At 37.2% G+C, this 245,646-nt stretch overlaps 3 protein-coding genes and 1 long non-coding RNA gene across 13 annotated transcripts; 3 read left to right on the forward strand and 1 right to left on the reverse strand.

Moving 5' to 3' along the window:
- Positions 1 to 62,101: 62,101 nt before the first annotated feature.
- LOC109089286 (actin-related protein 3B-like) lies at positions 62,102 to 79,237 on the reverse strand. Its single transcript, XM_042751884.1, has 13 exons — positions 79,003 to 79,237; positions 78,858 to 78,909; positions 78,014 to 78,069; positions 77,524 to 77,648; positions 75,858 to 75,968; positions 75,374 to 75,469; positions 72,914 to 73,021; positions 72,623 to 72,766; positions 72,038 to 72,211; positions 71,855 to 71,947; positions 67,597 to 67,722; positions 64,475 to 64,558; positions 62,102 to 64,392 (listed from the first exon to the last, which is right to left on the reverse strand). The coding sequence occupies exons 2-13, from the start codon at positions 78,899 to 78,901 to the stop codon at positions 64,297 to 64,299; spliced, it is 1,257 nt and encodes a 418-aa protein (XP_042607818.1). The 5' UTR covers positions 78,902 to 78,909; positions 79,003 to 79,237; the 3' UTR covers positions 62,102 to 64,296.
- A 433-nt stretch (positions 79,238 to 79,670) lies between these two features.
- Positions 79,671 to 80,824, forward strand: LOC109089278. Its single transcript, XR_006158430.1, has 2 exons — positions 79,671 to 79,943; positions 80,516 to 80,824. It is a non-coding gene; the product is annotated as an uncharacterized LOC109089278 (long non-coding RNA).
- A 2,657-nt stretch (positions 80,825 to 83,481) lies between these two features.
- LOC109085519 (DNA repair protein XRCC2-like) lies at positions 83,482 to 86,473 on the forward strand. Its single transcript, XM_019100060.2, has 3 exons — positions 83,482 to 83,609; positions 83,912 to 83,993; positions 85,498 to 86,473. The coding sequence occupies exons 1-3, from the start codon at positions 83,571 to 83,573 to the stop codon at positions 86,283 to 86,285; spliced, it is 909 nt and encodes a 302-aa protein (XP_018955605.1). The 5' UTR covers positions 83,482 to 83,570; the 3' UTR covers positions 86,286 to 86,473.
- Positions 86,474 to 90,810: 4,337 nt separating this feature from the next.
- On the forward strand, positions 90,811 to 231,461 carry LOC109050388 (histone-lysine N-methyltransferase 2C-like). Of its 10 annotated transcripts, none has more exons than XM_042752517.1 (61): positions 90,812 to 91,194; positions 114,222 to 114,386; positions 130,273 to 130,370; positions 136,224 to 136,374; positions 138,796 to 139,011; positions 147,926 to 148,077; positions 148,154 to 148,263; positions 153,159 to 153,321; positions 153,589 to 153,760; positions 155,763 to 155,877; positions 157,670 to 157,845; positions 160,097 to 160,260; positions 173,388 to 173,495; positions 173,613 to 174,439; positions 178,093 to 178,212; positions 180,108 to 180,224; positions 181,706 to 181,810; positions 181,961 to 182,065; positions 187,950 to 188,131; positions 191,041 to 191,205; positions 191,420 to 191,529; positions 192,063 to 192,140; positions 192,247 to 192,459; positions 193,996 to 194,124; positions 194,966 to 195,085; positions 195,174 to 195,298; positions 196,537 to 196,726; positions 197,976 to 198,074; positions 198,331 to 198,378; positions 200,888 to 201,025; positions 201,789 to 201,821; positions 201,927 to 202,061; positions 202,207 to 202,357; positions 202,452 to 202,678; positions 202,769 to 202,842; positions 202,939 to 203,133; positions 203,956 to 205,839; positions 205,951 to 206,282; positions 206,368 to 208,082; positions 208,424 to 208,535; positions 208,702 to 208,768; positions 208,856 to 208,919; positions 209,056 to 209,288; positions 214,166 to 215,824; positions 216,238 to 216,441; positions 216,800 to 216,964; positions 217,056 to 217,182; positions 218,957 to 219,104; positions 219,353 to 219,531; positions 221,400 to 221,536; positions 221,640 to 221,859; positions 222,354 to 222,493; positions 223,163 to 223,258; positions 223,686 to 224,838; positions 225,055 to 225,191; positions 226,063 to 226,205; positions 227,652 to 227,820; positions 228,363 to 228,479; positions 228,589 to 228,662; positions 229,008 to 229,116; positions 229,207 to 231,461. In XM_042752517.1, the coding sequence occupies exons 2-61, from the start codon at positions 114,223 to 114,225 to the stop codon at positions 229,297 to 229,299; spliced, it is 14,952 nt and encodes a 4,983-aa protein (XP_042608451.1). In that variant the 5' UTR covers positions 90,812 to 91,194; position 114,222; the 3' UTR covers positions 229,300 to 231,461. The 10 variants fall into 10 exon arrangements, 9 of the variants coding, with proteins under 9 accessions (XP_042608451.1, XP_042608452.1, XP_042608457.1 ...); XM_042752518.1 differs by having other exon boundaries at positions 90,813 to 91,194; positions 216,803 to 216,964; XM_042752523.1 differs by having other exon boundaries at positions 90,813 to 91,194; positions 216,803 to 216,964; positions 226,063 to 226,193.
- Positions 231,462 to 245,646: the final 14,185 nt, after the last annotated feature.

The following is a 245,646-nucleotide window of genomic DNA, read 5'->3' on the forward strand; positions in this document are numbered from 1 at the left end:
CACATGTAACATCCAGTCTATCACATGATCATTTAGAAATCATTCTAATATTCTGATTTATTATGAGTGTTGGAAACAGTTCTGCTGTCTGATATGTTTGATGAATAAAAGGTTAAAAATAACTGCATTTATTCAAAGTAAAAAAAAATCTAATAATATATATTCTAATAATATATTTTCTTTACTATCACTTTTTATCAATTTAACACATCCTTGCTGAATAAAAGTATTGATTTTATTTAAAAAAAGAAAGAAAAAAAAATTACTGACCCCAAATTACTGACCAGTAGTGTATATTGTTATTACAAAATATTCATATTTTTAAAAACCTAGCTTCTTTTTTTTTTTTACTTTTTATTCATCAAAGTATCCTAAAAAAGTATCACATGTTATGAAAAAATATTAAGCAGCAGAACTGTTTCCACACTTTGATAATGAATCATCATATTAGAATGATTTCTAAAGGATCATGTGATAATGATCCTAAAAATTCAGCTTTGCATCACAGAAATAAATGATAATTTAAAGTATAATACATTTAAAAACAATTATTTTAAATTGTAATAATATATCACAATATTACATTTTTTTCTGTATTTTTGATCAAATAAATGCAGGCTTGATGAGCAGAAGAAACTTATTTTTCCCCCAAAAACATTAAAAACAGTAATGTTTCCAAACTTTTGACCTGTACTGTATATATATATATAAATATATATATATAGATCTATATATATATATATTATATATATATATATATATATATATATATATATATTTGTTAATTGGTAAACTATAAATTATGCTGTATTCATAATATTACACTTAATAAATGTCATAAATAAATAAATAAATAAAAACAGGTTTTCTGTAAGGGGTAGGTTTGGGGTTAAAGGGTTAGTTCAGCCAAAAATGAAAATTATGTCATTAATGACTCACCCTCATGTCGTTCCAAACCCGTAAGACCTCCGTTCATCTTTGGAACACAGTTTAAGATATTCAGATTTAGTCCGAGAGCTTTCTGATGCTCCATTGAAAATGTATGTCGGTATACTGTCCATGTCCAGAAAGGTAATAAAAACATCATCAAAGTAGTCCATGTGACATCAGAGGGTCTGTTAGAATTTATTGAAGCATCAAAAATACATTTTGAACGCGACTGCTGTGACTGTTGATGTACGACACTGCTGACATGTTCTCTGGTGTGCCCAATAACAAAGAAAACACGTCAGCAGCGTCGTACGTCAGCGGCGTCACTGCAGTGTTGTGAACGCGTCACAACAGACCCGGAAGAGAAGAAAATGCTGAATAAAGTCGTAATTTTTGTTATTTTTGGAGCAAAATGTATTTTTGATGCTTCAATAAATTCTAACGGATCCTCTGATGTCACATGGACTACTTTAATGATGTTTTTATTACCTTTCTGGTTTGTTGGACAGTATACCGTACATACATTTTCAATGGAGGGACAGAACAGCTCTCGGAACCCAATAAATCTAAAATATCTTAAACTGTGTTCCGAAGATGAACGGAGGTCTCACGGGTTTGAAACGACATGAGGGTGAGTCATTAATGACATAATTTTCATTTTTGGCTGAACTAACCCTTTAAGGAATAGAAAATATATAATTTATTCAGTTTAAAAGTAATAGAAGTCTATGGAAAGCCCCCACAAATCACAGAAACAAACTGTGTGCGTGTGTGCGTGCGTGTGTGTGCTAAGAAATCAACACTTAGACATTCTTATGTCAAGACAAACATCATGATTCATCTTTAATGGTTTCCTCAGACACTCTCAATAGCTTCCTGGAAGGGACACTGTTCCCAGATGCCTTTGCACACAGATGCATTAGGGGGCTGAGATAATTACCAGACATTCATCAGCATAAACTTCCATGAGTCTCCACTCAGTGGGCACAGATCCATCAAGCTTTGAATTAATGGAATATGAGATGTGTTTGCGACAGGTGAAGGCTCAGTGAAACAAAGCAAATATTGCAGAGCTGTTTTTTGTGTGATATTGTATTGTGTTTTATAGTATTTGGTTTTCTAAGTTTTTGGTGTTCCCTCTCATAACGGTGTGATTTTGCATTATGATCTAGCCAGTGATTATAAAATGATCATTAAAGTTTATGGACAAAATAAGTTTTTAGAATCAAAATAATGTTGAAAGACATAGAATAGCTGAGGTTGGTCAAAGTCCTCTGCCTAGATAGATATACTCTATTTTGTTTACTCAGATCATGGCTCTTGCATGGTTAAATCAAGCATAAGTCATTTGACAAGTCTCTTTTTTTTCTGTAACTCCAGTTCTGAGCACTCCTGCACCTAATAGCATCTTAGGAGGTTCACTTGCACCTCATGGCTACATTTTTCATTGCACTTTACTGTGTTGGAAATCACATATTAATCTGCTGATAAAAGAGCATACCAGGTATACTTTATCAGTCAGCATTTTTGTGAGAATTCATTCAGTTGGTTCTGTCCACACTCCAAATGCTTATAAGGGAGTAATATATTTTTGTTGTGCTATGCCGTATGGCTTGTGTACATTGCACATTTAAGTAACATTTTCTCACAAAAGGTCAAAAGTGACAGCTTTGCATTAAAATACTGTAGAGTTTGAACAAAAAAGCCTTTATCATCAACCTGGACAGCATTATTTTCTCCATCTTTCTGAAAGTTGATAAGCTGATTATTGTTTGGAAAAGTACTGAATACATTATAGTATCCATCTTTTTTCCTATGGCCCATAAAGCTTTGCACGAATAATAAGAGTAATTTTATGTTTAAAGGTTTAACCTATTAATGCAATAAATATTGTTTGCAAAAATGAGGTGACGTTGTCCTCTTCAACCATCAAACATCTAAAAGAAACTTAAAAGTATAAAAGAATTAACAAATCAGGAGAACAAAAGCTCAGCTGAATCTTTGAGAAGCAATATTATGGATGTTTTAATATTACTGTAGTAATCTATGTAGGTCCTATTATATATCTATATTATGTTACATACATGTACAGTATATTGTGCTAATCATAAATGTTCCATTGTTAACTGAAACTTTAACAGTGCTTTCCCTTCTTTTGAAAGATAAATGCTGTATTTCCCAGCTACAGTAAACACTGCTTGTAACCACAGGGAACAGAACATTTAGCGGACTGAAACAAGTGTTTTTGTTACCGATAATCTTGTGATACCAATGTCACATTGAACTACCAAGCATTTTCCTGATGGATACAAATAGAGCATGTCAGAAAATGTACAGTTTATTCAGTGAGACTGAGAGTCGAGGATTATTTATAGCACAACCTTATTATTTGAAATTATTTTTCCCCAGCTATATTGAGTGGAAGTTCCCCAAACTGAAAGTGCTACCCATCATTTAAAACGCTGTAGACCCATTTGGAAAAATATGGATATATTAGAAAATTTAAGCAGTATGTTGTGTTGTCACATTTTGACCACATTGCATTTTGGTTAGTGGCATCGATTTTTATATGGGAAATAAATACTTGTATTTTTTGCAGCTGGCTTGCGAATAGCATGCTGCTCATTGATCTCAAACTGCTGTAACAAATATTACCTGCATTGTTATCTTTCCAAAAGCATTTTTAAAGGTTAAGGTCATACTTTGCCCACAGGAAAGATGGAGCCTGGAGCAAGAACTGTAAACATAATTAGTTACCTACTTTTTTCTTTAAAGGTTTACTTTACTTGCCACTAATTGATATCCTCTCTGTTTTATGCCAGATAAACAGTTCTCTGTATTTTATGAAGAATAAATTTTCTAGCGTAAAACATTAAGGATCTCAATTAGGATGACATACATTTACACTAATTAAACTGCGTAATATATAACAAAAAAAAAAAACCTTTGAACAGAAAATAAGTCAAAACTTTTAAAAGAACATAACTAAATATTTCATTACAAAATAGAAGACATTAGACAGGGACATGAATTATGCAAAAAAACAAACAAAAAATGGCTTGACTAAAATTTTGTCATTCTGTAACAGATTGACGGCAGAAGGTCTGGGAACTTTGGCCACTTTGAATGGCTAAGGACCGCCCAAGAGGGCATATGACTGACAGGTAAAACAACCAATCACATTTCGTATTGTGCCATGTCATGTTTAGGGGTGTGGAAATGTCCCCACAATAACAAACCGGTGTGTAAAACTCTATGACAAATTTTAAAGTCTATGCCGCAAACTTTACATATTTCACATACTTTTGAATATCCAGCATTTAGTTGATCCTGATAAGCGCTCATTGTTACAGCTGTAAACACGACGTCTTTCTTCTTTCATGAGGGGGTTTGGCGTCTCGGCATCTTTGTTTCCAGGTGGAACCTTAAAAAACACAACACAGACATCCCCCAGAAATCCTGTATAATTGTATATCCTGTATATCCTCTGTTCGTGTCACACATTTACTCCTTCCTATATAAAGACCCTGATTCCATTTGTGCTTAGCAAAGTATTGTATGTCTGGTCTACAATTTTCTTAAGGCAATGTTCTGCCTTGGCTTGTTTATGGATTACCTGCTTTGTTTTATTGTTCACTTTCTTGGATTTATGCATTTGGATTTGGTTACCCAATTGGATTTTTCTTGGTGTTTCACCCTGGACTGTGTTTACCCGGCCTACATTTCTGTTCATTTGCCCTTTTGCTACTATTACAACTCTGCACATGGATCCCTCTGCTCTCCCTGTGTCTGCTATGTTACACATATGGCCTATTCAAACCGGGTAGTTTGAAATTTGAAATGAAATCTACAGATGTTTTTTTTTTTCTATTCAGACACTGTATATGATTTAGCATGTTTATAGAGGAAATTAAATTCCACTGAAGTAAACTTTGTACCTCTGTAAGTTAAATCAAGACCATCCATAAAAATGGCAGTTTGTAAGTTTAGTGTAAATGTTTAAACATCTCCCCTCTTTTGCAGCATTGTCAGCAACAATGCCTCTAGATTGGCAGCAATACTTTGTGGTGGTAACTGAGTGGATGGTTTAATGGAAATTTTGTTCTAAATGAGTTGGCACTGGGACTGGAGTTGTGTCTGTGTCTATGAGTTGAATCAGTCAATAATAGTAAAAGCTGTTTGTAGTCAAATTAATGCAAAAGGACACTAAAAACTGGACTCTAGTGCATCACATGAGGCCAGGGGAGTGACGTTTACTGTATCTGCACAGCTATCTCTACAAGCTAGCTTCCATTACATTCATCCTCACAAACCTTACTACCTGGGTCACGGCACCACTATAACAAAATCGCTAAAGACTGCCATCTCTTTAATTTATGTGTTAATTAAAGATTACAAACAAAGCTGGGGGTTTCCAACCTTGTTCCTGGAGAACTAACATCCTGCAGACTTCAGTTCCAACCCTGCTCCAACACACCTGTCTGTAATTATCAAGTAACCATGAACACCTTGATTAACTGGTTTGGGTGTTTTTGACTAGGAGTGGAGCTGAAATTTGCAAGATGATAGGAGACCCCGCATTATTGTATAAAATGTGTCATAATTCTTGAGACAAGAAAAAAAGTTACAACTAATTCTAAAGGTCTCAAAATTATATCACATCTGATTTATTGCAATCTATAATTATTATTATTTTTTTTATAAGAGACAATAGTTCAAATGACCCTTGGTCTGGTAGCTGCTCAATCATAAACTGATTACATGTGAAATAACATCTTGTTGTCATGGAAATATACTGCAATCCAGAAAATGAAAACATCTTTTAATATGAGCAAATATCCTGTTTACATGATAAAATCTAACCATTAATTTTATGCTTGTCAATATGCAATAGGGGTGGAACGATACACAGATGTCACGGTACGTTACGTACCTTGGTTCGGGGCTCATGGTTTGATACGATTTCAATACAATAGGAAAAAAATAATAATAATTTACTATGGGGGAAGTCGTGGTCTAGTGGTTAGAGAGTTTGACTCCTAACCCTAAGGTTATGGGTCGAGTCTCGGGCCGGTAATACCACGACTGAGGTGCCCTTGAGCAAGGCACCGAACCCCCAACTGCTCCCCGGGCGCCGCAGCATTAATGGCTGCCCACTGGTCCGGGTGTGTGTTCACAGTGTGTGTTTGTTCACTGCTGTGTGTGTGCACTTTGGATGGGTTAAATTCAGAGCACAAATTCTGAGTATGGGTCACCATACTTGGCTGTATGTCACGTCACTTTCACTTTCGTCACTTTCACTTTCACTATGCTCAGTTTCTTTTCATTTATTTTGAACAGACAGTAGTACAAATGAAAAAATTTCCACCTAGACGTGAAAATACTAAACATTATTACATTATGTTATAAATATAAAATCTTCAGCACATATATACATATAAGGAATAAATTCTTGAAATATATTTGAATTAGTTTACAGATAAACAAGGGGAAAAAACATATATGACAATGCTGTGGATTATATATATATATATATATTTGTTTTTGTGTGTGTGTGTGTGTGTGTGTGTGTGTGTGTGTGTGTGTGTGTGTGTGTGTGTGTGTGTTTGTATGTGTGTGTGTGTGTGTGTGTGTGTTTATCAAACACATTTGCAATGTTCTTAGAAAGAAAAAATGCATATTGATTTTTCCCAAAATTCTGAGTATATCATTTTATAAATGGGGTCTTATTCGTGACTTTGCAGTGAATTCTTCAATAAAATATAAAGATCTTCGAGAGCCAGGGTGGTGCTGGTCCACCCAATCAAAGCTGCCAGACAATACCAATGGTCTGGAAATAAAATTAAACTACTAAATACTGAAAGAGGTCCATCCTATTACATCAAGTTCTTCCCACTTGGAGATTTCTGGTTTTGCCAATGGCTCCCAGAATTTGTAGCAAAATTAAACAACATATTCTAATTTCAGAATAAAGGCTGTTATTATAATTTATTACAGAGCAATTAGAATGCATGGTAGCTGCTACCTGTAGCTACTGTTCTGAATACTGGTGCACCACAAGGCTGTGCATGCTTTAGTTCACTGTTGAACATCCTGCTGATCCACAGCTTTGCTTCCAAACACAACAGTAATCATATTAGCAAGTATGCTAATGATTCCACAGTGGTGGGTCTCGTCTAACAATAATCAATCAGCATACAGAAATTAAGTTGTAATTTGCTGCCTGGTGTACAGCCAATAACTTGTCTCTCAATAGATTTTTCTTTTTAGATATGTGATGGTCACTGGCATGTTAATTGCACAGTGTAATATCTTAGGAACTGCAAATGGCTCAGGCAAAGTGATTTAATGAACCCAACTTGTGAGAATTATATTGAGAGAATAAGCACTAAATCATCCAAAGTATACAGTATATATAAAAAAATACAGCAGCCACAAGCTTAATATAAGGCCAGAAACATATTTTAAGTGAATATGCAAATACAGATAGTAATTCCTGTGGCTCAGTGGTAGAGCATTGTGTTAGCAGCGTAAAAGGTCGTGGTTTCAATTCCCAGGGAACACACATGTAAAAAAAAAAAAAAAAAATGTATAACCTGAATGCACTGTAAGTCGCTTTGGATAAAAGCGTCTGCTAAATGCATAAATGTTATGTTTAATGTTGATGGAATGTTTGTCGATTTGGTTAAGATAGTATGATATATGAGTATTTTTTAGGCATAAACTTTTAATTATATACTGTGTATGATATGTATATTTTTAACACTGTTTAAGTACACATTATTGTCTTTTGACATTATGGACCATGGGCTCCTTGTAGAGTTCATTGCATTGGGCCCCCTCAGTAGAAATTGTAGTCCAGAGGAGCTTTTGGCCCTCTGTACTCGTGCTGCCTTCATATGCTATTGTAATTACAAGTTTGTCACATTCAAGTGTTTGTAGTCAAAAAGAATAAGAATCATGGAGGACACACCAGGTTCATACTTGCCTATTTCTTAGGGAAATCTTTTTAAAGTGAAAATGTATTAAAAATATTTAGGCAATATCCAATGGATTTTGAATAAGATGTACTGTACCATCCTATTCATTGACAACCATATAAACATTACCTGAACTATTGTACATATTCACCATGTTATCTAGACCAGGGATGGGCAACTTTGGTCCTGGAGGGCCTGCAGAGTTTAGTTCCATCCCTACTCAAACTCACCTGCCTATAATTTCAAACAATCATGAATACTTAGGTTAGACTTTTCAGGTGTGTTTGATTGGGCATGGATCTAAACTCTGTAGGACAGTGGCCCTTCTGGAATTTTGGTCAAATAAATGCTGCATAAAATACATACAAAATGTATCAAATGCCTATTAATATTTAGATTAGGGAACACCAAAAAAAGTAACTAATTATGTTACTTAGTTACCTTTAATGGAAAGTAATGTGTTAAATTAAATTGACCATTGACACTCCTAATTGAGATTGTAGATAGAGTGTAAATGTTCCATTTGAGAGATAGGTCACCTACATCTTGGATGTCCTGGGGGTAAGCAGATAAACATAAAATTTAAATTTTTGGGTGAACTATCTCTTTAAGAGAGCCCTGTCAGTCAGATTTACAGCACCTAAATGTATCAGTTTCTCCCGAAATACATGTAAGTAAGTTGCCGGTGAACTGGGAGAAGAATAGAGTGAACTTAATAGTTACTTAACATTATGTGGTTAAAAACACTGCATAGTTGTGATAATATGACAAGTGCAGTGCATGTCTCTCTCTTTGGCTCAGTGCCAGCCAAAGCGTGAAAGCACAGTTTGAATTTGGCAGTTATGTGATGTCACTGAACGTTCTAAATCCCATATGTGTGTCACGGAAAAAAAAATCCCATATGTGTGTCACAATCTGTGATGGCGAGGAACTATGGAGACGAGGAATAAACAAAACAGTCTTTAATCCAAGATACACAGGGTACATCCAACACTGGGAACAGTTGGAAACACATGAACATAACAAGTAGACCCGACAGAGGCAGACTTTACCCCAGAAACAGGGGTAAAACGACATAGAACAGTCCAGAATCCTGACAATGTGGGACCGTACCGCTCAACAGGTTAATGTAAAAAGTTATATTTTTTTGCAAATGTAAAAGCCCTTTCACACCAAAAATAAAATGAATAAACCTGAGGCTGAAGGAAATGTACAGTAAATCCATGGTCTTTTCAGTAAAATGCAGGAGAAGAATCTTCAACACTGTTCAAAATGTACTCTTTGAAAAACTCAAATATTCCCTTCTAAATTACTTGAAAAAAAGGAATCTGATTACATAACTACATAACGTCACTTCCTGTTTGTTGCTGCCATGTGGCTTGAGTTTGAGCTCCATCACGTTAAGTCTATTTTTTAATATTAAAATCTGCCCACTATTAGCTTATAGCCCGTTAGCATCGCCAGCGTGGTTGCCGCTAATCCCGTGTGCATTTTTAATACTTTATTCACACATATTGCCATTGCTTTACACACTGTTACTTGCTTTAATGGCGAATACTGTATATGTCTAACTTTGAGTGCTGGTGAGGACACATTCGAGCTGCATTCGGTAGCAGATTCGGGACCTGGAGGAGAGGCAGGCCCAGCTGAGAGAGTGGAGAGCCGCGCTGCAAACCTCCTGGGCTGACGCTCACAAGTCCAGGGTAAGTATACAGTGTGCTGCTAACAGTCCCACCACCTCTACTCCCTGTGTTTCTCTGCACAGGCCCAGTGCACCCAGGACGTGATTTTCCAAGATTTCCTTCACTCCGGAAACGGAACACGATGAACCCTTGGTACACCCACAGCAGAGGACATGAGCCATGCCCCGAGCGACAACCTCTCACCCTCCACTGCCTCTGGTCTTTGAGATCTCCACATATCGACGAGGACACAAAAGGTTTAGTAGACTTTTTGCTTTAAATGAATGGTTATTGTCATGGTGTAAAGAACAGAAACTGCTCTTTGTTAATAATTGGAATCTTTTCCGAGAGCATCCTTGAATTTTTCGTGCTGATGGCCTGCACCCCAGCAGAGTCGGGGCAGAACTCCTGTCGGACAACATCTCCAGGACTCTACGCTCCATATGATTAGTAAGCCAATTTTCAAATAACTGCTATGATGGCTTTTGTTCTACCCGCTTAAATGATAGAAGTACTTGCACTGTTCAATCTATTAAGACTGTGTCTGTTCCCCGAATAGTGAGGTCAATATTTAAATTTAATTTAGGATCTAGAAAAAATCTTATCGTGATTAAACCAGAAAAAATGAAAAAAATAAATGAACAAAAACTATTTTTAAAGTTTGGGCTCATACTGTAAACATTAGATCACTCACACCCAAAGCAGTTATTGTAAATGAAATGATCACAGATAAAAGTTTTGATGTATTCTGCTTGACTGAAACCTGGCTAAAACCAAATGATTATATTGGTCTAAATGAGTCTACTCCATCAAACTACTGTTATAAACATGAGCCCCATCAGACTGGTCGTGGGGGAGGTGTTGCAACAATATATAGTGATATTCTCAATGTTACACAGAAAACAGGATACAGGTTTAAATAATTCGAAATACTTCTGCTTAATGTTACACTGTCAGATATGCAAAAGAAATCTACTGTTTCTCTTGCTCTGGCTACGGTGTATAGACCACCAGGGCCGTATACAGAATTCCTTAAAGAATTTGCAGATTTCCTCTCAGACCTATTGGTTACCGTTGATAAAGTGCTAATTGTCGGAGATTTTAACCTTCACGTTAATAATACAAATGATGCATCAGGACTTGCGTTTACTTACCTAATAAACTCTTTTGGAGTAAAGCAAAATGTCACCAGGCCCACTCATCATTTTAATCATACGCTAGATTTAATTATATATTGCATGGAATCGATCTTACTGATATAGATATCGTACCTCAAAGTGATGATGTTACTGACCATTTCCTTGTATTGTGCATTCTGCATATTACTTATATTAACTATATGGCTCCGCGTTATCATCTGGGCAGAACTAATATTCCAGCCACCAAAGACAGATTCGCAAATACCCTGCCTGATTTATCTCAACTGCTCTGTGTACCGATAAAAAAATACACATGAACTAGACGAAATGACTGGCAACATGGGCACTATCTTCTCTAATTCTTTAGAAGCTGTTGCCCTCATCAAATTGAAAAAGGTTCCAGAAAAATGTACTGTGCCAGGTGTGGTGGCAAATGACAAACACAGTTGGTGTGGCGTCAGGCCTTGGAGAGACTTTTATTAATAAAACGATAACCAAAAACAGGGAATAAAAGTGTCCAAAGGGGAAGAGTGTCCAAAATAAACAGGAAAGCTGGTGTCCTCGTCATGCTGCGGGGTATGTGAAGGGCAGGTAGTGTTCAGGAAGGAAGGGCCTGGTAAGGGGCGGAGTCCAGCGGAAAAAGTTGTGTCCGTTCAATTGTGCTCCTTCCTGCAAAAAAAAAAAAAAAAAAAAAAAAAAAGAAGATCTCTATGAAGATTTTCAGTCGGGTTTCAGGCCCCACCATAGCACAGAAACTGCACTTGTTAAAATTACAAATGACTTGCTTCTTGCGTCAGACCAAGGCTGCATCTCATTGCTAGTTTTATCTTAGTGTTGCGTTCGACACCATAGATCATGATAGATCATACTCATAGATCGATAACAAAACTATACAGGTATTTAAGGGCAGGCTTTAAGATGGTTTAGATCCTACCTGTCCAATCACTACCACTTTGTTTATTTTAATTTATCACCAGTAAAATATGGAGTGCGACAAGGATCTGTCCTAGGTCCTCTGCTATTTTCAATATACATGTTGCCCCTTGGTAATATTATTATAAAATACGGTATTAGTTTCCACTGTTATGCTGATGATACTTAACTATATATCTCAAAGAGACCAGATGAAATTTCTAAATTATCTAAGCTATTAGAGTGTGTAAATGTAAAAGATTGGATGACCAATAATTTTCTCCTATTAAATTCAGATAAGACAGAGATATTACTTATTGGACCAAAAAACAGTACACAGAATCTCGTAGATTACAATTTGCAGCTAGACGGATGTACTGTTACTTCCTCTACAGTCAGAAATCTGGGTGTTATATTAGACAGCAACTTGTCTTTTGGAAATCTTATTTCCCATGTTACAAAAACAGCATTCTTCCATCTTAGAAACATTGCCAAGCTACAAAACATGCTACCTGTTTCTGATGCAGATAAGCTAGTTCATGCATTCATGACCTAATGTGTAATGCACTGCTAGGTGGTTGTACTGCATCCTAAATAAACAAGCTACGGGTAGTCCAAAATGCAGCAGCTAGAGTTCTTAAAAGGTCAAGAAAATAAGATCATATTACCACAATTTTACAGTCTCTGCACTGGCTACCTATTAAGTTCCGTATCAGTTACAAAATATTATTACTTACTTATAAGTCCCTTAATGGTTTAGCTCCTGCATACCTAACTAGTCTTCTACCACGCTACAATCCATCACGCTCCCTAAGGTCACAAAATGCTGGACTTTTGGTAGTACCTAGGATAGCAAAGTATACTAAAGGAGGTAGAGCTTTTTCGCATTTGGCAGCCAAAGTCTGGAATAGCCCCCTTGATAATGTTCGGGGTTGAGACACACTTTCTCTGTTTAAATCTAGATTAAAAACACACCTCTTTGGCCAAGCATTCAAATAATGCATCTCATAATTTTGGACTGCACTTATATCTGATCAAATGCAGTTATATCTGATCAAATGCACATTATTATTCTTTAGCTTGGGTTAAACTAATGGAACAGCAGCTATGCTAATTATGTCTCTATTTGTTTCTCTGTTTTGCCTAGAATCCTAGTATTTGTGTAAATACTAGGATTTACACAAGCTTCAGTCTGGATCCAGACCACCTGAAAAGAGATGAAGCCAACCCCTCAGAGGACCTCAGATGATGCTAACCCTGAAACAACATACAGAACTACCAAATTTTGCTATAAATTTGATTGCATCATATAATAATTGCTGTTAATAGTGTTCATCGTCATTTGATTACGTCTTTAATTGATTTTTCCATACATTTCTGCCATATGCACATAAACTGACAGTCACCACTGATAAGCTACTACTAAATATTGTAGAAACTTAATTTTCTGTAAATTGCTTTGCAACAATTTGTATCCTAAAAAGCGCTATTTAAATATACTTGAATTGAATTGAATAAACTACTGATTACATAAACTACAGTTATCCCCAACATCGGGGAACACTATTAACTTACATTTACATTTATGCATTTAGCAGACGCGTTGGGAGCAACTTACAGTGCATTCAGGCTATACGTTTTTTTACCAGTATGTGTGTGCTGACTTCAACACTCTGCTCGCCTCATTTGATCTCAAGCGAGTCTCTACTACAGCGACTCACAAATCGGGCAACCAACTGGACCTCATCTACACTCGCTGTTGCTCAGTGGACAACACTTTAGTTGCTCCACTGCACACCTCAGACCACTTCCTCATTACTGCTAATCTAGCACTTACTCCTGAAGTGGCACACGCTCCAACGCGGGTCACCTTTCAACGGAACCTACGCTCACTCTCTCCATCTCGCCTATCCTCTGTGGTTGCATCCTCACTTCCTTCACTCTCGCAGTTTTTCAGCTCTGGACACGAACAGTGCTACGGACACTTTTTGTTCCACTCTGACCTCTTGCTTGGACAACTTTTGCCCACTGTCGTCTAGACCAGCACGCACCACCCCATCTGCCCCCTGGCTGTCCATCCGTGAACATCGCTCTAAACTCAGGGCTGCAGAGAGGAAATGGCTTAAATCAAGAAACTCTACCGACCTCAGTGTGTATCAGTCTCTCCTCTCCTCCTTCTCTGCAAACGTCTTCACTGCTAAAACATCATATTACCACGACAAGATTAACAACTGTTGTGACGCTCGGACCTCTTCAAAACCTTCTCTTCCTCTTCTTAATCCGCCTCCACCTCCTCCTCAATCGACTCTTACAGCTGATGACTTTGCAGTTCTTTCTTCACAAATAAGACAAGAACCATCAGTGACTAATTCTCCACACCGCAGACTGAGGATAACTTCACAACGACTAATGCTCACTCGTTCTCCTCCTTCTCTCCACTCTCAGAGACGGAACTCCAAACTTATCCTGTCCAGTCATCCTACTACTTGCCCACTGGATCCGATCCCCACTCACCTCCTTCAAGCGATTTCTTCTTCAGTCATACCTTCACTTACTCACATTATCAACTCCTCTCTTCACTCTGGAACATTTCCCTCAGCATTTAAGCAGGCTCGGGTAAGCCCACTGCTGAAGAAAACCATCTCTAAATCCAGCACTTCTAGAAAACTACAGACCGGTATCCTTTCTTCCATTCATTGCAAAGACACTCGAACGAGCTGTGTTCAACCAGCTCTCTATGTTTCTTGTACAGAACAACCTCCTGGACAGCAATCAATCTGGCTTCAAAAGTGCCACTCAACTGAGACTGCCCTGCTCTCGGTTACTGAAGCCCTGCGACTGGCAAGAGCAGCTTCAAAATCCTCAGTGCTACTCATTTTGCTGGACCTGTCTGCTGCTTTTTTGACACTGTTAATCACCAGATTCTCCTATCCACCCTTAGAAAGATGGGCATCTCTGGAACCGCACTCCAGTGGCTTAACTCCTACCTGTCTGATAGATCCTTCATGATGTCTTGGAGGGGTGAAGTTTCTAAGTCACAACAACTTGCTACTGGGGTTCCTCAAGGCTCAGTACTTGGACCGCTTCTCTTCTCCATCTACATGACGTCATTAGGATCTGTCATTCAGAAGCATGGCTTTTCCTATCACTGCTACGCTGATGACACTCAACTCTACTTCTCATTCCAACCAGATGAGCCGACGGTATTTGCTCGCATTTCAGCCTGTCTGAGTGACATTTCTAGCTGGATGAATGACCATCACCTTCAGCTCATATTTAGTGAGACTGAACTGCTGGTGGTTCCAGCTAACCCATCGCTTTATCACAACTTCTCTATACTGCTGGGTTCGTCAACCATAACTCCTTCCAGGCCAGCCAGAAACCTAGGAGTTGTGATGGATCATCAGTTAAGCTTCACAGACCATATTGCTACAACGACCCCCGGTCCTGTAGATTTGCCTTATTCAACATTAGGAAGGATTAGACCCTTCCTGTCAGAGCAATCCACCCCAACTTCTTGTCCAAGCTCTTGTTCTCTCCAGACTGGACTATTGCAATGCTCTCCTGGCGGGCCTTCCTGCATGTACTATCAAGCCTCTACAACTGATCCAGAATGCAGCAGCGAGGGTTTTCTTCAATGAGCCGAAAACAGCCCATGTTACTCCTCTCCTCATCAGGTTACACTGGCTACCAGTAGCCGCTCGCATCAAATTCAAGGTACTGATGCTTGCCTACAAAACGACCACTGGCACGGCGCCAACTTACCTAAACTCACTAGTTCAATCTTATGCACCCTCCAGAAGTTTGCGCTCTGCAAGTGAACGACGCCTTGTGTTGCCACCCCAAAGAGGTTCAAAATCACTCTCACGGACTTTTTCCGACTGCTCCCGGCTTGTGGAATGACCTCCCGATCTCAATTCGAACAGCTGAGTCTTTACTCATTTCAAAAAACATCTAAAGACTCATCTTTTTCGCCTGCACTTAACCAACTAATACTAGTACTTACCTTTTTTCTTTTCTATCATATTCCCCCCCAAAAAAAAAAAACTCTGGCTACGTGTTCTGTACTAGACTAACTGAGACTTGTCATAGCACTTGTATACCGTTGTTGTTCTAGTTGATCTGATTGTTTCTACTGTTCTCATTTGTAAGTCGCTTTGGATAAAAGCGTCTGCTAAATGATTAAATGTAAATGTAAATGTGTTCCCTGGGAATTGAACCCACGACCTTTTGCAGTGTTAACATTCCACTACCACTGAGCCACAGGAGCACTTAAGCAACAAAGTTGCTTATTAGCATGCATATTACTAGCATATTGGCTGGAATTCACCCACTGAACCATAAGAAAAATTAACTAATCCTGAATCTGAATAACTTCCTTCATAAGAGCTACTGTATATTGCTTCTGTTATATGAAATGTCATGCCAGTGGTCTATTGATAGATTGCTCTGTCCATTTTTAATGCTGATGATATCCACCTTATTTTGCAATGTGGAAGCAAGCTATTTTTTGTAAATGCGCAAGACTTCTGATTCATTAGGTAAATAAGTAACTACCGTAGGAGAATAGCAAAGTGCTGTAAATAGTAAAACTATTTGAGCTGCAAACCAGTTTGATTATGTTTATGATAATAAATTAATATGATAACATATACTACTGTAGTTTGCAATATAAATAAATATAACAGTATAAATAACATGATAACAAATACTAGTTTGCCATATAAATCAGTATAACAGACTATTTTTGTACAGGTACAATAACTGGAAGCAAATGACACCGGAAGCCTTGCACATGTTACAAATTAACCAGGACTGACTGCAAACATGCTGCAAAAGTGACCAAAGTGCCCCCAAAGTGTTAAAAGTAATAAAGCAACCTTGCTTGAAAATCCATCTTAAGCTTTTAGATGTGTTTTGGAACATGGTAGATGGTTTGTTCTTGGTTCAAACCCATCATTAGCTAATGGTATACCATCTTGAAAGAGCAACAAACTGGCTACCAGCTGGTCACACTAGCTTAAACTGGTTAAGCTGGTTTTGGAACATAATGGATGGTTGAACAGCCAATGACACGCTAGAAACCATCTATTATGTTTCAAAACACAGCTGTCAGCTGAAGCTTTATTTTCTAGCAGAGAAAATATCCCTGTACTGATTAATCGTGTCTGTAGCAACTATATTTCATATTTGTTTTTATAACAGCTGTAATTGAGATAGTGGTATAAGGCAAAATCCAGTGAACAAATATCGCCCTTTAAAAACGCTTCCTTAAAGTTTGCTAACTTTATTAATGAATATACAAAAAATAACTACAGCATTTTGTTAAAATCATGTTCGCTTCACATTCATGAAGACTAAACTATTTCTTTAATTCTGCAGTAAATGCTGTGATACTGTCATACTCAAAAAAATAGCTTGTTGGTCTAACTTAATAAAATGATGACGCATATTTTCATGCATTTAAACTGATTTATTTGAACTTTAAGTTAAATGTACTGATGAGTAAAATTCATGCTAATTTAATGAGATCACAACCAATTTCATTTGACATATTCTGTGAATGTTCCCTGAATATAATTCACTCTTGTTGATCAAACCAGTGTTGTTGCTGTTCAGACTGGTGCCTTCGTGCAGAGTTGCATTTTTATGAAAATGGAAAGGCCTGTTAGAGTTTAAGTTTTTAATGTTTAGTTATTTTGAACATTTAAAAGAGTTCAAACAACATAAAATGCTGTTTTTTGTTTGTTTGTTTGTTTGTTTGTTTTTTTTGGTTATCATTGTGGTGAAGAGTGGAGCTTGTGCTTAGATTGTCAATAACTGTCATACATGCACGTAAATGTTCTAGGATCATTTGATTGTGAAGAGTAGAAATGCTAACAATATAGACTGTGTAAATCACATGCTGGCCCTCAAACTCATTTCTTTTATTTATTTTTATTAGAATGTAACAGCCAACATAACACTTGTTCACATGCTAAGTACAATAAATGACAACTGAATAAAAAACTAAAGATTTACGTTGGTTTAGCTTATTTTATTTTAGTAAACTGAGCAAACAACTAAAATTTTTTATTTTATTTTTATTTTTTTTTTGAGTGTAGCGTGTGGGCCTCTCAAATCAGCTTGAGTTACTGAGAGCCCAAAGGAATGCAACCGGCCTGAAATTGAACATCCCTGGCTAATATGACAGACTTACACATTAAAACAAATGTGACAGTTTTGCATTTAATAGAATCTCATTTAATTTGCATTACAAAACAAATCCAGAATAATTCATTTACATTTTAATTTAAGCGTCTGTCCTTTGAGAAAACGCAAGATAGATAGCGACAAATGAAACATTCATTTGGAATTAAAACGATCTATGGATCATCTCCTGTGAGAGGATTTGTAATTAAACCTTTTTTGAGCTTGCTAGACAAACATCACTGCTCAGTACAAGAATGTTCCTATCTCATGAAATTAGTGTAGACAATAGACAGGGCTGTCACACCAAGAACAATGCTCACAGCCCGTCTCTCACCTCAGATGAACCATGTGGCAACTGATCTAAATTGTAATTTGTGGAGACGTGCCAACCTGAAAAAGAAAGACAAATGACCAAACTAACAAACAAATGAGATGGACTAGTCCATAGGGAAGATGTCAGCCAAATTGATTCCAGCGAACTGCAAACACTTCCCAAGGGTTAACAGATGGTGGTCAGTGCTTACAATGCCAAGCAGAGCTCCACTGAATGCTTTGTTGTGTGGGATGGGGAAGGCAAAATTGGATTTGAGAGTTCTGAGAGAATGTGGTGATAATTATAAGGAATCAAGAGCCAAACCTAGAGTTTCTTGTGTATTTGGTAAAAAGGAAGAACAAATTAAGTATTGCTCTGTAAAATAGAATCATTAGTACTGTTTGCTAAAGCAAGCTTCACTGTATTGCTCAGGGATTTGAACAAACCCCTAACACTAAGGGGGATTTACTAAGAATAAAATATTTTTGCAATGTGGCAACAACCAGTAACACTAGTAACCATCATACTGGCAGTGGAAATTACACAGACAAGAAGCTGAGTTCCAGTGTATGCATTCTTTCTTGCTTGATTCAGAAGATTGACACAACCCAGGATAACGAGACATCTAAAAGTTTTTATTTATTTATTTAAACTAACTAACTAACAAAATAGTTTGACCATAACTTATGGCAAAATTGTATCCATGGAGACTTCCATGCATTATTCCATGGGGTTCCAAAACTAATGAAGTTTTGTGTCACCAGTTTCTGTATAGTGCGGCCACCTGGTTATTGCTCTGTTGCAGGATAGCAGTTGTGATTTTATGGGACACTTGGGACAGAGATTAATGCAGTACTATTAGACTTTGTAAGTATTGTTTCACATTAGTTAGAAAGCCTACTGTAGCATTGGATGATAACATGCTTCAAATCACTAGTAATGTTTGTTAATTGTGACCGGTTCTGTTACTGGCACAAAATTTACCTAGGTTTGAGTAATACAATGTAATTTACCCCATAGGACATATGAGTATATGAATATATACCTACCTTTTTAACCTTTCTAAAGCCTGAACTTTTGGACTCCACCGACTTTCATAATATGGACGAAAAGCTTCTTCAAGATACTTTATTTATTTATTTTTAAATGACAAGGGTTAGTAAATGATGACAGAATTTAACATTGTTGGATGAACACTTTCTTTAAAGAGTTACTTAAGTTCTTTAAAAAGATATGCTAAGACTAAGAATTTTTAAAAAATAGGTGCACAAAATCTCTGGATAACACAACGGCAAACTGCATTGGAAGCACTGGAAGAATTAGAATAGTTTCAGCCATCTTTTAGTCTGTTGATTCCAAGAGTGCCTGATAAATAATTCAGATCGAATCATGTTCCATTTATGCCGTTGCCACCACTGGAATTAATATTAGGGGCCACAGGAGTGCGATTTCCCAGAGTTATGCACATGAATGTTAAATACAATACCTTTTTGGAAATGATGCATCTTTGAATCCTCTATGTGTGGAGCACAAATGCACCACATGGGATTATGGGTGATTGCAGCAGGCAGGACTCACAATTCAGATGTTTGCAGATGGCTAAAGCTGTGAGCCAAGTAACTTTTGCAATGAACTTTGGAAAAGTAAAATCACCCATGCTTATTTGTATCCTCAAGCAAACTTTACTTTAGACGTTATTACCAAAAGCCATTATCACAATCTATTTATGCAGGACAGATGGTGTAGAGAGAATTATTCAGGCTATATCTGAGGTGAACAGTGTTATGGGGCATTCATAGAGGGATAAATTCATTGGAGGTCACTGAATCACTGTGCTGTTGGTTTCCGGTAGGCATTACTAAATTGCAGCATTCACATGTATCAGATGGTAAATCACTGTCTGGACTCCCATTTGAAATTGCTGCTTATTGGCATAAAGTTTTGTATTTGCATAAACTATTTCAAATTTCCACTCACTGTACTAGAAATCAACTAAACTGTTGTCAGTGTTAGTCATTTTAATGCTAATATAGTATTCACCTTTGAGTTCAAACATAAAATCATCAGACGTTACACAATAGGTTCATAAACAGCAGTCTATATGGGTGATACATGTTTGAATTTGGCAAGTGGCAAATGGCATCTTCTGTGACATTTTTTACAATGTCTTTTTAATTAGGCTGTGTTTAGATTATGTATTTATGTACTGGGGTCAGAAGTCCATTTTTTGAATACAGAGTAACCACAGGTGTCATCACATTAACTCACTAACCTTTCACAAACACAAATTGTCACAATCCTTTTTGCCATTTTGAGCAGTAAATATATTTAATCAAGGTCTTACTGATGGTTTTGAGGTTTTTTTTTAATTTATTTTTTTTTTTTAGCACATGGCCTCTTATATATCAAAAGATTAAGGGAATTTTGATTTCTCAGTTCATGACCCCTTTAAGACAATTATCACAGAACATAAAGACAATTGTTTTGTATTACAGGTTTTCAGACATGTTGTTATACTGTATATCTAAATAAATATGCATTAATTAGCATAAATTTGAACACTGGATAAAGATAGGTTCGAAGTTCATCAAGTTAGTTTTTTTTTGTTTGTTTGTTTTTTTTACAAATTTAAAGGTTTTTACAAAGGGCATTTTCAATATATTTTTTTATCACTCTGTAATATACAGCGGGTAAAATAAGTATTGAACACATCACCATTGTTCTCAGTAAATATATTTCTACAGGTGCCATTGACATTTAATTTTCACCAGATGTCGGTAACAACCCAAATAGTCCATACATACAAAGAAAACAATACAAATAAATTCAGAAATTAAGTTCTTAATTAGAAATTAGAAATTAAGTGCAATAAAATGGAATGACCCAGGGAAAAAGTATTGAACACACTTACTGAAATGTATTTAATACTTTGTACAAAAGCCTTTGTTGGTAATGACAGCTTCAAGATTGCCTCCTGTATGGAGAAACTAGTCATATGCATTGCTCAGGTGTGACTTTGGCCCATTCTTCCACACAAACAGTCTTAAAATCTTGAAGGTTCCATGGGCCTCTTCAATGAACTCTAATCTTTAGCTCTTTCCATAGATTTTCTATTGGATTGAAGTCAGGTGATTGGCTGGGCCATTCTAGCAGCTTTACTTTCTTTCTCTGAAAGCAAATGAGAGTTTCCTTGGCTGTGTGTTTGGGATCTCTCTCGCTGGAATGTCCACCCTCATTTCATCTTCATCATCCTGGTAGATGGCAACAGATATTTATCAAGAATGTCTCGGTACATTTTTTCATTCATGCTTCCTTTAATTATATGAATTTTGCCAGTGCTACACCATGATGTTTTGGGGTGATGTGCAGTGCCATTTTACCTCCAAACATGGTGTGTATTATAGCATCCAAAGAGTACAATTTGGCACAGGCTTGTCTAAATGTTGTGCAGCAAACTTTAAATGAGCTTCAACATGCTTTTTCTTCAGCAATAGAGCCTTGTTCGGTTAGCGTGCATACAGGCCATGGTGGTTGAGTGCATTACTTACTCACGGTACTTATTATTTTCTTTAAAACAATTGTACATGCTATTTCCAGATCTTTCCGAAGCTCTTCACAAGTGATCCTTGGCTCTTGGACAACTCTTCTGATAATTCTTTTCACTCCTCTGTCAGAAATCTTGCAAGGAGCACCTGGTCATGGCCAGTTTATGGTGAAATTATGTTCTTTCCACTTCCGAATTATGGCCCCAACAGTGCTCACTGGAACATAAGAAATATAGAAATCATTCTGTAACCAATGCCAGTCAGTATGTTTTGCAACGATAAGTTTGCAAAGGTCTTGCGAAAGCTCTTTGCTTTAACCCATCATGAAATGTTTCTTGTGTGACACGTTGGTCATGAGACACCTCTTTATAGGCAATCAGGACTGAACCAAATAATATCAACTTCCACTGACAAGTATTTTAGGAATAAATTGTAACAGTTATAAATAATACATTAAGAAGGCAAATGATATGTGAAGAAACTTCTCTGTAAAATCTAAATAACATTTAAAAATGGCATAGGAAAAACACATAGAAATACACTACAATACACTTTACAATAGTAAATTTCAGTGGAAGGGCTGATATTGGATTTTAAAACAGAAAATTCTTGTGTATGTAAGTACTACTGATGTGGAGTTCCCTATCTGTCGGTCACTACGAGTTATGTTGTGACTCAACATTATGGGGTCTTACTTGGGAGCCCAAATCCTCTCTGATTAAGAGAAATCGCCAATGAAATTTGGCTAGTAGATTTTGCATGCTGAGCCACTCTCCGTGCACAAGGGTATAAATAGGCGACAGGTGCATCCACTCATTAGATTTATGCTTCGGAGCCAAGTGAATGAACACTGTTCGAGATTCACCAGGCGAATTCTCTCTGCTGCTGGAAGAATAGGCTGTTCTGGGTAGCGTTATAGCACAATCAGCGGCATCCCTGATAATTCAGCAGTTCCCCTGGGTGCTTCATCTAAAATAGCAGTTTCTGATCTTGGACGGTTCGCGTCTTTTTAAAAACGCCGTTCCGTAAGTGCCCTCTTGGTTGTGGTTTCTCCCCAGTGATTCTGCTGTGCCATCTGATGACATGCCCAGCGTTTCTTTCGGCACACCGATAGAGGACCATATATTGATAGCAGCATCGGGGGATGGGCTATCATCATGGGACCCAGAATTGATGGCCATGCTTTCCCAGACTGGAACACCTCCCAGTCCCGAGCCCTCGCGGCAGGTTGATTGGTTCCTCGGCATGGGCCGTGGCTCACAACCATTGCCCTATTTCCTTTCATCCCAGAGGTGCATGAGGAGCTGTTGAAGTCATGGACAGCCCCTTTTTCATCCGGAAGCCGATCATCTGCCTTCTCCATCCTCACTACCCTCATTGGCGGGGCACTAGGGGGTACGTTTACATTCCCCAGGTGGAGAGTGCAGTTGCAGTGCACCTGTGACTGCAAAATGCCGCCACTTGGAGGAATCTTCCTTATCTCCTGTACAAAGCCTGTAAGCTGATGGCAGCTCTCACCGCCAAAGCTTGCAGTCCTGCGAGCCAAGCTGCCTCTGCCCTGCATGCCATGGCAAAGTGCACTTTCTGGACGCTCCCATCTCCCAGGCTGGGTTATGCAGCGACCCTGTCGAGGATTCCACCAGCAGTTCTCTAAAGTACAAAGGTAGACTGATGGCTGCCCTGGCGTGATCCCCCACCTGCCACGCCTCAGCCTGCCCGTCACCGAGTGCGCCCTCATGCGATTGCTCCGCCCCGTGCTGAGACCATGGAACAGCGCCACTCTTTCCCCCGGAGGAGGGCCGGGTGGAGAATCTTTGCTGTGTTCTGTTCCACAGGCCAAGGGCCAGCGATAACCACATTCTTCCGCCCCGTGCTGAGACCATGGAACAGCGCCATCGTGGGCTGATGAGTGACAATGCCTCCTCACTTCCCACGATGCCAAGTTCTCAATGGACGATGCCAAGTTCGGGGATGCGGTGACTCAGGGAGTCCTGCCATGACGGGCCGGAACGGAAGTGTTTCTGGGCCATCTGTCACAACTTCCCACTGCTGCACCACTGTGGGTATATTGATTGTCCCTTTGGTGCTACTCACACAGAGTTTGGGAGGTGGCTCACGCTGCTCAACCCATCCTGCTTGCTCATTTGGATAATCTGACTCGACTATGTGATTCAGTGCACCAGGCAACCCCCCAGGTCCTCAAGACTTTGGTGGCAGTCCGAGATGCCCCTGTCCTGTGAGAGGAGATTGCTGTCCTATTTGCAAAGGATGCAATCGAGCCTGTCCCTCCAGCTGAGATGGTGTCGGGGTTTACAGCCCTTACTTCATCATGCCCAACAAAGACAGTAGCCCAGTCCTGGAATTGTAAGTCTTGAATCGGGCCCTTCACAATCTTCCGTTCAAGATGTTCACACAGAAGTGCATCATCAGATGCATTCAGCCCCAGTACTGGTTTGCAATGGTCAACCTAAACGACGTTGACTTTCATGTCTCAATTTTTCCTTGACACAGGCCGTTCCTATGGTTTGCATTTGAGGGTCACGCATTGCTGTCAGGGTCCTCCCCTTCGGCTTTCCCTGACACCCCGAGCATGCCCAGTCCATGCTGAACTGCCTGAGATCTTTCAGACGCAGGATGGTGGTACCACTGAAACATTTTCAGAGGCTCCTGGGGGATATGGCATCCACAGCTGCAGTCACACCTCTATCGCAGCACATAATGATGCAGTGGACTGCCGGTCCATGGGAAAGCACAGTGTCATCATCAGGTTCCTGAGGGGTGCCAGAAGGTTAATTCCTCCTTGGCCACCCCTGGTGCCCTCCTGGGATCTCTCTGCCATCCTGGCTGTCTAACAGAGGGATCCCTTTGAGCTGCTAGACTCAGTTAAGTTTAATTCTTGTCTGCTTTGACAGCGCTCCTGACCGCACTCACTTCCATCAAGAGGGTCGAGGACCTCCAAGCATTTTTGGTAAGGGAAGAGTGCCTTGTGTTCAGCCAGCCTACTCTCACATTGCCCTGAGACCACGGCCTGGACACGTGCCCAAGGTTCCCACCATGCCTTTTCGCAATCAGGTGGTGAACCTGCAAGCACTGCCCTCGGAGAAGGAAGATCCAGCCTTGGCATTGCTGTGTCCCATAAGAGCGCTGCACATATACATGGACCACATCCAGAGCTTTAGAAGCTCTGAGCAGCTCTGTGTATGCTACGGAGGTCAGCAGAAAAGGAAGGCTGCCTCCAAGCAGAGATTGGCCCATGGGATAGTGGGTGCCATCGCCTTGGCTAACCAATCCCGAGGCAAGCACCTCTCTGGCAGACATCTGTAGAGCTGCGGGCTGGGCGACTCTGAACACCTTTGCGGGAGTTCACAGTCTCTGTGTTGAGCCACTCTCTTCCTGTGTGTTGGATAACAGGTAAGTGGCGGAAAGAGCTGGCCAGTCTCACGCTTGCTGCACCATTCCCCTTCACCCAGGGATGCAAGCACCTGTTTCCTCCTCCAGTATAGTTCCCTGGACAGCGGACCCTGGTGGAGTATTCTCCAACATCCCCAGCAGTCAGACTGGGCAGAGCATTCTGACACCAGGCCCAGTATTGGTGTTGGCTTGCTCAGGTCTCTGGTCAGCCCCTGTGCTGGGCTAGGTGTCCATATGGCTTGATTCCCTTTGGGCGATCCCATATGTGTATTCTTCCACAGTAAGGTTTCCCTCTCGGTGAACCCATGTCTTCCCTTTGACAGACTATTCTGTCAGGCTTCTGCTGGCAGTCGTTCAATCCCTACTCTCAGGTAGGACCTGCCTCAGAGTCCATTCCATATGTAGTACTGCCCCAGACCTGGGTCAGTCCATATCAGTGACTCCACATGATACCACACTATGGGTAGGATGTGGCCTCCGTAGTGCCCGTCTCTGGAAGGCTTGACTCCCCATTGTTACTGGCAAGCTGTAACAACAATTACAAAAGACTTGAAGCACGCTTTCATTGAAGGTTGAAATCCCTTCTGTTAAGAAATTTCTGGGGTGAAAGTAACAGCAGCTTGGATATCTCCAGCAGCGATATACTTACCTTTGGACCCTGCAGGTACCAAGGTCAGCAAATTTGCGCTGGGGTGGTGGGAAGGTTACGACCTTTGCATAGCATTTGTCTGCTTGTCAACATTTGTAATGCCATATGGTTGTGATGGAATTTAGGTTGTGGAGCTTTCCATGGACCCCATAATGTTGAGTCATGACATAACTTATAGTGAATGACAGATAGTGAACATCTTGGTTACGTACCTAACCCTCATTCCCTGATGGAGGCAACGGAGACGTTATGTCCCCATGCCACAACCTTCAACCATCGCGGGCTGCCAGGGACAAGTTCTCGGCTCCTTAGCATAAAATCTGATGAGTGGATGCACCTGTTGCCTATTTATACCTGTGTGCATGGGCAGTGGCTCAGCATGCAAAATCCACTAGCCAAATTTCATTGGCATTTTCTTTTTACCAGAGAGGATTCAGGCTCCCAATTAAGACCCCATAATGTCAAGTCACAACATAATGTCTCCATTCCCTCCATCAGGGAACGAGGGTTATGTATGTAACCGGCTCAGTGCATGAGAAAAAAAGTGCCTTTAAATATATACAGTACATTGCAATGAAAATCTACAGACACAAATAGATTGTGTTATGCTGCTATGAAACCACTTAAAATGAGTTGCTAGTAAACACTCCACAAGGCTGAGGCAAATTAATTAATCTAATTAGCATTACAGATTTTTTAAAGAATGGAAAAATCTGAAATAAATGTTGCATTCTTTTGATAAAACTGTTTTGTTGAATATAGAATTTCTTCTAAAAGCTTTAAGCTCAGATTCAAGAGGCTTGAGTTGTGCTCAGAACATTAAGTCAAGTACCTGTAGGCACAGGTTTCAATTAAACACGTCAAGTACCAAAAAATGTTTTTAAGTGTGGTCCTTTTCATTGTGCTATAGACATGTAACAGAACAGAAATGTAAACACACTTTCAGAAATGTCAGAAAATCAGACCTTCCTTTTTGTTGTTGCTGTATATGAAGTAGTATATCATTTGATAAGTCCCTACCACAAAAAAATCTCAAAGTGTATTTATTTTTCCTTACTGCTGAATTCCCTCCAGTTGTTTGATAGTTTTTGAGCAGTCGTACAAGAGATTTAATGGTGTTTAAGCAGGATACAGTCTATTGCTTTGACTGATTGGTGTAGTGCTGTGAACCCAGAAGTAACATTGTGACCTAACAGCACTATTTGTTCAGTGATTTACTGGAGAATGTAAAGGGAGTGAATTGAGTCTAAATGGCAATTATGTTTCAGCAGCGGTGGGCTGCAAACGTATGGCTTCATGTGCTGGTGTAGAAAATAACAGTGACATACACTATATGCCTGCCCAGGGATTTCTCTAGCGCTTGACATTGGAAAACTGGCAAGCCTAATGCATCCCAAGGGACATATTACAGATGTCAAGTTCTGTTTTTTGCTAAGCTAGTGCTTTCATAGAGCACATATTTTAGAAAGGTCTACAAGAGACCTATAACAACATATATCAGAAGAAATAAAATACATTAGTTCTTTAAAAACCTATTATATTCTGTGAGAGACTGGGGCTAGTTGTTATTGGACAGAGCATATTCCAGATAATGCAGAATTTTTATTTATTAATTTTTGGCTTATCAATAAAGAGCACATGTATAAAACTTGATCTTCTGGATATAGTAATAAAATCCAGAATGCTGTAATGCTGCTTACACTAATAACAATATAGTAAAACAAAAAGAACCACAAAAAAGACTAATTTTATTCACTGAAGGTTATATATTTTTTAAATTAAATTTATGCATTTACCAGACGCTTTTATCCAAAGCGACTTACAGTGCATTCAGGCTATCAATTTTTACCTATCATGTGTATCCGGGGATCGAAACCCCAACCTTGCGCTTGTTAACGCAATGCTCTACCACTTGAGCTACAGAAACGCTATTATATACAATATATAAAATTATATAAAATTTATATACATATATACTTAATACTGTGTACATAGGTTGGTATTTAAGTTTATATTAAGCAAACAAAAACAGAAAAGAAATACAGTCTCAATTCTGTTTTATAAACCATCTGAACATTAAAACAAATTACAGTCCTGCTTCTCAACCAAAATCCAAGAGCATTATTAACGTATATCAGATTAATGTATATTTTACACTCATATTCGATTTTACTGCAAGCCCTTGGGGAGGAGGAGGGAATCCCATCTATGCTTGTTATCTTCAGTTCTTATTTTATTCTAGATGTGTAAATGTATTTTTGTGCAATTTTTATGTAAGATCTGCTGTAGTCTTTTCTCTCGTTCATATTGTTTGAGCATCAGGTGCAGCCTTACTCAATGTCAAACAGGAAACACACTTTGAAGATTATTTAATTACACCAGTGCAACACAAAATTAAAGGTTTTGTTTACTTCTTGTCAGTGATAGATATGTTTTGATCATTTTCATATTATTATTTGGTTCTTTAAAGCATACATGAATTTGCCAGACAAATGAAATTTACACTTCCATAAAGCCAACAGCCATAATAAGAGACTGGAGCAATTCTGCACACAACATAAGAAATCATTGAACAAATTATTATTTCAGGTAAACAAAGATTGTATACATGTTGAGCTGTGAAGCAAAGCTAATGACTAATGATGCTGATTTATGAGAGAGCAATATATCCATGAAAAATATTGGAATGAATGGATAAGGTGTGCAGCACTCACTTCAGCGCAGATGAAACATTCAAAATATGAAAGAATTCTCTTTCATTTTGCACATGGACCACACACAGGAAAACCTCTTCAGTTGCTCAAATGTAGACTGTGAATTGATTTCTCTGCTCTTTCGTGCACTTTGTAGTTGTTTGTTTGAGAAGGTGGTATTCCATCAAAGGAGAGAGTGATTTCCTTTCGTCATCTTCAAATTCAGCAAGTGCAGTGCAGCTTTCTTCAGGAACTACATGTTAATACATGGATGTTGTCTTTGGATCTATATTCTCTGATGTTGTGTCAGCTCTGAAGTTATACCTTGTTCTGCCGATATAATGTTCTATAATATGGCAAAATTTGACACTAGAAAACCACATAAAAGCCAAAAAAGTATGCAGTGTTATTTTTATTTTTGTGTATTTTGATCAATAAAAATATTCTTATCACTTATCCTGTGTATAGAATTAGTGTCGATGGAAATAATATTTTATTTCATTTTCACTGCAGTGGATGGGGTGTGATCACTAGTAACAGTAGTCCTTTTTCATCTTTATTTGCAACTGTAAAGTTTACAATCACAGACTTACAGCACCCCTGTATATACTTAAAAATGCACTAAAACTCTGAGCCTCAGTGGACTGAAGCCCTGAGAATGTTTCCATGGATAAGATATGGAAGACAAAAACATTTAATCACATTTGATAAAATATTGAGATCACTGTTGATGAAAAAGGAAAGTGCAGAGTATTTCATCACCTTGATGAAAAAAAAAAACAGCCTAAAGTGTTTTGCTGGTTTTAGTTGACAACCAAGCTGTATTCAACCGGTCAAGCTGGCCTGATGCAATGGTAAGGGGTTTTGGGAACTTGTTGTGCTGTGGGACCAACTAAGACTAACAAACCACCCTGAGGAGACTGTTTTAACAATGGATTATATATGAATCAGTGTTTCAGTCTTTGAATCGCTGTGTATGTAGCCATGCCATTACGGTGGCCTGATAATAATAAATATTTGACAGAAAAGTGGACTGGATTTTTCAGATGTTCTGCTTTCCTTACAGTCAGTCTGGGACATTGATCCTTTCTTCCCAAAGACACACAGTCATTAGAAGGATTAGTCCACTTGGAAAGAGAGGATTTCCAGTTGAAATTAATCCAAACATGCGGAGGGATTTTCTTTTGAATGGTCTGTAAATGAAAGCTAAACTAGATTGAGGTGCTGTGACCCCAGCAGGCTCCAGGCAAGGCACACTGACCTCTCCAATCAAACCTGAAACTCCCTGTGGCGCAGTAGAGAGAGGGTTCACCTTACACCTGGGACCCAATTTAAGCTTGCAGGTCAGTGACTTCATGGTTGAGGGAATGTGAGGATTCATTACGTGAGCTGAAAGACTCACACCCCACTGTTCTCCAGAGTGTTAGTGCTTTCTCTAAACTGAGAGACGCAAAAACCTTGCACTCCTGTTGGCTTAAAGTCACCTTTATTTATATAGTGCTTTTAAGAATAAAGATTGTGTCAAAGCACTTTACAGTATAAAATAGGAAAATAGTGTGTCAAAAAAAATTACAATAGTAAAGACTAAATTTTCAGTTAAAGGCAGTTCATCTATGAATTCAGTGATGTCATCATCCAGCTCAGTAAAGTTTAAATAGTATCCAAGTCGACGATATTGTTGGATATTAAGTGTCCTATAAAGTAACTGTAGAAAGCAGTGGCCTGTGACTTTTTTCAGAAATACTTTTGAATTGCCTTTGAAAAAATTTAAGTAATCAGCACATGACTTAAGAAGACTTGGAATATAGCCACAAGTGGTATGGACTACTTTTAAGATGTGATTACTAAAAGTTCTCCTTATGTGTTCCACACAAATAAAAAGCATACAATTTCAGAACACCATGAGAAACAGCATTGTTTAACTATTTCTTTAACACACTTGTATCAATCTGTTTGCAATATACTTTTAATGAAGCAATATAATCATTCAAAAATGAACATAACTGCGTTTATACTGTGGCATCAGTTCGATACAACAATATTTTTTATGTATTTATTTAATCATTCAAAAATGAACATAACTGCGTTTTTATTGTGGAATCAGTTATTTTTTTAGGTGCTGTAATTTGGTGCAACGAACCAACCCCAGCCACGTCTGTCAATTTAAGTGACCACCCTAAGAGGTTACTAAAATATGTATAGACAAATTTTAAATTAGATACCAGTAGAATGCTGTTGAATTATAGATAACCCCTGTGGATTTTCACATTGTACAGAAAACCACTTTTCTGTATAGTGCTCACTGCCAAGTTATCAAGTCAGTACAAGAGGATAAGAATATATGATTAAATATTCTGCTGCATCATTTCTCCATATATGCAGCCATCAAGTCAACAGAAAAACACTGCAGATGGTGCTGTTATGGTGTTGTAGATATGTAAGGAGAAAATATACATTGTTCCTTGTCATGTATTTTAGATTCAGAGACAGTTTATTTTGCAATGCAAACACAGAGGACATTTTTATTGCTCAGAGGCTGCATATCCCAGAACAGTTAAAGGTAAAGGCCATCCAAATTTGTAAATTCTGTTATAGGAATTTCTTTATTCTGTGTAACACAGATTTTTTATTTTATTTATTTATGTATTTATTTATTTATTTATTTTGGAGGGTTGGGGTATCACAATGAAAGTCAGTGGGTTCCAGTGTTTTTTTTTTTTTTTTTTTTTTTTTCGGGCCCCACTTTCATTACATGGACAAAAGCAATAAAAACCTGGGTGCGTAAATATTAACATATTTTCATTTTTGGGTGAACTTATCCCTTTAATGGAGTTCTGAACTCCATTCTCAACATCACTCAGTATAAATCTTTGGTTTTTAAATGAGTTTCAAACTTACATAATCATTGCATAAAGTAATTTAATTGTGTTCAAGAAATATGCTGGGTGTGCTGCAGTAGAGAAAAGATGGATGGGTAATGTACTTCATGTTTCTTTTGCAGTGACAATTTCAAATTATGTTTGTTTATTGTCATAACAATGACACTGTTCAGTTGACATCTCTATAGTGCTCATAATGGGATGGATTTGAAGGACTATCAGCAGCAAACACAGATAAGTGTGTGATATGAGCTTTAGAGGTTTGGTATGCATGTAAAAATATTTTAGTATGTCTTTGGTGCTATACAGTAAGTGTCATACATTTATATATTTATATTCTTACATTTTATATTATATATAAATATATTTGTTATGTAAGTGTCATACATTTATATATTTATATTCTTACATTTTATATTATATATAAATATATTTAATATATAAACATATTTTTTTCTTAAATATATACATGCATGAGTTTGTATTTATATATACATAATAAATATACACAGTATACAATGTCATGTAAACAAAAACTTTTATTTTGGATGCGATTAATCATTTGACAGCACTAATATATATATAAAATGTCTGTTGTGTAGTATTGCACACTCACACAAGGAAGAATAAAAATGATATATTCTATATACAGGAAGCCAATGGTGACATTACAAAGCTTGGGGATAGCTCTATGAAGTCAGACACACAGGAGAGATGCACATGCAGGCGAGGAAATGTGGTGTAGAATTCCAAATCAAGCCACAGGACAAAAGTTACAAACTCCAGTTCACAAGTACAGAGGAGATGATATTCTGGAACAAAAGTGTTGCCTATGGCTGATCTGAAACTCCCTTCAAAATATCATGTTCAAAATCCATGCAGGTTTTAAAATAGCCAAAATGAAAGCTTAACCTCACTTCCTTCTAAAAATGTTATGGTGATGTACGGTAAAGATGTTAAAGAGGGCAAGCCGCTCTTAAAAGCCCACAAACTAGATTATATGAAGCAGAAATCCATCTCTAACAGATCCTCCTCATATTCCTGCAGTCTACAGAAGCTTCAGGTCGAGTGTTGGGTTACGGTGGCACTGTAGCTTTGCTTTTAGCTGTAGTTGAGGTTTTAAATCCAATTGGATGTATATTTAGGGAAGCTGAACACTAACACTAATTGTGTAAGGGGAAATTGGGTTCGCTGTAAGCTTTATTTAGCTCACACAAGACTAGAATGACTATAGGACTGCTGGCATAATGTTTAATACAATTAAAGGGTAAAACTCTTTCTATTTCATCACATTTGAAATAGATATACTGAGCCTGTGAAAGTAGTTTTTATCATTTGTATTTACAGTCAACATGAAACCATTCACAACCCATTTCACTTTCATAATGATATTTTGGAGTGAACAACAAAAAAACAACAAAAATGTAAGACAGGATGGCTAAGAAAAGAATATAAGAAGATAAGAATAATGATTATTTTAAGGGTGCTTTCACACTAGCACTTTTGGTGCGCACCCGGGTTCGATTGACGTTAGAGTTCGGCTCGTTTGGATGATGTGAACGCTGTCTTCCGAACTCAGGTGCACACCCGCGAACCGTATCTGAGTCCGCTTAGGGTGCTTTCACACTTGGTTCGCTTGCCTGGTCCGAACCCGAGTTCGATTGCTCCCCCCTCCCCCTGCCCCCGCTGGACTGTGTTCATTTTATTATATTTGAGTCCGAACCGCGGTTCGCTTGCATCATCAAGCCAGCAGCTGTTTACCCCGTTGCTTAGTAATGACGGTGCAGGAGAAGGCGGCAAATGCATAACATTACTCTCTGCACTCTTATGTATTTACGGTTTTGAACCGTTCGTTTTGTTTACAAAGCTTTGGTTCAAAAACGAAAATACATAAGAGTGCTGAGAGTAATGTTATGCATTTGCCTTCTCCTGCGCCGTCGTTACTAAGCAACAGGGTAAACAGCTGCTGGCTTGATGATGCAAGCGAACCGCGGTTCGGACTCAAATATTATAAAATGAACACAATCCAGCGGGGGCAGGGGGAGGGGGGAGCAATCGAACTCGGGTTCGGACCAGGCAAGTGAACCAAGTGTGAAAGCACCCTAACTGAATAAAATCAGCTATATGCTCTTAGACAAAGCTTTATTCAAATGTGTTTGTGAGATTACTACTGATACTACTACTTATTAGTGATGTCATTGCACGATTTATTTAAATAAACTGGTAAAAAAAAAAAAAAAAAAAAAAAAAAAAAGACTGCTTCATTGAAATAAACTGTCCAAAAGAGCCAGTTCGGAAAAGAAAAAAGAAACAAACAAAAAAACGACTTCTCAAAACCTTGTCTATGTAATTTGTAGAATTTAAATTCTGGTGGAGCCAGAGGAGTGTCAAGGGTGACATCTAACTGGCCACTCAAAAATTTCATTTCCTGCTGCCAGTTTGATGCTGATAGACATCTCATTTTACCTCTTGTTACAATTAGCATTTATTTTGATGTTTGGCAGAGTAGCGCATTTTTCAAATCGAGAACTGAGGGAGAATATTGATTTGTTGCCTACGAGATGAAATGCTGAAGAAGAGGATAGAAAGAACATACAGAAGAGAAGATAATATTTCCACAGCTCTGTCAGCTCTTTTCACAATTAGGGGAGAAAAAAACATCATTTGAAATTTTTGCACACACACAAAACACTGCAATTAGACATAGCAGGAGGAGCAGGGTAGTGAACGTACCTGTTGTTGCATTATCCTGGAGAAAATTGAGGAGATTCCTACTCTCTTAAGCTGTTTTGAGAAGAATACCTGAAAAGTGGTTAAAATATAACACTGAGATCACATCACACAGCTGCTTTTTTATGCAGTATTCTTGACTTCCAGCATAATAAACCACAACAGCATTCATGTTAAACACGCATTTCAGTCCATATGCCTTGCTGATAATTTCCTATGTACTTCAAATGAACAGAAGAACAAGAAATTTTAGCAAAAACAGTTTCAGGTGCCACTTGATGCTTATGAAACTCGGCGGTGATTGGCTAAATTGCAGTTCAGTCATTCCAAAGTAATCATGCAAAGAGAATTTTTAATTACCCAAAATTCAATGTAGCCTTTTAATATGGATTTTGGTTGGAATCAGTACAGAATAGGGGCCAGAAAAGGTGCAGAGGACAGACTCACCATTAAAAAGGTGAGTTCTGAAGCTGTTAAGCTCCTGCCAAACAAGTGCTAATGAAAACACATAGGACACAAGCAGTTTGAAGGCATGTCCCAGCTCAGAGCCTGTCCTGTGGCAAGGACATATTCATAAGCATGTTAATGAGCATATATTTAACTGAAATGAATGACAATTAAACTGCATGAAAGTTATCATTAAAATGTCGAATATTTTGTGTACAGTCATCATACAATTTACATATACAATTATAAAACCATCTAAAGTAATAAATAATTACTTTTGGTGCTTCATCAGGACTTTGATTGTGAACAACATACACTGGGTAAAAAAAAGGCTAAACACAAGTAACTGGTAAGGAAATCATCAAGTATTAGGTTAATGCACTCCTAAAATAGCCACTGCTATCGAAGACAGAATGAGGGAAGTTTTGCCAGAATATGGAAAGTTTGATTCAGAGTGGTTCAGCAGATTTGTATGAAGTGATGAATCATGATAAAACACAAGTTGCATGGTGATGCTCCAGAGCAATGTCTTTGAAGATCAGGTGAGAAATACAATAATGAATACATCTTTACTGCAGTAAAGCATGGAGGAAGACGTGTCATGACGTGTGGAGCCTTTTCAGCTGTTTTGTTTTGTCCTGGTCAGAGTCCAGATTTCAATCCTATAAAGAATATTGGTCTTACATTAAACGCCAATTAACTGGGTAACATTTTTTAACTATTCATCAACTGTTCGAAGCCATCAGTAGTGAATGGAACAACATTGACTCTTATTTCTGTGAAAAACATCTGCAAGTTTATACACACAGCTTAAACATTTAAAGAAAACAAAGGGAAAGTCTATCACAACTTTATCTAAGTCTGTGCAGTTCTTGCTAATTTTCTGACCAGTGATTTGTGGTTAAAATTGTGAAATGTGCACCATTTAAAGCTAAATATTTAGCCAGTTCTGGCTTTGACCCCCCTTTTTTCTGGGAGAGTAATATAAATTCAATAAACTAAAACAAAAAAGGGGAAGTGGGGAAGTAATATTAAGTTTTAACATATGAGGGTAAGTTTCTTTTCTTTTTTTTCTTTCCTTTTTTTATTAAGGACTTATACATTATATTGTATTATATTCAAATAATAAAGATGCATCATATGATAAAGATTGTTTTAGCAATGTTAATTATCCATTGCTGTATATGCCCAACAGAATCATGCATGCACACATGCACTGTAAGTATTTAGCGGAGGCATACGTTCATGCTCTGAAGCCATAGTTTCATTCTTGTTCACATTAGTGCAAAACGTGGAGTCAAATGCCTGTCTGTGTATATAACAAATGTTACTATTCCATGTGTGAGCAGGTTTCTTAAGTGCTGGTTTGACGTTTCAGCACTCAGTAGAATCCCCCTGCAGTGCAGTGAGATCTTGACAGCACACATGGGCTGTTTTGTGCAGAATACCTCTCTGGATCAATCCTTATGAGAGACTGAAACTACAGAAGTAAACAGAATCTGTTCACTAGAGACACTATAGAAAGCTGGAGAGAATTTGTGCATCAGCTTTCTTATGAAACAGATGTGCATTCATTAAATGTATGTTTTCATGATCCTTTTTACATTCCATGTAGTTATTGTATAAACAAATCTGTTGTCTTTTTTTTCAGTTATGGAGTCATTCAATTTCTCCTTTATCTGATATTTGGCTTGGATGATAATATCATATACTGTATGTATTTTTAAGGCTGATATTTACATTTAGTCATTTAGCAGACGCGCTTATCCAAAGCAACTTACAAATGAGGACAATGGAAGCAATCAAAATCAACAAAAGAGCAATGATATGCAAGTGCTATAACAAGTCTCAGTTAGCTTAACACACTACATGTAGCAAGTTTTTTGTTGTTGTTGTTGTTGTTTTCAATTATATAATAAATAATATTGGGTTGGGTTTTGTTTCATGTTCATGTTTTCATGGCTTTTATTTTGGAGTTTAGTCATGGTCCCTTTCTAGTCATGTGATTCTCTTGCCCTCTTGTATTCCTGCTATTGGTTCTTTGGTTCATGTGTCATGTTCTCATTGGTTGTCTTAGTCATTTGTCCTGTCTCTCATTGGTTGGTTCTTGTCATGTGTCCTGTGTTTTTTGATATAAATAGCCCTCATGTTGCCTTTGTCCTGAGTCGAGTATTGATGTAGTAAACTGCTGTCAGTAAGTCAAGTCTGTTCATGCCAACTCAAGTAGCGATGGGAGAAAAGAACCTTTTCGAAGCTTCTAATCAATTTAACCAATTGCTTCATAAAATGATTTACTGTTTATAAGCGCCCATAACACCACAGGCTAGTGATGCCTGCTGGTCAAAAGTGTATAACTGCAACAAAAACTCAGACTAAAACATGCATAAAAAGTTTTTAAAACCCCAAATGTTTTATTGAAGATACAAAACATTAAATACCATAAAAATGATAAAATACCATTAAATATGAAGTGTCTGTATAAAATATTTTATATTATTTTGCAGGGCTTGTGTTTTTTTTATTTTTTATGAAGAGCTTGTATATATAGTCCAGAAAGACACTATTAACTACTTTTAATTACTTCTCATCCTTTTGAGTACACAAATGTCTTATTAAAAATGTTAACAAATTAATGAAACTGATCCGAGATCAGGTAAAAACCATATACACTGTTTCAATGATTCGCCACTGGGAGGCGATCTCAATGAACTTGCATGATTTACTGGTTTACAGAGATTGCCGTAAAGAATGCTGTGATGACATAATTTTGTTTTGAAACAAATGATTCGCAAAAGTTTTAAAGCTTCACGAAGCAGTGATTTGAAAGCGGCCATTACTAAAGTCAAGTCGGTTCAAGTCTGTTCATACCAAGTCAATTCTTTGTTTTGTATTTATTTGGATTTTGGATTCTGCTCTGTCTTAATAAAGCTGCACTTGTGTTCTTCAACTCACCTTCAGTGGACTAATTGTTAGAATACTCGACCACCACAATGAACCCAACAATTGCCCTTCTGCGTCTTCGCCAAGGAAACCGGCACATTGAGGATTATATGTCAGACTTTTGTAAGTTGTTAGACTTTTATACTTACAACATGCTTTAACCTCCTACACTCATCCCTAATTATGTTTAAGATGTAGATGAGTTTGCTTCTTCATCAGAACAAGTTTGGAGAAATTTAGTATTACATCACTTGCTCAGCAATGGATCATCTGCAGTAGGGTTGTCACAATATTAGATTTTTCATTTCACGGTTATTGTGGCCATAACAATTCACGATATCGATATATCGTGATATATCTAGAAATCTTGGGGGGAAAAAGATATCAGTCAAATAATTTTTTACTTTGTTTATTGAGTTTTTCTTTTTTACCCAACGAACATATGAATACTGACAAATACAGGGCACAATACTCTGGCTTTCTCCATCTTCTTTGAAGCTCCTATGAAATAACAAGAGAGAAAATACTGTCAAGTTCAACATAAATATTAATGGTAACACTTTACAGTAAGATGTAATTTGTTAACATTAATGTATTAACTAACAATTGAACAATGAACAATACATTTATTACACAATTTATTAATATTTGTTAATGTTAATAAAAATAGTCATTCATTGTTCATGTTTACAGTGCATTAATGTTTACAAACACAACTTGTGATTTTAATAATGCATAAGAAAATGCTGCAATTAACATGAACTAAGATTAATAAATACTGTGGAAATATTGTTCATTATTATTTGTTATCTATATATGTTAACTAATGTAATTAACTAATGTTAACTAATGAACCTTTTTGAAGAATGACCGCAGATGAGGCATTAAGTGCATGGCACTGCGACCAACTTAACATTTTACAGAGTTTAATGTAGCAATGTGGTCCCTCAGTTTTTCAAGATCAGTTTTAATCGTGTAACTGTTAATAGATTTGAACAAAGAAATAAAGTGTTACTACGCACAGGCTGTATTGATTGCAAATACAAAAATAGACGAGTAAAGAAAATGTTAACAGGTTAACAGGTTAATGTAACGTTTCCCATTCTATGACTAGTAAAATAATGGCAACTTACTCTGACGAACCCGGCTCTCCTCGGAGTAGCTGCGAGCGCTGCATCTTTTTCCTGTGTGACAGTGTCAGCGTTAAGGCACAATACTGCCACCTGGGAGCTCAACCAGGTACTGGCGATGGAGTATTTACATGTGGTGTTATCATAAGAACACTGTTCATTTTAAATATTGCGGTTATCGCTAATACCGTTATTTTGTCACACACTAAATTAACACGATATCGTTAATTGTTGCTTTGAATGTCACGGTTATATCGGTAATGTTACGTCAATATCGGTATATCGCGACACCCCTAATCTGCAGTGCATGGGTGCTGTCAAAATGAGAGTTCAAACAGCTGATAAAATCCTCACAAAACCTGACATAAACCCATCATTAAGACATTTTTAACTTCAAAATTAAGTCCTTTATCCATGATATTGCTTTATCCAGTGAAAAAGTCTTCCTGTTTCAATCAGGAGAGAAATATGCAGATCAAGCACTGTTTGCTAGTAAAAATGGTCCAAAACAGTTCTTAAACAAATATGTCTGTGGATTTTGATGCGAGACGCCAACAGAGGATTGCTCATTGGAGGATGTTTTATTATGGATTATGGAGCGGTGTATTGGCCAGAGCAGTGTTTTGGCCAGTTTAAATTTAAAATGTCTTGATGGATTTGTTTCTTACAAACACACAGCTTTCACAAGACATTAATTGATCATGTAGATTAGTTGTGGATTATTGATGTCTTGTGGATAAAATATGTTTTATCAGCTGTTTGAATTTGAATTTGAACTCTGTGGGATTACAAATTTAAGAATGTGTTTAAGATCTCCTGATTCTACATCCTGACATAACATCATATGAAAAACTAAGGTGATTTACATTGTATTGGGCATTCAAGGTGAACATGATGGCATCATTTACTGAATAAATTCAGTATAGTTTCTAGTGAAGGGGTTCTGCAAATCTCTGATCTTCATATTTAGAGTTAACTACATGTGAATGTTTACATCTCTGTCTGGTATAAAAATATTTTTTTAAGTTCAGACTATTATTGCTTGTGATGCTTCTGGCCTCCTTTATACTAGTGTAAATAATTTTTAATTTCAAACATATAGACAGCTGTAACAATACTATGTGATTATTTCACTCTTCACAGTCTATTTTATGCCAATGTATTTCCATTTTATTTCATTTTTAAATTAAATAGAACTTAATGTAACGTCTTAAAAGATTATTATTATTAATTTACTACTACTGAAATCTAGCCTCTTGGCTGATTAGTGAACATTCTATTAGTAAACGTTCCTATTAGTGAACATTCTGCAATAGCTTGTAGCTTTGGCACTGACAGGGTGGACAAACTCAAGGTGATGATGTGTTGTGACACATCAGTGGACACTTCCATTCTACAGGGTGTAAAAAATACAAAAAATGAGCACAGATATACTGGCAGACCTGGTGTTGAGAGCACAGTTTGGATCCATGAATTATGGAAACAATCTTCGACATTCAGTGACACAGCCAGAGCAGCTCATGCAGGACTCTTCAAAGTCATTCACAAAAGATGACTGGAGATGACTGTAATGCTCAGGAAAACATGACCTGCTGTGAATGGCTAAAACATAGAGAGAAAGGATGATTGGTATTTAGGCTAAGAGATGTTGAAAGTGGCATGAAGGTGATGTGTCCCAGCAAACTTCTGTCTGTGGGGACTTACTGATGAGACATATCGCTGCTGTTTACTGCAAGACTCACCAGGGGACCGAATCCCCAGGCTGAGTCACCACTGTGCCCATGTCCTCATTTACACTCGCAAGTGGACGGCTACCTTTGAAACTTACTCTGACAATTTAAAGGGCTAGTTCAACCAGAAATGAAAATCTGTCCTCATTTAGACATTCTCTAGTCTGTCCAAATCCATGTATGAATTCACTTCCAACGAAGTACCATAAAATTGGTCAGTACAACTTGTGGCCAAATATAATGTAATTTGACACTTATAAAACAATAAAAAGACAACACATTTATATCACGGTACAATGTCCTCACTGATTGCACAAAACAACTAACACGTGACAATGTGTAGTCCAATTTATGATTCAAAATAGCTTTTTCTATACCAAATTTTACTTTCACAACTACCTTAAACCATAAACTACGAACTCACATTTCACAAAATTTAGTTTGATATATTGTTTGAAATTAAATTTCAGTGGGTTTTAGAGAATTCTATGAATTGCAGTTCAATCTGTAGTTCAAACAATAAGTAACATCAAAAAATGTTAAAGGGGTCATAGGATGCCCATTGGATGCAAGTTGATACAATTCTTAAGGAGTCTTAATGAAAAGTCTGTAACATAGTTTGGTTAAAATTTCTCAATGGTAGTGTAAAAAACACCTTTTTTTCCCTGTCAAAAACAGCTCTTTTCAGAGCATGTGGTTCTTCTGAGCTGCTTTCTGAGGGACTGTTTACTTTAGCCTCATTCATTGTGAAACTTGCTAATTATCACATTATCAGGAAAGGCGATATTCAAAGATTCGTAAAAAAAAAAAAAAAAAAAAAAACCTTACACTCCTTCTGTAGGTGAAGCTGGATCACAAATGATTTGTGCAAACATAGACGCATTTAGGTAGATTGAGGGGTGCATTCTCTTCAAAAACAAATGTAATCCACTGCGTTTTCAGCAGCTCAGATGTCGGGAGTAAATGACGACTGCTATGTTCATTATTACATCCAATAATAGAATACCTCAATAGCTTTGGAGTCATTCTTGTCTACATCTGCTCCGGCGGTGAAACAATGGTGGACTGATGACATCTCACTCAGGGCGGGTCTAAGGTAAGATGCCAGTCCAGTCTGTGCTGAAACGCTACTGTCAATCAAACTATTGTGGGAGGGGCCTGTTTTTGTGGCGTCACATAGACAGCCATCTGAGATCGGCTCGATTTGAGAAAGGGGTAAAGATTTCAGCAGATTAAAAAAAAACACTGGGTGGATTTTTATCATTTTAGGATGGTTGTGAACATTTCAGTTCAAACAACTTGTAAAAGTGCATGTTGCATTATATGATGCCTTTAAATAAATTTCTCAGGATGTAATCATTTGTGGGACAAAATTAATTGTGATCAGCCATTTTGCGACATTTACCAGTTGTTTCTTATACTAAAATGCTGCAATCAAAATTTTTTACTTTACACTAAAATATTGTACAGTAGAGTTTGCATGGACGCACTTTCATGTCAACAACAAAAGATTTATAAATGCATATTTACCTGTTAGCAGATCTTACAAATAATCAGTACAAGCACAACAATATTCACAGTACTCCTAAAAGACAGGAGGGAAAACAGACCTGAAGCATTACTTTTCCTGCTTGTCAAAACTTCCTGTCAAAACTGTCAAGCAATATAAACTCTTGACTCACAAGTTGTGAACCACTTAACTCTAATGATGTCATTTATAAAATTTAGTGGTCCCAATTAAACATGACTTTAAATGTCATATTTTAGATTTTCTTAATATATCAAACATTAGCATAGCATTAGTAGCAATTTCAAGCTAAATGTCAGGTAAAAGCTCAACTAATAAAAGTGGCTGAATGTATTTGTCTTAACACTTCAAAGTTGTGAAGGATAAGGCCATATGTTAAGCCAATTAACACAACATTAAATGAGGCTTGACAGCAGAAACAACAAATAGGATGTGTGATAATGAAGGGTCTGTGAGATAATTACTTCCCCTCAATTAGTCACGATCATGACCTAATTTTCGATCACAAGCACAGAAGAGCTGCGAGCACATTTCTCAATTCAATTTAACACTTGCATGCACCACAAGGGACAACCCTGCGAGATAAAATAAACTGGCAGAATTTCTGAATATATTAAGAGAGAAAGAGTTGTGAACCCATATAGGTCTAATTCATGTGTTAATCAGATAAGACACTGATGGGCTATGATGGTTGAATATCAAAGAAATATACCGTATGAGTTTGGCTGGTTTGCAATATTTAATACCAAACCTCTTTTAACATTTATTTTTAGCAAAATACCAGCACTGGAACACATGAACACATCAACCAGTTTGGTCTATGTTTGGAATAACATGTACACTGTGCACAGTATGTAATTTTTTTGTTCCAAAAGAAGTCTGCACTATGAATGCCAGAGACAAGTAAAGAAATATCAGCTCTGTTGAAACAACTTGGGGATTCAACCCGAATTTAAACAGTGTATAGGCTGTCCCCTGTTCCTAAATCACAACCACATCATAGGCTTTAGCAACCCTTATGACACACACACACACACACACACACACTCAAATATGCTCTATGGTAGATTTTGTTAAATGGAATGGCCATGCTGTTTTCTGCTATTCACCAAATCATTTGCACAGCTGTCCTTTTATTTTCTTTCCTTTTATGTCCAAAGCAATAGCAGCAACACTGAAAATGCCTAATGCCCATGTTTAGCACCAAAGCTCATGCAATTGCCGCTGAGCTGCTCCATTGTGCCATGTACTGCATGATTATCAGGTTAACTGATTCTTGGGTGTTCGAACTCACACAGACCTGTAGACCTGTCTCTAGTCTTAGGGTGCATTTAGTTGACAATGATGTACTGAAAACAGAAAAAAAATTCATTTGTGTTTTTAAAGAGTTTTGCATACAAATCACAACATTGTGAAAACAATCCCCATTCACAAGGGTCTCCGAAAACTACTTAAAGTCGGGCTCACACTATACAGGAGTTTTAGGCTGATTTATCCATGATTTTACCCTCCTAAGGATCTGAGAAAAAATCTTGTCGAGCACCTTGATCGGTTTTGATGTTCGGCGCGGATTATCTGGTAATGTGAGGTGTTTACAGATCCAATCTTGCACCTCCAGATCTGGTCACACACAAAATGGGGCCGCCCCGATCATATCAAACATGTTTGGTATTTAGAATTTTAAATCGGGATGATGATATAATCAGATGCTATAATGATATAATTTCAGTTCTGTTGCTTTATATGAAAATAAATATGAACAGCACACTCAAAGTGCTTACTATTTAATTCCATATGGAAGGCATATTTATCATCCATTTTTAATACAAACATGTATTTTAAATGCAATTTCAGCTTTGTCATGTTATATTTGTCATGCAGTGTATGGGGGTAATGAGTGGAGATTAACCTCTTCCAACCAGCAATCGGATGGTTGGATAAATTTCTGACATGTCAGAAATATTTGACACCCCCTTCGCCCTATCGCACTTACTCAGTAATTGCACTTAACTGACTTTTTTTTTCCCCCTCACTGCTCCTGCATGAAAACAGAAATGATAACATGGTGACTGTCATGCTAAAGTGAGATAAACACACAAAGAAGATGAAGATGAATGCAAATAGTCTTTAATAAATCCACACAAGGGTAAATCCAGGACAGAACAGGCAGGAGACGCACGTAGGGATGTAGTAGACTGGACCAAAACAGACTAGGGCTTAAATACATTGGATGATGAGGACAATTAACAAGACACACCTGAACCAAATGACACAATTAAACATGAAGGAAAACTAGGTCACGAAGCACATGAGGGATGAAAACACAAAAACAGTCCAGGGGTGTGATAGCGACATAGCGTTTGGTATGGATGGAAGCAATGGAGGCTACACAGTTTACTTCATACATATAGTGTGAGCAGTCATGTCACAGCTCGACAGTCGGACCGTGTGAGAACAAGAGCTTTAGCTTAACATTGCATGGAGTTTAATCATACAGAGAGAGTTGGTGTGTAACAAAAACTTTGCCTATCTTGCTTTTTTTGTTGTTGTTTTTTTGTAGGTCGAGTCAAATAACTAGAGAAGAAAATTATTTTTCCACTCAAAATTGGATAAAAATGCAAAATTATTTATTTCTCAGACTGCCAACCGAATTAAACGTGTAATGAGATAACACAACATGACAAAAAGTGAGCGTGTAAAAAATAAATAAAAAACAAATTGCATTTTTTTCATTATTTGCATAAGTTGAGAAGCTTTGTTTAAAGCAATGTTTCCCAATCCTGTTCCAAAGGTACACCAACAGGTACACATTTTGGCTGGCTCCATTATCTGTACTTTCAGTTCAGGTCTTGAAGTCTCTGCTAAAGGTCTAATGGGTTGAATTGTGTGTTTGATTAGGAAGAGTTTCAAAATGTGTAGTGTTGGTGTGCCTCCAGGAACAGGGTTGGGGAAAAAACTGTTTTAAAGAATTTAAATATGCCGACTGACACGTGCAGTGGTTTTAAAGGGGTCATATGATGCAACATGCACTTTTACAAGTTGTTTGAACTGAAATGTGTGTTGGCAGTGTGTGTACACACAACCACCCTAAAATGATAAAAATCCACCCAGTGTTTTTTTTAATCTGCTCAAATCTTTACCCCGTTCTCAAATCAAGCTGATCTCAGATGCCTGTCTGTGTGACGTCACAAAAACAGGCCCCTCCCACAATAGTTTGATTGACAGTAGCGTTTCAGTACAGACTGGACTGGTGTCTTACCTTAGACCTGCCCTGATTGCGCTGTAATCAGTCCATCATTGTTTCACTGCCGGGGCAGATGTAGACAAGAATGACTCCAAAGTTATTGAGGTATTCTATTATTGGATGTAATAATGAACATAGCAGTCGTCATTTACTCCCGACATCTGAGCTGCTGAAAACGCAGTGGATTACATTTGTTTTTGAAGAGAATGCACCCCTCAATCTACCTAAATGCGTCTATGTTTGCACAAATCATTTGTGATCCATCTTCACCTACAGAAGGAATGTAAGGTTTTTTTTAATGAATCTTTGAATATTGCCTTTCCTGATAATGTGATAATTAGCAAGTTTCACAACGAATGAGGTTAAAGTAAACAGTCCCTCAGAAAGCAGCTCAGAAAAACCACATGCTCTGAAAAGAGCTGTTTTTGACAGGGAAAAAAGGTGTTTTTTACACTACCATTGAGAAATTTCAACCAAAGAATTGGTATGAATTGTATTATTACCATAAAGTCATATTCTAATGTGCTAAATTAATTTATTATTTGTTTGTGATTGGACAGAGTCTGTCTCTTTGTGTTCTGAAGCACGTTACACATATTACTGTTTAATGTTAAGTGTTGCATAATGTGTACTGTGTATACCGGCCAGTACACTGCATACCAAACACATTATGTCTTTGCAATCACTAAGGAAAAATACCGTCATCTGCAGCATGCCAATGGACCTAGTTTTGGCAATTTTGTATTTTTGAAGCTCCAGCTGCAGGCTGGGAAAGAGTGTCATGCCTTATGTCTCCCCTCCCCTCTGTTGTTGTGTTGTGTTGTGTTTGTTGGTCACTCTCAAAGGTATGATGCCGTGTTAATGAGCCCCTTTGGGTTCAGTGTCAGATGCTTCTGTACTGACCTTATCCTCAGGCAGTCAGACGATGCTACAATGTTGGTGTTTGTTCAATTAGGGAACTTCTCTGTCCTCTAGTATGATTTTGAAGAAAAAGAAAAAAGGGTAACGCTTTAGATTACAACCTGCAACTTAATGCGTATGTAAATAGAATTTATAGAGTAACTTTTTTGTAATAATAGTGCACCTATTCAGTATCTCTGTGTAGGTATAAGGGAATAATATGCTAAATTTGGGGAATAAAGGGTTAATAATCTGTAAAATTAAAAATTATTTCTACTGTAAGTATTTTGAAACTAAGGGGTACCGATTCTAATATTACATGGTATGTGTGACCTAAAAACAATCTTATATTTGCAAGCAATTTAGAAAAACACTGTGTACTTTTTTATAGCCTACACATATAAAACAAGCTGGTAATTGTTTCAATCCAAATGCTCGGTTGAAACTGTTGGGTTAGGAAGCTGGCTTGTTTTGACAAAATTTGGGTTGATATCAGTAATAAGTAACCCGACGGTGCTGGGTTAGGAATATGGAGGACGTGAAAGAGACCATGCAGCAACTCACGCAAGTTCAAATGTGAAAGGTTCTGTGTGCGACAAAATCTGTGACTGCAGTGCTTAAGACAGGAACATGGAAAGGAAATAGGAGAAAACTAATCGATGCGCAGACGAAGGACAACTTTGAAACTGTCTGGTGTGTGTTCCTTTAAAACTGGACCAGTGAATGTGGTTAGTGCAAGCTGGAAACAAAATGGCGCTCGAGAAGATCAAGTCGGTGTTTGCAGCACTCATGATAGAAATATGTGTCGAAAATAGAAGAAAACTAATCGAAACGAAGAGGAGAATGATTTTTGATACTGACTAGAATGTGTTCTTTTAAAACTGGAGGGTTTTGTCCCAGTATGTTCTCACAACATGCAGTGACTGATGAGCGGCAAAACCGGGAACAGTTTGTGGACGTGCATCAAAACGGTAAAATCAAAGATGGTAAATCCTATCAGTTCACTATAATACACAGTTTAATCTTGACTTTCAGTCTTTATTACTGTGTGTTTATTGGCGTGATGGTTTGGCATAATAGTTTAACTTCGTCAGTGGGTGAAAAACATGGACAAATTCAACAAAATCTTAAATTTGTTCTTAAACAAGCTTTGCAAAAGAATTTGGTTTAACTGTATAAGCTGTATAAATATGAGTTGCTTTGCTTTTTTCTAAACTGGTTTAATTTTTTTTTTTACTTTTATTAGGCTATATGCTGCCTGTGCTGTTACTGTTGTCATGTTGTGTGTGATTTTAATTTTAAAACACATTTTGGGTTCATTTATCCCAGCAGTAGGCCTATAGTAAATTTCAAATATTATTTGAATGAAATAAAACAGTCCACCATGTTTACTGATATATTACCTGCTATATAATGTATGTATGTATGACCTACTATATAAACAATCGTTTCAAAGCAGATTTGTTGTAGCCACTTACCCTGGAACTACATGGAACAAGGGGGAACAAGCACCACTTTAATTTACAGCCCGCAAATGTTGTATTTACCCTGTAACTACATGGAACGGGGGGGATCAAGTTGGACTTAAACACAGAACAAGTGTATATTTGCACAGTAATTACAGAGAAAAATATTGCACTAGTTTAAATTTAATTGTTCGATAGCCAAATTAAACCCTCTATTTTTTTTAGTTTTTTATTTATTTTATTTTTTTATTTAAATTTTTTGGTATAAAAACACCACATTATACATCCACTGAAATACAGATGTTGTATTATGTATTTTTCTGTGAACAGCTTTAAAGAGGTAAGTTATTTGGTGATAGTGGTGTTGAGAAGTTGCTTAGATCGACAAATAAGCTTTCATAAGGTAAGACTCGTGAATTATAAATCATAGCAGAAACTCATTAACTCATTTCATTAGATGTCTGTTTTGTTGTTCAGTAATTTCATTCATGTATACTTTAATAACAGAATATGTACCCCATGGTTAAAAAATACCTATAGGCCTATAATAAAATACTATTATAAAATTAATCTAAATTGTTCCCAAATATAAGATTGTTGTTTAGGCCATACATACCACGTAATATTAAACAGGTACCTCTTAGTTTCAAAATGCTTACAGTATAAATGGTTTGTAATTTTACAGGTTGTTACACCTTTATTCTGCAAACATCGCATATTATTCCCCTACCTACACGGAGGTACTGAATAGGTACACTATAATTACAAAATAGTTACGCTGTAACCTCAGTTTACTTACGCAGTTCTTTGCAGGTTCCAAATCTGGTTGTTACCTCCTTATTACCCAAATGTAACACATTGTTCCCTTATACCTACACAAACTTTCTTGATAGGTAGTAGGTACACTATAATTACAGAAACATACAGCGTAAATTCAGTATACTTACATAGTTCTTTGTGAGTTGTAATCTAAAGCGTTACCAAAAAAGTAATGATTGTAGTTTGAAAGGGGACATTATAATAGCTTTAAACTTTGTCTCTCATTACATTTAATCCTCAATTTAGGGTGTTTAAATTGACCATAATACATTTTTTTTTGGCCCTTCCGTATGCAATATTGTAAAATATGACTGGCTTTGTTAGTTGTCAAACTAGTGTCAAACTTGTCAGGCAATCAATTTTATTTTACTTTTTTTTTTTTTGTCACTTCCTTTTTCAACTTTTCTCCAACAAGTTAGATATGTCATCACCATCACACAACATATGATAAAGTGTAATTTTTTAAGATTTCAATTAATCTAAAGTGCCCCATGCATGTGTGCTTTATGAGAACATTTGGGCAGTGGAAGCCAAACTAGGCTTTTGAGCAAAACTACTTCATTAAATATTATATATTCTTTTAATATGGAAATTCGACCCTTCAAAGGCATAGAACAGCACTACAGCTATAACAAGCTTTATGGTAATGTTCTGAAGTATAGTTTGTTACAAGGTATCATGTAACTTATACAATTTTAATATACAATTACATAACATGCTGTCAAATATGTGAGTATTTTTGATGGAGCAGCTGAAGGTCATATGGGTTTAGATAATGTTCAGATAATGGTCATAAAGCTAAAGAGTAACCTAATGTCAAGCACCAATTCATGTTTAAGTGGATAATATGTATGCAGTCATTAAAACTGTCATGCTTTCATTTGTAATGAAAGACTTTGAATAAGGGTTTGAGATCATACAACTCTTTTAAGATCAAAGATGTCAACTAAAGTCAAGGTTCAAATGAAACTCCTGTTTAAAATAGGTTCTTATTGTCCACTGATGTTAAAAATATTTGATGTTTGTGACATTTGTGCCAAAGATGAGTGTCGCTATATGCCAATCTGAACCCATTTAACTTGTGAAAGTTTTAAGTAACCAGTTAATAGTGAGAACTGGTGCTAAAATAAAGTTTTATGAATTTATTTATTACTTTTACCATTATGTATAATGTATAATGGATTAATAGGATTATTGTAACTTAATGCATTCACACACACACACACACACACACACACACACACACACACACACACACACACACACACACAAGGTTCACAAAAGAGGGCAAATAAAAAAAAATGTCTGGATATGAAAGTGCAACAGAAAAGAAAATGTGTATAAAATGTATATAGTTGATGATAAAACATCATTTTATATCCAGATGTTTTCTTTTAGTTGCCCTCTTTTACGAATCTTTTGTGTGTGTGTGTGTGTGTGTGTGTGTGTGTGTGTGTGTGTGTGTGTGTGTGTGTGTGTGTGTGTGTGTGTGTGTGTATACATGCATTTTAATTCTTTATATGTTTCATAACCACCTCCTCATCTCAGAAGTGAGAAGTTATAGTCAATCAAATCTCTTTATTGTCACACACTGTGCACACAAACGTACCAGCACTGAAATTCTTAGGTGCAAGTCTCTGTAACATGGCAGTATAGAAAAGTATACATTTACAATATACTGTACATGAATAACAATATACACATTTACACAGTATACACTACATTGGCATGCTAAAGTTTGGGAACCTCTTGCAGAATCTGAAAATGTGAATAATTTTAACAAAATAAGAGCGATCATACAAAATGCATGTTATTATTATTATTATTATTATTATTATTATTATTATTATTTCTTCTTTTTTTACTGTCATGAGTAAGATATTTTACATAAAAGATGTTTACATTTAGTCCACAAGACAAAAAAAAAAAAAGCTGAAATTATTAAAATAAAAGATTTTTAAAGTTTGGGAACCCTTGGTTCTTAATACTGTGTTTGGTTACCTGAATGATCCATGACTGTTTTCGTTATGTGATGGTTGTTTATGAGTCCCTTGTTTGTTCTGAACAGTTAAACTGAGCTCTGTTCTTCAGAAAAATCCTCCATGTCCTACAGATTCTTCAGTTTTCCAGCATCTTTTGCATATTTAAACCCTTTTCAGCAGTGACTGTATGATTCTGAGATCCATCTTTTCACACTGAGGACAACAGTGCTTTCCTGTCATCTCTCTACTGTCATATCTCAATAAAAAAGGCTGAAAAGCCCATAAAATAACTTAAAAAAAAAAAAAAGGTTCAAACATTCACTGATGCTCTAAAAGGAAACATGATGCATTAAGAGCCGGGGGGTGAAAACTTTTTGAATTTGAAGATCAAAGTAAATTGTACTTAATTTGTCTTCTGGGAAACATGCAAGCATCTTCTGTTGCTTCCGAAGGGCAGTATTAAATAAATATCAAAAAAAAAGAAAAAAAAGAAAGATATTTCAAGAAAATTTGAAAAATTTGTTCATCTTTATCCTGTTTAAAAGTTTTCACCCCCGTGGCTCTTAATGCATCGTTTTTCCTTCTGGAGCATCAGTGAGTGTTTGAACCTTTTTAATAGTTGGGTTTGAGTCCCTCAGTTGTCCTCAGCGTGAAAAGTGGATCTCAAAAGCATACGGTCACTGCTGGAAAGTGTTCAAACATGCAAAATATGCTGGAAAACAGAATTATCTGCAAGACATGGAAGATTTTTTCTGAAGAACAGTGCTCAGTTTAACTGTTCAGAACAAACAAGGGACCGATGAACAACCATCACATAACAAAAACAAAAACAGTCATGGATTATCCATGTAACCACAGACAGTATTGAGAACCCAGGGTTCCCTTTTGAATGGGGTTATTTTAACAATGATTTCTCTTATTTTGTTAAAATTATTCACATTTTCATAGATTCTGCAAGGGGTTCCCAAATTTTCTCATGCCACTGTATAAACATAGGATATACACAAGGAATACACAATATACATAGGAAATATACACTTACGATATACATAACACAATATGCACTGTATACACTGTCTCACTATATGAGTTATGTCTCTCTTAACGGAAAGCCCCCTGCAATACTGTGTCATCTGAACTATTCCAGGGGTGCCGTTAGACCCTTTTTTATTGTGGCACGAGCCCAAGTGAAGTACTGCTGTGCCCCAGTAAAATATTATTAACAAATCCCTGTGTCAATAGAGAGATTACAGTATACTGACCTGAGAATTTTTTATTTTTATTTATTTTATTTTTTTTTGCTTATATAGAAGCAATCTTGTTGTTTAGGAAGCATCAGCTGTTAAGGATGAAAAGTAGCAATGCAAGATTTGTGAAAGAGACCCTGTTTTAATCAGTTTAATCTGTGAAATGGGTCTGAGATTGTTCACAATTTAGTTTGAATCATTCGGACAGTTCACTCATGCACTAAAGCAGTTTCTCACACTGAAATAGTAACAGGATATTTTATAAGACAAAACAAATAGAGTACCGGATGAGGTGCATATTTACGAAACAAAACTTGTAAACTGTTTGTCAATGATGAAGCAGCTCTTTATTGTGTGCAGCTTGAACAACTCTACTCTAGATAAAGATGATTTATATCCATTTATTATTCACATGAAAATATTTCCTTGCTTTCAGATCATGATTTTTTTATGAACACATCACGAGTCAGGCAATAATTGCTGCTAATAGCTTATACGTTATAAAATGCAGCCACATTCCAAAAGCTACTATTTATATCTTAATATATCTTAACATTGATTAGCATATTTAATAAATAAAATGTGTATAAATGTAAAGTGAAACCTAAAATAATCCTGTTTCCTTCGTTACCAGTAGAAGATTCAACAGTCCAGAGTGAGCACATATTTTAGACAGATCTTTTTTTTTTTTTAATACCAATATTTGTAGAAACACATAATGTGAGATTAGTTAAAACACATACATTATTATCTCTTAGACTACGATGAATTGCATTTTTTTAAAGCCTCTACACACTGAACCTCTGAACATACAATGTTTTTGGAGCTTTATTGATATCGACTGAAATTGACTATGTATCAAAATGGAATTCTGTTTCTTTAAAGTTGGGTCGCAACCACCATAGACATAGACACCCAATAATTAGAAATGGCCAAACTGTCCCCCCAATATCTGAAATTCTTGCACTGATATATATATTATATATTGGTCACCTCCAATGTTCAAGACAAGGTTACGGCCTGACTATAATTTAGGAATTGTGAATCGAGTACTGAGCAGACATGATAAGGCACTGACCAGACATGGGTTCAGTTTGTATACTAAAGATCACCCATAGCACCTTGTGTTCACGTTCAGCCAAGGACAATTTTCAGAAACACCTAATGCTCATTGTTAATTTGCATGTGAATTTCCTACATTTAGCTTTGACTCACAAGACCTTTATTCTTGTACTGTAGCGCTGATGTGTAGAATAAAAATAACACTTTAAATCACATAGTTTTCCACAACACAATGATGAGATTTTCATTCTGAGCGTCTTTGTTGCCTTTGGCGATGACTTAGAAAGGAGCTCATTTTGAGTGCCGTTTTATAATTGAATATTGTATAGCATATGACAGAACTACACACCACGCTAAAAAAAAAAAAAAAAAACTCCAGCTGACTGGGGATTTTTTATAGAAGAGTTAATAGATAAACACTCTAGTATACTTAAACACACCCTTAGAGGGGGTGAATAAAATGACTAGTCTCATTCAGCTGTAATATGCTTAGTTCAAGAGTCCATAAAAATGGTACAGTAAGAAGAGCTTATATATTAGCTTTAATGCACCCAATATTTCTGTGAATCCATGTCATAAACTGGTGCAATAAGAGGCTCTATGTGTAATGTAAAATGTGGTAAGTTAAAAAAATTACTACAGTAAAAATTAGCATTTTATCAGAGAAGCATCTCTTACAGCTATGAAGCTTCTATATTTTCCCACAATTGGCAGAACATGAAATGTTTTTGCTTAGTCGTGGCAGAATTTAACAGAATTTTCATTTTTGGGTGAATTATCACTTTTACCACTTGCAACCACTTTCACAAGTGAAAAATAAAAAATAAAAAAAATCACTCATGTATTTATGTCTTAAAGACGTATTGTCTGCGGAAATTAGCTAAATTTAAAATTGATAAGACATTGATGACTTTTTATAAGGCATTCGTTGAATCGATTTTAACTTTTCATTGATTTGTTGGTTTGCCTCTTTAAAGGTCAAACTAAATAATTTTCTATCAAAGGTTGTAAATAACTGCAGTAAAGTACTGGGTGTGAAATTACCTGGGTTGTCAGATTTGTTTGACATTGGGGTGATAAAGAAAGCGCATCACATCATATCTGACACATCTCACCCTCTTTATGACACATTTATACCCTCCCCTCAGGATCCTTGTATAGGGTCCCTCTAGCTAGGACAAACAGATTTAAATTTTTGTTTGTTCCATATGCTATCAATTTGCTTAATTCAGATAGGAAGAGGTAGTTTTTTTGCCCCTAAGGGGGACAAAGTTTTTTTTTTTTTTTTTTTTTTTTTTTTTTTTTACAATTACAATTTTTACAATTATGATGTATTTTATGTAATACAATGTGAACATAAAAATACAAATCAGCCATAGAAATCGATGACTTAAGGAAGCATTGTGTTATTTTATTTGGAGGGTCACTCATCAATTATTAACAAACACACACAGAGATACTTGTTTTCTGCACAGCTGTTGGTAACTGAAAAGTTTGCAACTTATATATAGGACATTTCTCAGTAGCAAGGTGATAATGTAACTGTTTGTGAAGCAGTTAAATTTACAGCTTGCTGCTGAACACTGTTGAGACTCTTAGTTTACGTGCTTAAGGCCCAATATACTCACAGCAAAGTTCTTTTTCATTCTTCACTAAGCGGTAAAAAGAAGTTCGATTTACACAAGCAGTTATATGTAAAACCTTTATGTAAATTTTTATGTATGTAAATCTGTATGTGCTTTACTTTTATGCTTTATTTATTTATTTATTTTTTAGTTAAAATTACAACATAATTTTCTAAGCTTCCATAATTATGCTCTTATATTTAAAATGATTGTATGGGGTTGGTGCCTGCCCCAGGGACATTTCTACCTTACTTCCATCAGTCTTCTTCATATACAGTATTATATGTTTCTCACTGGATTTGCTACTTGCTATGGATGATTAAAATACAATGTACCAAAAAGTGAATCTCTAAATGTGTATTTATATATTTATAAGTCTTGAGAGTAAGGGTGACAGGATTTTCAATTTTGGATGAACTATCCCTTTACTTGTGCTTAGGATGTTGTAACATAGTCATGAAATTTGAATGCTGAATGTGTTTAGAGATTTGAAAAGGTATGACAGATTGCAATTTGAAAGATGTGAAGTGTTCAGTGTTTAAAGAACCTAGTCTTTCTTTAAGAAAATGACATATCGGTTTAGTATATTTTGCTAGAATGGATTTTGTTTTGTAATGAGAAGATATATGCTGCTGAGTGAATTACACCAACTGCTGCATTATTGAATTATCAGATTTATATTTAAAAAGGCAACATGATGTCACTGCTTCATGCATGTTGAGACTATTCAATATGTAGTTTGCTAAAGAAAAGAAAAAAATGTGTGCTGTGTACAGAGGGCACTGGAAAGAGAGAGATTTTAAATGAGGTGGTCAGACAAGAAGAACATGAAAGTGCTCCCCCCAATATCCTAAGTTCTTGACCCCTCTCTCAAATGATGCTGCGTACCACCTCTAGCAGAAATCCATTCATCTCCGTCATGTTTTCCTCTTTTGTTAAGTCATTCTCTTCAATACAAAGCGTCCACTGTGATAAAGTAAAGTAGTCTGGGCCTGGAAATAAACAAACCAGTGTTTACCTAAAAAATAAAAATAGAAAAAGACAGGGGAAGGGATTCCCTGCACTTCTTCCATTTACAATAGCACATACTCACAAACATTTATTCATAAATACACTGTATAAGCCCATTATATTCTCACACTGTTCTCCTGAAATTCGTTTTTATTTGCTGGTTGTTTTTGTTCTGAAAAGGAAAAGATTTCAGCAAAGACGAATCAAAAAACGGAAAGGAAGTGCTGTGTTTGATTAGGATTTTTTCCAAACAAATGGTTCATAAACAAGTGAAAATACTTTTTCAATACCACTTTTGTGTGGCTATCAAGGAATCTCTTTATTTTACAGTGTCCAAAGATGAGAAAGATTATTAAAATTATCGATGTGATTTCTTTGCCACTAACAACACCAAATGGAATGGTAAAAGTCTTCTGGACATTGCCATAAGGCAGGGATAGGCAACTTCGGTCCTGGAGGGCCACTGTCCTGCAGAGTTTAGCTCCAACCCTAATTAAACACACCTGAACAAGGCAATCAGTGTTTTCGGGATTACTAGATAGATACAGGCAGGTAAGTTTTTATGAGGGCTGAAGCTAAACTCTGCAGGATAGTGGCCTTTCAGGACCGGAGTTGCCTATCCCTGCCATAAGGTGTATGAGTGGTCGTATGTCGTATATGGTGACCTGGGGTGCGTTTCCTAAAAGCAACTATGGCCACAAGATCTGGTGTTATACCAAGAGAGTTCAAATGAACTTGTGACTATAGTTGGTTAACAATGCTTTTGTGAATCACGCCCCTGGGTGGAGCCACCTGCAAGTCTCTGAGTTTCTGGTCTTTACATGTGACCTGAATTGTTTTAGATAATTTTTTTTGTTTGTTTGCTTTTTAAATCAGCTTTAGATGGATCTGTGGAGCCATGGGTGCTGCACACAGTAGGAAAAGGGCACAAAAATGCTTAGTTTTTCTGATCTGAGGGACAAGTTGTTGCTAAACATTACTGTACCAAACTCTTATTTTAAAGGGAAATTAGATTTATTTTGATGTGACACTTCTTTTACAGCTTATTCTCCTAAAATGTTCCTTTGTTCTCAAAGGTCTGCTCTTATATATAATGCAATATGCATTATGGTATGATATTCATTGTAGAGGGTTTCTTGTAGAAGCTGACATTTTTATCCAAAGATACTTACAAATTATGAAAACTGCTAGCAAATTATCATAAAAATCACAGTGTCCAGTGGCATCATGTCCAGTGGCAGTCCTGAAGGCCAATGTAAATGCCTTGAATACAGGAAGTCAGTGGACTGAGACCAAGAGAGGTGCGACGTGGGCCTTGCTTGGTTGATAAAGATCTTGTGATTATGTAGACTGATTATTTGGAGACATTGTTTTTGCCATTTGCAAGTAGGAAGTAGAGTGCAATTACTGTCTGATACATGCATAAACATACCGATAAAATTGGAAATATTCATCTTATCTTATATACTCCTTTAAGTTTTTATGATTTACCAAACCCTTTGCTCTACACATACACATGTACCTCTAACCACACCAGTCCAAAGCTGTTATATATACAAAGAAAGACGGCTGACATATGTGAGATGTGTCAGTGCCAAGGCTGACTTTGATGATAAATGTCTGAGGATCAAGTGTTGGAGGTTCTCTCTGGATTAAGTAGGTATCTAAATAACAGCAGAGAAAGCATATCGGCCAGATTTATGTTGGCTATTCCCAAGAGTGACCGTATCCCTCCGGTAATGGCTGCTGGATCAAGGCCCATAAATCCATGTAGTGTGACACGGCCCTGGACAGGTGATGGCGAGTGTGTGGCCCATGCATTTCATTGACTTACACTTTAATTGGACATCTCAGGGATCTTAGAGGCCGGAGAAGACAACAGCAATGGCATTGAACCCCAGGAAGTGTGAATAAACAGGAGACACATTACTGAGAGCTGATATTAACCAAAGTCATATTTAAATAATTTATTCCAATTTATTTGTTTCCATATAAAAGCACCGACTGGTCTTAAGATGAGAAATGCAGAAGAGGAGAAAGAATGCTGTTTAGTGCTTTTAATTTGCTCAATTTACAAAGATCCATGTAAAGAAATAAGCATGCTACAGACACCTACGGCCATTGAGTTAGAGGTTGTGTTTGCTGTTTTGCTTTTTTTTAAACCACTGGCAATTAAATAATACAAGCTTTCTCAAGCTTTCTCATCTCAACATTGCATAAGTGAATTGCCTTTTTAGCTATTGATTCTTGGACTTATTTTTCAGAAACAAATTGTATTTGTTGCTTTCGCCCATACAAAACTTCCAATTTTGTGGTTGGCAATTGAGTTATGTTCTGGAAAACTGCAATTTGAGAACTAATCATCATCCTGTACTACTTAATTATCCTTTTTTTAGTATATACACTCTTCAGTCATTTATCTGTAAGACAGGTTGAAAGCTATCTTGGGTCTCCTTTCCAGGAAATGATCATCTATATACAGCAGTTGAAGTAAAAACCTCTAGTGTATTATTCATATATTATTAAAGTATTATTCTCTGCATTGCATCACAATGTGGTAAAAGTGAATAACTTTTTTAGTTAAATTAAATTTCCTTAATACAGCCTTGACTGTTTCAGAAACAAATGGGGTTTATTGCTATTTATGCATCTAAAACATCCAATTTTGAGGTTATGCATTGAAATGTTGGAAAACTGCAATACGAGAGCTAGTTACCAGTTCCGAAATATTTAATCCTTATACAGCCTTCAAAACATTTCTAACGATAACTGAAAGCTATCTTTACCTGCTTTTCCACCAAATGTTCATCTATTAAGCCTAACTAACACATTGTTTCAGCCTGCATTAGCATTTCAATTCAGTAATGTGCCTTAAACAGGTGCATGGAAGGGACTGCTGTGCAAAATTCTACCTGATCAATGCAACATCAAATCATTCTGAATCAAATGTATGTGCAATTCCAATAAGGCTTCATAAGCCTGTCATAAACAGAACATCATGGCCTTAACTTAATCAAACATTGGAAGAACATTTCATTTACAACGCTTTAAAGTAAAGGTCATTATTAATGTCAGAGAACTGATGTCTTGTTTGGGCATGTGTCTGTCTCTCAGGAGAGGATTACCGGAAAACATCACTAGGTCTAAAGGGCTAAGCAGCAAATACTTAAATTAAATTTCAGCATTGAAAAATGTAGCGCAGCAATTGGGTTTTCATTACATTGCCATAGCACTGAGAAACTCAGGCCTAACTTCTTTAATTTAATTGAAAGGATATTTATGCCTAAACATGCATGAAAATGTCTTGCCTTCGAGGAGAGAGAGAAATACAGATAAAAGAGCAATCAATTGTAGCGCATAATGAATAGTAAGTACAGAACTCATGAATAAAAATGCTAAATAATTTTGCCTTGTGCCATAAACATAGTGATTTGCATATCCTCTCTTTCTGATGCCAGTTAGCCCTATGAGAGTGTCTGAGTTTGGCGTCCGTCACAGTCTGTCAATACAAATGTGTCAGTTGGCAGCGCCCAAGTGGCACGGTCGATACTCCCGCTGCCCTCTGACAATCCTGGCATCCTTCGTCTCAGCTCCCCAGGGCCCAGCTGTGTGCCAGACGGCCCCTTTTCTGTTGTGTTAACCAAAATGGCATGCCAATATTTCTCTGGCTGTGCATCCCTGAGATAATCAGCATGTTTCCACTGAATATTTCATTAATGTCTATAGTACAGCTCTTTTTTGGCTCCTGAATACATTTGCTTGGTACAAAAATATAATTATTCTTCCCCATAAACATACACTAATAATGTACTAATGGACAACAGCAATTTTGTTCGGATTAAAAGCTTTTACATATCCTCTCACAAGCTGCATTCCTGTTTCAGGTTTAAATGACTAAATGAATAGCCTTCTGGCTTCAAAGTCACCACTATAAATCCAAAACCAAAGCCTGGATTTGAAGAAAAAAAAATTCAGTAAATGGACTGCATGTCATGTTGGCTAAATTAATTTGTCCTTAACCACCACACTGTACGTCTTTTTTTTTATTTGGAAGATAAAAGCTGAATGAATAAATGTAAATGACAAACATGTTTTTGATCTTCAGACTTTTTTGTTTGTTTGTTTTTGAATTTTATATTAAAACCCACCGACTGAATCTTAACATTTTGAGAATTTTACTTTTCTTTTCACTTTTAATTAAGATCTACTGCCATAACAAATTTTATATGGAAAGATTATGATGTGTTATGCCTAAATCAAAGATAAAAAAAAAATAATAATAATAATAAAAAAAATAAAAAATACTGGGGGAAAGAATATCGAAAGCCTTCTTCTGACCAAACCCAAAGTGGGACATTTTCATTTCATATTTTATTTTTAATTTCTTAATCAAGGCTCACATAAAAAAGTCCACTTGTTAAATTTTAATTAATAAATGAAAGCATAAATACTAAAATAATAAAATACATCATTTAATTCATTTAATAATTAGAGTATATTATTAATCAGAATATAAATAATGAAAAAATATACACCATTTAATTATTAATATACAGCTTTGGACATGAATAATACCTCGAATTGTGTGGCTTTTTAAGAAGAGTTTTGCTCTTACTTTTTTTCTTCAAATTTTTACTTATTTTTTATTTTTTTTACCTGAAGAAAAAAAAAAAAGATCTGATACACTGAAAGAGGAATTTGAGACATGCCGTTTCAAATATGATAAAAGCTTGCGTCTCAGATTCAGATTATATGTTCTTTTATTATAATGTCTTTGTAAACTTCCCTATTAGATGTGATGAATATCTTTAATACTTTAAAATAATTTTTAAAGTAATAGTTCACCCCAAAATTAAAATATGCTGACTATTTACTCACCCGCAATGCCATCCAAGATGTAGATGAGTGTGTGATGTTTTTATCAGTTGTTTGAACTCTCATACTGACGGCACCCATTCACTGCAAATGATCCATTGGAAAGTAATGCTAAATTTCTCCAAATCTGTTCTGATGAACAAAAAATTTTCAGGGTAAAGTGTACTTCCCAGCTCATGGGACAGTCCTGTTAATTCTGGCCTGTACAATTATTATTTTTTTTAGGAAGATAAGCAGAACTGTTCTGGCATAAATGTTACAATGTCCAAATAACTTCCCATGGATCTTTGTGGAAAAGTCTGGTAAGCTTTAGCTAATGAGGTGCTAAAACATTAACACACAAATGGCTTCTATAAAAAGAGAGGACAGACACATTCTCACTAAGGTTATTGATCAACCCACAGGGCAGGCGAGGCTGCACTCTACCTTATTAGAAACTAGTGTATGCTTTCAAAAGGATGAAAAATATTCTAGAAATAAACATGAAAGATAAACATACTCACACTGTGAAGGTCACAATCAATAGGTCTCCATTGATACATATTTTAAAAGTTGTGGTCAGTGATGTCATGCTACCATTAAAGAAATGCAGACAGACCATCAGTGAGTTTAGTTCACCAGCTCTTAGTACAGAGATGAGCCTGTGGTTAGACCTGTAGACAAGCTGTCACCCAGAGCCTTGTGTCTGATCAAAGGCAGGTGGATCGAGCGAGCATGGTATAAGAAGTCAGATGAGCAAAAACCGGACATATGCCTTGAGGTGTTAATGGAAGCTCATTGGAAGGGTTGGCTTTCAGAAAACCTTCAAAAAAGGCCAAATGAAGCACAGACAGGGAGTCTACTGAACTATGGGAAAACTTGCTTAAAATGCATATTTTACTTGCCAATGAAAATTAGTATCATAAAAAGAACACTACTATTCAGTAATATTAATAATTATTAAAGCAACAAAGGGTTTTTGAAGGTGCTTTGCACATAGTAATAATTTTATTTGGAATTCATTCTGAATGAGTGTTTTATTCTAAATGCTTCTTTATGTTGAGTTTAGGGATCTTTATTCACAGCTTTTTATTATTATTCTTATTTTTAATCTGTTAAAAAATATTTCAAAGCCACCTCATTATTGATTTTCAAGAGTTCAATTTGCATTTGGTAGAATAATTTTCTTAACAGTTTTTTTTTTTTTTAACTGCTTACACACTTTTCAAAACTTTACACACAAATCCAAGAATTGCACACAAAATTCAAAATGCCTCGAAAGCAAACTTTTGCAAACACCTTTGCCATAATATTAATTCCTGTTAGAGTTTTGTATGTTACATAGAGGACTGTGTGTCGTGTTTTGCAAAAAGTGATTTATGAAATTAAAAACTGAGTCAAAGGCCGAGAATTAGTGTATGGTTTGGCAGATCTGGTGTGTGCTTCTGGTGTTTGAGTGTCAGGTTTCAGAAATTGTGTGACAACCGACAAGTAAAGATTTAGTTTGTAAAACTGTAATAGTAGGGCTGGACAATTAATCTAATTTCTAATCGCGATTATAATTATGGATGTCACAATTACCTAATCATTCAAAGTGGCAATTAATCGTTCAAAGTCCACTTGTTATTCTGCGTGCTTAAGATTTTTTTCTTTCTACATGTTTTCTTAAGGGTTTTTCCTATTATTTTAATTTTACTATTTTGTATAACATTATAAAACCATTCATATTTTAACTTTTTATAATTTAAAGAAGAAACCAATCCAATTTATAGTTGACATTTGAGACTTAATACTATAGAAAAGCAATAAAAGTATTTTATAAGAGTGTTTTGAGCTTGTTTATTTTCATATAGAAATATGGCATGCAGTTGCATCAAACAATTGTATAAACATCATGTAAATTGTGATAATCGCAATTACAATTTCAATTATAATTTTTGTCATAATCGTGCAGCCCTGTGTAATAGATAACCTGGCCAAACTGTAGAGCAACCAAATCAGATGCAAAGGTAGGATAGAAGACTGAAATAGGGAGAAAAGATTGATAGAGACAACGAAAACTTTCAGAGAGAGGAGCTTTAATTCACAGTAGCCTTAAACAGCAGATTTCTTCTTGGCAAACATGGTTGCTAAGATATCACACTAGTGCTTCTTACTGCTATGTGTTGAAATAACATACATACAGTAAATAGTGTGCATACGAGGCATAAAATAAAGTACATTTTCTTTCAGACAAAAATAATTTAATATATATTTCCTCTTATATCAGCTATATACCTAACCTTCAGTAAGAATACGGTAAATACTTTTCCAATTAATAGTTACCTGACTGCCCCAAGTCCATTTTTACTTTAATACAAATATAAACTAATTCTGAAATAATCCATCATATAATATAGAAAACTCTATCAACATTCTACTTTTCATTCAGTGAAGGCTAATACAAAAGCTCAGGCACCTACATGCATACAGACCACAGAAAGAACCTTTGCAGCAAGTGTCCAATCCTGCACCTGAAGGGCCAATGTCCAGCAGAGTTTAGCTCCAACTAGCCCCAAATACACCTTCCTGAAAGTTCCCAGGCTTTACACCTTTACATAGTGCACAATTTTTTACAGCCATTAGTAGTGGTGTCTGAAACCACAGTCGTTCAAATGTTTATCTCTCATGTAACACAAAAGGAGAAGTTTTTCAATATAGCTAATGACCATGGCTATTAAGCTCAAAAAGGACAAAACACACCATAATAGTATCAAAACAATTATCCGTATGACCATATTCCAAGTCTTTTGAGCCCAGTTGTTCAAAAAGTTTCCAGGATCAGGTAATCCATCTTACTTTTGTGACAGTTTTTCAAAGCAACATTGGATTGTTCTAGAATACCTGGATAGGCTACTAGCTAAGTGAAGAACAACAGGTAGGCTACTGAACAGTCAGGTTGGATTACTTTTGTGATTTAAAGAATGCAAACAGCAAAATAAAATTATATAAAAATCCCCTTACAATTGATTTCCACTTTTCCGGTGTGATATGTGATGAGAAACGGAAGAAGATTCAGATCGGCCAAAAGTGGATTCAAACCTTAGTCAATCTCATCATTGATTTTTTTCTCGAAACGCAATGACTCTGTTCTCAAAATGTAATGAGTTTATTCTCAACATTTTGTTTCAACTTTTCTTTCTCGTAATTTATTGTTTATTCTCAACATTTTATTTTGACTGTTTTTCCGCTAAATTTTACGAGTTTATTCTCAACATTTTGTTTAATCTTTTTTTCTTGTAATTTAATGAGTTTATTCTCAGCATTTTATTAAGACTATTTTTCTAAATAAAAGTTTTATCTTGGATTATAATTACTTTAATCTCAAGATGGTTTTATTTATTTTTTTATTATTATTGCTTGACCCTAATCCTATTCCATACTTATACTACACCGAAAGGCTTTTGTGAAATTTTGTACTTTGAATCGACCCAACTAATCCTGATTAAAAAAACAAAAACAATTCTCAATCTTACTAAAAAGTTCTAAACAATACACACTGAATATTTGAACTAGATCTAATTATGTGATCTAATCTGATTATATGATTGCAATGATTATGATACAGAATCCCCCCTTTTTTTCTTTTAGTCAGCTGTGCCATGAAGTCACATGATTGCTTTGACTGAAGAAAAGAACAAAACTGAAATCCTTATTCACAAAATCAATTTAATGTTAGTTTTTTTTTTGTTTGTTTGTTTTTTTGAGGTTAATAGCCACCAGTCACTGCATCCTTTCATTGTATGGAAAAAAGCAGTTTGAACATTCTGCTAAATTTCTCCTTGTGTCATTTGGTTCTGAAATACCATGACAGAATTTTCATTTTAGGCTGAACTATTTCTTTAAATTATGAACAGAACACAAAAAATGCAATGTGTTCCAAAGTAAACAGTTCCCACTTTATGGCTTCACCTGAGCAGCCTGCAGTCGATGTGCAATTCTTGAATTCCTCTTTTATGCTGCATTTGGAATATTGAACATTCAGTGCTTGCTATCAAAGCACACGCCTCAAGTCTCCAGATCCAATCCACATAATACCCTTGTGCCTGGCTTTGACATTTTCACTGATAAACAAAAAGCTTTGTTCTTTCTATTCTAAGCTTGTCAAAGCTTGAATTATTCTTTTACAAAGAGGAGTGGCAATCAAAGCGTAGTACGGGGAGGTGATAAATCGATTGAACTGATATCTAGGCTTACAGTGGGGTGCAAGATCAGCACTAGGACATGATGCCAAAGACCGGGTTGTGGCGACAGATTCTGGGTCCATATTCCTCGTAGTCCTTCTTAGAGTGGCAGACTTGGATGAACTCAGGCTACAAGAAAGTAAAATGTACAAATATATATTAAAAATGTACTGTAAAGTGACTGTGACATAATGAAATATATAAGCTTTACCGTAGAAGCCAACATCGATCCACCAAACCACACGGCATATCGCTGCATGTGATGAGATATCACCTGCACCTCCATGGGTTTGGGCTGAAAGTAGAATCAGATGTACAGAAAAAGCGGAATGAAAAAAGACAATAGCGAGGTGTGTAGCTGCCTGTTATTGACACAGACAGCTGTCTTCTAAGGCAGCATACTGACTGTTATGAAACCTACTGTAAGGGACCAATTTAGAACATCCAAAGAAACACCACTTGAAATGCTTGAAATTCCAATATAATTTAGCTAATCGAATAGTGTGATACATAGAACAACAATACACACAAATCACAACAATGCACACATAAATATTGGGTAAAATAATCAATTTTTAATTACTGTGATGGAGAGACCATGGAGTAGTCTTCCATCACCATCACTGTATTTTACTGCCTCTACTGTCATTATGTATTGTTGGTTTTATAATATTTATTTGCAGCTTTTTTTTATTTTTTATTTCCATGTTTTAGCAGAGTGGATGTGCCCAAGCACAAACCTGAAGAGGAGTATTTATTAATTTGCGGAAACATTTGTACATGTAAGTTTTGTTTTTATCTGTCCTATTTGTTTGCATTTATTGACATGTTGTTTTAACTTTTATTCTTACGTTATTTTATTTATTGAATAAAATGCATAAGGAAAGAGTTGGTACATTCCAATTATTGAAGCGGAAAAATGCATGCGCATATAAGGTTCGCTTCACTATTCCGTGTGAGAGCTGGTGTGTTTTAAAATCAAATAAAAAAGGTTATTGATAGTGCTCCTTGATTATGGAAATGCTGCAGCCTTTTATGGAGGTAAGTTGGAATTGTGCAGTTTTATACACTGTGTTTTTATTATTTACCTCTGTTTAGGGTTTCTGTGGGTTTAAATATGTCTTTAAAAGCATCAGTTCACTCTTCCACAAATTAAGGCCTTAAAAGTTGTTAAATCAGAGAGTCCTAAATTTATAAAGTCATGGCACATGTTTTCCCTTTGAATTAAGTAGATTTTTCTGAGCCCATTGGCAGATATTTGCTCTTGTTTTAATGTCTCCCTAGATATTCAAATTTAGAGAACAATATGACATACTGTGTTCCCTTCCTTTTATTTCTCACATTTTCTTTACTTGGTCTAAAAAAGGTCTTTAAAAAGTCTTAAAGCTGCAGTCGGTAACTTTTGGGGCTCGCGTCTAGGCGGAAGAATATTGTAGCCGGAGTTACTTCTCTCCAATATAAACAAAATCCACCGCTCCTGGCTCTTCTGGTCCAATCAGCGCAGAGCTGTGCCACAGTGTTGTTTTGTGTTGAAAATGTAAAAAAAAAATATATATATAATGAGCGAGTACATCATGAATCCATTTTCCAAACCGTGTTTTTGTCTTATCCTGAATCACTACGGTACACCTATAATAAGTGTTTATATTCGGAGTATTTTAGTCTGGTTGGGGTCGGCAACGCTGCAGAGTAGCACAGTACCTGCGTGACTTGCCATAGTGGTAAACAGAGAGAAGTAGCTCCGGCTACAATGTTCTTCCACCAGACGCGAGCCCCAAAAGTTACCGACTGCAGCTTTAAATTTAACTACTTGCAGAAATGCTGTTTGTTTTAATTACAGGTGGATCTCAATAAATTAGAATGTTGTGGAAAAGTTCATTTATTTCAGTAATTCAACTCAAATTGTGAAACTTTTGAAGTAGTTTAAGTCTTTGGTTCTTTTAATTGTGATGATTTTGGCTCACATTTAACAAAAACCCACCAATTCACCATCAAATCTCAACAAATTAGAATACTTCATAAGACCAATAAATTTTTTTTTTTTTAAATTTAGTGAATTGTTGGCCTTCTGGAAAGTATGTTCATTTACTGTACATGTACTCAATACTTGGTAGGGCTTCCTTTTGCTTTAATTACTGCCTCAATTCGGCGTTGCATGGAGGTGATCAGTTTGTGGCACTGCTGAGGTGGTATGGAAGCCAGGTTTCTTTGACAGTGGCCTTCAGCTCATCTGCATTTTTTGGTCTCTTGTTTCTCATCTTCCTCTTGACAATACCACATAGATTCTCTCTGGGGTTCAGGTCTGGTGAGTTTGATGGCCAGTCAAGCACACCAACACCATGGTCATTTAACCAACTTTAGGTGCTTTTGGCAGTGTGGGCAGGTGCCAAATCATGCTGGAAAATGAAATGAGCATCTTCAAAAAGCTGGTCAGCAGAAGGAAGCATGAAGTGCTCCAAAATTTCTTGGTAAACGGGTGCAGTGACTTTGGTTTTCAAAAAACACAATGGACCAACTTCAGCAGATTACATTGCACCCCAAATCATCACAGACTGTGAAAACTTAACACTGGACTTCAAGCAATGGACTATGAGCTTCTCCACCCTTCCTCCAGATTCTAGGACCCTTGGTTTCCAAATGAAATACAAAACTTGCTCACATCTGAAAAGAGGACTTTGGACCACTGGGCAACAGTCCAGTTCTTCTCCTCCTTAGCCCAGGTAAGATGCCTCAGGAGTGGCTTAACAAGAGGAATACGACAACTGTAGTCAAATTCCTTGACACGTCTGTGTGTAGTGGCTCTTGATGCCTTGACCCCAGCCTCAGTCCATTCCTTGTGAAGTTCACTTAAATTCTTGAATCGATTTTGCTTGACAATCCTCATAAGGCTGCGGTTCTCTCAGTTGGTTGTACATCTTTTCCTTCCACACTTTTTCCTTCCACTCAACTTTCTGTTAACATGCTTGGACACAGCACTCTGTGAACAGCCAGTTGAATTGGTGGGTTTTTGTTATTTTTTTTGAGAAATAATCATAATTATTAGAAGAAAAGAATTCTTAATATATTTTTGTGTGTGTGTTTTGTTTTTTTTTTACACAAGTTTCACAATTTGAGTTGAATTACTGAAATAAATTGTGTTTCTGATGAGCTAGAAACAGTGCATTGTGGTGTAAGCTGTTAAGATACTTGAAGTGCAGCCTTAGATTTTGGGTAGAAAAATGAAGAACCTCTTGAAACAGCCTTTGTGTTGACACACCTTAAAATGCTGCCAGCCTTGCAAATGCTGAATGTGAGCGTGAGGTGAGAAATTCTGAGACATTAATGAGATCAGACCTTTATTCTGCCACCGCTCAGCTCCTCACTCATTTTGAGTCTGGCGTCCACCACACGCTTCAGGTCCCGCTGCAGCCTTCGGCCAAAGTCCCGGAACATAGTGGAGCCACCGGACAGGACTATGTTCTAATACACACACAAACACACACACAATTCTGAAATATCTGCCATTTTATTATGAGTAAAATTTAATTTAAACAAATAAATAAATCAAAATAAAAAAAACAACATTACAGATATTAAATCAATGAAATTAAAAGAAAACTCTCTGGGTAAAATGCAATACTGTGGAAACAATTTAGATTTTGTCCACTTATTAAATAAATCCTCCAGGCCACAGAATGTTTTAATAAAAAAAATAAAAGCAAAATATTGCATTTTTTCCTTTATTCTTCTGCAATAAGCTACAGTTACTTTTTTTTTTTTCAGCAGACACTGACAAGGCCAGTAGAGTTGCATGCTGGGAATAAATGACAGGTCAGTTTATAACAGGGTATCTGCAGGAGATGTGTGTACTATTACAGGTTTCAGGGTTCAATTCTTATTTAACGAACTTGAGGAGATATCCCTCTACTTGGATTAGGAAATGCTGGTTTCATCTAGGAAATAAAAGGCTGGCTTCTTCCATCTTTTCTGATGATGAGTTTAAAGGGTAGATGGACCGTGGGCCGTGGCAGTCGACGCTTTCACTGAGGTGAACAGCTTTTAATCTACACTCCATGCCAGAAGTCTGTAAGATATGTGCATACTAGCATGCACCTTTTTCATTTGCCCTCTGTTCTTTGGTGATATCAAGATGCACATAATTCATTTAATCTATAATTCATTTTTTTTTATACCTGAAGACTTAACCCTCCAGCTGAGGATAATCAAATAATGTCAAATTTACACTGCAAGGGTGGCACAGAAGTGCTTCTGAAGTGACATTTAGGTTTCTTTACTATTTAATGTTGCTCAAAGGTGGAATAAATACACTGACACTGCAATAACAATTGCATAATTTTATTCTAGCAGCTGAGGTGAGTCAGAGAAGGCATGATTTACTGTGGCTTTAATGCAGCATTATGTCTTTACACTGACTTTTGAGTTGGCAAAAAAAAACAACCTTTACTCAGCTGTGCTTTAATTCAATTCAAGTTTATTTGTGTAGCGCTTTTTACGATACAAATCATTGCAAAGCAACTTTACAGAAAATTAAGTTTCTACAATATTTAGTAGTAGCTTATCAGTGATGACTGTCAGTTTATGTGCATACATAACTGACATAATACATTTTGTTTAAATTTTGTAAGGTCTTTTGCATTACCACCTCTGCTTAAAGTTGTGTGAAACAATCTTACTAGGGCCACTGCAACATGTGAATGTCTTTTTTTTCTCGTTCAGGTATAATGAAAGCTTTCTGACATTATACAGCTTTTACAGTTCCCAGATTTTAACAATCAATCCATGTACTCACTTCTATGTCATGTACTAACCTATTTCCTATGCTTGTGAAAGACAACCTAGCCAATTACAGTATGCGTGTCGTTGCCCAAACACATTCTACATGCAAACCCTGTTTTTTTTTTTTTTCCTGCAAGCACCTTTTCTCTTTTCACTATCCAATAAATTCTTGATGAATAAAAGGGTTGAGAATGAAGTTTCATGTTTTATTCTATAGCTGTCCAAAACAATAAATGCAACTGAAAACCTCCCTCTTGTCCATGCTGGGAGAAATATGGGTATATCGAGGTTTGAAAGCAGTTGTTATTGTGTGTGTGTGTGTGTGTGTGTGTGTGTGTGTGTGTGTGTTATTGAGTGTGTGTGCGTGATGGGTATTGATGTTTATTGTATTTTTTTTTATTAGTTACACTCTGAATTTTTTGTTAAAAAAACAACAACAACAAAAAACCTTCTAAATGTTTGCTGACAACTGAAAATAAATCCCATAATCCTATAGATCTTGTTATCCGTAGCAGAAAAAAAAAAGGACAGAACTGGTTCACAGGTTGGACTGCCATAAATTTTTCAGTTGTCAAGACAATTGGTAAGCAAGTTTTTTGTGGTGTGGCCTAAATGTCACTGCATATAACCTATGCCAGGGAGATATACACTTGTTTGCAGCAAAAAATAAAAATAAAATAAAGCACTTCCTTTGAAAATATATCGGCATGGCAAGCACAAAACTTTCATTTTAGTGAGCTGGCAGTAATGTAACTTGTAATTAAAAGTAACAACACAAAACCATAAAGAAGTTTCTTTTTAAATTAAGTAACTTAATATTGTAATGCATTTGCTTTAGATGTAGCATTCCTAAAACAGATACCTAATGTCAGTTCTAGATACAACCCTATGAACCAATCACTCTTTAGAGGCCTTTGTTGATTAATTTGCATATGCTGAAGACGTTTTACACCTCAAGAAATGTTGGCAGAAAAAGAAAATAAAGCTAAAAGAGCATCAAAACACTTTCCATTTAATATCCAATTCCTTCAGTATAGTCCAGAGTGAAGTTTGTTTTGAAGGCAAATGAATAGCGATCATTTCAGTGCACTGTGATGTAGATGTGCACTAATTATCAGTGTGCATAATTGAATTTGTCAAGATGCTATTTATTCAGTCAGGCTGAGAGTTGTGAGATATAGAAATGGATACTGAGGTTATTTCAGAGCTGTTCATCCCATTTGCAGGAATCAGTTAAAGCTCTCTCTATTCTGGAGAGTGTAGAGTAATTGTGAACTCAGTGGATAAACATTGACCCCTGCTGGACAAATAAAATAACTGGTCTAAAGCAAAAGCAATTTTCAGACAATAAAATATCCACAATTCTGTTTTCCCTTATTTTTTGCCTCAGGATATACAGATGCGTGCTGGGCTCCCACTAATCTTTTTTACAGGTTAAAACAATAGACAGTAGGGGAGGAAAATTTTAAATGAAAAGACATCTTGCCTTTTAACTAATAACAATCACTTTAGTTTCCCTCTAGGTTTACTCTACAATGCACATGTGTGCATTAGCTGGACCAACCTAAATAACTTTTTACTGTGATTTTAGCAAAAAGAAACCATTGTAGTCAGATTTTATTGGTGAAATTGAGGTTTTGGAAACAAAACTTTGACAAACAGTTTATAGTTTTATTCTTTTATTATTCAAGCAGACAAAAGCTGTATTTGCATGACTAGAAAATAGCTGCCCAGGGAGTGTAAACAAGATAAAGTCAGCTTGCTCCAATAAGGACTTTGGAAAGAGAGGAAAACACTATGAGTTTAAGTTTGATCAAATTTGATATCATAAATATGTCTATACCATGTTTGTTGCTGGCCTATATTAGTGCAGCTTATTGTGCAAATGTAATTTCTCATTCACTGGTCAGCTTGATGTACATGTAATGTACAGGGAAGAGGCTAACAAACTTAATGAAAAGCCAGAAGTTGTGCTGATCTATAGCTATATTTGATAGAGCAATGTAATTTCTCTGAATGCAATGCAAATTTACCTGGAGTTTAACACTCCATTCCACTTAAGTTGAATAATCCTGAATAATCAAATAAATGTGAAAGGGTAAATTTACAATCCCCTCCTCTTGTATTATATAATGTAATAATACATTCTAGTTGTCTAAATCCACTGTATCTATTTTGGTATTAAAAGGATAGTTCATCATTTAATCACCCTCATGTCATTCCAAAACTGTATGACATTCTTTCGTCCTATGGAACATAGACGATATTTGGAAAAACAAGAGTTTTTTTTCTTTTTTTTCTTCTTCATATAATGGCAATCAATGGCCACCAAAACTGTTTGGTTACAAACATTCTGCAAAATATCTTCTTTTGAACAAAGAATGGATAAAGTTTCATGATGTTTGCACGTTGCTATAATTATTTTTACTGTTAACTTATTAGAACAGATAAAAATTATCAACCGATTTTCCATATGCCTATAAGTATATACTACATTTTCTGTATCCTAAGTTCATTTAAAGCTGGACCCTCTTACTCACTTCTACAGCCTGGAAGTGTGGAGAATTTTGTCTTCATTTAACTCTCTGTCAGCTGACTGAAACTCCTGGTTAACACTCAAGATATTATATAGAATTCAAAATTCAGTTGTGTTCTTTTGTGAAGATTATCATGATGAACAAAATGTGTAAGAATCATAAACTTTTGTTGGTCATAGAGCTTATTGGGTTTTAGTTGAGAGAATCAGGGTTCCCTTGTCCTACAAAAATACATCAACACTGCAGCGCTCTGCTGCATGATAATATTGGTATTGTACCTTGTAAAGTGGTCTTCTGACATCGATAGGGCAGTTCTGAATGACTTCATCCACTACATCCGAGATGGGCTGCATGAAGTCTGGGTTGGCAAACTACAGAGTGAAAAGACCTTTTACTACAGAGTTTCCAAAGGTCATTCTGAGTATACATGTTGAATAATTCAGAGAGTGTGGTCTTTTTACCTCAGGGTGAAAAAATATCTCTGGTCCCAGAAAACGCTCATATCCAACATCTATTTGAAATTCATTTTTGCTGATAGCATTGATTCCCTTGTATTTTTTTATCCATTTGCCAGGGTCGATGTCATATTTGGTGAATTCCTTCACTATGTCTGGACAGATGTAGCAATACCTTTCCTTAAAAAAAAAAAAAAAAAAAACTAGTAATGTAGATAGGGAGTACAAAAATTGTTTTAGATGTAAATATGGCTATTATATGGTTATTCGCTATTATAAAAGGATCCAGATCAGAACCTGTACACTGACTGTACATTATCCCAGTTACTACACAGTCAACACACAGCCTGCATCCCAATGTACATTTACATCAAACTGATTTGAGTTAAAATGATTTCATCTTGTGTGTAGATTTGCAGAAATATAAGTAGACAACTGTGAAATCTAAGTTTACTTTATTTCTCTACACAAACACACACACACACACAAAATATAAAATAAAATATAAAATATTTGATCACCGTATGTCAGAGTTGACCAATCGGAATGAAGCATTCCAGTGAGAGGAATATCATCCCTGCTGATACTCACTTTAACAGCTTTTGCAGTCTCCAGTGACTGTTCTGGAGGAATGCCGATCTCTCTCTCTCGTAGCAGCTGTTGAATGAAGTAGGTGATGTCTCTCCCTGCTATAGGGATGTGCTTTATACAGCTGCCAATCACATAACCTTCTGCCTAAGAGATACAAAAGAAAAAGAAATCAGCCACCTAAATTGCTGAGGAAAACTCTAGCAACATATATTTGCAGATCACACTTAATCTAATGCAATGACATTTGTGTATATGTCTACTTTTTGATGGTACTGTATGAAAACTGTTTACCACTGGTATAGCATGAGTAACCCCATCACCACTATCAATCACGATTCCTGTTAGTGTTCGTTCTCCAACCTGTCTTGAAGTCCACGATGCAGCCAATGCCAAAACAGCTAAAAAAAATAGCCACAGAGATAAAACTGCTGTTTCTGACATATTCCATGCTGAATACAGGAATGTGCCTTGTGTGAATGATCCCTCCATTTACTCTGGGCAGATAAAGCAATGCAATTAAAAAAACTTCAATATATATAATATGAGAAAAGAAAAAAAAAAAATCTGATACATTATAAACTCCTCGTGTTAAAAAAGGCTGTATAATTTATAACCCACATATTATAATGTTCAAAATAAGCACAAAATAAAAATGTTTCCTTCATATTTTAGTGCTGCGTTGGACACCATAGATAATGACATACTTATAGATCGATTACAAAACTATACAGGTATTCAACGGCAAGCTTTAAGATGGTTTAGATCCTACCTGTCCAAACGCTACCACTTTGTTTATTTAAATGGGGAATCATCTTAATTATCAGCAGTAAAGTATGGAGTGCCACAAGAATCTTTCCTAGGTCCTCTACTATTTTCAATATACATGTTGCCCCTTGGTAAAATTATTAGAAAATACGGGATTAATTTCCGCTGTTATGCTGAGGATACTCAACTATATATCTCCACGAGACCACATGAAACTTCTAAATTATCTAAGCTAACAGAGTGTGTAATAAATGTAAAAGATTGTAAGACCAATAATTTTCTCCTATTAAATTCAAATAAGACAGAGATATTACTTATCAGACCAAAAAAAAACAGTACACAGAATCTCTTGGATTACAATTTGCAACTAGATGGATGTACTGTTACTTCCTCTACAGTCAAAAATCTGGGTGTTATATTAGACAGCAACTTGTCTTTTGAAAATCATATTATCCATGTTACAAAAACAGCATTCTTGCATCTTAGAAATATTGCCAAGCTATGAAACATGTTACCTGTTTCTGATGCATAAAAGCTAGTTCATGCATTCATGGCCTCTAGACTGGACTATTGTAATGCACTGCTAGGTGGTTGTCCTGCATCTTCAATAAACAAGCTACAGGTAGTCCAAAATGCAGTGGCTAGAGTCCTTGCCAGGTCAAGAAAATATGATCATATTACCGCAATTTTACAGTCTCTGGCTACCTATTAAGTTCTATGTCAGTTACCAAATATTATTACTCACCTATAAGGCCCTTAACGGTTTAGCTCCTGCGTAGTTAACTAGTCTTCTATCACGCTACAATCCATCATGCTCCCTAAGGTCACAAAACTCTGGACTTTTGGTAGTACCTAGGATAGCAAAGTCCACTAAAGGAGGTAGAGCTTTTTCGCATTTGGCTCCCAAACTCTGGAATAGCCTTCCTGATAATGTTCGGGGTTGAGACACACTTTCTATGTTTAAATTTAGATTAAAGACACATCTCTTTGGCCAAGCATTCAAATAATGCATCTCATAATCTTGTACTGCAGTTATATCTGATCAAATGCACATTACTATTACTAATTGATTTTTCCATACATTTTTTCCATATGTACAATAACTGACATAGTTACAATTGATAAGCTACTAAATATATTGTAGAAACTTAATTTTCTGTAAAGCTGCTGTGCAACGATTTGTATTGTGAAAAGCACTGTACAAATAAACTTGAATTTAATTTAAATTAATATTTTTAATGCAATGACTACCTATGACTATTTTATAACTGAGGTGCAAATAATTATAAGTATAAACAGTGACATTAACATTATTTGTACTTTGTGTAAATAGCCTCTGATTTTTTATGCCATCTATCAATGTTAAATTGGGTTTCTCACACATATTTTCTGTGTTGCAACTGACAAGTATTTGAAATAGAAACTAACAACCAAAGACATAATTTTGCATACTTTTTTTTTTTGAATGTGAAACTCAAACAGATTAAGCAACAGCAAATGCTCCTCAGATGATTCAAAAGACCAGTTTTCAATTTCAGGTACACTTTGAGTCTTAAATTTCATAGGTATTCATGTATGTTTCTATTTTAATCTTTGACAAGCTACAATAAAGTTTTCTGTATTTTTTTGTGAATTGCATGGAAACCATTGGAAGATAAATCTGACCCCAACACAATTGATGTAAGCAAAAATTGTGGAGCTTTTTAAAAAAAGCATCTGTTTGTCAAAATGAATGTAATTCATGACCCTAAATTAGAAAAGTCAAGAAATTTCAAAAATAATTTAATTGTTTAAATTTTATTTGTATTTATTTTAATTTAGAGTTTGGGTGTGGTTTAAATTCAACACAATAGGAGGTTTAAATTGAAAAGCTAATTAATTGACAGTCTAATATATATTATACATTATTGACACACAGTTTTCTATGTTTCTTTGTTTATGGCATCTTTGTAACTGAGTTGACATATTTAAACGTAAATGGATTACCTGAACAGCAATATATAGTCCTGGGACGTTGAAGGTTTCAAACATGATCTCAGCTAAGTATTCCCGGTTCTCTGGGGTATTTAGAGGAGGTTCTGTCTGAAGAGAAAATATAGCACTGCAACATCAGGATAAACAGACACAAAAGGTCTGTAGAATAAATGAAATGTGGTCTTTTGTAATGTAAAATATCAGGCGCATATAAAGGGTCTTTTGTCATCATCAAATGGAGCAGCGAAACAAAGGCACACATGCAGTAGACACACTGGAAACATCCTGTTTGTGTCATAAAAACACTGTTGCACTGTGGTACACACAAAGCAGCATAATCTATCATTATGCAAATACTTCAATGGTAGCTTCAATTATGTATGGGCTTCCTCTGTTTCTCAGTGGGAAGAATATGTTTCACAAATCACTTTAAATTACTGTGCCAGACACACCATAATGTCATCCCATTAAGGTCTTTAATGTACAGTCGACATACCATCAAGAAGCTGTGGTCCTCTGGTTCAGCTCTGAGATATTTAAATATGACCTGCTCCATGAACTTCTCCATGAGGTCCCAATCCTCAACAATACCATGTCTGATGGGCCACTAATATGTATAGAGAAAAAAAGACAATTACATGAATTCCTCATTACTCTAGTCTTAGTTAACATCGTCTGTTGTCATTAGGAATCTCAGAAAGAACAGTATATTTCAAAAAAGACAAAAACAGCAAAATAAGAACAAGACAAAGACAGGAAAAATACATTCATCAAACAGTTATGAAACACAATAATAGAGAACAGTTATGAAATATGATATCATGAGGTGGTAAAATGTATATAATGGTAAGTGTGAGACATATGTACACATTTAAGTGTTATTTTGCCCATGTTCTTTTGGCTTTTTGGTCTTTGTTCTCCAAAAACAAACTGCCTTTATGGCTTCATTTTTTAAAACATGTTCTGTTGTAGAAACTTAATGTAGTTTACATCATCTATTCTTCTTTCTGATGTAAAAAAGATGGTCGGTCCCTGATGATGAAAAGCAACCCAACAGTATGATGCTACCACCCCTTGAGAAAAAGAAGTGTGCTTAATGTATTGAATGTGCACTTGTAGTGTACTTCATATCTCAAAGTATAATGTTACAAATGGGTACATGCAGATAATATATTAATGAAATAAAAGGCAACCTAAAAAAAAAAAAAGTAAATTTTCATGACTTAAGTACACTTTTAAAATGTAAAGTTTTACTTTAATACACAATTTAAATGATAATATTTTCATAAAATTTTGTAGTGCTTAAAATAAGAATACTTTGACATTTTGACAAACATACGAAAGCACATTTTAGCTGTAGTGTGTTATTCAATATTAATTTGGATTTGTCTCATATTTGATGAAGTTTGCTACACTGATTCTGATATTTTCTGGTATTACTGTGAAACTGCTTTTAAACTATCTGTATTGTATAAAACACTATATAAATAAAGGTGACTTGTCTTTTTCACAAGGGACTGCCAAACTCTGCTGCTAGTATTTTTTTTTCTTTTTTGGTTGACAGTGTAACATTCTCATCAAACATGATTTTAAAAAGCTCTATCACTAAATCTATCACACTGACTGCAAGCTGAGCAATGGTTTCTTTTGTGCCTATCCTCCGTACAGTTCAATATCATGTCAAGCCCTTGACATGGTTGAATGGCGCCCCTTCACTCTGTTCTCAGTTATTGAACCCTGTAACTCTTTCAAAGTGATCCTTCACCTCTCAAGTCATCTTGTTCAAGCTGAGTTTTAAAAGACAGCCTTTTCTAGGCAGTGTCTGTGTAGCTTTAGACTTCTTGATAATTGAACCATTGCTGCCCCCTGACATTTCCAAACACTTTCGTACATTTCATGAAATCATTGCTAAGACGCTTTACTTTTTATACTCAAAAAAAAATAAAAAAATAAAAAAAGGAAGTAGAAGTACACTAGCATTAGATGCCCTCTTGGATCTTGGATTGTACTGTATGTACAATAGGTCAGGATTAGTACTTCCTTTTGTGATTGCATACAACAAATATGCCTATAAACATCCTGAGGTAGACTGTACAGTGTCTACATGCCTAAAACAACAGACTGATATAATAAACATTGTATTTGCTTAAAGAAATGATTACCTTGGTTGCATAGTTTGGTTTATCAATGGCTTCATCTCCAATGAAGAAATCGAGGTCATCCACCCCTTTCATGAGACGTCTCTGTGCCTGATCTCCAACACTGGCTGTCTCTCTGATCGCAATACCTAAAATGACAATGCTATAATCAGTTGACTATTGTAGCACTGTGAAGTCAAAAAGCACTTTCTTATAAAATATGCTCAACACAAATTTGAATATTTAACAGTATCCACTGACAAAAACATTACAATCAATAAGTGCTATGAAAGGATGTGTGTTGTTAACAGGCTCAGAGCCTATGGGATATTGAGGTTACAGCGGTGGTGGATAACAGCTTTAAATAGTGGCTCCCTAAGGCAGAGTTTAATTAAATTTGTGATCCAAATATTATATCCTGGATCGGAGTGCTGGACATGCAGTATTAGTCTACACTAATTTTCCCTGCTGTGCATCTAACAACTAAATCTGGCAGGCAGCTGCCGCAGCTCACAGGATGGCATGATGAACTGGGGCTCCGTGTTTCCTGCATAACCAATCTTGGTGTACCTGAAGATGAAGAACAGTATATCATCATCATGAATGAGATGAATGAATCAGAATGACTGTGGTTCAGTCTATTTGTTTATCATTTTTGAATCAGTATTTTCAGTGAGTACACGGGCTTTCCATTTATCAAGCAACAGCTGTGGTAGTTTACTATTTAGCTTTAACGCACCTGATTAATGTCTCAACATAGCAGCCAAGTAGATCAAGACCAACATAGCTTAGATATAACAGGAATATTGCTTCCTATACACGCTCTTAATTTTTCATATGCATGTACTAGATGTTTACATAATCAAGACACTGTTATTTCTGAATTAATTTTTCTAGTGTTACCGGACTGAATTCATCAGCTCAGAACAGATACAAAAATATGCATGTAGGGCATATATATATATATATATATATATATATATATATATATATATATATATATATATATATATATATAACCCACATCCCAATATCCCTCATCCAAATTTGTGAATTCATGCACCTGACCCTAATCATAACAGATTAGAAGCATTTAAAATTTAGGAATGGTAGCCTATAGTAAATCAGTATATTTCTACCTCAAATACATGCTCTCATTGCAATCATATAATGACATATCTGTTATCTGTCACATAGATAATAATTCAACGCTAAATAATGGTACTGAGGCAAGCATTTAGTCAAGTTATAATCTGCAGCAGCAAATACATACAATATTTAGCTTAAAGATTTGTCATCAAATTGATTGCAAAGCTTTAAATTAAACTAGAGGATCATAAACGTGTAAACAAACTCACCCTGTCCCGCAGTCTATCACGCACGGAGGGGGCCGCACTGCCATCACCAGCACTGATACAAACACACAAACACATCCGCATGACACAACATTAACGACGTCATCTGCACAGAACCATGTGCCGTTTACAGGGTTGTCAGGTTTACCTTTATTGCGGTATGTATTATCCCCTGATTATGGCTTGCACCGTTATTTTGCGCGACTACTTCCCGAGTCAAAGGGAAGGCAAAAAATAGAAACATGCTGGATCCACTCGCGCTGCCTCATCACGGTCCACAGGGCTGACAGCGAAGTTACGAATCCTACTATAGTAAGGGCTAGAAGGCGAGTTTATTCATATTCATATGCCAAGTCTTCGCCACATGAAGGTAGCCGAAGAGACGTCATGACGTAGTTAATAATCATGAGCCAAGCCTTCGCCACCGAAGATTAATAAAGAACGTCAACATGGCGCAAATTAATATTTATGATTTAAACAATTGCCATAGTAGGCTCCGTAATTTCATGAGTTGGCAAAGTGCCTGCAGAGCGCAGAGCGCGTGGCGCATTATCACTGTTTACTTTCTTAATCTCTTAATGTTACTACTTCAGCTTTAATGGCAGACGTACCTAGATCTGTAAATTGGTTTGAGTTAATTTGCTCCGAGATTATATGGCGAATCGATTTGGAAATAGCCAAATGTTGGGGTAATGAAGTACAGGTATAGGGAATGTGAAGGTGACGTCACGCCGTGTTGCATTATGGGTCCTCCGCCATATTTGCAGGATCGCGCCCTATCCCGCTGTATTTGAATTCGTGTGTTGGAGGGCTGTGTTTGGATTTTCAGTCGAGATTTTAATAAACGTCGATATGGTTGGTCAGTACTGCTCGATCATAGCAGGTTACACGATCGTTCAGGGAGGAAAATGAACAACGGAATACGTTTTTTTTTCAGCTTTCCTTCCTGGAAAAAACAACAAGGGAAGCAGGTGCAGGAGCTGACGAAAAGACGCCGGATCGCGTGGGTTGCCGCAATCAGGAGAACATTTTTTACTTTACAAAACACCCCTGCATCAGCGAGAGTGTGTTCGCTGCATTTTCAGTCAGGTGAGTCCTCTGGTCTCTAACTTTGACCTAAATACAATATTTTCATTTTGCTCTCATTGTCTTAAACGTCGATGTGTGTTGACTTCCAGAGCAAAGCATAATTTTTGGCTATCAACAGATAATGTTCCATTTGCAACAACAATCACAATATCTAAGAAATGGAATATATATATATATATATGCTTATATATATATACATGAAGAAGAAGTCACACACTGTCAATAGTTTTATTAAGATCACTTTAAATTAATGTGTTAGCTTTTGTTTATCTTCTGGTCCAGTTTCTACTAACATAATTATGTATGTGTGTGTGTTTTTAATTAATGTGTTAGCTTTTGTTTATCTTCTGGTCCAGTTTCTAATAGTATATATATATATATATATATATATATTATATATATGTGTGTGTGTATATGTAGTGAGCAGACCATATATATGTATGTATGTATGTATGTATGTGTGTGTGTGTGTATGTATCGGGAGCGATGTGTATATGGTAGCTGTGTGTGTCCTTGAAAGTATATGAAGATGTCCATAATTGTCTATAACCTACAAAATTCTGTATTTACAGGACAACCATCATTTGAAATGCTGGACACTCATCCTGACTGGGCACCAACTTTTGTAAAAGTTGTACAAAGCAAGAGATGTTGTGTATTGTATATTCCTTGATGACTTGTAGGATAGTTGATAAATGATGTTGAATTTGTGGTTCATGTTAGCAGATGATAAAGCCAGGCCACATTGCATGAATCAAATCAATTATTTATTTTGTTTTCAATGAACAATTTGCTTTGATATTGTGTACATCTTTTACATTCCTTTTAAAAATGTTTGTGACTCAAGTTTTTATATAACTGCTTAATAAATACATTAAGTGACTTATATGTTTCTGTACTGATTGTATCCACAGAGACCCTTTAAAGGGATAGTTCACTTTAAAATGTAAATTCTGTCATCATTTACTCACCCTCAAGTTATTTTAAACCTGTGTGAATTTCTTTCTTCTGCTGAACACAAAGGAAGATATTTTGAAGAATGTCAGTAACCAAACAGTTAACTGGAACCACTGACTTCCATAGTAGGAAAAAAAAATTCTATGTAAGTCAGTGGTTCCAGTTAACTGTTTGGTTACTGACATTCTTCAAAATATCTTCCTTTGTGTTTAGCAGAAGAAAGAAATTCACACAGGTTTAAAATAACTTGAGGGTGAGTAAATGATGACAGAATTTTTCATTTGAAAGTGAACTATCCCTTTAAGTGCACATAAACTGGGATGGGCAAAGATACATCAATCTATAACCCAAGCCTTCAGAGGAACTTCACTAAGGTGCTGGGAGTGCATCACCTGTACATAAAGACAGAAATGTTAATCAATGACAGATAAATTAATTATCTGATTAATACATATTAAATTTAATTAATTTGTGATTAATAAAAGCAGAACCATTTAAATTATCTTGTTTTCATGCTAACACTGTCAAACTAACTTATAAATGTAAATTATGTATTTCAATGTAAAAATAATGTAATGTAAATTATTGATTGTAAATTATGTATTCATTAATTTCTAATCAACATAACCACATGAGTTACAAAAATAAATCTGCCCGCCACAAGCAAAATAAAACTGGGTGTTTTTAGACAATTTTGACGATTATAACATTGTTTTTTTTTTTTTTTAAATGCAACTGCTCAAACCCACTGATTATGACTCTTTAAAATAACATAACTTTAGCTGAATATTTAGCATTTTGTTTGTTTTAATAACTTTGGCCAAAAAAACACAAGTGCCATCTTATGAACGTGTTGATTCATTGCATGGAATACAACAGAGAAAGAATCAATTTTACAGAATCATTAAGATACGTAGGTATTAATACATTGTCAGTAAATAGCATATTTCTTTTAGCTAGTTTGCCAACCGCCATAAAACTCCGACAGAAGAAGAAGTGCCATCTTACCTTTGCCAGTACGACTGTGCTCTTGCAGTTAGGCGGCCTGTGAATGAGGATGTCTTGTACCCAGCCGCTGCAAAACTTCATGGGCTTGAAGGGATTTATAGCTCTTAAACTCCTGCAAAGTGTACGCACTCAATCCAAAAACAAGGTAATTGACGATGTCCAGATATGTGAGCGGAGGTAGTGCGTCTGGATCTGTAATCCAGTCTTGGGCTTCTAAATCATATGGATCTATGTTTTTTATCTCGGACAGTTTGTCCAAATAACGTTTTAGGGCAGTGGCATTTAGTTTTTTCTCCCAATAGGGTCCCTTCTCTTTTTCTTTCAACTTCTCCATTTCTTCCGTTCTTCTTCAATTTTACCTCGTTTTAGCCAAACACACCCACCATAAATGTCATAGCAACGGTCGGCGAAAAGGGCGAAAACGTAAACAGAGATCGTGCCTCTAAACATGGCGCCCACGTCTCATAATGCAACACTGCGTGACGTACCTTCACATTCCCTATAAAAACAATGGACGTATATCTCTTGGTATATAAATATGTTATTAATGAAGGTTGGAAAATTTGGGGATTGGGGCTGTATTGATGACGATGATGATTAATTATTACTATAGTTTAAGATTATTGGCAGTATTTATTTATTTATTTTGTCAATTTTTATTGTGTGCATTGTTGATTTGGCAATGTCGTATGTTAAATAAACACACAAATACATACATATTATACATACATAAAAAGCAAGTTTAAATCGAATTATACCGAAGTCCCTTTTATGCTCTTTATAGGGTAAACTCTAGATGGCAGTCGGTCCTAATTTTACATTAGCCTAAATAATTTATTTCGAATGAGTTATGAACATTTGTAGTCCCTCCGTAGTGTATTGAAGTGATGCTGTGTATAAATGATCTTATATTGCTTTATTATTCTCACAGTTGTTGTTTTTTATTATTATTTCATGATATTATGTAGCTACAATTATGATTTTTAGTAAATCATTTTATGGCTCACTTTCAAAACGTTTTAAATGATTGCCCACTGTGTTCTTTAGACCCGTGTCAGAAATTAAAGTTTTTATTAAAAGGACATATCAATACATTTACTCAAATTCCATTTCAGTTAATTAAATAATTGTCATATTTACAATATTAATATGATATCATAAATATTGTACAAACAGTATATTTTATTATAACTACCTGTGTCTGCTGTTAACAAGTTCATTAAAACAAAATACGTATGATCTGTTTAAAAACACTAATCACTAAGAACAGAATAGAATACTATATGTAATATGATATCAAATGTTATAGACTTAGAAAGAGCCTGGTGTAATTAGTGAACTACGTTTTTACTTCTAATAATCTGTTTTATGTTAATAAGTGGCAAATATAATTGGCATTTAACATTAACTTCCAGAAGAAATGTGAAAAGTGAAAGACCAGTTGCAAATCCTACACATCTCCGTCTTTAAATAAATGATATCATATTATATAAAATACGCTAAATATAAAATAAAATGTTGTATCTAAAATAAAATGTTAAAATGTACCGCATGTGTTGTTGTGGCTTGTTAGACATCGTAGGACTTTTGTTTTGAAGTGTCGTCGAACGCTTATTTACCAGGAAATGGAATTCCAAAAATTATTGCGCGAAAATCAACGAAATGACAGCACGAGTTAGAATGGCTGAGAACGGTGCACAGGTATATCTGACAAATCAGTTCACATTAAAGCTTTACGTAAACATACAATTACTAGATACATTTAAATGTATGCTTGCATTATGACCCGCTGAATGGAATGGACTGTTCCTGTACATTTACGTTAAACTTGGTTCATTCAGATGATCATTAAAGTGTTTAACTAAATCTTAGTCGACGGAAGCGCAAACTGAGGTTTTAGGTATCTCTGCGTTATGTTTAAATGGAATCGTACAATTGATAGTACAGGCATGCCACGTGTTATACCTTGCTTGCAGTAAACATCAGTGTTTGTGCTTTTGTAGTTGGTAAGCAGACTTGAAGGGCGACAGTCATTGAGGGACATTGAACCCAATATATTTCCTGTCGACGGTGGTCCAGGTCAAGGTGAAGTAAATACAAGCTGACCCTGCATGTGTTAAACAGAGATTGAATTTAAGTAGTGCTTTAAGTTGTTTTCACGTTAATTTGGAGAGTGAAAATATATATATGATTACTTTATAGAAATAAAATAAAATGTTTGGTTCATTTGAACATTCTGGGAGGTGACCGTGGTCTATAAAATGATAGCAAATTTGTGGTATAAATAGCCTACAGATTTTCACAGGTGGCAGTAGAAACCTGATATGATGTCATTTTTATGAAGTCCACATATGTGTATGATAACATCTTATTTGTAAGTCACTTTGGGGGAGAAAAAAAAGTTCCTGATCTATTGGCTTTTATATTATTGCAGAAAATCAGCTCTTAGATGAACAAAAAAGTTATGATCCTTACACATTTTGTTCATCATGATAATCTTCAAAGTGAACACATGTATGAATTCTGAATGAATGATGATGTTTAATGGCCCAGGCAACCTCTGTATAGTTCCATTTTAGCCACATGTTAGCAATCACTAAAGTCAGAGCTTTAAAAATCAAAAGGGTGTATTGCTGATGTATATTGTGTTATAGAATGAAACGTGAAAATATCTTAAGCTTGTGTAATTACAGTCCTTATTACACGCATTTAATCAAAAAACCCGTAGACCTAAGGGGATAGAACTGGAAGTGCTAAAATGCTAACTCATTTCCAGGTTTTTCCCAACAACAAAAAATGTCTTTCATGTAGCACTTTATTAAAGTATAAAAATAATTGCACACTGAGTCCAAAATTTTCGTATGCATTTTTTTGTTTTTGTTTTTGTTCCAGATTCGTCATCCTTTCCTAAAAAAAATGCTTGCTACAGATGTGAAAACGAATCAAACCTGATCTGATTTTTTTTAATGTTGGATGAAAGTTTCCGAGGTAGTTTGTAAACGTGATTGACACTACGTGAGGTCGTATTTATTTTTTAAAGGGATAGTTCACCCAAAAATGAAAATTTGATGTTTATCTGCTTACCCCCAGGGCATCCAAGATGTAGGTGACTTTGTTTCTTCAGTAGAACACAAATGATGATTTTTAACTCCAACCGTTGTAGTCTGTCAGTTGTATAATGCATGGCAATGGTAACAAAATCTATGTGAGTAAAAAAAACATGCACAGACAAATCCAAACTAAACCCTGCGGCTCGTAACGACACATTGATGTCCTAAGAAACGAATCAATTTTAATTAATTTGGATTTGTCTGTGCATGTTTTTTTTTTTTTACTCCCATAGATTTTGTTACCATTGCCATGCATTATATAACTGATAGACTACAACGGTTGGAGTTAAAAATCATCATTTGTGTTCTACTGAAGAAACAAAGTCACCTACATCTTGGATGCCCTGGGGCTAAGCAGATAAACATCAAATTTTCATTTTTGGGTGAACTATCCCTTTAATGTGCGAAAATCTAGGACAAGAATTTCGGACTCAGTGTGCAAAGACCTTAAGTGTTAATTCAGTTCTGCATCCATTCAGGTGATGTCGTGGAGTTTCACGGCTTGGAGGGCACAGGAAAGACCGAAACCTTGTACCACCTCATCACCCGCTGCATCATGCCAGTCCAGAGTGGAGGTCTGGAGGTGGCGGTGGTCTTCGTTGACACGGACTACCATTTTGACATGCTGCGCTTCGTGAGCGTTCTGGAGGGACGTTTGGCTGAAGACTCTAAGGAGGGTGATGGCTCTGAAAACGAACCAGAGGAGAGGGTACGTTCATGTCTGGGCAGGGTGTCTGTAGTGCACTGCAACAGCTCAGTACAGCTCCTCCTAACCCTACAGTACCTCGAAAACACCTTTTCCAGCCAGCCCTCCCTCGGCCTTCTGATCATCGACAGCATTTCTTCCTTCTACTGGGTGGACAGATTCAATGGCGGTGAGAGCACTGTTTGTCAGGAGGCTAACCTGAGAAAGTGTGCCGAGTTGCTGGACAGACTCCGCAGAAACTATGGCATTGTGATTTTTGCCACCACTCATGCCATAATGAGGAATTATGGATCTGATCCAGGGGTGTCAGAAGTGCCTGGCTCATCATCATCATCTCGCAGGTGGAGGTCAGCTGATAGTGTTACAGACTTTGACAAGCCCTACCTGTGTAAAGCATGGCAGAGAATAGTAACTCACAGAATGCTGTTCACTAAAAGTCATGTGTTGAAGGACAGCAAGCAGGTTTTCTCCACAGCATGTACCAGCATAATGACCAAAGGTGTTCAAAGATGCTTGTTTCATGTCATGGAGGACGGTATTAAATTTGTATGTGACAAGTGAGCATGTACTGAAATTCTCAGTACAGGAAATATTTGCTTTTGGGTTGTCACACAGGAGGACTACTTGGTGGACTAAAAAAAAAAAAAAAATCTTAAAATGTCCAATTATTGTCTGTCAGTGTGTTAAATAATCAATGCAATACTTTTTCTGTTTTCTTTACTAAATAAATAATTGCAATGGACCGTTAATACAGAAAACTATGCTGGTTTATGGTGTAGTTGTTCGATTAATGGCTAATAAAGGCCTTATTGTATTCACTTTCCTTGAGAAAAAAACAAAAAAAATTTTTTCAAGTCACTTCACAATAATATGGAAACTAGGCAAATCAGTGATGCATACTGTACATACAGTATAAGATAAATTCAAATTCAGCTCTAAACAGCTGACAATAGTGTCATTGATTCACTTCAATTTAATAACAGTAAAGTTCATCGATTATGAAACAACTTTAATTCTGTTAAAAGCAGCTCAAGATGATAGTTCTGTTATTCAGCTCAAATCAATTAAATGACCGTATCAATGTTGCAAAATTTAAGAATTATGAAACAAATTTGACTCAGCTGTAAAGCAGCTCTACAAAAGACAATAGTTACATTATTCAGTTCAGTTGAGTTTAAGATTTGTGTTCATCAACTGATAATGTTAGTGCCACCAAATCAATATTATTACGTAGTGCACACAAGTAAAGGAAACTGCGAAATCAAATCACATGCCATTATGATTTTTTTTTAAATTTTTTTTTTTTAAAGCCTATTAAAGTTAAATATTAAAAGTCTTCTTGTTGACCATGGCCAGATCATCTGTGGGTAAAAAGAGTCCAGTTCTACTACTTTGATTTAACATACACAGAGCTGTATTTTAATCCACCAGCGGACAGTGACGGTGTGCACTTTGGCTCAGATATGGGCATGTCATGTTCCAACTGAGCTCTTTCAGGTAGTGTGAGGTGAACTCCTGGTTGTGATTACAAAAGAGACAAATCTTTTTCTGGTGCTTAGCCTTGAAAGGGCTCCCTTCCTCCCACATATCTGTAATAGTGTACCTTAAAAATATCTGATTATCACATAGGCTACTTTATTGTTTGAGTTGGACACACCTAAATAAATGCCTAAAAACCCAACTCCTAATTTTGTCCATGTCTACAGTTAAATTTAGCAAAAAAAAAAAAAAAAAAATCCAATAAGTATGACTTACTAAAATGTGTACCACAGGTGGGGTAAAATGCCCACTGTCTTACAAAGCAGTTTGCTTTATACATTTACAACAGAATCAGAGTCCAGGCAGTTTTAGCTTAAACCTAAAAAGAATATAGTCAATAATTATGAATCACAAAATTATAACAGCCTATTTGAAAAATATTGTTTTCTGATGCTAACCCACTAGCTAACTAACTATCTGATGCTAACTTGAGGTAGCATAATTTTTAAAGGGGTCATATGATGCTGCTAAAAAGAACATTATTATGTGTTAATGTGTTTATGCAGTTTAAGGTTCAAAAAACATTATTTTCCACATACTGTGGGAGTCGTGTCTTCTTTTGGAAGGCCAAACAAATAAGTTTCGCTTTCTCAACGAAACAGCGTCACACACCAGCTTGAGTGAGCCGTGGTCTAGAGTGAACCACGGCCGGCTTGAGTGAGCAGAGGCGGGCGGCTTGAGGCGGATTCTACGAAGGAGCGTACCTTGGTCTTGCAGCAACCATATGTGACGACCCCGGGCTGGACTCCGCTTCGTCCACGGTGAAAGCTGATTCAGTGATCCACAGTGCAGAGTTTATGTATTTCCTCAGCGACCAGCACGGATCAGCCCCAGGCATGACGAAGCGGATTTCGTCCTCTTTTGGAAGGCCAAACAAATTAGTTAAGCTTTCACAGTGAAACACACAGCGTCTATATGACATGGCGGCGGTGGCAACAACAATACTACAGCAAGAATAAAAGGTATGCCTTCTTTCTTTGAGTGAACATCTGGGTGGCGTTATGCAAATCATCCCACATAGTGACATATATATGTGGGGGCATGTTAGAATGTGCCGTTTCAGGGGGGCGTGGACAAGGCTTAACTTTTATAAAGAATATCTCTTTGGATTTGAGACTTTAGTCTTTGCAACTTTACAGATCTTCTTTATTCACCAAGAGCTTGTAACTCTCCAAAGAGAGAGGAAAAATTGAAATCGCATCATATGACCCCTTTAAATATAAAATCCAAATATTTTAATTCAACCAACTAGTTAATATACATTTGATAGTAAAACCAAGGATATGATGTTCAGAACAGAGTAGCTACAGTAATTAAGCCTTGCCCCCTGGAGGTATTTTACCCCACAGACTAGGTTTAAAAAAAGAAGAAGAAAAAAAGTCATTCTGAAAATATAATCATATTTTTCTTAAATTTACATTTAGTTATTTAGCAGACATTTTTATCCAAAGTGACTTACAAATGAGGACAATGGAAGCAATCAAAATCAACAAAAGAGCAATAATATATAAGTGCTATAACAAGTCTCAGTTAGCTTAACACAGTACACGTAGCAAGGTTTTTTTTTTTTTAAATAATATAAAAAGAAAACAGAACAGAAAAAGAATAGAGCAAGCTAGTGACAGAGGTCTTTTTGCTTTTGCTAATTGTATAATAAATGAAAAGAAAACAGCATACAAAAAGATTAGAAAGCTAGTGTTAGTTTTTATTATTATTATTATTATTATTATTATTATTATTATTATTATTATTTTAAGAATACAAGCAGCAAATGAATAACATGTAATCCCTATCTACAGGCCTCACTATTCTCATATCATATATAACTGATGTTCTACAAAGTCTACAAAAAATAAATAAATAAATAAAAAATCTTGACTTTATCTAGTGGTTATTTTGGGAAAACCAGTAGGGGGCATTTAACCCCACTTTTCCCTGAGTCCTTTTGAAATATCAGTCATAACATGTTTCAGATGATGGATAATAATAATAAAATGTGACTTTTTACAGGCCGTGTGCATAAAGCATGACACCTAGGCTATGCAATTTTTTCTATTTTTTTTTTTCTTCCCAAGACCACCCACATAATACGTTCCTGCCAATTATGAGACAAGTGCGACAATCATTAACCAGTAAGGTTCATTAAAAAGAATTCTTTGTGAACTGGGTGAATACTACACAATTGGATTTTAGCTTTAGCACTTCATCAGCTAACAAAAAAAGAATAATTAGGCCACAAATGGGTTGTTTTTACACAGGAAAAACTAAGGGAAAATTTATTCAACCTTGTGGTTTATTTTGTTGTAATTAGTGGATGTTGTTGTTGTGCATGTGCATGTGTGTGTGTGTGTGCAAAGGTCCTACTTGGTGTTATTTATTTTTATGTTAGAGGCAGAAAATGGTAATCTATAGGCTAGAGAATATGTATTGAAAAATTAGACCTAAAAATCCCTGAAATGTTTGTTTTTGAAATAATCAATTTTGTTGTTAAACGCTGAGGACAGACTTTTGTAACCAGTCCCATGCACAAGTTCTCTCACACACACAGCGTGGATCATTCAGTGAGGGAAAGAGGAAACGTGTCGAAGCAGAGCGATGAAAGCATCAGTGAGACACTGTCTTTCAAACACTGGTGCTTCTTTCAGGCCAAGAAGCTCATTTCCTCTTGCACCTGGACTGCTTTGGACATCTTCCCTAGAATCCTTGACCTTTAATGAGCCCCCCTTTTTTTTATGAAAAAAACCCCACAGAATTACCAATGTATTTATGAAACACTGCTTTTATGTGTTTTATTATTTTATCTTTGGTTTATTTTCTATAGTTACAATGAAGGCTGTAAATAAATGAGATGGAATAGTGTGCATTTATTTGCTGATTTGTTGAATTTGTCTACATTGCTGTGAAAGAAAAAAAAATAGACTTCATCTGCTTAAAGAAAAAAAAATAAACAGGAAATTGGTGAGCTTGTGATAATTACTGCTTGGTTTATGTCATCAAAAATCATGTAAATGTTCTCTCTCTCTCTCTTCTCTGTTATTGTATGCTTTTATTTATTTTAAGTATGTATTCAGAATAGTGTAGTGTAATAATGGTGGGGTGATAGTATATATAATGGAAATTGAAAGAAAGAAAGAAAGAAAGAAAGAAAGAAAGAAAGAAAGAAAGAAAGAAAAAGGAAATGCACCGGTAACTTTACACGTGTAAATAAATGTCTATGTGCAAACTATTAACAAACAGAAATAATAAGTTTACTTTATACTAAAACAAACAATACTAATATTTGGTCATTTGATGGGGTGTTTTAAAATAATAAATATAATGTAATAACTGAAAAATATTCGCTAAAAGATGACGAAAGAGTGTGAGTTAAGTAATACTGCCTTTAAACGCTGAAAAGCGATATGGACTCAATCCAGTTCAATTGCCAGAGTCTACTTCCGCGTTTTACCGCCCACTGCTGACGACTGAGAAGACTTTTTACCTCCAGTGTGTCCCTATGTGTCGCTCCGCAGGGTCAGTGAGACTTTTTTAAAAATATCTCCATGCAGTTTTAAAGCGAAATAACTGTTATCATTAGCACATCACACGTCATATTTTCGGTTTGTAAATGTTCTGTACGAGTTGTGCGCAATTTAACACTGTAACACTGTCTTAAACGTTAAAGTGGGTCTATTTGTCCGTTGCAGTGACAGGCAGTGTTTCGGTCTCTCTTAAACATGGCCACCATGATGGAGTAAACGCTACAACTTTAAAATTCATATAATCGAGGAAAACTATGCTTCTTTCACCCAAATGAGGAATGTTTCGACCTGAAATATCGTACCAAACGCCTAATCCACATGAGAGCTTCGGGAAAAGTTTCTTCTTGGATTACATTCTGAATTAAGTTAGCTGGAAGCTGGAAAGGAAAGAAGAGAATTGCATCAATTCCGTAAGCATTAGCTACTCTTCATCATTCCTCACGCTTTCCGCCGTGTTTATTTGTTTATATGTTGGTGTTTGTAGTTTATGTTTGGGTGAAAGGTGCGATATTTGATGTTTGAAGTGGAACGCAAGTGTTGTTTTGGTTTTCATCGGAAAGTGGTGATAGTTGCAGCCTGTGCGAGTGTGAAGAGTAACATTGTAACATTCTAATGACAGATTGTTATAAAGTCTGAGAGCGCGCATATATCATTCCGCGGCTATACGTCTTGGTTTGATCGAGGTATTTAACTAATGACAGATTACTCCCTAACCTTCAGAATAAACGAAAGTATTGCATTTCGTATGGGAGTGTGAAGGACAACGAGGAAGTAACGAGAAAAATATCTATCTGGGTTATAAAATAAGTCTGTATGCCGTTGGTTTCAGTCCAGAAGAGTAAGGGTGGCCCGACGTTGTTTAGTAAACGTCACACCGACGTTTAGCGGCAGAAAGTTGTTTTGTTTTCACAGAGGTCCAGCCATCTTCCTCCAGTCAAGTTAAGAGCTACTAAACAAACCAGTCTCCCTCAACCCAGACTTTATCCTCAGGAGTACCCTGCTGCTTTAAAATACTGATTGCATAACTGGGGATTCTAAATTACTTAGTTGTGAGAGTTTTAATCAAGTTATTACGATATAGATATACTTTTCCAGCTTGTAAGGGTTTGCTGACTTGACATGTCAAGCATTGACAGCAGTGTGACGTGTTACACGGCGTCCATAACTACTATTTTTTTTTTTTAATGAACAGTTTTTTTTATGAGCTCATATTCGTTGAGGGTCTATATGGTTTGGTATTTAGTCTTTAAAAGCATTTTTATTTTTTATTTTTTTATTTTTTTACGAAATTACCTTTTTATTTATTTACTAATCCAGTTCATGTATTGTATTTCTAGGCATTATAAATAAGGTTGTATTTATTTGTCATCCACCTAAAGACTCTTTAAGACTATGTTTGGAATGGCTGTGTACAGTATTAATTTTTTTTTTCTGTATGAAATGAATATCTAGATGGCTTTATTGTTGTATATTGCGCATTTTGGCAGAGCACAATATGTGCAAAACTGTATGACAGAATGCACCTTGCATTTCCAATGTGATTATTTAATCTTTTCTTCACTCAGTCATTATTTGACCAGACTACCTAGTATCTGCAGTCCAGACATATATTTAAAAAGAAATGGAATAAAAATGCAAACTAGCCATTTTTTAAATTGTCAAGATGATAACTGGACCTCACTTGCTGCCATATGGATGGTGACTATTAAGATAAATAGAACAAAACATAGTGCACAGTATTTAGAAAGCTATTTTGCAGATGGCCTTTCCGCTGCTTCTGCAGCTCTGCTGAACAATTCTCATAATAGTAGGAGACCATTTTTCACTTTAAGTGGTTTAATGAGACACATGAGAATTGGTTGAGTTCAGTTGCTTCAATGGCAGCCTCTCCAGAGGAGTTCAGATCTGACCTATTCTTCACTATCCACCACAGAGAAGCAGCTTGGCTTTATAGAATCTGCTCACTTGCAAACGCTTTTTGGGAGAATGGACTGGAAAGCAAAAGTTTTAAATAACCTACCAAGTTTTTGTGCTTAAAAAGTTACTGCCAAATTAAAAAAGTGTGCTTGTTTGAATTTAGAATCACATGGCGGAGAATGACCATCATATTTTCTGCAGTGAAACTTGCAGCCAGTGTAGTTATCATGATGTTGTTTTCGTAACAAGTCCTGCGGTACCTGGTTGTTGTCTGGTGTTACATGCATTCAGTGATCACTGACTCCAGAAGCCCTCTGGTTTGGGCTGCTTAATGTCCAGTCCCTCACTTGGGGCTGTGCTGTTGAGTTTCAAGTTGCTATTTCGTCACATTTGTCTTAGTCAGAAGTTACTGAGACTAGTATCTGGTGAAGGATTGACTTGCCCTAGCATGCTCAGTTTACTGTAATCTACCAGTGTTACCTGGAACGAAGTCTGAATCCACTAGAGCTGTGTTTGCTGTGGCAAGAGTGCTGTCACTGTTTCTCATGGCACTTCATTGTGTAATCCATGTTATGCTGGCCTTTTATTTATTTAATCTCAATGGATGCACAGCGCACCTGTATTTGACGTACCGTAAACTCTAGTGTGAAGGTGCATGCCTCACCGTCACTTTGTCTCACACACACACAGAGAGAGAGAGAGAAAGAGAATTGACGCGCTACATGTAAACAATATTGTTTGTTGTATTTTCCTGTCAAAATAACGGCCTTCCCTTTGGAATTCTTCAGCTTTTAAGAACTGACGTTTTTTTTCTTGTAGTAGGCGGAACTAATGCACAAACGGTAATCTCATTGGCTGGCGCTAGGGATGTGACGAGATCACGTGCTACGAGATCTCGTGAGATCCGATGTGTCCCGCGAGATCCGGCTGGTCTCGCGAGAACGTGACGATATCCTTGCAAAACAATTTGCTGTTTACATTAGAGCTGCACAATTAATCGTTTAAAGATCGCGATCTCAATTCAAACACTCAAGCAATCTTATTCCTGAAAGACAACGATTCAGCTATGTCTGTTACAATTGTTTCACATCGCGAGAGTCAGTGGAGCGTGAGAAGCACGTTTTGTCGCTGCCCATGTTAATGAATCATTCAGGCTGCTGCTTAACAACACAGAAAGTATTTTCAACCACACATCATTATTTCTGTGTTACAGACATTTAATTAACATAAGTACTGAGATAAAAGTTTATAGTTTGGGTATAAACACTTATTCTCTACAGTAGCGTTCAAATCAAAAGTATCTAAAAACGTGTATGTGTTGTAATGCTTACACTCTTCCTCCAGCAGGTGGCGACAACTGCCCGTTTAAAAGTATTTGTCATTGAATCATTCATTCAGGAGATTCCAATAATGAAACAAGTCTTTATGAATTGAGACACTGACTCATTTATTTATTTTGTTCAAATTATTATATTTTTTAAAGACTTAAGCAATGAGCATTTTGTCAAAACCACTAGTAAATTATTTTATTTTGTTTGGTTTTCTAATCTTTTTTTCTTCAGAATTGAGATAATCACGATCTCCAATTTATATATATATATATATAAACATGATTCTCTATGTATCCAGAATTGTGCAGCTCTAGTTTATGTTTCATGTTGTTTATTGCGGCATATAATAGATATATTATATTATGTAGATATATAATAGAAGTTTAATTTCATAAAGCACAAGTTGATTTCAAAATGCTTCTACATTTTTTGCATTTTGTGTTTTTCAGTTGAATAAAATACTATTTAGTCATTGAGGATTTCTTTAAAAAAAAAGTCTAAAAATCCCGTCTGGTCTCGTTCTTGTGAACCCAGTCTCGTGTCTCGTCTCGTCTCGTGGGATAAGTGTCTCGTCACACCCCTAGCTGGTGCTCACCTATTATCGTCCCTGTATTGGTTTCAGCAAATCAGTCAGAGTGAACGCACACAACCTGATTAATATTCATTAATCCTTAGTGTGTTTTATATTGTTCTTATAAGTAGAATTCATATCATTATCTTATCAGTATTTTTGTTGTTTTTTCCCCTATTTTTCTTTCTTTTTTTTCTTTATTTTTTTTTATTTTTTACAGAAACACTGAATGACCCAAAAAAGCACCACCACCAGTCCAGTTAAAATGTTCAGTTAAAATGACTAATATGCATTCAAACATGGTTATCAAGTTTTATTTCTAATTACTAAAGTTAAATAATACTTGATTATCATATTATAATACTTCACAGACTAATGTTAAGAGTGTACTTAGGCTTATTTAAAAAAAAAAACTGTGCCATTTTACAAACATATATGATTATTATGTTGAACTTTATTCTTGAGAAGATGGTGCCATATTAAGCAGAATATAAAAAGTGTTTCTGTTGCTCATTAAAACGTTTCTGAAATGTCTTGTGTTTTTGACAAATATTGCATTTTATTCACTTCATCTGTGATAGAGTATGCAAACACCATGTGAGTGTCACTAACGGGAGCAGAGTATGTAAAGATTGTTTGATTGTCTTTTAAGTGAGCATAGGGTTTCTAGCTTATAGTTTTGTTTTTTGATTTTTGTAGCAGTTGTTCGTGTCAGATCTCCTATTACAATGTTTTCTGAAGGATCATGCGACATTGAAGACTGGAGTAATAGCTGCTGAAAATTCAGCTTTGTATCACAGGAATAAATTACATTTGAATATGTATATTAAAATAGACAACGTTATTTTAGAATAATGTTTTTTTTACTGCATTATAAATAAGAGAACATAAGAGACTTTATTTCAACAACATGAGAAAAAATAAATGATTAAATTGGTTTTCCAGACTTTTAACCAGAAGTGTAAATATAGATGAATATAATTTTTATTTTTTTGACACAACGTATGCTAGAATATGAGCAATCATTTTTTCTGTCATCACCCAGGTGCTGAGGCGCGTGCGCACAGGTGAGACCTGAACAGCATACGTTGATATCTGTGTTTAAACTAAACTCATTTAAGCTCTGCTAGTTTAAACATTTATGAGCCAGAGGACGCGAGCTTGCGCTCGAAGTGAGAAGATTTGTGCATGCTCATCCGAAGCGCACAAACCCGCGTCTCAGAACACCCGCAGATATAAAGCTCTCTCTGGAGTATTGTGTTTGAAAGGACAAATTAACACAAAATTTTGTCATTTGCCATTTTTTAAAGTCATTGTTCCTAGAACTGTTGACAGTTGTACATTTTTACAGTTGATAGGTGAAGTAATAAAGAGCTTTTACAGACTAATTAGGCCACATCCATAATAGCCATCACAGTTTTATTGTAAGTGGAAAGTGTGCTGTTTCAACACTGATGCTTTCCAGGAAAAAGTAGTGCTTGGCAGATGTAAGCTTTTGGCCTTTGCACTGGTGAGGACAGATTTTGTTTCATGTTGGTGCACATGTTATGATAACCTGCACATGTTCTTAAAAATTTACCCTCATAGATGTTTTGGTACTTCACCATACTCCCAAAGTCTAAAGCTGTTAAGTTGCTAATGATAAACTTTGGCATAAGCTGGCAGGATACTAGATGCTGGCTTTTGTGTACATGCTATATTTAGCAACTTCATCCCTGGTGTTGGCATCTATTATCTTTATTGCATTGCATAATTCACATAATAAACTCACGAAAGTGACATTTACATTTACATGTGTCCCATGCGTATGTGGTGACAAATGAGAACAGCTAGAAAAAGATGTGTGTTTTATTTGATGGTCACATTTAGTCTGTTAAATATTGTCTATTTTTTCAAACTTTAAAAATCTTCAAACTGAATAATAATTCAAATTTTATTTGGGAGGTTTGGTGAGGAGTTAATGAGTTAAGGATTTAAGGAGTTAATATGTAAGTTAATAACTCAAGTCTAAAAACGTGACAACACATTGACATCAGTGCTTCCCGCGGGTTTGAAATATACTTGCGGTGGTAGCCGGGTGGAAATCCTCCTATTACCCACGGCACAAAAATGGTCTGCTACATGTGACAAATAACAAATAATGTGTATTTTTTAACAATATTTTATTTATTGAAATTCATTTTAATTACATAGGCTAGTATTACATTTAATTACATACTAATATTATGCATTATTATATGCATTGTAAATTATGCAGAATTACAGCATTAAAATGGTGGAGTTCTCCTTACTTTGTCATACAGTGTCTCTCTCAGTGAATGGGACACAGATTTTACTGATACTAGTAAAGTCTATATGTTAAATAATATGTCAAATAATGTTCTTAGTCTTTTCTTCATGTGGGGAAGCATCCCAGCCAGAAACTACAATAGTTTACTGTGAATGAAATGGAAATTAAATTAAATACAATTGGAAATTAAATTAAATACAATTAATTGTATTTAAGCCCCCAGTGAGGGTAAAATATATATATCAGGGCTCCAGACTATGACCAAATGGCCACATTTTGTCACCGGTGCGACAAATTTTTGTGAACGGTTGCACTGGCGCGACCACTGCGTTGTTCAACTCATAAGCGCTGCCATTTGCATTTGAGAAACATCAAACAGCAAACGAAACAAAAGCAAAACTAACCCGCTACGTTTCAGCTGCGCAGCACGGACAGTTTATCAGCTCAGACCACGACGCAAACAAGTTTTACTCGGGAGCAAAGTTGATTTCGGAACACTGTTACAGTACAGATGCAACAGTGCTGCGAGATCCAGTGAGAAGTGTTTGAATTCGCTGCACAATGATAAGGTTGCTGCGAGATCTCGTGAGAATCATTCAAATTCTGCACAGAATTCTCTTGTTATAAACAGCGCTGACATATGTCTGGAAACCAGAAGCAGTAACGCTTACTGTAACCATGGCGTTGAGGTAGAAATAGCTGAATGCATTACATCATTTATTTCAGGGTTTGTACAACCTTTTGAGAGAGCAATTCAAGCAGTTTTCAGTGACTTTCAAGTCATTTCACACAACTGTTTCCAGCACTTTAAATCTCTAAATGGTCCAGTTTGAAAGTCATTTTTAATGGGGTGATCAAAATATACTTTGTGGTAAACACCCCCCACCCCCTCCACTACGCCACTGTTCATGGCATGAAATAATAATTTTTTTTGTTTTTTTTTACACGTAAGTAATGCTGTCCAGTAACTTGTTTTCATTATTTAAGCATTATTTTATTTATACCGCTTTTCCACCCAAATTACCCAGAATAACTGTACCAGGAACTTTTTTTCCCAGGAACTATTTTCCCTCTAGACCTGTTGTGTTCTGCGTTTCCACTGCGGTCTAAAGTACCGTGAAGATTAGGCAAATAGTCTGGTGACGTAGGTCTGCACGCGTTTCTCAATACAACAATGTATGCAAAATTCGGACTTGCATCCTCGGTAGTTCAGACTTTGCGAATTCGACTGAATACGACACAAGTCCGGTAATTCTGCAAACAGCAGCGTACTTGAACATCAGTCAGCTCGGCTTGGCTACTGCAATTTGCCTCACTATATATTTACAATAAAACGAAATAGGATGTCAAATACCACTGCCTCCTTTCGTTTTCATTTAAACATAATAATAGCTGCAGAAATGTACTTAGTTCAGGGAAATGTGTATATATACAACCATTACAATAGCCCTATTCGCACGGGATAAGTATTACCTGGTGACCTCTAGTCATTTGTAATAATTGCGGAGGTTGTCTGTGATCTTAATCCCATGTGAATCGGCCATAGGGCTGTGCAAAAAATTGAATGCGATTTTCATGCGCATCTCATCAGTAAAGACGCTCCTGTAATTAGTAGTATATCTCCAGAACGTGCGTTAAGATCAGGGTTGCCAGGTTTTCACAACAAATCCTGCCCAGTTGCTTCTCAAAACTAGTCCAAAACTAGCCCAATTGCGTTTCCAGGAGGTTTCCCGATAAAAATTGCATCCCGTGGTTAAAATATACGTTTTTTGGCAGGGTTGCCTTGGTAAAATTCGCATTTTAGGGGCTAAATATCACGTTATTGGTATTGGGGTCGCTTCAACCCGCGGACATGAAAAACAACTTGGCAGACTTGGCAACACTGGTTCAGGTGGAGCGGCATTTACTACACAGAGCCGTTGTCCACCGACAAGCTACACAAAATCGCTTTCAAAATTGACAAAGAATTGCCTGCGATTTTAAAATCGATTTTGTGTAAATTGTCAGTGAATTACGGCTCTGTGTAGTAAATGCCAACCAGTGTTGCCAAGTCTGTGGTTGTTTTTTATGTTCGCTGGTTGAAGCGACCCCAATACCAATAACGTGATATTTAGCCCCTAAAATGTGAATATTCTCAAGGGAACCCTGCCAAAAACGTGTATTTTTATCGGCCGGAACGAAACGCGATTGGACTAGTTTTGAGAAGCAATTGGGCAGGTTTTGTTTTGAAAACCTGGCAGTCCTGATCTGAACGCACGTGCTAGAGATACACTACTAATCACAGGAGCGCCTTTACTGAGGAGATGCGCATGAGAATCGCATTCGATTTTTTGCACAGCCCTAATCGGCCATGTTTGTAACTTGTAAAGTAAAAATTCCCCCGCAAAAGACCTACCTTATTTCACCGAACAACGAGGTCCTGTGATAATATTAGTCCCGTGCGAATCAACATCTCTGTGATTTGGCCTGGATTGGGGTATATCATTTTTTGAGGTTTTTGTTTGCTTTTTATCCATCTTTCACGAAGAATGGAGCTGCGTTGGAGCATTTAATTGTATTTTGGGTGCTGTCATATCACTACACCATACAATTTGCAGAAAGAGAAAGCTGAAAAGGTTTTGAGGTTAATGTGTTACAAATAAATCAAACATAAAGCTTGAGATATTATTTTAACCTGGTGAAATGTAAATGAAGTGCAAGAAACTATATTAATTTTTTTTTGTTTGTTTTAATCCATGTGAACCATAGAACGGGACTCTCAAAGCCTTGACATCTGGGTATCCGGGAGATAAGTCAGTACATTTGAGTAAAATCACAGGCTTCGCTTATCCCGTGCGAATGCACCACACGAAATTCAGATGTGGAAGGGTAATTTCAAAATCACACAAGATCCCTAGATAATACTAATCCCGTGCGAATAGGGCTAATAAAATGAAATATTATATCAATTGCCTCTTTTTATTTTCAGTTTAACATATAGATAAATTGAATACAGACCAAACATTACCTGTTAGATTTACCCAAAACGAATTATATTTTATGTTTAACCACTAAAGAGACATCAGAACCAGCGGCAAATGTCAGAAGGACTAGCCGAGGTGAGACTGCTCTCGCGTGGAGCTGATCATCTCCGAAATCTGCGAAACACATTTTTAAACAGGCGCTGTCTTTATAAATAAACAGCAGATTTGAGTTTTAAACAATTACATTCTAACCTGAAATACTTTTAAAACTACATTTCATGACACAATAACAGTAATATTTTGAAAACGATCCGAATAAATGGTGGTTGAAATCACAATGCTGCGTGAACTCAACCAATCAGCATGTTCAGCACTCAAGTCACACCCCCGAAAGTTCCGGACCTTTGAAAAAGTACTACCTCGTGAGCAGGGACTTTCTGAGGGGTATTTTTTTTTACCTGGAACTTCATTTATATCCTGGTTCCTGCTGTGGAAACACAAAAGTCCCTAGTTCCTGGGTAATGTTCCAGAGGTGGAAATGCGGCTTTATTTGTAAGACTGCTTTATGTTTGATTTATGTTGAAGTGTTTTGCCTTTTATTGGTGAGACTTTTTTGGTAATTAGGCTCTCAAAATGATGTAAAAATGTGAATTTAGATTTACACAAAAGGCCTATTTCTCTCAAATATTGTTCACAAATCTGTCTAAATCTGTGTTAGTGAGCACTTCTCCTTTGCCGAGACAATCCATCCTCCTCACAGGAGTGGCATATCAAGATGCTGATTAGACAGCATGATTCTTGCACAGGTGTGCCTTAGGCTGGCCACAATAAAAGGCCACTCTAAAATGTGCAGTTTTACTGTATTGGGGGCCCGGGGGGTCTGAAAACCAGACAGTATCTGGTGTGATCACCATTTGCCTTACGCAGTGCAACACGCAGATCTCCTTCGCATGTTCCTTTGAGTTAATCAGGTTTTTGATTGTGGCCTGTGGAGTGTTGGTCCACTCCTCTTCACTGGCTGTGTGAAGTTGCTGGGTATTGGCAGGAACTGGAACACGCTGTCATATACGCCGATCCAGAGCATCCCAAACATGCTCAATGGGTGACATGTCTGGTGAGTATGCTGGCCCCATAAGAACTGGGATGTTTTCAGCTTCCAGGAATTGTGTACAGATCCTTGCAACATGGGGCCGTGCATTATCATGCTGCAACAAGAGGTGATGTTCGTGGATGAATGGCACAACAATGGGCCTCAGGATCTCGTCACCGTATCTCTGTGGATTCAAGGTGCCATCAATAAAATGCACCTGTGTTCCTTGTCCATAACATACACCTGCCCATACCATGACCCCACCGCCATCATGGGCCACTCGATCCACAACGCTGACATCAGCAAACCGCTCACCCACACGATGCCATACACGCTGTCTGCCATCTGCTGTCTGCCCTGTACAGTGAAAACCGGGATTCATCCGTGAAGAGAACACCTCTCCAAAGTGCCAGACGCCATTGAATGTGAGCATTTGCCCACTCAAGTCAGTTATGGTGACGAACTGCAGTCAGGTCGAGACCCCGATGAGGACGAGCATGCAGATGAGCTTTCCTGAGATGGTTTCTGACAGCTTGTGTAGAAATTCTTGGGTATGCAAACCGATTGTTGCAGCAGCTGTCCGGGTGGCTGGTCTCAGACGATCTTGGAGGTGAAGATGCTGGATGTGGAGGTCGTGGGCTGGTGTGGTTACACGTGGTCTGCGGTTGTGAGGCCGGTAGGATGTACCGCCAAATTCTCTGAAACGCCTTTGGAGACGGCTTATGGTAGAGAAATGAACATTCAATTCACGGGCAACGGCTCTGGTGGACATTCCTTCAGTCAGCATGCCAATTGCACGCTCCCAGGAAACTTGCGGCATTGTGCTGTGTGATAAAACTGCACATTTTAGAGTGGCCTTTTATTGTGGCCAGCCTAAGGCACACCTGTGCAATGATCATGCTGTCTAATCAGCATCTTGATATACCACACCAGGGTTTTTCCTGGGTCAAAATTGGTCTTCGTGGTGGCTGACCGACATGGTCATCCACACACAGCAAGGAGTACCCTAGTACCCACATGATCCGCAAGCCCAATATTGACAATAAATGTGAAATTTAAAATAAATACAAAGAAACAGTTTGTGATTTTTTTTTTTTTTTTTTTTTTTTTTTTTTTCTTATCCTGTTTATTCAAGAAAAAATTATCACTGTCAGGCTAGATAGTAAAAGAAAGCGATTACAACTTATTTTACATGTAAACATCATCGATACCAAAGTATATTTGAAATGTCAAAGGTATCACAATTTATCTATTTACAAACTATGCAATTATCAGACACAGATATTACCTGTCACTCTCACGGTCATCCTTTCTTGCCCTCTTTGCAAAAAAGCTGTGATTTGTCCACGACTGGCTTTCATAGTTTTGAAAGATAAAATCCTTTTTTGATATACCTGATAATTATTTTAGTATAATCATATCAATTAAAAAGTAGCGTTAAAAGGTGTAATAGTGTAATTTTTTACCATATAAAATTTAATAAAATTAGCAGCTAGCTAGCAACAGCTTGCTTTGTGCTTTGATCTAGTTTCATCTCACTCCAGTCTACCTTTAAACTAAAAGATTTTAAATCTTTTGGGGTAAGCACACTTACTTTCTCATTTCAGATGTGTATGTTCTTCTAAGAAGTAATGATTTGTTATACACCAGTTCAGACACTGACGGGCAGACCGATTGTTTAACCATTCATTATAATGAATCGGCTCAAATGAGTCATTAGGTCGCGAATCGGACTTCAGTGGACGTGTTGTGTGGGAATCCTGGCTGTTAGGACATCGCGAAAGATTTGTCAACACACACACACACACACACACAAAAAAAAAAACACTTTATAACTGGATAGATTTTTTTTTTTTTTTTTTTTTTTTTTGTTTATTTAAAGTTATGTCAGCTGCATGTGTGGAATGCTTGTCACAAGTTGTAAGAGAAGATAAGGCAACTTTTTTTGACTGCAATTCACACCCAGCGGTAATTCAGCAAAAATATTCTCCGAATGCACCACGTGAAACATGGATTTGGTCTTCCAACCTTTAGGATCAGTTGATTTTGATGCGAGGGAGAGAGCAAAAACAGAACTGAAGACGGAGTCTCCGTCATTCTGTCTGTAGCCTGCTTCACTCACAAAACCCAATTACAGATCAAATAAGGCTTTGGCGGGACAAAAAATCGTTTTGGCGGCCCCAAAAAAATTTCAATGTAGGAAAAACCCTGCACACCTGTGAGGTGGATGGATTATCTCGGCAAAGGAGAAGTGCTCACTAACACAGATTTAGACAGATTTGTGAACAATATTTGAGAGAAATAGGCCTTTTGTGTACATAGAAAAAGTCTTAGATCTTTGAGTTGTCAGGACTGGATAAGCCTTCTGCATGTGATTCTCTGCTAAACTTCAATTAACGAGCACTGCTGCACGCATGTTCACCAAACAGATGGAGTGCAATGAAATGGGAGCGCAATAATTCTGACTAAAATATACATTTTACTAAAATATTTATAATTTGACAATGTATGTTCCATCTGCAGAATTTTAAACCTACAAGTAGGCCTAAGTGTATTTTTATGATAGCAGTATCCTAACTGTAAAGTTAGACTACTGTAATGGGGTAATCAAAATAGCCTAATACAGTTAGTCTGTGCTTTTGATTTAGATTTTTACTATAGTGACTAACTTCTGTCTTAAGAAGTATTATTTTTGTTTTTAGATTGTAATGTTACAGTGTAAGAATGTAATGAGATTTTAACCCTTTTTTTGCATATAGGCTATTATATAGCATAGACTATATGGTAACATTTACTATATTTGATTTACTATATTTGTTTTCATAGCCTTTATGAACATTGCTTAATTGGACAACATTGAACAGGATGATTAACATAAACATTTAACATAAACATATATATATATATATATATATATATATATATATATATATATATATATATATATATATATATATATATATATATATATATATATATAAACGATTAGTCTATACTAGGAAAGCCATTCAATATCTACAGCTCATTAACTATCTAGGAAAAAAAAAAGCAAAATATATACACCATATTACACATTCATTATATGTTAAATTTGGTTATTGTTGTCTTCATTATTGGAAATTATGTATAAATAAATGTTATTAATATAAGTTATTGTAGGCAATTTATATATATATATATATATATATATATATATATATATATATATATATATATATATATATATATATATATATATATATATATATATATATATATATATATATATACAATTTTTATTTTTTTTTCATTGAAATTGAAAAATTTTGGAAATACCAAATATTGCAGTTGAGCCAAGAAAATACCAAGATTGGTCAACCGATATATTGGCCAGTATTTGGTGCGTTATCGTCATTAACAGTTCTGTCTTATACATATAGAAGTGTCTAATATTCCGTTAAACAAAGGATTTAATGTATACAAAAAGTATTATAAAGATTGGTTTTATATTATTTGTAATAGAAAGGCAAACATTATAATACATTCTCGTTTGCCGTCAGCCTTAAGAAAATACTCATTTATATAATTTAAACACATCTTTGAATGGATAATGAACATTTAATTTCACAAACCTTGCAAACTTAGTCGCATCCAGCTGTGAGATTTGCATTTTTATTCAGCATGATCGTGTGTTCTCTATGTGACGGTTGGTGTGAATTGAATGCTTTAAACTTTAAACTTGTGATTTCAAATTATGCTTTATGCATTTGCCCACTGTCATATTCATGTCATTTTCAAAATGAGTGTTACCCTGGCTTTATTTGAAAAAATATGATTCCCAGTGCACACAAACTTCCCAGAATACTGATTGCCCTGTTGGTTACAGTGTTTGTTTCCTTTTTAATTATATTTTTATTAAATATTTATTTATTTGTGAAAAAATACTTTTTCATCTAAAATATAAATGTTTATTTTACACATTTATTTTTTAATCCATTGTCAAATGATTTTTAATTATTTATATATTAATACTTTTTAATATAATTATAGATGTTTTTTATATATATATATATATATATATCATATATTATATATAGCTTTATATGGGCTATCGGATTTATTTTTTTTAATTTATTTAACTTTTTTTTTTGTTTTTTTTGCCATTATCACCCTAATAGATAATGTTATGTTGTGTCCCAATGCACACAAACTTCCCAGAATACTGATTGCCCTGTTGGTTACAGTGTTTGTTTCCTTTTTAATTATATTTTTATTAAATATTTATTTATTTGTGAAAAAATACTTTTTCATCTAAAATATAAATGTTTATTTTACACATTTATTTTTTAATCCATTGTCAAATGATTTCAAATTTCTTAAATATTAATATAAAAAAAAAAAAAAAAAAATATATATATATATATATATATATATATACATATATATATATATATATATATATATATATATATATATATACTATATATAAAAAAATATATATATATATATATATATAGTTATATCAGCTTTATATGGGCTATCGGATTTCATTTTTTTTAATTTATTTAACTTTTTTTTTTGTTTTTTTTGCCATTATCACCCTAATAGATAATGTTATGTTGTGTCACCAAAAAATATTTCTTGCAGAAGCTACATTTTCCGCCTCCGATACCGATTCCAATACCTAGGGTTCAGTATTGGCCGATACCGATACCAGTGAAGTTTTTTTTCCCCCATTTACATAAATGTAGAATTTATATATCTCTGTGTGTGGAACTGATAATCATTCTTTCACAATCTACTAGATACAGACTATTTCATCATAAAGAAAAATAAAATAAACAATAAATATGAAAACATATAGGCCTATGTACATTCATGATCTATGACAAAGATTTATCATAAACTAGGTTAGTGGATAATTCGGTAGCAAAAGTAATTCTAGAAAAATCAGTGCACAATAATTTTAGAAATCCAAACATTTAGTGAAAAAACAATATTTTGTGGGGAACAAATAAGTGTTGCACTAAAATTATAAAATGTTACACATTTCTTTTTGTATTATTATAAAGTCCATTCATTAAAAAGATTCATGAATGTATTTATATATAAGTATATACTATACAATTTAAATACATTCTTTTAAATGTATAGCATATTTTTTTAATAAGGCAACAACATATGATAGATTAGGGCTGGGCGATATATCTAACGATATAATCATGCGCATCTAGTCAGTAAAGCCGGTTCCCTGATTAGCGCTAAATCGACATCACCTGCTTTCAAATGGAGCGGCATTTAATAGACAATGAACGCGATATTGCGTAGCTTGTCAGTGATCTACGGCTCTGTCTATTAAATGCCGCTCCATTTGAAAGCAGGTGATGGCGATTTAGCGCTCATCAGGGAACCAGATTTACTGACTAGATGCGCATGATCATATCGTTAGATATATCGCCCAGCCCAGTGATAGATACGATAGGACAAAACAAATACACCAGATGCGCACATTGTAAGTGCTTCATTCTGCACTGTATTTGACACGCAACACACAGTGCTTTGCATTAAAAAGTGCAAAGCACAAAGGAAAGAGAAATTGATGCGTAGTGTATTATATCTGTGCAACAGTTATTGAGCCTTTCTTTTAACAGTTTTAAATTTCAATTACTGTGCACATTAAAACAATTTGTAGTATTTTCTACGCCCGGGTTTTGTTCTCACAGACACCTGGTAGCATGTAACAGAACAACATTAAACTCCGGCAAGAAGATAAAGACTTTTTTGCAAAATCTTAGACCTGTATTTACAAATCAAATATAATAATGGGAACACAGAATGATCTTGGAGAGAGCTTTTCCGAACTGACTGTCGTAACTGAACGCGACCAGGGTTTAAAGGCTGAACGAATGACTGACAGCCACAGCGGAAAGATGGGGTTTGTGTGGAGTTTGTTTTAAGTTTTTTGTTATTAATATGTAGCTCACATTAAGCTACCATATGGCTTCAGAAGTAACACAAAATAATTTGCACAATCGGAAGAAAAAAAACAGACTCGGATTTGGATCGACCCTCTCTGACTGATACACGATCCATAATCACCTATAATCGGAGCCGATACCCAAATTATGAATATCCGATTGGCGCATCCCTACATAAAATGGGCTGGAAATAACACTGCTGAGACAGCTGCCTGACATCTTGTCCTTATGTTGCATTGCATAAAATAATATAATTTACACCACATTAAAGACTTTATAAATGAAATAAAATGTATACAATCCTTTATTTACCGGAAAGAGTGCAACAAATCTGCGGCACTGAGAACCACTCTCTCCTGTTGACTTAAAAAGCCTGTGCTCTCAGCAGCAGCATTGTTACGAAGTTTCACTGGAGACAGGGTCAACCCAGCAGTTAGGTAGAAAAAAAATAACCCAGCCTTAATGACCCAGCACCTGGGTAAATATATAAAAAATAACCCAATGAAATGACCCAACAAGCTGAACCCAGCATTTGGGTTCAAAAAATAGCCCAGCACCTGGGTACAGATATTAAAAACAACACAATAAAATGACCAACAAGCTGAACCCAGCATTTTTTTTTTTTGAGTGCAGCCAAATTTGATGTGTGATTAATTTGCGATTAATTACAGCCACATCATGTAATTAATTAGATTTAAAAAATTGTAATCACTTACCAGCCCTAGTATGTATTATGTAGCCTATTTATTTTGTATTTATTTATTTTAATTTTATGCATGCTAGTTCAGAAAAGTTTATATCTGGTGGGCTACAGCAAGTTTGCTAATAAAGTCAGTCCTGGAGATTTAAAATCTAAACCAGTCAGTATACATTTGAGCATTACATAAATGAGACAGAAGCAACTTTTTATTCTAACAAGGAGCTCTTTTATAAGGAATGTTCTTCATCACTGGACAGTAGCTGGACTGGCAAAGTTTGCCGCTAATGAAGCATCTTTACTCTTGCTCGGCAGTTAGCTGTCAGTTAGCATCTGCCATGTATTTTTGGTTAGCTGCTTGAAAATCAACATTGGAGCATAATTTTTTTTGTTTCCGATGAGGAGCTGGATTTGGGTGTGAGGTTGTTCCATATAACAGTGAGCGTTATAAGAAATAACAATTAAGAGGAATATAAGTAAAATGATGATCGCACATGAAATTTGACTGTAGACATATCTATCTTCTAGAAAAGCTACACGGGGTGGGTCGCCCCTTCATGGACACCACCATGTTGACATCACATGGTGAAACCCTGGCTACAGTCTGAAATGCCATAAACAGTTCAATTAAATCTATTACGGCTGTCACAAGTAAAGTGAAAATGAAATGAAAAGTGTCAATTGCAGTGTTAAATTTAGATCTGTTCATTTTGCGTATTTCCTTTTACGCATTTACAGCGTTGCGCATTATAACAATCACATACGGTTGTGATGAGTTTATAAATGCAATGGCTGATCAGAGAGATTCCTTCATCATTCAGTGTAGACAGCTTCATTGATTATTCATTGAGTTTATGATATACGTGTATTTGATAGATTGCACAGTCATTACTGTCAATACAAAAATGTAAATATGAAAATATTTTCAAATAAAAGCATTTATTTATGAAAGACAAGATTTGGTCTTCAAAAAGCCTTTTTACAAAAGGTCCATCTTGAAAAAGGGGTCGTCTTATAATTAACAATACGGTAATAAGTATGTTTACTTGATATACTGCAAAGTTCAGTCAGTGCTGCAGGCACTTTATAAAGCGTAAACATAAAAGTACATCTAAACAAAACAAGCAAGACCAAATGCCAGGGGAAAAACGTAATATACTACAAACACAACATAATAGAGCCAGAGTCAACAGCTGAGTCAGCATTTGATGAAAAGGAACTAAACAAAAGCAACAAATAACTTAGGTGTGAAGTGGCAGCATTTAGATGTGGCTGAAGTCTAAGTGATAAATAAATCGATTATCAAAATAATCGTTAAATGCAGCCCTACAATATTTGCTGAAGAGGTTACTCCATTTGCAATATGGCAGTGAAGAGGCAGTCTAGGCCTCCCAAAAGGCCCCCTTCAGAGAGACTTGAAGTGTTTGTTGTTGTCATACGGTCTTTCTTGTGTAGATTAACAGCAGTTTCCTCTAAGCCTGCAGAATTCTGAAGTCATCCGCTGCAGAACTGATGTCGCTCGCCTAGTCTTGTTTTCACAGCTAAGCCAATACTGGCTCAGATAAGAGCGTAAGGCAAACTGAATCATAGCATGGCATCTTTCATCTGATTGGATGGTCCTGTGCCTGACTGGAGCCTCTCAGATTCCCAAGTGATCATGAGAGAGGGGGAACGGAGCATGAACAACCCTGTATGCATTTCCATCACATACTTGATGATATTGCTTTGTTAATACCAAACATATTTACTGATTTGTAATACATTACGAGTAATATTGCTCATATTTAAGGTAGTGATGCTTTTGATTGAATTTTTACTGAAACCAAAATTAAACTTTTCATTTAGCTAAAAAAACCCGTTAAATTATATTTAATAATCGATTGAACTTGTATAAATTCAAATAAAAGCTGAGTTACAAACATTTAAATTGCACCTACAGCTTTTGTATGTCAGTGATATAATTTTGTTATATAATGTTTCTACTTTGTCTGACAAGTTGTTAAAATATATTAGCATTTAAATTGGCTACAATAACTTATATTAATAACATATTTATTTATACATAAATTCCAATAATGCAGACAACAAAAAACAAATTAAACATATAATGAATGTGTAATATGGTGTATATATTTTGCTTTTTTTTTTCCTAGATAGCTAATGAGCTGTAGATATTGAATGGCTTTCCTGATATAGACTAATCATTTAGTTATATATATATTTATACTATGGGGCTGTTGAATGCTTGAATCTTATTGGCTGATGAATGTTCTGAGGTGTGCAATTATTTTCTGGGAAACACACGGCGAACGTAGTTCCAGGCAGCTCTCTTGACCGCATTAAAGTTCCATATCACTTTGCATAGTTAACTGTAATAACGGAAATTGCAGGACTAACAAAAACAACAACATGACATATGATTTTCCGAAAGTAAATACACATGACATTTCTCACTAGCGAGGTTATAACAGTACTGTTTAGAGACGGTACTGCATAACACTGTTGAGGGACGCAAAGATGTAGCCTAATTCACACAAGCTCTCTCTCTCTTTCTTTCTCTGTGTGTCTCTGTCTCTCTCGCTCTCTTTCTAATAACTTCATTAATAACTGCATTAGAATGCTATCAAGAGAGTCTATGGATGAGATGCGGAAAAAATGTTCCTACTCACAATAGCGATTTAAGTACAAAAACCAGACGAATACATTTAAATATATCATCTGATCGATGTTTTGAGGTGTGGTATGTGTATATATGTGTGTGTATATATATATATATATATATATATATATATACTTATTGTATTAGAATATTGAATTATTATTCCTCTTAATGATCATATTATTTAGTATAGTATTATTCAGAAGATCGATTTTCTTTTCAAGTCTTTATTTGGTGGAAAACTGAGTAAAGACCTTTTGAAGTTTACTGTCTCTGTTCTCTGACTGGTGTAGTGTTAGATTTGTAAAATAACTTGTTTAGAAAGTGGTTAGAAATGTTCAGAATGTTAAAACAAAAGGAAGCTGGATTGCTTTGCACAGCAGATTTAAATCGAACAGTTCTGAGCCATTGAAAACGCTATATCATGAGCAAAATTTGAAGTGTGTTTAGTAGAATTGAGAAAGCACAGTGAGTCACATGCAGACTTTAAATATATCACACAAGGCCATATCTTTTAGCCTATCTTTCAAAAATTTAATTAATTGTGTAGCCCTGCAATGTCTTTCAGATACCGGCATATAAGCCGTTGAATGACTTCCGTTTCCTTCAGCACATGCGTGTGAGTGGTTTGCCATCAGGCTGTTGTGGTCAGGTAGAGAAGGGGCACTGTGATGCTGGCAGTGAAAGCAGCATTCAAATTAGGAGCAGTGCTGGCCTCTCTGAGTCTCTGCTGGGCACAGGGGTTTTCCTCCCTCATTTTCCTCCTCTGTCCTCAGCATGACTGTGCTGAATAAAATCTCTAAATTAATTTGAGCAGTGCTCCATGGAGAGCAGCGGCGTCACGCTGAGTTGCATCTCTCCCCAGTGTTCATCCACACACAGCTGTACTCACGATCATCAGCTATGAGTCAACAGCACTGCTCTCCTCTCCTCAGATTCATCTCTCAGTGCTGGAGAGAATGCTGCACTAAGTCACAGGGTTTTGCGGGATCTATCATGCAGTGGTAGAAATCTTTCAGCCAGTAGGCTTGCTGCGATAGTCAGTGTTATGGTGTTACTGGTGTTAAGCTGCAACACTGGTTATGTCATTTGCTCACCACAGCACAGCCCCCCACCGTCATTTAGATTTTTTTACAGTAATAAAAATAATTTAGGCCTAGTTCAGTTAGAGAACAGACACTACAATTAAAAACTCAATGTGGCTGCTCAATGCATCGTGCCGAATGACAGTTGCATCACAGATCAGGAGCAGGAGTCAAGACGATCTTGGAAGATTTGATTTCAACTTTAGCGTTGACTTTTGCCGTTTATCTAAGGTGATTTTGGAAGTTTTTTTTTTTAAACATTTGTTTCTTATTTATTAGGTTCCACAGTATTTGCTGATATTTACTTTATTTAAACTTTGTGTATTTTATTTATTTTATTTTACATCAAGGTGTAGCCTAGGGATGCTCCGATCGCCGATCACAGAAAGCAGTATTTGCCGATCCAATCACTGATACCAATCTTTTCAAAATCTTCTTTTGATCATGTAGAATAAATTATAGTGATGATCCAACCAAGATTTTTAGACATTTATTCAGGGCTTGAATTTCATTGAAATTTTTTCACTGAATTTTTGCAATTGAATTCCTCTCTTAGGTGACTCTTGTGAGAGGATTTATTTATTTATTTTTCATTTCATTTGGCATTTTTTAGACATTTTTCTAAAATATATATTTATCTCACCTAAATGTTTGATCATGCACTGTATTTTTGTTTTTACAATCGTGTAATTGTTGCACAATAGCTTACACACTGCAAGCCTGATTTTGTGAGCTGTATGTGAGGTTCACACATACTCTGTTTGCGGTGTGTATGTAGTCCATGTGTGGTTCAGAAGCAGCACGGACTGTGCTTTCACACAGGAGTCTGCTCCTGATCCGTGGCTGTTTACCACAAACACAACATTTATCCATTATGTTGATTTTAAATTCAAACATTGTTACTTAAAATGCTTTTTCAACATTGCAATTCTGTTTTACACAGTACAGTAATACAATCTTTCTTCAATTATTCAATGCTTTTTACTAGGGATGCAGTGATACCATTTTTTCCGATCCGATCCGATCCAGAAAATTCTGAGTATCAGCCGATTCCCATCTGATCCAATAGCAGCACAGTTTTTAATTAAAAAAAAAAAAAAAAAAAAATCAATGTAGAATTTCTTACCTCTGTGTGGTGACTTGATTGTCATCTCTTTTGTGTGTAAAACACAATCTACTATATATAGGCAACTTCATTTTAATGAAAAAAAATATATAAAAAATATATAATCATAATCTATGACAAAAATACTTTTAGAAACTAGGTTAGTGGATAATTTAGCAGCAAAAGTTATTCTAGAAAAATCATGAGTGCACATATAAAATCTAATCATTTAGTGAAATAACATTATTTACATAAAAGTGTACAAGTGTAGGACTAAATCTGGTAAAATGTTACACATTGCACTTTGTATTGTTGTATGGTATTGTGAAATGCCACCACTGAAGAAAAGTTCCAATACAGAGCGGCACAAAGTGCTTATGCACATCCCGTGCTCAGAATGAAGGAAAGAGATATTAATGCGTAGTTTAATAAATCTGTGCGATAGTTTGAGTCTGTTCTTTTAGCTGTTTTCAATGTCAGTTATTCGCGCTCTTGAAGAGTTTCATCGTTTCGACTGTCGCAACAGAACGAGACATGCAATTTGAATGCTGAATGTATTCTGTACCTCACATTAAACTATGGAACCGCTTCAGAACTGACTTTATTGTGCTTTCGTGGGGCTTAACAATACCACAGAATAGTATACACACAATATCGGATTTGGATCGGTCGCGTCTGACCGATACCCAATCCACAGAAAATAACCGTATCGGAGCCGATACCAATACTGAGTATCGGATCGATGCATCCCTACTTTTTACTTTTGCATTTACTTTTAGATGTATAAATTAAGTTGCTAAAGCAAAATATTTAAACTAATTTTCTTACGGTATCACAAACATTCTAAATTAAAACTTACCATTGACAGAAACAGTCAGCTCTTTGCCTTTTCTTTTGCATTTAAATCTAATAAATAAAAATTACAAACAATCCTGCGGTTCATAAAGAACTTTAATTAAGAACTTTAAGAACTTTAAAATAATTGCCTTGTTTATCTAAAAGTGCTCTTTTCCTTTAAACCTAGCCAAAAGCCATAGCCTGTGTGTTGACTGTGAAACACAGTAGACTTTAATTACATGCATTTGTGGTGTAATTACTAAATTGTTGTCAATGCATGTTCATGTTTACTGCAAACAATGCACTGTTACTTTTTTTTTTTTTTATTTTGAGAGAGAAAGAGAGCGCGTGCGGTGGTTCACTCATGCTGTTTCTGAAATTATGTCTCACAGAAACTTTTTCTAATTACTTTATCAGTTATTTAATGAAGAAATATGAAATCACCTAAAGCATTATAATTATTTCACCTGTGCTGGACAGAGATTGAGACGACTGGCATGTCATCAGCTTGAGATCGTCTACCGATAGTGATCGGTAGACGATCAATCAGAGCACCCCTGCTATACCCTATGCCATGCCTCCAAACTTATTCATTTTACTAATAAATCTTCTATGTTTCTTAGTTATTTGGTTCCACAGTGTTTGCTGATTTTCAGTTTTGTATACCTATTTTAACTTTGTGTAGTTTTATTTGTTATTGTATATTAGGAATATAGCATGGCTGTTGGTTTATTGGCGAATTGCTGTTAATTTGAACGTGAAAGTAAAATGTGCATGGCATTTTAACAAGCTATTTAAAAGTGAGGAAAAGAGGAAAAATTCAACTGAAAAATTGCATGACCTCAAATTGCTGCTAATTTGAAAGTGAAAGTAAAAAGCACACACCAGTGTCATACAAACATGTAATATATGAATATGTTTGTCTCTTTATACAGAATGTCATCAGTGGAAAAGAGTCTGGAGCCCTCTGAGCAAGGACCATCTCCTCCCCTGAGCAGTGCTGGGGCCACGCCCTCAGGGAGCCCAGCCCCCTCAGATAGACGCCCACGGGGCCGGCCACGCAAGGATGCTTCCTCTCTCACACCCAAGTCCAAAAGAAAGTAAGTGCATCTTCTGTTCCTGTGTGAAGGTCTTTGCATGTGATGACACACCTTGAGAGCTGATCTTGTGTCTGCTTTACATTTTACTTTGTGTTGCTTAAAGAAGAATAGATTTTATAACTTTTACAAATTGCTGGCTGATTATATTAAAGGGCTTAATGAATGAAACCTGTGACACTTGCATGGACAATTTCAGGTTTATGGGTCATGTGTTATTTAGTACTTTGTGATATGCCACTGGTTGACTGAACTGTCGGTTATCATTTGCCCAGAAATCAGATTGAATCAATAAGGCTTAAGTCCAGGAACAATTGTGATATTTATGGTGATATATGAGGCTAATTTATACTGTCATGTGATTATGATGACCTGATTATCTTTCCTGCCCCCTGCCATCCCCCCTCCCCCTCTTTTTTATTATTAAAGTATTAAAGTATTAGTCAGTTTTCCAGCTTCTCTTCTGAACTCCCCTATGCCCATTTAAACTATTCATTAAGCACAGTGAATTATTTAATCACTTTTTATTAAGAAACCTTCTGGATAAATCATGTGATTAGGGTCAGATGTACATTAAGGTTCAGGGAGTGTGTTGGTTAACACAGTATGCAAGGCTGCATGGTTTGTGGAAAAAATTGTGATGTTCTTTATTTATTTATTTATTTATTTTATTTTTTTCCAGTTTGGATTTGAAATGTTGTGATTGTCAGTATGGTAATAGTAATAACAATAATCATTATCGTCAACATAATTATTATTTTACTTTATTTTATTCTACATATTAATGTTTTGGGTTTTTTACATTACTTTGTAAAATTACAGTACTAATGTTTCTTCATTTTCAAATGTTTTTTTCAAAACCATCAAACTTTTATTTTGGCGTGAAACCACAGGGAGCTGCTTATAACGAGTATGATAAGATCATTGTCACATGATCATTATCATAAGATATTGTCACGTGTTGTGTTCCCAAATGCACGTTATAAGTGACTCAAACTCAGAGCCAATTCTACTTCATACAAGCTCCATGTTTGCATTTACTGCAAACAGAGCCATTCATTCTGAGATGATGCAAATACTGGCGGTGCTGGCTGCTCACATGTAAAAATACAGTGGCATGCTTTACTGTGAAATTGTACACTTTGTGATTTGATAAATTTTGATTAATCGTGCCTACCAGTATATGTGTGTGTGTGTGTGTGTGTTGAGAGGACTGTATTCTGGTGAAGTATTCTGCTGCACCTGGAAGAGGCTTTCAAGTGTGTCGATGTGCGTTAGTGTGGAAGAGCTCTGTGAGGCGCACAAGGAGATGCTGCTGTAGAAGGATGACATTTTCTTTTTGGCAAGTTGATTTTGGCTCTAAAATAAATCTGCTCTCATACAGCATGGGGTGTACATATGGGGAACATTTTAGACTGGCTGTATTTTGAAGACACTGTGTCTACACCAGACGTGAGTGGCACTACTCAACAAATCTCGACTGCTTTCATTATAGTCAACCGAACCGTCTACTGGATATGGCTGATGTGGCACATCATCAGTTTATGGATGCCCTCGTCCTTTTTTGATGTTCTGCACAACTATAATATGCCACTTTAACCCACCCCCCACCCCCCTTTTTTCATAACCCAGTAGTTCACCCAAAAAATCATTGCTACAGATGTTTCTCCAAAAAAGTCAAACTTACTTGCTTCTATGCAGCACAAAAGGAGAAAATTTGAAGGCCGTTTTCCATGCTGTTACACTGAATAGGATCAGTCTTTCAAGCTACCAAAAGGACACGCCATAAAAGTGGTCCATATGAGCCAAAATCTTCTGAAGCCATACAAAAGATTTGTGGGAGAAACTGATGGAAAGAGTTAATTTATTTATATTTAAATTGGGTTTAAAAATCTTTCCTTTGCTTTGTTGAGTGTTTTCTGTAGAGTTCTATGGAGGCTGTACACCGTGTAGATGGCTAACATCAAAGTGATTTATTCTTAAATAGCCACTCATGAAGTACAGGTTCGCACAGCATGTTGCTAAACAAGACAAATTCTGTTTATTACATTTACATTTATGCATTTAGCAGACCCTTTTATCCAAAGCGACTTACAGTGCATTCAGGCTAACACTTTTTATTTTTTTTTATCCCTAATGTGTTCAAACCCACAACCTTTTGCGCTGCTAACGCAATGCTCTACCACTGAGCCACAGGAACCACTAATTCAACTAATTCCACAGGATTCCACTAATTATGACATAAGTTCTAAATACTCTGGGTTGACACTAATGAAAAGCGATCTTACAATACATAGCCTAGACCTTACATTTCTTTAAGAGTAGTTTAGTCAGGGTGTTTGAGTATCAAGTCTGTGATGGGAATACAGGGCCTCCACTATGAGATCAAATGTTGGCTGTCAAATAAACAGTGCAGATATAGGGCAGATTAATGAGGTACCTGATACTGCAGGTACAGCACTCTGTGGACCTACACGCCATGTTCACACCATGAAGGTTGTGTCTCAATGCACAAAACACATTCAGTTGAGATCTCAGTTTTAAAGTTGTCTGAACTGTTTTGTTTAAAGGGGAAGTGTCTGTTTTCTGCAGCATAGCAAGAGGACTGGTTTCAAAATTGACTGCTTTTATACATTTCCCCAAAAACACTTTCCCTCTCTGACAAATGGGTCTGTATAAAGGTAATGTGTGTGATTTGTTTTGAAATACTACATGTCCCAGCTTAACTCTTTCCCCGCCTTGTGTTTTTCGAGATTTTCACTTAAATTTCATGGCCCCCTGATTTTCTTGAATATCTGATCATGCAATACATCAAAATAAAGATAAGACCCCTTTTTTTCTACAAAAATATAATTTAAAAAAACTGTTTTATTCTAGTTTCAAGCATTGTTTTTTTTATCAACACTTGAATGAAGGGAGGTTTCATAAAAAAAAGCAACATTTTGAGCAAAATCACACATTTTTGCATCTTCCTGGTCTGTGTTTTTGATCAGCACTTTCTATACTCATTCAGGAGATGCATAATAGCGCCTCTAGTGTATAACAGTGGAAACACAGAAAATTCCATGTTTGGCAGGGAAGTGTTGTCTCATGAATAACAGAAAATTCTGTGTTTAGTGGGGAAAGAGTTAAAGGGATAGTTCACCCAAAAATTTAAATTCTGTCATATGTTAAAGTGCATTTACGAGAGTACCCAGACTGTGCCTTTCTGGACCCTGACATGTCATGTCAGTGCTGTTTATACAAGGTCAGCCAGCCATTTGCGATCACGGGAACTTGAAGAAACTTGTACAAACATGGATGGGTGACATAAATGGAGATGGCTCCAGATGTAGTATGTAGTATTTGGTTTCCCAACAAGGTCCATCGCCCAACACTAAATTAATTTGCTGAATGCATAAACTGAATTTTCCTGCGCTCAAACCTGCCAATCTAAAGGAAACGCTGTGTATGGCATTTGAGGTAATTTGTGATTTACCATAGACTTAAATCAATTAAATAAATCAATAAATCAATTTGCAACTATAACTGTTTTTACACTTGTATACTAAACTTGGCAGTAGACAACCACGGTGGACATGATTGTCACGGCGACTGTCACAGCCCAGATGTCTAAGTAAGTGGTTCTTTGCAAGAGTAAGCTGCTAGGTAGGTCAAACATGAGGCTATTTGACGTGTTTTGGTATGTATCAGATAAAAAGAAGAATTCCTTAATTCCGTATGCACACACTATCTGAATGACTTTCTGTGAGCACATACCTGAAACATTCACAGATAGAGCCACTGGTCTCGCATCGTGCAAGTGATGAATGGAATTTTTTTTTTGTATTTTTTTTTTTTTGTGGCTTATTGCACTTGAATGATCAAATACACAATGCTTGTGCCAAAATACCTGTCTTTGCGAGTATCCTTGTAAAAGTTGGTTGTGGCTTAATGCATACATATGGGGGGAAATCGGGTGTATATTGTCAACATAGTAAATCTGTGAATTAGCCTATGTCTTAAAAGAGACTGCAGCCCAATATACCTGTTGTTACCTGTTCCCTTAATGTAAATCAAAAAACAAAAGGCAAAGAAAATCACTCACTACTCTTCACTAAATCACTTTTGTTACTTTAATAACAATAAATGTATATTTAATTGTTACAGCAAAAACTATTTTTTTTTTTATTTTGTTTATTATGGTATTGTTTTTTTTTTTTGTTATTTTGATTTTTGTGAAGAGTTTTTTTATTTTTATATTGTTGTGGTTTAACATACTGCTCGTGAGTTAGTTTGATTGAGCCTGTTGCTGAAATCAATTCCTGTATGTTTACCTGGATGTTGACTGTTATACTGTGAGTGTAAGGAATTGTTTTTTGTTTTTTTCCAAAAGGTTGTGGAATTTTTTTTTCAAACCTATGATAGCATTTTGTGGGCCAAACTCCAGACTCCTCAGGGACTTTTTAAAAAAAAAATTTGCAGGAAGATTTACTTCAATAAGTCAATAGTCTGAACCGTCTAGGCGTAAGCACAAGGTGAGGAAACAGTTAAAGTATTTGTGGGGAGACAGCAGTGCTGTTAGAAGGGGGTGTGCCGCGTTTCAGCCAGTCAGTCCAGCCCAGGTTTTAGGCTCCTCCTTTCTGTGCTGGAACTACTTGCACTGTAAGCTTTTTTTCCCCTCTCTGCTTCCCTTTTGCTCTTTCTTTCTGGCACTCTCTCACTCTTTCTCGTACACTCTCTTGTGCATTCTTCTGCTGTTCACCAGTGTGCCGTGACTGTGGCCATGAGTTCTTGGGGGAAGGAAATTTCTTATACAGGAATAATTTAACATGTTTCATTAAATTTGTTTGTAATTGATATCTGAATCGTATAGAGGGGGGTCCAAAAGTCTGAGCAAAATAAAATTAAGGTACAAAATAATACCTTTTTGGTACTGATGTTGTACATTTTATTTACTAATATACAAAATCTAGGTGTAAATAAGGTACAGAGGTTAAAAAAAAAAAACGAAAATCTTATTGATCCAAAACATTTGAACTGCAGTTTATTTTTATTTTTAACTTTTACATCAATGATTTATGTGTGTATAGGGAATAAGGAAGGTTTTATTTGATATTTTATTTTAGCCTGTAATCTTTTATATTTCTGATTTTTGTCCTGTGTTAGCAGTCTAGTGCAGAGCTCTGTAAATGCCATGAGCACAATCCTTCTGGGAGCGTCCTGACCCTCCGTGCATCTCAGCACTGCTTAACGGCTGTTTATTTACCTTCAGGTTACTCATTACCCCAAATCCCATCACTTGTTTACCTTGTTACCCCTGATGATAAAGTACACGTAAAATCCATTTGGTATGACCCTGCTAGCAAAACAAGAATCTCCAGAGGCCTTGATTTTATGTATTATGCAGATCTTTTTCAATGTGAATCAATTCAGTTCAATTCAAGTTTATTTGTATAGCGCTTTTCATGATGCAAATCGTTGCAAAGCAGCTTTACAGAAAATTAAAGTTTGTACATTATATTTAGTAATAGCTTATCAGTGGTGGCCATCTCAAGTTGATATCCATATGGCAGAAATGTACGGTAAAAATCAAGCAGTTAGTTAATGTCATGTAATGCAAAATTTGGTAGTTTTGTATGTTGTCTGAGGGTTGGCATCATCTGAGTTCCTCTGGGGGGGGGGTTGGCATCTTCTCTTCTCAGGTGTTTGGTCATCTCAGATCTTTGTTATGGTTGGATCCAGACTGAATCTTGTGTAATTCCTAGTTACCACGGGATGCCAATCCATGGCAGAAACAGAGAAGGTTATAGAGAAAAATTAGCATAGCTGCTGTTTCAACTAAGCAAAAAATGTGTTCAACCCAAGCAAAAGAATGAAAATGTGCATTTGATCAGATGAAACTGAAGTACAAGGTTATGAGATACATTATGTGAATGCTTGGCTAAAGAGATTTGTCTTTAATCTAGATTTAAAATGGTCCTATTATGCTCTTTTTACAAAGTCTTGATTTTGTTTTGGGGTGTACTAGAACATGCTCTCATGCTTGGTTGTTCGGAAACACATTATTTTTCACATAATTTACATCATTATAATACCTTTCTCCCCATCCTGGCACAAACAGCTCAGTTAGTTCTGAGTTTGATGTAGGCCCACCTTCTGAAAAACTAAATGTGATGTGAATGGTTAGCTGTCCCAGTGCATTGTGATTGGAGAACAGCTTAGACAGTGTTTCAGTACTGCCCGCCCCTTGCCAAAGCAACAAGTTCCATCTACTCCGGTATAGTTAAGGATGGCGTCAATAATGCCATATCTGTTTAAGCCAAGACCCCGAGAATATTGAACAAGAGGATCGCGCAGAACCTTTGCATGCACAGATTTTGCAAGACATATTAGAGTGGTAACTAGGGTTGGGCCAATAGACGATGCCATTGTCCATCGCTGATGGCTGATAGACATCACGATGTTGAGCCGGCAACAGCACATTTTACAAGATTAGATGTTTTGTCAGTTGTGCTCAGAATCTAAAAATCATTTATCATCGTACTCAGTCAGCTCCCCTACTTACTGTGTTTATGTGGTAAGTAAAATTTTATGTACTGTAATGTAACAGGCAACCATTAGCAAATGTTAATTGTTTTCCGTGCCTTTCGGAATACGGGTTCACTCTTCGGGCACACACCAAAAAACAACTGCATTTACTATGTACAGATAAGTGCAATGGTAATATGAATTATGTTTATTGTTCTTTAATTCTAACACTATAACATGAATTGCAGTGAAACTGTTATACAGTTGAAGTTATTTATACCATAGTCTCATAATTGAAGTGTTAATTCTGCAGAATACATCTTTGTCCAGTATTGTACTGTCAGCAATTTATACAAATCTTTTCAGAACTGTAACATACATATTTACATACATAATTATTAAGGTGCATGTGTAGTAACTGTGTTAAAATGCCCAGCGAGGTAGAAAACATCTGCTTCAAGGAAATTCAGAATGCACTGGGGTGAGAAAAAAAAATAGTTTCTTCAACAATGGGCCGCTTTGTAACATCACAAAACCCCAAAAACAATGCTGTAGTCCAAACGAGCCGTTCGTTCGATATTTTTTTTAAAAACAAAATATCTCCCTTTGGAGTGGACTTGATTTGTAACTTTGTAGATCTTTTTTATGCCCAAACATACACACTGACTGAACCCCAAAAGCTATCAGGAAGGCTATTCCAGAGTTTGCAAGGCCAAATGTGAAAAAGCTTTACCTCCTTTAATGGACTTTGCTATCCTAGGTACTACCAAGCATCCAGAGTTTTGCGACCTTAGGGAGCGGGATGTATTGTGGCGTGATGGAAGACTAGTTAGGTACGCAGGAGCTAAACCATTTAGGGCAGGGATAGGCAACTCCGGTCCTGGAGGGCCACTATCCTGCAGAGTTTAGCTTCAGCCCTCATAAAAACTCACCTGCCTGTATCTATCTAGTAATCCCGAAAACACTGATTGCCTTGTTCAGGTGTGTTTAATTAGGGTTGGAGCTAAACTCTGCAGGACAGTGGCCCTCCAGGACCGAAGTTGCCTATCCCTGATTTAGGGCCTTAAAAGTAAGTAGTAATATTTTGTAACTGATACGGAACTTAATAGGTAGCCAAGCAGAGACTGTAAAATTGGTGTAATATGATCATATTTTCTTCACCTGCTAAGGACTCTAGCCACTGCATTTTGGACTACCTGTAGCTTGTTTATTGAAGATGCACGGCAACCACCTAGCAGTGTATTACAATAGTCTAGGGCTGTGCGATATGACGATATATATCGGATGAACGAAATAAAAAGTCTATTGTTTCATATTATGCTCTATCTTTTATTTCGTTGTGTCACAAAATAAATTTTTTATGGTAATACTTTTTCATCATTTGGATGGCTGTGATCTTTACACGCTACCACGTGGTATGTTGCGGAGACAGAAGCAGGTGGAGAATGACGATCCAGGACAAAACAAGGAGCTCGTTCCTAAACGAGGGACTACATCTGTAGCATGGACATGCGTTTTTAAGCACTGCAGTTTTAAAACAACTGATTTTTAAGCCATTGAAACAAACAACAGAGCTAACTTATATGTGTCCACGTCTCTGTTTCTGTGTGAGAGGAGCGCACATTTTTTTCTCACTTTATTGACTTTGAACGGTTACATAAACACACTTCTGTACATCAGAATCCCTGTCTTTGCAAGTATCCTCATAAACATATTGGTTTAGGTCTTGAGAAAGTAAACAGCTGAAAAAGAAAACTCATATGTAACAGTATATTGGATCCGGACTTAAAGTCTTAAAGGGGAAGCTGTCCAATGTTTCTTCCGTCTGCCATTTATATTAATCAAACAACAGTGAGAGAAAATCTCTAGGTAGGTAGGTAGGTAGGTAGGTAGGTAGGTAGGTAGATAGATACATAGATTTTAACATCATAAAAACAAAAAACAACTAATATCGTTATCGTGATATAAAATTATTTATATTGTGATATAAGATTTAGGTCATATAACGATAACAATGATTTAATAATATTGAGAAACAGTTCTTCTGCTGCAGGTAACAACTCTTTCAGTAATTTTAGATCTAACTGTCCTATAGTTGTAAAGCACTGCAGTTTTGAATGACATTAGCTTCTTTTTTTATTATTGTTATATTATTACACATATGTATATGTAAAAGAAAAAAGAGAACAGACCCCCTGATAGTTTTGAATCTACTCTGCAGCAGAGAGTACGTGATCATTCGCATTCACTTGCCCTAGTTACACAATACACTGTATGTGCCCTAGGCATGTGTACATGTAAAATAATATCAGATAGCCTAGAGCACATTATTCTTTAGCTGATAAAATAAAACATCTATTTTAAATAAGCACTTGGAGTTGCAATTATTACAGTTTTACTCTAAATTTCTCACTGTGGAGCTGAAGCTTTCTTCTACTAGGTTTTCTTCTATGTGACGAAGATTAGCAGAAGATTAGAAGATTACCATCATTTTATTTTAAAGGTTATAACACTGGATGTGGTTGGTTCCAAAATCAGGTGATAGCCTTTGGCTGGCCTGCTCTCTAGATATTCTGGTAGACCATTTGCATTTCCTGTCACACATCAGCATGTAGCTTGTAGTGACTGGTATTTGCTTTTAGCAGTAATTGGTAAAGCAACATTAACATTTCACTTAACACTTCCATAGGGATCAGCACTGACCCTTAATTAGTCGTGTGAAGCAAGACTTGATCACCATATAAACCCACTTTGCATTTTGATTGGCTGGCCAGGAACTGGCAACTTAGAATAAATGATATTGTTTGAACATTATGTAAAGTTTTTTTGGAAATATACAATATGCCACAGCAGTAGACTTACATTTAAATTATACTAAATATAACAGCTGTGACATAAATGAATTAAGGTAAAGTCTATCTAACTTTTGTCAATATATTGCACATCCAATTAAATATAAAAAGTGAGTAACCTGCTCTCTTGATTGTTATTGTGCAATTAAAACAGCTTGGTTATGTTTGCAATGAACAAGTAAAAAGTTCACTACACTGACTTTAGCTTATTGCTTGTTTTGCTTGAGTGGAGCAACATACTTTCAAATTAATGCATGTAGCCACCCACAACCTAACCATAAGCTCCACACTTCAGCAGTGGTAAATGAAAAACTTAAATTTGACAAACTCTTTTAAATGTCAAACATAACTGAACATTAAACTCTAACACAAATATCTAAAATATTACTTTATTTCAACATTCATTCTCCTGGTCCAGTCCTATGCAAAACATTCTGAGAACTAAACATCCATTGCCCAGTTTCAGCTGGTGAAAGAAAAATGATTCAGGTAGTTTCAACAACTTAAGTAGAAGCTAAATGTTCAGCTATTGTGTTGCTTTTAAGTGCATTTAAGAAGTAGCAAAAATCTTTTCTGTTTTTTTTTTCTTTTTTTTTTCTTTTTTTTGCAGTGCACTTTTTCATTCAGCACTTGAAAGCTGACATTCACTTGTTATCCAGCATTTCACTCCAGTGTTAAAGGCTAAATGGCATTAGGGAAGTTGGCTAGCCTTCAGTTGTTGTGTCGCTGGGCAAGATATCGCATGTAATGTGAATCTTTTGAGAGACACATTATAGAGGAGGGGGTTGTTGACCTGGATTAAACCTGTCTCGAGCACAGCACAATAGCCTGCATTTTCAATGATGTAGGTCATTGATCAGAGCGCTGGGCGCCAGGCTAGCAGGCAACAGCAGTATCCGTCTCCATCCAGAAACCTTAGCCTGGAAATGTGATGCCTATTATTCTACCCATTCTGTATTGTGCTTGGGGAGAACAGTAGTTTTCAAGTCCCACAATTATTTGGGTTTCATCCAGTGTTTTCAAATTGGACTGTAGTTTGATGTATTTATAGTAAGCTTGTTTTGCATTTCACTTTAAATAGAAGTTGACATCCATTTAATAAGAGGCTTCATAATGAGGCTAGTTTCATCCCCATGAATGCAATGTTTTATTGGTTTGCTTTATTTGATTTTTGAATATGTGTTACTTAGTTGAACGTGGACTAGTCTAGATGTTGCAGTGTGCTTATATGGCACTTCATTATGAATATATAACTGATCAGATTGAATGCCTTTTTGCTTGATTTTAGTATTCTGTTTCTATGTGATTGACTTTGTACCTTCAAATGTTTTTTTGTGATTGACTGTACTTTCACAAATTATTTTTCAATTGTTTTTTTTAATGATTGTTGATGTTAGATTATTTTTAAAGGGGGTGTGCTTAAAGGGTACAAAAATGTAGCCATTAAACACAGACAGACTTTTTGCATTTAATGATGTATATCTTAATTTAAATGCTTTTGTCATTTAAAATAAAATAAAATATTATTGTGTGAGAGATTAATATTTTATTTTAACATAACTTCTTGTACTGAAACCAATATCTTATGCACTAAAAATGTCTCAATGTAGATTTTGGTGAGCTTAATTAGTTACGTTTACCCTAAATATTTTTTTTCTTTAATTTTGCAAAGAGGACCAAAATTAAATGTGGTAGTAAATCCACTAAATTATATTTCCATGTTTGAGTCTCTGATGTAGGGCTGGGCAATTTGGCAAACAATTGAAATCTTTTCTTTTTTTTTTTTTTTTAAGAACATATGACCGTTTCTTGATTTTTAAGATTTTTTACTAGTCAACTTGAATTTGTAACAACATGAAGTAACTTTTTCTTTATTAACCCTCTAGTTAATTCTATTCCAAGTGCACCACACATGTTGTCAACATGATGTAAATGTTAAACATATCATTTGTTGAATATCTTACCAGAAAATATCCATGAACTACATCTTGTACAACTTCTTATACATATTATATGTTCAGATATAATATGAGGAAAGTTCTTTTAAAAATCTCAAAAGTCAAGGTAATTGAAAATCAAAATGACTTAAGGTATAACACAAGCAGACTATTATTAACTATAAATGTTCTCTAAAAATAACAGCAGCTTTCAGCCTGTCACCATGATGCAAAACATGAAATATCAGACATACAGTAGTAGTTCTTTACAGGTTTTTTTTAATTTCGATTGCGCTGCTTTTCCATTGTTTTGTCTATGTACTGTAAACATGGACACATTTGACTGTTGCACTCGCGTCTCTTGCAGCGTCTCATGCATGGAATGCAAGGATAAAAAACGCGGTGCTCAATTAAAATAAGTTTACTCCCATCTTCTAGGGGTGGGAATCACCAGAGGCCTACTGTAGGGATGCAAGGAAATTAAAATTCTGGACCGAAAATATAAAGTTATTTTATAATACTTTTTTAAATTTAACTTTATTTTAATGATACTGAATTGAAAAAAGCACAAGCCAATAAAATAACTAAACTTTTACTGAAAGTAACACAATAAAACTGGACAGAATTTATATTAATATTGGTAACACTTTACAGTAAGGTTCATTAGTTAACATTAGTTAACAAATTTAGTAAACAAACTAAGAATGAACAATAGTTCTTCAGCATTTACAGGTGCTGGTCATATAATTAGAATATCATCAAAAAGTTGATTTATTTCACTAATTCCATTCAAAAAGTGAAACTTGTATATTATATTCATTCATTACACACAGACTGATATATTTCAAATTTTTATTTCTTTTAATTTTGATGATTATAACAGACAACTAAGAAAAATCTCAAATTCAGTATCTCAGAAAATGAGAATATTACTTAAGACCAATACAAAGAAAGGATTTTTAGATATCTTGGCCAACTGAAAAGTATGAACATGAAAAGTATGAGCATGTACAGCACTCAAAACTTAGTTGGGGCTCTTTTTGCCTGAATTACTGCAGCAATACGGCATGGCATGGAGTCGATCAGTCTGTGGCACTGCTCAGGTGTTATGAGAGCCCAGGTGAAGTGGCCTTCAGCTCTTCTGCATTCTTGGGTCTGGTATATCGCATCTTCCTCTTCACAATACCCCATAGATTTTCTATGGGGTTAAGGTCAGGCGAGTTTGCTGGCCAATTAAGAACAGGGATACCATGGTCCTTAAACCAGGTACTGGTAGCTTTGGCACTGTGTGCAGGTGCCAAGTCCTGTTGGAAAATGAAATTTGCATCTCCATAAAGTTGGTCAGCAGCAGGAAGCATGAAGTGCTCTTAAACTTCCTGGTATACGGCTGTGTTGACCTTGGACCTCAGAAAACACAGTGGACCAACACCAGCAGATGACATGGCACCCCAAACCATCACTGACTGTGGAAATTTTACAACTGGACCTCAAGCAACGGTTTATTATGTGCCTCTCCTCTCTTCCTCCAGATTTTGGGACCCTGATTTCCAAAGAAAATGCAAAATTAAACATAACTTTGGACCACTCAGCAGCAGTCCAGTCCTTTTTGAAGCGAGATGCTTCTGACGCTGTCTGTTGTTCAAGAGTGGCTTGACACAAGGAATGCGACAGCTGAAACCCATGTCTTGCATAGTGGTTCTTGAAGCACTGACTCCAGCTGCAGTCCACTCTTTGTGAATCTCCCCCACATTTTTGAATGGGTTTTGTTTCACAATCCTCTCCAGGGTGCGGTTATCCCTATTGCTTGTACACTTTTTTCTATCACATCTTTTCCTTCCCTTCGCCTCTCTATTAATGTGCTTGGACACAGAGCTCTGTGAACCGACAGCCTCTTTTGCAATGACCCTTTGTGTCTTGCCCTCCTTGTGCACGGTGTCAATGGTCGTCTTTTGGACAACTGTCAAGTCACCAGTCTTCCCCATGATTGTGTAGCCTACAGAACTAGACTGAGAGACCATTTTAAAGGCCTTTGCAGGTGTTTTGAGTTAATTAGCTGATTAGAGTGTGGCACCAGGTGTCTTCAATATTGAACCTTTTCCAATATTCTAATTTTCTGAGATACTGAATTTGGGATTTTCCTTAGTTGTCAGTTATAATCATCAAAATTTTAAAAAAAAATTGAAATATATCAGTGTGTGTGTAATGAATGAATATACAATAATATACAAGTTTCACTTTTTGAATGGAATTAGTGAAATAAACTTTTTGATGATACTCTAATTATATGACCAGCACCTGTATTAATCTTAGTTTGTTAATTTCAACAATTACTAATGCATTATTAAACTCAACAGTTGTGCTTGTTAACAGTTAATGCACTCTGAATTAACATGAACTAACAGTGAACAACTGTATTCTCATTAACTAACATTAAGAAAGATTAATAAGTACTGTAATGTATTGTTCTTTGTTCGTTTATGTTAGTTAATACTTTAACTTACATTAACTACTGGAACCTTATTGAAAAGTGTTACGTTAATATTAAATATCAATATGTTATTTTTATTCACTTCTATGTAACAGAATCAGATATGTTTTTTTTGTTGTTGTTGTTGTTTCCAAATAATGTATAGTCCTACAAAGCTATTATTATCAGAGCATATGAGCAGAGCATAGCGTCACTGAAGGTAGAATTCATTTTACCAGCATTGCCCAGTACAGCTTAACTAGCCTACACCGTTACAGCACAGTAGCGCAACTCCAAACAGGAGCAAGTATGCTGCATAGAAATTTCCTGTCAGCGCGTTATTTGAGCGGACTTTGCTTTTCCGGTGACTATGAGAGGTACATTCATTCTTAGAGCTGAATACTGAGGGGAGCATCAAACTGTGCAGTGACAAGGAGAGTGAAACATGCGCACTGAACAATGATGGGCTGGGCGCGGTGTGGCGCGCCATATATATATATAGTGGATTGTAAAGAAATTGATTTTATTATTCTACCAAATAGTATAATAAAAGATCGATACTTGGTGTCCGTGTATCGATACAGTATTGCCACGGAAAATATCGTGATACTATGCTGTATCGATTTTTTTTCCCACACCCCTACCATATTGTTGCATTTTTTCCTATTCCACTGCCTGCGTCACATCTTTTTCAACAAAAAAGAAATTGGTACTGAGAACCATGGATTTTCACTGGTATTGGTACCGAATACTGGAATTTTGGTACCGTGACAACACTACGCCCAGCAATGTTTGATGAAATGATGAAATTGCAATGATTGACGTAGCAATAGCCATGGCAAGATTTTGGCATCTTGTGGCTTTGAATAATAAAACATGGATGCAACAGTTTAACCTGTTTGGAGTTCTCTGTTTTTTACCAAAATAATGTAGTGACAAAAGATAATTTATGTCTGGCAATTTTAATAGTTTTAAACTGTGTGCGCTGTGGACTGGTTTAGATGTGTAATCTATCTAAAGAACATATGTGCTATCCCAACTTTCTTTCTTTCTTTTATATATATATATATAATATGTGTGTGTGTGTATATATATATATATATATAATATATATATATATATATATATATATATATATAATATATATATATATATATATATATATATATATATATATATATATATATATAATTTTTTTGTGCTTTTAGCAGTGTTTACATGATGTAATCATTTCAAGGAGCTAATTTTGCAATGTGTTATGCGTTAATTCTCATACACTGCTAACAAAACGCAGTGACACCAAGAGTGTCATAATGCAACAGAAACACGGCTCTGGTGTGTAAAACTTGAAAATGCTGTTATTTTTATTTTTAAACACAAATCTAGTTGAAATTAAATGTTTATTATATTATACAAGACATGGTATGCTAATACCGTTAAACGTAAAGTGAATTTTGACATCTACTGTAAAAAGAAGGCTGCACACATTGAACAGACTTTTTATAGACTTCAAGGTTCACTTTAAAAGAAAGTAAATAACGGATCTGCTCAAAATCTGTCTACAGTGGCTCTCCATAGAGTGTGCTATGCGTAGAGGGTTGTGTTTTTTTGTTGTTGTTGTTGTTTTTTTGGTTCACCTCTTGATCGTGTCTGTTGTAGGGAACTAGATTTTGTAACCATAGTGACGAGCAGCCGAGCACTTGCTGCAGGCCACACTGAGCTTCCATTGGCTGCTAGATGCATGTTGACATGTTGGTTAGTGCTGGTGGGGGAAGGGCAGAGACTCACACACTGACCTGCACTGTCATGAAGATCACTAACCCGTATATCAGCACTCATACTCTGAGGAAAAAGTCGGTACAGCACGATAACACAGTGTCAGGAAGTTTCTGACTTTTTCAAGTAGAAGTGCTTGTTTTTAAAGAGAAGATGCTATTTAAACCCACTGCCAAATGCTGCACATTCACAAAACTTTTTGTTTGCTGTGCACTTGGTTGCTACTCGGCACACTGATCTGAAAACAGTTCAGACTATAGAAATTACTGTTTGTAGTGTTGTGTGTGTAGAACAGTGTTGTTCAGCTATTGTGGAATATTAGCAATATTGTCTTGTTTGTGTTGCAGGTCTCATAGTCGAGGTCGTGCACAGGCCGATGATGAGGACAGCATGGATGCCACTGATGTCACACCAACTCCAGACGTTGACATCGCATTGGAGATGGGTGAGATTTTGTATTTATTTATTTATTTAATTTTTTTCTGCGTTTGCTGTGGCAGTTCTGTATCTATAATACTATAGTGAAAGGAATTTGTGTATTGAGTTGTGAGTTTGAAGTCTGAAATTGTTTTGTTGTGTATTCCATTGTTCAAATTACATACAACACACAAAAACAAATGTTTAAAGGTTTAAAGTGACTTTTTTTTTTTCTTCTCAATTCCTGTTAACTGGCTTGAACCTTTGACATTCTCCCTGGAGCATCTTTAGTGTTGAGCCTTGGATGAGATAAAATTACTTGACACTGAAAAAAAAAACACAACTACACAAGCCCTGTTTTTAAGATGCATGTTTGTCAATCAGATCACAAGTGGACAACTCTAAATACAGATGTAAACAGGGTCTGAATGTTTTGATTTTGTTCATTTTCAACCACTTCCAGAGGTAGTTAAAAATACATTCAACCGGATTCCTTTCATAGTGTAGATGCTCATGTGGTCGAATACATTCGGAGTAAACATCGAAGTTTTGAAGTAAACTCACTCATTGTAAAGAGAGACGCACAGACGCGCATACATGCAACTTTCTGATCTCTCTCTCTGATCTCTATTTTTGTAAGACTTTTTTGTCTTATTCCAAAGCCCCAAGCTTCGATTTATTCATTGTTGTAAATTTTACATCGTTCTCTTTTTTCCCCTTTAATAAAATGTTCGAATATGAATAAATATGTAAAATAATGACACACTGTCCTAAATTTCTGACGAAATTCTGTCTGTCTATATGTCTCTCTTTTTGAAAGAAATCTCTTGTGCTCACCAAGGCTGCATTTATTTGATTTACAAAAAAAAAAAAAAACTAATAAAAACAGTATTGTAAAATATTATTATTTTTAAATAAATGTTTTCTTTTTAAATATATATAAAAATGTAATTTATTACTGCAGTGGCAAAGCTGAATTTATAGCAGCCTGTACCCCAGTGTTCAGTGTCACATGTTTCATAAACCATTCTATTATGCAAATTTGCTGCTTAAACATTTCTTATCATCAGTATTTCACTGCATAATGTATGAAAGTTTCCATATCTACAGTGGTATCTCTTTATTTATATTCTCACATAACAATTCTAACATTGGTTTGGAGCTCTTTGGATTAAATCTGCTTTATTTTTGCCTGGTATGAAATAAAATGTTATTACAGATAAAAAAATAAATTAAAAAAAACCTTGGATGTTTTTAATGGCACAATTGAACTAAATTTGTGTTTTAGGTTGTGCATGGTGAGAAAATGATTTATTATTCAGCTGTAGTCATTCTTCATGTCACATTGATATGTTTTCATCTTCTTTAGTAATGTACATTAAAATTTGAAACACACCTAACCCCCCCATCCCCCACCCCGCCCTCTGTGGGTCTTCTTATGTCTACTGACATGAATGCTCTTTTGAGCAATGAAAAAAAAAATGTTCTGTCTTTTAAAAACATTGTTTCAACAAGTGCTGTGTGGGCAAGTCTGCCATGAGACGAGCCATTTTCATCCATTTAAAGGTTGATCTAAAGGCCATGGAGGCTTTTTGTGGTGCTGTGTGTGTGTGTGTGTGTATATATGTCACTTTCCACAGGGGAGCGAAAAGAGAAGTTTGAAATGCAGTATTGTAGGTGATGTTGTTGCATGTGTACTTTGCCATTCAGAAATTTGGGGTCAGTATGGTTTATTTGTTTTTGACAGTGGTGGACAGTGACTAAGTATTTTTACTTCATTACTGTACTTAAATAATTTTTTTAGGTATCTGTAGTTTGTCAGAGTATTTTTATTTTGAAACTTTTACTTCGCTACATTCTGAAGCAAAAATCATACTTTATACTCCACTACATTACTTAAAAATATGTTGTTCCTCATTGTTTTGAACTGGAGAAATCATATATAACTGGAGAAATCATCATATATACATATATGTATATTTACAGTATATATTTGTGTGTGTACGATAAGATTGTTTCGTAAGCCCCAAATCAGCTAATAAAAATGATTTCTGAATGGTCATGTGACACTGAATGTATTGTATTTGAAAAATATAATAAAATAGAAAACTTGTTTTTTTTTTAATTATAATTTACAGTAACAAAAAAAGTTACTGACCCCAAACATTTGAATGGTAGTCCAGATGTTGCAGTATCCTTGATTGATATCTGTGGGGAATAAGATTAATGTAAAATTTTTGTATTGATTGACTCTTCACCAGAATTCAGGAAATCATTTACCCCAAAAAATAAATGAATAAATTAATTAATTAAAAGTTTTGTCATTTACTTTAGTTATAATAGCAATTATAGAATTATAAAAGCGCAAACAGTTGAGTACTGCTGTTTAATAGACAATTCCTTGTCTTCCCCGCTGTTATGCATGCTCTTCTTGTACTGCATTAATGTAGCACCAGCAGATGACATCTTTACAGATATGAACATCACAGTGCTGCAAGACAACAATCTTCACTCATACTACTTTTTCAACCAATCCACTGGGCGTATAAAAATGTTCCCAGAAAACCAGCTTGTGTTTCTGGTGATGTAGGAACACTTATTGATGATATTTTTTGTGTGTGTTGAGTTTTGAATATGATTCATGGTGTATTGTACAGTCAGTAATTTATCAAATCCAGATTTGTGTCTAAGATTGTGTGCAGCTCCTCTCTCTCCGTCAGTACTAGTTTATTTCAAACATATTATCAAAGTATGCCAAGGGCCAAGGGAGTGGATTTTAAACACTAAAACATATATATTTTTTTTTAATAAAATCCAGAGTGTGACCTTGGTTAAGTTAGCAAAAAAATTGGTTTTAGAAGAACATTTCAATTAATTTTGATTTTTATTTATTTTATTTATTTATTTATTTTTTTAAAACTTTGCATTGAAAAAAAAAAGGCAATTAATAAACTATAAGGGTCGGTTTCGATTTCATGTTGACCATTTACCACTTTAATTAGCACTGCAAGCTGTTAGTATGATGTTATAAAAAGGGAAGAAAAAAAAATTGCTCCATTTATATAAATTACTCCATCCCAAAATGAACATTTTGTCATTAATCACTTACCCCCATGTCGTTCCAAACCCGTAAAACTCTGTTTGTCATCGGAACACAATTCAAGATATTTTGGATGAAAACCTGGATGCCTGTGAGTGTCCCATAGAGGACAGTCACAAACCTCCAGGTTTTCATCCAAAATATCTTAAATTGTGTTTCGAGCTCTTACGGGTTTGGAACGACATGGGGGTAAGTGATTTTCATTTTGGGATAGGGTATCATTTTAAGGCCTGTTTCTGCTGCTGTTTTTCTTCTGGTGACCTCAAACCATGCTTTGCTCTCTCATTGGCTGTAGCTTGTCATGACACCTGATATTTCCATACACCACGTTCCAGATATTTGGCATGCTTGATATTTTCATCAGCGAGTCTCTTTTGCCGCATTTCCACCAAAATTACCCGGAACAATTGTACCAGGAACTTTTTCCCCAGGAACTATTTTCCTCCCAGACCGTTGCTTTCTGCGTTTCCACTGCGGTCTAAAGTACCGTGAAGATTAGGCAAATAGTCTGGTGACGTAGGTCTGCGCGCGTTTCTCAATACAATGTATGCAAATTTCGGACTTGCATCCTCTGTAGTTCGGACTTTGCGAGTTCGACTCGGCAGTGTGATCTCCTGCGGACGGGACGACGCAAGTCCAGTAATTCTGCAAACAGCAGCGTACTTGAACATCAGTCAGCTCGCCTTGGCTACTGCAATTTTCCTCACTGTATATTTACAATAAGATGAAATAGAATATCAAATACCACTGCCTCCTTTCGTTTTTATTTAAACATAATAATAGTTGCAGAAATGTACTTAGTTAAGGGAAATGTGTATATATACAGCCTACATTACAATGAAGCTAAATATTATACCAATTGCCTCTTTTTATTTTCATTTTAACATATAGATAAATTGAATAAAGACCAAAGATCGCCTGTTAGATTTACCCAAAATGAAAATCTAACATTCACTAAAGAGACATCAGAGCCAGCGGCAAATGTCAGAAGGACTAGCCGAGTTGAGACTGCTCTAGGCTTATACATGAGCTCTGAGCTCCCGCTGATCGCATGGAGCTGACCGTCTCCGAAATCTGCAAAACACATTTTTAAAAAGGCGCTGTCTTTATAAATAAAACGCAGATTTGAGTTTTAAGCAACTACATTCTCGCCTGAAATACTTTTAAAACTACATTTCATGACACAATAACAGTTATATTTTGAAAATTATCCGAATAAATGGTGGTTGAAATCACAATGCTGCGTGAACTCAACCAATCAGCATGCTCAGCGCCCAAGTCCCGGACCTTTGAAAAAGTACTACCTCGCAAGCAGGGACTTTCTGAGGGGCATTTTTTTATCCGGAACTTTATTTAGATCCTGGTTCCTGCGGTGGAAACACACAGAGTACCAGCCCAAAGTCCCTAGTTCCCGGGTAAAGTTCCTGCGGTGGAAACGCGGCTTTTGTTGCATCGAGTAGTTCACACATAAAGATTGCAGAGTGCTGATCACCCACTGATTTTCCCCCGATCACAGCCCAACCTGTCAGTGAGCTCTTTAACTTGCAAATCAGGCTTAAATCGGGCTTAAAATCCTGTCGTGTGAACTAGGCATAAGAGTTTCTTCCAGAAATGTACACATCACAATATCCCACATTTAAATAAATCCAAAAAACATTTTGTATTGTGCATCTTTCAACAAATAGTGCTTCAGCGAGTGTACATCAATTGTACACTCGGAATCAGAGTGCATTGTGGGTATAAGTTATTGAATAAATTTAGGGAATGACAGCACTACAAAATGCTGATGTAGTTCGTACACAACTAGAGATGGTAATCATAAACAAACAGATGTTTTGTTTGTTGTTGTCATAGTAGCCCAGGCATGAGCTGTCAAGCCATAGCCTTTTCAGGAAACTGTGGTGGGGTGCAGCAACTTATTTACATTTAAAGAGACACAAAGAATACAGTATATTTTTGCTTCATGTCAAAAAGGGGGCATTTACAGCATGGTATAATAAATGATCTGTGGGGTCTTTTTAGGCAGAAACTTCATAGAGACATTCTGTAGACACTTCAGACTTATGTTGCACCTTGTAAAAAGGGAATAGTAGGATGCCGTTAAGTATTTTAAGATGGAAATTACAAACAATAAAATGCATACAATGTAAGAAAGATACAAATATTTTCAAGTACAGTACAGGTGGGTCTGTGTAACTGCAACATTCAAGTAAGAAATGGAATAAACAAATGTAAAAATAAAACACTGCATACTCTACACTGTGTTAATTAAATATGCATTGATCTTATTAAATCCACAAAAGTTCTTCAGCCTAGAGCAGTGAGTGATTTTCTGTTTTACTTACATTTTTTGATTCAAATTAATAACATAGACATCAGTTTATTAGGCTGCTGTCACAAAATGCTGACAAGCATCTGATTGTCTCCCAACAGTTTATGTTCACTTTAAGACATAACTGACTGTGTTTATGTGAACCTTGTGTGTATTTGACAGTTCAGGCACAATAAGAAATAAAAGAGAACTTAGTGCAGTACTCACACTCCGTGCGACAGCTCACTATTTGTAACTGCAATAGAAATATGAATCAAAAACAAAACTAATAATTAAAGAAGCTATAGAACTGCAACTGATATAATGCACTGTAACACAATACCAATGATCTCTTCATGATGGCAGATCATGGACATTGTAGCCATTCACAATCTAATCTAAAGTCATTCTTATATTGGACACCCCTAGTGTAAATATTACAATTGTGAATGTCTTGTTTGAATTCATAGATTTGGTGGAGCCAGAAACGGATGATGATTTTCCTGAGCCACTGGATCTCAGCCCCAGAGATGAGAGGCCTCTGTCCCCGCTCTTCCAGCGCTCCGTGTCCGAAGACTCTGCTGGCTCCTCTGCCACCTCCACCAGAAAAGCCAAAACTAGGTTGGTGTTAAACACACTCTCTCTCGGCTGACTTAAAGCTGCCCGCATGTTTACATTTAAAGGTTGAGCCGCAAGTTTTTAATGTTGCCCTAAAGAGGGTGAGAGAGTTTACACAAATACAGTGTGCTGATGAACAATGTTTGGACAGCAGAAAGTGTACAAGGGGGGGTAGTGGGGTTTTAGAAGACAGAGGAAGTGCATGTCAGGTCAAAGAAAGCCTCTAGTTGCCTCTGTTTGAGTCAGTGGTGTTCTGAAAAAAGAAAATTTTCTGTTTAAATAAACATTCCTCATGCAATCAGAAGAAAAAATAATGAATAACAGTAGTTTAATTAAATTAATGTTCCATTAATTAAAGCAAAGTATATTTCTTATCAAGGTACATACAGATTACAGTTCACATTTTTCCAATTCCAAACCACATTAATCTTAATAATACACACACACACACACACACACACACACACACACACACACACACACACACACACACACACACACACACACACACACATATATATATTTGAAATAGTCAAAGCTCGGTAAACACTGCAGGTGTCACGAGGGATCATGGAAAAACTGATTTGTGTATGCAAACGTTTTTTTCCTGCACCGTTGGGAAACACGCATATGCTTCCAGTCAAAAGTTGTTTCTTTGAACCAAAATTTGAGCACCAAATCAGCATACTTAAATGATTTCTGAAAGATCATATGACACTGAAGACTGTTGTAAAGGCTGCTGAAAATTGCTTTGCAATTGAATGGCAGCTTTGGCATCACAGGGATAAGTTACATTTTATATGATATAAAAAATGTAAAACAGTTATTTTAAAACAAATTTCACAACATTAGCCTCATTTTTTACTGTATCTTTGGTCTTGGTGAGCATAAGAAACTTCATGCTCTTTAGAGACATTAATTATAATATGTAACAATGCAGTTTAAAATGTACACATAACTGTTGAAAATCCCAATTACAGGATTTTGCAGAGTAGCAGAATCCTGTTGCAAACACTGGCACACAGGCATGGCCGCAGATAGTGCTTTTTTCGCACACTGAGTGAAAGCGAGGGAGTCGGGGGAGGGGACCGCTGAAGCCCTGCTGCTGTCATTAGTAAAAGAAGGGGGCGAGAGAGTGCTCTCTTTTGGATTCCCAATTAGCACAGATTGTGCACTCGCTAATGTGCAGCACCATTTGCAAAAGACCCCCCTTCAGCCAGTACTACATGTGCATCAAATCTCCCACTGACAGCAGCTCTCATGCGCCGCACAGCGAACAGATAAAGAGTGTTTGAGAAAAATAAATGAACTCTAATGAGAATGCTCTGACAGTTATGACATTTCACGAAGATTTCCCATAATCACAAAGTTTATGAGCTAAATATTGTCAGCAAATACAATTAAATACAAATAGCTGAAAAGCCCAGTGTAAAAAAAAAAAAAAACCAAAAAATGTATAATGTGTAGACTGGTGACCATGTGTTTAACTACAACAAAGTAGTTACATTTCAGTGCAGTTTAGTTACTAGTTTTTTCTCAGGGAGACATCTGTACAAGAACATGCATGGCTCCACTGTGGGAACTTTTGCATCAAGATGGCAGTTCATTTACTAGAAAATGAGGCAGTTGGGTAATTTATTTATTTATTTTTTGCATAGTTTTGTCAATAATACAACAATAGTGAAAAGTCTTGACCAAAACTGAAAATTCTGGATCTACTGGGCCAAAATCTGGCTTCATTCCAGCTAAATGAACCGAGGCTCTATGAAATACATTTAATTTAGTATATTTACAGATTTAATTGCAGCCTTTACTATTACATTGACCATCACATTAGGCCAAATCACAATATATATTTTATTACGCTGTATCATGCTGCTCTAGCTTTCAGCCAGTGTTTGAACAAAGATGGCAGTTGTAGGTTGATTAGGAGCTCTTGTCATTTGACTGATTTGGGGTGAGATTTCACTGTCAGAGCCATCCAAGGATGTTATATGCTCTCCCGTTATCCTATTTGAGTATGGTCTCCCAGTCTGGGGCACTGGGGCATGGACTGTAAACCCCTGACTAGTCAGATTGTTGGACAAATAAAACAGTGAGGATTGGATGCAGAACTGCTTAATGACTTGGGGCAAAACACTGAAGTCAAGTACTGAATGTAACAGCTTCTGGCTATGAAAGGTCAAATTCAGTTTTCTTTGCCATTTATAAAATGTGTCAATGGAATTCATAACATCGCAAGTTGCACATTGCATTCTTAGCATTGCACTATATAGTAAGCATGCAAAATGGAAGAATGCACTTGCAATGCTGGCCAGGCATTCAGGTCTGCATTTGTGTACTTATGTTTACTTGGGTTATGTTTCTAATCGAATAGTTCATGTCTGAAAAGGCATTTCTCTTATCTCTTCTTTTGTCCCTCAGAGAAAAGCTCTGTGCCTTCTGCTACTGTGGAGAAAAGAGTCTCTTGGGTCAAGGTGAGTTGAAATTGTTTGGACCCACGCCTGGTTACGTCCCCCTGCACATCCGGAACCGCCGTGGCAGCTCTGAGAAGGACGACGATTACCATGACGACGACAATGATTTTGATGACAGTGACAACAATCGCAGCCCAGGACATCGTGTGTGCGGCCTAAATAAGTGAGTTGTTACTGCTGTTGTCTGGTGAAGGTGCTTTGAATAGATGTTTGGTTCTCCAAAGATGTAAAAAAAAAAAAAAAAAAAAAAAAGGATTGCAATAAATATGCAAAATATGCACGATCATTGATTTCATCACACTGTTTTTCTTTCTTCAGCGTCTAACGCAGTGAGAAAAATTTATTTGTCAGATTAGGATTCAGTTCAACTGTTAAAAAGGACTCTTGCAATTTGTAACATTCTTTTGCGAAGATGGTTATAGAGAAAAAAAAAAGGAAAATTCCAGTTTGTTTTGGCTTGTTGCATTGTTTGTACATAAGTGGCATGCTGAATGAGAAAGTACAGGACGTGTTATTCATTGTGGAAGTGGCTTGGCACAGTTCTGAAGGGTTTTGATTGACATGGCTTTAAGCTGTGATGTGTAATGAGGTTGTGTGGAGGTGAGAGTTGCCGGTTTGCCGGTTTTAGGGACTAAAAGTGCCTTGTTTAAAAAGCAATGACCCCAGTGACCCCCGCTGAGCTGAAATAATGCTGAGTGCTGTGCTAGGCACTATCTCATTAGAATGTCCAGTGTAATTACTCCTCAAAATTGGACAAAATGTTTATCTATGTAATGGTGATGTTTGAATTTTTCACATAATCTTAAAATTTATTTGACTCTTACCTTAATAACTTAAAGGGATAGTTCACCCAAAAATTTTAATTACCCCATGATTTACTCACCCTCAAGCCATCCTAGGTGTATCCAAGCCATCCTTTCTTTCTTTCAGATGAATACAATCAGAGTTATGTTAAAAGTAGAGATGCACTGACTGCAATTTTCTTGGCCAATTTCCGATTATTTTTTTGTAAATGTGACCTGCCAATACTGATTTTTGCCGATTCCAATTTTCTTTCTGAAAACTACAATTGACAGCATACACAAACAAAAATCTATACTCTTTTTAATGCAAAAAAGAAAAAAAAAGAAAAAAAAAAAAGAAAATATATATATATATAAATTGTAATGTTTAAAAATTTGATATATATATATATATATATATATATATATATATATATATATATATATATATATATATATATATATATATACATATACATATATACACTGCATATATATATATATATATATATATATATATATATATATATATATATAAAATTATTAAACATTACAATTCCCCCAATCTGGACAGACTTACAGTTGTCACTTAGACAACTCTCAAAATAAAGTGCTCTTTGACTAGTAAAAAATGTAGAAATAACAATTAACTGAAAAGAAATTGCTGTACTATTTAACAAAAAAGATGGCAATTCCCACTGTTTCTTAAATTGTAATTTTTCACTAACCTTATTAAATGCGTCATCTTTCACATCAAATTCTTACATTGTTTCAGTTAACTTGTTAGTTAGAACAATAATAAGAAACTGCATAATTGTTACCATTCAAATGAAACCAGTACAAACTCCATCTTTTCACTGCAGCAAACACAGAACCTGCATCTGAAGTGGCATTAGATGTATTTACAGAGACTTTTTGATGGAGCTGAGGTGCCATAAATCATTGACATTACAAACTTTCAAATGCATAAAGCATTTTATAAGATTAATGTTTTAAATGTGTTTAAACATACAAATAAGAAATGCTGGGAAAAAATGCTATGATAGTTTTAAATATGAAATCAAACCAGTAGGTAGCATCAAATGACCGTTTGAATGAGTGAGTCATTTAGTCCTTCATTCAACAGATTCGTTCAGACAGCTGATTTAAACGAGGCAAGTGACTACTGTCTTTATATCGCAACTGTCTCGATTTTTCCAGAATGTTTGACCGATTCTTGATTTTTTTTTTTTTTTTTTTTTTTTTTTTTGATTTTTAACTAGTCAACTTAAAAATGTAACTACAACATGATTCAAGTTACTTTTTCTTTATTAACTCCCTTTAGTTAAATAAAATTCTATTCCAAGTTGTCAACATGATGTAAATGTTAAACAAATCACTTGTTAAATATCTTTGCAGAAAAGATTCAAAAACTACAACTACATATCATACAAACTTGTCTTATACATATTATGTGTTCAGAAATAATACGAGGAAAATTCTTTCAGAAAATCTCAAAAGTCAAGGTAATTCAAATTCAAAATGACTGAGGGTATAACACCAGTAGACTTTTATTAACTATAACTGTTCTTTAAAAACAACAGCAGCTTTCAGCCTGTCACCATGATGCAAACATGAAATATCAAACCTACAGTAGTAGTTCTTTACAGGTTTTTTTTTATTCGATTGCACTGCTTTTCCATTGTTTTTTCTGTGTAAACATGGATGTGTTTGACTGTTGCGCTCGCGTCTTTTGCAGTGTCTCATGCATGAAATGCCATTCTAAAAATTATTTTTATTTTAGAGTGAAATATTCCTTTAAATTAGGACAAAAAAATCAGGCTTAAAAATGGAAAGCCACCCCCATCCCCCTACCCCCACAAAAAAAAAAAAAACATATTAAAGGCTCTACCTTTGCTGGATGGAATCTGATTATTTAAGTTTTGGGTCACACAGAACTTGTGTTCTCTTCCATTGTGCTTTCTGATGGAGAGGAATGGAGTGCTTTGACCCAAATACGCTGGGAGTTGCTAATGAACCCAACACCACAATTCAATTTGGGTCAATTAATTTGGTGCCAGAACTGCCTGATGATTAGTTACTAGATGGAGGGTTAAAGGAGAAATCTATAAGGGAAAACTCCACTGACAGCCTTTCACAGAGCTCCACGTGACCTGTTGTTGTCAAAAGTTCCTGTCCACAGCCACCCTCGGGCTCATTGGATGAGTGCGTAATTTGCTCAGCTCTTCTTAACCAATCAGACAGGTCCCCGAGGAATAGTGACGTAATGCTCTCTGTGCAGTCTCTGGCAGCCTGCCAACAGGCGGTGGATTGTTGTGTTGGAAGCATCTGATTGGTCGGTCTGAGCTGGAACTGTGCCAGTTATTGACAGGGGAGTGAAAACAATAACAGCTCAAAAGAGCGAATGAGGAACATTGCATATAATTTAAGGTGGAGACTGTAAAGGTGGAGCAGACATTGTGTGAGTTATTGTAACTTGAAGCATTGCAGACATTAAAAGTGATTGACACAACAGATTCTTTTTTTTTTTCAAAACTTGGTAACTTTATTTTGATAGTCTGCTTCAGACATTCTACTAACTTGAGTAACATTCTTTCTTGCAATGTTACTTGAGCAACATTGCAGATTCTACTTCTTTGCAACTTATGCCGAGTTCACACAGCATGAGTTTCAAAGTTGTAGGATCACAGTTGTTTTTACACTGCACAACTAGCATTCAGCATTCAGTTGCTGCTGTTTTCACACTGCACGATGGATCGGTGACAGGAGGTTACACACTGCATGTCTTTACAATAGGAAGAATCGCAGACAACTCTGTCTGGTCCGCAAACATTTCATATAACTCCTCCTCGAACTTCATGCTTCCCTGTATGTTGCTCTCTCATTGGCTGTAGGTCATTGCAGATATATTTCCCAGACTCATTTCACACAGCAGGATTTTCACAGACAGGTCCAGATGTTTAGCATGCCAAATATTTAGTCTGCAATTCTCTCAGATCGCGTTTTTGATAGTTCACACTGCATGATTGTCACTCCCGTGGACGAGCACCGATTTGCCTCCAATCTCAGACATTTGATGCTTATTTCACAAAACCTGTCAGTGAGTGGAAATTGGGGATACAATCGTGCAGTGTGAACTCTGCATTAGTAGAATTCAACGTAATTGAAACTTAATGGTATTTCTAAAGTGGGCTGTCGAAATAGTGTAACCCAAAATTTAAGCTCTGTTCCAAAACTTAGTAAGCGGTGTACAAAGGCAAATAACTGTTAAGGAGGGGTTGGGAACCAAGAACCGGTTCTGTTCTTTGAAAAGAATCAGAACCGTAAGCAATTTCTAAGTTTCGGTTCCGAAAACGGTTCTGGTGAACAGATAATCGGTGTTCTGACGATTCGGTGTTTCCCGTAAAGGATGTCCCAAACCAGATAACAGAAACGCCACCCTGCCTCTTTAATTACTGAGCACATTGATTCCAATGACGCGCATTCCACAGACGCGCCACGTCTTTAACTGCTGAACATGTTTCCTACGACGGTACACGCACTCGCAGCTTTGATAACCGTCCACGTCGTTTTGTCTGACTGTACATGTACCGGCAGCGCACAGCACCTAACGCCACTGAATTACATTATATTTGTCCCATATTCTCATTAATATACATACTGACTTCAACTTGGACCACTAAATAAATAGACTGCTATTGTTATGTAAGTATGAGGGTTAGATTATTTGGTGTACAGGGCATTTCAAGAGTGATAAGCAAAGTGATAGAAAATATTTATTTTCATGCATTTTAAATGTTTAAAAATGTGGAAACCACTCATTGCATCACACCATCTTCTGACTGCATTATTATTTGTAAAATATGGGCTTTATGGAGTGTTTATATTTAAGTTTATATTTCATTAATTTAGGGAAATTACCAAGTATCTTAGCCCTCAATGGACTATTTGGCCAACCAGCTTATTCCTGCTTGAAAAGCAAAATGTTATTGATAGTGTAAAAGACATCAACTTTGAAGCATATGCTGATTGATGGACTAGCATAACTCAGTGTTGAATTTTGACATTGCCAACCTTTTAATTAAGTTGTCAGTAAGTAATAAACAGTATTGAGCATTGAGAAGTTGATTATTGTGCATTTTCCCTTACCACTATTTTTTAATAGTTATTTAATGATTTTAATGGAACCGGAATCGGAACCGGAACCAATCGGTGGAACCAGAACTGGAACTGGAAAATTTCTAACAATTCCGAACCCTACTGTTAAGTCAGCTTTTTAACCATCAAGAAACTTCATGAGTGATTTGCAGAACTTAATGTAGACTCTCACTGGAGACCAGACTCCTGAATGTTTTTTTTTTTTTTGTACAGTTGAGCTTGTCGTAATGCATTCTAAGTTTGTCTGCTCCGCAGAGGATACATGTGATGCTGCCTCTTACTTTGAAGAATATGTCTTGATATCACTGTGAAATAGACATTTATTTTTAAAGTGTTCTTTAACCCGCTGGGGTCTAAGGGGTTTTGGGGGCCTGGAGAAGTTTTGACATCCCCTGACTTTTGTGCTTTTTTCAGTTGCTTATAAACATACATGGCTAAAGTCTAAAAACACTGCTATCAGTGCTGCTACAGTAAAATGTAAATAGCATGTATGTACATGTTTACTCGCTCACAGAAAAACAATAGATTGATTTAAATTTTCTAAGACACTTTTTGTTTCGAAAGGGCATATGCGAGTAAGAGTGTTTGACCATGAATATGCGAGTGCAGTTAAACAGTTTATTAGGAACAATCAAAGCTGACTTTCAAAGCTGAATTTTTAGCATCATTACTCCAGTCACACGATCCTTCAGAAATCATTCTTTTGTTATGTTTTTATATTTAAAAAAACATTTATTATTATTATTATTATTATTATTATTATATTATATTATTTATTTTTTGATTAATTGAAAGAACAGCATTGTTGGTAACATGATTATTGTATTTATCATCACTTGTTTGCTAAATAAAAGTTTTAATTTCTATATATACTGACTCCCAGCTTTTGAATGGTATAGTGTATATTGTTACACTTGGAGAAGGACTGGAGTAATGATGCTGAAAAATTTGCATTGATCACAGGAATAAATTACATTTTAAAATATATTCAAATATAAAGCAGTTATTTAAAATAGTACAAATATTTCACAATATTACTGCTTTAGCAAATTCAACTTTCTGTATTTTGGATCAAATAAATGCAGGCTAGGTCAGCAGAAGAGAATTCTTTACAAAAACATTAAAAATCTTACTGTTCAAATGTTTTGACTTGTATTGTGTCATGTTGCAATATATAAATGAACATCACATACCTGGCACATACCTCATATTACTTTTATATCTTATTGCTGTCTGTGTTATACGTTAGAACATAAAAAAAAAACATCCTGGCATCGTGCAACTTTGAGATGATGTAAATGAAACTTCATAATGTTTCACTTGATTATACATTTAGTCAGGAATTATATTTTGGAAAAAGTCTAACTAGTAAAATGTGTACATGTTATATGAAAACTAATACAAGTAGATTTATACAAAAAAAAAAGATATCTCTGGGTCAAGCCGCTTCATTCTTCTTTCTGAGGTAATCCAAATCTTATTCCTCTCAGCTGTCTTATTGAGGTGAATTATGTCTTATTACTCTCAGCGCGAAGTGAACAGTAACGTTTAAATATGTGAAGTACAGTCTCGCTGCTTTGTTTGCTCTGTTGAGGGCATTTACCAGCTGCAAGCTTCACATGGACGATTATAATATCAATTGCGCGCTCAGCGCGTGGGCGTGGTCGCGGTCGCATTAGATATAATGAAGGGAGACATGAAAGACTGGACATTGCGTTGTTTTCATATGATTACTTTATCACAGAATATTTGTTTTTGATAAGACTTATTCAGTTTAAAAGTAGACATGTCAAGCTTTCTATAGATATCTCTCTCATGTCTCTGTGTTGAGTATTTGCTGAGTTACAGTTCATTTTAATGACACGTTTCTAAATTAAGATCATGCAGAACCAAGGCGGCAGACAGCGCACTGTTTGTTTTCTTTATTTTATAAATGCACAAAGTTTTGTTGTTATTATGTGTGTATACAAATAAAAGTAGACCCTTTACAGATTTGATTGATGTATTGATCTTATCGGTACGATCAAAACTGAAAGTGTAATTTAAGTTCTTTTCGGTCTTATCAGGAGAATATGCCACAAACCGGGTATCCGCGTTAATCGACTCCAGAGGGTTAACCTAGTGAGCTTCCATGCTGTGTAGTTAGTGTCTCCATTGACAGCTGAATATATACTGACCAATGCCATCAGTCCACAGATTATAGTACACTAATTCTCAGACATTCTAAGACCAGACAAACTTTAGAGAAACAAAAACAATGTGCTTTCAGCTGGTTCTTGAAAGCTGTGATGGTCTAAGCAGTTTGGATGGAGGTTAGCAGCTCATTCCACCAGAGAGGAGCAGAGAGGGTGTTTGGAGAGTGACTTTGTTTCTCGTTGTGATGGAACAACAAAGTGTTACTCATTCAGTGACCTAAGCTGGCAGGAGGGACCATGCATTTGTAGGAGTCAATTGATATAGGGTGGTGTTGTTCTAGTGGCAGCCTTGAAAGCAAGTGTCAAAACCTTGAATTTGATTTTGTAGTGAGAAAAGAAATGGTCTGACATGAGCTAGAGCTGTGTATCATCTGTATAGCAGTGGTGGAAGCCTTGTGCCTTTCTGATTGCTTCCAATGAGGTTGTGTAAATGGAGAAAGAAGAGGAGCGAGCACTGAACCTCAAGTAACCCCAGTTATTAGCTTATGTGACTCAGACACTCCTCCTCTTCATGAAACCTTGAAATGTCTGCCTGTGAGATAGGACTGAAGCCACCAAAGTACTGTACATATGATGCCCAAGGCAAAGAGAGTGGACAGTAGAATCTGGTGGTTTACAGTGTCAAAGCAGAAATTTTCCAGTAGTTAAGGATATGTTGATGTGAGTCAGCATGGGTAGCACTGTTAGTGAGATCTGCTGTAGTAGGTAGGAGTGGATCAGGTCTTAGAGACAGGATCATCAGTCATCATCAGATCATCATGACAAAGTCATCAGCTGTCAAAGAAGATGTGGGATAGAGTATAGAGGGGTAACACAGAAAAAAACAGGCAAGTGTCTTATGGTGCAGTGTGAATTGGCCTCAAGGCTGAATCTTAATTCAAAATTTACTTAAAAATGGTCTACATAGACAGTGACTTTACTCACAAATATAGCTCCTCGTGTGAATTATGCAGTCATTTTTATCACATTGCACATTTTTATCAATACATTTTAGTATTGAATAAAATATTTGAATCAGTGTTTCTTTCTGACTCTTTTGGATCAATTTCTAAATGCATTCTTGGATTGTCCTATCGGTAAAGGATGCATGTAATGCTGTCTTGACATTTTAAGTCTTACATTTGCTCCCTGATATTTGGAAAGGTCCATAACTATGATGCCTTAACATTTTAGAAACCTCAGTATGAAATCAAAGCCAATTTTTGAATGACTCCTGTAAGCTTATTCCTTTCTTATGAAACGTTGAAAAACACAAAATCCAAAACTCACAAATCCCAAGTCAACAATATGAACCAAATATGTTAATGGAATTGTTTGAAAAAACAAAATCATAGAGTTCCATACGATACAGTGATGTCTCTAATGTCACTCCTTCTCTGATGCAAGTCTTTTTAAAGAGGAAGTAGCACACCAAACAGTATATTTATATTTATGCAGATGTTCTGGACAAAATAGGGATCACATAGAGTAGTCTTTCATCCTGTCCCCACTGCAACCCACTTCTGGATGTCCCTCTTCAAACCGGCTCCCTTTTTAAATGTTAATTCCTTTTTTCCGCTTCTCTGAGTCTCTGTAGCTCACTCTCTCAGCGCCATATCCAAGCAGCCAGTCATTCCAGCCCCCCACCCCCTTTCCGGCTCTCTTTCGTCCTCTCTCTTTCTCTGTCTCTTTCATACTTTGCTTCTAAACAGCCAGTCCTTGTGTAGCAGCCAAGTATGATAACCCCATACCTCGCCGTTGCAGACAGGGCTTCATGGATGTTGTAGTTGCACCGAAGGCCTTCTTAAAACATGACTGGAATGCTGACATCTAGAAATAAACTGCCAAGTGTTTATCTCTCAGAGGAGTGGGCTACATAGCTGTCACCTTCAAATATTCTTTTGTAACTCTTTCAGTGTCTTTGCAGATTAAACCTAATGTGTCCGTTCGCTTCTTTCCTCAGGGTCAGCTCTCCAGACAGCGGCCTGCACTCAACCTCTGCTCCTGGTAGTACAGACCCTGCTGCTGAGGAGCCCGGCCGGAAGCTCTGGGATGAACTGGGCCAAATTGGCCTTCCTGATGACATAAACGTTGCGTCTTTATTCGACCCCACTGGTAGGTAAACCTACTTTAGCATTACTGTTTGTGTCTTTCAGTGCTGCTGGTGTTTATTATTCTATTGCACCTGCAGGCCAGTGTTGCGCTCACCTGCGCTGTGCCGCCTGGTCGGATGGTGTATGCCGCGGGGAGGGACAGTCGCTGCTGTATGTGGACAAAGCAATTGACTCAGGGAGCACAGAGGTGAGTGACACCCACACCAGTGTGTTTAAATGTCTTGTTGGTGGATTTGTTTGCACTTTTAACTTTGAAATGGTTGTCCTGTCAACTTGTACCTTTTTCAACCGACTTGCCAGCACGCAGTCTGGCCCTCTTCCAAGTGTGTCTACCAGTGAATAGGTAATTCTGTTTTGTAAACCTGCTGGTCTCCATCCAGTAATGTTAGAGGCAGAGGGCCCCAAAAATTTTTTTTTAGAAAGAAAAGCAACTCTAAAACGCAAAACAAAACTAGAGCTCTTCCATTACAAGAAACCAATTGTATAGTGAAAATAGAAATGTATTTTGAGATTTAAAAGATGACATTTATCTGTTATCATTTATCAATATTAATGTATTAATGTTTAAAGATTCACTTTAATTAGCAGTAGAGGACTCTAATGATAATGTTAGATGACATTGATGATCTAAATAAAAAAATAAGGGAAACGGCATTCCCACATGCTCATTATATGTGACCTTGCACATGCAGAAATGATTATGTGTAGAGCAACAAATTTCCTGCAATTTGCCGCTCGCTCTTATTTATTGATTTACATTTCAAGTAAATAAAGCTTGCAGTGTTTGTTTATGGGCGGGTTATGGAGTAACATAGTCAGTTACGCCATTGTTCCTCTATGTGGTCTTGTGGGCTGAATTGGCAGAGCTTCTCTGAGCCCTTGATCTAGCATTATTTTAGTGGCTAATGGCTATTAGTGTTTGCGCCAATTTGTATTTTTGAGTGTAGTTGCAAACTTGTGCTAAACCTTTCCCTGAGAGTCATTTCTGTGGAGGAATGACAAATGCACTCACTGTTGATTAAGTATTCAGAGTTAATCATGAATGGGGTTATTATTGGCAGTGGAAGAGACTGGAGAGGTTGTGTCGGTCCCCTGGTCTTTAAAATATTTTCTAATTAGGAACGGAGCAGTTCAGAACTGCCACAGCCGTCTCTCTTGTGCAACTCCACTAATTAACACAATGCAATGTGGCAGACGCAAGGACACATAGAACCCGGGCAGGGAAAACAAATTAGGAGTAATTAATTTTATATTCTCTTCACCTGGGATCTGATTCGTGAGGAAAAACACATAGCATCTATCCAAATGTGTGACTATGCTATGTAAAATACAGTTAGGATCTGTCAAAACTCCATCCAAATAGAAACTTAAGCTTTTAGTGTAATTGTTGTCCATGTTTTCTGTGAAATCAGTATTATTTCAGTGGCCTGTCCTTTTGTTTTGGTGTGTCTTGCACACTTTTCTCTGCCTTTCTGAAAAACAGAAACTGATGATGAGTCATTGGGGACAGTCGGGCAAAAAATAAATTATCCAAATGATGAATTAGCTTTACATAACACAAGGTTTTCCCCCATATATGAGACCAGCTTTATAGCTGTTGTTCAGTAATCCACTGGACTTTGGCTGAATGTTTTGTTACTGTTTGCCAGACAGAGAACAATTTATTACTGGGGTGACCGAGGTCTTTCAAAGTAGACCTGGGCTTCTTAACACCAAGCCTAGTTGATTTGCTGTATGTTTAGTAGCTCACATCCAGGCAGTATATTATAAGCACTACGGCTGTAAATTGGTTGGAATATATTCTTACAATAGCTTAGGTGACAGGTTGAATGGTTGAGCTTGACAAATGTAGTCAACACTACAGTTTATCTAGAAATTGAGAAAATAGAATGAGATGATTTACTTGTATTTTTCACCATGCTGTTGAACAGCTCCAAATGATGTCACAATGTTTAAGTAATGTTACTTTTTTGATCATTAAAACAGTGTGTCTAAAAGTTTCATGATATGTAATGTGCATGATATTTTATAATTCTTTATAAAAAGTAATGGGACACCAATTTGTACCCCATTTGAGGAAAGTGCCAGCTGCCAGAGGGCATTGGCAAGATGGCTGCTGAGTGAACTGACTTGATCCAGTAAGGATTTTGTTGTGAAGTAGGTTTGTCCTGGCAGTGAGACTCGCTGAGCTGTGAAATAGTAAATGTCACAGGGCTGAGGATGGCTTGAACTTCACACAAATTCTCTTCCACAAGATTATCTTCCTCTGACTTTATTTGTACATATAATCTACTATTGGTGAATCATTCATTTAGCTTGCAACTAGTGCTGGACAATGATTAATCGTGATTAATCGCATCCAAAATAAAAGTTTTTGTTTATATAATATGTATGTGTGTGTGTGTGCCGTTTATATTTATTATGCATATAAAGACACACACATAATGTATATATTTAGAAAATGTTAGCATGTATTTGCATGTATATATTGATATTAATATAATTTTTATTATATATAAATATATTTAATATATATATTTTTTTTTTCATAAATAAGCATGTGTGTGTATTTATTACAACATGCATGTGTGTGTATTTATATATACATACTAAACATACACAGTACACAGCATATATTATGTGCACATAAACTTTTATTTTGGATGCAATTAATATAGATTAATCGTTGCCCAGCATTACTTTATATATATATTATATATATATATATATATATATATATATATATATATATATATATATATATATATATATATATATATATATATATATATAGAATCAAATGTAAACATTTGGAAAGTGATTTCAAATAAGTTGTGAACACTAAAACCGAAGACATGCTTTGACAAAGTAAATCAGGTCAAATTTGTAACATGTTGTTGGCTTTTATACAACAGAAATGTTGAGAAATATGTAGCAAATGTCCATGCACAACTTCCAGGATGAAGTTCTATTTAGAATCATGTCTAGAAACAGTTTCAAATGCTATAAACAGAATCACTGCATAATTGCAGTCCACACACTGACTGACCGAGACACAAACCAGCCGACATTGTGCACAGTACAGCACTGCATCTTTCATCACTGGCCTGCTCCGTTTGGGATGCTGCCATTATGCCTCTTTGCATATAGGATTTCAAGGAGGGAAAGCTGTTCTACTTTATAATAGTGTCCTTGGAGTCTTGGCAGCAATAACGTATCAGCTGTAGCTTTTTCACCCCATGAAGGAGATGTCTGAGGGGATGGTTTCTGTTTGATACATTATTTGAGGCATGAGATACTCAACACCCACCTAGCCATGAGAGTGGACAGTATGGCCATAGAGCTCTATATGGCTGTCCTTCAGAGTGATTCAGAAAAGAGCATTGTGGGTAGAGGATGCTGTCAGCCCCGGTGGGCTCACCGCCTGGGCGATAATTGCTTAAAGCTCAGTGTTAAAAGGTATTTGCAGATTGTTGCATTTGGGCTTTAGGCCAAGGGTTTTTAAAGCATGAGAGAGCTAGAGAGACTGCTGACTAGAGACATTTTTAGTTTAGGGCCGTTTTCTCAGGCCCTGGTGTCCTCTATTATTCAAAGTGAGTGCTTTTTCCATGGTGGTGATTTAAATGTCTGGCCAGTTTTCATCCAAGTCCTTATTTTGAATGACATTCGCCTTGATCCTGAATGCTTTACTGGATGTATCCGAAAGGTTGAAAAAATACATGCTGAAAGAGGGGGAAGTATGTTACGAGCAAATGGACCTGTGAGAGGAACAGCGTGTTGTGACGACCTTGCTGTTCAGGGTTTATAGTTTTGCACCACTTTTGCTACAAAAGGCTATTATTGACAGATGGAAATTTTCACCATTTTTGTACCATAGCATTTTTGATACTGAGTCAAGTACAAATGTACATTTTACTTTTTAAAAGATTTCAAAATCCTGATGTTAATGTACTAAATAACAGATTCAATTAAAAGAGCATGTTTTTTCAAAGAATTAAATAGCTTTTCAAAGTGATTAATCAAGCGAGTGTAAATAAAGTACATTATATTACCCTAATTAATTAAATTGATTTCTGTTTTATAATTAATTGCTTTCCACAACATTTATTTTCTTGTTTGTTTGTTGTCATTTTGACTTTTTAAGCTGGTTGAGGCTAACAGTTTATGTCTTATTGGTCATTGACCTATGCTGGGATTAAAAAAAAAAAAAAAAAAAAAATTCACATACTGTGTTAAGGTGTTTAGAGATATGTGTTGTTTTGTTTTAAAATCTTAAAGGTCACACCAAGTATGTGTGAATACACCTTAATGAGTCTTGGTTTCTCGGTTTGCCACGCAAGGTTCAGTACTTGTTTGTCCCACTGTTCATCTCGTGTTTTTCGATATATAAATATTATATTTGTACAAATTGTGAAGTGCCCATTTTAATAAGTATCACTAAATCTCTGTACAGGAAATTTATGCATCAAATTAAATAAAAAGTAAATAAATCTAAACTTGATTCAGGATCACACATTAACAGTGGCTGAGAATGCCACTGCCTGAGTGTAGAAGAGCAAGAGCTTTATGGTCTTGGTTTAACAGTTCTGTCTAATAAATTAATTGACTGAACTGTTAATCAAAGCAATTAATTGGTATATGAAAAGGTACCATAGCGTTTGCCTTGTCTATTTTTAGTAGCAGAAAGGTAAACGCTATGGTACTTTTACGCTATTGTACTTGTGTGTGTGTGTGTGTCAGTTCTATATCGACCTTCGGCTACCCTGCTCTCTAAGCTATTGGCATCAGAATCAGCCATTTAAAAAGTACATATCGGTCGACCACTACCCTCAAATTCAAGATACAGGGGCTCACATGAAATAGCTTCATAACAGAAAAACATCTCCCAAATATTAACTTGCTAGTTAACCTAAAGAAAACCCTAAAGAGGATAAACATTATTAATGTGAAAGATTATTCACTTGAGCAGTTGTGGAGCTATGTAAAAACACCAGTTAATCTAAACTCTCAATCGCTAATAGAGATGTATGGAGTATTTATGTAACTGAAACTACTATATGTTTCTGTATTCACTTTTTATAGTGCTGTGCATACTGTAAGCGCCTTGGAGCATCCATAAAGTGCTGTGAGGAGAGCTGTGGACGCTCCTTTCATTACCCCTGTGCAGCTGCTGCCAGAACCTTCCAGGACATAAAGGCATACACCCTCCTCTGCCCGGATCACATCCAACAAGCCCTTGTCCGATGTGAGTCTCTCTGTTACACACGTTTCCTTCAGTTGATTCTTTCATAAAATGTTGAGGCTTTTTTTTTTTAATATGTTAATTATTATTATCATTTAAACAGCCATATAATGAAAAAAAAAATCTAAAATCTTTTGAGACAGAAACCGTAAGCAAACAGGTATGCTCATGACAGACAAATGGAGCACATCTGTTTACATCATAAATTACTACATATAAGATATACCCTGTGTAGTTGGAGACAAATAATATATTAACTCTCCCTTACAGCGAAAGATGAGGTGAACTGTCTGCTGTGTGACAGTTCTGGAGACTTGCTCGATCAGCTCTTCTGCTGCACTTGTGGCCAGCATTACCATGGGGCCTGTCTGGACATCACTGTCACCCCACTGAAGAGGGCAGGCTGGCAGTGCCCTGAGTGCAAAGTGTGCCTCACATGCAAGTGAGTATCCAGCTCACCTGGACATTAATTACTCAACACAGTTGAGTTGTTAAGTTCAGACGTCTGGAGAATTTTGAACACTCATTATTTTGAAAATTGTACACTTTACCTTTGCATTTCTGTTTTTTGCTTTCCCTTTTCCTTCTCTGTTTTACTATATTTAAATCCACACCCAAAAAAAAAAATAATAATAATAATAGTAGTTTTATTAATTTATTGGTTATTGGCATACTGCATAATCTCACTAGACATTTTACGTTTGCCAAGCTGTGTTTAATAAAGCCAGAGTTGTTTTGCATTTGCCATCCTCGTTTTGCTGTGTTAATAGAATGACAATTGAGTTTCTATGTCAGCATCGATGAAAACAAGACTATCCTTAGGGAATTTTGTTAGCTTTTTTTTTTCATGCCAGCAGCCACACTCTAACTATGACTGCTGGGAGATCCATCCGACTGGTGTCAGACAGCTTTAATATTTTTTTCTGTATGTATATTGTTCTGAGGAGCCTGAATACAGTAGATCATAGAGCCTGGACCTCATGACAAGCAGGAATTTTCACAGTAAAAATGCAGTGTATTTAAAATGGATTGTATTTTATTTAGCCTAAATAAATAGCCTTCTCCAGTATGATGTGCTGCTTGGTTGATTTGATTCAGGGTATCAAATACAGTAGGGCTGGGAGAGGCAGAACATGCATCCATCTCGTTCGGTAGGGGAAAATGGCCATAACGTCCATGGCTCAGCTAGACTGTAAATATCAGATGACGTTCTCATTTAATGTTGATTTGCATTGGCTGAAAATATAGACCTGGAAATGGCTAAATCTCCTGAACGTCACCTCACCTCCTCTCGGCTCTATAAATCTCACTGCTTCCCCTCTGATTTACCACTTAGACAGGTTTGGGCTCTGAAAAGCCAAAGTGAAAGTGTTATTGCTCATGGGGAGGAAGTAATGGAGTGTTTGTTTGCCTGGGTAAATGTAGAATGAGGTTGTATTTGGCTGAGGAGTGGTGGCTGCAGTTAAAAGTGTCTTTTTCAGTGGCTGACACTGATATCTTGACAGCAGATTAGTCGATTTGCTTGGCAAAATTGATGTTTTACATTTTCTGCCAAAAAAAAAAAAAAGTGTCATTTAAATCAACACCACTAAAAATATTGGGAAACAGAAAAGAGTATGCAGTGTATATGTAAAACCTTTTTTTAGATAAAAAAAAAAAAGACACAGTATAGAAATAACACTTCTGTTAAAAACCGTTTAATCGATTAATCGTCTGTCTGCAGATTGTAGTCTCTAAATGCATCATGACAGTTCATTGAATTACTTGAATACCTTAATAATGATGGAAATGGAAGAGAGCGGAGTAATTAATTGACTTCTTTTGATGTTTATCATTTATTTATTGTAGCGCATTTTGAAAGCCAATCAGTATGAAGCTCTCAAAGTAAGAACAGAAGTACCGTGTGGATTTAAGCAGTCATCTTGGTTCATAATTGGCATAAATGTTTTTACACTGGAATCACTGCAAGAGCAATGTTTAGGTTTTTGTGCATAGACAACAACAATATAACATTTACAAAGTTTGCGGTGCACTATATTTTAATTTCTTTTTTTTAAGGAGCATTGTCTAATACGTTTGTCAATACAACTAAACATTATGAAAAGAAGAAACACCAAATAAAGGTTGAACTATAAAAGAGAGGGCTAGATTGCAGCAAACAACAGGTCTTTTTGTCAGTCAGTTTTACTGGCTACTGTGAAATTCCATAAGTCCATTCTTTTTCCACATAACTGTACATTAAACATGAAATATCTTCTGATTGGCTAAAAATATTTTCACTTTTGCCCTTCTTGTCACTGAAACTTACCTAACTGGCCACTAGCTGCAAGCAAACTGTCAATATTATATAGGTCAGAATGACTAGCTTGAAATTTGCAAAAGCCCCTAATCCTGTATATTTAATTTATCTTTAATCTACTCTCTTTTTCTCATCTGGCTTAAAGGAACCCAGGGGAGGACAGCAAAATGCTGGTGTGTGACATGTGTGATAAAGGGTATCATACCTTCTGCCAGCAGCCCGTCATGGACACAATACCCACCAACGGCTGGAGGTGCAAGGTAAGCTTGTATTTGTGTATGGACTACAACCAGCATTGTGGCCTGCTGTGAGTAGAAGCACACAGAGCTTTCATTTTTGCTTTGAGCCTATAACTCGCAGCACACACACTTCTTTCTTTTTGGTATGTTTATGGACTGTGAGATTGAAGAGTGCATTGGTTTTCATCTCACCAGCATACTGTATATTCCCTCTGGATTGATGCTGGAGCTTGATTTAGTCACCACGATGAATTCATTACCTCCAAAACATTTTAGTTTAATTATTCCTAATGTGCATGCTCTGCTTAGAAGGTTTTGATGCACTTCTCCTGTACCCTCCTTTGAAGACTAAGTTGCATGAGTGAGTTGTGGAATAGATGTTCATCTCAGCTATGGAAGACTATATCACATTTATTTTCTCCATAGGAATTTTGAACCTTGAACCAAACCAGTTAGCTCCCAGATGAATCAGAATGCAAACCAAAAAATATTTGATTAATGTTCAACACACAGATCCCTCTAATCACTTTGTGGAGGCAGCCAAGAAGCCCCACCTGTCATCCAGGACTCAGCACAGGAGTCTGTCCATCATCAGAGGCTTAACAGGGCTTGGATTTCCTGCTAAGGGTGTGTGGGTGGTTATTAGAGCTGATACTTGCCCCTCTTCTACAGGCTGAAATGTTGCACTTGATGAGCTTGAAGTGCCTTTTATTCATGTATGTTTTTTAATTGACATGGAATTTTCCGGTGCTTTGCTCCTATTGAGAGCTGTTGCAGACTGATGAACATGATTTTGAGGATTTATAGAGCCGTAATTATGCTGGAGCTCAATCCAAATTGATTTAAGAGAGCCCATGAAGTTTGTAGTTCACAATTGTTGTGAGGTTCAAGTGTCATTGTACAGATGTGAATTGTTGTCAGTTGACAGTTTTGTTTTGTTTTTTTTTGTTTTTTTTTTAAACAATTTGTAGCATTCATAATACTTGAAGCAGTTGCTCTCTGCAGTACAGCAAACAATACAGGCTTATATGAACATATAATGCAGTAGTAGAGCTTGCGATACTGTTTACACCACAGTACTGATTGCATGACTGCTTTACAGCTTTATTTACAGTTTATTTAAATATGGATTAGTGTGATATTAGTCTCAGCCTCAGATGTCACGCCCACGGACCGTTGACTGAACGTCTGATGCATACGGCACACAAAAGTGGAAACACTTCAGGAGTTTCGAAGTCGTTATCGGATTGGTTGAATTATACAGGATTTCAGGGATATGTGTGTGTTGCGTTCTTTAACGTTCCGCCTGAAAACAAAGATGCCGTAGCGCCAAACCCCCTCACGAAAGAAGAAAGCCATCGTGTTTACAACTGTGACGATGAGCGCTTATCATCAACTAACGCTGGATTCTCAAAAGTGTGTGAAATATTTTAAGTTTGCGGCACAGAATCTTTAAAATATGTCCGAGAGTTTTGCACACCGGTCTGTTATTGTGGCAACATTTCCACACCCTGAAACGTGCTGCTGAAAGAAACAAACTGTTATTGGTTGTTTGACATGTCTGTCAAATGGCCTCATGGGCGGACCTTGGCCAATAAAAGCTGCCATGTATTCCAGACCTTCAGCCGTCAGTCTGAAGGTCTGGCTACGCGAGACTAGTGTGATATCAATATTGATGTAATGTGCACTAATGAATTATACTGAAAGTAAATGGTCTTTTGTTTCATGTTGACTTTAAATGCGTTTGCGGTCATCGTTTTGTATAACCGTGCATCAGATGATGTTGCAGTGAATTGTGTGTTATGTTTTGCAGAACTGCCGAACGTGTGGTCAGTGTGGCTTGCGGCCTAACGGCCAGTGGTCATCTAATGGTGTAATGTGTGAAGGATGTCAACAGCAGCATGATTCAGCGCTGGTCTGCCTCATCTGTGGGCAGAATCAGAACTCTGGTGGCCCTCTGGACAAACACTCATGCTGCACTTGTAAGAGGTAGGAAATGACCCTTCAGCTATGACAATATCACACAGTCACAAGTGGTCTATTGCTGAAATGAAACTGTTTCTGCATAATGACAATAGGTCACAGTCTTCCATTAAAATTTTGTTTTATTAAGGAAATTCATTGTCATCCTTCAGCATATGAGTGTTTGGTTTCTAAATGTTGGTTGAATGATTTCTTTGTGTTTAACAAATCCTTGTTGCAAATGAACTTGTGTGTAAAGTAGTCGATTTTCCTTGCATAATTTTTTATCTTATCTTAGTTTGTTCATGGTTTTTAAAGGAGAGTCTGTCCATGTTCGTATGCAATTTGACAAGTTTCTACCACATGGCATTAACAGCTACTGTAGTATTATTACTGCAGAGCTTGATCTAATTTCTGGCATGTAAATGCTGCTATATGGGGAAGAGATGTTTCACATCATAGTTGTTACTATATTGTGTTTTTTTTAGCATGTCTCAGGCTCAGGTGTTTTTATCCATTATTACTGTGAAGACTTGGTCAGTGTTGATAAATAATAATTGATTACTTCTCTGCAGGCTTCAAAGACTGTGATTAACCAATAGAGAAATTATCTATCAAATTCAAAGAGGTCTGCGAAGAACACTGTAATTGAACCGGCAGCTTTAGAGAGTGGCTCAATGATGTCTTTGTGGATGAAAAGATGCTCGTATAATTTGTATGGCAGATTGATTTGATTCTTTTGCTTTGTGAACTGACCATGGGTCAAACATGTAATTGTGTGCTGCATCATGTGTAATCAATGTGGATGGAATCTTTACACAAAGCCGATCTGATTTTATCTGATCTGATATGTCATGTATTGAGAGTTACAATTTGTGACTGACATAATTAGTTCAAAGTTCATTGTATTTAGTTAGCTGAGATACTATAATAGTAATGGTAAGGTAATTTAGCCTAACTTTAGTGTTTTCCTTAGCAGTTTTTAAGCTGTTGAAGACTTCCTAACCACTAACCATTATGACATTATTTGACTAGTCACAGCCTTTGTTTTCTGTGTATCCACCCTGTTTGTTGCATCATATGTGTTTCCATTAGCATCACCCAGTGGTGTTGTGCAGATAGAGAGTAGAATTTTAGTCAAATTTCCCAAATACTCCCCCCATCTGCCACTGGTTAGCCAAATGGATAGTCCAGCCTTAAGGCCCCAATATACTTCAAACAGAATCGAAGAATGAACTGACATGACGTCATTTCGAACAAAATCAGGCCGAAACGAAGTTCGTTTTTGAGTTCGTTTCGGCAGTTCGAAACCGCTCACCAAAGTGAACTTTCTGAGGGGAGTCCGTTTTTGCTCCTAAACACCTTTGAGTTTCCATTGGTCTGTGGCGGTTACGCAATCGGTGGGTGTGTTCTGAAACTCCACCTTCTTTGACGTGCATTTAAAAAAAAAAAACAATTAAATGACAAACGAATATACAATAATAATCCTTTGTTTTTATCAAAAGTAAATAAAATATAAAAAGGTGTAACAATTTATCCAGTTTAAGAAAATAAATGAACACTAATAAAATAAAGTAACAAACTGACAAACTGCTATAGTTTTCAGACTATGAGACATTCACACTTCCCATAAAGGACTGAATGGAATGGTTCTTTTGTATTGTAAACATGATACTTGACTCTGAACTGCTGCTAATTATTATTCCTTTGTCTATGATATGAGCCATTGGGGCCTGTCTCACACATAGATTGCCTACACTTCATTTCATCGTTGTTGTGTTTAGGGGATACGCACGAGCGTCATGACACATTTAAATTAATCTACAGTCGCTCAGCCTTTTCAAACTTCTTTTTGCCCCCAAACGAAGTACGAAAACAAAATTCAATTGAAGTATAACGGGGCCTTTATTGGTCAAACCAGAAACTCAAATTGTGGTGGGACAGATGAGACTATGATCAGTGTCTAGGTTATTAATGGAAAACACTGCAGTGGTCATGGTGTAAGGCACTTAAAAAACAGTAACTGATTTCTATAGTGAACAATGTTTGTGTGCAACTAGAAATGTAGCTCAAATAAAACATTTTTACCATGCGCTACACATTTCTGCTGTAGGTGCTGTACATAGAGCTTTCATTTGTTTTAACAATGGAAAATCCTCTATTGTAAAGGTTAACAATTAGAAGCAGCTTTCAGAAATAAATAAGATGTTGGGTTTAGGCAAAGCTGGTTACCTTGATTGGGGCATTGATGGTTGTTTATTGTATGTTTCTCTATCAGATGGGTTCATGTGGACTGTGTGAGGCAGGAGGGTGCTGACCCTGACACCCGGGTGCAAGATGGTTACACCTGCAGAGTGTGTAAGCAGGTAGAGGAGGAGAGCAGGCACAATCAGCACGTCAGCAGTCAGGAGGCTTCGTTCACTGACCCAGAGCCAGCCGGGGGTGAGTACACGTCTCTCAGCACTTGATGCACTTCTGATGGAGTTGTTATCCATACAGTTGGTAGTATTGTACGGTTCTGGAGGCTGGACATATTGCTCCACACAAAGTTTACACCTTCATCTGTGTCTGGTCATCCAATCAGAGGTGGTCAGCTGAGACAGATTACAGTTTACACCTGTCATTAACCTACATATCAAGTATTGATGTAGTACAAAAGGTATTTTTAAAAGCTAGTTTTTATGTCAAGCAAATTAAAATGTTTATACAACAGATAATATGTGACCCTGGACCAGAAAACCAGTCTTATGTGTCAATTATTCAAAATTGAGACTTATACATCATCTGAAAACTGAATAAATAAGCTTTCCATTGATGTATGTTTTGTTAGGATAGAACAATATTTGGCCGAGATACAACTATTTGGAAATCTGGAATCTGAGGGTGCAAAAAAAAAATCTAAATATTGAGAAAATTTCCTTTAAAGTTGTCCAAATGAAGTTCTTAGCAATGTATATTACTAATCAAAAATTAAGATTTGATGTATTTACAGTAGGAAATTTACAAAATATCTTCATGGAACATGATTTTTTTCTTAATATCCTTATGATTTTTGACACAAAAGAAAAATGGATCGTTTTGACCCATACAATGTTTTTTTTTTTTTGGCTATTGCTAAAAATATACCCCAGCGACTTAAGACGGGTTTTGTGGTCCAGGGTCACATGTGTGATTACATATGTTCTTGATGACCTTCAAATTAATATGATTTATCGGATCACGTTTGCACCTATAGTGCTAAACACTTGAGATCATAATAGTCAATATAATTTTAATACACAATGAAACACACATACTGTATAAACTAAACTAAACTAAAATTTTGTATTTGGTTAATAAAATTTTCTTGATTCGTTTTCTTAGGTTGTGTTTTTAGTATAGGATTTCTTTCTTTCTTAACCAGTCATGTGATGAGAAAGTAGTCCAGCAAAAGTCTAGAATCTTTTTTTCGTTCTTTTTTCTTTTTATTATTATCCTATATTTTAATTTCTTTTACAAATTACAAGTCAGTTCTTCCATGGAATAAGTATATTTAAAAAGTTAAATGTTTAAAAATCTACTCTCCATGTAAGAGTTTTTAGCTTATACTATTTTCCTGTTATGTTGAGGTTTGTTTTTGCTGTTTACTTTGTCGATTGCTGTTCTGTGTGTGTTATTGGTCAGTTGTAAGGTGCTGTAGGCCGGTTCTTTGATGTTAAGCACTCACACACACAGAGGCTGTTGCATTGAGTGTGACAAAGATGTAAGGCTTGAACCTCTCTGCTGTCACTGATTGTAATTACAGTTTGTTTGCAAGTTCAGCCAGAGACCTGAGTTTGTGAGCAGGTTGAGAAACATTTAATGCATCTTTCATAATATGCCCTAAATGACTTGCATTTTTTAGTTTCATGTAGAGACCACATTCTCCCTCTGTAGTACATCGTGAAGTCATCATTAAATGGAAATGGCCCTGTTTACAGTTTTACATTTTTATTCAAAAGGGAAAAAGTGTTTGTCTTTGTAATTTTGTCTGTCCACCAATCCCTCTCATTTTGTCACTTCACTTCTTCTCATTATGTTTCACCCGACAATAAATTAGGTTACAGAAGTAAAATGGTTTGCATATGCCATTTCATGTGACTGTTTTGGACAGTTTTTGAGTGCACCAAGGAGAATTAAGACATTTTTATTTTATTTTTGTTGCACACTACAAAGCTCTCTAAAAACTACAATCGAAGAAAGAAACTAATCACCTATGAGCTTCCTGTGCTCAGAGTCCCAGCTGGTGACCTATCATCGAGACGCTGGAAGCTAAAAGCAAATTGTATTTTCTTTGGGCCCTTTATTAGAAATTGTATTAAGAATGGACTCTTCCTGTAGCCTGATGGTTAAGAGATGAATTCCCCATGTGCCTTTGCAGTGGTTACAACTGCCTTATTACCAATGATTTTTTCTTCCTGTGGGCCTGTGGTGGGGAGTTGATATATGTTGGCATGTGGTTGGCAGAAAAAGATACAATCAGACCCGGCTGTAAGGGCTCTTTGTAAAGCCAGTCATGCCAGCAGCAATGCACTGGGCCACTGCCAGCAGCTAGAGGAAGCAATCATCCCATTGTTGGGCCCCCAAGAGAGACAGCTATTATCAAGACAGAGACGCCCACCTGTTAACCAACCCTACCACACCCCCACTTCCTGATAAACACACACTGAGAGCACACATGCACACGTACGTACTAGGTTTGTCACGACACCATAAGTTTCATAGCTTAGCATTTCTAGTGAAATTTCACAGTTCTGTCAATTAATACCACAGCACGGACTTGAACACAGTACTCTGAAAAGGTTTGTTATAAATAAATAAATAAATACATATTTTTAAAGTACAAAGTGCTTCTCCTCCTAACATCCATTCGTTATCTCACTATGGGAACACCTCAGGTCCGGCCGACTGCGGAAGCACCAATTACACCACATCTGTCAGACTTACAGACCAATCGCTGCAGTGATCAGGGAGTCCTGCCTCCACTGCTGTTAGCTAAGTATCTCTCTCGTGCTAAGTGAGAAAACGTCCGCATCAAGGCGAGTTTTCCACTACCGGGAATAAACAGCCTGTTTTCCGATCAAATACTATTCAGTTCGTGTTGGATATGGGGAAAGAGGAGTTTATTCTAATAAAATAACTCTGCTTACCACTGCTCCAGAGGGTAAACTTACGCGTCACAGTGAGAGTTTCCCTAATGAAGAGAGTGAAGAGAGTTATGGCCACGGCTAGAAAGGCAGAGAGCTTGAGGGGGAAGATGCTCCCCTTAGCATGTGCTTGTGCAGTCTATGGATCTTGGCTAAGGATTCACATCCTCTTTATATAGCATGCTTAGGTGTTAAGCACGCCCAAGCTGCTATATCTACCCCAGAGGGCTGCTCTATTTGTTCTAGTTTTCCTGAAAAAAACCTGTGAGATTAGACTCAGGGTGGCGATAGCAGACCTCTCAGACTCAGCCCAGAGAGGAGACAGCTAAGTAGCCGCAAAGGCTTAGTACCTGGGGTGATATCATGGATGCGCAGGCTCCTGACCTGTCCCCTCTCTTCGGTGATGCCTTTGCGGATGTGACAGGAGAGGATGACGATGATGATGAGGAATTATCTACCCATCTTCTGGAGGATGATGAAGAGGAGGAGGATGCAATCATCCCTCCTAATACATCTCGTCCACCAAGCAACCAGAGTGGGGAGCCCCCCTCTTCCTCTGCTGTGGAGTTAGACTTATTGGAAGTTTGCCGTAGGGCTGTAGCCAAGCTTACCATTGACTGGTCTTCTCAACAGGTGGGTCAAGGGGCAGAGAGGGATCTCTACGATGGTAAGAGATTACCATCACGCCTTGCACCGGTTAGACAGTTCATCCTGGCTGTCCCGGCATGCATGGCAAAGATGAAAAGACACTGGGACAAACCATTTTCCCATCATGTGCCTGTTGCACGACTGGACATTCAGGATATGGGAGAGCTGGGGTTAGCTGACCCCCCACAGGTGGCGCTTTCAGTAGCTAACCACTTGCATCCAGGACGCAGGACAGCGTTTTCGTCTGCGGGCGCCACGCTGCCTGGGAAAACGGAGCGGTTTTCAGCCAAGGTTTTTCAAAAGATATATAAATCCTCTGCTTTGGCCATCAGGGCTTTAATGTGACATCTCTTCTGACAGCATACCAGGCAAAGCTGTTAAAGGAGATGGGCCGTCAGGCTCTCTGAACCCAGCCCTATGGGAGGAGATCTGTGTGATAGCCGATCTGAACCTCCGCACGTCACGTGGGGCAGTTCAGAGCTGTGGCAGCTGTGGTGCTAGCTGTGGTGGGAGAAAGAGCATTGTGGCTCAGTCTCTCAGGCCTTTCAGAAAAGGAAAAAGTGGAATTTCTGGATGCCCCCTTAAATACCAAGGCACTGATTGGCTCAACAGTCACAGCCATGCGCCAATAGTGTGACTTGAGAAAGAAAGAGGGAGATGCGTTCAAAACCTGCCTGCCAGGGAAACCACCAGTCAGACCTTGTCAGCCTGCTCACATGAGTTCCATGTCACAGTCAAGAGGGGGATATACAGACTATCGTGGTAATACCCCCCACCACCTAAGAATTCGGCTAATGTGCCAGCACAGCCAAGGCTGGCTTAAGCTAAGGGAAAACAGTCTTATGCTGCAGCCGCAGCAAAGCATTGTCCTTCTAACCCTCAAGGGGGCAAAAAGAGACGAGCAACCAAGTTCAGTTGTTCTAAGGGCCAGTTCAGCAGGTTCACTCACAGTTGTACAGGGGACAGTGCCACAAGTTCCTGGAGTGCCCCCTGCAATAATTCCCCTCCCTCCACAACATGGGGTAAATGTCGAGGGCAGAGGAGAGTATTTACACAATCAAAGAAGGTGTAAAAATTAGTGCTGTCAATCGATTAAAATTTTTTTTACAAATTAATTGCACATTTTTATGAAAATAATCCCACCTAACATTAAAATTTTTAAATATACTTTTATACTGCAATAATTTCACATTCAATCTTCAAATTAATGTACAAACAACTTAACAAGACAGTATATTTTTTATATTTTTTTTTAATGGCGTCTTTTTATGACTGAAGGCCAGTATCAGTGATACCAATACTGATTTCTCTATAAACCCCCCCCCATGTTTAACCATTGACTATAGCCATTCAACATTACGGTATAATTGAGAGCTATTAATTTTAACATATATTAGACTTTAAAAAATAACTTCTATTTTTTCTATAAGTGAACTTAAAGGATTAGTTCACCCAAAAATTTAAATTCTGTCATTAATTACTATACCCTCATGTTGTTTCAAACTCATAAGACCTTCGTTCATCTGCGGAACACAAGAGATGAGAGCTCTCTGACCCTCCATAGACAGCAATGCAACTGAAATGCTCTCAAGTCCAGAAACGTAGCAAGGAGATCTGTAAAATAATCCATGTGACATCAGTGACTCAACCGCAATTATATGAAGCTACGAGAATACTTTTTGTGCACAAAAGAAAAAAAAAGACTTTATTCAACAATTCTTCTCCTCCGCATCTGGTGGCATTTTGGAGAATATCCTAAAACGTAGGCTGTTCTGTGTCAGCTGCGTCATGTTTTTATTATTTGAGCTGAACGGAAACGGCTTATCCGGCGTGGCGCAGCTGACACAGAACTGCATACGTCCAGGGGGATATTCTCCAAAATGGCACCAGGGTTATATGGTGGAGACAAATTGTTGAATAAAGTTTTTTGCGCACAAAATGTATTCTTGTAGCTTCGTATAATTGCGGACGAGCCACTGATGTCACATGGATTATTTTACAGATCTCCTTGCTACATTTCTGGACTTGGGATAATTTCAGTTGCTTTGCTCTCTATGCAGGGTCAGTTAGCTCTCAGATTCCATCAAAAATATCTTAATTTGTGTTTTGAAGAAGAACAAAGGTCTTACTGGTTTGAAACGACATGAAGGTGAGTAATTAATGAGAGAATTTTATTTTTTGGGTGAACTAACCCTTTAAAACAATCTTCACATAAACACATTATAATACATGTCATATTTACCTGTGCCCTTCAGCAGAAATATACATAAATTCAAATTGAAGTTATCAAACACTAAATTCTAAATTAAATATAGATAAATCCTTAAAACTATAAAAGTTCTTTTTACCTCTTTTTTTTTTTTCTTTGTCCTTTGATTAATAGACATCACAGCAGCTGGTTATTAGGTTGTTCTGGCTGCTATTTCTTTAAGAGCTGCCGCTGCTGAACATGACGCGGATCTGACAAGTATAATATTTTCTCTCAACTCTTTTTACTTTTCTTACCCACTTCAGTTCTTAAAGTCTCTATTAATGAGCTGACGAGTTAAATCGGGCGTATTAGATGAGTGAGTGATGGGCTACTCCAGGACAGTTTTGAAAACCATTTCAGAGACATGTTCTTGGGACACAACAGGAGCAAACAGATCTGAGGAATTGTTGGCGTTCTTTCCACCACCTTTTTCTTCATCAGAAAAAGAGAGGTTACTCGGAAGAGGAGACCCTTACGAAGGAGTAATCATCTCTTCATCTCTTGGGCTGACAATTATCGAGGGAGTCCTCTTTCATGTCAGCGGCTTTCTTATTGGGTGGTAGACGCGATTGTAAGGATGCTAATTTACTACCTCCACCTTGACTTCACGCCCACTCCACATGTGTTCAGAGGAGTTTCTATTCAGGACATTTTGTGCTACGGCGAGCTGGACATCAGCGCACAAATTTGTGAGATATTATAGATTAGATGTGACAGAGTCATCACTGGCTCATTCAGTGCTTGGAGTATGAGCGGTGCCTGATATGTACTGCATTTCATTCAGGGTATAATCGCATATTCTATAATTCAGTAGTATAGACCTTGTGCTTGTGTTCACTGTATTATATTATAAAGTGCATCATGTTTGCTCAAGCATTAAAGGGATACTCCACCCCAAAATGAAAATTTTGTGGTTAATCACTTACCTAATGTGTTTCCTCTGTGTCACTCCACATCAGCGTAGCGCCATTTTGGCGAATCTGAGCTGTACGCAGGCAGTGTACGCTCTTCTGTGTCAGCTGCGACACAGGATGTGCTGTTTTCTTTTAGATCAAAGTGTAAAAATACGTAGAAAACGTATCCTTGTGGCGCGGCTGACACAAAAGAGCGTACGTTGCCTGCGTACAGCTCAGATTCGCCAAAAAGGCACTACGCTGATGTGGAGTGACACAGAGGAGACACATTATTGTATAAAGTTATTTTTGTTTTATTTGCGTGCAAAAAGTATTCTCGTCACTTCATAATGTTACGGTTGAACCACTGATGGCAGATGGACTATTCTGACGATGCTTTTCATACTTTTCTGGACCTTGACAGTGTATTTTACTTGGCAGTTTATGGGACAGACACAAGCCTTCTGGTTTTCATCCAAAATATCAAAAATTATGTTCCGAAGACGAACTAAGCTTTTACAGGTTTGGAACGACATGGGGGTAAGTGATTAATGACAAAATTTTCATTTTGGGGTGGAGTATCCCTTTGAAGCCATGATCACTTGTTTATCACCTTCCGATGTTGTGTCTGTTCATACAGCATTATCTGCAATACGGGAGTGGTCTATATCCCATAGTGAGATAACCGAGCAGATGTTAGAAAGAGAATGTTAGTTTACTTGCGTAACCCCGGTTCTCTGATAACAGAAGTGAGGTATCTCGTCTCACCGCCCTTCTTGCAGAATACACGGTGAAGAAGCTGTTGGAGAATGACGCAGCAGCGGGCTGCAATGGATTATATACCAGGGAGGCGGGACTCCCTGATCGCTGCGGCGATTGGCCTGTCAGTCTGACAGACGTGGTGTAATTGGTGCTTCTGCAGTCGGTCACGTCTGAGGTGTTCCCATAGTGAGATACCTCACTTCTGTTATCAGAGAACCGGGGTTACGCAAGAAACTTAACGTTCTCAGTGAAATAAACAGTTGTGTAATAATAAAAAGAGGTAATTATTCATGTAAACACTAAAATATAGATCAAAAACAGAGCATGATAAAGACAGAACAAGAAAAAATAAATGCAGTGACTCACTGACCAGCTTTAACCCCCCCTATAAAAAAAACATCTTCTTTCTACTGTTCCTGGATATTATAATTATTTTAGTTTGCATAATAGGTGCATACTATTTTTTAATTTTTTTGTTGTCTCTGCTGGCTTGAACATGTTCACACCACCAGACTTGACAAATACTGTTTTGTAGTATGTGGAGCCTATACTGTATGTCATGGAAAAATACATTAGAAACAATGCAAAGTTAAAATGTGAATTCGTCTGTATGTATATATCAAACACTACCAAATACAAGAGCACAGAGTCAAGAGAGACTGTTTTGGATTCATCTTGTGCTATGTCGCTTAGCAAAAGTCTGTGAGCGCCACCAATTCAAAGTTTTATACAAAAGGAGAGGAATTAGGGAAGTGACCAAAAGTGCAGATTGTGTGGGTTTGCCAGGTTTCTTCACAGTGCAATGGAAAAGAGGATTAAACATCTCTCCGTACAAAAACGTGAATGTTTGTGTCCGTCTGAACAGATGCATTTATTGAATGCTATTTATTTAAATTAAAATTTTATCACACCAATTTTTTATCCTTTATTTGTGTGAACAGGATATATATGTGTGTGTGTATATATATATATATATATATATATCAGATTTTGTTGCTGATATGAAATGTTGCTTAAATGTGAGTTTGGCAAAGTAATTTAATTTTTTTTCTGCAATATTCCAGATAACATTTAGTCTTGCATTGCTTACTGCTAACCATTAACATACTGTAGCATGTTGTTAGCAAACTGCTCTGCATGAGTTGCGGATGTCTCAAAGGGAGTTAATTTGGAGTGTTCATGTAAAAACCAGAAGTGGAGAACCAAATCAGAACCATAAGCGATTGGGTCATTCATGATAATTCGAAATGCATGAATGTGGCAATTGGACTTCTGACAGACTCAGCGTTGAACTTTCCGGAAACTGTTAAACGATCAATGATGCTTCATTTACTTGAGGTAAACATTGATCCATCAACTAATTGGGTACTTTTGTGGATGACTGGTTGACTAGTAAAAAGGAGTAATCTTGTTGGCTCTAGTATTGTTTTGGCATTGAAGCAGTACTTTTGACAGCTTTAGTACATTTATAGGTAGGTTAATTACAGAACCTCTTTATTCTTATGACCACATGTTAGAGGGAGTATTTTCCCACCGGTGTAGTAACTTGACTCCACCACCAATCTAAAGACTTTTTGTTGCCATGGATCTGTGATGCCATCAGTGATTCATCCTGACAGGGCTGAAAAGAACCACAGTCACACTTACTCACATGACCCAGTGCACAAACGACACAATCACCTGAGCACAGATGGCTGATTGTAGCTGCTGCATAGCTGCTTTGAGATCTGCTTCTTTCATGATGTTATGAAGTGTTAATCTGTTAGGCTGGAGGCTAGAGCCCGTCTGATGTCATACCCACACTGGGAATGGTAAATCCTTTAAGTTCATCTGCTTTGCTCTCAGGCAGAGTGCAACACTGCCAAGTGACACTGTCAGGTGAGTATTGATGAGTGAAGTCAGTGCGGGGGCTTTTGGGAGTTTGCAGACCCTGAGGCATACCCAGTATGCTCTCTGGAGTAGGAATATGTCAGTATCCTGTTTTAATCTCCTCTTCTTCCTTGTCTGTCCAGTCGGGCTGTAGTCATGCGCATCAATGCCTCATGACCTCAGCGGCCTTTCCTCTTGTTTGAACTCCGCATGTCCACTGAGGTACCCCGAGGCTTGTTTACATGCTGCCTCTACTGGGCAGCTCAACTAGACTTGAACCTCCGTCTTTCCCCAGTGGCGAAATGCACTTTTTTGAGGTCCACAATATATAGCAGACTTTAAAACATTGCTGATTTTGTGTGTTGTTTTTAAGGGGATCTCAATAAGAAATAACACTCACACTTGAAGAAATCCAAAAATATTTAAAAATATGTATCGTCTTGACCATTATCCAGGCCTTCATCAGACAAATTTCCAGGCCTTCATCAGATGTCTGGCCAAAACGTCACATATATGTTAAACAATAAAGTTAGATTTCTTCAAGAGGAAGTGTTGCACCTTTTCTTATTGACAATGCTTTTTTTTTTTTTTTTTTTTGGTTGCACCTCCTCTTTTGTTGGTAGAGCACCTCTGTTCAGTAATTTTAGTTTTTAGGGGTGTCGCAGTATTTAAAAAATTAAATATCAATATCATGTTATTACAACACATATTATAATATTGTAAATATAATTCAGTGCCTATAACAGTCTTGGTAGAAAATCCAAATAGTGCACTTTAACACTGGTTGCCCAGCTGTCAGAAAATGGCAACAACGACAGTATGCAGATACTTCTGCTCTACAAAATCATGTCGGAGATAAGATTACAGATGAAAGTGAAACCCTCTAATTGCACCTGAGAAATGTTATTGTTAGCTCGCCAATGTGGGAGTTTTTTTTAGGTGTCTGCAAGAAGGGCCAAAATTCTCTCTCCTTCACCCTCCATATTTTAAGTGTGAGAAAAACAAGAAAACTAAAATATACCAAATTAAAAATGAATTTAACTCATAGTATTTTTATTTCTGTGGAAATTGTGATATTATCATTTTTAATTATGTTACTGCAATAATCATAGTGAAAAACTGTAAATGAAATGAACGCAGTTAATATTTATGTAATTCAACAGTACAACTGTTTAAGACACGCACACTAGTTCTATTGCTCCTGCTGATTTGTAGATCATCAAACCAATAATTTTAACAATTCAGTGTTAGTGCGCAAATGATCCTGAACATTTATGCTACAAGTATATTATGACACATCAAATCATGTGGCTTGTTGAGGAAAAAGTCACTTTAGGTGTGCACTTACTATTACATACTATTACCAAATGTATTTAACTTCAGAAGACACAAGGTGATGTTTGTGTGCATCTATGTAAGTATGTGTAGATGTGAGTATTTGTTGTAGCATTCTTTGTAGCAAAGCAGTCTGGGGGAGGGGAAGTTATACTCTAGACCGTGACATGTCCTCCTGGGTTAAAAATAGCTAGGAGCTCTAAACCAGTGAGGCTTTCATCTTCCCTGTGCTTCTAGTGGATTGTCAGTGTAGAGACGTTATCAGGACACTGAAACCAACCTAACTTCTCTTTAGCTCTCTGAATGATGGCTGCTCTATGTTGAGTCTTTGATGGCTCTACACTTGTTTCTTACACCCAGGTTAGATTCAGGTTAGATTAATTATGTTTTATTGGCATGATATATAGGGTTTACATTGCCAACGTTTTAAAGGTGGTCATGCAAAATAGGATTTTCTTGCTCTTTAATATAAAGTTGATATGCTATGTAATAATTTTTTATATCATTCACTTTAAGCTCCTCCTCAGGCAATTAACTGAAACTAAACTAGGAAAAGGATTTATAATGAAATTGTCATGTCTGTGACATCACAGCCATTAGCATTTACACATCAACAGCTATTTATACAAGTTTTCTGATTGGCTAAAGTACAGAATCCCGTGATCAGATTAAAAAAGGGGAAAAAAATGTTGGTATCCAGTAAATACACCAGCAAAACAAAACGTAGTAATAGTTTTGTTTTAGTGGCTTCTCATTCATTCAACCTACAGCCTATCAATTTAGTTTGTTGTTGCGGAAATGTATTCGAAGTTTGAAATCATACGTATGTAAGGCATTTGAACACGGCATTTGTTTTTGTTCTAACAGTTATTCTGAAGTCTTGCGTATGAGTGAATGTTTAAAAAGAGTGCAGAGCATGGCTCGTGTTTGTTTATTCATTTCTGTGTGCCCTGTATGAGACCATCTCAGCAGTGTCTAACAAGAGCAGGGCTTGTAAATATGTTGTCATGGTGATGCCTGGCACAATGGGCTGCAGTGGCAGCTGAAGTATTCCTGTTCCCTGTTCAGAGTGAGGGAAGCATAAATGTATGATGGAGGAGAGGGCAAATAGAGCACTGTTGAAATTGATTTATACAGATGGATATAGAAAAATACAGATGAATAATAGTAGATTTTTTTTTTAGTTGCCCTATTCATTCTCTGATCAGTCATGCTATGTTGATTGAGACCTAGTCTTGGGTAGCCATGGATTTCATGGCAGCTTTCATTGGCCAAGGTCCACCAACATGTCAAACAACCAATCACAGTTTGTTTCGTTCATCATCACGTTTCGGGTCTTGGAAATGTCGCCACAATAACAGAATGGTGTGTAAAACTCTCGGACGTATTTTAAAGATTCTATGCAAGGAACTTTACATTTTTCACATACTTTTGAAAATCCACTGTTTAGTTGATCCTGATAAGCGCTCGTCGTCACAGTTGAAAACACAACGGCTTTCTTCTTTCGTGAGGGGGTTTGGCATCACAGAATCTTTGTTTCCAGGCAGAACTTTAAAGAACACGACACACACTTGTAACGGAAATCCTGTATAATTCAACCAATCCGACAACGACTTCGAAACTCCTGAAGTGTGTCCACTTTTGTGTGCCATATGCATCAGACGTTTAGGCAATGGTCCATGGGCGTGACGTCTGAGGCTGAGACTAATTGAGACCAAATGTCTAATTATGTATTTAGTTATGATTTAGGATTGCAAAATTGTTGTTCTGTTAAAGCAAAGCAGTTCAAATCATTTGCATCTCATCTGATTGACAGTGTGAATGGTCACTTTGAATATAGCTGTAATATTCAAGTTCTTAAAACTGAAAATCTCTCAAGATCTCTCAGATTTTTTTGAAGTTGTTGAAGAAACATCAGCATATGAATGGTATCTGAATGGTTGCCCTTTGAGTAATATTCTAAACCCCAGGTTGATTCAGGAAGGTTGGAAATGTAATAAGTTAGCGGTTCCGTTCTGTTACACAAGTCATGTAAAAGTCTCAGAAAAGTATTCTGACCATATATGTGTGGAGATAAAGATTCCAGGTGACCTGCTGTTTCATTATTTTGAATAGTTTACTAACTGTTGGTCCAGTGTTCTGTGTGTCAGATTCTTTGGTGCATGTTGCGATGCAGTTTGAGCAAAGATAATTGGAGTTCTGACAACCAAACACAAGCAATTTATTTTAATTCAGGAAAACAGTGAGTCAATGACAATAGGGTCCAAGATAAAGACAATTTTCAACAAAAGTTTAACTATAATGACTCTAAAAATGTCATCAGTATAAAAGGTAATAATGTTTTCCTAACACCTTGAATACATGTGAATGTACACATTGTTTGTTTCTAAGAAAATATTATTAAAAGATTATGCCAACTAAACTTCATAAATAAGAGATTCTTTTAATGATTTTCATTGTTTTAATGAGAGCTTGCTTCAGAGGCACTTTCATGTCCCTTAAAGTATGTAATGTCTTTATATATTTTTTTATAAATTAAATAGAAAAAAATTAACCTCATTTCATTGATCCTTATGGATGTTGAGCATAGTAAATAGTTAGTCAGTTTTTTCTTTTGGCAACTCAACACTTCCCTTTCCTATCCAGATGGCTTCATGGCTGTTGAGGAAGTAAATGAGGCTGAGGAGGAAGTGGCGTTGGACCCAGAGGCCAGTGCTAGTCCACTTCCTACATTACCAGAAGAGTTCCTGTCATGTAAGTCTTTCTTTTAGTCAGATAATCGTGTCCATGAAGTGTGCATAATGTTTTATATTAATGTGTTTTTTTTGTAGCCACAGATGCCTTTTTTTTTGTTTTTGTTTTTTTGCACAGCTGCTGAACCTTCCCAGGAGATCCAGGTTACTGTCACTCTGACAGAGGGTTCCGAGCCTCCTCCGTGCACATCCACTTTAGTGGGTGTACCCTCCCTCTCCTTTCAGGCCTCTTCCACTACTGAAGACCATAACCAGGAGCACAGTCTCATTGGTGCTTTGGAAATGGGGAAGGAAACGGAGGATAAGATGCCTGATACAACAGAGGATGAACCTGAAGCAGAGGCTTCAAAAGCTCTTCCTGCTTTGCCAACCAAAGAAACTTCCCCCAAACACTCTCGAGCACAAGAGGAAGAACCAATGGATGTCTGTCCCTCAGACCCCTCCAGCATAAAGGATGAAAGTACAACAGATGTCCCAGAATCCCAGAGTGTTGTTGTGGAAATTGAGCAGGGACAGGAGCAAGACAAACAAGAGCACGAAGAGGAGAAGGTGGCAGATCCTGAAGTCACTTGTATTTTGCCTGAGCCTGATAGTGTCCCACTGATTGCAGAGTGCAGTCCTACTGTGGAAATGGACACTACACCTGTCAGCGACCACAGTTTCTCAAGTTTCAGCTCTCCCGTTGAGGGTAAGAGCCTCGTCTTGAAGCATTCCCCAGGACTGTCCCCCGAGGGCTCAACCAAGTTGACCCAGTCCCCATTTTCCACTGAAGCCTCACCGAGGGAGACGTCTCAAAGCCAGACGCCTACCCATGGCCTGAATCTGGCTGGATACAGCCCCAGTGTTTCCAACACCAACTTCTTCCCCCATACGCCCAAGATAGGTATGGGAAAGCCAGCCATCTCAAAAAGGAAGTTCTCTCCAGGAAGGCCAAGGGTAAAGCAGGTAAAACTCCAGTTTTTTGGCCTTTCTTTCTTGCTGCTTGGCTCCTGGTTTTCCTTCGGTCTCTTTAGGACACCGATTCTATCTGTGATCCACAGTTTTCAGCCACACAGTAATTACTCCTTTGCTCTCCATGTTCCTTCGTCACATTGATTAGTGCCAGAGCGTAGCGTGTATTAATTAACATGGAAAGGCTCTTACTGTGCTCTCTCTGGCTCAGTCTCTGCTTCGCTCACTCATTCTTTTTCCTGCTCTCTCTCCTGCCTCCCAATCCCCCCCACTGCCCTTCTCAAATACATCACTCACAGTATTCCGGGAGAGAGGGGGCTGGGAGTTGGCTCCAGAGGCAGGGGTTTATGCTAGTGGAACATAAAGGAGTCTTTTTGGAGGTGTGTAATTCGGATAACTGCTCACTGAGCTGGAAAGCACAGCACAAACCCATTTCCCCTTTGAGCTCTGGAGCAGGGAGGATGCTGAGAACTCCTTTTTAGGACCTTCTAACTTGTCATAAATCTAAATTAATCCTGACATTGCAGTGTCTTTGTGCCCAGTAGAGTAAACTTCAAAGTGCAATTAATCTAAGCATTCTTCGAAACAAAGATTAGAGTGTGTTCATTCCTGTCTCTCTGGTGCAAACCTTGGCATTTCACTTTGGGAATGCTTTTAGTATCACTGATCTGATTGGCAGATCATACGCAGCTCCCAGTGGGGCTTAGGCACGATATATAGTCTATACGAGTACGCAAATGCAGGAGTGAATGCTGGCAATGCCAAGCATAAGAGTTAAGTTCACCCAGGAATGAGAAACCTGTCATCAGTTACTTACCTCATCCATATTCTTAAGACACAAATAAAATATTTTTAATGAAAATTTTATTTTAAATGAAAAAAGATTTATGTCCCTCTATTTGAAAATCCACGTAACCGCAACTTTTTTTCAAAGTGTTCATAAAGACAGAATTTCAATGGTTTACTCCAAATTTTTCTATCTCTTTATTTGATGAGCAGATTCATTTTAGGCAGTTTGACGCACATACATAGACCATGCCAAATATGGTAAACTGAGGATTAATCGTGCTTACTTGACGGTTGAGAAACAATGAGGTTTTTTTTTTTTTTTTTTTGTGGCTGAAACTAGTATGTTTTAGTCTCCGCAAAAACCAATGTGGTTTGTTTCTCACATGTCTTGCAAGTTTGAGCTTTCAGGTTTACCAAGTTTGAACTCTGTGTATTTGTTGTTCGGTGTATATATGTTAATGAAAGCCTTAATTAAATCTGTTTTTATAGCAATAGATTGCATCTCTTCGAAAAAAAATGTGGATTGAACCAGTTGATACATATGGATATTAAAAATATCTTATGTTATATTGTGTTTCCGAAAGATGAGCGAAAGTCAACAATGTGATGGTTAGTAAATGATGACCAAATTTGTATTTTTGGGTGAACTATCCCTTTAAAGGTGCTGTAAGCAATTACAGCTGTTTTTTTTACTTTATTATTTTGCTAACCTACGCTACACATCCTGTCATTAAAACACAGCTCTCCAAAAGAATGCCAGTAAACTCAATGTCAGCAAAACTTAAAATGTTTCACAGAGAGAGAGCGTTACTGATTGGCTAAAACCTGATTCTCTTTTTATCTTTATAGAGTATAGGTTCTTAACAGTCTAATATAATATGTCAGGACATCTGATTCAGTGATATCTGTCAGGTATTAGGGATATTTTATGTGTGGGATACCAAACAATTAGCTTGCGACAAAGTGCTTTCTGTAAGATTTAAATGGGATATGTAGTTTTTCAGATACCTGGCTGTAAACACTTTGACAGTTTAACAAAACGTGCTTAGCAGTTGTGTTTGGATATACTTTATTTTTGTAAAATCGGATGACTAGAAGAGTGTATATGTGTCTATATATGCTAGTTGCTATGGCTCTGGTCGCTTTTCTCTGTGGAGTATGCGCCATCTGGGCTCAGTGTAATTTAAAGGGTGGGCAGCTGTCATTGGCTCCAACTGAGATTTCCGGTTTGCTGTGTAAAAGTGCGTTCATGAGTATGTGCACGCCCCTGTGTTATTCTGTGTGCACGTATGAGAGAGAAAGAGATTTCGTTTTGTAGTGCAAATGAGCTTCTAGCGTTTCATCGTTTTCTTGAAGTAACACCCGCTGATTCTCTTCAGAGACGATCAGGCATGCCTTACGCTCTGAATTCTGTAGAAGTTTCAGAGTCCTATAGGGATTAGCTTGAGTTTTCATTTGGAAATATGTATCTCTTGGCTGAAAAAGATTTCATATTACCACATATGTCTTGGTAAAGTGTCTGTTGTGCGCCTATCATATAAGCTAAAAGTGTTCACCTCTCCATTTATTTAACATTTGTACTGTATTTGTTTATTTTGAAAAGACTCAGAGCTGGAAATTCAGTATGAAGATATGCTTCTTCCTCAGCATACTCTTACCGAACTAACATTGCATGGCTGTCAGTAAGCTATTTAAGACATCACTAATGTCAACACCATGATTTTTTTCTTATTGTCAATACTTAGTCAGATTTTATTATTTGTTTGTTTTGCTGTCTTTATTCACAGGCATGTTGGCATGATAATATTTGTTTGTTCCTCAGTTGCCTGCCTCCAAACTCATACTTTAATGTTTAAGGAGAGCTATTATTTTCTTTCTTTCTTTCTTTCTTTCTTTCTTTCTTTCTTTCTTTCTTTTTAATCTGTAATAACAAATCTTGGGTCTTGTGCCTAAGGAATGGTCATTTGTTTCATTAAGTACTTTTATTTTATTAGGAAGCAGTGTTCTGAGTTCAATGCAAGTTATGCTCTGTCTACATCAGGAATTTGTTGATTACCACAGAAAATAATGTTAAAGCAAAAATTATGGAAAGGCTTTTTTTTTCTCTCTGCAATATTATGGAACAATATTATTGTGTCAGGTAATCAACAGCATATGACGCTGTTATCCAGAGACATGAAGTTGTATTGAATCTCAGACATGAATTTAAAGTAGTGGTTTGGGACAAAACGATACATGACAGGAAAAAAAGGCAACCAACTCACGGCTGCTATTTATTATTTATAATTTAGAAAAAAAAAATCATTTTGTAAAACAAAAACTGCCTTGCAGTGATTGTGTTATGCATTGTAATTATACGGACTAACCCTCATTAGCTCGTTAAACAGGCTAAATGCTCCCCATGATGCTTTGTGCTTTATGAAATTCTCTGTTTATCTCAAAGAGCTGCTTGTTGTCATGCTGACACGATCAGGCTTGTTTAGTGCAAACAAATAAACAAGGTTGTTTCCATGGAGGCATAATGATGCTTTATAACGCAGATCCTCATGTGTTTTTTTTTTTTTTTTCTGTTTGTAAGGGAATTTAGCAGACTTCCCTACAAATTGAAACTCGCTCAAAGCAAATACTCATTGCTTTTCTTAAAACAGAAAATATAATTCCGTCATGTTTCAGGAATTTGTCCCAAACTTAATATTTCACTGTATTGGCTTCATATGATGCATTTGTGTAGAAGTATTGCATTCATTTGACATGCTGTGTTCTTGTTGCTGGCTTCACATTTATTGTTGCTGCATTTTGTCACCCCTCATCACCAATGTACCCTCCACCTCCGTCTCTTCTCCGCCACTTTACCTCAGGGTGCATGGAGTAACCGTAGCGCAATGAGCTCGCCCTCCTGGTCTCCAGAGCGATCGGACGCCTGGGACAGCCCTAAGACCAGGCCGCATCACGGGCTGCCCATCTGGACCATGAGATTGGTAAATGAGGGGAGGGTGTTGAAGGGTTTGGGCTCTGCAGGGGACTGAGCTTTTAAGGTGGGTGTGGGTCATAAAGCATCAGCTGGATAAGTCTAGAAAGTAAACTCAAAAATGGTACAGGAATTATGGGTGAAAAACACAAGTGAGTATGACTCTGTGGTTGTTGTTGCTCAAAAACGTATAAAAAGGTTACTGATTTTTGGAATCAGGGATGCACTGAAAGAGGGTTGTTATAATGTACAACTATAAATGTGACTATAAAATTCCCTGGTCATGATTCATCAGTGCCTGTTGCTTTAAAAAAAAGTTTTCATAATGTCATAATCATGTGCTGACATAAACAAGGCCATGCGACCAGGTTTATCCAAGAACCAGTCCCCTCATAATTCACTGAAGACCTGATAGACAAATACAGGCCTCATCCCTCGTTATCAATTACTGAATATTCAGTTTAACTCTGAAATGCATCACATTACAAAGGTTAATGCTTTGATTTACTGTTTTATGTTGTTATCCATTGCACATTTCCATGTTCACATTGTATATTGATCTAATGAATATTTCATATGATAGCATGTTCATATAACAAACCCTGCACATATCTACAAATGCATGTGCATGAGACACCCGAATTGCGTCCTTCCCATTGCAGCAGTATCTCATCAGAATTGCTGTTCTTCTCTGTGGCTGCACTCGAGCAGATTTAGAGGAGTGCCTTCTTTAAGCCTTGTCTATTTTTTCCCTTTCCATAATTCATTTCTGCACAAATTAAACTCCGACTGTAAAGGCGACAGAGTGTGCCAGGCTTCCTTAGGCAATCTCTCTAAATGAAGTTGACGTCTCCTGTCTGAGTAGTGCTGCTTGGCTACAGTGAGGTAATTACCTGGGAGGAAGTGGGAATTGGGCCAGAGCTTCAGCCTCGATGCAAACGCAACGTGACACCTTCAGAAGCAGGGCGAGTTGGCAGAAGCCTGGCCTGAAATGTGATCTGTAAGTCAGTGTAGTGTTCAGGGAGGTGGGCTGAACCTCAGAGGGTCAGGTCTTGGGATGGATGGATGAGTTTGTATCACAAACACAGATGCAAAAGGTTTGGTGCCTTCCAGAAAGTTTTCCACCATGTCAACGTAGGTTATAGGTGGATTCAGGTAATTACTTCTCCTAAACAGCAGAACCATTTTCAATGAAATCAGCCAAGCAATATTACCATTTGCTGTTAGAGAATAATATGTGTGGATTTCTATGTGAGCTGGGCAAAATAGCTAATTTTAGTGCAATGAATGACAGCAATTTTTTTTTTTTTTTGTAAAATGTAATAAAAAGGCAAAAAAATCTGTAATGTTAAAGAGTAACTGTTATTTTTTTAAATGCTGTTAATAATTGTTTTATCTTGATTTAGGGTGTAAAACTCTAGTTGAAAATAATCCACAGATGACTTGAATAAAAATAAAATTAAATAATTAAAAAAAAATCTGATTTGAGTGCGAGAAAGTGTGGTGGGTTTTTTTTTTTTTCTTCAGTGAACATTTCTGAGTGATGATACAACAACAACAAAAAAGCTCATTTGTACAAGTAAATCAAACTAACTCTTTTAACATTTTTTATGAGGTTTAATTCAGCGATTCCATTATAATGTAATGAGCAGACACAAAACTGGCCTGCAATCACGGTCTGTAGGAAACTTAATGGCCAGATATGAAGCACATTAAAGTCATTGTCATATTCCAATGTTGGTTTATTTTATTTCACCAACAAAACAGTATTTGATATATATCGTCTGTATCACCCTGTTGGCTATGACTATTTGCCTATTAGTACTATACATTCACACTCAGTTTCCCAAAGTGTGCCATAAGAGAAATTAAATAACATCCGTTCTCTCTATCTCTGTCTGCTAGGGTCGTGGATCTGGCTTTCCTGGAAGGCGGCGACCCAGGGGAGCTAACCTGTCTGGGAGAGGTGGCAGGGGACGCTCCAGGCTAAAGATGGAGAGCAGCCCTGTGGTGACCCCTGGGGTATGAAGCCCCCACCTCTACAAGCATAAATAAAACAGTGCTCAGATGTGCTTAATGTTCACATTAAAGCCTGAGAAATGCACTCACGCTCAGCAGAGCTTCAACAGCAGTTCCCGGCCCAAAATGGCCTTTTCAAAATAGCAAATGCTGACATTTTCCCCAACACAAACGACTTGTGATGGGGGAGATTGAGCCAGCATGTACTTGGCTGCCAATATGATAAAATAGGCAATTTTGTACTCAGCAGCCATCCTGTAGTCTACACACACAATGAAGATGCTGTCTTAAATTTGTCAGCCAGTCTCATTACAGTCCAATACCACAGTAAATTGTCATGTAAAGGCCTATTCGCACTGAGTGTGAATTTTCACTACGACAAACTTTAAATGTAAACTATCCATATCAATAAAGCCCATTACACCAGCTAAACAAAGCAGTGTTACTTTCCCCTAATCTATAAATTGAATACATTCTGCATATTTTGTAATCTAGATTATATTAACACAAAATAAATAATAATATAATATAAATACAACATTCACATTGCACATGTAAGAAACATGACCCTGCTTTGCAGAACCAACACTGCAAACAAAGCCTACTTTACGGTGCATTGTGAGCTTAAAGGGATAGTTCACCCAGAAATTAAAATTGACATCAATTACTCACCCTTTTGTTGTTCCAAACCCCTAACACTTTTATTCATCTTCAAAACACAAAGATAGTTCTGTTTAAACCTGAGAGATGTCAGTCCATTTTCACCATATCTTTAAAGCTTCAAATTGTTGAAGACATTGTAAAAGTAATACAAATAAATCAAGTAAAACAAAAAATCAAAATCAAAATAAATCATTTATCAACACATACATGTAACACATGAAATTTGGTCAATTGCAGCTCAACCGTACTTACTTGATGCACGAGAACTAGTGATGTTTGTTCTTGCTTGTTATGCAAGCATGTATGAGCTCCTACAAGAAGCAATTAGATTTGTACTCATGCTTCGAGCAAGTATGTTTTAACTTCCATTTACCATATTTGAAGTGTTCTATATACAGTGTTTGTCATTGTTTATGTGTGAAAAGAAATCTCTCAAGTTTTGAAAAAAAGGGAATATTTTGAAGATAAACAAAAGTCTTATGGTTTTGTAATTAATAATTAAGTAATTGATGGCAGAATTTTCCCTTTAAGACAAGCTGGGCCCATTGTATGCAATGGTTAAAAACTACTGCTATAATATCCTAACAGCAACTGGTAAAAACTAACAAGTGTTAGTGCTAAACTGTGTGGAAAAATATACTTAATTGCAATTTATTTTTTTTTTTTTGTTTCTGTGTGTATTACATTTTCAGTTGCATGATTGCATTGAAAAATTTCCAGAAACAACTATGATGTCATTAGACAAACAGTATAGTAATATGTTAGAAACAGCCGGATGTGATCTGAGCAAATGTAAACCGATGTCATGTGCTCTGTTACAGGTGAGCTTAATGGATTCCCCATATGTGGTAAAAGAAGAGGAGGAGACCTCCATGCACAACACTGTAGTCCTGTTCTCCACCTCTGACTCTTTCACACTTAAACAAGTAAGTATATGAGTTCAAAGTCAAAAGTGAAAACACTTCACGGACACATGATCCTGCTCTTTAAAATGTGAGAATTAGATTAACTTTATATTAGCATGGGTGTGAGAATTAACTTCACGGGTGGATGTCTGTTCTCTCTTGTGTCTTCAGGACATGTGTGTGGTGTGTGGAAGCTTCGGTCAGGGTGCTGAGGGCAGATTGTTAGCCTGTTCCCAGTGCGGCCAGTGCTACCACCCCTTTTGCGTCAATATTAAGGTAAGAACCCCCCCCCCCAAATCAATCACAACTGACCCTGTTCACCAGCACCGTTCATGAGATGTAATGGTGTGAATTATGAGCTGCTTTTATCTGGAGTGAACGTTAATGGTGTGTGAGATAAATGTGGCAGGTCAGTGTGTGAGAGGACCTGGATGAAAGCAGCCTGAGGGTAATGAGTAAAATGTTAAGAGGATTATGAAGCACACTATGAAGGCCGTGTCTTATGTTGATAGACTAAAGCAGAGATCTTTATCATGTAAAGACACCAGTGACAGAAGAATACATCAGGGTTCTTTTGGTATCTCTCAGCGGTTTGAGATATGCCAAGTAGAGAAACTTCCTGATCTTCACTTAATACAAGAGGCCCAGATGGATTCTACTGATTTTTTTTTCTCTACATTTCCAGTGCAGGTTTTGAAATCTGCTGAGATTAATGTGGAGTTCTACACACACAGATTGAGTGTGGGTCTGATTAAGAACAAGTAAAGTAATAAACCTCAAGTGGCGGTGCATTAACGTGATTGTTGGTCATGGAGAGTGGCTTATTAAGTGTTTAAAATGGCAGCATTAACATTATGATAAAAACACTAGTGATCTATAAATGTATTAATAATATTAAACACGGTAATATAGTTTCGTGTTGTCCCTGCAAACTCCATCAGTAAGGTTCAAATATCACTTCATCAAAACCAAGCCAAAAAAATTTCCTTAAAACTCATATTATACGTAATATCCTTAAGGTTTTCCCTACCAAAAAAGCAATGCAATTAAATGATTATATTTTTAAATCGCAATTTCTTTTCCTTTTCCTTTCCTTTTTTTTACCCCCTTGAATCTGCTTAAGTGCCACCTGAGGGAACGTGTACCCCTTGTTGGGAATCCATAAAGTAGTTCATTAGCTAATCTGCAGGGTGTTTAAGGTTGCCAAGCAACATACAGTTCTTTCTTGTTTTGTTGCAGCTTATTACATTAATATAGAATTCAGCTCATAGATATTCACAGGTGCACATTTATCAGCTATTTTACAACAGATTCAAACATGATTTGTCCCATCAGAATGTAGAGCACGGAAATATAGATTTCATAAATGTGCACAACTTAAACGTATTCGTGTGTGTATGTATATATATATATATATATATATATATATATATATATATATATATATATATATATATATATATATATATATGTATAATTTTTTTTAATCCAATATCCAACAGCCAAATGCCATCACCAGGTGTCATGCATTCTGATGTCTAAAACCAGCACCTGTGAAAGAGCCGTCTGCCTCTCATTCAATCATCCATTGGTCTGTGCAAGCAGCTGACTATTAACAGTCACAGCTGCTGAAGATAATTGCTCTTATCCCAGATAACAGAACAAGGACATTTATTTAAAGATAATTGATGAAAATTCTGCTATTAAGTCACCCTCATGTTGTTCTAAATCCATTTTTCCATTTAATGCAATGGATATAATGTTATTTTGTCCATACAATGAAAGTGGGTGAGGATTTACTGTCAAGCTCCAAAAGCTATAAATGTGGTCCATACAAATAGTAGTCTTCTAAAGCCAAAAAATTGCTTTGTTTGGTGAACAGACTGGAATTATAAATCATTAAATGTCATTGGTTCTGATAGTGTTTCATGACTGATCATTTTTCATTTTCAAACCTGGTGCAACACACAGTAATGTACCATGTTGGAATGTATGCAAGTTTTAATGAGATTAAGGGCTGTAGTAATTAAGTAACGACTTAAAGGGTTAGTTAATGCAAAAATTCTGTATTTATTTTTTTACCCTCATGTCTTTCCAATCCCAAAAGACTTTTGTTCATCTTCGAAACACAAATGAAGATGAAATGAAACTGCATAGATTTCGGTCCCTCTATTTGAAAATCCACACAACCAACATTTTGAGATTCAACAAATTTGAAAAGGCATCGTAAAAGCAATTCATATGAATTTAACGGTTTATTCATAGTTCTCTTTCTAATATTCGTTTGGTATCTCACTATGGGAACGCCCCAGGTGTGACCGATTATGGAGGCAACAGTGACACCATGTCTGCCAACCACAGCAGACCAATTGCTGCAGCAATCAGGGAGTCTTGCCTCCTTGTATATAAACTACTTGTATATAATACCTGCTGTCTCGTCATTCTCACTCACTTTCCTGTGGAATATTTTCAGAAGCTGTCCTAAACAGACTTTGGGAATTATTGCTCAACAATTTACAGACGACGCTGCAAGGTAATGTCCCAAACGCAAAGGCCGTCCTCCTCATCCTTACGTTTGTGGAGCATGGATTTCGGCCAAGGATTCTCATGGTCTCTCCATCTCCTGCCTGGGTGCTAAACACGCTCAGGCAGCACTATCCAACCTCGAGGGCTGCCCTCACTGCACGACTTTCTCGACAAAAAACCAAGAAAGGACACTCAGAGTGGCAGCCACAGGAAGGTATGACCCATGCCTCTCTGCTCAACCCAGAGAGGAACCCATGGAGTGTCCACAGACCTCAAGCTTGTGGGGAGATATGATGGATAGTGTGTCACCAGTTCTTCCCTCGCTGTTTGAAGATCCTTTACTGGGAGAGGAAGACGATGATGGCGAGGTACTGTCGACCATCCTCAAAGATGAGGATGATGACCACGAGGATGCCATTCTCCCTCCGAGATCTGCTGGAGGTCAGTCGTAGGGCTGCGGCTAAGCTGTCCATCGATTGGCCATCCCAACTGGCAGGGAAAGGGGCTGATAGAGACCTCTACGATGGGAAAAGGCTCCCGTCACCAGTGAGACAATTTATACCGGCCGTCCCAGCTTGCGTTGCAAAAATAAAAAGGTTTTGGGATAAGCATATTTCGCATCAGGTTCCCGTCAAGGGCTTCTCGAGACTGGACGTATAGGGGAATGGGGGATTTAGGGATGGCAGATCCTCCCCCTGTGGAAGTGTCTGTGGCAAAGCATATACTCCCAAGCCACAACGCAGCTCCCTGAAGATGCCTCGCTGCCAGGGAAAACAGAACACTTTTCTGCCTCTGTTTTCCAGAAGATTTACAAATCCTCCACGTTGGTGGTTCGCGCTTTGAACGCGACATCTCTCCACGTGGCCTATCAAGCCGACCTTTTTGAGAAAATGGGTCATCAACTGGACTCCTGATCTCCCAACTCAGTGCTCTGGGAGGAGATATGTGTCATCGCAAATTTAAACCTACGTACATCTGGCGGAGCCATGCAAAGTTGCGGACACAGCATGGGTTTGGCAGTTGTGGGAGAGAGATCGCTGTGGCTGAGCTTGTCCGGACTCTCTGAGAAAGAGAAATTGTAGTTTTTGGATGCCCCATCGATCCAAAAGCTCTGTAACAGTGACTGTTACAGCGATGCGGCAACAATGCGATCTACGGAAGAGGGAAGGGGAAGCATTCAAGGTTTGTCTCCCAAGAAAGCCGGTGGCTCGGCCTTATTGTCAGAGCCAGTCCAAGTTTCAGACCCTCGGGGAAAGTAGGTCAGTCTGATTATCAGCTTTCCCACCCGCCGCAACAACGTGCAGACAAGACCCGGGTTTGTGAAACCGAAACCGTCGTACGCAGCAACAGCAGTGAAACATTGGTTCAGCTAACCCTTTTGTGATTCACAAGAGAGGGGGAGGTCTCTGTCCCATTCTGGATTTCTGAGCCCTCAACAATCACCTCAGAAAGAACAAGTTCAAAATGCTTTCACTCAAAACATTGTATCAAAATATTTGTCAGGAGGACTGTTTCACCTCAGTAGATCTCCAGGACGCATATTTTAATAGATCTCTTTCCTGCGCACAGGAAATATCTGAAATTCGCATATCAAAATACATCATACGAGTATGCGAAAATTCCCTCTGGCCTCTCCCTAGCACTGAGAATTTTTACCAAAAGTTTAGAGGGGGCTCGTACTCCGTTAAGGAATATGGGAGTCAGAGTCTTGTCTTATCTAGACGACCTGCTCGTGTGTGCACTGTCTCCGCACCAAGTTGTGGTCAATACAAATACACTGGTATCTCATCTGGAGAGACGTTAATGGTCCCTCTGGGACAACTGCGAATGAGGGAATTTCAAAACTGTGCGACGTCACAGGGCATCTGCTCCAAGAGCCATCTCAGTCTCACCAGAATGCATGAACGCTCTCCGCCACTGGAGAACTACATCATTTCTCAGAACAGGACATCCTCTGCGTCCGGTCTTTTCAAGGAAAGTGGTGCCGACAGATGCCTCCCTCACGGGCTGGGGAGCTGTGTTCGAATGCAGAACAGTTCGAGGTGTTTGGTGTCTGGCACCGAGGGAAGAACACATACATTTTCTAGAGCTACTGACAGTATTTCTGGCTCTGAGACATTTTGTGCAATTTCTCAAAAATCATCACGTATTGGTCAGAAAGGACAATACAACGATGATAGCCTATATAAATCGGCAGGGAGGCTTACGCTCTCGCAAACTTCACATGTTAGCGAAGAAGCTGATAATGTGAAGTAGCGCGAACCTCCTGTCATTTTGTCTGCTTCATCAGCATATCAGCAATAAGGAAGTTGCCTATATCCCATAGTGAGATATCAAATGAATGTTAGAAAGAGAACTTTAGGTTACTACCGTAACCCTGGTTCTCTGATAACATGAAGTGAGGTATTTCACAATATTGCCCTCCTTGCCTGTCCCGCATGGAGAAAAGATATGCGGAGAATGACGAGACAGCAGGTAGCTGCGGTTTATAAACAGGAAGGCGGGACTCCATGATCACTGCAGCAATTGGTCTGCCATGGTTGGCAGACGTGGTGTCATTGGTGCTTCCACAATCGTTCACGCCTGGGGCATTCCCATAGTGAGATACCTCAATTCATGTTGTCAGAGAACCGGAGTTACGGTAGTAACCTAACATTTTCTGAACAGACACAATTACTTTATATTATTAAGAGATTTCATTTAGGCTTTTGTCAAACATTTGCCGATGCATGCACGTAGAGCACCTAAAAAAATGGTCAACACCAGCTCAACCGTGCAAATCTCATCGTTCTCATGCCAAGCAAGTACAGGTGAGCTTCTGTTTTGATGTGCTCTATGTAAGTGCATTGATCAATGTGCATAAAAAGCCTAAATAAATGTGTTCATCATATAAAGTAATTGTGTTTCTTCAGAAGACTTGAATTAAACTGCTCGATTGATATGGATTTTTTTGAAGCTTCGAGTTTTGGTTCTGTGGACTTTTAATGGAGGCACAGAAATCTCTCAGATCTTTCATTTTTTGGATGAACTAACCCTATAATTTGAAATTTGAATATACCTGATGAATTATGGACTACTTTCATGGTGGTCTTTTGGAGTTTGACAGCCCCTGGTCACTATGTATAAAAAAAAAAACATAGCATGAACAACTCTGTTATGCTTCATGAAGCACTAAAAATCATATCGTTTGGAAAGATGTGGCAGCGTTAATGACAGTTTTTATTTTAACTATACTGTTCAAACTGACACTCTGCATGTTCAAATAGGGTTATCAGATTGTCATGTCTAGCATTTCTGGAAATTTTCCTTCATTAAAATGCATCAAATTGCCACTTTCCCCAATAGAGTATTAACCCAGAGGTGCTAGTGAACAGCAGGCGGACTGGACAAATTTGTTAGTACAGGATGATGTGGTTGGATTGATTTATCACCACCCACATACATTGATCTATAAATGCCAGCAAATCCTTCTGACAAATACCTCTCACTCCAGTGACATCTTAAGGCTGTGTTCTTTGTGTTTCTTATATCCATCCAGATTATAGCCTGCTAAATATATAATCCTCCTGCCCTTTAAACTAGTGCTTGACCTGTGTCCTTTGACCTCAAGTGTGTATGTGTGTGTGTGTTTTAGATCACAAAAGTGGTGTTGAGTAAAGGCTGGCGCTGTCTGGAGTGCACAGTGTGTGAGGCATGTGGGCAGGCCAGTGACCCCGGGCGCTTGCTGCTCTGTGATGATTGTGACATTAGCTACCACACATACTGTCTGGACCCACCACTGCAGAATGTACCCAAAGGCAGCTGGAAGTGCAAGTGGTATGTACACACACACAAACAGAATTCTTCACTAAAATTAGATACATCATTGGACCATAGCCCAGTTTGTACTTTCATAGTTCTGTCTTCATCTTTATCATTTTTTTTTAACCATCAAGAATATTTGCAAGCCCGTATTAATCTCATAAATTAATACATTGTTTTTCTTGCATGTATTAAATGAATGTGACCTGTCAGTTTGAATATGCAGTTTGGAGAGTGATATTTGTGTATGGAGCTACAATTAGAGGTCGACCTATGTATCGGTTTTGCAGATTAATCAGCACCGATAGTTGATTGCTGGAACAATCGGTTATCGTCAAAATTCCATGCCGATAGTTTTCCGTGTTGCGTCCATTGCTGGAGCTGCTGAGAAGGGTCTGTTTTCATTATACAGTGTGAGAACGGCCTCTAGTGGTTGAATCACTCACAGCATGTGCTGTTTGTTTAGACACGTGATGCTGCATGCTAAACAGAGCGAGAAACTTCAGACCCGGCTTTAAATGCATCTGACAGAAAATCCTGCCGCGCCTCAGAGCACCATTCACATAGTTTTCCGTTAAATTACATTATATTCGCCTGAATCGTTGTTAAAGTACATAATGAATTGTATATTGAGCATTTTCTTTGAAATGTTTGTCTTTCTGTGGCTCTAATAAAGTCAGTATGCTTCATTTATAGAGCTATAATATAGATCGCTGTTTCCGTTAAAACACTGAACTTCAAACTTATCTATGCCTCATTGTTCATTATTGAAGTAAACTTGTGTCCATTTGGTGAATAAATAAACTGTTTTAGACCGCTGCTGGAGTTGAACCCGCCGTGTCCGGATGTGTGTGATACTGGTGAGTTCTCCTAGACTCAGTGCTGCTCTTTCATTTTGATTAGATAATCAGTAAGAGTTCAAGGATAGAAGCAGTTAAAGTGTGAGAGTATACATTGTGCTTGTATAATTGTAGGGGCCCTATGTTTTCCGTGATGCGGAAAACGCGGACGGAATCGCAGAATTCGTTGATAAAACGGAATTCACAGTTTAGCGAGAGTGACGCTCGCTGTGATTTCAGTGTCTGCCGTCTCACTAAATGAGGACGAGAACACAGGAAGAACATCTCCAGAACTGAGTGTCACTTCATGAGCATTTGACCGTTTGATTTGAGCAAAAGCATCATATCATATGCACAGAATTGTAAAGGTATTCACGGCAACCCGTCAAAATAAAAGTCCGGTTTGAAGTCTGTTGTTCAGCAGAATGTACATAGCCTACTACTACTACTAAAATGAAACACATTATTTTTTAAGGAATAATCACACAACATTTCTTTAATTTTAATAGTAAATCCCCTTTGTTTGCCAAAAAAAGTTTGCCTGAATTTCAGTAATTAAAAGATAAATGAAATTAATATTTCATGCGTTGATTTGATAACAATAAAAATTTAAATACAGAATTTTTGAGGGGAAAAAAATCATTAGGCTTCTTTAAGAAACAAATTAAGTTGTTTTATGCGTTCAAATAATTAGACCTGCTAAAACAGAATTTGGTAACAATAAAAAATATGGTGAGAAAAAATAAAACATTTTGTAGGGCCCTAAACGTGTAATTTTTGTTAAAATGTTATTAAATTGATGTGAAAATTTATAAGTTTCATGATTTTAATTAATTAGACTGGCTTTATGATTAATAAACTTCAATTTAACTATTAAAAAGGAGAGGAGAAAATAAATAATATATAAAAATGGAATTAATGAAAAAATTAAACAAATTTCATAGGGCCCTATTAGAGTGTGGTAATTTCAACATTTACTATTACTATTACTGTTATTAGTATTATTATTATTACTTTTATTATTATTACTACTTCTAGTAGTAGTATGGTTCAGTACAGTTTTTTTTTTTTTTTTTTTTTTTGTAAATAAAGCACTATTTTAGTTTTTGTTCAGTATCCATTTTAAAAACTATCAGTTAGTTAATCGGTATCGGCCAGTGTGGTCCAACCTAGCTATCGGTATCAGCAAAATCCACTATCGGGTGGCCTCTAGCTACAATAGCTTGAAAATTAATATTTAGAAAATATGATTCACAAGTCTTTGATTCCAGAACATTGAATGAATAAATGAATGAATGAATGACACTAATATGTAAATGATGTAAATAACAAGCTGAATTTGAACTGTTTCTCATAGAAAGCTTCTAAGAACACCTGTAATATAGTGCATTAGTCATGTTGACTAATTTGAGAAGAAAATTAATGGTTCTTATTACTTAATTTTCCTAAAAAAGTATTTCATAACATCTTGATCCTAATCATCCCTTCAGTTTCTTTATGCAAAATACAGTTTTTAGTGCTGTCTTTTGATTTTGAGGTGAAATTTAACCTTTATTACATAACATTTTCTTTACAGATGCCATGTCAATTTATTTCATTTAAATCTCGCTACAGCTCTCAGTGCTTTAGCACTACCTCTTTGTTAGCTTCATATCTCTTTTCTCTCTCTCTCTCTCTCTCTCTCTCTCTCTCTCTCTCTCTCTCTCTCTCTCTCTCTCTACCCATCTAACACTCTCTTGATCTTTAGCAGCTGTTTTCAAACAAGATCGAAAGGGATTTCCTAAATATTTGCTGTGATGTCACATGTAATCCTCATTCAAACAGAGCTGGGTTTGCATTGCATTGTGACGCATTCAGTCGGAGCTTTACATGGAATGGAGCGATTTAAATATTTATTTTTAAGGCAGTGCAGTCAATGCTAAGCCTGTGCAAACAAGAGGCATGTCCATTCACAGAAAGGCCACAAAATAAGTGTAAAAGGATGGATTTAGACATTTATGATTAAAAGTGTGTGTGTCTGAGATAATGTCTATTTGCACACTCATGTATGTTATATCGGTGTGTAACTGTGTTGTTCTCCATCAGGTGTGTATTGTGTACTCAGTGTGGAGCCACGTCGCCTGGCCTGCGCTGTGAGTGGCAGAATAATTACACACAATGCGGTCCATGTGCGAGTCTCACAGTTTGTCCCGTGTGCATGCTTAGCTACAGAGAGGAAGAGCTCATCCTACAGTGCAGGCAGTGTGACAGGTGGGTGGCACTCCATCATGCCAAATGCCATAACGGCAGAATAAAAATGTATCCTGGGAAATGGCTCAGCAGTAGATTAGTACATGAATAAACGCAGGTGTTGATGGGGGAAAATATTCATCACGTTGAGCATGTGATATTTGCTTGCTTTGTGACTTATTCTTAATGGATGACTGGTTGTGAATGTGGTCTAATCATGACGTTTGGTCTGCAGGTGGGTTCATGCCTCATGTCAGGGGCTGAACTCTGATGAAGAGGTGGAGAGCGCAGCAGATGAGGGCTTTGACTGCTCTCTATGTAGAACACATACCATATCCACACCTGGTAAGAGCCACAAACTTCTGGAATTTTCACAATTTCAAAAATCACATTTAATCAGTATGTGTTTGTAGTTTGTATTGAGTTTGTACATTGATTTCATGCCTCGATCTGTTTGTTCAAACTACAAAGAATTAAACAGATTTGATTTGGATATGCCAAAAAATCAGATTTTTGCTGCGTGGCTGAACAAAAATGCCCTAATCGCAACTTTAGGTGAATGCGCTTCAGGAATCGTCTCTTGTTGATTCATGTATGATGTGCATGTTGATGCCTAATTTTTCTGTAACAGATGGACACTAGAGTGTTTGGTCAATGAAACTTTGTTCCAGCAAAATGTGGTTCATTAAAAAAGCAGATGGGCTGAATTTTAAATCAAGCTGCAACCTGTTCATGTGAATTAAGCAGCAGTTAATGTAATCTGCCTTTAATGGCTCAAGGCTGTCCTCTTATCAATAAATAACAAAACAAATGACTATGAATATGCAGTGCTAACCTGAAATAAGTCAAGCTTCCATCTTGCTTTTGTGTTGTTACAGGTGGCACAGTGGCAAAGCTCACGGACATCAGCGAGCCTCCTGCAGTGCCACAGATTCTTACGAAAGTCAAGGAAAATGGTATTAATGCTTTTTTTATTTAATTTAGCTGTATAACTGTTATGTTACTTAAATTGCTGAAGTGTCAGAGTGACAGTCATCATTGCTGTGTTCTGTTCTTTGCCAGAATTCCAGCGGACCTACACTCAGGATGGTGTGTCTCTGACTGAGTCAGGCTTGTGTCAGCTCCAGAGTTTGTGTGTCCAGACCGCCCGCCGCAGACGACCAAAACCCAAACTTAAGCTGAAGATCATCAATCAAAACAGTGTGGCTGTGTTGCAGACAACCCCTGATCCCCAGACTGAGCTCTTCAGGAATGGAGACATGGACGACAGTAGAGGTAAAGAATGTGTTTTTTTTTTTTTTTTTTGTTTTTTTAGCCCTGCCCCAAACTCTCACCATTGGTCGAATCAGTGCCAATATGGTAGGTTGGTCAGGATGCCCAAAAAAGCTCAAATTCTTGTCTTTACACAATAAAATGGGCTAAGAAAGTGTTTTAACATGAAAACATTGCACACATCACATTTAAAAAAGAAAGAAAAGAAATCAATCACTACGGCTAGACCATTATATTTTGTTTTCAGGCATCATTCTTGAATTAAACCATTGTTCTTTTAGTGTCATTGATATACTGTTATTGTTTTTGTTAATATTTTGAATTAGATTTTATTTTTATATTTTCGGTTTTAATTTTAATTTTGTTTAACAAATATATTTTATTTTATGTCTACATATGTATTTAAGTTTTAGTGTAGCTTAAATGCATATTTTATATATTTCATTTTAATTTATAGATTTTGTTGTTGTTTTATAGTGTATATTTGCTAGTTTCATTCATATTTTTATTTTAGTCATTTTTATTATTTTATTTATCTTTTAATAGTTTTATTTTTAGCTAATGTCAATAACCCTGAATTGAACAAATGTAATTTTTTTTAAGTCTCTGGCTATGACGTTATTGTGTGCCACTTTGATGATGATTGTGAATTAGTGATGACAGCCATCACAGCTGAGCATAACCGAGAAAGACAGAATAATCTAGAAAGTAGATTTAAAAAATAAAAGATTTGTTGAAAATGTAGAAAACAGAGTGGAGTGATTGGAGAGAGAAATCGGCAGGAAGGTAAGCCATGTAATGAATTTGACTTGGAGAGAGAAGAGTCTTTAAAAAAAGTAGTCAGCAAATTATACCTGCCTTGGCATTTCAGTGATCAGAGGCTGGGCGGCTCTAACTGAATTAATGGCCGACCCCTCCATTTTAGCACCAGTCTGAGAGAGCAGCGGGGGGGGTAATGGGGAGGAATGGGGCCACAAGTTTAACCCCCTCACTGCCAGACATCATATATAAAATGTCAATTTATAACTTTAAACTAAAGGCCTTTAATAACTTCAGCTTCTGTGTTAGCATTAAATGCATGATTATTCTGTTGATTCAATGAAATTACACCCCATTAAGAAGAACTCATTGTGCCGCAAAAATGCTGGAGATTATTTTATTTTATTTCCTGTGTGTGTGTGTGTGTGTGTGTGTGTGTGTGTGTGTGTGTCGTGTGAATAAAATACACTTTTTTACTGCTTGAAAATCACAAACAATGTTTTAAATTAAAACATTTAATGTTTAAAGCATTTCTCAAAACAATACTCTACTGTAATTTTAGTGCATCAGTATTTTCATCTTTCTTTGTTTTTGTGATCTGATGGCATTGAATGCAAATGTGTGTTGTTTTTATTGTATGTGTGTGTTCTGTGGTCATTATTGTGTCATGAACTGAACCAGACAGTCCTGCAAGTTATGTTTTGTGTATGTATCTTTGTGAGGTTTAGAGAATATTCTGTCAGCATCTAGAGTGCTCTATGTTGTTTGAACGCATTGCAGAGGGCGACCCGATGGACTGTGATGGGAAATCTGACTCCAGCCCCGAGCGTGAGCACTGTGATGACCACCTAAAAGGGGCCGACGGCACCGACAGCAACAAGAAGAGGAAGAGGAAGCCATACAGACCGGGTGAGAGAGCGAGAGAGAGAAAGGTGCACTTATCAGAAAGGACAGCTCCACTGGACTGCGAAATAGTGCGGCTGCAAATTCTGGACCTTAAATAGCATCCCACAGTGCTTTGCTCTTTAAAGCTGCTTGCCGGGGAGAACTCCAGAAAGAACATTCTCTCTGAGCTTTTTTAGGACTAAAGAAGTAATCTCTTTAAAGTAATGTCCTTTTTAAGCACTACCTTCCATTTCTTTAAAAAAATGGATACAGTATAGACGTATGTGTATTTGCACAGATTTTTTGTCACATCCCCCTTTAGTTGCATCTGAGTTCAGTGTTAGCCTGTTTCTTCGATAGACAAACTTACTATTTATTGGTGTTGGTTAAGACAAGCATCACTGTTACTGTTGCTCAGGGTTAGTGTTCTAAAACAAATATAGTTCAATGGCTAGCCTAGTATTTTATTACATTTTGTTCTGAACCCTGTTCTTCCCATTGAAATGTTTAAACTACTTACAGTACATAAACCAACCCAAGTGTCTTTCTTCACTCTGTGTCCATGCAGTAGACCGTGGTGAAGTGGTTGTTGAGTCAGATTCAGCCAATGTGGTGCAACCAGAAATAGACTTACCTGAAATGGTTGCTCCAGGAATTTAGCCAAGATGAATCACCCTCTTCTGGCCCAAAGCTAATATGTCATCCTGAATTATAAAGATGAATGTCAAGACGTCACTGTCAGGGTCCCACGTTATTAATTCCTGATTGCATTCATTACCTAATTTAGGGGTCCAGCAGCTGTATTTTTTTTACTGACACTATTTTAAGTTAAATTAGATTTTGGTTTCCCATCTTCCCTCTTTAGGTATTGGTGGGTTTATGGTGCGTCAGAGGAGCAAAGCAGGGCAGGGGAAAGGCAAGCGGTCTCTCAGTCAGAAAAACTCCACAAGCTCGCTTACAGAGAACTTCACAGGAAAGGAGGAAGGTATGGTCATCTCAGGACATCTCAGGTTTTCATGTATATTTATTTTGGTATACTCTTAGTTGTTGCATCAAGTTTATCTTTTCACCAGGTTGGAATGAACCAGAAACTCCTGTGGATGGGACTCCCATCGTCAGTGAGCCTCTGGAGAAAGTCAAGAAGAGATACAGGAAGAAAAAAAACAAACTTGAGGAGGCGTTCCCCTCGTACCTGCAGGTCAGTCCCACAAATATTCCTTAAAAGTGTTTCTCCACTGAATTCTGGATCATGTTTGTGCCTTTTTTTTTTTTTTTTGAGATGACTCTGCCTCTCTTGCCTGCTCAAAGGAAATGTCCCTAAAGCTAATAATAATTTGTACACTACTTCGGACTGTAGATAATTGTTTTATAGTAGTTGATTGTATGCCATATATTTGGGGGGTTAAGGGTAATTATTGTTTTATTGTTGAAGGTGGCTACCACTTAAAAAAGTTTATTTTTTATAAAACACTATTTATAAAGATGAATTAATTTAAGTTCCTCGAAAAACTGTACAACTTGAACTCTTTGGAATGGCTTTCCACTTACACTTCCATTTTGCTTGTTTTTACAAAGTGAGTCTAAATTATTTTCTTTGGAAACAGAGAACACTCCACAGATGTTGTCAATAGAGTGTAACTTGTATTGAATCTGGAACCTAATTTGAACCACAAGCCACTTCAGAGGAATAAAGCTGTAATAAGTGTACTACATAAGTCTCTTTAGATAAAAGTGTCTTCTAATTACTTAATTACTAGTTCTCTCAGTAAACATAGGCATCCCATTCAGGACCTTTCTTCACGTCAGAGCTGAATGTGTTTGAACTGAGGAATGAAATGTAGTGATCAGGGATTTTGTGAGCATGTGCAGGGTTGACACATGCTCCTAAAAAGACCATCATGTTCAGTGTGGAGATGCAGTGATGCATTAACTGTAACAGCTGTCACTTTAGGCGTTCCTGTTTGTCAAACCTGAAATTAGACATAAAGGTCATCACCAGAGGAATGTCTTGAATCAATGATTTAAATTGCAGCACATTAGGCCTTTAATGTTTTAACACAGCAGGGAGTCATCACATTGGTAGTTTGGTACTGTTAGATATTCTGATAAACAAACCTATGATTTTCGCCTGATGGGTGACAAAATGGGCAGAAAAAAATTGTGATTAAATTATACTGAAGGATGAACCCGAGCCATATCTAGACAGCATAATATCATAAAGACTTCGATTAACCATTCAGATGACCCTAGAAATCACCTAGCAAGTACCCAGAACATTGTAGCAACTGCATAACAGTGCACTAGAAACTACCCAGGGCATTTTTGTGCAGTTTTTGCATAGTCAAAAACAACTAATATTTTCTTGAGAATGTGAAAATCTAGTATTTACTTGGAGTGCCTGTGCATTATTAACTTGTGTACGTGTTTATGTTACAGGAGGCGTTTTTTGGGAAAGAACTTCTGCATAAAAGCAAGCAGACCAAGTCAGCTCTGGAAACAGGGCTTGTGGAGGAAGAAGCCAGTCATACAGACAGTAAATCACAGAGCAGCAGCTTCCTGGACCCTTTATCTGAAACGCTTCTGAGCACCACTTCCACTCCAGTCTCGTCTAAAGCAGGGCCACTGCGTATGTTCAGCTGCACCTACACACATATTTTCTAAATGCACACACAGAGTATAGCCCAGAGAAATTAGACGTTCCTACCCCCAGTGTGATTTGCCTTTGTTTAGAGATGAAATTGTTTCTTCTGCTCTGACCAGTCAGGTCACATTTTTCTGCTCTAGACTGCAGTGAATTCTGCAGGGAGATATAATACACATTATCACCGTTCCTCCCGCTTTCCCATCTGCACACACTGAATGCATCACACAACCCAACTGAAGAATCCTACAGTGTAACTCCAATGGTTTGCATTAGAGACCATCTCAGGTCATCTTTTACCACAGGGACTAAAGAAGATGAACCATACAATTTTTTGCCCCCATGTGCTCATTTTGTGTCTTCTTCAGCCCTGATTTGCATACTCTTATAAACTGAAGAGCTTGTTCAGACACCTCATTCTTCACCATTTCTCCTTATCCTCAGTTCTGTCAACCCTCATTTACACCCAGCCCAGCAGACCTCTGCTCGTAGCCAACCTAACATGTTTTTAAAACCCAATTTGCTAGCACTTTTCTGAATTCCCTGCCGGAGCTCTCTGTGAGGATAGGAAGCTGGCAGTCACAGTGTGCAGTGTTTAGAAGGCTTGTGCGTTTTCGTTTGGAGAGCAATCACAAAGCTATTTGAAGGCTTTCAGGGCTGCTTGTTTGTCCTTAGAGATTTTCATCTCCCATAGAGTGAAGCTTCTGCTTCTTTTTCTTGGGTTTAACCCTTTCATGCAGGTTTAGTCTTGAAACAAGTGTTTGATTTGGGAATCGTATTATGCATACATCTTTATTCAATTAATGCTAATGGAATTATAAAGAATATTTCAGTTAAATTAGGGGTGGGTGGTATGACTAAAATCTTATACCACTTTAAGGATATAACAAAATTTTGAAGACGTTGAGCAGGAGGTGCAGATGTCATTGAAAAATCTTTTTTTGGAGGGACATGTCACCCTTATTGTTTAAGGTGGATACAGCAACATGAGCAATTTTATATTACACTAACAGTATGGCTCTGTTCCAAAACTGAGAATGTTTTGAGACATTGTGTTTTTTGAAATACAAACAATGTCCAAGTGACAGAAGTTGCACCCCTGTTATAAAGACGATTGTCCGGTTGACACATTTCTATCATTGCACAGTACAGTATATGGTAACATTTAATGAAGAGCACTTGGTGAATAGTATGGATACTCGTGCTCAGAAACGCTTGTCTTCTTGATCTCTAGCCAATGTGGAGGATCCCTTAGCCGAGCTGGTTCTACATTCAGATGATGATCTCCTGGGAATGCTGTCCGATGACCTGGTCAAGCCAGGCACTGAATCAGGTAGACTCAGTCCCAAGATCTGTCCATAGGATAGTCTCCCCTCTCTCTTCACTCTGCAGATGCTCTAACAATTTCAGAACGGACACCTGCAATTGTATCTTCACAATTGCATCTCCTCTTTCTTTGAAATTTTTCACACTTGCATCTCACATTTTTACCATGTTTCTCCTTATTTGTTGTCTTTGCATCCTCCTCCTTTTTTTTCTGCATTTCTATTTTATATTTATTTGGTTTTATCTTGTTTGGGTTCTTGTAGGTCTTGATTTATTACCTTTCCAGGTGGACAGTTCCCCCTCTCCATTCGGTAAGATCCCTGTTGGCACAGCCTCTTTGGCTGTAGAAGTAGAGCTGCACAGACCCCAAATCCCCAGCCCCCCCCCCCCCCCCCCCCCCCCCCCCCCCCCCCCCCCCCCCCCCCCCCCCAACCTCTTGGTCTACCAAACAGGACCTCAGACGTTTAGTAGTGTCAGTTCTGCATGATCCCTTTTCTGACAAACACACAGGCTTTCTGCATCTTTTTACTAACCTCAAACAAACTGCATGTTTTCTTGCACATGAACCTGTTGTTACACTGAGGTGAAAACTAAAGTGTCCTTAAATGGATGTTGGGATTGGTACCTTAGTTAGTAAATGTGATTGTTTGCAATCTGTGAAATTTTACTGAAGTGTGCTTGATATGTGCTGTGTCCTTTTTCTTTTCTCAGGGGTCTAATTTAGTTGACAATTTTATTTTAGTTTGCAAGGACACATTCCCTTCTCTTTGTGGAATGGCCTTGCACTGGAAAAACAAGTGGTTTGAGAGTTGAAGCAACTGCTTCAGTGTGAGAGCATGTTCCACGAGGTTACAAAAAAAGTAGTTTTACTCTTGGTTTTTCCTTTAACTTATAGTGTATAAACATGCAATCAGAGGTTGTGCTTTTAAAAAAGTTAGTCAGAATTTTACAGAATTTACAGAATTGAAACTTTGACAGCTAACTATTTTTGTTTCTTTAAAAAAATAAGGTTATGATACATAATAATAAAAATAATAGCAGTAATTACCTACAATACTTTAGAAACATTCCCACAGTGAAAGGAGGCTAAAAGGGTATATAAGTGAACAAAGCTAAAAATTAAAGTATACCTAAGAATGTGAAAACAGACTAGGAGAAAGACATAAGAATAAACGAAAAATAAATAAAAATAAAAATATGAGAGCAGAATAAGATGAATGAAATGCAACACAGGGGTTGATATGGACTTGGCTACCCTTGTCAAACGTTTAGTGGTCTCTTATTTAAAATACTGAATGTTACAATATTTTACAGATGGATAAACATAGAACATGATAGAAATCATGTTATCATTTATAGCGTAACCTCTGTGTGATTTTTATATATATATATATATATATATATATATATATACATATATATATATATACATATATATATATATATGTGTATATATATGTATATATGTGTATATATATGTATATATGTGTATATATATGTATATATGTGTATATATATGTATATATGTGTATATATATGTGTATATGTGTATATATGTGTGTATATATGTATATGTGTGTGTGTGTGTGTATATGTGTGTATATGTGTATGTATGTATATGTATGTATATATATGTATATATGTATATATGTATATGTATGTATATGTATGTATATATGTATATGTATATTATTATATATATATATATATGTATATATATATATATGTATATATGTGTGTGTGTGTAAATATATAAGGGTTTGTTTTTAAGTGCATACCAAGGAGCTTTGTTTAGAGAAATGTTTAGAGTGGAATACAACTTAGCTGTATTGGCAACATGCTATCAGGATATAATTTTGATTTATCCTTCACCTTGTTAAAAAAAAAATATCATGTTTTAAGGTAGTGCGTTTACAATGTTAGTCAGTCAAAACAACAAAAACGTTACAACCTCCACTGTTTGTTTGTTTAAAAATTATTGCTGCAAGACTATACACTTTAAACATTGTACATGTTAATATTTGTGTGATTAAAATTGCTCACTAACCTTGTAAGGATAAAGTTATAGTTTCATTTTTTTTTTTTTTTGTAAGGAAAAAAAACTCATGCAAGTGTTTAAACAAAAATACAAGCTGCACCTGTCAGCTTTTAAACCCTGTAACAGGCTTGCATTGCCCCCATATACTTTGTATGTGCATGTAGTGTAAACACAACTAGTGCCACATATTGTGTTGATAGAGCTTTACCTGTTTTGAACCTGGCACAAGAACTTTACATGAAACCAGGGTAATTGTCACTGGAAAGCTCACCTCTGCATTTAGACCAATGCACAATGGCTGACTCTTTGATTTTGATGACAACCTTTACTATTATTAATCATTGCAATTGCTTGCTTTTTCATTGATTAAGCTCTCATCTATTCTAATGGGAAACAATATGCAATGATGAAAGAACATCCATTTTTTAAGAGACTTTTTCACACTCAGTTGAGCAGGCAACACTAATTAGGTTCCTGTTTGTCTTGGAAAATTGAGTTAGTGGAGGGGATGAAAGAGAGGGCAAGGGAAAGAGAGAGAAAAATATATTTTTTCCTAATTTTTCCATGACATAAAATAACAGTCCTCTTTCTCCCTGTTTTTACTTCCTTATCTTAGCAAACACTCAGGCAAAGAAAAAAATAAATTGCTTATCAACAATAATTTGGGCATTTACAGAATGACAACTCTGTTTTTCTCTACATTTTTGCACGTTGAGTTTTGTATTCAGTAGAGATAAGAAACTAAGTTTGAGAGTAGCTGTTTAGCTTTCCCTTTCTTTCAGCCGGTTTGGACATTGGCAACCTGCCGGATGATCGGTCAGCTCCTCCTCAACCTGGCCCTGCTCGAGGGTCTCGACCACTACAGGAAGAACCTCTAGATGTAATATTGAGTCCTGAGCTGGATAAGATGGTTTCTGATGGTAAGAGTAATGGATTACATTCACTTTGCTAATGGAACTTTTATTTATTTGATTTTTTTAAATAATAATAATAATTATCCTATTTTTGTACTACTTTACTTACAACACATCACACATGAAATGCATTCACTGTATTGACAAAAGTATTGGCACACACCTCTTGATTTATTGAATTTAGGTGGTTCAATCAGACCTATTGCCAGAGATGTAAATCAAGCCCCTAGCCATGCAGTCTGCATTTATAAACATTTTTGGATTTGAAAATGTACCACCTGAATGTATTTTAGATTTTCTGTCTTGTGTTAAGTTGAAATGTTTTATATAATGTGAATTTTATGGATGATACTGAACTTTTTTGCCATGTAAATAGCCATGATGCTAACATGGCGTAAAAACTTAATAAACAAACAAACAAACAAACATTTGTGGGGAAAAAATAGTTTATCTGAAGAGCTCAGTGAATTCAAGCGTGGTACTGTCATACAATGCCACATTTGCAGCAAGTCAGTTGAAATTTCATCCCAATTAAATGATTAATTTCTTGTTCCATAGCAAACAAGTGATTTATCTTAGCAGCTTTTCTAACTTGTTAATAATGATTATTGTTTGCAGACTTAAATGTAATAACTGAAAAATGGTTTGGCATTTCGCACATGAAAAAAATGGTGTTTGGTCATACCTTAGTTACTATGTTGAGATATATTTGAATGTCTGAATGTTGAATTTTGTTTAATGGACTAGTTATATTATCTTTTTTTTACAGGGGCCATTCTGAATAAGTTCTACAAAATTCCAGGTTTGTTGTTTTCTAAAATATTTTGAAACATTCCTCAGCAGAGCAGATGTTTCTGTTGTAAAAAAATCTTTAGATATGAAAATTCATTCTGTTGATTCCATTTAGAGCTGGAGAGTAAAGATGTGGAAGACTTATTCACCGCAGTGCTCAGTCCAAACGCCAGCCAGTCTCCTCAACTTCCTCATCCACCCAACACTGCCCCCAATGCCTCAGCCACAGCAATGTCTCTTCAGAACCCAGGTATCAAGTTGTCTGAATTATCTCTTCATATTAACAGTCAAGCCAACCACCCAAATGTGATGTGGTGTGCTTGTAACTTGAGTATCACATGTAAAATGTACTGCTCATTTTAAAAGTGCATGTTTCTCCATGGTCTCATTTGCAGGAGATGATGGTGGAATGTTCCCACGCATGCCTATGATGAATGGCATGATGGGGCCAAACACCCACTTTCCTCCAAACCCTGTGATTCCTGGAACTGGAGTGTCTGGTACATTCTCTTCCATTCAACGTGTGCCTTTTCCAGAAAATGTGAGGTGAGTGAATTCATATCCTGAGTAACACAGCATTTCTGTTTATAAAATTTAAATAGTTTCAGTGACACTTAACGGCTTGATATGTTCACTACAGGGAGAAGAAATTCAGCCAGATAGGGGGTGATGTGATTGGTCCCTGGTCTTCTCCTGTTCCCATGCCTGGATCTGTCCCTCCTCCAGAGGTGGAGACTGACACCATGTCCAATGCTCAGAGGAGCACATTAAAGTGGGAGAAAGAAGAAACTCTTGGTGAAATGGCCACTGTGGCTCCTGTTCTTTACACCAATATGAACTTCCCTAACCTTCGAGATGAATTTCCAGGTGAATGTATTGTCCTAAAACACTACAAATAGAATTGTCAAATTGAAATGGAGTCAAGTTAGAGACCAACTATTTGATTTTTTTTTACAGATTGGGCGACTAGAGTGAAGCAAATTGCAAAGTTATGGAGGAAAGCTAGTTCTCAGGAAAGGGCGCCTTACGTGGTAATAGACTCTGTTCAGTCTCAAAAATGCTAACACTGGATGTGTTTATATACATATATGAAAGTTTTGACTTTTTGTTTGGCTCTGCCCCACTAGCAAAAGGCAAGAGACAACAGAGCAGCCCTTCGTATAAACAAAGTTCAGTTGTCTAATGACACAATGAAAAGACAGCAACAGCAGCAGCCAGCTGATCCTTTTGATTCCAGTGTTCCCATGGACACAGATCTGCTCTTCAAGGACCCGCTCAAGTACAAGGAGTCTGAGCATGAACAAGAGTGGAAGTTCAGACAGGTGATTGACAGCCCGAGGGATATATAAATGCAAATGCTGGACTGTGAGACTGTTATGCAAAATGTAGTGTCTCAAACCTCTGATCAAAGCTTCCACCTTGATGTTTAAAAAACTAGTTCATCAGCACTATATAATCTTTAATCAGAATTAGATTTTTTTTAATAGCCATTTGAATTCAGTCGAATCTAAGCCTTTGTTAGAGGATGTGAATTCAAATGGATGTGATCTGCAATTGCTCTAGTTTTGTTAATTTATCAGAATGAAATGCAGTATGCCAAATCAATGAAATGCAAATACGCCATATGACAAAGCTTTGCGTAAAAAAAGTAGAAGTCAGTTCTGCTTTAAAGCATTAAATGGTAAATAAATAAAAATGTTTGTTTATTATGCCCATGCATGTTAATGGTCATTATAGCATTGTTTTCAGTTTTCCAAAGTCTTCTTTCTTAATCATTTTACATTCAGCCTTGTCATTGTAAACTGCAATCTAAGGTTTGCCTAATAAACAGCAGGAAAATGTCCTGAAAATCAAAACCTTAAAATGAAAAAATACACATAGCCTTTTTAGATATAACATTCAAGCAGCCATAGTTGCAGGATTTTTTGAGAGGATAATTTCTTAGGATCCCAGGTTGAGATACAGTTCTGGCATATGTTTTGCCAAGACCCAGTACCAACAAATATGGTGCATAAGTGTTTGGTAAATAAATAAACTAGAATAATTTTGCAAAATAAATAAATAAATAAATAAATAAATACTGCATTTTTTCTTTAAGTGCTATGGCTTGATTAACTTGTATTTTGTTTTTTTGTTCATGGCAGCAAATGAGACAAAAGAGCAAACAACAGGCAAAAATTGAAGCCACTCAAAAGTTAGAACAGGTTAAAAATGAGCAGCAGCAACTTCAGAAACAGCAGCAACAACAACAACAATTCAGTGGAGACACCTCTAAAAGTGATGATCAGAGTCCAATGGCAACACAGCCCAGCAGTGGAGGTAATGCTTCTCCTTTGCAAACATTAAACACCAAGGATGGCTTTACAAGGACTCAGATGCCTGGAACGGCAACATCAGTTGCATCAACAGATGATGTATTCCTGCGTCCTCAACCACCACCCCCTTCATCTACAGCAAAGACCCCTACCCAGGACACTCAGTACCCACAGGGTCCCTCATCTCAGCCTCAGTCTCCTCAAATGTTTTCACCTGAATCATCTGGATCCCGTCCTCCTTCTCCATGGGATCCATATGGCAAAATGGTGGGAACCCCCAGACCACCACCATCTGGTTCAAGCACACCTCGCAGAGGTTCTGTGTCTGACATGCAAGAAAGAAGTCGGCCTTCACCAGCCCATGAATCCTTTGGCTCTCCAACATCCGCTAGCACTGACCCATATGCAAAGCCTCCAGACACACCTCGACCATCAGACCTTTTTGTTAAACCTATGTGTCCACCTAGACCAGGACCATTATCTGAGCAACAAGGACGACATTTTATCAATAATGTCACACCTGGAGACAGTTTTTCCAGACCAGGCCAAAGATCAGAAGCTTACCAGCGCATGGCCCACAGCCGCATGATTCTTTCTGACCCCTACTCTAGGCCACTGTTAACACCTATTCCAGGGAGTAATGAGTCAGGATCTGTGCCAGTGTTCAAAACACCCATGCCTCCTTCCCAGTTACAGCAAGACTCATTCAGTGCAGGGCAGCAAGGCATGAGAAGGGGGTCATCTGACACTTTATCCCAAGTTCAACATTCTGACCCTTATTCACATCAGCCTCTTACACCTCATCCATCAATGGGAGATGGTTTCATTAATGAGGGCAGAATGATGCGTCCAGGACAAGGCAGTCCTTTTGCCCAATCATTGCCCATGAGCAGACACCCTCAACGAGATCCATATTCACAGACACCATCTACACCTAGACCAGACTACCTTCAGCAAATGCCGGATTCATATGCTCAGCCTCCTGGTACTCCAAGACCACTTGATCCATATGCCCAGATGCCTGGTACCCCAAGACCACACTCTGATCCATATACATTGCCACCATGCACGCCTAGAACTGCCACAATTGATCAGTTTTCTCAGTCACAACCTAACAGTCGCAGGCAATCTCCATCTCATGCTATCGATCCATATGCTCAAATGCCAGGAACTCCAAGACCTTCTTCCGGAGAGAGATTCCCTAAATCACCAAGTAGTCAGAGAACCTCAGATCCCTTCTCACAGTCTTCTGGAACTTCTAGGCCAATCAGAAATGAAGCTTATGATCAACAACCAGGAACACCAAGGCCAGTTCTTACTGACCCATATTCTCACCCCCCTGGAACCCCACATCCAGGAATTGACCCAGAAGCCTTCCCTAGATCAAATCCAAGAGTAAACTTCATGTCCCATCAAACAGATCCACTTAGCCATCAAGCACAAAGTAGAATGCAGGACCCATTTGCTCGTCCCTGTGCTCCTGATTCTCAAACCCCAAAACATCCTGGGATTTCAGATGAAATTCTCTCTCTACAACAGGCAAACCCTAACCAGACACCTATTCATGATCCATTTGAACAAGCTCCTCTAACCCTATGTTCACAAACAGGAGATAGACTGTCACATGATGTTCCACTAAACACGGGCAACCCATCAGATATACAGAACACAATGCAACCACCACTTGGAGAGAATGAAGAGAAAATTAAACAGGTTTGAAAACATATTGTGCGATTCCATTAGAGAATATTACTTTTTTCCTTTAATCTCTGTTCTATTTTTAATGACATGCTATTTATTGTACACTGTTATTGCTATTTTTAGCGCCAAAGACTACGGCAGTTACTCCTCAAACAGCAGCAGCAGAAAAGTGCAATCAGACAGGAAAAGGGACTCCAGGAGGCAATTCCTCCTGCTGCACCTGGGACTTCAAGGCATTGGTCACAGGATGGTTCTCGACATCAGAATGATATTTTTGGTAGACCCCCACCTCCATATCCAGGTACTATGAGATCTTCACCAATTCATGCAGGACAAAGATTTCCTGGAACTTTCCTTGCTGATCAGCATGAGCCCATGCCTGATGAATCCCAGTGCTCCCACCTACCATTCCCCAGGGATCTAAACAACAGTGGCATGAGTCAGCAAGGACAAAGGTAAGTGTTTTTCCTTCATCAATTGCAATCAAAAACTACTAATTAATTTTGTGTTTAAGTTCTCTTAAAACCCAATTCCTTCCAGATTTGGATTTCTTCCTGGCACTCCAAGCCAAGAACATTTCCTCAGGCCCCCTCACCAGATACAAGGTGGACCAATGGTTGACAATATTCCACCACATATGAGACAACCTGCTGATGTTGTTAGGTCAATAGGCAGTAATTATCAAATGGGCCTACCCCAGCATTTTCCCCCACGTGGCCTTCCAATGCAACAGCATAATATAATGGGTCAACCATTTATTGAACTTTGTCACAGGGCTCCAGAGAACAGGGTCAGATTACCTTTTGGTCCACCTAATGCTTTGGACCATCTTAATCATTCCCAGAGGCCATCTCATGGTTTCATGGGAGGACAAAATATGGCCTTTTCAGGAAACCAAGGTCCCAGAATTATGGATCCGATGTTGGGACAGTCACAACAAGGGCCAGTCAATCACTTACAGACCTCAGCTACTATGGATAATTCACATCACCATACAAATACAACACCACAACAGACCCCTCTGGCAGCACCACTTAGCCATTCAGTTAGTAGTGATTCAGCCGAATCTGCACTACTTCCTGTCACAACCTCTGGTCCAACAGAGGAAATCCCATTGCCATGTAGCGATGGTGTGGAGAAGCTAGAGACAGATGACTCTACTGTGAAGGACCTTGATGATGTGGAGGTCAAAGACTTGGTTGATGAAGACCTGGACAACCTGAACCTTGATGCAGATGATGGCAAAGATTTAGACTTAGAAACAAATGATCTACATCTTGATGATCTTCTGGAATCTGGAAAGTTTGATCTTATTGCTTATGCAGATCCTGAGCTGAACCTTGAGGACAAAAAAGATATGTTTAATGAAGAGCTGGAGCTGAGTGATCATATAGATGATGACCATGGGGATACCTCAGACCTTCAGAAAGCCTTGGCTGAAAAAAGAAATGCCAGATGTGGAGGTATGTCCTCAGCTCAACCTAAATCAGAGGGCATACAAGGTCCTAGTGATGTCAGACTAGAAAAGAGTATGCCAAAAGAGGTCCAGGATCATTCTCAGTCTGAAACAATAAAAACTGAGGGCCAAGTACTTGGAACCTCAAGGGATGAACATAGGCCTATGAGTAGTAAAAGTGGTCAAGATGATGGTCTTTTTGAGGAATCTTGCGAAGATGTGCATCCTGGATCTGCTCCAGTGCTGTCAAGTTTGTTGATCAAGGAAAAACTAGAGGACACTAGGAGCGAATCCATAATTTCCCCTATTTCAGGTGACCCAAATGCTCAGACTACGCTTGGCTCAAACATGAGTATGGTGATGCTGCACAGTAAACCCCAAGAACAAAGGATAAACCCTGGAGTATCAATGGGGCACATGATAGATAAATCTCTAACCCAAGGGGAACTTTTAGGTAACACAAATTTGATGCAGTCTGGTAACCAGCAGGTACCACTTCAAGGCTTTGGACCTTCACAAGGACAACAAGTGGATCTAAACCTGCCTATGGTTGGTGTCCAGCAGCCTGTTCCCCATCCTGTAAATCACCAGCCTCAACAGGGCATGTTCATTCCTGGGGCTACAGGTCAACAAGGGTCTCAAACACAACAGAGTCAACAGAACAGGCCTCTTCTGTTAGATGAGCAGCCCCTTCTTCTCCAAGATCTACTGGATCAAGAGAGGCAGGAGCAACAACAGCAAAGGCAGATGCAGGCCATGATTAGACAACGGTCAAGTGACCCTTTTTCCCCTAACATTGGTAAGCCTAAGCTCCACTTTGACTAATTGATAAATGATTTTGTTGTACCTCTACATTGTCAAAAAAATAGTAGTTAAAACCTTACTTAATTCTATACTGTGCGCAGCTCCAAATGTACAATTTTGTTTGTACTGTTACTGAATATAGTTTTTGTACAATATTTTAATATGAACATTTTTGCTTACATTTTAAATATTCATAATTTAGGTTTACATTTATGTGGGTTTTTTTGAGCTTCAGAAACTCAAATACTTAATGTGAATATTTAAAAAAATACTTGAAATGTGAATATAACTGAGAAATACAAATCACAATCATGCAATTTCTGTGGTGGTTTTTAGACTTTGATGCAATTACTGATCCAATCATGAAGGCAAAGATGGTGGCTCTGAAGGGGATCAACAAAGTGATGGTACAGAACAGTATGGGTATGACACCCATGGTTATTAACAGGTAAACCCTTTACTATATAAACTGGCTCCTCTGAGCAGTTACTACAGTAATGCAAAAAGTTATTTATTACCCTGACTGGCCTAATTCTTTACTTACCTGGCCACATGCAATTTTCAGTGGTTAATTTTTTTGTGTTGAGTACTCTCCATGCTTTCTTTTGTGGCAGAATGCCACAGATTCCAGGATCGCATGGCCCAGATACAGCTGTTTTTTCACAACATTTTTTTGGACCGGTATGTCCACAGGTTTATTTCGTCTTATTACCTTATCTCACCAGCATTCAACCTGTTGTAATAGCATATCCAACAATTTCCTTTTAGGATGGAAAGTTGCCACCACAGATTGCGAGACCCAATCCCCCTAACTTTGGACCAGGGTTTGTCAGTAAGTTGTTAATTATTATTGTTATTATTATTCAGCATTTACCAATGAGTTGTAAGTGTTATTTTGTCATTGTGATCATGGTAAGTGAATCAATTGAGGCTGGACATCCCATAAATCTCACGTTTATATTCTCCAGATGATTCTCAGAGAAAACAATATGAGGAGTGGCTTCAGGAAACTCAACAGCTTCTTCAAATGCAACAGAAGTTTTTAGAGGACCAGATTGGGGCCCACAGAAAATCTAAAAAGGCCCTCTCAGCAAAACAGCGCACTGCGAAAAAAGCTGGACGGGAGTTCCCAGAGGAAGATGCAGAACAGCTGAAACATGTGACTGAACAGCAAAGTGTGGTTCAAAAGCAATTAGAACAGGTAATATAGTTATTTAAAGAAGTATAACTATTAAAATCATCCACCCAAATAGTTTAAACCATGTTTAAAAATGTAGTAAAACTTTAATTTTAAAGTAACTTTAATTTCTCTACTTGATATTTTTTTATCAACTTATCAATCAACTTATCAACTTTTCTTTTTAGTGGTTCACTTTTAAGAGCAACCACCTTGCTCAAAGTAGACAAACTGTCAATAAGACAAACTGTCACTGTACAGTAAAAAGAATATGCCTTTATTAAAGCAGGACATTTTTATTAGAGGGCTGGATTGGGATTGGGTCCTGCAGGATTTACATTACTTGTCCACTGCGGCACTGCCCCCACTGTTTTTTATTATTATTATTTTTTTTTTTTTAATAGAAATAATTTACTTCAGCTGGAAAACGTGTGTTACACTAAACTAAAAGCAAATGCTCTGCAGTCAGGGTTACCAGGTCTGCATGACAAAACTAGCTCATGCCAGTCAAAAATAGCCCAAAGTAGTGCAATGACCATTTCCCAAATCTCAAAACCCAAAATATGTTATTTCTGTACCTAAAATGCATATTTTACCATCACTGTTATGTACATTGATCATAAACACAGCTCAAAGACCATGCTGGAAGATTTGGTGCTCAACAGATCCTGAGTTCATTGACAAATATCTTATCATGTAAGATCTGCGCCCGTTACACAAAGTATGTGAGGTTGTGAAATCAAAAGTGAACAGCGAGTGCTTATTCAAAAGCAATTTAAATACCCCACATATTGATAGCGGTTACCTGATGCTTTTTGTCCACTGCTTTTTGGAGTGGAAAGTAAGTGCATCTAGGGCCTCAGTTCCTGATTTATGCTCTGACATTAACACTAACAACCTGATATTTGGTCAGCATTTTCAGAATAATATAAACAGCATTACAGTAGGTAGACAACCAGAATTGGTAATACCGCCGCTGCAGGGCCGTGGCGTTAACTGCAAGTCAGTCGCGTGTTAAAATCATTCGCGAAACTACCACCAGGTGGCACAAAGGGGCGGATTGCGAAATGAATGTAATTGTAAAATTAGATAAAAAGAGGAAGTAAAACAACAATAACATTATGATATAACATTGTAACATCTTTAAAAACCATTAAAATATTTACAGTGAGTTTGCAATTTTAATTTTATTAGGTCGTGTATGGGTTTTGGGGTATTTTCTCCTGATAACCCCGAAAAGAACTTAAATTACACTTTCAGTTTTGATCGTACAGATAAGAGCAATACATCAATCGACTCTGCAAAGGGTCTACTTTTCTTTGTATACAGACATAATAACAACAAAACTTTGTGCACTTATAAAATAAAGATAACAAACAAGGAGTGCTGTCTGCAGCCTTTGTCTGCGCTGATCTTCAGTTACAAACGCGTCATTAAAATGAACTGTAACTCCGTGAATACTCAACACAGAGACATGAGAGATATATCTATAGAAAGCCTGACATGTCTACTTTTAAACTAAACGAGTGCTGCCGAAAAAAAAATATTCTGTGATAAAGTAATCCATATGAAAACAACGCGATGTCCGTTTTTCACGTCTCCCTTCATTATCTTCTAATGCGACCACGCCCACGCGCTGAACGCGCTTTTGAGATGATAATGTTTCACTAAAGCGCGCGGATTGAATATGCCCACACAACAGAAGACAAAGCAGCGAGATTGTTCTTCAAGTTTTTTTTATTTTACTGTTTGTTTCGCGATGAGAGGAATAAGACATAATTCACCCCAAAAAAAGATGTGATGTGGTTGAGGATTTGAGATTTGGATTTCCTCAGAAAAAAAGAATGAAGCACTTTATCCAGCAGAGATCATAAACATGAGTAAGCCTCTTTTTATTTATTTATATACTTGTACTAGTTTTCACATAACGTGTAAACATTTTACTAGTTAGACTTTTTCCAAATACTTTTTCCAAACTATAATTCCTGAATAAATTTATATTGTGGTGAAATATTATTAAGTTTCAATAACAATATACACTACTATACCATTCAAAAGCTTGATGTAAATAATATAAATGTACCAATTAATGTAACTGTAACAAATGTAATAAACAATGCTGTTCTTTCAATTTATCCCCCCTAAAAAACCTGAAAAAAATATTCTCAGCTCTTTTCAACATTAATAATAATAATAATAATGATAATAATACCAATAAATGTTTTTTTTTTTGTAGAAAATAAGATTGTTAAAAGGATTTCTGAAGGATTGTGTGACTGGGAGTAATGATGCAAAAAATTCAGTTTGAAAGTCAGCTTTGATTGTTCCTAATAAACTGTTTAACTGCACTCACAAGTGAATATTAAATTATGTTGTGGTATAATTAAATATATTCTAAATACACTACAAACATAAAATTATATACATTTATTTTGTCCTCACATTCTTTCTTTTAACTCATCCCTCTCAGTGACACAGCTGACTGAATGGCTCATTATGCAGCTCATTATGCAGGCCTTTGTCTTCTCAGGTGTGAATTCATGATAGTTGACGCCTACTCGCATATGACTTTTACCAACAAAAAGTGTCTTAGAAAATTTAAATCAATATATTGTTTTCTGTAAGTGAGTAAACAAGATGATTTTCACATCATTTAGAAAAAAAAAAAATTCTAGGCTAAAAGCTCCAGTTCTCAAAAGTCTGTGTATGTGTTTTATTGCCTTATTCAAGTGATTTAACATTTTTAGTTTTTCACTAACCACGCATAACATTTTTTTTCTCAAAAGCACAATCATGTACATACATGCTGCTCACATATTATTATAGCCCAGTTTGTGCTGATTACAGTAAGATTAGACTTTAGCCATTTAGATATTTATAAGAAACTGAAAAAAGCACAAATGTCAGGGCATGACAAAACTTCTCCAGGCCCCAAAAATACCCTTAGACTCCAGAGGGTTAATTTCAAAACGTAGGATATTCTTAGGCTACAATCTACTCATCAAAAATTAAAAGAAAGACCTTTACACAAAGGATCTTATGCATGCTATTGTTATTAAACAGTTATTAAATATAAGGCCTATATATATATATATATATATATATATATATATATATATATATATATATATATATATATATATATATATATGTATATATATATATATACGGATTAAAAGCTTAATGTTTTCATTTCGGTTCATTCTTGGTTTTAAAAAAAATCTCCAGGTTCCATATGCAGAGCGAAAAGAGAACGGTCCAGCATTTAGCAATAATTATTATTAACTCTTTTATTATTCTTGATTTTTTAAACTGCTTACACTTTGCATTTTTGAATTATGCCTTTACTGTGTGACCAAAAATTTAGTATTTTCTGTTTCAGCTGTTTGATCGCGCTGGAGCCTCACGCGCACATATTCATTGGAAACAGTCGTTCACCGTGCCATCCGGCGCAAGCAGCGGTCCACTTTGGCATATTGCTAATTATGATTTTTTTTTTCCATCGATACTGAAACACGTGTGAGCTACAAAGCCTATTTTACCTCATGAATAGTAGTTAAGCTTCAAATGGACAACATCACGACTATGGAAACGTTTAGATTTCGCCCAAATGAGAGAGCCCAACCTTACCTTATGTTTAGCTTTAAATTATTATTCATTTATTTTTTGTTTGTTTATAGCTAAGCCTATATTATTATATACTGTAATTATATTTATCCATTAGAATTATACATTTTTAATTCTTGTTCTGCTCTGTACATTATAACATTATTAGGCCAGCCGTTATTATTTCTGAATGTAATAAAATGCAACTTATACATGACTTATAAAATTTTTTCCTCTCACAAACATAATTTATTTTTTAGCGTGTTTAAAAAAAAAAAAAAAGCATAAAAATAGGCGATTAATCGGTTAAATTTTTTTTACTGTGGGTTAACAGTAATTCTAATTATTATATACTTAGGAATAGAGGCTGGGCCTAATCTAGGCTGTCCAGTTTTTTTTTTTTTTTCCTCTGTCTCTCTCTATTTATCTCTCTATTTAACAGCATTAACTTACAATGAAATACGTCTTCCTTTAGGCAGACTGAATGTTTTCCTGCCTTGTTAAATTTTGGGTCAGTTTGCGTGAGTCCTGCGCTGTGAAGCCCGCTTGGTCTTAAAGCCTTCTGCAAATGCTACGTTAGGGCTGGACAATTATGGCCTAAAATCAAAACCTCGATTAATTGAACATTTTGAATAGATTATTTTTAATGAAATTAATTGAACATTTTACCTTGATTTTTTGCCCTCATAGTTCACTGACACTGTACTGTAAATATGATTGACTATTAAAGGTGGGACATAAGTTTTTACATTTTCCTGTTGAAAGAGCGATCTGACATCATAGCTCACTATCAGCAGTTATTTTATCTATGTTCGTAACATTTCTTACAGATTATTGCTCAGTGTAAGAGATAAATAAAGATCAGATAAAGATAAATTAGCACAGTGCCAGAATGAGTGATTGCATGTGTGAATTAGACATACCGTCTCTATATTAATTGTGAAGCTGTGGGTTGTAAATAGCCTAGTTCCTTCAAAAGTAGAAAAATATGCTATAATAAGTTTTGAGATTCTAAGCTACTTTAGTGATAAATCACTGGACAGCGCTTACAACTAGTTTCTGCATTCCTCTATACGTGCGATCTTCACAGCTACTGTTTATATGAGTGTTCATACCATCTAAACTTTTCTAAAGACTGTAAGTTCCCCTCAGACATACATTCATATAAACTCCTACCCCTAATTGAATTGCGATTTGTTTAGCATCTCAACTGATTTGAATCGATTTGAAACCGGCTCGCGGTTAATTGTTACATCCCTAGCTCACACTTATTTCTCTCTCCACTTCTGATTTAGATACGGAAGCAACAGAAAGAACATGCTGAACTAATTGAGGAATATCGTGTCAAGCAGCAACAACAGCAACAGCACCTCCAACCTGGTGTGATGGGTCCAATGAAGGCCATGCCAGGACAGGCCCCTGGAATGATGCCTGTTGGACCTCCAGTAGGGCAGCCTATGATGGGTTCTGGGTTGTTGATGCAACAACCCCACTTTGGTAAGCCTACTCACATGCCCAGTGTGCCAGGTTGGCATCCAATTTCTGCTGGACCAATGGGTGAACCCAGGATGCCACCTCACCTGCCCCCTCAAATGCCACTGCCTAACCCCACTCAGCCACTTCAGGCACAACCACCTCCCCCTATGGTTCCAGGGGGTAAACCTGGGCAGCCTGGCCCTGTAGGTGGAAGTAATGGTGGAGGATCCAGCAGTAGTGCCCCTCATGTAAAGTTTGATGATAATAATCCATTTAGTGAAGGCTTCCAGGAGCGAGAGCGCCGAGAGCGCCTCCGAGAGCAGCAGGAAAAACAGCGGGTACAGCTCATGCAGGAAGTGGAGAGACAGAGGGCTTTGCAGAGGCTAGAGTTGGTGCAGCAGGACTTGGGGCTTGGCCCCGACAACAGTGGGGGTGGTCTTGCCCAGATGCCCTTCTATAATTCTGACCTATCACAGGAATTCATGCCGACACCCAGGCCTCAACAGCAACAACAGCAAATGGGCCCAGTGTTCCCTCAACAAGGAAATATGCCATTAGACTTTGTAGGTCCAGGTCCAGCCTTTTTGCAAGGTGGCGAGCGCAGACCTATGCCTGGGAATGGCTCCTTTTGCCCAGATATGGGTCCTAATTTTCAACCTAAGAACCCCATGATGCATGGTTTCTCCCCAGGTCAGCCACGTGTACCTGGGTTTGGAGGGCATGGAATGCCACCCCATAGTGGAGGTTCCTCATTTGGTATGGATTCCACAACCCCTTTACCTCCTAATTTCCCTGGGTCAGGGCAGTCCCTCATCCAACTCTACTCCAACATCATCCCTGAGGAGAAGGGCAAAAAGAAAAGAAGTCGAAAGAAAAAGCTGGATGATGATACAGATTCGGTCAAAACTCCTTCCACGCCACATTCTGACATAACTGCCCCACTTACACCATGTGTATCAGACACCTCTTCAACCCCTACACGTAGTGTTGCCATCATGGGAGACCAGGACACTTCAGAGTTTTCCAACACCGTAAGTTCTATGACTGGGCAGCCACCATTCTCTGAGCTGGAGAACCCACTCCCTGGAGGTACTCCACTTGGGCGACAGTCCAGTGTGGGCTCAGAGGCAGAGCGAGGCCTCATCCATGATATCAAGCTGGAAAAGTTAGAAGCCAGTGTGTGCCAGAAGGCTGAGGGAGAGGCAGTGACTTGCAAAAGTGCAGGAGGAACTGGTATAGTAAAGACGGAAGAGGGCAATGAGATAATCTCCCCCAGCCCACCATCCCAGAATCCAGCTCACAGCACCAAAGTGGACATTGGAAATGAGTTACTCAAACACCTTCTAAAGAACAAGAGCACGCCTCCTCCTTCCTCAACACCTCTCATACATCAGATATCAAATGACATTATACAATCAGAGGATGAGGGGCTAACAGACAGCAAAGGCTCTTTAAGACTGGACAGCACAGATTCTTTGGTAAGAGCTTTATGGTTACCTCACTACACAGCTGTTTAAAAATGTGAAGCTAAAAATCATAATCTTGAAATTGTAAACATTTTTGTAAAAGTAGATAGAGATGACATGAAATTATAGAATTTTTGTTTTGTGATGTTTAAATATATTAAAGATCTTTTCGCATCCGTTTATAATTCAGTAATTAATTTGCCCTATTTCCAAAATGTGTAGTAAAATGAAATTATATATTGAATAATCTGGCCATCTTTTCACATTTAATACTTTATTGGTTGGTTGGTAATTAAGGATGTGAATAAAGTAGTTTTTTGCAAACTACAGCACTGTCAAATTGTGAAGTCAGGTTTGATTGTTGATTAGCTAGTCTTGGTCTCTCTTGTCTTCTTGGAATTGAAAGAGTTGTTTATTGTCTATAGAGTGGCTTAAATAGCCATTTGACAGGCAATCCAGATTTGGAGCCTTCTGTGCCAGAGCAATGCAAAAGAAAACAACGCAACAAGCGGACACCAAAGAATGGGGCTGAGAAACCACTGTCACGCTGGAAGAAGAGGAAGAAGGATGATGAAGAGAGACAAGCAGTGTACACCAACACAGACACACTGATGACTCAGCTCAACCAGGCAAATACCTACTACTATACCCATAATCTATCTCAAGATCAATTTATGTTAATGCTGGACTTGAATTGATTAACAGTAGAGTATGCGATGATAACCAAGGTGAAGATATATACATTTGATCTGTAGACTAATTGATCATTATGGTCATCTCTGGAAAGTAGTTTAATTAGAGCTTATACAGTTTATAACCCTTATGTCCATTCACAAACTTGGTTTATGACTGAAACCAGCAAAAAAAATAAATACAAATTAAAAAAAAAGAGAAAAAAAAGTGAGATGCTGGCATTGTATGTGGACATCATCATTTGCATGTTGTTGTTTCACTCAAATCATGTGTCCTCCATTCTCATCCTTTCAGCAGCTGTCTATGCTGCCCCTGATGGAGCCTTTGATTGGGGTAAACTTTGCACATTTTCCCCCATATGGCAGTGGGCAGCTGAATGGAGAGAACAGGCTCTCTGGAACTTTTGGAAGTGCATCACTGGATGGAGTATCTGATTACTACTCACAACTCGTCTATAAGGTTTGGCTTTTACAGTCTTCACTTCCTTTTCTATACTGTGTAGACATGGAGAATTGAAGTTTTCTTTTTTCTTTTTTTTTTTTTGCAGCAGAACAATCTTAGCAATCCTCCAACACCTCCCGCCTCACTGCCCCCCACACCGCCACCTGTAGCCAAGCAGAAGTTGTTGAATGGTTTTGCCACTGCAGAAGAACTGGCCAGGAAGGCAGAAGTTTTGGGTAAGCATGAGGGTTTTGGTGTATTCTTTAAGGGGTCATATGATGCTGCTAAAAATAACATTATTTTGTGTATTTGATGTAAAACAAAACACATTATTTTCCATATAATGTAAATTATTGTTTCTCCTCTATGCCCTTCCTTTGTAAAACGCGTCCATTTTTACAAAGCTCATCGGTCTGAAAAAGCAAGGTGTGCTCTGATTGGCCAGCTATCCAGTGCGTTGTGATTGGCCAAATGCCTCAAGCGTGTGACAGAAATGTTACGCCCCTTAACATACTATGCCATCTCCCAGGCCAGCAGCATGAGACTCAGTCCAGCTGCTCTTTTTGTGCACATCCTATCATCAGTTCTCTTTTAGCAGTTCAGTTAATGTACTGTTAGGAGTAACTGCATATCTCAGGATATTGGTTTATTTCGTGTCAGAGGTAGTGTTAGGCACATTTATAAACCGAATAACTTAAGTAATTTGTGGATTAGTGTGTACTGGAGACGCGAACCGTTTCAGTCGATTCAGTTCAATTTGGTGAACTGGTTCTAAGAAGATCCGGTTAAATTTAAAGATTTGTTTGTGATCCGGACATCACTAGACGACACAAAACCAGTAAAACCCATTACAAACACGCATTTGTTGCATCCAGTGGGGATATAATTACTGATTATAATGACTTATACTGTCTTTTTACATGTTGCGTATTGCGCTGCGTAAACATAAAACCATGTCTGCATTTATGATCTAAGAAACAACAAACAACATGCCTACTCTACTGCTCAAAACTAGCGTTTAAATCATCATTGGCAAATTATTTAAATATAAAAAACATACTTACAGGCTGTGAGTCAGAAGCACCAGACTGTCCTTGCAAAGTTTGAATTGCCCAACTTTATAGAAACAGCCATTGTGCCACAGACAACTTGCAAGCTACTGGTTCAGGAAACAGTCCTCATCCTCCATAAAATGCGCAGCACACAATTGAATGTTTGGGTTGGACTGTTCTGGAACAGTGTTGTAAATACAACTTAACCACTGATTTCTAACCGTGTCCTCTTTTGGAAGGCCAAACAAAGTATTTTCGTTTTCACAACGAAACACAAAGCGACTCCACAACATGGCAGCAACAGAGAGAATAAAAGTTACGCCTTCTTTCTATGTGTGAACATTTGGGCGGCGTTATGCAAATCTTCCCACATAGTGACGTAGAGATATGGGGGCGTGTTAGAACGAGCCATTTTAAGGGGATGTGGTTGACTTTTAACTTTTAAAAAAGAATATCTATTTGGATTTGAGACTTTACAGATCTTCTTTATGCACAAAGAGCTTCTAACACTCCAAAGAGAAAGGAAAAATTGAAATCGCATCATATGACCCCTTTAATGGTAATGTCAGTTTCAATCCCATTGTTTTATAACAGATTTAGTCAGAATAGCCAAATGGCTTTCATGAAGATAACCATGGGAAGGTTACAATTTTGAAGGTTAAGAACATCCTTTCATTGAAAAAAAAGTATAAATAAATTATAATTATAATGTAGACCCATGCACGCACACATTAGGAAACAACACTGAAAAACTCAAATAGTTTAATGAGCATACAAAACCTTTACCTGTAAAATGCTTATAATAGTTCATCATAGACAAGAAACTATGAAATGTTTCAAATCACAGATGTAGTATGGCATTATAGTGTAGGTATTTTTCTTAAATATTATAATTATACATTAGCTATTTTAAAAATGCCTTTTTGGTGATCAGTATTTATTTGTGATTATGTCTCAGTTTCTAAAAGCTTGGGTGAGAAGCAGCACACTATTCCATTCAAAGCTGAAGATGACCTGCTGGGACACACCATCACTCGTGGCCCAAAGACTGTTGATGTTCCTGCTTCACTTCCCACTCCACCCCACAACAACCAAGAGGAACTTCGGTAGGTTTTCAGGGCTTTTTACGTATTGTTTTGTCTCATGTAGCCAAACATTTGGCCATTAACAAAGCCATATAGTTTTTTTCTGTCCAAGAGCCCCCACTTTTTAAATAAGAATTTGTCCTCAAGCGCATCTAGTTGCAATATGCATGAGATCACTTTCTTACCCTGAGACTACCCATTGTTGACCATAAAGTTTTGGTTTAGGTTAGTATGTATATAATGGTTCTATCCCTTTGTGTGTTTAATAGGGGTCAGGAGCATTGTGTTGACAGGGACACTCCCGACAGTTATGTCCCATCATCCTCTCCTGAGAGTGTGGTTGGCATGGAGATCAGCCGTTATCCAGATCTCTCTAGAGTTAAAGAGGAACCGCCATCCCCTGCTGTCTCTCCAGTCATACCCATACTTTGCAGCGCCAGTGGTAGAGGTAATCTCAAGAGACTAAAAAGAAAAACTAGTATAAACCTAGTAAGTTACCTGCTGAGATAGCATATTAAGACATTGTGTGTGTGCACTTGATGCGAAAGCTGTTTTAGAGTAATGACAGGTTAGACAAAAATAAAAGATAATGAGGTGACACTAATATAATGTGCTGGCATCTTCTGTATCAGCACATAGAAGGTAGACATAATAGAGTGTAACAGTGCCTGCCCCCTTTTCAGTGACACTGGTTTGGAAGTATTTTCCCATAGGGATATTTAAAAGTCTTTGTTAAAGTGTTATAAGCCATGAACCAAGCCAGCCAGCTACAAGGAGAATCACAACATTACAAAAAATTTTTGAAGCAAAAAATCTGCCAAAGACAAAGATACAAGACTTTGTATCTGCTTTCAAGCTTTGTGAATGACAATACTTAAAAATAATGGATAAATATAAGTTGTTTCATATCTACAGAAACAATATTAAAGTTAATTGCAAAAGATGTATATATATATAATTTGAAGTATTTTTGATTGGTGGAATGTCCTGTACAGCATCATGGGTAATGTAGATTTTCACCATGAATTCTGCTATTAAACAAAAATAAGTTGAAGTAAGTGAAAGTGATGTGACATACAGCCAAGTATGGTGACCCATACTCAGAATTCGTGCTCTGCATTTAACCCATCCAAAGTGCACACACACACAGCAGTAAACACACACACCGTGAACACACACCCGGAGCAGTTCTGAAATAATAATAAAAGATAAATATAAAGTAATGCAAACAGATGAGTTTAACAAAAATATGTTCAATCAATCAACAACTTTGAAGCTCACAACAGGTATGTCTTTAAAGGGGGGATTTAATGCTATTTCATTCATGTTGAGTTATTTACGTGGTTAAAGAGTTGGATTCTAATGCTAAAAATGGCCAAAGTTTAAAATTTTTTTTTAGATCTATAACAGAGTATTTCTGTGCCAAATACACACTTCTGGGTTTCTTACAAGTTTCGGAAAGGTTTTTTTTTTATTGTTGGTCTTCATGACATAATGAACGGTGGAACTCCTAATATGGGCACTTCTCCCGGAAGAGCACGCCCGTGTACGCATCGACCAGAGCGCACAGCACAGGACTTGCTCGGGAAGAATATCTCCAAAGAAGTGTGTTTTTGGTTGTAAGGGATAGATAACTTTGTTCAGCTTCCCAAAAGAACCCAGTGTTACGTGAACAGTGGATACAGTTTGTTTTTTGGGACTGCAGCGGAGTTTCACAAGTGTTTTTGTTGACGGACAGTTTTATAAACAAGGCCCAGTTCGACACTGGATTTGTGCATCGTTTGATACTGAAAAATGGAGAGGTCCAGGCTATAAAAGATCCTTACAAGACAGTAAGTGTAATGGTTGTCCCCTCCACCATGTTTAAAATTTATGACCCGCCCAACTCTGAAATTCTGGTATCAAAATTATTTCAGAATTTTCCAGTAGTAAATACGACTTGAGAAGCATTCATGTCTAATTTCTGATTAGGAGACTCATATTTGCGATAATTCCAATAGAACGTGAAGGCAGCATAAGTTGTTATTATTGTTTTTTTTTTTTTTTTTTTTATTCTCGTAGCTTTGTAAAATCACGGTTGAACCCCTGATGTCACATGCACTATTTTACTGATGTCCTTGCTACGTTTCTGTGTGTTGATCGTGGTGATATCCTTGTTGTCTATGGAGGGTCAAAGAGCTCTCAGATTGAATCAAATATATCTTAATTTGTATTCCAAAGATGAACAAAGGTACAGGTTTGGAACGACATGAGTAATTAATGACATTTTCATTTTTGGGTGAACTATCCCTTTAATTCTCTTTGTTTTGCCTGTAGGTTCTGAAGCCAGGCAGTGGGAAGTTAAGACAGAGCCACCAAGCAGTTTCTTTGCATCGCAATTTGAACAGCTCTCTACATGCTCACAAACTGACCTGGTATCTGTATCTGTTACCCTGAACCCAGTGGAAGCACAAGTGAGTGTCTGAAATTATATTATCCTTTCTAAAGCAGTAATTACTTGTTCAAAGCAAAAATTATTTCATCTCACCTCTGACCATATGTCTGCTTATACTCCAGAACATTCAAGGAGTTGTGTCAGCACTGGCGAACATGCTTCGTGTGTCCATCCCCGGGAACATTGAGGTGATTTGCTCTCCAGGCCCAAAGCACCGCAGCTCAATAGACATGTTGAGTGGACTTAAGGTACTGCCTCAAACTGCCCTGTTCCAACAACAACCCGGAATGAGGTTCCACAGACCACCAGGTGCCCCACTATCACACCAGACCTTCAGGGAGGGTGAGTATATGTAAAACAAGAGAGGCACATATTTCACCCACATCAACAGATAGACTTCTAGATGCAAACAGATGCAGTTATTGATTTTGACTGTCAGTATCTCAGGGCTGCATTTTGCATAAACATTTTAAAGTATTTAATGTTTTAGTACTTAATGTCACAAATGGACACAGCTTTTGAAGTGTTCTTTTGATCTGTTTTTAAAGTAATGTTTATGTGTATTTTTAAATTAGAGCACAAAGCCAGCAAATAAGTTTTGGTTGATTGAAGTTCTTAAGTTATCTCTGGTGATTTCAAATACATGTTCATGTTTTAAAGACAGAAGTGAACTATAAAAGCAATTCATTGTGATTAATTTGCTAAGTGAGTGGTATATACTGCTTTATGGATTGGTTAAAATAAATTGATGGATGTAATCTTTCAGAAATCTCTTCAATTTAAGAGTTCCAACTGGTTGGTTTGTAGGTTTGATTGATATGTTTTTTTTATTCCAGGTTCAATTGTGGTCAGACCAGACTATCATTTGGGTGGAAGTAGTCTAGGGTCTAAACCCCAGTGGTGCTCCAATTGCAGGGTGGTGGTTCTTGGAAATGGCATTCGGAAGTCCACCAAAGACCTGCCAATAAATAAACAGGTATAAAACACAAAGTTAAATTACTCTTCCCAGATGACTGTCATTTATAGCACATGCGTTCTAGTTTCTCATGGATGCCTTGTTGAGTCATTAGATCTCATATCACTACCTACGGGCTTCGTGTTTGCTCAGTCAGTTGGTGTGGGTCTAGACTACATCCTCTGAATGTAGCACTGAAGAAGGCTGAAGCCAAGGGCCACAGAGCACTTGAAAATGTTCAACCCCCGAAAAGTCCCTCAAGGAGGCACAGAATAGCACTCCAATTATGCTAATCCAGTCCCTAATGGGAAGTGAAAATCCACCCTGCTGCAGTCACTGGGTTAACTGACATTACCCAAGGGATTGTGTGTACCAAGGCACATTTTGTTAAAGGCCGTGAGATACCCAAGTTCAAAAACAGTTAAGCCCATTTCAGGTCATTTAAATCATGGGACACCTTTGATGTCTCCCACCCTTACCCCCTCCCTTTCCGTTTAATAGTATGCAAATCTAATTCCTTATGGCATCAACAAAGTTTTGCAACATACGCAAGCTTTGATCTCTTGCCAGTGAGGCACTTCGATCTAATGATAATTTGCAACAGTAGATGGGAAATGGCATGCCCTGTTTCCACCTATTTTACAGCTTCTGCCTAGGGTGAGCCTGATCTTACAGATGTACTTTCTGCAGGGCCATGGAGGATCTGAGGGGACCCTTGTCTTCTGCAGCCATAATTGCTTTTTTCTCTATTCAGCAGCCATGCAGACTAAATTGGTAGATGGCAAGGTAAGTAGAAACCACAACAAATCAGGTTATAAAGTCATCAACTGCCTGAAACTATAACAGCCAGCTTGTGTTGTGCTTTCATACTGAAAGTGTGAGATCTACTGCTGTATTTAGAAAGCCAAGTGATGCTGCTCACTCATGAAGTCTGTTTGAGTAATGACCATACATTCTTAATTGGTTGTTGAGTGTAAACACAAATATACAGCATAAAATATACTGAGATGCATATATATGTGTGATCAAGAGACCTCTAATGTTTAAAAACATGTAAACTTCTTGAGACTTTAAGAGCACTCAATGGTCTCATAAGTATTTTTAATATAACTGAAGTGCTATTGGTGCCATTTTCTTTAAGAGAACAGTCTTAATGCCCAAAGAATGCAGACTCAAAATTCCTTTTTGTCTTTGATGTCTCTTGTTCTCACAGTCAAACTTGCCTCCAACATCTGACTCTGAAGACAAGCAGAATTCTACTAAGGTGCTTCATCAATACAGTAACAATATATCAGATCTTGATGTGCACTGTTTGGCCCAGCTCCAACCTAAGCAGTCTCCAACTTCAACTCCAATAATATCCTTCCCCTCCATTACTTCTGAGACACTCAGAGGAGATAGCAAGTCTGATACACTAAAGGTCACGGTCAAGCTAAAGCCTCGGCCACGAGCAGTACACAACGGTGGGGATGACCCTCGGTATTTAATAGGAAAGCGCTTTAAGGCTTTACGTTGGAGAAAGTGGAGCATTCAAATTATGGTGCCTAAGGGTAACTACCACCTGCCGGAGGAGGAAGAGGTTGATGAACTACTGAAAAAACTGGGGATGTCTCTTAGGCCTGAGCCCATTCCCAGAGACTTGCGCCGCTGCTGCTTCTGCCACGAAGAAGGTGACGGGCACACTGATGGGCCGGCCCGTCTCCTAAACCTTGATCTGGACTTATGGGTTCACCTTAACTGTGCCCTGTGGTCTACTGAAGTCTATGAGACCCAGGCTGGAGCTCTCATTAACGTAGAGCTGGCCCTGAGGAGAGGCCTATCGGTGCGCTGTGTGTACTGTCAGCAAACGGGCGCCACAAGTGGCTGCCACCGCTTGCGTTGCACTAATGCGTACCATTTCACTTGCGCCCTTAAAGCACAGTGCATGTTCTTCAAAGACAAGACTATGCTGTGCCACCTCCACAGACCCCGAGGAACTGGATCAATAGGCGGTGGGCTGGCAGGGAACGATCATGAACTCCGCTGCTTTGCAGTGTTCCGCAGGGTCTACGTACAGAGGGACGAGGCACGGCAGATCGCCAGCATCATCCAGAGGGGTGAGCGGGAGCACACCTTCCGTGTAGGCAGCTTGGTATTCCATGCTGTCGGTCAGCTGCTGCCTCAGCAGATGCAGGCCTTCCACTCGATGTCTGCCATTTTTCCTGTGGGCTACGAGGCCAGCCGGATCTACTGGAGCATGCGTCACGGCAACCGGCGTTGCCACTACGTGTGTTCGATTGATGAGAAAGACGGCGAACCTGAGTTTATCATCCGTGTAGTGGAGCAGGGTTATGATGACTTGGTTCTTACTGGATCTTCTCCAAAAAGTAAGCAGTTGCACCTAATGGCATTTACACTGTTAACCAGTTCTGTTTTTTTCTGGTACAGATCTAGCAACAAGTGTATAAACATTAGTGAATGTGTATAAATAACGATGCATAAAAATAGAAATTAGATTTTTCCCCATTTCTATTTCAGGGCATTGTAGATAAGATAACCATATTTTATTAACTATATAAGAATTTTCTCATGTTGTGTTACAGGTGTGTGGGATAAAGTTCTGGAGCCTGTGGCTGAGAGAAGGAATGAGATTGGATCTCTGAAGCTCTTCCCAGTTTACCTGAAGGGAGAGGATCTGTTTGGACTGACTGTATCTGCTGTTACCAGGATTGTAGAATCTGTAAGTGATAGTCAAATCATGATTTTAAGCAGTTATTGACTGACGAATGCTCAGGGCTGCGTTTCCCAAAAGCATTGTAAGAAACCAGTGGAGCAACGATCAACTTAGGCTTGCAATGTTTTAGGGAAATGCTTCACTGATTTAGATAGAGATGTTTAAGATGTATTTTGTGGGTGTGGAAAGAAGGTAGAAATTTGATTTTGTGCGGAAAAAGCTAATTAGATTTCTAAAAGCACAAATGGACCACCTTCTTTTAAATTCTCAGTTGAATGGAAGCTTACATCTCAACTTCTGGATCTGTTCCAGTACCCAGTAGGCTTTGCACATGACCACTTTTCTACTTACATGACGTATCTCCTGTGTTAAGTTTTCAAGTGTGCATGAACACTTAGTGTACATAGAACTTCTGAATTCCTGAAGTTTTTAGAGCTTTATTTTCAATACTTTGCAGTTTAAAACTTAAAAAACTTCTAAATATGTGTTCAGTAGTCCCTCAGTAACAGACAAAACAATTAAATGTGGTGCTTCTAATAAAGTGAAGAAAAAAAATACCAGTTTGCAAATTTGTCTAAAATATGATACTGTATCAGCAGCATTATATTTTGTAAATTGTATTAAGTCATTAAGTGTGCATTAAGGTTACTGAGCTTTGACTATCCTCAGACCTGACAGTCTTCTATACTTGCTTTTTGTCCGGTACATGTGCTTTCAAGTTGCCAAGACCATAAGTGTGACGGAACAGGTCCTTTGTTTTTTTGGATGCCATAAAATTCCATTTACATTTTAATTATTAATTAATGTTTTTTTGTTTTTGTTTTTGTAAACATTTCATTCTTAGTAATCCTATTGTAACATTAATCTTTGCTTTTAGCTTCCTGGAGTTGAAGCATGTGAGCAGTACACGTTCCGTTATGGCCGTAACCCACTGATGCAGCTGCCTTTGGCCATCAACCCTTCTGGATGTGCCCGCTCTGAACCAAAAGCTTGCACACATGTCAAGAGGTTCGTGTTAAGGTATTCTGTATAATTTAAACTTTCTTTTCCTTCCATGTTTGTATTGGATTTTCTGCTTTCCCTGTGGTCTGTGAGTGAACATCCATTCATGTCCCGGTTTAGCCTCTGAGCTTGGTTTGCTGTGAGTTACTGTGGCCCTCAATCAATCATTAAGCATCTATTTTCATATGAAAAGATGGAGACTAAGTGATGAGAATTGGTTTATTTTGAGTTGGACATGGACAAAAAGTAATGCAATTCAGTGAAGTCAAGAACAGCTGTTTCCATGATTCAAACTAACGGATTATCAAAAACCGATTTATCAGAAAGAACCTGGCTCATAACCGTAGTCATTTGTTTGTGAAATCAGACTACATTGTTCATGTTGCATGTTTGTGTATACTTCTTGTTTGTTTAATGTCTTTGCATTATTTCATTGCGATCTTTCTCAGAACATTAAAAAATGGCTCAGATAAATTAATTTGTTTTACTGTGGCACTGTAGATTCATCATCGCTGCAGAAAAGACTGTTATTAGAGTATAATACTAGGGTTGGGTACTGAAACCCGGTGCCAATACACCTGTGTAACCGATATGTACTAGAACCGAATCAGAACGCAGATTTCAGTGCCTCATTTCGGTGCCACTTAAATGCTTGAGCGATCAATTTAAATATTTGTTCTCTGTTTCTCCGAAACGGACATAAGGATCACCAGCACCGCACATGAAAAATAATTTCCGAAAGCTCTAAAGTCAGAAAGCTATAATAATACAAATCCAACACATCTTTGTAGTAACGTGAGTGTCCATGTTGTTTTCACATTCTGACTTTAAAGCACATCTCGGAAAATGAGAGCATCCAAGGAGTGTGTGAATGCAGCAATTACACTTGCTCTGATGGCAGCAGGTAGATACTGTTAGCTAGCTAAGCTAAACATTCTTAAATTAAAAAGCCTAAAGCTAAACTTCCCCTGTAATGAGAAGTTTCTAAACCTGTTGTCCAACAAAAAAGAACACAGATGTTTTTACTATACAACTGCTTCCTTTTGTGATCTGATGTGGCTTCTTGTCACTGAATGAGGCAGTAAATGTTCTATACTGTAAAAAGCATATGGTAAAAAGGCTATGTCAATTAGCAATGGATTATAAACATTTTGAATGATAAAAATTAAGTATCGATTCAGACACCGTTTAGGCACCGGTACCGTAAAAAACCCAAACGATACCCAACCCTATATAATACTCTAGTATACCACTGGAGTGTTTCTATTAGTACATTTGGTCTACTTCAGCAGAAAAATGCAACAAATTAATTGGAGTATTCATTAATGGAAGTAAACAGCATAAATGTCTTTACAGTTTTTTGAAAAAAATGACCTCAAAAATGGTTCTGAACAGGACCCAATATAAGCCAGTCCTGTTTGTTTGTTTTTAAATGAGACACATATGCTTATGTTTCTGATGCAGGCCTCATACCCTCACCAGCTCCTCTAAGACCCTGCAGAGCACTGGAAACCCGGCTGAGATGGGTGTTGCCCCATACAGCAAGCAGTTTGTCCATTCCAAGTCCTCTCAGTACCGTCGAATGAAGGCTGAGTGGAAGTCCAACGTCTACCTGGCTCGTTCACGCATACAGGTAGAAAGATCATTATGGCTTAGAGTATTAGAGAAAATAATGATCTCATGGGGTTTAGTAGCTTAAAAGACAGTGTTTGGAATAGCATGCATAGTAATAACATAACCACTCACACACACACACAGATATATATATCCTGCACAGTGTGCAGATGTTCAGTGAATACCAAGATTGACCCATTGCATTTGACAAAATGTTCTATATACACAAGTACACTATGCCAGATGCTGTTTCCCACAATGCAGTGCACTTAACTCATCCTTGTATTTCCAGTAAGAAGAATAGTTAATGTGGATTTTTTTAATTATTATCATTTTTCCACATTATTTAACATTTTACATGCTAAATGGAGAGGTCATGGTACAGTGCCCTAGCATGCTACCATTTAAAATGTTTATTGTGTAATGCCTATTGTTACATTTGAATACAGTAAGCAGTAATATAATAATATAAATAAGTTAGCTAGTATTCCATTCTGAACAATCTTTTTATGTCTTGGCTCAAACCTGTAGTAATTTGAGATTTGCATTATTTTAATTCAGGGTTTAGGGCTGTACGCTGCTAGGGATATTGAGAAGTACACCATGGTTATTGAATACATTGGTACCATCATTCGCAATGAGGTGGCAAACAGAAGAGAGAAGATGTACGAGGCACAGGTATGCATTGTAATAAAACTGAATCTAAAATAATATTAAGTCAAGTCACAAGTGCGTCTTCTGACCATGTGTTGTTAATTTATTTTCTTTTTCTTTTTTTCTTTTTCAGAATCGTGGCGTCTACATGTTTCGCATTGATAGTGAGCATGTAATTGATGCGACTATTTCAGGAGGACCTGCAAGGTGGAAAATTAACTTGATTTCTATTTTTTAAATGCCAGCAGTGGTAGCTTTAGACACTAGGGCCAAAAACATACTACACACAAGTACTCAAACACAAATGCTTGGCCAAGGCTTTGTGTGTGTAAGTGTTCATATAGCTACTGTAGCTTTTAATATCAACTGCATACTAGGATTATGCGATAAATTGATTTCGAACACAACAGAATGCAACATCACTCAAAATCAAGCTTCCATAGCTAACAGCATTTGCTTTCACATGCATTCACGTAGTATGTTTTGGCCTCACTTGCTTAATCTGGGTCTACTAGTACATTTATTTCTAACATTTTTTTTTTTTTTCACCAGGTATATCAACCACTCCTGTGCACCCAACTGCATTGCTGAGGTTGTAAGCTTTGAGAGAGGTCACAAAATCATCATCAGCTCCAACCGGAGAATCCAGAGAGGCGAAGAGGTAAAGCTAGTCTATCCTGCCAGTCACTTCTATAAAATGTGGCCCGATGACATTTAACATTGTGGTCACTTTTTTTCTTTTCTTTTCCAGTTGTGTTATGACTACAAGTTTGATCTGGAGGACGATCAGCATAAAATCCCTTGTCACTGTGGTGCAGTTAACTGCCGGAAATGGATGAATTAAAAGATATCAGTGAAACGATTGACAACTAAACATACGCATTCCTTTTTATTTGATTTTTTTAGGCCCAGGAAATTAGTTAATTTCTGATTTATATATAAAATTACAGACAAAAAAAAAAAAAAAAAAAAAAAAAACATTGTTAGGGCATGATGTAGACCGCGGAACTGTAGGTGCTTTTAAAGGCATATCGGCCTGGTGTTTAAAATGAAAATGACTCCAGGGGACTGTTTTGGTTCAGTGTCAGAAGAGTTGATGTAGTACGATTGAGCACCTTCACCTAAAATAAAATAGGCTGCACACTGGTAACTCTGAATTGCAAAGACAATGTAAATGAAAATGTATTTTTCCTGCATGAGAGATGAGACGAAGCGCTTCGGAGGATGGCGAGCGAGTGGTAAACAGGATTTTCAGGTTGGCTTAGGCTTGAAAGTGCAGGCCACGGCCTTATTTAGATATAAAGAGGCAGGTCCTCTAGGTAAAATATATATATATATATATATATATATATATATATATATATATATATATATATATATATATATATATATATATATATATATATATATATATATGCACACACACAAGTATATACACATATAGTTACAGAAATGTAGACACCACTGAACAAGGAATGTACTGAGAAGACTTCCTTAGGGATAAAGCTAAGGGAATTATTAACTTGCACTAAAACAGAAAGATACAGTTTAATTACTTGATTCCATGAGTCAGTTTATTTTTTCCTTTGTTTTGATTTCTGTAAAATAAGAGACAGCTTTTGTATTTATTATTGATTGAAGCTATTTTTTAAAGATGTGGAAAAGCAGAGAGTTGAGCTGCTGGGAAAGCCTTCCGATTGGTCAGAACATGTTACTTTATATGAGTGTAAATATTCATCTATAAATGAAAATTTTTAAATACTCGACCAAATCTTACCTTAACTTTATCAAAGCTGTCTTTGGTGAGTTTTTGTTTGTTTTCAACAAAATGGATAAGAAAAAAAAAAGTTTAAAAAAAAGTATTTAAGAAGGATGTCAAGATATAATTTTGAGAGTTTATGTATTGTAAAAAAAAAAAAAAAAAAATTGTACAGATTCTGTAAAAAAATGAATTCAGAGTATTTTTGTTGTATTTAGAATGTAGAATCAATATTGTCTAAAATGATCTGACCACTTGAAGAAATTTTCCTTACTCTTGCTTTTTTGCCATTTTTTTGTTTTATTATATTTTCGCAATCAAAACGAGCACCAATCATGCTGAGATGATTGTGAAATCTTAACTCTGTTCATCAGATTAGTGTGAGCTGTGAATTCCCATTTGAAGCCACCCATAAAGCATTTGATAGTTCCCAATAGCGAGCACTAGCTGTTCTCAACCCACCACAGCAGTGATCCTCAAATCTGGCTCGCGAGATCCACTTTCCAGCATAGTTTAGCTTCAACCCTAATCAAACAAACCTACCTGTGATCTTCTATTGATCCTGAAGACACTGATTAGCAGGTGTGTTTGATTAGTGTTAAGAGCTAAACTCTGCAGGAAAGCGGATCTCCCGAGCCAGATTTGAAGATCACTGCTCCACAGCATAGACTCACGTTTAGAATTTCAGAGATGAAGTTCAATGCCTTTCACATTTAGAAAACTTAATGCGTAGACATTTAATGAAATGTAAAGTATGCTTCTTTCGTGTTTACATTTAAAGAATAAAAGATGACTTATTTTTGGTGTTGGTAAAAGTAAAAATCATGGTATGATGTCACACTCAATTGAATAATTCAAACCTGGTAGTAGCACTTTGCAGACCAGTTTGAAATGAAGTTTTTTTTCATGTGCACAACTAATGTGGACTGCAATTGTTGGTATTCTTAAACAGTCCTGAGCTTGTAATATACATGGCATGATGTATTTTTTCAATTTTCAAATAAATCAGTTGTACATAATTTCTCAGTGACTGGCTGTAATAAAAATTTTCTTGGATTTTTTTTTCTTGTACAATATTCAGACATTTAACAGTATTTCTCTTTTTTCTTTGTCCTGTATAGTAGTATCCAATGTTAAAACAAAGGTTTTTTTTTTTTTTTTTTTTTAAGTATACAATGTGTGGGTTTTGGAGTTTGTGGAATCAGGTTTAGAAACATTTACAAAACAAAATAAAATATTTTACGTCATATTTATTTTCCTGTCATTATTGTGAGGTTTAATCAAAAAGATATTTACTTATATTTTAATCTGTTTGAATGGACATAAAAGTCCTGGGGCCTATAAGATGAAGCTGGTTTAGGTGGGCAAGCTTTGTTATTTCTATTTTTAAATCTTCGGCAGAATAGAGAATTGAATCGCAGTTTCCGTTTCAAGACGTGATTAGCTGTTAAGCTGCTGGTGTCACTTTTATGTGCATGCACGCCATGAACTCAGGATCAAATCTTGGGTTGACAAAGTTGATGATCAGCGCTATAATGTTTTAAATATATATATACATTTACATTTAGTCATTTAGCAGATGCTTTTATGCAAAGCAACTTACAAATGAGGACAATGGAAGCAATCAAAATCAACAAAAGAGCAGTGCTATAACAAATGTCAGTTAGCTTAACATAGTACACATAACGTTTTCTTAATTATATAATAAATAAAAAGAAAACAGAATGTAAAAAGAATAGAGCAAGCTAATGTTAGAGGCATTTTTTGCTTTTGTCAAATGTATAATAAATAAAAAGAAAAGAAATAGAATAGAATACAAAAAGAATTGACAAGCTAGTGTTTTTTTTTTTTAAGAAAACAAGCAGTTGGTAAATGAATAGAGTGCAAGTCTATAAGGGGCAATTTATTTATAGGAATAGAATTATAATGGAGACTGCTAGAGTTAGAGGGTCAAATAAAGATGGAAGAGTATATATATATATATATATATATATATATATATATATATATATATATATATATATATATACACTCTTATACACACAGTCAGGTCCGTAAGTTTGACTGATTGAGTTTGTGTGCATTTGCCTTTATATACCACTACAATGGATTTGAAATAAAACAATCAAGATATTTTTGACCTTTAGCTTTATTTTAAGAGGTTCCACAAAAATGTGACATTTACCATTTAGGAGTTACAGCCATTTTAAGCAAAGTAATTCCATTTTCAGGGGCTCAACAGTATTTGGACAAAGTGACATAATTGTAAATATAAGCACAATTTTAAAAGGGTCATATGGCGTTGCTAAAAAGAAAATTATTTTGTGTATTTGGTGTAATGCAATGTGTGGTTTAAGGTTCAAAAAACACATAATTTTCCACATACTGTACATTATTGTTGCTCCTCTATGCCCCGCCTTTCTGAAACGCATTGATTTTTACAAAGCTAAATGGAAATGTTACGCCCCTTACCATACTGTGATGCTGTGTGTCCCAGCTCGACGAGACAAAACCAGTAAAACCCTTTACAAACAAAGCATTTGTTGCATCCAGTGGGGACATAATTACTGATTATAATGACTTGTACTGTCTTTTTATGCATTGGCGTTGCGTATCACACCATGTAAACAAAGTCATGGCTGCATTTGTGATCAGAAAAACAACAAACAACAAGCGCTACTCTACACTGCTCAAAACTTGCGTTTGAATCATCGGTGGCAAATCCTTTACATATGAAAACATGCTTACAGGCTGTGAGTCAGAAGCACCAGACTGTCCTTGCAAAGTTGGAACTGCCCCACTTCATAGAAACAGACACCGGCATTGTAGGCTACCCACCCAGGAAACAGTCCTTGTCCTCCGCAAAATGTGCTGCACACATCTGAATATTTGGCTTGAGCTGTTCTGGAACAGTGTTGTAAATACAACTTAACCACTGATTTCTAGTTGTGTCCTCTTTTGAAAGGCCAAACAAAGTAGTTTCGCTTTCACAATGAAACACAGTGTCTCCACAACATGGCAGTGAAGGCAACAGCGAGAATAAAAGTTATGCCTTCTTTCTTTGCCTGAACATTTTGGCAGTGTTATGCAAATCTTCCCACATCGTGACGTAGAGATGTGGGGGCGTATTAGAACGAGCCGTTTTAAGTAGGAGTGGTTGACTCTTAACTTTCATAAAGAATATCTCTTTAAATTTGTGACTTTAGTCTTTGCAACTTTACAGGTCTTCTTTATGCACCAAGAGCTTGTAACACTCCAAAGAACAAGGAAAATTTTAAATTGCATCATATGACCCCTTTTATACTTGAATGAAAATCCTTAGAAGTCAATGACTGCCTGTAGTCTGGAGTCCATGGACATCACCAAATTCTGAGTTTCCTTCCTGGAGATGCTTTGCCAGGTCTTCACTGGAGCCACCTTGAGTTGCTGCTTGTTTGTGGGTCTTTCTGCCTTCAGTCTTGTCTTCAGTAACTGAAAAGCATGCTCTATTGAATTGAGATCAGGCAACTGACTTGGCCATTGAAGAATATTGAATTTCTTTGCCTTCAAAAAGTCTTAATTTGCTTTTGCAGTGTTTAGTTTCATTATCCATCTCCACTGTGAAGCTGTGTCCTATCAGTTTTGTAGAATTTGGCTGAATGTAAGCAGAGAGTATAGCCTTAAAGACCTCAGAATTCATCCTGCTACTTATCCTTGCAGTTACATCATCAATAAACACCAATGAGCCTGTTCCATTGGCAGCCAAAGGCCTTGGGGAGATCATGTGACTCTTCGGCAGCAATGCACGCATAGTCCTTCACTCTGCTCACTTTGTCAGATATTTTATATATCCTGTCAGTAAATTTTGAACCACTCTTTACCTAGCTCACTATGAGTACCCCAGCAGTCAAGGATGTTTAGAAAAGAGAGATTGAACTATCGCCAATAAAGAAAAAATTCAAAGATTCCGCCATCTCCAGAGAGGATCTGGACACTGCTATAGCTAACGGTATTAAGCTAGCACTCAAAGAGCAACAAAGTACACTCAATTCAGTTGTGGCTTCAACTGTAAGAGAAGCAATAGACTCTGTACTGACACCAGCACTCCACAATCTACATTTGAATATACAAACGACCAACGATTCTGTAAAAGAGCTAAAAGCAGAAGTTGAAAAGCTAGTCAATGCAGCAAAGCAGACACAGGACCAGGTCGATTCCGTTCAAGCAGCTGCACGTGAGGATAGGAGAACAGTCACAAGCTTAAGAAATCAGCAGGAACAACTCACTGAAAAAATCACGGACATTGAAGATAGGAGCAGGACAAATAACATACGACTGGTGGGGTTGCCGGAGTGGCCAGAGGGCTCCGATGCAGTTACTTTCCTAAGAGCTAATCTTTCCAAGTGGATCCCTTCACTGAAAGGCTGTGACATCAAGATTGACTGGGCATATCGCATGTATAATGAAAGGAAAAACTCTGAACGGCCACGTACTCTCATCTTCCGTATTCTAAGATGGCATGGCAGGTCGGTGATCCTGAAAGGTGCTCGGCAGGCATATCCGCTGAAATATTCGCAGGACAATGTCACGCTACTATTTTTTCCTGACTTTAGTCCAGCCACAACTACCAAGAGAAAGAGTTTTAATCCAGTCTTAAAGAAGATGACAGCACTTGGTCTCCAGCCCTTCGTCACATATCCAGCGGTAATTACCTATGGCACAAAGGTGAGCAGATGATGTTTGAATCTCCTCAAAAGGCGGAGGATTTTGTTACTTCACTGTCACAGAAGATGTATTCTGCAGCACTGCAAAGCAGCGGGAAGGCAACTGCTACCGTCTCCATCCTTTTCAGCTCAATGAAATGAGGTCTGTGGTGATCCTAACTGCTCTGAAGGGGACAATAAGGTAACCATGGAAACTTGTTAATTTCTTTTTGGAATCTTGCCCCTGTCCTGTACGCTTGTCCGCTCGTCTTCTGACTGGTAAATAATAATGATTTATTTTATTTTATTTATTTTTATTTATTATGACTATTTTTTGGGCTAATGGAGAGCAGGTTCGATCTCTAAGCTTTTGGCTTAGTGGGCCTTTTGGAGACATGTCTTGCATTGAAGTGGACTGGTCACGCATCAACATTTGTTTCTTTTGTTTATACATACAGTCGGCATCTAGTCATAGTTGGGGGTGTGCTCTGGCGTGGCGAGGGTGGAGTCGGCGTGGGGGAAAACACTGCGAACATCATGTGTATTTGAATGACAAAAATGTCGTATTGCGAGTCATTGATGCCTCCCGACCGGCAACGGTACATTGCAGAATTAACTGCAATAGCTTATGATTGCCCTTATTTAATTAAAAACTGGGTCAATGACACAACCAAATGGCCGGAGGTGTCGTTTCCAGACATATTTTGTTATTTGGTTGAATCTCCAGGTAAGACATCGCGGTAGCTGTAGCGGTAACATTTGCCTATAACTCAATCAACTTTCGTATATGTTGCATACTATAACTCCATAAAACCTTGTCACTTATTGTACGTATGCTTCACTCCAAACTATTAATCCTTTTGTAAAACGGTGATCAGTAGTACGAAGTTGCCGAGGGACTGTACTGACAGTTATCCCTAACTCACAGACTGCAGTCTGTATTGAGTGTAAACCTCGAACTACTCCATGGGTTCATTGTACAGCCATACTTTAGATTTATTCATTCAAAAATAGCCAAATTCTGTGACGTTCTGCTTTATATAGCAAGTTCCATTTTTGACTGGATTCCGCGATTCGATCCGTGTCGCTTCGCAAACACAGACGGGGTGAATTTATGAATGAAAGTGTGAAAGTTCTTACACAAAACTAAGTTGTTATGTATCCTCACGCTTTTTTAAGTGGGTATACGGAAATCCTTGGCCTTTTCTAGTGGGTATATGGCGTATACCTGTGTATCACGTAGACTACACCTCTTAGCAGACGCATTTTCATGCGAGTTTAGGTTCGACACTAGGCTACATAGTTTTGCTTAAAGTAGAATGATAAGGCTAATTATATATATGCATGCCACTTTCTAATTTGTTAGTTTATTGGTGGTACAGAAAACAACACAGCAACTTTTTGGCATGATTGTCCCGTGTATTTCAATTGGCGCCAAGGCAATGTTTCCCCCACGGTCTAAATTCACATCATGTGACGGGGCGTTCCCGGGGGCGTTCCCAGACCAACCGTCTGTCAACTCTTCCATCTTTATATTACCAATTTTATTGTCTGATCACTCTGCAGTATGTAATGTTCACTTTTCCAACATTAAGACCAAGGCCCCTAGATGGCATCTTAATTCAATCAGACATTCATTAATTCACTAAAAGAACATATAAAGGAGTTCCTCAAATTAATATCTTGTGATGTAGACCCTCAAATATTGTGGGAAATGAGGAAGTGTGCAATATGAGGATTCTGTATATCTTTTTCTTCTGCTCTTGCCAAAGCGAAAACCCACCAATTTACACAATTAGAAAATAAGATCCAATCATTACAAAACTTGCAAAAACAAATTTTCTGATCAACAAGCTTTCACGATCAAAGGCAGAGTTTAATTTACATAGGACAAGGCAGAAATATTATTTCAAATCGGAGAGACCTAGCCCTATTCACTTATTGGCCCTCAGGGTGAGGGAATGTGAGTCAAAGGCATACATCAGTGCAATAAAATCTTCGGATGACCAGGTAACCACAAATCCTGTGTTAATTAACAACATATTTTAAGGGTTTTACACAAATCTGTACAAAACTGAAACTGATTTTAATGAGTCAGTTTGTAGAGAGTACTTGGGTAAATTAGAACTGCCTCGGATCACACAGATAGATAAAGGCCCCGTTAAGTTTGGAGGAGCACCATGAAGCACTAAAAAGCCTTCAGAAGGGCAAGTAATCAGGCCTAGATGGCCTTCCTCCTGAATTATATTTAGAAATATGGGATGTGGTAGGTACTCTCATGCTTGATTCATTTAATTTTGCAATTGCGTGTGGTACATTTCATATAGACCAAAAAAAACATCTTTGATATCACTGCTTCTTAAAAAGGGTAAAGATCCATTAGATTGCTCTAACTACAGACCAGTATCACTCATCCCATGTGATCTAAAAGTTTATGCTAAAACTCTTGTCTCTTGCATGAAGAAAGTAATTCATAGCTTAATCAAAGAGGACCAAACCGGTCTTATAAAGGGGTGTCACACGTTCGATAATATGCGTCGACTGTTTCGTGTACTTGATTTTGAAGACTCTCTTCCGAGTCCTTGTGCGGTTTTTCACCTGACACAGAAAAAGCTTTTGACAGGCTAGAGTGGAATTATATGTGGGCAATTCTGTAATGTTTTGGTTTAGGTGAACATCAAGACACTTTACCATATGTAATTTTACCAAATGTAATATTATCTGCCCCCCCCCCCCCCCCCTTTACTGTTTTGTTTATCCCTTGAACTACTAGCACAGGCCATTAGGAGATCTGCTGTTCCACCAATTAAGATTCATGACCATAATCATATTTTTTTGTTGTACGCAGGTGACTATCGTATATTTAGATCATTTTGATATGTCAAAAACCGGTATAATTAAGTAATTTGACCACTTCAGTAGTTTATCGGGGTGCAAGATAAACTGGACCAAAACTGCTTTAATGCCAATTAACAATGTTAAACTTAACTCTCCTATCCTCATTCATTACTATTAAAGATTCTTTCATTTATTTGGGTATTACCATATATAAAGACATTCATAAAATTGCCAGAAACGATTTTAATAACATTTTAGTCAGGAGCAGAACTGATACTCAAAGATGGAATAATCTGAAAGTCTCTCTTCAAGGCAAAATTCCCACCATAAAAATTAATTTGTTACCTCGGCTTAATTTTCTTTATTTCTATGTTGCCACTTTCTCCTCCTACAGGTTACTTTGAGATCAATTCCATACTTTTCCAGTTTATCTGGAATGGTAAACGACCCAGAATAAAACTTGCCACATTGCAGGGTCCTATACTTTCAGGAGGATTGGCTGTGCCAAATTTAGAATCATATTATTTGTCATTTCAACTTAAGGCTTAATTTGGGTTGATCCTCAATCTAAAGCTTCATAGAGAGTAATCAAAGCTGTCAAGGTTAAACCTCATAGGCTACAAGATATTTTATTTGCTGGTACAGGAAATAAAAATTATAAATATAAATTTGGCCCGGTTGTGGCCAATTCTATTAGGATCTGGAAAAGGGTGGAACAACTGATGGGAGGACCTTTCAAACTTTGTTACAATTTGGTTTGTTTAAATGGATGTTGTTTTGCTACAAATAAAATGCAAATAAAAAAGTTGATCACAAAAAAATTATATATATATATATATATATATATATATATATATACAGGTCCTTCTCAAAAAATTGCATATTGTGATAAAAGTTCATTATTTTCCATAATGTAATGATAAAAATTAAACTTTCATATATTTTAGATTCATTGCACACCAACTGAAATATTTCAGGTCTTTTATTGTTTTAATACTGATGATTTTGGCATACAGCTCATTTTTAAAAACTCCCAGCCTGGTTCATTACTCAAAACCGCAATCATGGGTAAGACTGCCGACCTGACTGCTGTCCAGAAGGCCATCATTGACACCCTCAAGCGAGAGGGTAAGACACAGAAAGAAATTTCTGAATGAATAGGCTGTTCCCAGAGTGCTGTATCAAGGCACCTCAGTGAGAAGTCTGTGGGAAGGAAAAAGTGTGGCAAAAAACGCTGCACAACGAGAAGAGGTGACCGGACTCTGTGGAAGATTGTGGAGAAGGACCGATTCCAGACCTTGGGGGACCTGCGGAAGCAGTGGACTGAGTCTGGAGTAGAAAGATCCAGAGCCACCGTGCACAGGCGTGTGCTTTTGAACCAGAAACAGCGGCAGAAGCGCCTGACCTGGGCTACAGAGAAGCAGCACTGGACTGTTGCTCAGTGGTCCAAAGTACTTTTTTCGGATGAAAGCAAATTTTGCATGTCATTCGGAAATCAAGGTGCCAGAGTCTGGAGGAAGACTGGGGAGAAGGAAATGCCAAAATGCCTGAAGTCCAGTGTCAAGTACCCACAGTCAGTGATGGTCTGGGGTGCCATGTCAGCTGCTGGTGTTGGTCCACTGTGTTTTATCAAGGGCAGGGTCAATGCAGCTACAGTAGCTATCAGGAGATTTTGGTGAAAAGCTTTATGGAGATGAAAATTTTGTTTTTCAGCACGACCTGGCACCTGCTCACAGTGCCAAAACCACTGGTAAATGGTTTACTGAGCATGGTATTACTGTGCTCAATTGGCCTGCCAACTCTCCTGACCTGAACCCCATAGAGAATCTGTGGCATATTGTGAAGAGAAAGTTGAGAGACGCAAGACCCAACACTCTGGATGAGCTTAAGGCCGCTATCGAAGCATCCTGGGCCTCCATAACACCTCAGCAGTGCCACAGGCTGATTGCCTCCATGCCACGCCGCATTGAAGCAGTCATTTCTGCAAAAGGATTCCCGACCAAGTATTGAGTGCATAACTGAACATAATTATTTGAAGGCTGACTTTTTTGTATTAAAAACACTTTTCTTTTATTGGTCGGATGAAATATGCTAATTTTTTGAGATAGGAATTTTGGGTTTCCATGAGCTGTATGCCAAAATCATCAGTATTAAAACAATAAAAGACCTGAAATATTTCAGTTGGTGTGCAATGAATCTAAAATATATGAAAGTTAAATTTTTATCATTACATTATGGAAAATAATGAACTTTTATCACAATATGCTAATTTTTTGAGAAGGACCTGTATATATATATATATATATATATATATATTTCAAGGCCTTAGGTCTCTTTAACAGATGAAATAACCCGGATCCAGTACATATCCAGACCAGATGGTGGATCAGCACCTAGAAAGGACCTCTACACCCCTGAAAGACAGCAGAGACCAGGACAACTAGATGAGCTCCAGATACAGATCCCCTGTAATGACCTTGTCTCAGACGACCACCAGGACAAGAACACAGGACCCAGTTGAGTCCTCTGCACAATGTGACTTTGCTGCAGCCTGGAATTGAATTGCTGGTTTCGTCTGGCCAGAGGAGAACTGGCCCCCTGACTGAGCCTGGTTTCTCCCAAGGTTTTTTCTCCATTCTGTCACCAGTGGAGTTTTGGTTCCTTGCTGCTGTCGCCTCTGGCTTGCTTAGTTGGGGACACTTTATTTCCAGTGATATTGTTGACTTGATTGCAAATGATTGCAAAGACACTATTTAAACTGAACTGAGCTGCATGATGACATCACTGAATTCAATGATGAACTGCCTTAAACTGAAAAATTAGTGTTTCCTATTGTCATTTTGCATTATTGACAAACTATTTTCCTAATTAATGTTGTTGAGTTGCTTTGACACAATCTGTATGGTTAAAAATGCTATATAAATAAAGGTGACTTGACTTGACTAACGCATACTCCATGACGGTATGATAGTTGTCTCAGTGTGCATTGTCCTATATGCTAAGTTAAATTTCTTGTGAACATATAATAAGAAGAAACAGTCGAACGACAGATAAGGACAGCAGTTTGTAAGTGTTTTGCCTTGTTTTCTCATTAGACTACTGCGTGATCGTCGTTGCTAGGAAAACTTTGCTTTAATTACTGTGTGTCTTACCCTGGTAAATACGTGTGAAGTGGTGTTTGGTTTTGCGTTTGCCTATCGCGGGACTGGACAGTTTCGGTCTGCTAAATAGGGGAGGCGTGACCAGCTGACTTCAATCACAGGTAATCAGGCAAATATATAATTGGTAAGTGTCACCGCGGCAGCGGTCGCGGCAGCCCTCGTGTGAAGCCTCCTCATGTGAAGACCGACGAGTGTAAAGACCATCGACTCTACCTGCGCGACTCCACCGAGCAAGGACACCGACAGGCCACTTGAGTATTGCTTTTCTCCCCTTCAATTTTTGTACAGCTTGTCCTCAAATACTTATTCTGGTCACTTGTAGTCACTATGTGCTTTCAGATCTCTACTATTACTACGAACACTCGGAGAGCACGCTATGTACGTCGAAGGAAGGCCTGCCAGACAAATCCCTCTGACCTCTACTACTATGCTCTCTATTCCAGTTGGTCTCTGGAACTGCCAGTCTGCTGTTAACAAAGCAGACTTCATTTCTTCTATTGCTACTCATTCTGGTCTCAACCTCATGGCACTGACTGAGACTTGGATCAAACCTGAAGACACTGCCACTCCTGCAGCCCTCTCCACCCATTTCACTTGTTCCCACACCCCTCGTACAACTGGGAGGGGTGAAGGTACTGGTCTTCTTATATCGAAAGATTGGAAATTTGATCTTCAACCACCACCTACAGGTAACGGTTCATTTGAATCACATGCTGTTACTGTAACCCACCCTGTTAAAGTCCACTTTGTGGTCATTTATCGTCCCCCAGGTCAATTGGGAAACTTCTTGGAGGAGTTGGATGTGCTGCTATCAAACTATCCTGAAGATGGTACTCCTCTGGTACTGCTTGGTGACTTCAACATCCACCTAGATAAACCCCAGGCTGCTGACTTCAACACTCTGCTCGCCTCATTTGATCTCAAGCGAGTGTCTACTACAGCGACTCACAAATCGGGCAACCAACTGGACCTCATCTACATGCGCTGTTGCTCAGTGGACAACTTTTCAGTTGCTCCACTGCACACCTCTGACCACTACCTCATTACTGCTAACCTAGCACTTACTCCTGAAGCGGCACACGCTCCAGCGCAGGTCACCTTTCGACGGAACCTACGCTCACTCTCTCCATCTCGCCTATCCTCTGAAGAAATGGCATAAATCAAGAAACTCTACCGACCTCAGTGTGTATCAGTCTCTCCTCTCTTCCTTCTCTGCAAACATTTTCACTGCTAAAACATCGTACTACCACGACAAAATTGACAACTGTTGTGACGCTCGGACACTCTTCAAAACCTTCTCTTCTCTTCTTAATCCGCCTCCTCCTCCTCCTCCATCGACTCTTACAGCTGACGACTTTGCAGTTTTCTTCACAAATAAGACAAGAACCATCAGCGACCAATTCTCCACACCGCAGACTGAGGATAACTTCACAACGACTAATGTGCACTCTCTCTCCTCCTTCTCTCCACTCTCAGAGACGGACGTTTCCAAACTTATCCTGTCCAGTCATCCAACTACTTGCCCACTTGATCAGATCCCCACTCACCTCCTTCAAGCGATTTCTTCTTCAGTTATACCTTCACTTACGCACATTATCAACTCCTCTCTTCACTCTGGAACATTTCCCTCAGCATTTAAGCAGGCTCTGGTAAGCCCACTGCTGAAGAAACCATCTCTAAATCCAGCACTTCTAGAAAACTACAGACCGGTATCCCTTCTTCCATTCATTGCAAAGACACTTGAACGAGCTGTGTTCAACCAGCTCTCTATGTTTCTTGTACAGAACAACCTCCTGGACAGCAACCAATCTGGCTTCAGAAGTGGCCACTCAACTGAGACTGCCCTGCTCTCGGTTACTGAAGCCCTGCGACTGGCAAGAGCAGCTTCAAAATCCTCAGTACTCATTTTGCTGGACCTGTCTGCTGCTTTTGACACCGTTAATCACCAGATTCTCCTATCCACCCTCAGAAAGATGGGCATCTCTGGAACTGCACTCCAGTGGCTTAACTCCTACCTTTCTGATAGATCCTTCATGCTGTCTTGGAGGGGTGAAGTTTCTAAGTCACAACAACTTGCTACTGGGGTTCCTCAAGGCTCAGTACTTGGACCACTTCTCTTCTCCATCTACATGACGTCATTAGGATCTGTCATTCAGAAGCATGGCTTTTCCTATCACTGCTACGCTGATGACACTCAACTCTACTTCTCATTCCAAACAGATGACCCGACGGTAGTTGCTTGCATTTCAGCCTGTCTGTGTGACATTTCTAGCTGGATGAATGACCATCACCTTCAGCTTAACCTTACTAAGACTGAACTGCTGGTGGTTCCAGCTAACCCATTGTTTCATCACAACTTCTCTGTTCAGCTGGGTTCGTCAACCATAACTCCTTCCAGGACAGCCAGAAACCTAGGAGTTGTGATGGATGATCAGTTAAGCTTCACTGACCATATTGCTACAACGACCCGGTCCTGCAGATTTGCCTTATACAACATTAGGAAGATTAGACCATTCCTGTCAGAGCAAGCCACCCAACTTCTTGTCCAAGCTCTTGTTCTCTCCAGACTGGACTATTGTAATGCTCTCCTGGCGGGCCTTCCTGCATGTACTATCAAGCCTCTACAACTGATCCAGAATGCAGCAGCGAGGGTTGTCTTCAATGAGCCAAAAACAGCTCATGTTACTCCTCTCCTCATCAGGTTACACTGGCTACCAGTAGCCGCTCTCATTAAATTCAAGGTACTGATGCTTGCCTACAAGACGACCACTGGCACAGCGCCAACATACCTAAGCTCATTAGTTCAATCTTATGCGCCCTCCAGAAGTTTGCGCTCTGCAAGTGAACGACGCCTTGTGGTGCCATCCCAAAGAGGTTCAAAATCTATCTCACGGACTTTTTCCTGGACTGCCCCCAGCTGTTGGAATGACCTCCTGATCTCAATTCGAACAGCTGAGACTTTACTCATTTTCAAAAAACATCTAAAGACTCATCTTTTTCGCCTGCACTTAACCAACTAATACTAGTACTTACATTTTCTTTTTCTTGTCTATCATATTCATTTAATAAAAAAAAAAAAAAAAAAACCCTGGCTACGTGTTTTGTACTAGACTAACTGAGACTTGTCATAACACTTGTATACCGTTGTTGTTCTCTTGTTGATCTGATTGTTTCTACTGTTCTCATTTGTAAGTCGCTTTGGATAAAAGCGTCTGCTAAATGATTAAATGTTAAATATAAAAGTCTGTATATATATATTTTTTTTTGCAAAAGTCCTTGAGGCTATGTCATACAATGCTAAAAATATAATGAGAAGAAAGCAAAACATTCGGATAATGAAAAAGTGCACCATGATTTTCAGTCGTATTTGACAAATACTAAAGAATCACTAAACAGCTGCCGTGAAAACACTTGTATGATAAACTTATTTTCATAAAATTCTTAATTTTCTATTATAAAAAACTAGATAGGGGCAAAAATGTCCTACTTTTCCAAACCATGTAGGAACCCTGATTTGCCCATGTTTTAATTTCCCTCTGGTAATTAAGTTTTTTAGATGGATGCCAAGCCTTTTAAGGTCGGGTAGAATCTGCAATCTCTGACCCAGTTCATCTGTTGGCTTCCATGGCTACAATATGCTGTGTTTTTGACCAACTGGCAACCCAGGGTGTCAAAATGCTATTGGGTAAATCTGCAGTGGGCAGAATCACAGACCAAAACAAAAACAGACATTCTGACACTGAACGCACATTACAATGTAGAATAACTAGCTGTAGCATTGTTTTTTGGAGAAACAAGCATGTGAAATTTGCATGATTCCTAAATATCTGCAAACATATTATGGTATACGTTTTATGTACATAAAAAAAAAAAAAATTACATTCAGCACCTTTATTGTCTCTGTATTTAGAATGCAGTGTCATTAAAGTCCATATTTGTCCATATAGTGTTTTTAAAAAACAATTATGTTCTTATTAGGGATTACTGTATCTCAAACAACCTATTGGGATGCATCCTAAGAATACTGAACGACTTTCCATGGATGCTGGACACTTTAGTTTTGCAAAGAAACATACATGAGCATTGTTGATGGCACATGTGGTAAAGAATGGCTCACTTACGCAGTCACAACAGTATTTTATCATGTCACAAAAGAGAATGTCAAATCAAAACTTTACACAATGTGACTTCTGTTAATATTCTGTCAAAATGCTTTATTACATCCAAATTTTACACAGAAACCTTAGTCTGTAAGGAATCTTTCAATTTGTCTGACTCTTCAATCCAGTATTCAACAGTTATTCCATGTTGGATGCACATTATGTTAAAAGAATTACATATAACACTTATCAAATATTACTCTCACTCACAATACAACAATCTAGAATGCTTCCGCAAGTTCCAACTAGCAATGCACTGATGATCTTTTGCCAGCATATTGTTATCAGCCAATAAAAATCATCTGCCCAATCCAAAATTGGTTGGCTGTTTTAAAATCTTATTTGCACATGCAACTGTGGCTCTGCGAATTCCACGACCACCACAGTCTGTGCCAAGCACAGTAAAGAGAAAATACAAAGTCACATGGTGACGTAGATTGAGGCCTGTCTCACACGTTACGAGTGGCAAAGGACTCTGGACTCTAGCAGCCAGAATTCACAGAACCACACTGACATATCTAACTGCCCTTCTGTTTCTTTCTCCTGACCACTGGAGCAATGATGAATACTTGTAAACTGAAAATTCTTCAT

This window comes from Cyprinus carpio, chromosome B24 (genome assembly GCF_018340385.1).
Source record: "Cyprinus carpio isolate SPL01 chromosome B24, ASM1834038v1, whole genome shotgun sequence".
NCBI classification, from domain to species: Eukaryota; Metazoa; Chordata; class Actinopteri; order Cypriniformes; family Cyprinidae; genus Cyprinus; species Cyprinus carpio.

Coding starts and splice junctions, on each gene's coding strand:
- LOC109089286 (XM_042751884.1), bottom strand. CDS start 78,901: ATGGCAGTGCGGCCCCCTCCGTGCGTGATAGACTGCGGGACAGG. Junction 75,969..77,523: donor AACCAAACTATGCAACCAAG/GTAATCATTTCT, acceptor TATACATATTAG/TGGCCCATCAGACATGGTAT. Junction 72,212..72,622: donor AGACTGCAAAAGCTGTTAAA/GTGAGTATCAGC, acceptor TTTTTTTTTAAG/GAAAGGTATTGCTACATCTG.
- LOC109085519 (XM_019100060.2), top strand. CDS start 83,571: ATGACAGCACGAGTTAGAATGGCTGAGAACGGTGCACAG. Junction 83,610..83,911: donor TGGCTGAGAACGGTGCACAG/GTATATCTGACA, acceptor GTGCTTTTGTAG/TTGGTAAGCAGACTTGAAGG. Junction 83,994..85,497: donor CGACGGTGGTCCAGGTCAAG/GTGAAGTAAATA, acceptor GCATCCATTCAG/GTGATGTCGTGGAGTTTCAC.
- LOC109050388 (XM_042752514.1), top strand. CDS start 114,223: ATGTCATCAGTGGAAAAGAGTCTGGAGCCCTCTGAGCAAGGACCATCT. Junction 155,878..157,669: donor CCAACGGCTGGAGGTGCAAG/GTAAGCTTGTAT, acceptor TATGTTTTGCAG/AACTGCCGAACGTGTGGTCA. Junction 221,537..221,639: donor TGAACCCAGTGGAAGCACAA/GTGAGTGTCTGA, acceptor CTTATACTCCAG/AACATTCAAGGAGTTGTGTC.